This window comes from Lonchura striata, chromosome 37, assembly GCF_050655825.1.
Source record: "Lonchura striata isolate lonStrDom1 chromosome 37, ASM5065582v1, whole genome shotgun sequence".
Classification (NCBI taxonomy): domain Eukaryota; kingdom Metazoa; phylum Chordata; class Aves; order Passeriformes; family Estrildidae; genus Lonchura; species Lonchura striata.
In genome coordinates, this window is record NC_140739.1 from 13923437 (window position 1) to 14162115 (window position 238679).

At 57.0% G+C, this 238679-nt stretch overlaps 14 protein-coding genes, 2 long non-coding RNA genes and 4 other non-coding genes across 43 annotated transcripts; 7 read left to right on the forward strand and 13 right to left on the reverse strand.

Annotated features, from left to right (window-relative positions):
• Window positions 1-48362: 48362 nt before the first annotated feature.
• On the forward strand, window positions 48363-55937 carry LOC110481920 (uncharacterized). Its single transcript, XM_085565765.1, has 4 exons — window positions 48363-48884; window positions 50022-50432; window positions 51704-51839; window positions 55146-55937. The coding sequence occupies exons 2-4, from the start codon at window positions 50040-50042 to the stop codon at window positions 55793-55795; spliced, it is 1179 nt and encodes a 392-aa protein (XP_085421891.1). The 5' UTR covers window positions 48363-48884; window positions 50022-50039; the 3' UTR covers window positions 55796-55937.
• Window positions 55938-59642: 3705 nt separating this feature from the next.
• Window positions 59643-67406, reverse strand: LOC144248124 (natterin-3-like). Its single transcript, XM_085565766.1, has 4 exons — window positions 65840-67406; window positions 65182-65209; window positions 62801-62918; window positions 59643-61179 (listed from the first exon to the last, which is right to left on the reverse strand). The coding sequence occupies exons 2-4, from the start codon at window positions 65194-65196 to the stop codon at window positions 60173-60175; spliced, it is 1140 nt and encodes a 379-aa protein (XP_085421892.1). The 5' UTR covers window positions 65197-65209; window positions 65840-67406; the 3' UTR covers window positions 59643-60172.
• An 11-nt stretch (window positions 67407-67417) lies between these two features.
• Window positions 67418-77967, reverse strand: CHMP2A (charged multivesicular body protein 2A). 4 transcript variants are annotated; one of them, XM_077789856.2, is made up of 6 exons: window positions 77810-77967; window positions 75992-76164; window positions 73601-73780; window positions 73035-73165; window positions 71740-71801; window positions 67418-69788 (listed from the first exon to the last, which is right to left on the reverse strand). In XM_077789856.2, exons 2-6 carry the CDS (start codon window positions 76157-76159, stop codon window positions 69661-69663), a joined length of 669 nt encoding a protein of 222 aa, XP_077645982.2. In that variant the 5' UTR covers window positions 76160-76164; window positions 77810-77967; the 3' UTR covers window positions 67418-69660. The 4 variants fall into 4 exon arrangements, with proteins under 4 accessions (XP_077645982.2, XP_085421890.1, XP_085421889.1 ...); XM_085565764.1 differs by having other exon boundaries at window positions 75992-76173; window positions 77810-77874; XM_085565763.1 differs by lacking the exons at window positions 67418-69788; window positions 71740-71801 and adding an exon at window positions 71948-72194.
• A 900-nt stretch (window positions 77968-78867) lies between these two features.
• On the reverse strand, window positions 78868-93346 carry UBE2M (ubiquitin conjugating enzyme E2 M). Of its 2 annotated transcripts, none has more exons than XM_077789855.2 (6): window positions 93104-93335; window positions 89804-89898; window positions 88957-88995; window positions 87804-87907; window positions 85908-85971; window positions 78868-81247 (listed from the first exon to the last, which is right to left on the reverse strand). In XM_077789855.2, exons 1-6 carry the CDS (start codon window positions 93210-93212, stop codon window positions 81107-81109), a joined length of 552 nt encoding a protein of 183 aa, XP_077645981.1. In that variant the 5' UTR covers window positions 93213-93335; the 3' UTR covers window positions 78868-81106. The 2 variants fall into 2 exon arrangements, with proteins under 2 accessions (XP_077645981.1, XP_085421887.1); XM_085565761.1 differs by lacking the exon at window positions 78868-81247 and adding an exon at window positions 85300-85707 and having other exon boundaries at window positions 85887-85971; window positions 93104-93346.
• Window positions 93347-95940: 2594 nt separating this feature from the next.
• TRIM28 (tripartite motif containing 28) lies at window positions 95941-118326 on the reverse strand. 4 transcript variants are annotated; one of them, XM_085565756.1, is made up of 19 exons: window positions 118093-118326; window positions 115805-115908; window positions 115586-115718; window positions 112741-112770; window positions 112454-112577; window positions 106623-106739; window positions 105194-105308; window positions 104946-105092; window positions 103120-103234; window positions 102498-102574; window positions 102291-102423; window positions 102039-102075; window positions 101751-101810; window positions 100969-101251; window positions 99913-100208; window positions 98526-98628; window positions 98371-98445; window positions 96307-96441; window positions 95941-96227 (listed from the first exon to the last, which is right to left on the reverse strand). In XM_085565756.1, the coding sequence occupies exons 1-19, from the start codon at window positions 118307-118309 to the stop codon at window positions 96090-96092; spliced, it is 2439 nt and encodes an 812-aa protein (XP_085421882.1). In that variant the 5' UTR covers window positions 118310-118326; the 3' UTR covers window positions 95941-96089. The 4 variants fall into 4 exon arrangements, 3 of the variants coding, with proteins under 3 accessions (XP_085421882.1, XP_085421881.1, XP_085421880.1); XR_014950995.1 differs by lacking the exon at window positions 112741-112770 and having other exon boundaries at window positions 98526-98600; window positions 112454-112592; XM_085565755.1 differs by lacking the exon at window positions 112741-112770 and having other exon boundaries at window positions 102291-102339; window positions 112454-112592.
• A 1200-nt stretch (window positions 118327-119526) lies between these two features.
• Window positions 119527-127638, reverse strand: ZBTB45 (zinc finger and BTB domain containing 45). Of its 3 annotated transcripts, XR_014950996.1 has the most exons (4): window positions 127056-127638; window positions 124871-126837; window positions 121346-122960; window positions 119527-121233 (listed from the first exon to the last, which is right to left on the reverse strand). XR_014950996.1 is itself a non-coding variant. In XM_085565757.1 (3 exons), exons 2-3 carry the CDS (start codon window positions 125745-125747, stop codon window positions 121990-121992), a joined length of 1848 nt encoding a protein of 615 aa, XP_085421883.1. In that variant the 5' UTR covers window positions 125748-126837; window positions 127056-127638; the 3' UTR covers window positions 119527-121989. The 3 variants fall into 3 exon arrangements, 2 of the variants coding, with proteins under 2 accessions (XP_085421883.1, XP_085421884.1); XM_085565757.1 differs by having other exon boundaries at window positions 119527-122960; XM_085565758.1 differs by lacking the exon at window positions 127056-127638 and having other exon boundaries at window positions 119527-122960; window positions 124871-126950.
• Window positions 127639-128643: 1005 nt separating this feature from the next.
• LOC110481916 (uncharacterized) lies at window positions 128644-135764 on the forward strand. 3 transcript variants are annotated; one of them, XR_014950997.1, is made up of 3 exons: window positions 128644-128723; window positions 132410-134388; window positions 134888-135764. XR_014950997.1 is itself a non-coding variant. In XM_021550787.4 (2 exons), the coding sequence occupies exon 2, from the start codon at window positions 132418-132420 to the stop codon at window positions 134101-134103; it is 1686 nt and encodes a 561-aa protein (XP_021406462.3). In that variant the 5' UTR covers window positions 128644-128723; window positions 132410-132417; the 3' UTR covers window positions 134104-134568. The 3 variants fall into 3 exon arrangements, 2 of the variants coding, with proteins under 2 accessions (XP_021406462.3, XP_085421885.1); XM_021550787.4 differs by lacking the exon at window positions 134888-135764 and having other exon boundaries at window positions 132410-134568; XM_085565759.1 differs by lacking the exons at window positions 128644-128723; window positions 134888-135764 and adding an exon at window positions 129384-129848 and having other exon boundaries at window positions 132410-134568.
• A 774-nt stretch (window positions 135765-136538) lies between these two features.
• Window positions 136539-137663, reverse strand: LOC146763967 (uncharacterized). Its single transcript, XR_014950998.1, has 3 exons — window positions 136987-137663; window positions 136728-136863; window positions 136539-136665 (listed from the first exon to the last, which is right to left on the reverse strand). It is a non-coding gene; the product is annotated as an uncharacterized LOC146763967 (long non-coding RNA).
• Window positions 137664-140335: 2672 nt separating this feature from the next.
• LOC144248126 (uncharacterized) lies at window positions 140336-146854 on the forward strand. 10 transcript variants are annotated; one of them, XM_085565741.1, is made up of 5 exons: window positions 140336-140807; window positions 141704-143689; window positions 143762-143890; window positions 143966-143998; window positions 144032-146854. In XM_085565741.1, the coding sequence occupies exons 2-5, from the start codon at window positions 141712-141714 to the stop codon at window positions 146002-146004; spliced, it is 4113 nt and encodes a 1370-aa protein (XP_085421867.1). In that variant the 5' UTR covers window positions 140336-140807; window positions 141704-141711; the 3' UTR covers window positions 146005-146854. The 10 variants fall into 10 exon arrangements, with proteins under 10 accessions (XP_085421867.1, XP_085421870.1, XP_085421871.1 ...); XM_085565744.1 differs by having other exon boundaries at window positions 140337-140807; window positions 143762-144352; window positions 144974-146854; XM_085565745.1 differs by having other exon boundaries at window positions 140337-140807; window positions 143762-144343; window positions 144974-146854.
• A 5409-nt stretch (window positions 146855-152263) lies between these two features.
• LOC110476660 (uncharacterized) lies at window positions 152264-161468 on the forward strand. Its single transcript, XM_085565816.1, has 11 exons — window positions 152264-152334; window positions 154241-154315; window positions 154562-154636; window positions 154733-154825; window positions 155722-155845; window positions 156896-157098; window positions 158471-159169; window positions 159629-159709; window positions 160058-160246; window positions 160349-160589; window positions 160815-161468. Exons 2-11 carry the CDS (start codon window positions 154244-154246, stop codon window positions 161135-161137), a joined length of 2100 nt encoding a protein of 699 aa, XP_085421942.1. The 5' UTR covers window positions 152264-152334; window positions 154241-154243; the 3' UTR covers window positions 161138-161468.
• A 4705-nt stretch (window positions 161469-166173) lies between these two features.
• Window positions 166174-166246, forward strand: TRNAK-UUU (transfer RNA lysine (anticodon UUU)). Its single transcript has one exon. It is a non-coding gene; the product is annotated as a tRNA-Lys (tRNA).
• A 1824-nt stretch (window positions 166247-168070) lies between these two features.
• Window positions 168071-181633, forward strand: SLC27A5 (solute carrier family 27 member 5). Its single transcript, XM_077789857.2, has 10 exons — window positions 168071-168600; window positions 172294-172503; window positions 173423-173581; window positions 173861-173985; window positions 174077-174271; window positions 175712-175802; window positions 175904-176102; window positions 176197-176294; window positions 176546-176676; window positions 181367-181633. Exons 1-10 carry the CDS (start codon window positions 168105-168107, stop codon window positions 181541-181543), a joined length of 1881 nt encoding a protein of 626 aa, XP_077645983.2. The 5' UTR covers window positions 168071-168104; the 3' UTR covers window positions 181544-181633.
• Window positions 181634-183261: 1628 nt separating this feature from the next.
• THAP7 (THAP domain containing 7) lies at window positions 183262-191539 on the reverse strand. Of its 3 annotated transcripts, none has more exons than XM_085565840.1 (6): window positions 191465-191539; window positions 191108-191187; window positions 189170-189325; window positions 186757-186885; window positions 184657-185258; window positions 183262-184184 (listed from the first exon to the last, which is right to left on the reverse strand). In XM_085565840.1, exons 2-6 carry the CDS (start codon window positions 191185-191187, stop codon window positions 184168-184170), a joined length of 984 nt encoding a protein of 327 aa, XP_085421966.1. In that variant the 5' UTR covers window positions 191465-191539; the 3' UTR covers window positions 183262-184167. The 3 variants fall into 3 exon arrangements, with proteins under 3 accessions (XP_085421966.1, XP_085421965.1, XP_085421964.1); XM_085565839.1 differs by lacking the exon at window positions 183262-184184 and adding an exon at window positions 184340-184547; XM_085565838.1 differs by lacking the exon at window positions 183262-184184 and adding an exon at window positions 184340-184569 and having other exon boundaries at window positions 184630-185258; window positions 191465-191538.
• Window positions 186897-188615, reverse strand: LOC146763968 (uncharacterized). The gene is made up of 3 exons (XR_014951008.1): window positions 188595-188615; window positions 188256-188562; window positions 186897-188224 (listed from the first exon to the last, which is right to left on the reverse strand). It is a non-coding gene; the product is annotated as an uncharacterized LOC146763968 (long non-coding RNA).
• Window positions 191540-196782: 5243 nt separating the features above from the next.
• Window positions 196783-207287, reverse strand: LOC146763969 (uncharacterized). The gene is made up of 10 exons (XM_085565713.1): window positions 207174-207287; window positions 206679-206740; window positions 205118-205168; window positions 204656-204817; window positions 204211-204339; window positions 203358-203446; window positions 201610-201697; window positions 199794-201028; window positions 198790-198898; window positions 196783-197234 (listed from the first exon to the last, which is right to left on the reverse strand). Exons 2-10 carry the CDS (start codon window positions 206727-206729, stop codon window positions 196926-196928), a joined length of 2223 nt encoding a protein of 740 aa, XP_085421839.1. The 5' UTR covers window positions 206730-206740; window positions 207174-207287; the 3' UTR covers window positions 196783-196925.
• A 4622-nt stretch (window positions 207288-211909) lies between these two features.
• On the reverse strand, window positions 211910-211991 carry TRNAS-GCU (transfer RNA serine (anticodon GCU)). Its single transcript has one exon. It is a non-coding gene; the product is annotated as a tRNA-Ser (tRNA).
• Window positions 211992-215013: 3022 nt separating this feature from the next.
• Window positions 215014-215087, forward strand: TRNAT-AGU (transfer RNA threonine (anticodon AGU)). Its single transcript has one exon. It is a non-coding gene; the product is annotated as a tRNA-Thr (tRNA).
• A 197-nt stretch (window positions 215088-215284) lies between these two features.
• On the reverse strand, window positions 215285-215356 carry TRNAE-CUC (transfer RNA glutamic acid (anticodon CUC)). The gene has a single exon. It is a non-coding gene; the product is annotated as a tRNA-Glu (tRNA).
• Window positions 215357-217224: 1868 nt separating this feature from the next.
• On the reverse strand, window positions 217225-225600 carry JOSD2 (Josephin domain containing 2). 2 transcript variants are annotated; one of them, XM_085565843.1, is made up of 6 exons: window positions 225556-225600; window positions 223828-224077; window positions 221467-221592; window positions 220268-220462; window positions 219512-219736; window positions 217225-217692 (listed from the first exon to the last, which is right to left on the reverse strand). In XM_085565843.1, the coding sequence occupies exons 1-6, from the start codon at window positions 225575-225577 to the stop codon at window positions 217593-217595; spliced, it is 918 nt and encodes a 305-aa protein (XP_085421969.1). In that variant the 5' UTR covers window positions 225578-225600; the 3' UTR covers window positions 217225-217592. The 2 variants fall into 2 exon arrangements, with proteins under 2 accessions (XP_085421969.1, XP_077645946.1); XM_077789820.2 differs by lacking the exon at window positions 219512-219736.
• A 156-nt stretch (window positions 225601-225756) lies between these two features.
• On the reverse strand, window positions 225757-236597 carry ASPDH (aspartate dehydrogenase domain containing). The gene is made up of 8 exons (XM_085565849.1): window positions 236538-236597; window positions 235514-235571; window positions 234622-234763; window positions 232791-232875; window positions 231925-232074; window positions 228905-229137; window positions 226066-226217; window positions 225757-225941 (listed from the first exon to the last, which is right to left on the reverse strand). The coding sequence occupies exons 2-8, from the start codon at window positions 235566-235568 to the stop codon at window positions 225904-225906; spliced, it is 855 nt and encodes a 284-aa protein (XP_085421975.1). The 5' UTR covers window positions 235569-235571; window positions 236538-236597; the 3' UTR covers window positions 225757-225903.
• Between the last annotated feature and the right edge of the window lie 2082 nt (window positions 236598-238679).

The following is a 238679-nucleotide window of genomic DNA, read 5'->3' on the forward strand; positions in this document are numbered from 1 at the left end:
GAATGATTTACAGGTGTTATTGGACACCATAATGGATTCTGCAGAAAATGAAATGGTATTACGGGCAACCAAGGAAAGGGCCAGGGAAGAAATAAGGTTGGAGAGGACTAGAGGAACTGTGGATGAGCTGGTTCCTAGCGATGATCCAGGATGGAACCCGAATAGCGCGGAGGGCTATAGAGCTATATGAAAGTATCAAGACTTATTAATAGAGGGGATTTGGACGGGGATGCCTAAAACATTGAACTGGTCTAAGTTATATTCGATAAGGCAAGAAAAGAATGAATCACCCTCAGCCTTTTTAGAGAGACTGAGGGAAACTGCTCGGCGGTATACTAACTTAGAAATTGATGAGGAACCAGGTCAACTACAATTAGCCCTATTATTCTTGGGACAATCGCAGGATGGTATTAGGAAGAAGCTACAAAAGTTGGAAGGGGATGGACACCCGAAGGCTTGATAAAATGCTGGAGGTGGCATGGAAAGTGTATAATAATAGAGAAAAGGAAACAGCTAAGCGGCAGCAGGCAGGGATATTGGCAATAATTCAACAAACTGCGTGACGGGGAGGAGGACAACGAGGCAGGAGTCGCGGAAGGAGTCGCGGTAGAGGATTTGGGGTAGGAAGGGGGGGCTTCCAAGACTCAGGGTTACTAGGAAGAAATAATGGAAGACGGAATGGGTTAGGGCCTAACCAATGTGCTTTTTGCCGCCAATTGGGACATTGGAAAAATGAGTGTCCAGTGTGGAATGGGATAGGGAATAATGCTGGATTAATGGGAAGATTCCCAGTGATGCCAGTAGATGGTGCCCAAGCACAGCCTCAGGCGATGATGCTTGGAAATTTTCAGAATCAGAGCTGACTAGACCGGGATTTAAGGGTAAGAATAGAGGTAGCTGGAAGGGAACAGGAGTTCATGGTTGACACGGGAGCCACACATTCAGTTTTAAATAAGCGATTAGGACCCCTTAGTGACACCACGGTACAGGTAATAGGGGCTATGGGTCAATTAGAGGAAAGACACTTTTTGCAACCCTTAAGTTTAAAGTTTGGAGGAAAGGAATTAGACCACCAATTTTTACATATGCCAAATTGCCCCCAACCTTTATTCGGGTGGGACCTACTATCTTTGTTGAATGCCAAAATATTATTTGAAGGAGGCCGTGTTAAATTGGAGATCCCACATGAGGAGATTGGGAAAATTTTTGTAATACAAGAAGTGGATCCGGATCCAATCCCTGATGAAATCAGTAATGCCGTGGTGCCTTGGGTATGGGAAACAGGAACCCCCGGGAAATCCAAGGCAGCACACCCAGTTGTAATAGAGCTGAAAGAAGGAGCAAAACCGGTGAGAATCAAACAGTACCCCATTAAATTAGAGGCCCGAAGGGGGGTGGCCCCAATGATCACTCAATTTGTAACCCAAGGACTATTAAGGGAATGTGAATCGGAATATAATACCCCAATATTTCCGGTGAGGAAACCAAATGGTAAGTATAGGTTAGTGCAGGATTTAAGGGCCATCAATGAAATAGTTAAGGACATTCACCCGGTTGTTGCCAATCCGTATACCTTGCTAACATCTGTGTCGGAGCGATTTGAGTGGTTCACTGTAATTGATTTAAAAGATGCCTTCTTCTGCATCCCACTGGCAATAGAGAGCATAAAGTATTTCGCTTTTGAATGGGAGGACCCAACAACAGGAAGGAAGAAGCAACTCACCTGGACCCGCTTACCACAAGGTTTCAAAAACAGCCCTACTATTTTTGGTAATCAGCTGGCAAAAGAGCTGGAGGAATGAAAGACAACCCAGGTAAAGGGATCTCCTACTTCTTACATAATACTGCAATATGTTGATGACATCCTTTTAGCCACACAGGACAAAGGAACTTGCATTGGTTGACCTTACCATTGCTCTGCTGAATATGTTGGCACAGGCGGGATACCGGGTCTCCAAATAAAAAGCTCAATTGGTAAGGAAAAATGTCTTGTACCTAGGTTGTGAATTGGCTCAGGGTCAGAGACGCCTGGGAACTAATCGAGTGGAAGCTATCTGCTCGATTCCCCTCCCTAGGTTTCATCAAGAATTGAGATCCTTCCTAGGTATGGTGGGGTGGTGCAGACTGTGGATTCTAAATTTTGGACTCATTTCCAAACCTCTGTATGAGGCTCTGAAGGAACCCCAGTTGGATTGGACTCCCATCAGGAAAAAGGCTTTTCTGGACTTGAAACAAGCACTAAAAGAGGCCCCAGCCCTGGGGCTGCCAGATTTAAATAAAGACTTTCAATTGTATGTGTACGAAAGGCAGAAATTGGCTTTAGGAGTCCTAACACAGAAACTGGGATCCTGGAAGAGACCTGTGGGGTATTTTCCCAAACAACTAGATGCAGTAAGTACCGGCTGGCTGCCTTGCTTGCGGGCTGTTGCGGCTACGGTGCTCTTAATACAAGAAGCCCGGAAATTAACTTTGGGAAGAAAGATAGATGTTTATGTTCCCCACATGGTAATGGCTGTTTTGGAACAGAAGGGGGGTCATTGGTTGTCATCTAGCCGAATGCTGCAATATCAAGCTATTCTAAGGGAGCAAGATGATGTGCAACTTCAAACAACTAGCCATCTTAATCCAGCTGAGTTTCTTCGCAGTCAGGTGAACGAGGATGAGCTTGTGCATGATTGTGTAGAAGTGATTGAACAGGTATATTCCAGTCTACAAGATCTTAAGGATGAGCCTCTGGATGCCACAGATTGGGAGCTGTTTACGGATGGATCCAGCTATGTGGAAAACGGAATCAGGTACGCAGGATACTTCGTTGTCACAGAATTACAGGTCATAGAAGCGCGTGCATTGACACCCGGTACGTTGGCTCAGAAAGCTGAAATTATTTGGCTCACCAGAGCACTAATATTGAGCTCCGGACAAAAGGTGAACATATGGACTGACTCCAAGTATGCTTTTGGGGTGCTGCACATTCATGGTGCACTATGGAAGGAGAGGGGGTTGTTGAGCTCCCAAGGGACTGCTATAAAGCATCGGGAAGAAGTTTTGGCTCTATTAGATGCGATACATAAACCAGAGCAGGTGGCAGTGATGCATGTCCGTGGACATCAAAAGGAAGATGGGAAAGTCTTCCGAGGCAATCGGTTGGCAGATGCGGCAGCGCGGGAGGCGGCACGGCAGGTATGGACTCAGATGGCTTTAGTACCTACTAGGACAAATCCAGCTACCCCTTACTTGTACCAGCCTCCGAGATACTCCAGCGAGGATGAGAAGCTGGCAGCACTACTGAAGGCCAAGAAAGGTGCTACTGGCTGGTATGTTACTGACACTGGACAAGTGGTCGTTCCCTCAGGGGTAATGAAGGCTATCCTAGTAGCGGAACATAATAAGAGTCATTGGGGTGCAGAAGCATTGGTGAAGTTTTTAAAAGGTGAAATAGTCTCCAACCAGATGTTAAGTCTGGCAAAACGGGTGAATGCAATGTGCCCAGTATGTTTGAAGAATAATCCAGTTGTTAGGAGGCAGATACAAATGGGAAGGTTACAAATAGGACCAGAACCGGGAGATTACTGGCAGGTAGATTTTTCTGAGTTACCAAGAGCGCAGGGATACAAGTATCTCTTAGTGTACGTTTGTACATTTTCTGGTTGGCCTGAGGCTTTCCCATGCAGAACAAATCAGGCTAAGGAAGTAGTTAAGACTTTGTTAAAGGAAATAATACCCAGATTTGGGGTACCTTTAGGATTGTCATCAGATAGGGGTCCTCATTTTATTGCTCACATAGTTCAGGAGGTTGCCCGAATGTTAGATATAACTTGGAATTTGCATACCCCGTGGAGGCCCCAATCCAGTGGGCAGGTAGAGAGGATGAATCAGACTTTAAAAGGGCAAGTTAAGAAAATCTGCCAGGAAGCTAAAATACAATGGCCACAGGCCTTACCCCTAGCTCTTCTCTGAATTAGAATAAAACCTAGGGAAAGAATAGGAGTAAGCCCTTATGAGATTTTGTATGGGAAACCTTACCCAGTATATAATTATGTTGTTTCACTACACAGAATTCTCAGTGCTCTACGAGGAGCCTTGAGGTGGAACAGTCCTCTTTCCCTGGAAAACCCGGTCCATGATGTACAGCCTGGGGAGCACGTATATATAAAGAACTGGTCTACTGATCCTCTCCGAGAAACATGGGATGGCCCGCATCAGGTGATCCTGACTACATTCACCGCAATCAAAGTGCCGGAATCGATTCTTGGATACACTACACCCGCATCAAGAAGGCACCGACTCAATGGGTGTCTCAAGCAGTAACTCCCACGCGGCTAATTCTTCGGGCAAAGTACTCTTAATAATTGTTTCAATCACCATTTCCAGATTTGTGTTTACTGATGGGCATGTCATTGTCACTGTTTCAGAACCTGTGATCGGAGCTATGGAAGGGAAATCTGTAAGGATGGTCTGTGAATTTTCTGACAACCAGAGAGCTGGAGCCAACGAAATAGTTGTGTTTTGGAAAAAAGGGCAGGTATTTAAAAACCTCACTTCTGTTACAGTGTGGAATATGGAAACCCAGAGAGGTAACACTACTTTAGAATTGACTCGAGTAACCCACGCAGATACTGCCATCTATGTTTGTCTAATTCGAATACAGGGGAGCTATAGTTTTCAACATATTAGGTTGAGAGTTCAATCATGGGAACAGGAGAATCCAAAAGTGTCCATGATACCCTATTGGGCAAAAATAGACATGTGGGTTGGACCCCCTCTTAGAATAAATTGTTTGTTTACCATACGGCAAGAGTGCGGATCTAGGTTCACGGTCACCTGGTGGAAATTCAATAAACAAGGAAATTGGGAAAAACCGGATGGAAGAAGCAATTTTTAGGAAGAAGATGGAAAAGGTGTAGGGTGGCTGAATTATACTCAGCCAAGGCTAGGAAGAGACGAGGGTTTGTACCTTTGTGTGGTTGTATGTGGAACAGATGGTACATACGGCAGAAGAGAGGTGCAAGGAAGGAGTCATTTAGGAAAGAAAATACACCCTGCCCATGGAAGGTACTGGGCTGTGCAGGGGACATCAACAATTCTGACGTGTATAATAGACAATAACATTTCTTATTCAGAATTCGGATGGTGGTTTCAGTCAGGGAATGTAAATTTAGGAAAGAAATATCAAATAAGGAATCGGTTGGGAGGAGTGTTGACCTTGGTGATAAAGGATACCCAGGTGTCGGATGAAGGGAATTATTGGTGTTGGGTAGCTCAGGATGCATGGTGGGGACATGCTAGAACAGCTGTATCTTTTTCCCGAGGGGAAGCAAAATTCAGAAGGATCAGAGAGGCAGAGAACAGGACTATGACATTTTACCCTAGACCAAAGCAAGAAAATTTGATAGTAGGATTAATAAGAGATTTTGGAGTAATTCAGAACGTGACAAAGATTACAGCCTGTCTACCACTAACTCAATCAGCAGGAGAGCCAATCCCCTGGGGAATTATACCGGTTGGGGATGTGCCTGAGGCCTACATAAATGTGACACAGAGTTGCAAACTTGTTCCTCAAAATATCATGAGTGGCAGCACGGATGCTTAATACTTGAACAAGTCACTAGGGAATATTGTCAAAGGATGTCAGGATATTTCACATGGTTAGAGACTCCGATCCAACAATATCAATGTGTCATTTCAGGATCTGCTCCAGTATTAAACCATCACCGTAGCAGAATAACATTAAGAACTGAAAGGGAAAAAGAAGAAGAAGTTTGCCAAAATATTACTCAAACGCAGTCCTTAGAAGATGAATGGGGAGCGATTTGGGGACCTAGCCTTTTAGAAACCTACAGTTATTTGGGAGAAGTTCATTGGTGCGTCCAATGGAGCGGGACTAAGAATCAGACTCACTTAAGCGTAATGAATCTACATACTACAAAAAGACAGGTTAGGGAACAGAAGGAAATATGGAACTGTACTCGAGTAATAACTTGCGATACCCCCGAGACCCAGATTGGGTTAGTACCAGTGAGAGTTTTGTTAAAATGGGGATGCGAGTGTAGGGGATATAATCATACCATAAGAGGAGAGACTAAGGGAGATAAAGATGGTAAAAGAATCATCATCTGTAAGTCTAAAACCATTAGGAGTCCAGGGAATTTGGTATGGGTAATGGGACATGGAGAATGGACCACACATATGCCCATTGACGGACCAGTCACTCAGGTAACTTTAGGAATTCGCACCTTGTGCCCGTTGAGGAAACAATCAAAGTTAAAATCAAAAATTAAAAGAGGTATAAATGATGAAGACCAGTGGCATGAACCTGATGGAGGTGTAAAATTTGGATGGGCACTAAAATCACGCTTCTCACCAATAGCAGCTTATCGGAATAGGGATATGCTATATAAACTGATAGGGCAGTCCGAAAGATTAACTGCCATCACCAAAAAGGGGTTTAAAGATTTAAATTTACAATTGCAAGCCACTAGCAGGATGACTTTACAAAACTGAATGGCACTGGACTTATTGCTATTAAAGGAGCATGGGGTATGTGGATATTTGAATCAGAAAAGTGATCACTGTTGTATCCATATTCCAAATGTAACAGTCAAGGTCGAACAAGACATATCTCAATTAGAAGTAGAAGATAAGACCCAGAGATTAGAACAACAGGCAGAACACAATTGGGTAGGGGAAGTATTTAGTTCTATGGGGCTCCAGGTCTCTGGTTGGATTTCGTCAATAATTCAATATGTGATAATGCTGCTAATCTTGACTTTTGTTGTGCTCAGAGCTTACAAGTGTATGGCAGGGATCGTCAGCAAAGAACGACTTCATACCCGGAGATTGATCAACGCAATGACAAGGAGTACAACGCCTCCTCCATCTCCTTCAGTGAATCGAGAAGACGGACTGAAGACGACTGATTGAGCATCCTTGCAACTGGAAGATTGAAGGATGCTCAAAAGGGGGGACTTGTTGCATTTCAGACTAATAAGAGTTTAGTAGAAGTAGTTCTGCTAAGGTTTAGAATTTCTTAGTGGGCCATAGGCTGTGTGTTGTTAGAAACAGTTGTTAGGCAAGGGCAGTGCGGAATGCTGAGGAAGTAGGAACTTATCTCAAAATACATTCCAAGAATGGGCAGTAGTAGACAAGATGGATAGGTAGATCTTGGGGGATACATTGTTTTTCTCTAACGGAGTGAGAAGAATTTATGATCATAAAGAATGGTCAATTTAAACAAGAATTAATTTGATTGTTGGAGTGTAACGTAGACAAATATGTGCTGAATTGAGCAACCGTTGATATAGACCCTATATAAACGCAATGATTTTGTTAGCTCCGGGGGCTCTGACTTTGGACATTAGTCCTCAGGCTCCCAGGGCCCTCAATAAAGCACCGCAAAAAACGACTTCAGTTGTTTTGTGTTTTCTCTATGGGCAACAGTTTTCTGACAAATGTCCTGGGCCCCCTCCCTGCTCTGTCCATGCCCCCAAGGGCACAGAGCAGCCTCCTCTCTCAGCCACTTGCCTGTTTTCAATCCCTCGCATAGGCAAAAAGACACTCCCTGGATGCCTGGATTATGGACAAATTCAATTGGGGAGGCCAATTATAGCTAAATCAATAAAAAAATTTATTAAGCAAGCAGTATTAAGCAAAAAAGGCAGCTCTGGGTGGCCAGGGAGTCTCCTCTCCACCATGGCATGCACCCTCCCCCTTTGACCTTTTTGTTTTTATAGTCCTTTTTTTCTTTTTATCTTTTTTTTTCTGGTAGACATATTTTTTTTCTCAATGCACTCTGTGCCGGTGCAATTGGTTGCTAGGAGGTCTTTTTTTTTCTGCCCTTGGTGGTCATAGGAATGAAGGCTCCTCATCTGTGGGAATTCAAAATGTCTCTCAGACATTTTTAGAGGTTCCAGGCCTTGGTCAGAGGCATTCGAGACCCCAGCAGGCAGCTGGAAACAGCTGTGATTTTGAGTTTGAACCATGGAATGAATTACCAACTTTGAAGGTGGAACAAGCAGTCACAAAGGGTTAGATAGTATAGTAAAAGTAGTTACTAAGTAGAGGGGAAATTTTTTTAGTATTGTATAGGGGGGTTTTAGCACATGTACAGGGGGGTTTTTACTTTGTACATGGGGGTCAGAAGTTCTAAGATGGAGCAAAGTGGGCTGATCCTGTTCTTCCTCCTTCTTCTTCCTTGCCTCCATGTTCTTGGTGATGCTGGCATTCACAGATTGGTTTAGAGTAAAAAAGCACTTGGGAATATAGGTAGTTGGTATTGGGGAATAATTGTAAACATGTTATACGTAATATATCTTATAAAAGATAGCAGCAGCCCTGGGTGGGGAGAGAGGAGAAGAAGACACCGGACAGTCAGGGTGTCAGGAGTGTGTGCGTCTCTGCCCGGGCCGCTGATCAAACAGACGCAGCCTGAGAACATAATCTGTTAGATAACTAGCAATAAATTGTCTTGAGACCGAACGACAAGAGACTGTGGAGTTTTTCTTTGGAAGCACGGGTTGGAAGAGAGACTTTACCACCACACGAGACCCCAAACCAAACTCGGGTTCTCACATCGGGCCTCCCTGTGTGGGCATCAGCAAGAAGAATGAAAAGAAACATCAAATAACCTCCAACCTTCATCAGCAGAGAAGAAAAAAAAAAAAGAAGAGCAGAGCACACACACTCGCAGCAAATTCCAAGAAGAGAGGGAGCAGACAGCTCGAGATAAGAACCTGACCTTCACTGAAACAACTCGTCTCGGGGACTTTCCAGGGAGGAGATGACACAGAAGCGCACCTGGGATCTCTCACCTGTGACCTGCTGGACGGTGATCAGTGCCATCTCCGGACTGACCTCGAGCCGACACAGCTTTTGGTGAGAACGGTCAAAATTAAGAACATTGGGGGAGAATTCTCCCAAGAAGAAAAAGAAATTGTATCTGCCTTCCAGGGCATCATCTCTGCCTATCCGGTGGAGATCGCTCTAAAGGAGCTGAAAGATTTATTATTGTGGGTGAGGTGTAACTTCCCACACTCAGATCCAGATTTGTTGTTTGAGCCAAATTTTTGGCAGGAAATTAATAATCAATTATATTATCAGGCTATAAGAAATCATAAGGTTGCCACAAAACTTTTACCTTCAGCAAGAACAGTTTTAGAGTCACTCTCACAACGCGGCAGCCCAAGCCAGGCATCTAAGGCTCCTGGTGAAAAACAGGGTGGGGGACAGTCCAGCCAGCAGCTGGGACAGCCCCTCTCAACACAGGCATAGCAGAGGCAGTGGAAAATCAGGGAGATGATACCCAATCGCGTCCCGTGTCCCCGGGTTCTCACTGTTCCTCAGTTTCCCAAGAGTCCCTAAGCTCCTCCGACGCAGAAATTCCCCAGATGGAGGCAAGCGAGCCCGGCACAGCCGCGACCCTCAGTGGGAGGAAGGCATTGCCCAAGTCCAAACCCACGGTGAGGGGGGCAGCGGCGGCGCCAGCTCCGGTGGGGGAAGGTGCGAACGTGAGTGCAGAGCAGGGGGAGGAGGGAGAGGAAAGTGCTTTCACATCTGCACAGGCTGGGAGTTCAAAACAGCCCGCACAGAAGGCAAAGCCGGGGAGAGCAGATGGGGCGGGACGGATCGGGGCGAAAGCGGGGAGTGCGAGTGCGACGGTGGTATGCTCGGAGCGCCCGGTGACACGTTCAATGTCGAGAATCCGTGAGGCCACAGAAGCGGCTGCCCAAAAGGCACGGGAAGATAGATCCCTGACCGCGGCAGCCAGGGCTGCTGAGAAAGCGGCAGAGGGACAGCAGGAGGCATTCATCGCTGCAGCTGAGATGGCGGGCACGTGCGTGAAGGTCGGGCAGAACCCGACAGCCATGGGTGGAGGGGATTTCTCACATTTTGAACACGTGGGATGAGCACAGATGGGGCGCAGCCGACGCGCGCAGGCTGTGGGTGTTGCCACAGAGCCAGGAGACAGGCAAAGTGAGACAGAAACATCAGGGCCGGAATGGGAACAGAAGAGTGGTTATGTCAGTCTCGGGGGAGACGACAGTGGCTCTGAATCAGAGGCGGTGTGGAGCGGAGTGAGGCCAAAGCATAGCCGAGGTCGGAGCAAAAATGTTCAATCCCCCATGATGACGCGGGCAGCGACGGGGCGTGGCCAGGATGTAAAAATTCCTCAGGGCACGGTTCCGTCATCGTTCCCATGGCAACAGACAGCCCAAGCCCATGGCCAATTCCTGTCAGCTTCAGACATGGCCAAGTTAGAACAGTTATTGCAACAAGAGTCAGTTTCTCCGACTGCAGGGATCGCAAACGTGAATCAGTTGTTAGGAGAAATGCTCAAAGGTTTATCAGGAATGTTGCGGGATTTGCAAATGTAAATCAATTGTCAGAAGAAATGCTCAAATGTTTATCGGAAGTGCAGATTGAAGAGCAGAGTGCGGTTCCCACCTCAGCTGGTCAGGCGGCAGCGCCATCTAGCGGCGGAACCACAACATTGCAACAGGCGGCACAGAACTTGTCCGGTCAAGGCACTGCGCCACCCAGTGGTGGGACCGTGACATTGCAGGACTTTTTTCCAGTTTCTTATAAGAAAAACTCCAGGGTGAAAAAGGTCACATCTGCACGGCAGCAGGAACCTCCACTGACACCGGAACAGTGCGGGACTCAGGACACTTCTGCTGAGGCGCAGCAACGGGATGAAACGATACGCATCACTGCTTCGGAGGGTGTCCCAGCTTGGACAATTCCAAAATCAAGGTCTGCCAAAATTTTGGGGCAGGGAGAGTCAATTTTAATATCAAAGGGGGTTGTTGAATTTCTTTTACGATACTTAAGCACAGCCTTGGAATCACAGCAAGAACTGTTAGTTCATCTTCCAAAAATTTTCCAAATAATGCAAGGCAGTCATGTGTTCTCCGCAGCAGATGCTTCACTTTTCTCCAGAGACTCTCAGCCTTCATCTTCGCAGATGCTGCAGACGCCGTTGGTATCGGTGAGTGCTGCTGCACCAGAGCTGCAGCCACAACAGATGACTCCACTCTACAGGCAAGTACCCACTGAATTTACAGCTTTGCAGAGCACAAAAGTGGACTGGCAGGACATTCTAGCAGAGGTGGAGAAGGAGAAAGGTTTATTACAGGGCTCGGGAAACATAATGATACCAGTGATCTATGACGCTCAGTGCCAAAACCCGAGATGGGAACGCCTGGATCGTGGAGCAATCAAAGATTTAGCTAAGGCCATTCGGGACAATGGGTTGTCATCACCATATTTCAAGCAGATGTTAAAGAGTATTTTTGGAATGTATGACTTAACACCGTATGATCTTAAATATCTTGCAACATCAGTTCTTACAGACACCCAAGCTCTCATGTGGCAGAAGGCGTGGAGGAGATCCCTGGAGGAGCTGAGAGCCAGATACCAGGGCGGGCCAAATGCAAACCTCACCATGGTGCAGCTTGCTGGTGATCCTCCTGAGGATGGTCTAACTCAACAGGCAGTGAGGCTCCCGCATCACATGCTCAGCGACATCAAAGAGGCAGCACGGAGGGCAATTCTTCAAATTGCTCCGACGGGAGTCCAGGACAACATCTACACCGAGATCAAACAGGGTCCTTCAGAGCTGTTTTCTTCATTCGTGGATCGTCTTTCTCAGGCAGTGGAGCGGCAGGTGACCGAGGAGGAAGCGAAACCACACCTGGTCAAAAGCCTCGCATTCTCCAATGCCAATCCGGAGTGCAGACGGATCATCAGCATGATGCCGTACCAGGCCACCTTGGCAGACATGATCGAGGCGTGCAGCAAGGTGGGGACACCACAACATGTTGCTTCCATCATGGAGGAACACTTGGGGGATCGAATTGAAAAACGTGTTAGGGAAGTTCTTGCAAATTATACAAAGGGCAACTCTAGGCAAAGACACGGTGCTTTGGGTGTGGGACACAAGGACATATTAAAAGGAACTGCCCACAACTTGCAAAGACCAACAAGCCACCAGACCTTTGCCCTCGATGCAGGAGAGGGAAACATCTCACAAGTGAGTGTCACTCACAGACAGATGTGGATGGGAAACTTCTTCCGATTCTGGGAAACAGGAAAAAGAGCGCAAATCAACGCCAGCGCGCTCAGGCAAAAATCCTGGCGGTGACACAGAACCAACAGGAACAATCCTCGGGGAGAAATAAACAGAGCCCCTCAGCAGAGCAATCTCCAAAATCCCCAGCGACCCAGACTTGGTACCACCTGGATTCCAATGTGTCTTGGCAACCTCCAAATTGACGTGTCTTTTGGACAATAGCCATGCAGTGATACCTACAGGTGTCACAGGGACTTCTTGGAAAAGGCAGGACTTTTTAATAATGGCCAGGGACAGAAGTACTATCCTTGGACTTGTTGTTTATCCATCTTTGATTTCAGCAAACCATAATGAGGAGCTGATGGTCACGGCAAAAGCCTTGTAACCACCTCTGACAATTCCACAAAACACACTGATTGCTCGAGCTATGGCTCTGCCATCTCATCCAGAAAGGCAAGCCATGCCGGTGTTCAACAAACGGGACTCTTTTCCTGGTGATCAAGCAGAGGTGCATGCATCTTGGGTGAAACATTTGATCCGGGATCGACCCATCGTTACTTGTCAGTTGACTTGTAACGAAAAGACAATTGCTATTACAGGGATGCTTGACACAGGAGTGGATGTTACAGTTATTTCATACATTTTTTGGCCTCGGGAATGGGACTTGGTTGCACCTTTGGGTTCTCTCACAGGCATAGGGGAGAGTTCCCTGTGCATGCAGAGTGAGAATGCAATTGTTGTCACAGGCCCGGGAAGAAAGACAGCAGTTATCCGTCCTTTCATCGTGCAAAAGCCCATCACAGTATGGGGAAGGGACCTTTTGGCACAATGGGGACTGAAATTAGAATTGGATTTTTAACAGGGGTCACTGTGGCACTCAAACTCTGAAACTGACCTGGAAAACAAATGATCCTGTTTGGGTGGATCAGTGGCCCCTGCAGTGGAGAAAATTGAGTGCGTTGAAAAAGTTGGTCCAGGAACAGCTGCAGAAGGGACACATCAAACCAACAAACAGCCCATGGAACTCCCCAGTGTTTGTCATTTGCAAGAAAACTTCAGGGTCTTGGAGACTGCTTCATGATATCAGGAAAATCAACGAGGTCATCGAGGATATGGGGTCACTGCAGCTTGGGCTTCCATCTCTCTCGATGATCCCGAGGGACTGGTCGCTTGTGATCATTGATCTCAAGGACTGTTTTTTCAGCATTCCACTTCATCCAGATGATGCTTCACGCTTTGCATTTTCTGTCCCAAGCATCAACAGAGAAGAACCTCTGCAAAGACACCACTGGACGGTTCTTCCTCAGGGGCTCAAAAATTCTCCAAGTACTTGCCAATGGTACGTGGCCCAAGCTTTGCATCCAGCATGAGAGAAACATCCAAAAAAATATTATCCATTATATGGACAATTTGCTCTTTGCAGCACCAACAAAACAGGAGGTGCAAGAGGTTCGTGACTGTCTGATTGCGCAGGTGCAAAAAGCAGGACTGGAAATTAGGACACCAAAAATACAGGAAATTGCACCTTGGAAATACTTGGGATGGAAGATCACAAAGCAAACGATAAGGCCACAGAAACTGGAAATCAACACAAAGGTCACCAATCTCCAGGACTTGCAACAGCTTTTGGGGGAGATCAACTGGATGAGACCGATCCTGGGAATCACCAATGATGACATCTCATCATTGCTTGATCTTTTGAGAGGGGACAACAACATCAAATCTCCCAGAACTCTGACACCTGAAGCAAAAAGGGACCTTGAAAAGATCACAGACATGATTCAGCAGAGACAAGCACATCGCTTTGTAGAATCATTGCCTTTTCATTTAGCAGTGTTGGGGGAAACAGCACAGTTATATGGGTTGATTTTTCAGTGGGATTTGTCTCAAGTGGACCCTCTTTTCTTGATAGAGTGGGGTTTTTTAGCTTACAGGCCCTCAAAAACAATTCTCACAGATCTAGAAATGGTAGCACAGATTATTATCAAGGCGAGAAACAGGTTGTTGACAATGTCAGGCAGAGATTTCTCAGTTATTCATGTTCCTTTGAAAAATGCGTATTTTGAATGGGCAATGCAGAAATCACAGGATTTTGTAGTTGCTTTGTTAGGATATCTGGGAGTTTGTACAATTCATTTTCCAGCTCACAGGATGCTGAATGCAAAAGTAAGTTTCAGGGAAAAACCAAAAATAAGCCAGGAACCAGTGGAAGGGGTGACAGTGTTCACTGATGGTTCGGGAAAAACTCACAAATCAGTAGTTACATGGTAAAACCCAAAAACAGGGGAGTGGGAATCAGACATTAAAATGGTACAGGATTCACCACAAATTGTGGAATTGGCAGCAGTGGTCAGGGTTTGTCAATTGTTTCAGGAACCTCTCAATCTGATCACAGATTCAGCATATGTTGTGAATGTGGTCAAACAGTTAGAGGAATCACTTTTGAAACACACTGACAATGAAATTTTATATTCATATTTGTCATGCATGAGGACAATTCTAGAAGGTAGAGAACACGAATATTTTGTTGTACGTATCAGGGCACATTCATCACTCCCAGGGTTCTTAGCAGAAGGAAATGCTCACACAGACAAGCTCAAAATGACCATATCTCAGACATTGCCAGATATTTCTGAGCAGGCAAAATTGAGCCATGCATTTTTCCATCAAAATGCACAGCCATTGATGGAATCCTTTCGCCTTTCTAAAAGTCAGGCAAAGGAGATCATCAGTGCTTGTCCAGACTGTCAGCTTGTGCAGCCTCCTGCATCTACAGGAGCTGTCAATCCAAGGGGATTGCAGAGTCTTCAGCTCTGGCAAGCTGATGTCACAAAATACCCATCCTTTGGGAGGCTCAAAAATATCCATGTTTCAGTAGACACATTTTCAGGGGCGATTTTTGCATCATTACATACAGGGGAGACCGCAGAACATGCCTGCAGACACTTTCTACAAGCATTTGCATCACTCGGGGTGCCACAAGAAATAAAAACAGATAATGGTCCAACTTATACAGGCAAGGTGCTTGACAAATTTCTGAAAAAATGGGGAGTGAAACACACTTTTGGTATTCCTTATTCTCCCTCAGGTCAAGCAATCATTGAAAGAACACATCACACCCTGAAATCCCTTTTGGATAAACAGAAAAGGGGAGAGGCAGGCACAACACCTTATATGTGGCTGAACAAAGCTCTGTATGTGTCGAATTTTTTAAATGGTTCATTCTCAGAGCCCACACCACCAATTGTTAGGCATTTTACAAACAGTACACAAGCAAAGTTAAGGGAAAATCCTTTGGTTTTGATCAGAAATCCGGAATCAAGACAAATTGAAGGTCCATTTACATTAATAACTTGGGGCAAGGGTTTCTCTTGTGTTTCCACAGAGCGAGGACCGAAGTGGGTGTCGGCGAGTTACATGAAACCTTTTCAGGTGCGGACACAGGTGGACGCGGACCCGAGGAGCAAAGAACAGAGCACGCAGATGGAGGCAGACAATGACGCTGCAGACGTCTCGTCAGAAAACGATTGATTACCCAGAGACTTGGGTTTTTTTTCAGGTAAATTAAGTGTTATTTGAGTGTTGCTGTATTGCAGGGTTTTTCACAGAGGTTGGGGACATGGACATGGAGTTTAGACAGGCAGTGTTCATGTGTCTCCTCTTGGCTGTTGCTTTGGGCAATGAGACAGACTTTCCCATGAAACAACCGAGGGAAAATGTGTGGGAAACTTTGGCAAAGGCAGCGGGTCTGGACAGTATTTGTCTGACTCATTCAAAGCCAGGGAAACCATTTTCAACATGTTTGGTAGGTGTGCCAGTGAAGGAGTGGCCAATTTCAAAAAATATCCCTCCAAAGGTTTTGAAAACTTTTTCAGATCCTATGGAAGGATGGCATGTTTGGACGCAGTACCTTCCTGTGCCTCACCTGGAACCCCCAGAGTTAGACATTTTTGGGTCAACAAAAATGAAATACTGCATCAAATTTAATCCAGTGGGAGTGGCAAAGACAGATAATCATACAATAGATGTCACTCCAAATCAGCCTTTTTATAAAAATGCATCATCCTGGTGCAATTACACCAAGGTGACGAGCAAAGCATCCCTTCAACACCCAGTCACTTTACCGAAGGGAGTGTTTTTGATTTGCGGGGACAGAGTTTGTCCTGCTATCCCTGCAAAAGTCAAGGGCAGTCCATGCAGCATTGGGGAGTTCTCATTGATAACACCTGATTTGAAAACTTTAAAGGAGCAGACATGCAGGGAAAAAAGATCCCTTGATCAATAGAGTCCAAATTGTGATGATGATGATGTTTATACCTGGGACAAGGCTCGGAGGATTGCAGTTGCAATTTTCTCGTCCCAAACAGCATCAGGGGTGGCCTTGACACAATTGGACCACATAGCTTGCTGGTTGAGCAAACACAGTCGTGCCATTTCGTCTGCACTGAGTGACATGTTAACAGACATCAGCAGTGCAAGACAGGCAGTGCTTCAAAACAGGGCGGCAATTGATTATTTGTTGCTGTCACATGGGCACGGATGTGAAGAATTTGAGGGGATGTGCTGAATGAACTTGCTTGATCATTCAAAATCCATTCATGAAAAAATAAAACAGTTAGAAAGTAGTATCACCAAGTTGAAAAAATAACAGGACCCTGGTGGGATGATTTCTTTAACTATTTTGATCTCTCACCAGTGTGGAAAGAAATTTTAAAAACAATATTTTACATTCTTATAGGGCTTGTAGTTCTTCTGCTTGTTATGCCATGCATTTTCATGTGTATTCTAAGGGCCTTGAACAAAGTGGCAAAGCAGGTGTTTTTGGTTCAAACAGGGAGGGGAGATGTGGGAACTCAAAATGTCTCTCAGACATTTTTAGAGGTTCCAGGCCTTTGTCAGAGGAACTCTAGACCCCAGCAGGCAGCTGGAATTAGCTGTGATTTTGAGTTTGAGCCATGGAATGAATTACCAACTTTGAAGGTGGAAAAAGCAGTCACAAAATGCTATATAGTATAGTAAATGCAGTCACAAAGTAGAGGGAAAAATTTTTTGGTAGTGTACAGGGGGGTTTTAGTGCCTGTACAGGGGGGTTTTTACTTTGTACATGGGGGTCAGAAGTTCTAAGATGGAGGAAAGTGGGCTGAACCTATCCTTCTTCTTTCTTCTTCCTTACCTCCATGTTCTTGGTGATGTTTGCACTCACAGATTGGTTTAGAATAGAAAAACATTTGGCAACGTAGGTAATAGGTATTGGCGATTAATGTAAACATGTTGTACGTAATATATCTTATAAAAGATAGCAGCAGCCCTGGGCGGGGAGGGAGAAGAAGAAGACACCAGACAGTCAGGGTGTCAGGAGTGTGTGCGTCTCTGCCTGGGCCGCTGACCAAAGGGCCGTAGCCCGAGAACCTAATCTGTTAGATAACTAGCAATAAATCGTCTTGAGACCGAGCAAGAAGAGACTGCAGAGTTTTTCTTTGGGAACACGGGTTGGAAGAGAGACTTTACCACCACACGAGACCCCAAACCAAACCCGGGGTTCTCACATCGGGGGTATCGCAAGTTATTACTCGAGTACAGTTCCATATTTCCTTCTGTTCCCTAACCTGTCTTTTTGTAGTATGTAGATTCATTACGCTTAAGTGAGTCTGATTTTTAGTCCCGCTCCATTGGACGCACCAATGAATGTGGGAACTCAAAATGTCTCTCAGACATTTTTAGAGGTTCCAGGCCTTGGTCAGAAGCATTCTAGACCCTGGCAGACAGCTGAAAAACAACTGTGATTTTGAGTTTGAGCCATGGAATGAATTACCAACTTTGGAGGTGGAACGAGCAGTCACAAAAGGTTAGATAGTATAGTAAAAGTAGTTACAAAGTAGAGGGGAAATTTTTTTAGTACTGTACAGGGGGGTTTTAGTGCATGTACAGGGGGGTTTTCACTTTGTACATGGGGGTCAGATGTTCTAAGATGGAGGAAAGTGGGCTGATCCTGTTCTTCCTCCTTCTTCTTCCTTACCTCCATGTTCTTGGTGATGTTGGCACTCACAGATTGGTTTAGAGTAGAAAAACACTTGGCAACGTAGGTAGTAGGTATTGGGGAATAATTGTAAACATGTTATACGTAATATATCTTATAAAAGATAGCAGCAACCCTGGGCGGAGGGAGAGACGAAGAAGACAGCAGATAGAGAGGATGTCAGTGTGTGTGTGCCTCTACCCAGGCCGCTGATCAAATAGCCGCAGTCCAAGAACATAATCTGTTAGATAACTAGCAATAAACTGCCTTGAGACCGAACAGCTAAGCCTGCGGAGTTTTTCTTTGGAAGCACGGGTTGGAGGAGGAATTTCACCACCACATGTGGCCCCAAAACAAGGCTGGGGTTCTCACAAATGAACTTCTCCCAAATAACTGTAGGTTTCTAAAAGGCTAGGTCCCCAAATCGCTCCCCATTCATCTTCTAAGGACTGAGTTTGAGTAATATTTTGGCAAACTTCTTCTTCCTTTTCCCTTTCAGTTCTTAATGTTATTCTGCTACGGTGATGGTTTAATACTGGAGCAGATCCTGAAATGACACATTGATATTGTTGGATTGGAGTCTCTAACCATGTGAAATATCCTGACATCCCTTGACAATATTCCCTAGTGACTTGTTCAAGTATTAAGCATCCGTGCTGCCACTCATGATATTTTGAGGAACAAGCTTGCAACTCTCTGTCACATTTATGTAGGCCTCAGGCACATCCCCAACCGGTATAATTCCCCAGGGGATTGGCTCTCCTGCTGATTGAGTTAGTGGTAGACAGGCTGTAATCTTTGTCACGTTCTGAATTACTCCAAAATCTCTTATTAATCCTACTATCAAATTTTCTTGCTTTGGTCTAGGGTAAAATGTCATAGTCCTGTTCTCTGCCTCTCTGATCCTTCTGAATTTTGCTGCCCCTCGGGAAAAAGATACAGCTCTTCTAGCATGTCCCCACCATGCATCCTGAGCTACCCAACACCAATAATTCCCTTCATCCGACACCTGGGTATCCTTTATCACCAAGATCAACACTCCTCCCAACCGATTCCTTATTTGATATTTCTTTCCTAAATTTACATTCCCTGACTGAAGACACCATCCGAATTCTGAATAAGAAATACTATTGTCTATTATACACGTCAGAATTGTTGATGTCCCCTGCACAGCCCAGTACCTTCCATGGGCAGGGTGTATTTTCTTTCCTAAATGACTCCTTCCTTGCACCTCTCTTCTGCCGTATGTACCATCTGTTCCACATACAACCACACAAAGGTATAAACCCTCGTCTCTTCCTAGCCTTGGCTGAGTATAATTCAGCCACCCTACACCTTTTCCATCTTCTTCCTAAAAATTGCTTCTTCCATCTGGTTTTTCCCAATTTCCTTGTTTATTGAATTTCCACCAGGTGACCGTGAACCTAGATCCGCACTCTTGCCGTATGGTAAACAAACAATTTATTCTAAGAGGGGGTCCATCCCACATGTCTATTTTTGCCCAATAGGGTATCATGGACACTTTTGGATTCTCCTGTTCCCATGATTGAACTCTCAACCTAATATGTTGAAAACTATAGCTCCTCCGTATTCGAATTAGACAAACATAGATGGCAGTATCTGCGTGGGTTACTCGAGTCAATTCTAAAGTAGTGTTACCTCTCTGGGTTTCCATATTCCACACTGTAACAGAAGTGAGGTTTTTAAATACCTGCCCTTTTTTCCAAAACACAACTATTTCGTTGGCTCCAGCTCTCTGGTTGTCAGAAAATTCACAGACCATCCTTACAGATTTCCCTTCCATAGCTCCGATCACAGGTTCTGAAACAGTGACAATGACATGCCCATCAGTAAACACAAATCTGGAAATGGTGATTGAAACAATTATTAAGAGTACTTTGCCCGAAGAATTAGCCGCGTGGGAGTTACTGCTTGAGACACCCATTGAGTCAGTGCCTTCTTGATGCGGGTGTAGTGTATCCAAGAATCGATTCCGGCACTTTGATTGCGGTGAATGTAGTCAGGATCACCTGATGCGGGCCATCCCATGTTTCTCGGAGAGGATCAGTAGACCAGTTCTTTATATATACGTGCTCCCCAGGCTGTACATCATGGACCGGGTTTTCCAGGGAAAGAGGACTGTTCCACCTCAAGGCTCCTCGTAGAGCACTGAGAATTCTGTGTAGTGAAACAACATAATTATATACTGGGTAAGGTTTCCCATACAAAATCTCATAAGGGCTTACTCCTATTCTTTCCCTAGGTTTTATTCTAATTCAGAGAAGAGCTAGGGGTAAGGCCTGTGGCCATTGTATTTTAGCTTCCTGGCAGATTTTCTTAACTTGCCCTTTTAAAGTCTGATTCATCCTCTCTACCTGCCCACTGGATTGGGGCCTCCACGGGGTATGCAAATTCCAAGTTATATCTAACATTCGGGCAACCTCCTGAACTATGTGAGCAATAAAATGAGGACCCCTATCTGATGACAATCCTAAAGGTACCCCAAATCTGGGTATTATTTCCTTTAACAAAGTCTTAACTACTTCCTTAGCCTGATTTGTTCTGCATGGGAAAGCCTCAGGCCAACCAGAAAATGTACAAACGTACACTAAGAGATACTTGTATCCCTGCGCTCTTGGTAACTCAGAAAAATCTACCTGCCAGTAATCTCCCGGTTCTGGTCCTATTTGTAACCTTCCCATTTGTATCTGCCTCCTAACAACTGGATTATTCTTCAAACATACTGGGCACATTGCATTCACCCGTTTTGCCAGACTTAACATCTGGTTGGAGACTATTTCACCTTTTAAAAACTTCACCAATGCTTCTGCACCCCAATGACTCTTATTATGTTCCGCTACTAGGATAGCCTTCATTACCCCCGAGGGAACGACCACTTGTCCAGTGTCAGTAACATACCAGCCAGTAGCACCTTTCTTGGCCTTCAGTAGTGCTGCCAGCTTCTCATCCTCGCTGGAGTATCTCGGAGGCTGGTACAAGTAAGGGGTAGCTGGATTTGTCCTAGTAGCTACTAAAGCCATCTGAGTCCATACCTGCCGTGCCGCCTCCCGCGCTGCCGCATCTGCCAACCGATTGCCTCGGAAGACTTTCCCATCTTCCTTTTGATGTCCACGGACATGCATCACTGCCACCTGCTCTGGTTTATGTATCGCATCTAATAGAGCCAAAACTTCTTCCCGATGCTTTATAGCAGTCCCTTGGGAGCTCAACAACCCCCTCTCCTTCCATAGTGCACCATGAATGTGCAGCACCCCAAAAGCATACTTGGAGTCAGTCCATATGTTCACCTTTTGTCCGGAGCTCAATATTAGTGCTCTGGTGAGCCAAATAATTTCAGCTTTCTGAGCCAACGTACCGGGTGTCAATGCACGCGCTTCTATGACCTGTAATTCTGTGACAACGAAGTATCCTGCGTACCTGATTCCGTTTTCCACATAGCTGGATCCATCCGTAAACAGCTCCCAATCTGTGGCATCCAGAGGCTCATCCTTAAGATCTTGTAGACTGGAATATACCTGTTCAATCACTTCTACACAATCATGCACAAGCTCATCCTCGTTCACCTGACTGCGAAGAAACTCAGCTGGATTAAGATGGCTAGTTGTTTGAAGTTGCACATCATCTTGCTCCCTTAGAATAGCTTGATATTGCAGCATTCGGCTAGATGACAACCAATGACCCCCCTTCTGTTCCAAAACAGCCATTACCATGTGGGGAACATAAACATCTATCTTTCTTCCCAAAGTTAATTTCCGGGCTTCTTGTATTAAGAGCACCGTAGCCGCAACAGCCCGCAAGCAAGGCGGCCAGCCGGTACTTACTGCATCTAGTTGTTTGGGAAAATACCCCACAGGTCTCTTCCAGGATCCCAGTTTCTGTGTTAGGACTCCTAAAGCCAATTTCTGCCTTTCGTACACATACAATTGAAAGTCTTTATTTAAATCTGGCAGCCCCAGGGCTGGGGCCTCTTTTAGTGCTTGTTTCAAGTCCAGAAAAGCCTTTTTCCTGATGGGAGTCCAATCCAACTGGGGTTCCTTCAGAGCCTCATACAGAGGTTTGGAAATGAGTCCAAAATTTAGAATCCACAGTCTGCACCACCCCACCATACCTAGGAAGGATCTCAATTCTTGATGAAACCTAGGGAGGGGAATCGAGCAGATAGCTTCCACTCGATTAGTTCCCAGGCGTCTCTGACCCTGAGCCAATTCACAACCTAGGTACAAGACATTTTTCCTTACCAATTGAGCTTTTTATTTGGAGACCCGGTATCCCGCCTGTGCCAACATATTCAGCAGAGCAATGGTAAGGTCAACCAATGCAAGTTCCTTTGTCCTGTGTGGCTAAAAGGATGTCATCAACATATTGCAGTATTATGTAAGAAGTAGGAGATCCCTTTACCTGGGTTGTCTTTCATTCCTCCAGCTCTTTTGCCAGCTGATTACCAAAAATAGTAGGGCTGTTTTTGAAACCTTGTGGTAAGCGGGTCCAGGTGAGTTGCTTCTTCCTTCCTGTTGTTGGGTCCTCCCATTCAAAAGCGAAATACTTTATGCTCTCTATTGCCAGTGGGATGCAGAAGAAGGCATCTTTTAAATCAATTACAGTGAACCACTCAAATCGCTCCGACACAGATGTTAGCAAGGTATACGGATTGGCAACAACCGGGTGAATGTCCTTAACTATTTCATTGATGGCCCTTAAATCCTGCACTAACCTATACTTACCATTTGGTTTCCTCACCGGAAATATTGGGGTATTATATTCCGATTCACATTCCCTTAATAGTCCTTGGGTTACAAATTGAGTGATCATTGGGGCCACCCCCCTTCGGGCCTCTAATTTAATGGGGTACTGTTTGATTCTCACCGGTTTTGCTCCTTCTTTCAGCTCTATTACAACTGGGTGTGCTGCCTTGGATTTCCCGGGGGTTCCTGTTTCCCATACCCAAGGCACCACGGCATTACTGATTTCATCAGGGATTGGATCCGGATCCACTTCTTGTATTACAAAAATTTTCCCAATCTCCTCATGTGGGATCTCCAATTTAACACGGCCTCCTTCAAATAATATTTTGGCATTCAACAAAGATAGTAGGTCCCACCCGAATAAAGGTTGGGGGCAATTTGGCATATGTAAAAATTGGTGGTCTAATTCCTTTCCTCCAAACTTTAAACTTAAGGGTTGCAAAAAGGGTCTTTCCTCTAATTGACCCATAGCCCCTATTACCTGTACCGTGGTGTCACTAAGGGGTCCTAATCGCTTATTTAAAACTGAATGTGTGGCTCCCGTGTCAACCATGAACTCCTGTTCCCTTCCAGCTACCTCTATTCTTACCCTTAAATCCCGGTCTAGTCAGCTCTGATTCTGAAAATTTCCAAGCATCATCGCCTGAGGCTGTGCTTGGGCACCATCTACTGGCATCACTGGGAATCTTCCCATTAATCCAGCATTATTCCCTATCCCATTCCACACTGGACACTCATTTTTCCAATGTCCCAATTGGCGGCAAAAAGCACATTGGTTAGGCCCTAACCCATTCCGTCTTCCATTATTTCTTCCTAGTAACCCTGAGTCTTGGAAGCCCCCCCTTCCTACCCCAAATCCTCTACCGCGACTCCTTCCGCGACTCCTGCCTCGTTGTCCTCCTCCCCGTCACGCAGTTTGTTGAATTATTGCCAATATCCCTGCCTGCTGCCGCTTAGCTGTTTCCTTTTCTCTATTATTATACACTTTCCATGCCACCTCCAGCATTTTATCAAGCCTTCGGGTGTCCATCCCCTTCCAACTTTTGTAGCTTCTTCCTAATACCATCCTGCGATTGTCCCAAGAATAATAGGGCTAATTGTAGTTGACCTGGTTCCTCATCAATTTCTAAGTTAGTATACCGCCGAGCAGTTTCCCTCAGTCTCTCTAAAAAGGCTGAGGGTGATTCATTCTTTTCTTGCCTTATCGAATATAACTTAGACCAGTTCAATGTTTTAGGCATCCCCGTCCAAATCCCCTCTATTAATAAGTCTTGATACTTTCGTATAGCTCTATAGCCCTCCGCGCTATTCAGGTTCCATCCTGGATCATCGCTAGGAACCAGCTCATCCACAGTTCCTCTAGTCCTCTCCAACCTTATTTCTTCCCTGGCCCTTTCCTTGGTTGCCCGTAATACCATTTCCTTCTCTGTAGAATCCATTATGGTGTCCAATAACACCTGTAAATCATTCCAATCAGGATTCTGAGTTTTAATCACCATTTTCACTACTCGTGCTACCCTTTCGGGGTCCTCCCAATAACTGCCAGCTGATTGTTTCCAAATTACCAAATCACTCAGGGAGAAAGGAACCTTTATGAGGACCCTTCCCCCTTGAGGACCCATGGCCTCTCTCAAAGGTGCTATCATATGAGGCCCTTCATTATTCCGCCTCCCATACCGAGTCCTTGCTGCAATAGGGGTTCTTTGTTCAACGGGGGAACGGGTGTGAGAATTAGAGTTGGTAGGGGCCTGCATCTCAACATGACTCCCCGGAGAATCATCAAAATGGGTAGTTTCCCAATGTCGTGGTTTGACACGGAAAGATAATTTTTCCCGGAAGGAAGAGGTCAATTTAGATATTGACCAATTGAAAGTAGACACGCCTCTGAGAACACAGAGGGGTTGAAAGCAGAATTCTCAGGAGAACTCGCTTTCTTTGGTTCCGGTCAGCGTGCAGTGCAGACCTTCCCCCACCCAGCCACGAGCTGGGTGGGGGAGGGGAAGCTCCCATGGCTTGAGAAAGGTAGGCCGAAAGTTCTAAGGGTGGTGAAAGGACTGGAACCGGGCTGGCTCCTGCAGATGGAAGGGTGGAAGAAATCTGGGATGTCTCCATTTCCCCCCCCCAGAGTTCCTCTCCCGAGAGGGAGAGAGAAAGCCGCAAGGAAGGAGGAGCGGGGGGAGCTGCTGCAAGGTGTCCAGTGTGTGGGAGTTGCTGGATGTCCGGGCATCGAGCCATCCTGGGAGTTCGGACTTTTAACCCTTCTTTGAAAAATGAAAGCTTTGTGAATTTTCCTTTCCTTTCCTCGGTTTGAAAGAGAGGAAGAGGGACACCTTGGACTCTGGGATGGGATGTTGGAAGGAGGAATTCTGGATGGGAGGGGGACAAGGAGTGGCTTTTGGCTGGACTTTTCCGTGTTAGCCACAACCTGAACCAATCTTCTCCTTCAAGAGGGACTGTGTTTTGGGAGGATGCCAGTGAGTCAAGAGACCTGCTTCAGCTGAGAAAAAGACAAAAGTGGAGTGAACAGAGAAAAGGTTGGGGGGTTTGTGGTGGCGCCCCCTTGCCCTGAAAAAGAATGAGAAGAGAAGAAGATCTCTGTTCTTGAGCCCTCGGCCCCAGGGGAAAATGGGGGGGACTGTGGTCCCAAACAATGAAAAACTGAACTGTTGTTTTCTCCCCTCTTGCCAGGGCATCCTTGAAAGGAAAAATCCTAAAGGCAGTGACCATCCATGCATTGGTGGTGAGAGCATTGTGCATGGAAAGGAGAAAGGTCACCATGGCAAACTTTTTCTCCGGGCGGTGCCATGTGTGACATGGAAACACAAGATGTGGAGCTGTGTTTCTTGGGGGGTCTGTGGCACAGGAGAGACTCTGTTCCCTCGATGAACTAAGTATCGATTGCTTGGAGGGTGGAAACCTGATTGGGGTCCAGATTGTGTCTCACTGTGATTTGTTAGAGTTGGGTGGTGGGGGGGGAGGAATGTTTTGCAAAGTTTTCATTTGGATCTTTGTGTGTTTTCTTTTCCCTTCTTTAATTTTCTCTTTTCTTTTGTAGTGGTAGTTTAATAAAGTTTTTTTTCCTGTTATCAAGCTTGAACCTGCTTTGCTCTATTCTAAATTCCACTTCACAGCATTCCAGGTAAGAATCACATTTTCATGGGAGCACTGGCCTTGTGCCAGTGTCAAACCATGACACCCTCTCATCCTCATCTTCATCAGAGTCGGTCCCTAACTCCTCTTGCTCCTGCTCCGATCTTTCCCTAGGGAGTGACGGCGCCGAGGGAACGGGACGAGAGGGAAGAGCAACTAATAAGGACAAATCCTCCTCCCGTCCAGGGATTTTTACAGCACATTTTACACATACCTCCCTTGCCTTACATCCAGAACACTCATCCTGATTATCTTCAACCCTTAATACCATAATACCACACTCTTTCTGCCATTCAGTTTTCTGTCCCAAATAATAAAACAAATCCAAATATGGTATCTCATCCCATTTCTCATTTTCTCTCAGATATTGCATTAAGGGGGTTATCACCAAGGTATCTGTCTAGGTTCGACAAGACAGGAATCTGCGAAGGAGGGCTAAAGCCTCCTGTGCAATGGAGAAGGTAAACCCCCTCCCTCCGAATTACTAGGAGTTTTAAATCAAAAGGCTCTCAGGCAAAGATATGGGAATGGGAGTAACAATTCTTTACTAGGAGAAAACTAGACAACAATTTAAAAAGGCAAATGCAATCGGTACAAACAAAACCAGTGAAAAAGTCCAGAACCTGAGGATTCGGGGTGCCAGTAGCAGTCCTGCTCGGCGATTGATCCCCTTGCAGTGGTTGATGAATTGCAGCTGCAGTGGTGATCTTTAGAAGGGTATAGTTTTCCTCTGAAGATCTGGTGGCAGTGGGGCCGGTCTTCCTCTGCGCCGGGGTTGCCTCCGAGCTCCGCCGCCGTCGCCTCAGCGCGCTCCGGCTGCTTCGCTGCGAGTGCCGCCGAAGAGAGCTGCTTCTCTGGCAATCCCCCAAAGTAAAGAGCTGCTCTGTCCCCAAAAAGGTACCCCCTTATATCCAATAAAAGAGTGTTTGGCTTCCCCCTCTGGGTGGAACATCTCACAATAGGATGGTGTTACATTACCAGCCCTGCATTGAATCAGTCAATGGCCCACTAACAAACCATTACCTCTTAGGAGCAAAACCGGTTCTTGGAAAAGATAACAAAACCTGCCCAACAGGTTTGCCTTCAACAGATGGCAAATAGAATACAAGCTTATCTTACAACCCAGGACATTATCCACCCCTTATTCTATTTCCATCTGCACACCATGAAATCTTACACCCAGTTCTCACTTAAGACCAAGTTTCCCTGTGGTACACAGCGGGTCTCCCCATCTTTCTGCATTACCCACCAAGTGTAACCAGGTCCTTGAGCAAAGACAATCCCACAAATGGGTTGGTCTTTGCCTGAGGTGGGATTAATCCAAACAGTTTTCCCTAAAATACCTTTCATATGTACTACAGGGACCTTATCTTCATCTACTGCGTGTAAGGGTTCTGACTGGGCAGGGCCAGCTCGATTGACAGACCCTCGGGTGTTGACCATCCAGGTTGCTTTTGCCAGGTTAATTTCCCAGTTTCTAAATGTTCCCCCACCAAGTGCCTTCAGGGTAGTCTTAAGGAGTCCGTTGCACCGTTCAACTTTGCCAGCAGCTGGAGCATGACAGGGAATATGATATATCCATTCGATACCATGTTCTCTGGCCCAAGTGTTGATAAGGCTGTTCTTGAAATGGGTGCTGTTGTCAGACTCAATTCTCTCAGGGGTGCCGTGTCTCCACAGGACTTGCTTTTCCAAGCCTAAGATGGTGTTCCGGGCAGTGGCATGAGGTACAGGGAAAGTCTCCAGCCATCCAGTGGTGGCTTCCACCATGGTCAGCACGTAGCGCTTGCCTTGGCGTGTCTGGGGCAGAGTGATATAGTCAATCTGCCAGGCCTCCCCATACTTGTACTTGGACCACTGCCCACCATACCATAGGGGCTTCACTCTCTTGGCCTGTTTGATGGCAGCACACGTCTCACAGTCATGGATAACCTGGGAAACACTGTCCATGGTTAGATCCACCCCTCGGTCTCGTGCCCACTTGTAGGTGGCATCTCTGCCCTGATGACCTGAGGCATCATGAGCCCATCGAGCCAGGAACAACTCCCCCTTATGGTGCCAATCTAAGTCTATCTTTGACACCTCTATTTTTGCTGCCTGATCTACCTGCTCGTTGTTTCGGTGCTCCTCATTAGCCCGACTTTTGGGGACATGGGCATCTACATGACAGACTTTCACCGTCAGCTTTTCCACCCGAGAGGCAATGTCTTTCCATATATCAGCAGCCCAGATTGGCTTTCCTCTACGTTGCCAGTTGGCCTTCCTCCACCTTCCCAGCCAGCCCCACAGAGCATTGGCTACCATCCATGAATCAGTATAAAGGTAGAGCTTTGGCCACTTCTCCCTTTCAGCAATGTCCAGAGCCAGATGAACAGCCTTGAGTTCAGCGAGTTGGCTTGATCCATCTTCTCCTTCGGTAGCTTGTGCAACTTGGCGTGTGGGGCTCCATACGGCTGCTTTCCACTTCCGGTTCATCCCTACAATGCGACAGGAACCATCAGTGAAAAGAGCGTAGCAGGTCTCCTCTGCTGGTAGTTGGTTGTATGGTGGAGCTTCTTCAGCCCTTGCCACTTGTACCTGCTCCTCATCATCAGTGAGACCAAAGTTTTCACCTTCTGGCCAGTTCGTAATTATCTCCAAAATCCCAGGGCGATTCAGGTTTCCAATACGGGCGCGCTGAGTGATGAGGGCAATCCATTTGCTCCATGTGGCGTCAGTGGCATGGTGGGTAGTAGGAACCTTTCCTTTAAACATCCACCCCAGCACCGGTAGTCGGGGTGCCAGGAGGAGTTGTGTTTCTGTGCCAATTACCTCCGAGGCGGCTTGAACTCCTTCAAAGGCAGCCAAGATTTCCTTCTCTGTGGGAGTGTAGTTGGCTTCAGACCCTCTGTAACTTCGGCTCCAGAATCCCAGTGGTCGGCCTCGAGTCTCCCCAGGCACTTTCTGCCAAAGGCTCCAGGACAACCCATGGTTCCCGGCTGCAGAGTAGAGCACATTCTTGACCTCTGGTCCCGTTCTGACTGGGACAAGGGCTACAGCATGAGCGATCTCCTGCTTGATCTGGGTGAAGGCTTGTTGCTGCTCAGGGCCCCAGTGGAAATCATTCTTCTTTCGGGTAACCAGATAAAGAGGGCTCACAATCTGGCTATACTCAGGAATGTGCATTCTCCAGAAACTTATGGCACCCAGGAAAGCTTGTGTTTCCTTTTTGCTGGTTGGTGGGGACATAGCTGTGATCTTGTTGATGACCTCAGTGGGAATCTGGCGCCGTCCATCCTGCCATTTCACTCCCAGGAACTGGATCTCTCGGGCAGGTCCCTTGACTTTGCTCTTCTTGATGGCAAAGCCAGCTTCTAGTAGTATCTGGATGATCCTCTCACCTTTCTCAAACACTTCTGCCGCTGTGCTCCCCCACACAATGATGTCATCAATGTATTGCAGGTGTTCTGGAGCCTCACCCTTTTCTAGTGCACCCTGGATCAGTCCATGGCAGATGGTGGGGCGGTGTTTCCACCCCTGGGGCAGTCAGTTCCAGGTGTACTGCACGCCCCTCCAGGTGAAAGCAAACTGAGGCCTGCATTCTGCTGCCAGAGGAATGGAGAAAAACGCATTAGCAATATCAATGGTGGCATACCACTTTGCTGCCTTGGACTCCAGCTCGTACTGGAGTTCCAGCATATCCGGTACAGCAGCGCTCAGCGGTGGAGTCACTTCATTTAAGCCACGATAGTCCACAGTCAATCTCCATTCTTTGTCAGATTTGCGCACAGGCCAGATGGGGCTGTTGAAGGGTGAGTGGGTTTTGCTGACCACCCCTTGGCTCTCCAGCTCCCGAATCATTTTGTGGATGGGGATCACGGCATCTCGATCCGTCCGATACTGCCGGCGGTGCACTGTCGAGGTCGCAATTGGCACGCGTTGCTCTTCCACCCTTAGGAGTCCTACTGCAGAGGGGTTTTCTGACAGTCCAGGCAAGGCGTTCAATTGCCTAATGTCTTCTGCCTCTACAGCGGCTATTCCAAAAGCCCACCTGAGTCCCTTTGGGTATTTGTAATAGCCGTTCCGGAGGAAGTCTATGCCTAGGATACACGGAGCATCTGGGCCAGTCACTATAGGATGTTTCTTCCACTCCTTCCCAGTCAGGCTCACCTCGGCTTCCACCAGAGTCAATTGTTGTGATCCCCCTGTCACACCACCAATGGAGACAGGCTCTGCTCCCACATGTCCCAATGGTATCAGAGTACACTGTGCACCAGTATCAACTAAAGCATCATATTTTTGTGGCTCTGATGTGCCAGGCCATCGTATCCACACTGTCCAGAAGATCCGGTTTTCCCGTGCCTCTCCCTGGCTAGAGACAGGGCCCCTCTAACACTGGTTATCATTCCTTTCCTGGGCATACATACTAGAGGTCCCTTCAAGGGGGTCTGACAGATCGTACCCACAAGCTTGGTCACGGGAGGTTGAGGCTACCTTCACTTTGGTGGAACTCCCCCGGTTAGAGTTTCCCTCCTTAAGTTGACGGACCCGTGCTGCCAGGACAGAAGTGGGTTTCCCATCCCACCTCCCCATGTCTTCCCCATGGTCACGCAGGAAGAACCACAGATTAGCCCTTGGGGTGTACCCTCTCTCTCTAGCTGGGGATTGTTGGGCGCTGATTCTGGGGCCTGTGACTCTCACGGGTGCTGTATTAACCTTCCTTATCTCCTCCCTCATCTCCTCTTTAAACTCCTTAATCACGGCTGAGATATGAGCCTGCATTGGGCCATTAATCATACTCTCATAATTCCTAAGTTTGTTGGCAACAGAACCTATTGTCTCCCGGTGGGCGTCAGCATTGATTGTTGCAATGAAGGTGGTGTATTGAGATGGCCCAAGATTTGCCAGACTCCACAGCATTTGTCCCGTACACCTGACCTTGTCAGGGTCATTATTGTGTCGTCCATCCCTCCCAAAGAGTACCTCCAATACTGCCACTTCCCTCAGCTCTTGGATCCCTTCCTCGAGGGTCTTCCAGCGCATTCTATGATGGTGCTCTTGCATTCTCTCCCTGTGGACAAACCTCTCCCTGACACTCATTAAGAGCCGCTCCCAGAGAGAAAGGGACCCTGGTTCCCTACAAAAACCTGATTTATACCCGAGTCCTGGGTCAAGGGTCCCAAGTTCCTTGCCTCACCACCGTCCATCTGCACGCCTGTACCCATAAAATCCCAAACCCGGAGTAGCCAGGTAGCATAAGCCTCACGCCCTCGTCGCACAATGTCTTTATGCAGATTACGAAGACTTTCGTACGTCAGGGACTCGGTGATGATAGCAATCTCTGGGTCCCCTGTGGGTTGTGAGGTTCCTCCATTCCTGTCCCTATCTGCAGGGTGCTCTGCTTTCACCTTAGACTTCCTTGTTTCTACCGGGGCAACTGCTGCTGACCGTGACTGCCTTTGTGGTTCAGCTGGAACCTGGACAGTTGTAACATCTGTGGGTTCCACAGCTGTACTATTAGACTGTCCCTCCTCAAGGCAAAGGGCCTGTTTCTCACCAGCTGGGGAAATGCACTCCTTCAGCATCTCTCGTATCTCCTTAACCAGAACCCTCACCCAATCTGGGCGGTTCATTTCTGAGGTGGGCTGTGGGGCAGGGTCAGGCTCTGGAGCAGCAGCATCTCAAGTCTGTGGTGTAGGTGTGAGGGTAGTTATCCAGGTTAATCTTCCCTTATCTCTGAATGCTAAATATAACAGGACTATCAGCAACACCACCCATTGTATGGTATCATTAGCACTTAGAAAGGATCTTAACCCTTTGAGAACTGGTGGAGCAGACCCAAAAAGATGGTTAAAAGGTTAGGAGAAAGTTTGCCCAGGCGCTATTTCGTCGCAGTAGCTACCGTTATTAAAGTAACCCCAAAAACATACAGTTAATGTGTGATAGCTATGAATCCATGTACCTGCCTTCCAGAGGAAATTAAAGATCCATGAATTCCTCACCCAATTAACCCAGAAGCCAAACTTGATAACAGACACGGTAGCCTTAGTTATAGGACCCATTTTTAGATAAGGGTCTGCAAATGGGAAAAGTATAGCTACGATCACATGCCACCCAAACCAAGGTAAACTAGACCACATGGTGATGCTGAAGATGTTTCTACACGCAACAAAAAACCAAATTACTTAAGAACTGTTAATCGTTTTTCCCTCTCAATGCCCTCGAGCCCCACATTGGGCACCAAAATATGTCTAGGTTTGACAAGACAGGAATCTGCGAAGGAGGGCTAAAGCCTCCTGTGCAATGGAGAAGGTAAACCCCCTCCCTCCGAATTACTAGGAGTTTTAAATCAAAAGGCTCTCAGGCAAAGATATGGGAATGGGAGTAACAATTCTTTACTAGGAGAAAACTAGACAACAATTTAAAAAGGCAAATGCAATCGGTACAAACAAAACCAGTGAAAAAGTCCAGAACCTGAGGATTCGGGGTGCCAGTAGCAGTCCTGCTGGGCGATTGCTCCCCTTGCAGTGGTTGATGAATTGCAGCTGCAGTGGTGATCTTTAGAAGGGTATAGTTTTCCTCTGAAGATCTGGTGGCAGTGGGGCCGGTCTTCCTCTGCGCCGGGGTTGCCTCCGAGCTCCGCCGCCGTCGCCTCAGCGCGCTCCGGCTGCTTCGCTGCGAGTGCCGCCGAAGAGAGCTGCTTCTCTGGCAATCCCGCAAAGTAAAGAGCTGCTCTGTCCCCAAAAAGGTACCCCCTTATATCCAATAAAAGAGTGCTTGGCTTCCCCCTCTGGGTGGAACATCTCACAATAGGATGGTGTTACATTACCAGCCCTGCATTGAATCAGTCAATGGCCCACTAACAAACCATTACCTCTTAGGAGCAAAACCGGTTCTTGGAAAAGATAACAAAACCTGCCCAACAGGTTTGCCTTCAACAGATGGTAAATAGAATACAAGCTTATCTTACAACCCAGGACAGATAAGCACAGCTACCCAACATAAAGTTGACAAGGAATGAGTTAATGGATCCGGCTACTGTTAACTATGAACAAAGCTTATTAACTGCTAACACAGCAACATCTAATTTAACTATCATCTTAAGTTTCCTAAAATTCTTAATTCTTCAAAATTAATGTCTCACAGAGGATCAGAAAGGGGCCATCACGCCATGATCCATGTGATCAAGTGAAGCCAAATTTCTTGTACAGAAATCTATATTTTTAATATCTTCTAATGTCCATGTCCCTCTAGGTAGACACATGATTTACCAATCCTAACTGTCCACACATCAAAGACTAAATCCTAATTGGATCACCTTGTTCTACACATGTATTGCTGTGGTCATCTGGCCCACCCTTAGTTCTCTTTTTTCCCCACTTTCTCAAACTTTGCTGACAACTTGCTGATTCTTGCTGACTCTTCTGTCTTCAAGTATTCACTGTACTTAGTCCTTGAACTGACTACTTTGTTACCAGAAGCCTGGATTGTGCATCTGCTGAATGTGTCCATTGTCCTGCAAAAATTCCTCAACATCCCCCGATTTGGCAGAAAGTGAAATGGCTTCTCTGGTGAACTTAGAGCTTGATAGATTGCACTTATTAGTTAAGAACTTTGAATGTGTTCATTTTTCCACAAGCTAAGAGGGTTTGAGCAGGCTGCCTGAGCTGTATCAACAGCTTGCACCATGGCCAAGTGTGGGAGTGAAGACCTGCCTTCCGAGGAACTGGGAAATGTTTGTGCTTGACAATGAGAAGAGAAACGGTGAGCGTGAGACTGAGAGCACAACACAAACATCACCTCCTGAGCCGGAGAAGGACACCTTACCAGAGACATCCCCAGCTTAGACAGAGAACTGCAGGCAACAGACACTGGCAGACATGGTTACCATGACTGTTCCTGACCAAAATCCACCTTATCCTTCGTGTGGTTCCTGGGTGAACTGTGTGTTGGGCTTGATTGAACATCGGAGGGTAGCCCACAGGAAAAGGAGGGTTTGTTTTCGGTGTGCTAAGTGTGAGTAAGAGATGAGTAATTATCACAGCATTGTTTGTCACCTTCCTAAATGCAAGGAAACAGCAGAAATGGCTTCAGCCAGGGAGTGGATCTGTGAGGTATGTGGCAGGGACTTAAAGACAAAAATTAGTCTGAGACAACCCAAATGATTGGCACACTCATGGGTTATAAATCAGGAAAGGGTCGCTGCTTCCCACCCAAAACAGACTTCCAAGCCCACAAAAGATGCTGGACTAAAGTGGAGGAAGAACTACTCATAAAATTGGAGGCCCACTTTGAGGGGAACAAAACCATCAATAAACTCATTGCAGAACACACATCACAACCAAAATGGCTAAAGAAATCAGCACCATAAGGATATTTTTGGTCAAGAAACCAGCTGAGGATGTAGATAAGGAACCTGGAATGAGTCATGGAACCAGAAGAGCCACTGTGTGCCTGAGAAGGGACTTGGACATTGATCTTGAGAGGAGTCAGATGCCTGGGAGATCAGCAGCTGGGAGGAAAACAGATCCCAAGAGGAGTCACCACCCTGATAAGGACAACAGCTGGGAAACACTAAGGGACAGAGGGAGGGGCAGCTGCAGGCCCATTATCTCAGAACCCTCAGTGAAATGTTATCAGCTGGGACAATTAACACCTTCCCAAGGGCCTTCAAGCACTTACCAGGAGATGCAATCAACAATGAGCACAAGACTGCTTCTGATCAGTCTTGAATCAGTAAACCAGATAAGAACAGTAAGCAAGCAAAGAGCAAAATGGGGAACCAGGAAAAGGGACCATGAAGACTTTTTCAAAAGTGGATGAAAAGAAGAGTATTTAAGAAAAGCAATTATGTGCGCTTCCAGGACCTGCTCCTTCTAGATAGGGCCAAACTTGCTAAAATTATCCTGAATGACATAGTGTTTGTCCTCTGAAATCCCACCCAGCCAACTTTCTAAAGCCCAACAGGAACACCTGGAACATTTGATAGCCTTGGAAATTTCCAAATTAATGGGAAAGCTGACAATAGTGCTTTCAGAGATTTAGTAATGGCAAAAGAAATGGAGAAAAATGTGCAGGAGATGAGTAAAAACTCAGCTCCCAGTCCAGACGGGATTACTTCAAGAGACATCAGGAAGAGGGATTGTCATATGTTGACAAGGAAGTGAGTTTTCCTGGGAAGTTATAGCCAAACCAATTGTTGCTGTCATGCTGGCATGGTAGCGTGGAGGAAGGTTTTAGAAAGGCCTTGGGAATGGTAAACTGAGGAAAAGGATACATTCATGTATGCCCCATTGTATTAGAAAGGCCTTGGGAATGGTAAACTGAGGTAAAAGATACAATTATGTTTGCTCCACTGTTTCGGGAAAGTCCCGCTTCAGCATTCCTCTGTAGACCCCCTTCTCCCCACCCCTGAGCAGTTCCCATTGGACCTGGCCCCTGGGGTGGTTCTGATGTGCCTTAGCTGAACACTGTCTCTATTGTTTAAGACCTTATCTCTTAATTTTGCTGTATAAAACTGTATCTGGGCAATAGCCCAGGGCCTTTGGTCCCTGCAACGCTTCAGGCAATACAATCTCTCTGGACAAGCATACCATTGGTCTCCCTTGGTCTCTTTATCTCGAATCCTAGCGGCGACTGAGGCAGCTCGGACCGTGCTAACCCAGACGCTGCCTGGTAAGCCCAGGGCAGCGGGACCGTGGAAAACCCCGGCCCCGGAGGGGACAGCAAGCCGGAGGGTCCCGGGGGGCCGGGGACGGATGGGGGACAGCGGCGAGTAGCCCCCGAGAGCAAAGTGGCGGTCGAAAGAGAAGCAACACCTAGGCAGCAAAAGAAAGATCCTGGGAGTCTGTCTATTACAACACATCCTATATTTCTATGCTAAAGAAAAACAAAAAAATGGAAAGAGCAATCTTGAATAAACGAAACATTCCTGCTGGCTCGAGTGGTCCCAGCAGACAGAGCCTCTGGGATCAGCTCTCTGCAGAGCTGCAGCAGCGCAGCCAGCCGAGCCCCGACAGACGAGGCCGTCTCCTCCATGCCCTGCAGAGCCGATCATGCAGGCTGTGGAAGCGGGAATATCGAGCTCTCTCTATTCCCTGGAGGACAGACAATGTTTGAACTGCCAGGCTCGCAAGGGCGACACTGATGTCATTGGCCGTGTCTTCTAGGGCTGAAAGAGAGAGGAACAGAGCCATGGTCAGTTCCCGCATCTGAGGGGACCCGAGGAGATCCCTGTGCCAGGGCCATCCCAGCCGGCTCCGGCCATGGCCAGCAGGGAGCAGGGACCAGCTGGATCAGCCCAAAGCTGCTGGCCACGAATCCCCCAGGTGCCCTGAAAGCTCTGTGTGCTCCGTCCACGCCGCCCCTGGTCTGCACAGGGAGCAGAGCCCTCCACAGCCGGGGCAGGGCTCGCAGCTCCCCCGCCAGCCCTCGCGTGCAGCCCGCTGCCCTCACTCACCCTCACAGATGAGATGGAGCTCTTCCTTCCTCCCCCTCAGGTACCGCCCGGCCGTCCCTGGGAACACAGAGCCTGTCAGGCCCAGCGGCACAGCTCCCTGCCAGCGGCGCCGCCAGCCCTGTGCCCACACGCCCTCCTGGCCCGGCTCGTGGCTCACCCATGAACCTGACGGCCACCTCTCGCAGGGGCTCCTGTGGGCTCTGCAGGTAGGGCAGGGCCCGGCGCAGGTGCTCGGTCACGCTGCTGCTGTCCTCTGCCAGCTGGAGAGAGCGACAGGAGGGAAGGGTTGGCCCCGCAGCCCCCCGGGCCGGGGCTCCATGGGCACCCGGCTCGGGCCGCAGGAGCCTGGAGCACAGCCCGCGCGGCCTCGGGCTGCAGCAGTGGGCAGGGGCACAGCTGCCAGCCCGCACACCGAGCACCGCGCTCAGGGGCTGCTCCAGGCTGGGGCTGCGGCTTCCCGGCCCTCCTTACCAGGATCTCAATGAACCTCCACAGTTTCTCCTTCTTTACAGGTTTTTCAAGATCTCTCCTGTTCACGAATTTGGCCACACAAAGCAGGATTTCCTGAGAAGCCTGGAGAGCAGTAGAGACACGGAAATTGCCCTACAGCCCAGGATCAGCATCCCTGTGCCAGGGCCAGGAGGAGGATGCAGCCTGCCAGGCGCCAGGGCAGGAGACAGCCGAGCCCCCTCCCAGGGCGACAGCAGCAGCCCGCGAGTCCTCACCTCTGCCACACTCTGATTCTCATCATGGCAGTGGAAGAAGAGTGGCAGCAGGCTGTGACACACTTGTGTCATCAGGAGCTTTTTCTCTTCTTCCACTACAGTAGACAGCAAGGCTCGAAATACAAACATGGAGATCCACTGCACATGCCAGTCATCCTGTGTAACAGGAAGGAAACAAGACCTTGGCATCAGCTGATTCTGGCCCACCTTGGCGCAGGCCTGCATCTCCACAGGGCACCAAGTGTCTGGGCAGCAGCCAGTGGCCGTGGCTGAGGGCACAGAGCCTTACGTGTTCAAAGAGTGGCAGGAGCACCTTAGCCAGCTGCAGGGCGATGGGGCTGGGTATTGGGGTGTCATTATCCAAGAACAAATCACTAAGTAGAACAATGCTCATCCTGACCACATCACTATCATTTTCCTGCAGGAGCTCCCCGAGGCTTTCGGTCAGGCTCCGCATTCTTTTGGCCTGTGCGGAACAAAAGTGTGTGAAAGGCCACCCTGCTGCCACAGGGCCTAGAGGCCAAAGGCCTGTCCCGCAGCCCTCAGGCAGCTGAAGTGGGAGGCAGGAGAGCTGGGAGCAGCTGACCCAGTGCCTGAAGACCAGCAACTGCGTTCCCCAGCACCACGCTGCCTGCACGGCTTCAGCTGCTGCCCCCTCCTTACCAGCGAGGGATTATCCCTGACCAAGAGGAGGGCTCTCAGAACCTGGCGGCGCATCTCCGTGTGCTCACTCAGCAAGTGCCTCGACAAGAGATCCATGATGCTGTCACTGCATGCACTCAAGTCCAGGCAATGCAGGACCTGAAAGGCACAGGGCAGTGACAGGGGACCCGGCCGGCAGGAGCCCAGAACCGCACAGGGCGGGGACCAGGCAGCAGCGCAGGGCGTGGGCACCATCCCAGGCAGCTGCGGCTACGAGAGGGCAGAGAGCTGGGAGGCAGCGCCGGCCTTCAGACTCACCTCCACAAGGAATGCCAGGGCAGGGAAGTGCCAGTATGGCATCTCTTTGCGGAGCAACTGAAGGAGACAGTCTAAGATGCTTTTACACACATCGATGGATTCTTTGCCCATCTCCCTGGAAGGCAGAAAATGGCACTAAGATGTGGCAGCAGCTCTCTGGCCTCAGAGAGAAACAAACAACTTTCCCAGGCATCGCCTGAGAAAGTCTGAGAAGATCAGAGGAAAGAATGAAAAAACATTTTTATCTTAACATGCTGCACCTGGCATTGTGAACATTCAGAATATGTTACGGAGATTTGTCTACCAAAATGTGCTTTCTTAAGTAACTAATGGTATAGTGTTTAGACTAGAAAACACATTAAATCAACCTATATCATAACTATCTATAAGAACAATGGGTTTCTTAATAATAATTATTATTGATCGGACCTCTGAAATACATGGAGTCAGTGATAATTACTGGCCGGGGGCCCGCTCCTACGACACTAAGACCCTGAGCCGGGGGGGGAAGCCCCTCCCAAGACAGACTGATGCAGTTCTTGTCTTTACCCCCCACCCTGCAGGGGGACCTGGGCCCTTTGAGATGTGGCTGCTGCTGGGCACCCTCCTCTCCCAGCCTTTCCCAGTCTGCTTGGCTGTCCCTCGTCCCTCTGGCCCATGGCCATGGGGACTGAGTGGGATATCCCAGCCACAGAGCACAAATGCCGGGAGCAATGGGGAGAAGGGGGTCTCACCTGGCCAGCAGACCCACGGCATAAATGTGGGTGTCAGCACAGAGCAGCGTGTCCCAGCCACGCTTGCGCTCCATTGACAACACCACATCCTCATAGTCCATTTGGCACAGCAGGGACTTCAGGGTCCTCACTGCAAACCTGAGTGCAGAGCAAAGCCCGGGTCACACTGGGAGCACTGGCTCCTGCCCTGGCCATGTGGCAGGGACAGAAGGATTGGGATAGAGCACCTGTTGGGGCTGCTGGCAAGGCCATGTTCTTCCTGGCATCCCTTCCAGAAGGTATCCACCTCCTCTGGCATCTCTTTGGTGCTGAAGAACACTTGGAAGAGCAGATGCACAAATAACTGCGGGAAATGCTCATCCACTATATCTGGGACACAGCGCTCCTGGAGGATCTTCCATATCACCACAGTTGCCTGCAAAGGACAAAGCCCCCCGAGGCAGCGTTCAGTGCCAAGGTGTCCGTGGGACAGGGCCCGAGCGTGGCAGGGAGAGGCCCAGAGAGACACAGGGGGAGCAGCGGGCCTGGTGGCCCTGCAGCTGTCCCTAGGCCAGCTTTCAGGCCAGTGCCTGAGGCAGGGAGATGCAGTGGGGAAAGGAGGATGGAGAGCTGCTGGACAGGTGGCCTTGGGGCCAGCAAAGTCCACTGGCAGAAACTCACAGCCAGGGCAAAGACAGTCATTCTGTTCCCATCGCAGGTGCTCGTGCTGTGCTCTGGCCAGCTCCCCAGCACATCCAGGAGTATCTGCTGTGCCAGCTCTGCAGTCCAGAGTGTGCACATGATGGTCTTCCACATGGCCATGGCAGCTCTGCGGGGTTAGAGCTCTGTCTCAGGGCATCTCAGACACAGCACCGTGGTCTGGGCATCTCTAGAGGCCCGGGTTGACTGCCGGCTCTGCCTTTGCCCACTGCCCCTCTCCAGCAGCAGCCAGGCAGCCCAGCCCTGTGGGGACAGGCCCCTGTGGGACAACGAGGGAGCATGGCAGCAGGCTTGGGGCTGACATGCCAGGGCCTGGAAAGGGAGCAGCCAGAGGGCCCTGGGACTCTCTGTTGGTCAGAAACCTGGCCCAGGCTGTACAGGGCGATGGGTTGGGGTGAGCCCTGAGCCCTCTGGGCAGATGGGCCCCATACCTGTCACACGATGGGGCCACACGCAGGAGTGTCATTACTGCCTCATTTGGCTGCGCTTCTGTGAGATACAGCAGGGCGTTGTCCAGCCTGTGCTCAGCAGAATCATTGGCCATGAGCCACTGGTGGATGTATCTCACCATGCCGGGCACCTGGAGAAGGCACAGGGAGACTTGGAAAGCTGCCAGAGGGATCAGCGTTCCCAGGGTCCCCAGAGAAGTGCTTCCCTTCCCGCCGCACTGCGATGGCCTCAAAGGCTCACAGGGGCCAGCACTAGTGGCTTGGAAAGCCATGTGACTCATGGGGCAATTGAAGCCTGGCCACATCTGCTTACTTGCTCTGCTCTGGGAACACCACTCTGCACAAGCAAATCCAGCAGGGCGGCACTGGTCTCATGTCCGAGGAGCTCTGAGTATGCTCTGAGCCCAGGGCTCATGACACTGGTCTCTTCCTGCCGAATTCTCTTGATGAATTTGCAAACGAGCTGTAGGAGAAGAGCAAGAAGCCATGGGGTGCTGCAGGTGTGCTGCTGGGCTGAGCAGTGACAGCAGGCCCAGCCCAGGTGGGGATGGCTGCAGGTACCTGTGCTGTTCTGTGGAAGCGGCCATGGGCGGGTTCCTGCTCTTGTGTCTGGTCCAGGGCTGCATCTGGGAAAGAGCGAGCGCAGCCAGGGCTGAGGGTCTGCGGGAGAGGCCGGAGAACACAGCCCAGCCCTGCGCTCCCCAGGCAGGGACAGCCCCAGGATGCCCCAGGTGGATGGAGCACGGCCACTGTGGGGTGTCTGCCCGGGCCCCTCTTTGGTCCAGTCCATGGGCACGTCCCCAGGGGATGGGACGGGACGGGACAGGATGGGGTGGGATGTGACAGGATTTGACGGGATGGGGTGGGATGGGGTCAAGCTGGCTGAAGGCACCAGCCCTGCGGCCTGGCTCTGCCACTCACCCTCCTGCGCTGCATGGAAAGGCACCACCTCTTCAGTCTGCAGTGCTGGAGCAGCTTCTTCTTCCTCCATCCAGGTCAGCTTGGGCACTCTCATGTCACTGACCGGATTTCTGGCTACCCTCAAGAGAGATGCCTCGGAAAACTCTGGGTCACCAAGTCCCACCGTGTGTCCTCAAAGGCACGTGCAAAATTGAAGCCTCGGAACGCCACAGGTCACCGAGTCCTGTGCTCTGGCCTCGAGGTCAGCTGCAGGAACAATGCCTCAGAAAAGCTCCGGGTAGGGCAGGAACGAGCGCGCTGTGCGGGGGCTCCTCACGGCACCACTCTGTCCCGTCCTGTCCCGTCGCCTGCTCCGAGCACTGTGGCGTGCTCTTGCCACTTACAGCTCCTATGTCAGCACGTGTCACAAAGGGCCCTTGGAGACCTGGATCCGTTCCATGCTGCACCGTGTCACCAAGGGCACTTGCACACCTAGATCCGTTCCATGCTGCACCGTGGCACCAAGGGCCCTTGGACACCCGGCTCCATTCCATGCTGTATGTGTCACAAAGGGCCTTGCACACACTGCCACCTGCCCTGGGGCCACCCCGTGCTCACCCAAAGTGGCCCAGGTTGTAAGGAATCCCTGGCCCCAAGTGTCTGAGACAGCCCGACGGGATCTTTAGGAATGACTCAGACCATCAGCCAACGCTGCCCTGCTCTGTGAGCTCAGGGCAGCAGAAGGAGCCCCCAGGGCTGCCAACACAGCTGTGCTGGGAAGGGCACGGGACCTTCCATGGAAGCTGCCATGGCCCATGGCCATCCTAAACCCATGGGTGTGGCACACACAAGGAACTGTGGGCCAGGGCACGAATGCTGCTCTGAGCCCTGGGGCCCAGGGAATGCTGACACCCGCAGGTTTGGCAGAGACCCTGCCCAAGCAGACCTGCCACCCCCCGAGCCCTGGCAGGGCTGGTGCTGTCTCCTGCCCCAGAGACCTGTGCCCCTGGGGGCTTCTGTGCCAAAGGGAGCCAAACCCACGGGCACTGGGGGCTGTGCTCCTGCCTGCAGGGGCTGTTGGCAGGAGCACCTGGAGCAACTGCTGGCAACACTTGGTGTCTGTCAGATGATGTTCCTCTTCTCTAGAATTAATTTTTTCCATAGAAGGGATTAGCAGCAACACAAAAGCTGCAATAGCTAGTGAAATTCACAGGACAGAGACACTGTCCTGTTTCATTGGACTTTTCTGCGCATTTTTAAAACATTCTGGAATAAAAAAGCAGCCAAGTTGAAAGTTTAGTGCAGCAGGTTGTGTGTCTACTTGAAGCCAGCAGTTAATACCTGGTGCACTGGGAAATTGCAGAGGATAGGAATAACGTTCAGACGAAAAGAAGAAGGCGTTCCGTGTCTCTGAGTGTGGTGCAAGCACCCTAAAGGAGCAGCCAAGGGAAGTGCTGAAAGCAGACCTGCTGTTGTTGTGCACGTTCCATTGCTGTTTCTGTGGGGCCCAGAGCCACCGCGGCAGCAGTGCCTCCGCAGCCCTGCTCCAGGAGACGTGGCCGCCCTCCCCGTGGTGGCAGCAGCTCTGCGGGCCCAGAGCTCTGTGTCAGGGGCGCCTCGGTCACAGCCCCTGGCCTGGGCAGCCGCGAGGGTCCGGGCTGGCCGCCAGCCCTGCCTCTGCCCCCTGCCCCTTCTTGGCAGCAGCCAGGCAACAGCGCCTGCAGGGCTCCCCTGCCCACCGTGAAGGTGCTGGCACCAAATACCGGCGCTGGCTCTGGAGGGGCAGAGGGCCGGCTGCTGCCCGGGGAGCCGCGGTGCCGCCCCGCAGCCCCGCCGGGCGCAGGAGCCTGGAGAAGAGCCCGCACGGCCTCTGGGAAGGGAGCAGCGTGTGCAGCACGGGCTGGTGCCCCTGGCTGCAGCACTGCGCATGGACTGACTCCAGAATTCACACCTTACAGAACATGGTTGCACAGGTACACTCACACAACAATCGATCTCTACAGCTTCAGGCAATCACACAGCAGGTTTTTGTGGCCACGCGGCAGGGTGCTAGACATGCTGCAGCCTTCTTCGAAGTGTCACCTTCAGGAGCTGCTCTGAGTAAGGCTACAAGAACAGCCTTTCCAAGTCCACACACACACACAGCCCAGCAGAGGAAAGACAGGAAACCCTCGGGAACCCCAAATTCCCGGGAAAACCGCGGGAGTGCCCAAATTCCCGGGAAAAGCTCCGGAACCCCAAATTCCCGGGAAAAGCTCCAGAACCCCAAATTCCCGGGAAAACCGCGGGAGTGCCCAAATTCCCGGGAAAAGCTCCGGAACCCCAAATTCCCGGGAAAACCACGGGAGTGCCCAAATTCCCGGGAAAAGCTCCGGAACCCCAAATTCCCAGGAAAAGCTCCAGAACCCCAAATTCCCGGGAAAACCACGGGAGTGCCCAAATTCCCGGGAAAAGCTCCGGAACCCCAAATTCCCGGGAAAACCACGGGAGTGCCCAAATTCCCGGGAAAAGCTCCGGAACCGCAAATTCCCAGGAAAACCTCGGGAACCCCAAATTCCCGGGAAAACCGCGGGAGTGCCCAAATTCCCGGGAAAAGCTCCGGAACCCCAAATTCCCGGGAAAAGCTCCGGAACCCCAAATTCCTGGGAAACTTCAGGAACCCTAATTTCCCAGGAAAAGCTCCAGAACCCCAAATTCCCGGGAAAAGCTCCGGAACCCCAAATTCCCGGGAAAACCTCAGGAACCCTAATTTCCCAGGAAAAGCTCCGGAACCCCAAATTCCTGGGAAACCTCAGGAACCCCAAATTCCCAGGAAACCACGGAGCACCTAAATTCCCAGGAAAAGCCGGGAATGCTGAAATTCCCAGGATTTGGGGAGCGTTAAATGGGAATTCTGGGGGGAAGGATGGAATTCCTCCATAAAAACGGGAATTCCCGGTTTTTTCTGTTTCTCGCGGATTTCTGGGATGCACGGAGCCGCGCGGGTGAGCTGGAGCTCGGGAATTCGGGATTGGGAAATTCGGGGATTCGGGAATTTGGGGGTTCGGGGATTTGGGGATTGGGAAATTTGGGGATTTGGGGATTCTGGAATTTGGGGAATTCAGGGATTTGGGGGTTCAGGGATTAATGGATTTGGGGATTTGGGGGTTCAGGGATTTGGGGATTCAAGGATTCAGGGATTTGGAGGATCGGAGATTCAGGAATTTGAGGTTCGGGGATTCAGGAATTTGGGAAATTCGGGGATTCAGGGATTTGGGGACTGGGAAATTTGGGGATTCGGGGATTTTGGGAATTTGGGAATTTGGGGACTTGGGGATTCAGGAATTTAGGGGTTCAGGGATTCAGGAATTTGGGGATTCAGGATACACGGGATACACGGGAAACACGGGATCCCCTCAATTCCCGGGATCCCCGGGATCTCCCGGTGCCCAGGACCATCCCCGGGATCTCCCGGTGCCCGGGACCATCCCCGGGATCTCCCGGTGCTGAGGGACCATCCCCGGGATCTCCCGGTGCCCGGGGTGCTCCTGGACCGGAGCGGAGGGCGCCGCTGGCCGGGATCGCCCTGGGGGCACCGGGGGAAGCTTCTTCCCGTTCGTGTCCCGAGGGGAGGAGGCCGCGCTGCGGCTCCGCCCGGTGCCGCTCCCGGTGCCGCTCCCGGCGCCGCTCCCGGCGCCGGAGCCGCTCCCGGTGTCGGTGCCGGTCCCGGAGCCGGTGCCGGTGTCGGTTCCTGTGTAGCTCCCAGTGTCGCTCCCGGTCCCAGTGCCGGTGTCACTCCCGGTGCCGCTCACAGTGTCACTCACAGTGTCCTTCCCGATCCCGGTGCCAGCCCCGATCCCGGTGTCAGTCCCAATCCCGGTGCCAGTCCCGGTCCCAATCCCGGTGCCAGTCCCGGTCCCGGTGCCGGTGTCGGTCCCGGTGTTGGTGGCAGTCCCGGTCCCTGTGCCAGTCCCAGTCCCGGTGTCAGTCCCAATCCCGGTGCCAGTCCCAATCCCAATCCTGGTGTCAGTCCCAATCCCAGTGCCGGTCCCGATGTCAGTCCCGGTCCCGGTCCCGGTGCCAGTCCCGGTGCTGGTGTCAATCCCAATCCCGGTCCCGGTCCCGGTCCCGGTCCCGGTGACAGTCCCGGTGCCACTCCCGGTGCCGGTGCCAGTCCCAATCCCGGTGCCAGTCCCGGTACCGGTCCTTGTCCCGGTCCCAGTGTCAGTCCCAATCCCGGTGCCAATCCCGGTGCCAGTCCCGGTCCCGGTCCCGGGTCCCAGTGCCGGTCAGTCCCAGTCCCGGTGCCAATCCTGGTGCCAGTCCTGGTCCTGGTGCCGGTGTCGGTCCCGGTGTTGGTGCCAGTCCTGGTCCCTGTGCCAGTCCCAGTCCCGGTGCCAGTCCCGGTGCCAGTGTCAGTACCAGTACCGGTCCCGGTCCCGGTGTCAGTGCCAGTCCCAATCCCGGTGTCAGTCCCGGTCCTGGTCTCGGTGTCACTCCCGGTCCCGGTGCCAGTCCCGGTGCCAATCCCAGTGCCAGTCCCGGTCCCGGCGCCGGTGTCGGTCCCGGTGTTGGTGCCAGTCCCTGTCCCGGTGCCAGTCCCAATCCCAGTCCCAATACCGGTCCCGGGTGCTGATGCCGGTGTCAGTTCCGCTCCTGGTGTTAGTCCCGGTCCCGGTCCCGGTGCCAGTCCCGGTGTCAGTCCCTGTCCCGGTCCCGGTGTCACTCCCAATCCCGGTGCCAGTCCCGGTACCGGTCCTTGTCCTGGTCCCGGTGTCACTCCCAGTCCCAGTGTCACTCCCAGTCCCGGTGTCAGTCCCGGTCCCGGTGCCAGTCCCGGTGCCAGTCCCGGTCCCAATCCCGGTCCCGGTGTCACTCCCAGTGTCAGTCCCTGTCCTGGTCCCGGTGTCACTCCCAATCCCAGTGTCAGTCCCGGTCCCGGTCCCAGTGTCACTCCCAATCCCGGTGTCACTCCCAATCCCAGTGCCAGTCCCGGTCCCGGTCCCGGTGTCACTCCCAATCCCGGTGTCACTCCCAGTCCCGGTGCCAGTCCCTGTCCCGGTCCCGGTGTCACTCCCGGTGCCAGTCCCAGTCCCAATCCCGGTCCTGGTCCCGGTGTCACTCCCGGTGCCAGTCCCAGTCCCAATCCCGGTCCCGGTCCCGGTGTCACTCCCGGTGCCAGTCCCGGTCCCAATCCCGGTCCCGGTGCCAGTCCCGGTGCCAGTCCCTGTCCTGGTCCCGGTGTCACTCCCAATCCCAGTGTCAGTCCCGGTCCCGGTGCCAGTCCCAGTCCCAATCCCGGTCCCGGTCCCGGTGTCACTCCCGGTGCCAGTCCCAGTCCCAATCCCGGTCCCGGTCCCGGTGTCACTCCCGGTGCCAGTCCCTGTCCCGGTCCCGGTGTCACTCCCGGTGCCAGTCCCGGTCCCAATCCCGGTGTCAGTCCCTGTCCCGGTCCCAGTGTCACTCCCGGTGCCAGTCCTAGTCCCAGTCCCGGTCCCGGTCCCAGTCCCAGTGTCACTCCCAATCCCGGTGTCAGTCCCAGTCCCGGTGTCACTCCCAATCCCGGTCCCGGTCCCGGTGTCACTCCCAATCCCGGTGTCAGTCCCAGTCCCGGTGTCACTCCCAATCCCGGTCCCGGTCCCGGTGTCACTCCCAATCCCGGTGTCAGTCCCAGTCCCGGTGTCACTCCCAATCCCGGTCCCGGTCCCAGTGTCACTCCCGGTGCCAGTCCCAGTCCCAATCCCGGTCCCGGTGTCAGTCCCAGTCCCAGTCCCAGTCCCGGTCCCGGTCCCGGTCCCGGTGTCACTCCCGGTGCCAGTCCCAGTCCCAATCCCGGTCCCGGTGTCAGTCCCAGTCCCGGTGCCAGTCCCAGTCCCGGTCCCGGTCCCGGTGTCACTCCCGGTGCCAGTCCCAGTCCCAATCCCGGTCCCGGTGTCAGTCGCAGTCCCGGTGCCAGTCCCGGTGCCAGTCCCGGTGCCAGTCCCAGTCCCAGTCCCGGTCCCGGTGCCGGTGTCGGGTCGGTCCCGGTGCCGCTCCCGGCGCCGCTCCGCAGCCCGGGCACCGGGAGCGGCTCCGTGGGAAGGGAAATTTTGGGTGTCGGGCGAAGCTGCCGGGGGGGCTCAGAAAGGGAAACGGAATCAGCAAAATAAAAATGAAATCACATTTTTACAAATTGATTTCATTTTAAAAAATAAAGCAACGAAAAGAAAAATTAAAAATTAAATTAAATTAAATCTAAAAATGAAATGAAATGAAATTTTAAAAACGTAAAATAAAATATAATTAAATTACATGAAATTAAATGAAATCAAATTAAATTTTAAAACACAGCAAAATAAAATAATAAAGTAAAAGAGTAAAGTAAAATAAAATAAGGAGATGGAAAAAAAATAAGGGGAAAGGGGGGAAAAGAAGAAAAAGGGAATGTAAAAAAATAAAACATTTTTAAAAAGGGGGGAAACGTGGAAATAAAAGGTGGGAGAAGTGGCAAAGGTAAAATGAAAAGGGAAAAGGGGATGGCAAAAAAAGAGGAAAAGGAAAAGGTGAAAAAAGGGGGAAGGAAAGAGGAAAAGGAAGGGAAAATGGGGGGAAAAGGGAGAAAATGAAAAAAAAAGGGGAATAAAAGGAAAAATGGGGAATTTAAAAGGGGGATTAAAAGGAAAAAAGGGGAGAAGGTGGAAAAGGAAAAAAGGAGAATAAAAGGGAGAAAAAGGCGGAAAAGGAAAAGAAAAGAGAAAAGAAAAGTGAAAAAAGAGAAAAAAGAAAAGAAAAGAAAAGAAAAGAAAAGAAAAGAAAAGAAAAGAAAAGAAAAGAAAAGAAAAGAAAAGAAAAGAAAAGAAAAGAAAAGAAAAGAAAAGAAAAGAAAAGAAAAGAAAAGAAAAGAAAAGAAAAGAAAAGAAAAGAAAAGAAAAGAAAAGAAAAGAAAAGAAAAGAAAAGAAAAGAAGAAAAGAAAATGTGAATAATTCCGTAATTCTCCCGGACGTTTTTCGTTTGTGTTTTTGGGATTGGAATGAATGAATGAGTGAATTTTGGAATTTATTTGGTTTTTTTCCTGCTCTGTGGATTTTTTTTTTCCTTCAAATCCCTTGGGACTGGGTTTTCCTGGATAAAACTCAACTTTACACCGCATTTCCAGGGGGAAAAAAAAACAATTTTTACTCATTTCCCTGAAAAAAACCCAATTTTTCACCAATTTTCTGAGAAAAAAAACAATTTTTACTGATTTTCCTGGAACACCTTCCCGCCCCCCAGTTTTCACTGATTTTCCTTTAAAAACCCCCATTTTCGACGGTTTTGCTGGGAAAATCCCAATTCTTACCGATTTCCTTGGAAAAAACCTAATTTTCACAGGAAAAAAACCTGATTTTCATTGATTTTCCTGGAAAAAAAAACCCAGTTTTCACTGATTTTCCTATAAAAATCACAATTTTCACTTAATTTCATTAAAAAAATACCAAATTTTACTCATTTTCCTGGAAAAACCCAAATTTTCACTGATTTTCCTGGGGGAAAAAAAAAACAAAACAAAACAATTTTCACCAATTTTCCTGGGGAAAAAAACCCAATTTTTACTCATTTTTCTGGATAACCCCCCAGTTTTCACTGATTTTCCTTTAAAAACCCCAATTTTCACCGAAATTCCTGTAAAAGCCCCAAATATCACAGATTTTCCGAGAAAAACCGGATTTTATACTGATTTTCGTGGATAAAAATTCCAATTTTCACCCCGAATCACCGAACTCCTGCTCAGGCCCCGCCTCCTCACGCTTATCGCGCTCCCATTGGTTAGAAGTGCTGTCAATCATCCCCAGCCCCAGCAACCCTAGGGGGCGTGGCCTCCCGCTCACGCCACGCCTCTTCGCCGCAGCTCGCCCTTCCATTGGCTGATCCTTCTGTCAATCTCAGCCCCGGGTTACCGCCCCCAGCCGCCGCGTGGGCGTGGCCTCGCCGTAATTGACAGCGCGCTCGCCCAATGAGGGGCGGAGCCTCGCCGCTTCCCCGACGTACGGCGGGGCCGGGGGGGGAATTTGGGGAGGGGGGGGAAATTTGGGGTCCTCGGGACCCCCCCGGGACCCCCCGGGCTCGCCGGGACCCCTCGGGGGCGGGGCCGGGCCCGGCCGCTCGGGCTCTTTGTGCCGGCGAGCGGCGGGCGAGGGGCCGGGCCCGGCCGGGGGGGCGCGGGAGGGACCCCCAGGTCTGGGGGGGGCGGAGGGAGTTGGGGACCCCCGGGTTTGGGGGGTGGGGGCTGCACCCCCAGTTTGGGGGGGCTGGAAATAGGAGGGTCGGGGGGATGGAAATGGGGGTGCGGGGCAGGATCCCTGATCCGGGGGGCCTGCGGGACCCCCAGGTTTGGGGGGGGTTAGAGCGGGGAGGGGGGTTTGGGGACCCCCAGGTCTGGGGGGATTTTAGGGCGGGGAGGGAGTTGGGGACCCCCGGGTTTGGGGGGTGGGGGCTGCACCCCCAGTCTGGGGGGGCTGGAAATGGGAGGGTCGGGGGGATGGAAATGGGGGTGCGGGGCAGGATCCCTGATCCGGGGGGCCTGCGGGACCCCCAGGTTTGGGGGGGGTTAGAGCGGGGAGGGGGGTTTGGGGACCCCCAGGTTTGGGGGGGGGTTAGAGCGGGGAGGGGGGTTTGGGGACCCCCAGGCTTGGGGGGGATTTTAGGGCGAGGAGGGAGGCTTGGGGACCCCCAGGGTTTGGGTGGGTTTTAGGGCGGGGAGGGGGGGTTGGGGCGGGGAGGGGGGGTTGGGGACCCCCAGGTTTGGGGGGGTTTTAGGGCGGGGAGGGGGGTTTGGGGATCCCCAGGTTTGGGGGGGGTTTAGGGCAGGGAGGGAGTTGGGGACCCCCGGGTTTGGGGGGTGGGGGCTGCACCCCCAGTCTGGGGGGGCTGCAGGGCTGGGAGGGGCTTGGGGGGGCTGCGGGACCCCGAGGGTTTGGGGGGGTTTTAGGGCGGGGAGGGAGTTGGGGACCCCCAGGTTTGGGTGGGGCTGCGGGGTCGGGACCCCAATTTCGGGGGGGGGGGGTAGGGGGGCATTATAAAACCGATTCTGGGGGGGAAGTGGAGCCGGGCTGGGGGTTAATTTTGGGGTGGGGGTGGTGGGTGGGGGGTCTTTCCTTCACAGCCCCTGTCCCCCTCCCCAGCTCCACGCCCGGGGCAGGATGGAGCCGCCTCCTCCCCGGCCGCGCCGGGGACCCCCGGAGGGGCCCGCGGGGGTCCCGGGGGGCTGCGCGGCCGCTCCCGGCGCTGGCGGCGGCGCCGGGACGGAGCTGCGGCGGCTCCGGTTCCGGCAGTTCCGCTACCAGGAGGCGGCGGGGCCGCGGGACGTGTGGCGGAGGCTGCGGGAGCTGTCGCGGCGCTGGCTGCGGCCCGACGAGCGCAGCAAGGAGCAGATCATGGAGCTGCTGGTGCTCGAGCAGTTCCTCAGCATCCTGCCCGAGGACATCCAGAGCTGGGTGTGGGTGCGGCACCCCGAGTCCTGCGCGCAGGCCGTGGCCTTGGCCGAGAGCTTCCAGCTGGGACGAGGCGACCCCGACGGGATTTGGGAGCAGCAGGTGCGAGCAGCTCCGGGCGGCGGGCTGCTGACCCCTAAAACTGGAAATAATCGGTTCCCCCCCCATTACATTCGTCCCACTCCTCCTCATTCCCAAGAAAAAAACCCTAAAATTGAGACTGAAAAGGGAGATGTGGTGCCTAAATCCCCTTGGCAGCTTTTGGGACCTGGACACCAGGACAGCAGCTGGGAGCAGGTCCAGATTTTGGGATGCTGACCCCTAAAATTGGGAATAATTGGTTCCCCCCTTACATTCCTCACACTCCTGCTCATTCCCAAGGGAAAAAACCCAAAACTGAGGCTGGAAAGGGGGTTGTGGTGCCTAAATCCCCTTGGCAGATTTTGGGACCTGGGCACCAGGACAGCAGCTGGGAGCAGGTCCAGATTTTGGGATGCTGACCCCTAAAATTGGGAATAATTGGTTCCCCCCTTACATTCCTCACACTCCTGCTCATTCCCAAGAAAAAAACCCTAAAATTTAGATAGAAAAGGGACATGTGGTGCCTAAATCCCCTTGGCAGCTTTTGGGACCTGGACACCAGGACAGCAGCTGGGAGCAGGTCCAGATATTGGGATGCTGACCCCTAAAATTGGGAATAATTGGTTCCCCCCATACATTCCTCCCAGTCCTGCTCATTCCCAAGAAAAAACCCTAAAATTGAGATTGAAAAGGGAGTTTTGGTACCTAAATCCTCTTGGCAGATTTTGGGACCTGGGCGCCAGGACAGCAGCTGGGAGCAGGTCTGGATTTTGGGGTCCTGACCCCTAAAATTGGGAATAATTGGTTCCCCCTTTACATTCCTCCCACTCCTGCTCATTCCCAAGGAAAAAAACCCAAAATTGAGGCTGGAAAAGGGACATGTGGTGCCTAAATCCCCTTGGCAGATTTTTTGGGGTCCTGGGCACCCAAAAAAACCTTTTGGGGACTTTGGGGATCTCCAGCACCCAAATTCCCTCTGAAGCTTTTGGGGTTCTTGGGCTCCAAAATCCCCTCTGGGGGTCCTGGGCTCCCAAACCCCCTCAGCGTCTTTTGGGGGTCCCCAGCCCCCAAAACTTGGAGAGCCTTTGGGGGGTCCCAGGCACCCAAATCCCCCCCACACCTCCAGGGGATCCCCGGCACCCAAATCCCCTCTGCAGCTTTTTTAGGGGTTCTCAGGCCCCAAAATCCCCTCTGGGGGTCCTGGGCACCCAAATCACCCTCTGGGGATCCCCAAAACCCTTTCAGAGCTTTTGGGGGTGCCCAGATCCCCTTGGCAGCTCCGTGTCCCCCAGGTGACCGTGCGGGTGAAGGTGGAGGACGTGGCCCCTGGGGACGTGGAGGACCCCGGAGCTTTGGGGGTCCCCCCGAGCCCCCCGTCGGAATCGCCCCGGGAGGAGGCGGCCGAGGAGGAGGAGCCGCGGGAAGGAGGTACCGGGACGGGGCAGGAAAACCTTCGGCCACCCCAAAAACGGGGTGGGGGCGGCGCTGCCGGAGCCGGGGGAGCTTGGAGGTGGTGGGACCCAGAAATCATCTCCTGAGGGTCCAAAACCCCAAATCCTGGAGTCAAAACCCCAAATCCTGGAGTCAAAACCCCAAATCCTGGAGTCAAAAACCCAAATCCTGGGTCAAAACCCCAAATCCTGGGTCAAAAACCCAAATCCTGGAGTCAAAAACCATCTTGATGAACCAAAAACCCCAAATCTTGGGTCAAAAACCCAAATCCTGGGTCAAAAACCCAAATCCTGGAGTCAAAAACCCAAATCCTGGGTCAAAAACCCAAATCCTGGAGTCAAAAACCCAAATTCTGGAGTCAAAACCCAAATCCTGGGACAAAAACCCAAATCCTGGAGTCAAAAACCATCTTGATGAACCAAAAACCCAAATCCTGTAGTCAAAAACACAAATCCTGGGTCAAAAACCCAAATCCTGGGTCAAAAGCCCAAATCCTGGAGTCAAAAACCCAAATCCTGGGTCAAAAACCCAAATCCTGGAGTCAAAAACCCAAATCCTGGGGCAAAAACCCAAATTCTGGTGTCAAAAACCCAAATCCTGGAGTCAAAAACCCAAATCCTGGGTCAAAAACGATCTTGATTAACCAAAAATCCAAACCCTGGGGTCAAAAACCAAAATCCTGGAGTCAAAAACCCAAATCCTGGAGTCAAAAACCCAAATCCTGGGTCAAAACCCCAAATCCTGGGTCAAAAACCCAAATCCTGGAGTCAAAAACCATCTTGATGAACCAAAAACCCCAAATCTTGGGTCAAAAACCCAAATCCTGGGTCAAAAACCCAAATCCTGGGTCAAAAACCCAAATCCTGGGTCAAAAACCCAAATCCTGGAGTCAAAAACCCAAATTCTGGAGTCAAAACCCAAATCCTGGGACAAAAACCCAAATCCTGGAGTCAAAAACCATCTTGATGAACCAAAAACCCAAATCCTGTAGTCAAAAACACAAATCCTGGGTCAAAAACCCAAATCCTGGGTCAAAAGCCCAAATCCGGGAGTCAAAAACCCAAATCCTGGGTCAAAAACCCAAATTCTGGAGTCAAAAACCCAAATCCTGGGGCAAAAACCCAAATTCTGGAGTCAAAAACCATCTTGATGAACCAAAAACCCAAATCCTGGGTCAAAAACCCAAATTCTGGTGTCAAAAACCCAAATCCTGGAGTCAAAAACCCAAATCCTGGAGTCAAAAACCCAAATCCTGGGTCAAAAACGATCTTGATGAACCAAAAATCCAAACCCTGGGGTCAAAAACCAAAATCCTGGGTCAAAAACCCAAATCCTGGAGTCAAAAACCATCTTGGTGGACAGAAAACTCAAGTCCTGGGTCCAAAACCCAAATCCTGGGGTCCAAAACGATATTGATGGACCAAAAATCCAAATCCTGGGGTCAAAAATCCAAACCCTGGGGTCAAAAACCCAAATCCTGGGTCAAAAACCCAAATCCTGGAGTCAAAAACTCAAGTCCTGGGTCAAAAACCCAAATTCTGGGTCAAAAACCCAAATCCTGGGTCAAAAACCCAAATCCTGGAGTCAAAAACCATCTTGGTGGACCAAAAACTCAAGTCCTGGGTCAAAAACCCAAATCCTGGAGTCAAAAACCCAAATCCTGGGTCAAAAACCCAAATCCTGGAGTCAAAAACCATCCCTTTGGGCATGAAAGCATCTCCTTGGGACAAAATTAACTTTTTGGGGTCAAAAACCATTTCCTCGGGTCCAAACCATCTCCCAGGGTCAGAAACCATCTCCTGGGGTGAAAAACCATCTCTTGAGGCTCCAAACCCACCTTGTTTGGGCTCCAAAACATCTCTTTGCACTCAAAACCATCTTCTCGGGATCAGAAACCGATTTGGGCTCCAAAACCATTTTCTTGGGTCAAAAAACATCTCCTTTGGCCAAAACTTGGGTGAAAAAACCATCCTGGGCCCCAAAACCATCTCCTTGGGTCAAAACCTTCTCCTTGGGCTCCATAACCAAGATGGGCCAGCTCAAAGGGTCAACTCAGGATGGGTCAACTCAACTCCTTTGAGTCAAAAGCCATTTTGGGTTCAAAAACATCTCAATGGGCAAACAACCATCTCCTTGGCTCCAAACCCATCTCCTTGGGTCAAACCCATCTCCTTGGGCTCCAAACCCATCTCCTTGGGCTCCAAACCCATCTCCTTGGCTCCAAACCCATCTCCTTGGGTCAAACCCATCTCCTTGGCTCCAAACCCATCTCCTTGGGCTCCAAACCCATCTCCTTGGGTCACACCCATCTCCTTGGGTCAAACCCATCTCCTTGGGTTCCAAACCCATCTCCTTGGCTCCAAACCCACCTCCTTGGGCTCCAAAGCCACCTCCTTGGGCTCCAAACCCATCTCCTTGGCTCCAAACCCATCTCCTTGGGTCAAACCCATCTCCTTGGGTTCCAAACCCATCTCCTTGGGTCAAACCCATCTCCTTGGCTCCAAACCCATCTCCTTGGGCTCCAAACCCATCTCCTTGGGTCAAACCCATCTCCTTGGGTCAAACCCATCTCCTTGGGTCAAACCCATCTCCTTGGGTTCCAAACCCATCTCCTTGGCTCCAAACCCACCTCCTTGGGCTCCAAAGCCACCTCCTTGGGCTCCAAACCCATCTCCTTGGGCTCCAAACCCATCTCCTTGGGTCAAACCCATCTCCTTGGGCTCCAAACCCATCTCCTTGGGTCACACCCATCTCCTTGGGTCAAACCCATCTCCTTGGGCTCCAAACCCATCTCCTTGGGTCACACCCATCTCCTTGGGTCAAACCCATCTCCTTGGCTCCAAACCCACCTCCTTGGGCTCCAAACCCATCTCCTTGGGTCAAACCCATCTCCTTGGGCTCCAAACCCATCTCCTTGGGCTCCAAACCCATCTCCTTGGGTCACACCCATCTCCTTGGGTCAAACCCATCTCCTTGGGCTCCAAACCCATCTCCTTGGGTCAAACCCACCTCCTTGGGCTCCAAACCCATCTCCTTGGGTCACACCCATCTCCTTGGGTCAAACCCATCTCCTTGGCTCCAAACCCACCTCCTTGGGCTCCAAACCCATCTCCTTGGCTCCAACCCCATCTCCTTGGGTCAAACCCATCTCCTTGGGTCAAGCCCCACCTGAGTGGAGGTCCAGCCTCACCCTTGCTCCGGCTGCCCCCACGGGTGGATTTGCGGGTCAGCGGTGCCAGCCGGACCCTCCCCACCCTCCTTGGACCTTCTCACCCCCCGCAGATCCCACCACGGCCCCTCAGCCGCCCCTCCCGCAGCCCCGCGACGCCCGGCGAGGAGCCCCCCGGCGCCAAACCCGCCGAGCCCCCCGCGGCGGCGCCGTCGGCGCGGCGGCGTCTGGCGCGGCGTCGCGGCCGTTCGCGTGCGGCCAGTGCGGCAAGGCCTTCGGCCGCCCGACCCACCTGCGGAGCCACGAGCGGACGCACACGGGGGCGAAGCCGTACGGCTGCGGCGCCTGCGGCAAGCGCTTCGGCCACCGCTCCACGCTGACCACGCACCGGCGGCTGCACACCGGCGAGCGGCCCTACGGCTGCGGCCACTGCGGCAAGAGCTTCACCAACCCCTCGGACCTCAACAAGCACCGGCGCTCGCACACCGGCGAGCGGCCGTACCCGTGCCCGGCCTGCGGCAAGCGCTTCAGCCAGCGCTCCAACCTGACCATGCACCGCCGCAGCCACACGCAGGAGCGGCCCTACCCCTGCCGGGCCTGCGGCAAGAGCTTCAAGTACCTGGCGGACCTGAGGGTGCACGAGCGCTCGCACACCGGCGAGCGGCCCTTCCCCTGCGGCCGCTGCGGCAAGAGCTTCAGCAACAAGTCCTCGTTGGCCCGGCACGCCCGCACCCACGCCCGAGCGGCCGCCGGGGACCAGTGATGGCGGCTGGGGAACGGCGGTGGAGCCCGGGAGGAGCTCCGGGGAGCGGGGACTGGTGGTGGAGCCCGGGAGAAGCTCCAGGGAACGGGGACTGGTGGTGGAGCCCAGGAGAAGCTCCAAGGAACGGGGACCGGCGGTGGAGCCCAGGAGAAGCTCCGGGGAACGGGGACCAGCGGTGGTCACAGGGAGAAGCTCCGGGGAATGGGGACCGGCGGTGGAGCCCGGGAGAAGCTCCGGGGAACGGGGACCGGCGGTGGAGCCCAGGAGAAGCTCCAGGGAACGGGGACTGGTGGTGGAGCCCAGGAGAAGCTCCAAGGAACGGGGACCGGCGGTGGAGCCTGGGAGAAGCTCCGGGGAACGGGGACCGGCAGTGGTCACAGGGAGAAGCTCTGGGGAACGGGGAACAGCGGTGGAGCCCGGGAGAAGCTCTGGGGAAGGGGGACCGGCGGTGGTCACGGGGAGAAGCTCCGGGGAACGGGGATCAGTTGTGGAGCCTCCTGAGGGCGGCGGGTGCGGATTTGGGCTCGGCGGTGCTGGAGATGGGAGCGAGGTGGTGGGGCCGTGACTGTCCTGAGGTGGGGCAAACATGGATGAGGGTGGACGTGAGCTGATGTTTGACTCCACAATCCCGACGCCTGCTCCAGGAGATCCCACATGGGTGGTGGGACATCCCCGTTGATGTGGTGGCCCCATGATCCCATTCACAGAGTTCTAGAAGGGGTGTTGGGACATCCCCCATGACCTGGTGGCCCCATGATCCCATTCACAGAGTTCCAACATGGGTAGTGGAACATCCCCCATGACCTGGTGGCCCCATGAACTCATTCCCTGATCCCAGAGATCCCACATGGGTGGTGGGACATCCCCCATGTCCTGGAGTCTCCATGATCCCATTCCCCTCTCCCCAAGATCCCACAGGGCTGGTGAGACCATGACTGATGGGTCCCATGAGCCTGGTGGCTCCATGATGCCATTCCTTGCTCCCGGAGATCCCACATGGGTGGTGGGATGTCCCCCATGACCTGGTGGCTCCATGATCCCATTCAAAGCATTCCAGAAGGGCTGTTGGGACATCCCCCATCTCCTGGTGTCTCCATGATCCCATTCCCCTCTCCCTGAGATCCCACAGGGCTGGTGGGACCATGACTGACGGGCCCCATGAGCCTGGTGGCTCCAGGTCTTGGCTCCCCGGTCCTGGAGAAGGGAGCGAGGTGGTGGCCCCAGGACTGCCCTGAGGTGGGGCAAACACGGATGAGGGTGGACGTGAGCTGATGGTTGATGTCCCCCATGACCTGGTGGCTCCATGATCCTATTCACAGAGTTCCAACATGGGTGTTGGGACATCCCCCATGTCCTGGTGGCCGCATGATCCCATTCCCTGCTCCCAGAAATCCCACATGGGTGGTGGGATGTCCACCATGACCTGGTGGCTCCATGATCCCATTCACAGAGATCTCACGTGGGTGGTGGGACATCCCCCATGTCCTGGTGGCTCCATGATCCCATTCACAGAGTTCCAACATGGGTGTTGGGACATCCCCCATGTCCTGGTGGCCGCATGATCCCATTCCCTGCTCCCAGAAATCCCACATGGGTGGTGGGATGTCCACCATGACCTGGTGGCTCCATGATCCCATTCACAGAGATCTCACGTGGGTGGTGGGACATCCCCCATGTCCTGGTGGCTCCATGATCCCATTCACAGAGTTCCAACATGGGTGTTGGGACATCCCCCATGTCCTGGAGTCTCCATGATCCCATTCCCTGCTCCCAGATAGCCCGCATGGGTGGTGGGATGTCCACCATGACCTGGTGGCTCCATGATCACTTTCCTTGCTCCAGAAGGTCCAACACTGGTTCTGGGATGTCCACCATGACCTAGTGGCTCCATGATCCCATTCACAGAGTTCCAACATGGGTGGTGGGACGTCCCCCATGTCCTGGTGGCTCCATGATCCCATTCCCTGCTCCAGAAGGTCCAACACTGGTTCTGGGACGTCCACCATGACCTGGTGGCTCCATGATCCCATTCACAGAGATCTCACGTGGGTGTTGGGACATCCCCCATGTCCTGGTGGCTCCATGATCCCATTCACAGAGTTCCAACATGGGTGGTGGGACATCCCCCATGTCCTGGTGGCTCCATGATCCCATTCCCTGATCCCAGAGATCCCACATGGCTGGTGGAACATCCCCCATGTCCTGGAGTCTCCATGATCCCATTCCCTGCTCCAGAAGGTCCAACACTGGTTCTGGGATGTCCATCATGACCTGGTGGCCCCATGATCCCATTCCCTGCTCCAGAAGGTCCAACACTGGTTCTGGATTTTTTCTCCTCCCGAGTTCCCCAACCCCACCCCCAAGATCCCTTTGCATCCCTTTTTTTTTTTGGCTTTTTCCCCCATTTTTCCTTCGCTTCCAAAATTCCTTTTTTTTGGCAGAAAATGGGAAATTCCCATGGAAAACGCCGCCTTTCCCTGCATTTGGACGGGGATGAAGGTCCTGCCAAGAGAACCGAAAATAGGAGAGAAAACCCAAAACGATGGGAGGAGAACCAAAAACATGGGAGAAAACCCAAAAATGCAGGAGAAAAAAACTAAAATGCAGGAGAAAAACCAAAAATACCAGAGAAAACCCAAACATGTGGGAGAAAAACCAAAACCGTGGGAGAAAAACCAACATCAAACGAGGAAAACGATAAAAAACCCACGAAAACTCAAAAGGTTTTCCTGGGTGTCACTAAAAAAAATCCCAAAATCCCCACGGGTTTCCTGGGTTTCAGGAAAAAAAAAAATCCCCAAATCCTGAGGGTTTTCTTGGTTTTTACTTAAAAAATCCCCAAAGCCCGAGGTTTTTCCTGGTTTTATGAGACAAAACCCCAAATCCCGAGTTTTTTCCTGGGTTTCACTAAAAAAATCCCCAAATCCTGAGGGTTTTCCTGGTTTTCACTTAAAAAATCCCCAAATCCTGAGGGTTTTCCTGGTTTTCACTTAAAAAATCCCCAAATCCCGAGGTTTTTCCTGGGTTTCAGAGACAAAATCCCAAATCCCGAGGGTTTTCCTGGTTTTCACTAAAAAAAAATCCCAAAATCCCCACGGGTTTCCTTGGTTTTCACTAAAAAAATCCCAAAATCCCCACGGGTTTCCTTGGTTTTCACTAAAAAAATCCCCAAATCCTGAGGGTTTTTTTGGGTTTCACTAAAAAAATCCCCAAATCCCGAGGTTTTTCCTGGGTTTCAGAAACAAAACCCCCAAATCCTGAGGGTTTTCTTGGTTTCAGAGACAAAATCCCAAATCCCGAGGGTTTTCCTGGTTTTCACTAAAAAAATCCCCAAATCCCGAGTTTTTTCCTGGTTTCAGAAACAAAACCCCCAAATCCCGAGTTTTTTCCTGGTTTCAGAGACAAAACCCCCAACTCCCGAGTTTTTTCCCGGGGATCCCCGGTGGCGCTGTTGGATTTTTGGGTAGAAAAGAGAACACTCCTTCACCCGCCGCCCTTTCTCTGCATTTCGGGGTGTCGTTTATTCCGCATGCGGGGCGGAATTTCGGGGTGATTTTTTTTCGGGTCGGAATTTCGGGCTGGTTTTTTTCGGGGGCGGAATTTCAGGCTGGTTTTTTTCAGGGTGGAATTTCGGGCTGGTTTTTTTGGGGTTGGAATTTCGGGCTGGTTTTTTTGGGTCAGAATTTCGGGCTGGTTTTTTTGGGGTTGGAATTTCGGGGTGTTTTTTGGGGCGGAATTTCGGGCTGGTTTTTTTCGGGGTGGTTTTTTTCGGGGTGGAATTTCGGGGTGGTTTTTTTGGGTCGGAATTTCGGGCTGGTTTTTTTGGGGTCGGAATTTCAGGCTGGTCTTTTGGGTTGGAATTTCTGGGTGGTTTTTTTGGGGGCGGAATTTCGGGCTGGTTTTTTTGGGGTCGGAATTTCGGGGTGGTTTTTTTCGGGGTGGTTTTTTTGGGGGTGGAATTTCGGGTGTTTTTTTTTGGGGGCGGAATTTCGGGCTGTTTTTTTTCGGGGCGGAATTTCGGGCTGGTTTTTTTGGGTCAGAATTTCAGGCTGGTTTTTCTCGGGGTGGAATTTCGGGCTGGTTTTTTTGGGTCAGAATTTCAGGCTGGTTTTTCTCGGGGTGGAATTTCGGGCTGGTTTTTTTCGGGGCGGAATTTCGGGCTGGTTTTTTCGGGCGGAATTTCAGGCTGGTTTTTTCGGGGCGGAATTTCGGGGTGGTTTTTTTCGGGCTGGTTTTTTCGGGGCAGAATTTCGGGGTGGTTTTTTTCGGGGTGATTTTTTTAGGGGCGGAATTTCGGGGTGGTTTTTTTCGGGCTGGTTTTTTTTTCGGGGGCGGAATTTCGGGCTGCTTTTTTGGGTCGGAACCGGCGGGCTCCGCTCACCCGGAGCACGGCGGCAGCTCGGCCAGCGGGCGGCAGCGCTGGAGGCGGGCGCTGCCGGCGGTCACCGCGCGGCTCCGCGCCCAGCCGGCCAGCGCGGCGCGGTGCGGGCGGCCGCGGCGGAACTCTCGGCTCAGCGTCGCCCGGAACGGCACGACAACCTCCCGCCGGTAACCGCGGAGAACCGCGGCGCATTCGGAGCGAGCCGGCACCTGCAGCCTCACCTCGTGGCTCCTGGACACGAACTCGGTGAGGCTGGCTCCTCCCGCCCACGGCACCGAGGTGACGTTGCCCGGCCGCCACCCGCCGCGCTCGGTCAGCAGCAGCGGCGCGGCGCGGAGCACCCCGCGGGCGGCCGCCGGCAGCTCGGCGCTCCAGCCGTGCTCCGCCTCGCTGCTTTCCTCCACGGTGACGGAGCGCTCGGCCGCCTCGCAGCCCTCGTTCCTCAGCGCCGCCTCCGCCAGCTCCGCCGGCTCCGCGCTCTCCCGCGCCGCGCTGCCGTTGTACGACACGTCGGCGATGGAGAGCCCGGCCGCGCCCTGGCGCACCACCAGCACCTGGTACCACTTGTACCAAACCTCCTCGCCGTCCACGGCCACGAAGAGCGCCTCCTGCTCCTTGGAGGCTTTGCCCAGCCCGTCGGGGCTGCGGCCCACGAAGAGGTCGGTGAGGGGACAGCCCTCCACGGCGCCCTCGGGGGCGCTGCCGAAGGACGTGTCCACCCAGTCGAGCGCCTCGAAGCCGCCGGGGTTGAGCAGGAGCTGGAAGTCGGCGCCGCGCTCCTCCCGCTCGGCCCAGGCGAAGGCGCAGAAGGAGCCGCGGGCGGGGTCGAAGGCGCCCAGGTTGCAGCCGCGGGCGGCGGTGGAGCAGACGAACTCCGGGCGGCCCGTGCGGCGATTCCAGCTGGACACGGCGTCCGCCGGGATGCGGCCCCGGAACGGCTCCCAGCGCAGCCAGGACGGGGCGGCCGCGGAGCGGCGGCGGCGGGGCACGGGCGGGGAGGGAGCTGGAATGGAGCGGGAGGGAGTGGGATGGGATTCGGAGGGACTGGGATGGGATTGGGAGGGACTGGGAGGGAGCTGGAGGAATTGGGATGCACTGGGATGGGATTGGGATGGAGTGGGAGGGATTGGGATGGACTGGGAGGGACTGGGACAGGATTGGGATGGAGTGGGAGGGACTGGGATGGATTGAGATGGACTGGGACAGGATTGGGATGGACTGGGAGGGACTGGGATGGACTGAGAGGGACTGGGAGGGACTGGGATGGATTGGAAGGGACTGGGAGAGGACTGGGAGGGAGCTGGAGGAATTGGGAGGGACTGGGAGGGATTGGGATGGACTGGGAGGGGTTGGGATGGACTGGGATAGGTTAGGATGGACTGGAATTAACTGGGAGGGACTTGCAGGGACTGGCAGGGACTGGGATGGATTGGGAGGGACTGGGATGGATTAGGATGGACTGGGATGGACTGAGACAGGATTGGGATGGAGTGGGAGGGACTGGGATGGATTGAGATGGACTGGGACAGGATTGGGATGGACTGGGAGGGACTGGGATGGACTGAGAGGGACTGGGAGAGGACTGGGAGGGAGCTGGAGGAATTGGGATGGACTGGGAGGGACTGGGAGAGGACTGGGAGGGAGCTGGAGGAATTGGGATGGACTGGGAGGGACTGGGAGAGGACTGGGAGGGAGCTGGAGGAATTGGGATGGACTGGGAGGGACTGCGAGGGACTGGGAGGGATTGGGATGGACTGGGATAGGTTAGGATGGACTGGAATTAACTGGGAGGGACTTGCAGGGACTGGGATGGATTGGGATGGACTGGGACAGGATTGGGATGGAGTGGGATGGACTGGGATGGATTGGGATGGACTGGGAGGGACTGGGATGGATTGGAAGGGACTGGGAGAGGACTGGGAGGGAGCTGGAGGAATTGGGATGGACCGGGAGGTGTTGGGATGGACTGGGATGGATTAGGATGGACTGGGAGGGACTGGGATGGGATTGGGATGGGATTGGGAGGGACTGGGAGGGAGCTGGAGGAATTGGGATGCACTGGGATGGGATTGGGATGGATTGGGAGGGATTGGGATGGACTGGGAGGGGTTGGGATGGACTGGGAGGGATTGGGATGGATTAGGATGGACTGGGACAGGATTGGGATGCACTGGGAGGAACTGGGAGGGGTTGGGTTGGACTGGCATGGACTGGGAGGGACTGGGAGAGGACTGGGAGGGGTTGGGATGGATTGGGATGGACTGGGAGGAGATTGGGATGAACTGGGATGGGATTGGGATGAACTGGGACAGGATTGGGATAGACTGGGAGGGACTGGGAGGGACTGGGAGAGGACTGGGAGGGAGCTGGAGGAATTGGGATGGACTGGGAGGGACTGGGGCAGGATTGGGATGGACTGGCCCATACTGGGCCATACTGGTTCATACTGGGCCATACTGGCCCATACTGGTTCATACTGGCCCATACTGGTTCATACTGGGCCATATTGGTTCATACTGGCCCATACTGGGCCATACTGGTTCATACTGGGCCATACTGGCCCATACTGGTTCATACTGGGCCATACTGGGCCATACTGGGATGGGCTCCAGGCCGGGACTCACTGGGGAGCTCCTCGCGGTTCCTTCCCGGAATTCCCGAAATTCCTGAAATCCCCGAAGCCGCCGGAGCCCCCGAAATCCCCGGGATCCCCGCGCTGAGCAGCAGCAGCAGCGCCAGAACCTGGGGGAGCCACGCCCGTCGCCGACCCCAAATCCGACCCCAAAACCACAAAACCAACCCCAAAACTGACCCCAAAACCACAAAACCAACCCCAAAACCAACCCCAAAACCACAAAACCAACCCCAAAACCAACCCCAAATCCCGATCCCAAAATCCCGACCCCAAATCCCAACCCCAAAACCAACCCCAAAACCAACCCCAAAACCAACCCCAAAACCAACCCCAAATCCAACCCCAAAACCACAAAACCAACCCCAAAACCACAAAACCAACCCCAAAACCAACCCCAAAACCCCAAAACCAACCCCAAATCCAACCCCAAAACCACAAAACCAACCCCAAAACCACAAAACCAACCCCAAAACCAACCCCAAAACCCCAAAACCAACCCCAAAACCAACCCCAAAACCACAAAACCAACCCCAAAACCAACCCCAAAACCACAAAACCAACCCCAAAACCGACCCCAAATCCCGATCCCAAAATCCCGACCCCAAATCCCGACCCCAAATCTGACCCCAAATCCAACCCCAAAACCAACCCCAAAACCGACCCCAAATCCCGATCCCAAACACTGACCCTAAACCCAAATCCCGACCCCAAATCTGACCCCAAAATCCCAACCGCAAAACTGACCCCAAAATCCCGACCCCAAATCCCGATCCCAAAATCCCGACCCAAATCCGACCCCAAAACCACAAAACCAACCCCAAAAGTGACACCAAATCCCGACCCCAAATCCGACCCCAAATCCAACCCCAAATCCCGACCCCAAATCTGACCCCAAAATCCCAACCGCAAAACTGACCCCAAAATCCCGACCCCAAATCCGACCCCAAATCCCGATCCCCAAATACGACCCCAAATCCTGACCCCAAACCTGACCCCAAAAGCTGATCCCAAACCTGACCCCAAATCCCGACCCCAAATCCCAATCCCAAACACTGACCCTAAACCCAAATCCTGATCCCAAAATCCTGACCCCAAATCTGACCCAAAATCCCGATCCCAAATCCTGATCCCAAAATCCTGACCCCAAATCCTGATCCCAAACCCAACCACAAATCCCGACCCTAAACCCGACCCCAAATCCGATCCCAAAATCCCGATCCCAAAATCCCGATCCCAAATCCGACCCCAAATCCCGACCCCAAATCCCGCTGGGGCTGAGCCCCGCCCGGCTCCTGAGTTTGGGATTTCCCCCCAGTCCTGCCCTGAGCTCGCGGAATTTGTGTTAAAAAGATTCAAAATAAAATTAAAATTTAAAATTAAAAATTTAAAAATTAAACATTTAAAAATTAAAAAATTTAAAAGTTAGAGAATTAAAAAATAAGAATTAAAAAAATTAAAATATTAAAAATGAAAGAATTTTAAAATGTTTAAAAATTTAACATCAAAAAGTAAAAATTTAAAATTAATAAGTAAAAATGTAAAATGTAAAAATTTGAAAATAAAAAAACTAAAGAATTAGAAAATAAATTTTTTTAAACATTTAAAATTAAAGATTAAAAACTAAAAATTAAAACAAAAAAATTCAAAACTTAAAAAATTAAAAAATTAAAAAATTAAAAATTAAAACAATAAAAATTAAAATATAAAATTGAAATATTAAAATATTTTTAAAATTTGAAATTAAGAATTTAAAAATAAAAAAGAGAAATTAAAATATTAGAAATTAAAGATTGAAAATTTCAAAATAGAAAGTTATATTAAAAATTACAACATTACAAATTTTAAAAATTAAAATTGAATTAGTTTAAAATTCAAAAACTAACAATTAAAAATAAAAAAATAGAATGTTAAAAGTTAAAGAATTAAATAGTTTAAATTTCAAAAATGAAACCATTTTTAAAATTCAAAATTCAAAAACCTCAAAATCAACAATCCCGAATTAAAAGTGGAAGCATTTAAAACTAATGATAACAATTAAAAAATTAAAGAAAGAAAAATTAAAAATTAAAAAAATAAAAACTAAAAAATTAAAAAATTAAAAATTATTTTTAATGAAAAATAGAAAAACTAAGAAATCAAAAATTTAAAAATTAAATCAGAAAAATAAAATTTAGAAATGGAAAAAAAAACTCTAAACATTTAAAAAGTTTAAGAAAAAATTTAAAAAATTAAAAACAAAACATTTTAAAAAATTCAAATTAAAAGCCGCAATTTCGGAGCTCTGGGGGAAAATCCCCTTTTAATTCCTTTTAATTCCTTTTAATCCCATTTTAATTCCATTTTTTTCCTCTTTTCCCTTTCCGGCCGTACCCGCGGCGCCGCCATCGCTCCGGCCGGGCTGCGGAAAATCCCAAAATTCCGATCGGACCCCAAAATCCCATTTTGGGGCTTTTACCCAAAATTCCAGATTTTTATTCCTCCCTCCCTTCACATTTTGCTTTTCCCCAATCCCAAAATTCAGATTTTGGGGCTCCTCCATCCCCAGCTCCAATTTTGGGGTTCCCACCCCAAAAATCTCAATTTTTTGGGGTTCCCCTCCCCAAATTCAGATTTTTTTGCCCCCCCCCCAATTTAATTTTTGGGGTCATTTTTCCCAAAATCCCCATTTTTTTATTCCTCCCTCCCTTCCAATTTTGGGGTTCCCCTCCCCAAATTCGCATTTTTGGGGCGTTCCCAGATCCAAATTTTGGGGTTCCCCAACCCAAAATTCCAAATTTCGGGGCTCCCCCCAACCCACCTCCAAGTTCGGGTTTCCCACCCCAAAAATCTGAATTTTGGGGCGTTCCCAGATCCAAATTTTGGGGTTTTCCCTCCCCAAATTCCCATTTTGGGATTCCCAAACTCCAAATTCGGGGTCCCTTCTCCAAAAATTCACATTTTTGGGGCTCCCTCTTCCAATTTTGGTGCTTTCCTTCCCAAATCCCATTTTGGGGCTCCCCAAACTCTGAATTTTGGGGTCCCCGCTCACCTGTGCTCCGTTCCCAGGAAAAAAATCTCTTTTTTTGGGGTTTCTCGGCCGATTTTGGGTTTTTTTGAGTGATTTGAGTCTCAAACCGCCCCCAAAACCTCCCAGGAAAAACGTCAGAAATGCAGAAAAAGCCCAAAAAAGCAGAAATGGGATTTTTTTGTGGGGCGTTTTTCTGCTTTTTGAGGATTTTTCACTTCGCTTTTCAGAGGTTTTTTTTTTAAATTTTGAGACTCGAAAAGGTCAAAAAAACCCCAAATGGTGCCAAGAAATCAGCGATTTTTGGGGGGAAATTCGGAATTTCTGCTTTTCCCAGGGTCAGGTTTGAGAAAATCTTTTTGGTTTTTGAGGGTGGCCTCCAAAAATGAGCCAGAACAGCCCAAAAATCACGGAGAGACCCTAAAATGTCCCCCAAAACCCCACAAAATGAACCCAAAACCCCACAAAATGAACCCAAAACCCCATAAACTGAATGCAAAACTCCACAAAATGACCCAAACCCCACAAAATGAACCCAAAACCCACAAAAAAAACCCAAACCCGCCAAAAAAAAACCCCAAACCCCACAAAAAACCCCAAAACTCACAAACTGAATCCGAAACCCCGCAAAAAAACCCCAAAACCCCACAAAAAACCCCAAAACGCCACAAAATGAACCCAAAATCCTTCAAAATGAACCAAAACTCCACAAAATGACCCAAAACCCACAAAAAAACCCCAAACCCGCCAAAAAAAACCCAAACCCGCCAAAAAAAAACCCCAAACCCCACAAAAAACCCCAAAACGCCACAAAATGAACCCAAAATCCTTCAAAATGATCCAAAACCCCACAAAATGACCCCAAAATCGCCCCTGAGACCCCAAAAATCAACCCCGGAGATTCGGAGAATCCCAAATTTTGGGGTTTTCTCGCTCAAAAAGTTCCAATTTTGGGGTTTGCCTCCCCCAGACTCAAAATTGACGCCAAAAATCCCCAAAAATGGCCAAAATCCCAAAAAATGCCCCAAATCCTCACTGCCCCCCTCCCCCCTCCCAGTGCTCCCAGTGCCCAACTGGGACGGAGCCGGAGCAGATCCAGGGAAACTTTATTGGGGACCCCAAAAATGGGGAAAAAACCCAAAAACGGAGACAGAGCCGGGAAGGGGGGGAAAGAGCCAAAAAAGGGGGAATTTACCCCAAAAAAGGGGAATTTGCCCCAAAAAAGGGGAATTTGCCCCAAAGTAGTGTCAGCGTCCCAGAAAAAGGGGAAAGAGCCCAAAAAATGGGGAGAGACCCCGGGGGGGTCCAAAAGCTCCAAAAAAGGGAAATCCCAAAAAAAGGAGAAAATCCTAAATAAAGGGGGAAATCCCAAAAAAAGGGGGGGAAATCCCAAAAAAGGGGGGAAATTGTAAATAAAGGGGGGAAATCCCAAATAAAGAGAGAAAATCCCAAAATGAAAGAGTGAAAATCCCCCCAAAAAGGGGAGAAATCCTAAATAAAGAGTGAAAATCCCCCAAAAAAAGAGGAAATCCCCAAAAAAAGGGGGAAGTCCTAAATAAAGGGGGAAAATCCCAAATAAAGAGTGAAAATCCCCCCCAAAAAAGGTGAAAACCCCCCCAAAAAAGGTAGAAATCCTGAAAAGAGGGGAAATATTAAATAAAGGGGGAAAATCTCCAAAAAAAGGGGGAAATCCCAAAAAAAAGGGGGAAATCCCGAAAAAGGAAGAAATCTTAAATAAAGGGGGAAAATCCCAAAAAAGGAGAAATTCCCCAGAAAGGGAAAATCCTAAACAAAGAGTGAAAATCCCAAATAAAGAGTAAAAATCCCAGAAAAAAAGGGGGAAATCCTAAATAAAGGGGGGAAATCCCAAAGAAAAGGGGAGAAATCCCAAAAAATCCCAAAAAAGGGGGAAAATCCCATTTGGGAGGGTCAGAATCCCAAAACCATTCCAGAAAATCAGAATAAAGGAAAATACCCTTCTGGGATGGCGAAAAATTCCAAAAAAATCCTAAAAATATCCCACAAAAATCCTCAAAAAAATTTCCAAAAAATCCCAAAAACTCCCAAAAATTGGGGGAAATCCCAAATAAAGGGGTTCAGATTTTGGGGGCTCACGGGGGTGCTGGAGTGGAGCGAGGACCTCCCCAAAAATCGGAATAAAGGGGCAAAATTCTCCCTCTGGGCTGGTGAAAGACCCAAAAAAAAGAGATGGAAAAAATACCAAAAAAATCAGAAAAAAGTCCCGAAAAGTCAGAAAAAAAATCCCAAAAAAATCCCCCAAAATTGGGGGAAATCCCAAATAAAGAGGGTCAGATTTTGGGGGCGTTGCAGGAGTGGAGCAGAGACCAGAAAATCTCCCCAAAAATCAGAATAAGGGGGTGAAATCCCTCCTCCGGGGTGGTGAAAAATCCCCAAAAAATCCCAAAAAAATCCGGGAAAATCCGAAAAGAATCTGAAGAAAATGCGGGAAAGTCCCGAAGCGCAGAGAGGCCCGGCCCGGACTGCACTGACCCGGACTGGACTGGACTGGACTGGGCTGACCCGGACTGGACTGGACTGGACTGGACTGACCCGGACTGGACTGGACTGGACTGGGCTGACCCGGACTGGACTGGACTGGACTGGGCTGACCCAGACTGGGCTGGACTGGGCTGGACTGGACTGACCCGGACTAGACTGACCCGGACTGGACTGGACTGGACTGGACTGACCCGGACTAGACTAGACTGACCCGGACTGGACTGGACTGGACTGGACTGGACTGGACTGGACTGGACTGACCCGGACTGGACTAGACTGGACTGGACTAACCCAGACTGGACTGGACTGGGCTGGACTGACCCGGACTGGACTGGACTGGGCTGGGCTGACCCAGACTGGGCTGGACTGGGCTGGACTGGACTGACCCGGCCTGGACTGACCCGGACTGGATTCGACTGGACTGGACTGACCCGGACTGGACTGCACTGACCCGGACTGGACTGGCTTGGACTGGACTGGACTGGCCTGGACTGGCCCAGACTGGACTGACCTGGACTGGTGCAGACTGGCCCAGAATGACCCAGCCCGGCTCAGTCCCGGCTCAGTCCCGGCTCAGTCCTGGCCCGGCCCGGCCCGGCCCGTCTCGGTCCCGCTCGGTCCCGGCTCAGTCCTGGTCAGTCCCGGTCAGTCCCAGTTGGGCCCGGCTCAGTCCCAGCTCAGTCCCGGCTCAGTCCCGGTTCAGTCCTGGTCAGTCCCAGTTGGGCCCGGCTCAGTCCCGGCTCAGTCCTGGTCAGTCCCGGTTCAGTCCCGGTTGGGCCTGGCCCGGTTCAGTCCCGGTCAGTCCCGGTCAGTCCCGGTTCAGTCCCGGTTCAGTCCTGGTCAGTCCCGGTTCAGTCCCGGTTGGGCCTGGCCCGGTTCAGTCCCGGTCAGTCCCGGTCAGTCCCGGTTCTGGCCCGGTCAGTCCCGGTTGGGCCTGGTTCAGTCCTGGTTCAGTCCCGGTCAGTCCCGGTCAGTCCCGGTTCAGTCCTGGTCAGTCCCAGTTGGGCCCGGCTCAGTCCCGGCTCAGTCCTGGTCAGTCCCGGTTCAGTCCCGGTTGGGCCTGGCCCGGTTCAGTCCCGGTCAGTCCCGGTCAGTCCCGGTTCAGTCCCGGGTCAGTCCCGGTTCAGTCCCGGTTGGGCCTGGTTCAGTCCTGGTTCAGTCCCGGTTCAGTCCCGGTCAGTCCCGGGTCAGTCCCGGTTCAGTCCCGGTTGGGCCTGGTTCAGTCCTGGTTCAGTCCCGGGTCAGTCCCGGTTCAGTCCCGGTCAGTCCCGGTTCAGTCCCGGTCAGTCCCGGTCAGTCCCGGTTCAGTCCCGGTTCAGTCCCGGTCAGTCCCGCCGCAGGTTCTTGAGCCGCTCCTCCAGGTCCGCGTCCGCGTCGGCCAAAGCGGCTGCGGCGGCCTCGGCGCCCCCGCGGCCCTCGCCGGCTGCCAGAGAGCCCCCGGGAGCCGGCAGCGCTGCCGGACACACGGACACACGGACACACGGACACACGGACACACGGACACACGGACAGGGACAGGGACAGGGATGGGGACAGGGACAGGGACAGGGATGGGGACAGAGGGACAGACAGACAGGGACAGGGACAGAGGGACAGGGACAGGGGGACAGAGGGACAGGGACAGGGGCAGAGGGACAGGGACACGGTCAGGGACAGAGGGACAGGGACAGGGACAGGGACAGGGACAGGGACAGGGACAGAGGGACAGGGACGGGAACAGAGGGACAGAGGGACAGGGACAGACAGGGACAGACGGACAGGGACAGGGACAGGGACACAGTCAGGGACACTTGGGGGACATCCCCAGCCCCAAACAATCCCACCCAGGTTATCCCAAATCCCAAATAATCCCACACAGGTTATCCCAAATCCCAAACAATCCCACCCAGGTTATCCCAAATAATCCCACACAGGTTATCCCAAATCCCAAACAATCCCACCCAGGTTATCCCAAATCCCAAACAATCCCACCCAGGTTATCCCAAATCCCAAACAATCCCACACAGGTTATCCCAAATCCCAAACAATCCCACACAGGTTATCCCAAATCCCAGACAATCCTACACAGGTTATCCCAAATCCCAAATAATCCCACACAGGTTATCCCAAACAATCTCACCCAGGTTATCCCAAAAAAACCCAAATAATCCCACCCAGATTAACCCCAAACAATCCCACCCAGGTTATCCCAAATCCCAAATAATCCCACACAGGTAAACCCAAAAAACCCACCCAGATTAACCCAAACCCCAAATAACCCCACCCAGGTTATCCCAAATAACCTCACCCAGGTTATCCCAAATAACCCCACCCAGGTTATCCCAAAAAAACCCACCCAGATTGACCCAAACCCCAAAACCCCACCTGGATTAACCCCAAACCCAAAAAACCCACTCAGATTAACTCCAAATCCCAAATAATCCCACACAGGTTATCCCAAATCCCAAATAATCCCACCCAGGTTATCCCAAACAATCCCACACAGGTAAACCCCAAATAATTCCACCCAGGTTATCCCAAATCCCAAATAATCCCACCCAGGTTATCCCAAATCCCAAATAATCCCACACAGGTAAACCCAAAAAACCCACCCAGATTAACCCAAACCCCAAATAACCCCACCCAGATTAACCAAAATCCCCAAAAGAGTCCCCCAAATCCCATTAATCCCAAATCCCACCCAGATTATCCCAAATCCCATTAACCCCAAATCCCACTGAAATTATCCCAAAATCTCTGGAAATGCCCTCAAAATTATCCCAAAATCCACAGGCAAAGGACCCAAAATCAGCATTTCCAAACCCCAAAAATGGCCCCAAAAATGGCCCCAAATCCACCCAGGATGTCCCAAATTCCCCCAAATCCACCCAGGATGTCCCAAATTCCCCCAAATCCACCCAGGATGTCCCAAATTCCCCAAAATTCCACCCAGGATGTCCCAAATTCCCCCAAATTCCCCCAGATCCCTCCCAGGACCCCCCAAAACACCCGCCCCAAACCCTTAAATCCCCACAAAATTTCCTTTAAATCCCACGGAATTCCCCCAAAATCCCCCCAAATCCTTCCAAAATCCCTCCAAATATCACAAAATCCCACAAAATCTGCCAAATTCACCCCAAAATTCCCCCAAAATTCTCCCAAAATCCTACCGGACTCCCCAAATTCCCCCCAAAATCCCCCAAAACTGAAAAATCCTCCCAAAGTCCCCCAAAATTCCTCAAATCCCCCCAAAAAATCCTCCCAAAAGCCCCCAAACCCCCCCAAAATCCCTCAAAATTCTCCCCAAATTCCCCAAAATCCCCCAAAATCCTCCCAAATCCCCCCAAAATCCCCCAAAGTTCCCCAAAATTCCCCAAATCCCCCCCAAAATCCCCCAAAATCCCCCCGAGTCCCCCCCCGCTCACTGGCCAGCTCCTCGGTCAGGTTCAGCCCCAGCTCGTCCAGGACCTGCGACACCACGGCGTCACTGCGGGACAGGGAAACTGAGGCACGGGGACAGGGAAACTGAGGCACGGGGACAGGGGGACACTGTGACACCACGGCGTCACTGCGGGACAGGGAAACTGAGGCACGGGGACGGGGAAACTGAGGCACGGGGACACGGGGGGACACTGTGACACCACGGCGTCACTGCGGGACAGGGAAACTGAGGCACGGGGACGGGGAAACTGAGGCACAGGGACAGGGAAACTGAGGCACGGGGACACGGGGGGACACGGGGACAGGGAAACTGAGGCACGGGAACACGGGGGGACACGGGGACAGGGAAACTGAGGCACGGGGACACGGGGAAACTGAGGCACAGGGACAGGGAAACTGAGGCACGGGGACAGGGGGACACTGTGACACCACGGCGTCACTGCGGGACAGGGAAACTGAGGCACAGGGACACGGGGGGACACTGTGACACCACAGCGTCACTGTGGGACAGGGAAACTGAGGCACGGGGATGGGGGGACACGGGGACAGGGAAACTGAGGCACGGGGACACGGGGACACCACGGGATCACTGCGGGACAGGGAAACTAAGGCACGGGGACACGGGGAAACTGAGGCACAGGGACAGGGAAACTGAGGCACGGGGACAGGGGGACACGGGGACAGGGAAACTGAGGCACGGGGACAGGGGGACACGGGGACAGGGAAACTGAGGCACAGGGACAGGGAAACTGAGGCACGGGGACACGGGGACACCACAGCGTCACTGCGGGACAGGGAAACTGAGGCACGGGGACAGGGAAACTGAGGCACGGAGATACCACAGCGTCACTGCGGGGACAGGGAAACTGAGGCACGGGGACAGGGAAACTGAGGCATGGGGAAACGGGGACACCACGGCGCCACTGCCAGGGCACACTGGGGACACTGGGAGGGGACACTGGGACACACCGGGAGCCGCTCTGTCCCCGTGTCCCCTCTGTGTCCCCAGGAGTGTCCCCTGAGTGTCCCCTGAGTGTCCCCATGTATTCCCTGGGTGTCCCAGGTGCCCCCCTGGGTGTCCCCACGTGCCCCCAGGTGTCCCCACGTATCCCCAGGTGTCATCCCCAGCTGTCCCCAGGTGTCATCCCCAGGTGTCCCAGGTGTCCCCAGGTGTCCTCAGGTGTCCCCAGCTGTCCCCACGTGTCCCAGGTGTCCCCGGGTGTCCCCATCTGTCCCCAGGTGTCCCCAGGTGTCCCCAGGTGTCCCCGGGTGTCCCCACCTCTCGTCCTCGTCGTCCTCGTCCCCCAGGGCGTCGTCCACGGCGTCGTTCATCAGCTCCTCCTTCATGTCCATGAGCTCCGACTGCTTCTGGAACTCCTGCAGGATGCGCTGGATCTGCGGCAGCTTCAGCTGGGGACACGGGGACACGGGGACGTTGGGACACTGGGGACACTGGGGACACTGGGGACAATGGGGACACGGGGGACACGGGGACATTGGGGACAGTGGGACATTGGGACATTGGGGACAATGGGGACAATGGGGACACTGGGGACATTGGGGACAATGGGGACAATGGGGACAATGGGGACACTGGGGACAATGGGGACACTGGGGACACTGGGACACTGGGGACACCCAGGTGACCCTGGTGCCACCACCTGGGTCCGTAGTGCTCCTGTGACATGGGTGACACAGAGTGACACACAATGACACACAGTGACACACAGTGACACGCAGTGACAGTGACACACAGTGACACACAGACACACAGTGACACACACAGTGACACACACAGTGACACACAGTGACACACACACAGTGACACAGTGACACAGGGCTCACCTGGCGGTTCATGGTGGCCATGGCCCGTGTCACGCCGCGCATGGCGCCCGCCATGGCGCTGTGGGATTTCAGCGTCTGCACCCGCAGCGCCACGCCCTGCACGTTGGCTCGCATGGCGATGAACTTGCGCTCGTAGCGCCGCGTCCGCACCAGGTCCTTGGCCAGCACCCGCACCGCGTCCTGGGGACAGGGACGGGGACATCAGGGACACGGACACGGGGACATCAGGGACAGGGACACGGGGACATCAGGGACAGGGATGGGGACATCAGGGACAGGGACGGGGACACGGGGACATCAGGGACAGGGACGGGGACATCAGGGACAGGGACACGGGGACATCAGGGACAGGGATGGGGACATCAGGGACAGGGACGGGGACACGGGGACATCAGGGACAGGGATGGGGACATCAGGGACAGGGACGGGGACATCAGGGACGGGGACAGGGACAGGGAAATCAGGGACAGGGACAGAGACATCAGGACAGGGACAGGGACAGGGACACGGGGACATCAGGGACAGGGACAGAGACATCAGGGACGGGGACATGGGGACAGGGACACGGGGACATCAGGAACATCAGGGACAGGGACAGGGACATCAGGGATGGAGACAGGGACAGGGACATCAGGGACATCAAGGACATCAGGGACATCAGGGACAGGGACATCAGGGACAGGGACATCAGGGATGGGGACAGGGACAGGGACATCAGGAACAGGGACAGAGACATCAGGGACGGGGACATGGGGACAGGGACACGGGGACATCAGGAACATCAGGGACAGGGACAGGGACAGGGACATCAGGGATGGAGACAGGGACAGGGACATCAGGGACATCAGGGACATCAGGGACAGGGACATCAGGGATGGGGACAGGGACAGGGAAATCAGGGACAGGGACAGAGGGACAGGGACAGGGACAGGGACAGGGACAGTGACATGGACACGGGGGCAGGGACACGGGGACAGGGACATGGACAGGGACACGGGGACATTAGGGACAGGGACAGAAACAGGGACAGGGGGACAGGGACAGGGACATGGGACAAGAACATGGGACATGGGGACATCAGGGACGGGGACAGTCAGGGATGGGGACAGGGATGGGGACATCAGGGACGGGGACAGTCAGGGATGGGGACAGGGATAGGGACATCAGGGACAGGGACAGGAACAGGGACAGGGACAGGGACGGGGACGGGGACAGCGTCCTTGGGATGGGGACAAGCTCGGGGACATGGGGACAGGGACAGTGTCCTGAGGATGGGGACACTGTCAGGGACAGGGACAGGGACATGGGGACAGCAGCAGCGTCCTGGGGATGGGGACATGCTCAGGGACAGGGACAGGAACTGGGACACCATCAGGGACATGGGGACAGGGACATGGGACAAGGACAGCGGCCTGGGGAGGGGGACACCATCAGGGACATGGGGACAGGGACACGGGACAAGAACAGGGACAGGGCCCTGGGGACAGGGTCAGGACATGGGGACAGCACCCTGGGGACAGTGGGGACAGAAGGGACAGCGTGCTGGGGACAGGGACAGGGTCAGGGATGGGGACAGGGACAGGGACAGTGTCCTGGGGACAGGGGACAGTGTCAGGGACATGGGGACAGGGGACATGGACAGAGACAGAGGGGACAGTGTCAGGGACATGGGGACACAGGGACAGCACCAGGGACAGTGGGACAAGGACTGTGGGGACATCCTGGGGACAGCAGGGACAGGGATGGGGACAGTGGGAACACCAGGGGACAGCAAGGATGTCACACGGTTGGACAGGGACAGAAGGGACAGAGAAGGACAAACGGACAGCAGGGGGACAGTGGGGACATCAGAGTGACAGGGGGACACCAGATTGACAGGGGGGACATCAGAGTGACAGGGGGACATCGTCAGGGACGTGCAGGGACAGTGAGGGGACACACAGGGGACACCATGGGGACAGCAGGGACATCTGGGGACAGGGAGGGGACAGCAGGAAGAGACAGGGGACACTCCGTGTCCCCCTCAGTGTCCCCAATGTCCCCTCCATGTCCCCCAGACCCCCCTGTGTCCTTGTCCCCAGTCCCCTCCTTCCCTCCCACCTGCCATGTCCCCTCTGTGTCCCCAAAGTCCCCTCTGTGTCCCCTCTGGCCCTGCTGTCCCCAGTGTCACCATCTGGCCCTGCTGTCCCCCCAGTGTCCCCCAAGTGTCCCCAATATCTGCAGTGTCCCCTCATTGCGCCCAATGTCCCCCCAGTGTCCCCTTGGTGTCCCCAGTGTCCCCTCTCAGCATCTGGAGGTGCTGTCCCCTCAGTGTCACCTCACTGTGCCGGTGTCCCCAGTGCCCCCAATGTCCCCAGTGTCCCCCCAGTGTCCCCATGTCCCCCGTGTCACCATCTGGCCCTGCTTCGCCATCTTCTTGATGTCCACGATGATTTTCTTCTCCTGCGCCTCGAGCTTCAGCCGCTCGCGCTCCAGCTCGCGCACGGCGCGGGACAGAGCGCGCTGGTTCTGCCGGAGCAGCTCCTCGGGGGAGCGCCGGCGCCCGAACAGCATCTCCATGGGCCCTGGGGACATTGGGGACATTGGGGACATTGGGGACATCAGTGATATCAGTGACACACGGTGACACACAGTGACACACAGGGACACAGTGACACACAGTGACACAGTGACACACAGGGACAGTGACACAGAGCGCGCTGGTTCTGCCAGAGCAGCTCCTCAGGACCAGATGGTGACACTGGGGGGACACTGGGGACAGACTGGGGACAGCAATGGGGACACTGGGGACACTGGGGGACACTGGGGGACACTGGGGACACTGGGGGGACACTGGGGGACACTGGGGACACTGGGGTCACTGGGGACACTGGGGGTGCACTGGGGACACTGGGGACACTGGGGGGACACTGGGGGACACTGGGGGACACACTGGGGGTGCACTGGGGACACTGGGGACACTGGGGGGACACTGGGGACAGACTGGGGACACTGGGGGGACACTGGGGACAGCAATGGGACACTGGGGGGACACTGGGGACAGGGATGGGACATTGGGGACACTGAGGGGACACGGCTGTGTGGAGGGGAGAGGGGGTGACACACGGAGGGGACAGACAGGGACAGGGAGGTGACACACAGGTGACACACAGGTGACACACAGGTGACACACAGTGACACACGGAGGGGACAGACAGGGACAGGGAGGTGTCACACGGGTGACACACAGGTGACACACAGTGACACACGGAGGGGACAGACAGGGACAGGGAGGTGACACACAGGTGACACACAGGTGCCACACGGAGATGACACACAGTGACACACGGAGGGGACAGACAGGGACAGGGAGGTGACACACAGGTGACACACGGAGATGACACAGAGTGACACACGGAGGGGACAGACAGGGACAGGGAGGTGACACACAGGTGACACACAGGTGCCACACGGAGATGACACACAGTGACACACGGAGGGGACAGACAGGGACAGGGAGGTGACACACAGATGACACACAGGTGACACACAGGTGACACACAGTGACACACGGAGGGGACAGACAGGGACAGGGAGGTGTCACACGGGTGACACACAGGTGACACACAGTGACACACGGAGGGGACAGACAGGGACAGGGAGGTGTCACACGGGTGACACACAGGTGCCACACGGAGATGACACACAGTGACACACGGAGGGGACAGACAGGGACAGGGAGGTGTCACACAGGTGACACACAGGTGACACACAGTGACACACGGAGGGGACAGACAGGGACAGGGAGGTGACACACGGCACCACAGGTGCCACAGGGGGCACACAGAGGTGACAAAGGCGTCACAGGTGCCACCCACAGGTGCCACACGGGGGGGACACGGAGGCGCCACAGGTGCCAAAGTCGCCACAGGTGCCACAGGGGGGGACACACAGGTGACACGGAGGGGCCCCAGATGCCACTGGGAGATGACAAAGGTGACACAGTGACACGGAGCTGTCACCCGGAGCTGTCACCCGGAGGTTCCCGGCCGGTCCCGCCCCCCCCGGCCCGCGGCGCCCGCCCAGAGCCGCTCCCGGCGCCCCTTCAGCCCCGGAGCCCAGAGCCGGCCCGGCTGCCCCCGGCTGCTCCCCGCTGCCCCAGGGTGTCCCCAAATGTCCCCAAATGTCCCCAGATGTCCCAAATCCCCCCCGGCCCCTCCCGGCCCTCACCGGCTCCGCGCGGCACTTCCGCAAACAGTGACGTCACCGCGCTTCCGGTCACGCGACGCCGCGCCCCGGCAAGGGAGGAGCGAACCGCGGAGAGCCACTTCCGGGGAGCGGCACTTCCGGAGCGCCGCTTCCGGGAGCGGCACTTCCGGAGCGGCACTTCCGGGAGCGGCGAGAACGAGGCCGGAGCGCCCCGCCCGCGACAGCGACACCTAGCGGCCGGGCGGGAACTGGGAACGGGAACTGGGGAAACTGGGAGCACTGGGAATGGAACTGGGAGCACTGGGAGCACTGGGAATGGGAACTGGGAGTACTGGGAGCACTGGGAATGGGACTGGGAGCACTGGGAATGGGGACTGGGGAAACTGGGAGCACTGGGAATGGAACTGGGGATACTGGGAATGGGGACTGGGGATACTGGGAGCACTGGGAATGGAACTGGGGATACTGGGAGCACTGGGAATGGGACTGGGGATACTGGGAGCACTGGGAATGGGAACTGGGAGCACTGGGAATGGGGACTGGGGATACTGGGAGCACTGGGAATGGAACTGGGGATACTGGGAGCACTGGGAATGGAACTGGGGATACTGGGAGCACTGGGAATGGGAACTGGGAGCACTGGGAATGGGAACTGGGGAAACTGGGAGCACTGGGAATGGGGACTGGGAGCACTGGGAGCACTGGGAATGGGGACTGGGGATACTGGGAGCACTGGGAATGGGGACTGGGAGTACTGGGAGCACTGGGAATGGGACTGGGGATACTGGGAATGGAACTGGGAGCACTGGGAGCACTGGGAATGGGGACTGGGAGTACTGGGAGCACTGGGAATGGGACTGGGGATACTGGGAATGGAACTGGGAGCACTGGGAGCACTGGGAGCACTGGGGACTCCCAGTATAAACCAGTATAACCAGTGCCACCCACACCCCTCCCAGTCCAAACCAACACCAACCAACCCAAACCCGTCCAGACCAGTATAAGCCAGTATAAACCAGTGTAAACCGGTATAAACCAACCCAAACCAGCCCACACCAGTATAAACCAGTACAAACCAGTACAAACCAGTCCCTTGGCTCTTTAATCCGGCCCGAGCAGCGCTGGGGGGGGCGGCCCCGCCCGGGGGAATAAATAGAGGGGGGGTGGGGATTTGGGGGGAATTTGGGGAATTTTGGGGGATTTTTGGGGCTTTTTTGGGATTTTTGGGGATTTTTTTTCACTTTTTTGGGGGTTTTTGGAGATTTTTTGGGGGCATTTTTGGGATTTCTTGGGTCTTTTTGGGGATTTTTTGGGGGGCTTTTGGCATTTTTGGGGATTTTTTAAGGGGTTTTTTTGGGGGGTATTTTGGGGCTTTTGAGTTTTTGGGGGGAATTTTTGGGGTTTTTTTAGGGGAGATTTTGGGCTTTTTTGGTGTTTTTTTTTAAATTTGCAGTTTCTTGGGGTTTTTTGGGGATTTTTTTGAGGGTTTTTGGGATTATTTGGGATTTTTAAGGTCTTTTGGGGATCTTTTGGGGCTTTTTTAGGTCTTTTTTTGAGGCTTTTCAGGAAGATTTTTTTGGGTATTTTCCAGTTTTTTGGGGATTTTTGGGGGGTTTCTTTGCGGGTTTTTTTAGGGCTTTTTTGGGGTTCTTTTAGAGCTTTTTCCAAGGCTTTTCCGGGAGGTGTTTTTGGAGTTTTTTTGGGTTTATTTTGAGGCTTTTTGGGGAGTTTTGTGGGTTTTTTAGGGCTTTGTTTTGGGCCTTTTTGGGGTTTTTCTGGGTTTTTTTTCAAGGCTTTTCTGGGACGATTTTTTGGGGCTTTTTTGGGGCATTTTTGGAGTCTTTTCTGGGAGTTTTTTCGGGCTTTTATAGCTCTTTTTTTGAGGAATTTCTGGGAGGTTTTTCTGGGGTTTTTGGGGGAGCCCTTTGGGGATTTTTAGCTCTTTTATTGGGTTATATTTTGGGGGTTTTTAGGATTTTTCTGGGAGTTTTTTCGGGGTTTTGTAGCTCTTTTTTAAGGAATTTCTGGGAGTTTTTTCGGGGGGTTTTAGCTGTTTTTTCGAGGAATTTCTGGGAGTTTTTTCGGGGTTTTCCATGGCATTTTTCAAAGCATTTCTGGGAATTTTTTCGGGGTTTTGTAGCTTTTTTCGGGGAATTTCTGGGAGTTTTTTGGGGGGGGGGGTTAAGCTCTTTTTCTGAGGCTTTTCTGGGAGTTTTTTCAGGGTTTTTTAGCTGTTTTTTCGGGGAATTTCTGGGAGTTCTGGGGGGGATTTTAAGCTCTTTTTCTGAGGCTTTTTTAGGAGTTTTTTCGGGGTTTTGTAGCTCTTTTTTCGAGGAATTTTTGGGAGTTTTGGGGGGATTTTTAGCTCTTTTTTCAAGGCATTTCTGGGAGTTTTTTCAGGAGTTTTTAAGCTCTTTTTTCAAGGAATTTCTGGGAGTTTTGGGGGGGTTTTGTAGCTTTTTTTCTGAGGCTTTTCTGGAGTTTTTTGGGGTTTTTTAGCTGTTTTTTCGGGGAATTTCTGGGAGTTTTTGGGGGGGGTTATAAGCTCTTTTTCTGAGGCTTTTCTGGGGGGACTTTAGCTCTTTTTTCAAGGCTTTTCTGGGAGTTTTTTCGGGGTTTTGTAGCTCTTTTTTCGAGGAATTTCTGGGAGTTTTTGGGGGGATTTTGTAGCTTTTTTTCTGAGGCTTTTCTGGAGTTTTTTAGCTGTTTTTTCGGGTAATTTCTGGGAGTTTTGGGGGGGATTTTAAGCTCTTTTGTTGAGCCTTTTTTGGAAGTTTTTTTCAGGGGTTTTTAGCTCTTTTTTTGAGGCTTTTCTGGGAGTTTTTTCAGAGTTTTTCAGCTGTTTTTCCGGGGAATTTCTGGGAGTTTTTTTCAGGGTTTTGTAGCTCTTTTTTTTGAGGCTTTTCTGGGAGTTTTTTTCGGGGTTTTTAACTCTTTTTTTGAGGCTTTTCTGGGAGTTTTTTCAGGGTTTTTAAGCTGTTTCTCCGGGGAATTTCTGGGAGTTTTTTCGGGATTTTTTACCTCTTTTTTCAAGGAATTTCTGGGAGTTTTTTCCGGGGCTTTTTAGCTCTTTTTCCAAAGCTATTCTGGGCTTTTTTTTCGGGCTTTTTCAACTCTTTTTTCCACTGCTTCTCTGCAGCTTTTTCAGGTTTTTTCGCTCATTTTCCAAGACTTTCCCAGTTGTGTTGTTTTTTTTTTTTTCCCCTAGTTGGTTTTTTTTTTTTTTTTTTTTTTGTTCCTGCGGTTTTTATTCCGTTTCTCGGCGGGGTCGGGGCGGCGTTTTTGGGGCGGTTTTTGGGGATTTTGGGCTCGGGGGGGTCACTTGAGGCAGCGCTCGAAGTAGGTGGCGCCGACGTAGCCGCCGCGCAGCGAGCGCTGCACGTTCTGCTCGAACAGGCGCCGGTTGCTCTGCAGCACCTCGGCCGCCTCCTTGTTCAGCGGGTCCTCGGGGTTCGGCTCCTGGGGGGACACGGGGGTCGGGGGCAGTCCTAAGGATCCCCTCAGGGCCCCGAAATTCCCACAAAATCATCCCAAAATCCCCCCAAATCCCCTCACAGCCCCGGGAGCGCTGCGAGTCCTAAGGGATCCCATCACGGCCCCGAAATCCTCATAAAATCCCACAAAATCATCCTAAAATCCCCTCACAGCCCCCAAATCCTCCTAAAATCCCACAAAATCCCCCTAATATACCACAAAATCATCCTAAAATCCCCTCACAGCCCCCAAATCCTCCTAAAATCCCACAAAATCATCCTAAAATCCCCTCACAGCCCTGAAAGCGCTGCGAGTCCTAAAGGATCCCCTCACGGCCCCAAAATCCCCACAAAATCCCACAAAACACCCCCAGAATCCCCTCACAGCCCCAAAATCCCTGTAAATCCCCCAAAATCCTTCTAAAATCCCACAAAATCATCCCAAAATCCCCCCAAATCCCCTCACAGCCCCGGGAGCGCTGTCAGTCCTACAGGATCCCCTCACGGGCCCAAAATCCCACAAAATCATCCTAAAATCCCCTCACAGCCCCAAAATCCCCCTAAAATCCCACAAAACACCCCCAGAATCCCCTCACAGCCCCAAAATCCCTGTAAATCCCACAAAATCATCATAAAATCCCCCAAAATCCCCTCACAGCCCCGGGAGCGCTGTCAGTCCTAAAGGATCCCCTCACGGTCCCGAAATCCTCATAAAATCCCACAAAATCATCCTAAAATCCCCTCACAGCCCCCAAATCCCCCTAAAATCCCACAAAATCCCCCTAATATACCACAAAATCATCCTAAAATCCCCTTACAGCCCCAAAATCCCCCTAAAATCCCACAAAATCCCCCCTGAAATCCCACAAAATCATCCTAAAATCCCCTCACAGCCCTGAAAGTGTAAGTCCTACAGGATCCCCTCACGGCCCCAAAATCCCACAAAATCCCACAAAATCATCCTAAAATCCCCTCACAGCCCCAAAATCCCCCTAAAATCCCACAAAATCCCCCAAAAATCCCACAAAATCATCCTAAAATCCCCTCACAGCAACGAGAGCGCTGTCAGTCCTAAAGGATCCCCTCAGGGACCAGAAATCCTCATAAAATCCCACAAAATCCCCCTAATATACCACAAAATCCCCCCAGAATCCCCTCACAGCCCCAAAATCCCTGTAAATCCCACAAAATCATCCTTAAATCCCCAAAAATCCCCTCACAGCCCCGGGAGCGCTGTCAGTCCTACATTATCCCCTCACGGGCCCAAAATCCCACAAAATCATCCTAAAATCCCCTCACAGCCCCAAAATCCCCCTGAAATCCCACAAAACACCCCCAGAATCCCCTCACAGCCCCAAAATCCCTGTAAATCCCACAAAATCCTTCTAAAATCCCACAAAATCATCATAAAATCCCCCAAAATCCCCTCACAGCCCCGAGAGCGCTGTGAGTCCTAAAGGATCCCCTCACGGCCCCAAAATCCTCACAAAATCCCACAAAATCATCCTAAAATCCCCTTACAGCCCCAAAATCCCCCTAAAATCCCAAAATATCCCCCTAAAATACCACAAAATCATCCTAAAATCCCTTCACAGCCCTGAAAGCGTAAGTCCTAAAGGATCCCCTCACGGCCCCAAAATCCTCACAAAATCCCACAAAATCATCCCAAAATCCTCTTACAGCCCTAAAATCCCCCTAAAATCCCACAAAATCCCCCCAGAATCCCCTCACAGCCCCAAAATCCCTGTAAATCCCCCCAAATCCCCCTAAAATCCCACAAAACCATCCTAAAATCCCCCAGAATCCCCACAGAGCCCCAAAATCCCCATAAAATCCCCCAGAATCCCTTCACAGCCCCAAAATTCCCATAAAGTCCCACAAAATCATCCCAAAATCCCCTCACAGCCCCAAGAGAGCTGTCAGTCCTAAGGGATCCCCTCACTGCCCCAGAATCCACTCACGGTCCCAAAATCCCCATAAAATCCCCCAAAATCATCCTAAAATCCCCCAAAATCCCCTCACAGGCCTGGGAGCACTGCGAGTCCTAAAGGATCCCCTCACGGCCCTGAAATCCCCACAAAATCATCCCAAAATCATCCTAAAATCCCCCAAAATCCCCTCACAGCCCCAAATTCCCCCTAAAATCCCCCAGGATCCCCACACAGCCCCAAAATCCCTTCATGGCCCCAAAATCTCCCAAAAATCCCACAAAACACCCCCAGAATCCCTTCACAGACCCAAAATCCCCCCAAAATCCCACAGAATCCCTTCACAGCCCCAAAATTCCCTTAAAATCCCTCAAAAACTCCCTAAAAATCCCACAAAATCCCCTCACAGCCCCAAAATCTCCGTAAATCCTACAGAATCTCTTCCTGGCCCCAAAAAATCTCCTTAAATCCCGCAGAATCCCTTCACAGCCCCAAAATCCCAAAATTCCCCCAAAATCACCTAAATCCCCCTAAAACCCCCTCAGAATTCCTTCACAGCCCCAAAATCCCACAAAATCCTCCTAAAATCCCACAAAATCCCTTCACAGCCCCAAAATCCCCCCAAAACCCCCCAAAAACCTTCCACAGCCCCCAAATCCCAAAAACCTCCTAAAATCCCCCAAAAACCACCCCGAACCCCTTCACATACCCCAAATTCCCGAATTCCCCCAAAATCCCCCAAATCCCACAAGCCCTTTTTGGGGTTTGGCTCCTTTTGGGTGAAAATTTGGGATTAGAGGGACCCCAAAATTCCCCTAAAATCCCATAAAAACCCTTCAGATTGCCCAAATCCCAGAATTCCCCCAGAACCCCAAATCCCAGAATTCCCCCAGAACCCCAAATCCTGGAATTCCCTCAAAACCCCAAATCCCAGAATTTTTCTAAAGCCCCAAAACCCCAAAATTCCCCCAAAACCCCAAATCCCAGAATTCCCCCAAATCCCAGAATTCCCCCAAAACACCAAATCCCAGAATTCCCCAAAACCCCAAATCCCAAAATTCCCCCAAAACCCCAAATCCCAGAATTCCCCCAAATCCCAAAATTCCCCCAAAACCCCAAACCCCAGAATTCCCCCAAATCCCAGAATTTCCCCAAATCCCAGAATTCCCCCAAAATCCCAAATCCCAGAATTCTTCTAAAGCCCCAAAACCCCAAAATTCCCCCAAAACCCCAAACCCCAGAATTCCCCCAAATCCCAGAATTCCCCCAAAATCCCAAATCCCAGAATTCCCCCAGAACCCCAAATCCCAAAATTCCCCCGAATCCCCAAATCCCAGAATTCCCCCGAATCCCAGAATTCCCCCAAATCCCAGAATTCCCAATCCCGGCACCCCCGTTTGGGGTCCGGCTCCTTTGGGGGAACGTTTGGGGTCAGGGGGATCCCAAAACCCCCCTGGGCAGCCCCGGAGCCCCCCCAGGTGTCCCCAGGTGTGTCCCCGTGTCCCCAAGGCCACCAGGTGTGTCCCCACAGAGTCCCCAAACACCCCCAGGTGTCTCCAAACCCTCCAGGTGTCCCCAACCCCCCCAGGTGTCCCCAAACCCTCCAGGTGTCCCCAACCCCTCCAGGTGTCCCCAAACCCCCAAGGTGTGTCCCCAACCCCCCCAGGTGTGTCCCCGTGTCCCCCCAGGTGTCTCCATGTCACCCATGTCCCCCCAGGTGTCCCCCCATATCCCCCCAGGTGTTTCCATGTCCCCTCAGGTGTCCCCATGTCCCCAGGTGTGCCCCAGGTGTGTCCCCATGTCCCCCCAGGTGTGTCCCCAACCCCTCCAGGTACATCCCCAAGGTGCTCCAAGATGTGTCCCCATGCCTCAAACCCCCCCAGGTGTGTCCCCAGGTGTGTCCCTGTGTCCCCAAGGCCACCAGAGTCCCCAAACACCCCCCAGGTGTCCCCAACCCCTCCAGGTGTCCCCAAGGTGCTCCCAGGTGTGTCCCCAACTCCCCCAGGTGTGTCCCCAACCCCCCCAGGGGCATCCCAAAGGTGCTCCCAGGTGTCCCCATGTCCCCAACCCCTCCAGGTGTCCCCCCGGGTGTCCCAGGTGTGTCCCCAGGTGTGTCCCCGTGTCCTCAAGGCCACCAGGTGTGTCCCCACGGAGTCCCCAAACACCCCCCAGGTGTCCCCAAACCCTCCAGGTGTCCCCAAACCCTCCAGGTGTGTCCCCAACCCCCCCAGGTGTGTCCCCATGTCCCCAGGTGTGTCCCCATGTCCCCCCAGGTGTGTCCCCAGGTGTGTCCCCATGTCCCCCCAGGTGTGTCCCCAGGTGTGTCCACATGTCCCCCAGGTGTCCCAGGTGTGTCCCCATGTCCCCAGGTGTGTCCCTGTGTCCCCCCAGGTGTGTCCCCATGTCCCCCCAGGTGTCCCAGGTGTGTCCCCAGGTGTGTCCCCATGCCCCCCCAGGTGTCCCAGGTGTCCCCCCAGGTGTGTCCCCATGTCCCCCCAGGTGTCCCAGGTGTCCCCAGGTGTGTCCCCATGTCCCCCAGGTGTCCCAGGTGTCCCAGGTGTGTCCCCAGGTGTGTCCCCATGTCCCCCCAGGTGTCCCAGGTGTGTCCCCAGGTGTGTCCCCGTGTCCCCCAGGTGTCCCAGGTGTGTCCCCAGGTGTGTCCCCGTGTCCCCCCAGGTGTCCCAGGTGTGTCCCCAGGTGTGTCCCCGTGTCCCTCACCAGGAACAGGTACTGCAGGCCGTAGATGATGGAGTTGATGGTCAGCACCGGCTTCCAGTCCTCCCTGCGGGCACCAGCGGTCAGCGGCCGCCGCGGCCACCGTGGCCACTGCGGCCACAGCCACGGCCACGGCCAGCGGTCAGCGGCCCCCATGGCCACCGCGGCCACCACGGTCACTGCAGCCACGGCCACCATGGCCACAGCCACAGCCAGTGGTCAGCGGTCACCGCGGCCACTGTGGCCACCATGGCCGCGGCCACAGCCACGGCCTGCGGTCAGCAGCCACTGCGGCCACCACGGCCACTGCAGCCACAGCCACGGCCAGTGGTCACCATGGCCATGTCCACGGCCAGCGGTCACCGCTGCCACCACGGCCACTGCAGCCACAGCCACGGCCAGTGGTCACCATGGCCATGGCCACAGCCAGCGGTCACTGCTGCCACCACGGCCACTGCAGCCACAGCCACGGCCAGCGGTCACCATGGCAACGGCCAGTGGTCACTGTGGCCACTGCAGCCATTGAGGCCCCTGCAGCCACGGCCACGGCCACGGCCAGCGGTCACCATGGCCACAGCCACAGCCATGGTCAGTGGTCAGTGGGTGGGAAGTGGCCAAAGGTCAGTGGTCAATGGTCAGTGGTCCATGGTCAGTGGTCAATGGTCAGTGGTCCATGGTCAGTGGTCAATGGTCAGTGGTCAATGGTCAGTGATCAGTGGTCAGTGGTCAATGGTCAGTGATCAATGCTCAGTGATCCATGGTCAGTGGTCAATGGTCAGTGATCCAGGGTCAGTGATCAATGGTCAGTGATCAATGGTCAGTGGTCAGTGATCAATGGTCAGTGGTCAGTGATCAATGGTCAGTGATCCATGGTCAGTGATCAATGGTCAGTGGTCAGTGATCAATGGTCAGTGATCAATAGTCAGTGATCAATGGTCAGTGATCAACGGTCAGTGATCAATGGTCAGTGATCAGTGATCAATGGTCAGTGATCAATGGTCAGTGATCCATGGTCAGTGATCAATGGTCAGTGATCAGTGGTCAATGGTCAGTGGTCAGTGATCAATGGTCAGTGATCAATGGTCAGTGATCAATGGTCAGTGATCAGTGATCAATGGTCAGTGATCAATGGTCAGTAGCCAGTGATCAATGGTCAATGATTAGTGATCAATGGTCAGTTGTCAGTGATCAATGGTCAGTGATCAATAGCCAGTGATCAATGATCAGTGATCAATGGTCAGTGATCAATGATCAATGGTCAGTGATCAATGATCAATGGTCAGTGATCAATGGTCAGTGATCAGTGATCAATGGTCAGTGTGGCCACTACAGCCCCCAGCTGGTGGCCGCTGGCCCCCTGTGTATTCAGTAGCCCCCATGGGTGTTCGGTAGCCCCCTGTGGGTGTTCGGTAGCCCACCTGAGGATGCTGAGGCAGGCGTTGCCCCCCAGGTGTTGGTAGCCCCCATGGGTGTTTGGTAGCCCCCCGTGGGTGTTTGGTAGCCCACCTGAGGATGTTGAGGCAGACGTTGCCCCCCCAGGTGTTGGTAGCCCCCCCAGGTGTTGGTAGCCCCCATGGATGTTTGGTAGCCCCCATGGGTGTTTGGTAGCCCCCCAGGTGTTGGTAGCCCCCATGGGTGTTTGGTAGCCCCCCCGTGGGTGTTTGGTAGCCCCCATGGGTGTTTGGTAGCCCCCATGGATGTTTGGTAGCCCCCCAGGTGTTGGTAGCCCCCATGGGTGTTTGGTAGCCCCCCCGTGTTTTCGGTAGCCCACCTGAGGATGTTGAGGCAGACGTTGCCCCCCCAGGTGTTGGTAGCCCCCCGTGGGTGTTTGGTAGCCCCCCCAGGTGTTGGTAGCCCCCATGGGTGTTTGGTAGCCCCCCCAGGTGTTTGGTAGCCCACCTGAGGATGTTGAGGCAGACGTTGCCCTCCAGGTCGATGTTGGGGTGGTACACCATGGTCTCGCACTTCACCTTCGGCGGGTCGTGCGGGTAGCCCTGGCCCACCTGCGGGGCCACCGAGTCACCCCCGTGGCCACCGAGTCACCCCCGTGGCCACCGAGTCACCGCTGTGGCCACCGAGTCACCGCTGTGGCCACCAGGCTGGGTTTGGTGACCACTGGGCCGGGTTTGGTGGTCACCAGGGGGGTTTGGTGGCCACAGGGGGGGGTTGGTGGCCTCCAGGCAGGATTTGGTGGCCACTGGGCTGGGTTTGGTGGCCATAGGGGGGATTTGGTGGCCACCGAGATGGGTTTGGTGGCCACAGGGGGGGTGGTGGCCACAGAGGGGTTTGGTGGCCACAGGGGGGTTTGGTGGCCACAGAGGGGTTTGGTGGCCCCAGGGGGGGTTTGGTGGCCACAGGGGGGTTTGGTGGCCCCAGGGGGGGTTTGGTGGCCCCAGGGGGGTTTGGTGGCCACAGGGGGTGTTTGGTGGCCCCAGGGGGTTTGGTGGCCACAGGGGGGTTTGGTGGCCACGGGGGGGGTTTGGTGACCACTGGGCACGGTTTGGTGGCCCCAGGGGGGGTTTGGTGGCCACAGGGGGGGGTTTGGTGGCCCCAGGGGGTTTGGTGGCCACAGAGGGGGTTTGGTGGCCCCAGGGGGGGTTTGGTGGCCACGGGGGGGGGTTTGGTGACCACTGGGCACGGTTTGGTGGCCCCAGGGGGGGTTTGGTGGCCACAGGGGGGTTGGTGGCCATAGGGGGGATTTGGTGGCCACCGAGATGGGTTTGGTGGCCACAGGGGGGGTTTGGTGGCCACAGAGGGGGTTTGGTGGCCACGGGGGGGGTTTGGTGGCCACGGGGGGGGTTTGGTGGCCCCAGGGGGGTTTGGTGGCCACAGGGGGTTGGTGGCCACAGAGGGGGTTTGGTGGCCCCAGGGGGGGTTTGGTGGCCCCAGGGGGGTTTGGTGGCCACAGGGGGTTGGTGGCCACAGAGGGGGTTTGGTGGCCCCAGGGGGGGTTTGGTGGCCACGGGGGGGGGTTTGGTGACCACTGGGCACGGTTTGGTGGCCCCAGGGGGGGTTTGGTGGCCACAGGGGGGTTTGGTGGCCCTGCACTGACCTTAAAGCTGAAGACGAATTTGCCGCCCTTGTAGAAACCCTGGGGACAGAAAAACGTCAGCGGGGACACGGGGACATGAGGGGACACGGGGACATGAGGGGACACGGGGACACGGGGGACACGGGGGGACACGGGGGGACATCAAGGTACCCGCCAGGTGACACAGGTGTGCCCCAGGTGACACACAAGTGACGCGGGTGACACACGGGTGACACACGGGTGACACACACAGGTGTCCCTGGTGTCCCCACTGTCCCGTGTCCCTGTCCCGTGTCCGTGTCCCTGTCCCGTGTCCCAGTCCCGTGTCCCCAGTCCCGTGTCCCTGTCCCGTGTCCCTGTCCCGTGTCCCTGTCCCTGTCCCGTGTCCCTGTCCCGTGTCCCTGTCCCGTGTCCCTGTCCCTGTCCCGTGTCCCTGTCCCGTGTCCCTGTCCCGTGTCCCTGTCCCGTGTCCCTGTCCCTGTCCCGTGTCCCTGTCCCGTGTCCCTGTCCCTGTCCCGTGTCCCTGTCCCGTGTCCCTGTCCCGTGTCCCTGTCCCGTGTCCCTGTCCCGTGTCCCTGTCCATGTCCCTGTCCCTGTCCCGTGTCCCTGTCCCGTGTCCCTGTCCATGTCCCTGTCCCTGTCCCGTGTCCCTGTCCCGTGTCCCCAGTCCCGTGTCTATGTCCCGTGTCCATGTCCCGTGTCCCTGTCCCGTGTCCATGTCCCTGTCCCGTGTCCGTGTCCCGTGTCCCTGTCCCGTGTCCCTGTCCCATGTCCCGTGTCCGTGTCCCGTGTCCCTGTCCCGTGTCCCTGTCCCGTGTCCCTGTCCCGTGTCCCGTGTCCGTGTCCATGTCCGTGTCCCGTGTCCCACCTCGTCGGGGCAGATGAGCAGGCGGAAGTGCAGGAGATCGTCCTGGTCCGAGAAGTCGATCTCGCACGTCTTGGGCAGGTTCAGCTCGTTGATGTCTGCGGGACACGGGGGAAACTGAGGCACGGCGGGGACACCGAGGGAAACTGAGGCACAGCAGGGACACTGAGGGAAACTGAGGCACGGTGGGGACACTGAGGCACGGCGGGGACACCGGGGGAAACTGAGGCACAGCGGGGACACTGAGGGGACATTGGGGACACTGAGGGGACATTTGGGGACACAGGTGACACACATGTGACAGGGCCATGACAACCCCGTGACCCCCACCCCTGCCTGGCCCATCCCTGCCCAGGAAAGCCCAACTGGGACCAAACTGGGCCATACTGGGACCAAACTGGGCCATACTGGGACCAGACTGGGCCATACTGGCACCAAACTGGGCCATACTGGGACCAGACTGGGCCATACTGGGACCAAACTGGGCCATACTGGGATCATACTGGGCCATACTGGGACTAAACTGGGCCATGCTGGGACCAAACTGGGCCATGCTGGGACCAAACTGGGCCATACTGGGACCAAACTGGGACTAAACTGGGCCATGCTGGGACCAAACTGGGCCATACTGGAACCATATTGGGTCATACTGGGATCATTCTGGGACCAAACTGGGACACTCACCAAGGCCTTACTGGTCCCAGTATGTGGCCGCAACTGGTCCCACTGCCAGCCCCCAGCAAGGCACTACTGGGACCAGTCCCTGCCCCTTACTGGGACCAGTACCTGCCCCTTACTGGGACCAGTCTGTGACCCTTACTGGGACCAGTATGTGACCCTTACTGGGACCAGTCTCTGCCCCTTACTGGGACCAGACTGTGACCCTTACTGGGACCAGTATGTGACCCTTACTGGGACCAGTCCCTGCCCCTTACTGGGACCGGTCCCTGCCCCTTACTGTGACCGGTCCCTGCCCCTTACTGGGACCAGTCCGTGACCCTTACTGGGACCAGTATGTGACCCTTACTGGGACCAGTCTGTGACCCTTACTGGGACTGGTCCCTGCCCCTTACTGGGACCAGTCTGTGCCCCTTACTGGGACCAGTCCGTGACCCTTACTGGGACCAGTCCCTGCCCCTTACTGGGACCAGTCTGTGCCCCTTACTGGGACCAGTCTGTGACCCTTACTGGGACCAGTCTGTGACCCTTACTGGGACTGGTCCCTGCCCCTTACTGGGACCAGTCTGTGCCCCTTACTGGGACCAGTCCCTGCCCCTTACTGGGACCGGTCCGTGACCTTTACTGGGACCAGTATGTGATCCTTACTGGGACCAGTCTGTGATCCTTACTGGGACCAGTACCTGCCCCTTACTGGGACCAGTCTGTGCCCCTTACTGGGACCAGTCCCTGCCCCTTACTGGGACCAGTCTGTGCCCCTTACTGGGACCAGTCCCTGCCCCTTACTGGGACCGGTCCCTGCCCCTTACTGGGACCAGTCTGTGACCCTTACTGGGACCAATATGTGACCCTTACTGGGACCAGTCTGTGACCCTTACTGGGACCAGTCTCTGCCCCTTACTGGGACCAGTCCGTGACCCTTACTGGGACCAGTACCCGCCCCTTACTGGGACCAGTCCATGACCCTTACTGGGACCAGTCCCTGCCCCTTACTGGGACCAGTCTGTGCCCCTTACTGGGACCAGTCTGTGACCCTTACTGGGACCAGTCTGTGCCCCTTACTGGGACCAGTCTGTGCCCCTTACTGGGACCAGTCCCTGCCCCTTACTGGGACCAGTACCTGCCCCTTACTGGGACCAGTCCGTGACCCTTACTGGGACCAGTATGTGATCCTTACTGGGACCAATATGTGACCCTTACTGGGACCAGTCTGTGACCCTTACTGGGACCAGTCTCTGCCCCTTACTGGGACCAGTCTCTGCCCCTTACTGGGACCAGTCTGTGACCCTTACTGGGACCAGTATGTGATCCTTACCGGGACCAGTATGTGACCCTTACTGGGACCAGTCCGTGACCCTTACTGGGACCAGTATGTGACCCTTACTGGGACCAGTCTCTGCCCCTTACTGGGACCAGTCCGTGACCCTTACTGGGACCAGTACCCGCCCCTTACTGGGACCAGTCCGTGACCCTTACTGGGACCAGTCCCTGCCCCTTACTGGGACCAGTCTGTGCCCCTTACTGGGACCAGTCTGTGACCCTTACTGGGACCAGTCTGTGCCCCTTACTGGGACCAGTACCTGCCCCTTACTGGGACCAGTCCGTGACCCTTACTGGGACCAGTCTGTGATCCTTACTGGGACCAGTCTGTGATCCTTACTGGGACCAGTACCTGCCCCTTACTGGGACCAGTACCGGGAACCGGTACCGGCCCCCCCAGAACCGTTAACGGCCCTGAACTGCCGGCCCTGCTGGGACCAGTTTGGGGCCCTGACGGACCAGTTCCAGGCCCTTACTGGTCCCAGTTTCTGTCCCTTACTGGCCCCAGTTCCCATCCCTCACTGGTGCCAGTTTCTGTCCCTCACTGGTCCCAGTTTCTGTCCCTTAGTGGTCCCAGTTCCATCCCTTACTGGTCCCAGTTTCTGGCCCTTATTGGTCCCAGTTCCCATCCCTCACTGGCCCCAGTTTCCAACCCTTACTGGTCCCAGTTCCCATCCCTCACTGGTCCCAGTTTCTGTCCCTTACTGGCCCCAGTTTGAGGCCCTTACTGGTTCCAGTTTCCATCCCTTACTGGGACCAGCTTGCAGCCCTCACTGGCCCCAGTTTCTGACCCTCACTTGTCCCAGTTTCCAACCCTTACTGGTCCCAGTTTCCATCCCTCACTGGCCTCAGTTCCCGTCCCTCACTGGCCCCAGTTTGAGGCCCTTACTGGTCCCAGTTTCTGTCCCTTATTGGTCCCAGTTTCCATCCTTTACTGGTCCCAGTTTCTATCCCTCACTGGTCCCAGTTTCCATCCCTTACTGGTCCCAGTTTCTGTCCCTTATTGGTCCCAGTTCCCATCCCTCACTGGCCCCAGTTCCCATCCCTCACTGGTCCCAGTTCCCATCCCTCACTGGTCCCAATTTCTGTCCCTCACTGGTCCCAGTTCCTATCCCTCACTGGTCCCAGTTTGAGGCCCTTACTGGTCCCAGTTTCCGACCCTCACTGGTCCCAGTTCCCATCCCTCACTGGTCCCAGTTCCCATCCCTCACTGGTCCCAGTTCCCATCCCTCACTGGTCCCAGTTCCCATCCCTCACTGGTCCCAGTTCCCGTTCCCGTTCCCGTCCCGTTCCCCCCCCGCGCACCTTTCTGGATGCGGAGCTGCGCGGCCGAGGCCTTTTTGCTGGAGCTCTTGGTGCCGCCCGCCGATTCCTCCTCCTTCTTCTGCTGCTTCAGCGAGAACAGCTTGATCATCCTGCCGAGCCGGGCCGGGCCGGGCCGGGCCGGGCGGGTCCGGGCCCCGCCGGGGCCGAGCGAGCGGGGGCCGGGCCGGGGTCGGCGGCGAGCGCTGAGGGCCGGCCGGCTCGGCAACTTCCGGAGCCGCTCGGCTCTTTCCGGAACCGCGCCGCCACCGCCTCGGCCACTTCCGGGACGGCTTCGGCCGGCGCTTCGGCGGAACTTCGGCTCTTTCCGGAACCGCGCCGCGCCGCCTCGGCCACTTCCGGGACGGCTCCGGCGGAGCAACTTCGGCTCTTTCCGGAACCGCGCCGCCACCGCCTCGGCCACTTCCGGGACGGCTCCGACGGAGCAACTTCGGCTCTTTCCGGAACCGTTTCGTGGCTCTGGGGACGGCCGGAGATCTCCGGAGATGGGCGAGGAGGTTCGGGACCCTCCGGAACCGCTGGGCAATGTCCCGGCGGCCGCCCCGCGGCTCTCCGGAACCGCTCGGCGGGGCTTCGGAACCTCTCGGCAAACCTCCGGAACCGCTTCGGAACCGTTGCGGGGGGGGGGCGGCGGAACCGCCTCGGGGGAACCGCTTCCGGAACCTCCGGAGATCTCCGGGGCGGGGGAGGGGCTCGGGGGGTCTCCGGAAGGGGCGGTTCGGGACGTCCTGGAACGAATCGGGCGGGCCCGATGGCGCTTCGGCTTTTCCCGGCAGGAATTCGACTCGTTCCGGCGCTCCGAGCGCGCTTCGGTTGTTTCCGGAACGCTTCGGCTCTTTCCGGGGAAGGGGGCGGGGCGCAAAGCGGCGATTCGGGCGCTCGGCTCTTTCCGGAACACTTCGGCTCGCCCCGGCTCCCGGCAGCCAATCACGTACAGGGGGCGGGGCTTGAGCCCTTTCTCCCGGTGGGCGCTGCCATGTTCCTCGTGGGCGCCGCCATCTTTGTTGGCCCGGGGCTGAACTGGGACCAGTTTCACCTCCCAGTCCCTTTCCCGCTCAGCTCGGGGGGCGGGGATGGAAGGGGGGGCGCAGCAGAAGGGAAAATGGCGGCACAGGGGAGGAATGGGGCAGAACCCAGGAAACCCGAGCACAGAAATGGGGAAAATCCAGGAAATTCCAGCCCTGAATTTGGGGAGAATCCAGGAAATCCAAGCCCAGAAATGGGGGAGAAACCAAGAAATCCAAGCACAGAAATGGGGGAGAATCCAGGAAATCCAAGGCCTAAAATTGGGGGAAATCCAAGGCCTAAAATTGGGGTGAATCCAGGAAATCCAAGCCCTGAAACTGGGGAGATCCAGAAAATCCAAGCCCTGAAACTGGGGAGAATCCAGGAAACCCAAGCCCTAAAATTGGAGAGAATCCAGGAAATTCAAGCTCAGAAATGGGGGAGAATCCAGGAAATCCAAGGCCTAAAATTGGGGGAAATCTGGGAAATCCAAGCCCTAAAACTGCAGAGAACCCAGGAAATCCAAACACAGAAATGGGGAAGAATCAAGGAAATCCAAGGCCTAAAATTGGGGAGAATCCAGAAAATCCAAGCACTGAAATTGGGGCAAATCCAGGAAATCCAAGTCCTAAAACTGGGGAAAATCCCAGAAATCCAAACCTTGAAATGAGGGAGAATCTAGGTAATCCAAGCCCTAAAAATGGGGAAAATCCAGGAAATCCAAGCCGTGAAATGGGGGAGAATCCAGGAAACCCAAGCCCTAAAAATGGGGAAAATCCAGGAAATCCAAGTCCTGAAATGGGGGAAGAGTCCAGGAAATCTGAGCCCTAAAACTGGGTGAAATCCAGGAAATCCAAGCTCTAAAATTGGGGAAAGTCCAGGAAATCCAAGCACAGAAATGGGGAAGAATCAAGGAAATCCAAAGCCTAAAATTGGGGAGAATCCAGGAAATCCAAGCCCTGAAATGGGGTCAAATCCAGGAAATCCAAGCCCTAAAACTGGGGAAAATCCCAGAAATCCAAGCCTTGGCATGGGGGAGAATCTAGGTAATCCAAGCCCTAAAAATGGGGAAAATCCAGGAAATCCAAGCACAGAAATGGGGGAAGAGTCCAGGAAATCTGAGCCCTAAAACTGGGTGAAATCCAGGAAATCCAAACTCTAAAACTGGAGAGAATCCAAGAAATTCAAGCACAGAAATGAGGGAGAATCCAGAAAATCCAAACTCTAAAACTGGAGAGAACCCAAGAAATCCAAGCACAGAAATGGGGAAGAATCAAGGAAATCCGAAGCCTAAAATTGGGGAGAATCCAGGAAATCCAAGCCCTGAAATGGGGTCAAATCCAGGAAACCCAAGCCCTAAAAATGGGGAAAATCCAGGAAATCCAAGCCCTGAAATGGGGGAAGAGTCCAGGAAATCTGAGCCCTAAAACTGGGTGAAATCCAGGAAATCCAAGCTCTAAAACTGGGGAAAGTCCAGGAATTCCAAGCACAGAAATGGGGAAGAATCAAGGAAATCCAAGCCCTAAAAATGGGGAAAATCCAGTAAATCCAAGCCCAGAAATGGGGGAAGAGTCCAAGAAATCTGAGCCCTAAAACTGGGTGAAATCCAGAAAATCCAAACTCTAAAACTGGAGAGAACCCAGTAAATCCAAGCCCAGAAATGGGGGAGAATCAAGGAAATCCAAGCCCTGGAACTGGGGCAAATCCCAGAAATCCAGGTGAAATCCCAGAAATCCAGGTGAAATCCCAGAAATCCAGGTGAAATCCCAGAAATCCAGGTGAAATCCAGCCCGGAAATGAGGCAGGACCCAGGAGACCAAGGCAGGAGTTTATTTTCCCACGTGACCCCAGGAAAAGGGGGGACAGGGACACCCCCACATCCCGGGGGGCTCTGGGGGGAACCCGAACCCCTGGGGGGGCAAACGGGGGTGCTGGGAGGGCTTTCACCCCCCGGGAGGGGCCATCAGGAGCCTGGAGGCACCTCCAGGGCTTCCTCGGGATCCACCAGGAGCCGGGAGAACTTCTGGTCCCCGAAGACGGCGCTGAGGCGGCTCTCGAGGAAGCGCTGCAGCCCCAGGATGGACTGGACGTCCGCCTTGTCCTGGGGTGGGGGAAGGAGAGAATTCCAGCGGGGCTGGACCCCCGAGAAGCCCCGGAAGAGCCCCCGGGGGCTGCCCGACCTCGGTGAGGCGGTGGAACTGGCGCAGCAGGCGCCAGCCGTCGCGGGCGAACTCCTCGGGGCTGCGGTAGTGCGGGCTCAGCTTCTCCTGCAGCCGCGCCCGCATCAGCGTCAGGTCCATGGCGTCGCGGCCGTCCTGCGGGGCCGGCGGCGCCGTCAGCGGGCGCAGCCGGGCGGATCCCAGCCCTGAGCGCACCCCCGATCCTGATCCCACCCCGATCCTGATCCCACCCCGATCCTGATCCCACCCCGATCCTGATCCCACCCCGATCCTGATCCATTCTCTGATCCCACCCCCTGATCCTGATCCGTCCTCTGATCCCACCCCCTGATCCTGATCCATCCTCTGATCCCACCCCCTGATCCTGATCCCACCCCGATCCTGATCCATTCTCTGATCCCACCCCTGATCCTGATCCATTCTCTGATCCCACCCCTGATCCTGATCCGTCCTCTGATCCCACCCCCTGATCCTGATCCCACCCCCTGATCCTGATCCATTCTCTGATCCCACCCCTGATCCTGATCCATCCTCTGATCCCACCCCTGATCCTGATCCCACCCTGATCCTGATCTGTCCTCTGATCCCACCCCCTCATCCTGATCCGTCCTCTGATCCCACCCCCTGATCCCACCCCCTGATCCTGATCCATTCTCTGATCCCACCCTGATCCTGATCCCACGCCTGATCCTGATCCCACCCCGATCCTGATCCGTCATCTGATCCCACCCCCTGATCCTGATCCATCCTCTGATCCCACCCCCTGATCCTGATCCCACCCCTGATCCCACCCCTGATCCTGATCCATTCTCTGATCCCACCCTGATATTGATCCCACCCCTGATCCTGATCCGTTCTCTGATCCTGATCCATCCTCTGATCCCAGCCCTGATCCCACCCCAGATCCTGATCCGTTCTCTGATCCCACCCCGATATTGATCCCACCCCCGAGCCCATCTCCTGATCCTGATCCCACCCCCCGATCCTGATCCATTCTCTGATCCCACCCCCTGATCCTGACCTGTTCTCTGATCCCACCCCGATATTGATCCCACCCCCGAGCCCATCTCCTGATCCTGATCCCACCCCTGATCCCACCTCCTGATCCCTGCCCTGATCCATCCCTGATCCCACCTGATCCCCCCAGATCCCACCCCTGATCCAGAGCCTGCCCCAATCCCAACCCAGATCCCAATCCCACCCCGGATCCCAGATTCCAACCACAATCCCATCCCAGATCCTGATCCCTGATCAGATTCCACCTTCTCACCAGGGAGCTGATCCCACCCCCGATCCCAGATCCCAGATCCCGGCCGCTCACCAGGGAGCTGATCCCATCCCGGATCCCAGCCACTCACCGGGGAGCTGATCCCACCCCCGATCCCAGATCCCGGCTGCTCACCGGGGAGCTGATCCCACCCGGATCCTGGATCCCAGATCCCATCTGCTCACCGGGGAGCTGATCCCACCCCTGATCCCAGATCCCAGATCCCAGCCGCTCACCGGGGAGCTGATCCCACCCCCGATCCCAGATCCCGGCCGCTCACCGGGGAGCTGATCCCACCCCCGATCCCGGATCCCGGCCGCTCACCGGGGAGCTGATCCCACCCCTGATCCCAGATCCCAGATCCCAGCCGCTCACCGGGGAGCTGATCCCACCCCCGATCCCAGATCCCAGATCCCATCTGCTCACCAGGGAGCTGATCCCACCCCTGATCCCAGATCCCAGATCCCATCTGCTCACCGGGGAGCTGATCCCACCCCGGATCCCAGATCCCAGATCCCGGCCACTCACCGGGGAGCTGATCCCACCCCAGATCCCAGATCCCAGCCACTCACCGGGGAGCTGATCCCACCCCTGATCCCAGATCCCAGATCCCAGATCCCGGCCGCTCACCAGGGAGCTGATCCCACCCCTGATCCCGGATCCCAGATCCCAGATCCCGGCCGCTCACCAGGGAGCTGATCCCACCCCCGATCCCGGATCCCAGATCCCAGATCCCGGCCGCTCACCGGGGAGCTGATCCCACCCCTGATCCCAGATCCCAGATCCCGGCCGCTCACCGGGGAGCTGCAGAGGCGCTGCAGGGGCCGGCAGGGCTCGTGGCACAGCAGCTCCAGCAGGACGAACTCGCAGCGCTGCGGGGTCGGCATCGGCGCTGAGATCCCGAGGGAAGGGATCCCACGGGATCGACCCGGCGGGATCAGCCCGGCCTCACCTGCTGGTCCTGGGGGCTCAGCTTGAGGGGGGGGCCTGGCTCCGGCTGCGGCTCCGGCAGGGGCGGGGGCAGCTCCTGGCACAGCAAACACGTCCACTCGGGGCTGCGGGATCGGCAACGGGATCACGCGGGATCGGCGCCCGGGGATCCCTGTGGGGCTGGGATCGAGGGATCGGCAACGGGGATCCCCACGGGGCTGGGATTGAGGGATCGGCAACGGGGATCCCCACGGGGCTGGGATTGAGGGATCGGCAACGGGGATCCCCACGGGGCTGGGATTGGCAACGGGATCACACGGGATTGACACCCATGGATCTCCACAGGGCTGGGATCGAGGGATCGGCAACGGGGATCCCCACGGGGCTGGGATTGGCAACGGGGTCATGCTGGATTGGCACCCAGGGATCCCCATGGGGCTGGGATCAGGAATGGGCTCACACGGGATCAGTGACCGGGAATCCCCACGGAACTGGGATTGAGGGATCAGGAACAGGATCACACAGGATTGGCGCCCAGGGATCCCCGTGGGGCTGGGATTGGCAATGGGATCACATGGGATCGACACCCATGGATCTCCACAGGGCTGGGATCAGCAATGGGATAACACGGGATCAATGCCCGGGGATCCCCTCAGCTGGGATTGAGCGATCGGCAATGGGACCACGTGGGATCGGCGCTTAGGGATCCCCGCGGGGCTGGGATCGAGGGATCAGGAATGGGATCCCCTGGGATTGGTGCCCGGAGACCCCCAAGGGGTGGACACAGGGCAGTGGATCCCAGGGACATCGGGGAGTGACATGGGGCAGTGGATCCCAGGGAGATCAGAGGTGACATGGGGCAGTGGATCCCAGGGAGGTGACACGGGGCACTGGATTCCCAGGGACATCGGGGGTGACACGAGGCAGTGGATCCTGGGGGGGTGACAAGGGACACTGGATCCCAGGGACGTTGGGAGGTCACACAGGGCAGTGGATCCCAGGGACATCGGGGGTGACACGGGGCACTGGATCCCAGGGAGGTGACATGGGGCAGTGGATCCCAGAGACATCGGAGGTGACACGGGACACTGGATCCCAGGGACATTGGGAGGTCACACAGGGCAGTGGATCCCAGGGACATCGGGGAGTGAAACGGGACACTGGATCCCAGGGAGGTGACACGGGGCACTGGATCCCAGGGACATCAGGGAGTGACACGGGGCACTGGATCCCAGGGACATCAGGGAGTGACACGGGGCACTGGATCCCAGGGAGGTGACACAGGGCACTGGATCCCAGGGACATCAGGGAGTGACACGGGGCAGTGGATCCCAGGGAGGTGACACGGGGCACTGGATCCCAGGTGCTGAGGGGCAGCGGATCCCGGTGGATCCCGGTGGATCCCGTACCTGGGCACGTCCTGCAGCGCGGGCAGGTGGCAGTGCAGGTGGAAGCAGCGCTGGCAGCGGTCGCACATCACCACGGCCCCGGCCTGGCCGCACACACGGCAGCACGAGACCCCCGGGACCCCCGGGACCCCTGGGACCCCCGGGAGCCCCGGGACCCCCGGGAGCCCCGGGAGCCCCGGGCCGGGGGAGGAGCCCGGGGCAGGGCCCGGCTGCCCCGGGGGAGGCGGCAGCAGCCCCACGGGTTTGATGTCCCCAGTGTCCCCCGTGTCCCCGATGGGCGACTCCTGCTGCTCCTCCTGCGCGGGGGGACACGGTCAGGGACAGGGACAGGGATGGGGACAGGGGACGGGGACAGGGTCAGGGGACAGGGACAGGGTCAGGGGACAGGGACAGGGTCAGGGGACAGGGACAGGGGACAGGGATGGGGACAGGGACAGGGACAGGGACAGGGGACAGGGATGGGGACAGGGACAGGGACAGGGACAGGGGACAGGGATGGGGACAGGGACAGGGACAGGGACAGGGTCAGGGACAGAGGGACATGGACAGGGGACAGGGACAGGGATGGGGACAGGGACAGGGACAGGGATAGGGACAGGGATGGGGACAGGGGACAGGGACAGGGACAGGGGATGGGGACAGGGAAAGGGGATGGGGACAGGGACAGGAGCAGGGGACAGGGACAAGAATGGGGACAGGGACAGGGGACGGGGACAGGGACAGGGTCAGGGACAGGGGTCAGGGACAAGGATGGGGACAGGGGACGGGGACAGGGACAGGGCCAGGGCCAGAGGACGTGGTCAGGGACAGGAGGCACAGGAGAGGACAGGGGACACTGGAGGGGGTGGGGAGGGGACAAACAGGAAGGGGAGGGGGACAGAAAACACTCACCTGGGGTGAGGAGGGGACAGGGGACACAGGGGACACTCACATGGGTGGGGAGGGGGCACAGGGGACACAGGGGACACTCACCTGGGTGGGGAGGGGGCACAGGGGACACTCACCTGGGGTGAGGAGGGGACAGGGGACACTGGAGGGGACACAGGGGACGCTCACCTTGACAAGGAGGGCTCCATGTGGCTGCACCGTGCCCGCTGTCCCTTCTGTCGCCGCTGTCCCCGGTGTCCCCTCGGTGCCCTCGGTGCCCTCTGTCCCCTCTGTCCCCGCTGTCCCCTGCTCGATGACGATGAGGCTGAACTCCTGCTCCGAGGGCCCCGGGAAGATGCGGAACACGGGCGGCTGCGCCGGGTCCAGCTCCAGGTCCAGCTCCAGGCGCTCCAGGCTCACCCGCGGCTCCTTGGGGAGCCGGGGGCTGTCCTGGGCCCCGGGGGGGCCCCTCCTGGGGGACAGCGGGGTCACCCCGGGGTCCCCAAACCTCCTGGGGACAGCGGGGTCACCCCGGGGTCCCCAAAACCACCGGGGGACAGTGGGGTCACCCCGGGGTCCCCAAACCTCCTGGGGAATCTTGGAGACAGCGGGGTCACCCCGGGGTCCCCAAACCTCCTGGGGACAGTGGGGTCACCCCGGGGTCCCCAAACCTCCTGGGGGACAGTGGGGTCACCCCGGGGTCCCCAAACCTCCTGGGGAATCTTGGAGACAGCGGGGTCACCCCGGGGTCCCCAAACCTCCTGGGGACAGCGGGGTCACCCCGGGGACCCCAAAACCACCGGGGGGATCCCAGGAGATTGGAGGGCTGGGGGTCCTGGGAACTCTGGGACAGGGACAGTGACAAGGGCTGGGGACAGGGGACACAGACAGGTGGCCCTGGCCAGGGTGACAGGTGACAAGGGACAGAGGGGTCCCAGGGCCCATCCTCCCCTCCCCCACGTTCTAATTACCGCTTAATGAGCAGTGTCTTAACGAACTTCTCCTCCCGGGGGGAACTGCCGGGGTTCCTCCTGCAGAGGGGGACAGGGACACCCTAAAATGTCACCCCTGGGACAAGGGACAGGGGAGCAGAGGGGGTGACAAGGGACAGGGGGGAACAGAAGGGGTGACAAGGGACAGGAGGGACCAGGCCAGAGGTGACAAGGGACATAGTGGAGCAGGACACAGGGTGACAAGGGACAGGGGGTCCCAGGGGTGGCAGGGGGTGACAGGGGACAGGGACCCCCCCCCACACTCACGTCCTCCCTCCGGTGACGCCGTTTTCAGGGCTGGGGGCTGGTGACAAACGCCACGTCAGGGACTTCCCGCGGGTCCCCTCCCGTGTCACCCCCCCATCCTCGCCCTCGTGTCCCTCCCCGTGTCCCCTCCCATGTCCCCATCCCGTGTCCCCCTCCCCGTGTCCTTGTGTCCCCTTCCGTGTCCCACCCGTCCCCCTCCCTGTGACCCTCCGCCATGTCCCCTGTCCCCGTGTCCCCTCCCTGTCCCCTCACCCAGCTCGGGGCTCTCGGTGGCCACTGGCTCCAGGCGGGGAGGTGACAGCTGGGGGAGAGGTGACAGCGGGGGAGGAGGTGACAGTTGGGGGGGACCCTGTCCCCCGCTGCCCACCACGGCCTGGGGGTGGCCCTGCGGGACAGCGGCGTGGGGACATCACGGGGGGGTTCCGGGGGGGTGGCACCCCCACAATGTCCCCCCAGTACCTGCGAGGTGGGGGAGGGGTGGCGGGCGGGGGGAGGGCTCAGCGAGGGGGGGAGGGGCGGCTCCGAAATGATGGCACCTGTGGGGGGGAGGGGAGGGGGTCAGGGGGACAGCGGGGTCCCCCCGACCCCCCTTGTCACTTGTCACCACCCAAACAGGGACCCCTGTCCCCTGTCACCCCCTCCCTGGGACATCCTGTCCCCTGTCACCCCCTGTCCCCTGTCACCCCCTCCCTGGGACACCCTATCCCCTGTCACCCCCTGTCCCGTGTCACCCCCTCCCTGGGACACCCTATCCCCTGTCACCCCCTGTCCCCTGTCACCCCCTCCCTGGGACATCCTGTCCCCTGTCACCCCCTGTCCCTTGTCACCCCCTGTCACCCCTGCCCTGGTCCCCTCTGTCACCTCCCACCTGGCACCTCTTGTCCTTTGTCACCTCCATCCTGTGACCCCCCTGTCCTTCGTCCCCTCCCACCTGGGACCCCCTGTCCCTTTTGTCACCGCCACCCTCACCCCTCCGTGCCCTTGTCCCTGCTGTCCCTGCTGTCTCTGTCCCCCTGGGCGTCCCCCAGTGTCCCCCGGCTGTCCCCAGGTGTCCCCGGTGTCCCCAGGCGTGTCCCCTCACCGAAGCTCTGGGCGCTCCTGGTCCAGCCCTGCGGGTCCCACTGGAATCTCATCTCCCCCTGCGGCTCCAGCGGCTCCAGAGGCACCCCCAGAGCACGGAGCAGCTGCGAGTGGATCTGGGGACAGGGGACACAGGGGACACTGGGGACATCAGGGACACTGGGGACACAGGGGACATTGGGGACATCAGGGACCCCCAGAGCCTGGAGCAGCTGCGAGTGGATCTGGGGACAGGGGACACAGGGGACACTGGGGACATCAGGGACCCCGAGAGCCTGGAGCAGCTGCGAGTGGATCTGGGGACAGGGGACACAGGGGACACAGGGGACACTGGGGACATTGGGGACACTGGGGACACCAGGGACACTGGGGACACTGGGGACATTGAGGACATCGGGGACACCAGGGACATTTGGGGACTCTGAGGACATTGGGGGCACTGGGGACACTGGGGACATCAGGTGTGACCAGGCACAGCCCAGGGGTGGCTTCACCCCAAGGGCGCACGGTGACAGGGGCACTCAAATGTCCCCAGGTGTCCCCAGTGTCCCCAGGTGCCACCCCTGGGGGTCCCGGCCCAAGGTGCTGCTCTGGGGGTCCTGGGGGGGATCTGGCTGCCCAGCGGGGAAAAATGGGGAAAAATGGGGGAAAATGGGGAGAAAAGGGGAGAAATGGGGGAAATGGGGGAAAATGGGGGAAATGGGGAAAAATGGGGGAAAATTGGGAAAAAATTTGGAGCAATGGGGAAAAATGGGGGGAAATGGGGAAAAAATGGGGGGAAATGGGAAAAAATGGGAAAAAATGGGGAAAAATGGGGGAAATGGGGAAAAAATCGGGGGAAATAGGGAGAAATGCAGAAAAATGGGGAAAAATGGGGGGAAATGGGGAGAAATTGGGCAAATGGGGAAAAATGGGGGGAAATGGGGAAAAATGGGGGGAAATGGGGAAAAATGGGTGGAAATGGGGGGAAATTGGAGAAATGGGGGGAAATGGGGAAAAATGGGGAAAAATGGGGAAAAATGGGGAAAAATAGGGGAAATGGGAAAAAATGGGGGGAAATGTGGAGAAATGGGGAGAAATGGGGAAAAATGGGAGAAAATGGGGAGAAATGGGGAAAAATGGGGAGAAATGGGTGAAATGGGGGGAAATGGGGAAAAAATGGGGGGAAATGGGGAAAAATGGGGAGACATGGGGAGAAACGGGGGGAAATGGGGAAAAATGGGGGAAAATGGGGAAAAATGGGGGGAAATGGGGAGAAATGGGGAAAAATGGGTGGAAATGGGGGGAAATATGGGAAAGAATAGGGAAAAATGGGGAATAATGGGGAAAAAATGGGGAGAAGTGGGGAAAACATGGGGAAAAAATGGGGGGAAATGGGGAGAAATAGGGGAAATGGGGAGAAATGGGAGGAAATGGGGGGAAATGGGGAAAAATGGGTGGAAATGGGGGGAAATGGGGGAAATGGGGAAAAATGGGAAAGAATGGGGAAAAATGGGGAGAAATGGGGGAAATGGGGAAAAATGGGGGAAATGGGGGAAAATGGGCAGAAATGGGGAGCAATGGGGAAAATTGGGGGAAATGGGGGGAAATGCGGAGCAATGGGGAAAAATGGGGGAAATGGGGGAAATGGGGAGAAATGGGAAAAAATGGGGGGAAATGGGGAGAAATGGGAAAAAATGGGGGGAAATGGGGAGAAATGCAGAAAAATGGGGAGAAATGGGGAAAAATGGGGGGAAATGGGGAAAAATGGGGAGAAACGGGGTAAAACGGGGAAAAATGGGGAGAAACGGGGGTAAAACGGGGGTAAAACGGGGTGCAGGTGCTCACCAGGCGCCGGGAGAGCAGCAGCGCGGCGCCGTGGGGGCCGTCGAGGGCGCGGGCGCCGAAGCGCAGCACGTGCTCCTGCTGCCGCTGCGCCCGGCCGAGCGCGCGCTGCTGCCGCTGCAGCCGCTCCTGCCGGCCCTCGGCCGCGCGCTGCGGGGACACGGCGGGGACGGCGTCACCGGGGAGGGGACACGGCGGGGACCCGAGTCACCGGCGGCGGCGCCGGGGAGGGGACGCGGCGCCGCGCTGACCTGGACGTCGCCCACCAGCGCCTTGCCGCGCTTGTTGAGCTCCCGCATGACCTGCAGCACGGCCAGCTTCACCTCCACCTGCAGCCGCTGCTGCGCCTCCGACTGCCGGCGCATGCTGCGGGGACACGGGCCTGGAGGGGACGCCGGGGACGCGGGGGGCACGGGGGACACAGGGGGACACGGGCCTGGAGGGGACGCCGGGGACGCGGGGGACACGGGGGACACAGGACGTGGAGGGGACGCCAGGGATGCGGGGGGCACGGGGACACCGGGGGACACGGGGGGACACGGGGCGTGGAGGGGATGCCGGAGACACGGGGGGCACGGGGGCACCGGGGGACACAGGGCGTGGAGGGGACGCCGGGGACATGGGGGGCACCGGGGGACACAGGACGTGGAGGGGACACCGGGGGACACAGGGCGTGGAGGGGACGCCGGAGACACGGGGGGCACCGGGGGACACGGGGGGACACAGAGGACACGGGGGGACGCAGGGCGTGGAGGGGACGCCGGGGACACGGGGGGACACCGGGAGACACGGCCCTGGAGGGGACACCGGGGACACGGGGGGCACTGGGGGACACAGAGGACACGGGGGGACACAGGGCGTGGAGGGGACGCCGGGGGCACGGGGGACACGGGGGGACATGGGGTGTGGAGGGGACACGAGGGGACACAGGGATGGGGCAGGGACACGGAGGGGAGATGGGGCATGGAGGGGACGCCGGGGGACGCAGGGGACACGAGGGGACACGGGGCGTGGAGGGGACACGAGGGGACACAGGGATGTAAAGGGGACACGGAGGGATGTGGGGACAGGGCAGGGACACGAGGGGACACGAGGGGACACAGGGCGTGGAAGGGATGCAAGGGGACACGGGGCATGGAGGGGACACGGAGGGGCGTGGGGACAGGGCAGGGACACGAGGGGACACAAGGGGACACGGGGCTATGCAAGAGGACACGAGGGGACGTGAGTGGATGCAGGGGGATGCGAGGGGACGCGAGGGGACACGGGGGGACACGAGGGGACATGGGGGGACGTGGAAGGACACGAGGGGACACGAGGGGACACGAGGGGACACGAGGGGACGCAAAGGGACGTGGAGGGACACGAGGGGACACAGGGGGACACGGGGGGACGCGGAAGGACATGAGGGGACACGAGGGGACGCGGGGGGATGCGGGGGGACGCGAGGGGACACAAGGGGACGCAAAGGGACGCGGGGGGACGCGGAGGGACACGAGGGGACACGAGGGGACGTGGAGGGACATGAGGGGACACGAGGGGACACGAGGGGACATGTGGGGACACGGGGGGACACGAGGGGACACGAGGGGACACGAGGGGACATGGGGGGACGTGGAAGGACACGAGGGGACACGAGGGGACACGAGGGGACACGAGGGGACGCGGAGGGACACGCACAAGGCGCGCAGCTCCTTGGCGCAGCGCTGCACCGCCGCGTGTTTGTCGGCCAGGCGCTGCAGCAGCGCCGCCAGCACCGAGCGCTGCTGCCGGACGGCCTCGTCCAGAGGCTGCGAGCTGGGCACGGGCACGGGGAAACGGGAGACGTGGGGGAATGGGGGAAACGTGGGGGAAATGGGGGGGAAATGGGGAGAACGTGGGGGAACGTGGGGGAACGTGAGGGAACGTGGGGGAACGGGGGGGAACGTGGGGGAAATGTGGGGGAAATGTGGGGGAAATGTGGGGGAACGTGGGGGAAATGGGGAGAAACGTGGGGGAAACGTGGGGGAAATGTGGGGGAACGTGGGGGAAATGGGGGGGAAACGGGGGGGAACGTGGGGGAACGTGGGGGAAACGTGGGGGAACGGGGGGGAATGGGGGGGAACGTGGGGGAACGGGGGGGAACGGGGGGGAACATGGGGGAAATGTGGGGGAAATGTGGGGGAAATGGGGAGAAACGTGGGGGAAATGTGGGGGAAATGTGGGGGAAATGTGGGGGAACGTGGGGAAACGTGGGGGAAATGGGGGGGAAATGGGGAGAAACGTGGGGGAAATGTGGGGGAAATGTGGGGGAACGTGGGGGAACGTGGGGGAAACGTGGGGGAAACGTGGGGGAAACGGGGAGAAACGTGGGGGAAATGTGGGGGAAATGTGGGGGAACGTGGGGGAACGTGGGGGAAACGTGGGGGAAACGTGGGGGAAACGTGGGGGAACGTGGGGGAAACGGGGGGGAAATGTGGGGGAACGTGGGGAAACGTGGGGGAAACGTGGGGAAACGTGGGGGAATGGGGGAAACGTGGGGGAACGTGGGGGAAATGGGGGGAAATGTGGGGGAAATGGGGGGAAATGTGGGGGAAATGGGGGGAAACGTGGGGAAACGTGGGGGAAACATGGGGGAACGTGGGGGATCGTGGGGGGAAATGGGGGAAACATGGGGGAAACGTGGGGGAAATGGAGAGAAATGGGGAAAAATGGGGACAAACATGGGGAAACATGGGGGAAATGGAGAGAAATGGGAGAAATGGGGAAAAATGGGGAAAAACATGGGGGAAACATGGGGGAAATGGGGAAAAACATGGTGGAAACATGGGGGAAACATGGGGGAAATGGGGAGAAACATGGGGAAAACATGGGGGAAACATGGGGGAAATGGAGAGAAATGGGGAAAAATGGGGACAAACATGGGGAAACATGGGGGAAATGGAAGAAATGGGGAAAAACGTGGGGGAAAACATGGAGGAAATGGGGGAAATGGGGAAAAACGTGGGGGAAATGGAGGGAAATGGGGAAAATCACGGGGGAAATGGGGAAAAACATGGGGAAAAATATGGGGCGAGATGTGGGGAAAATGGGGAGAAGTGGGGGAAAAGGGGAAAATGTGGGGTAAAAGGGGGGAAATGGAGGGAAAATGGGGAAAAATTGGGAAAAACATGGGGAAAATGGGGAGGAACAGGAATAAATGGGGAGAAATGAGGAGAAATACGGGGAAAATGGGGGAAATGGGGGAGAAATAGAGGGAAATGGGGGAAAACATGGGGAAAACATGGGGAAAATGGGGGAAAATGGGGGAAAATGGGGGAAAACGTGGGGAAAATGGGGGAAAATGTGGGGGAAATGGGAAGGAACAGGGAAAATGGGTGGGAAATGGGGAAAAACAAAGGGAAAATGGGGAGAAATTGGGAGAAAAATGGGGAGAAATGGGGAGAAACATGGGGAAAATGAGGGGGAAATAGGAACAAAGAGGAAACGGGGAGAAATGGGGGGAAGATGTGGAGAAATGGGGAAAATGGGGAGAAATGGGGAGAAAATGGAAGAGAAAAAGGGGGAAAAGGGAAGGGAAAAGGAAAAAAGGGGAGAGGGGAAAGAAGTGGGAAAAGAGGGGAGGGAGGAGGGGAAGGGACAGAAAGAGAGGAGAAAATGGGAGAAAAAGAGAAAATTAGAAAAGGGAAAAGAGAAAAAGGAAAAAGGGGGAAAAGGAAAAGGGGGGGAAGGAAAAAGGGGAAAGGAAAAAGGGGAAAGGGAAAAGGGAAAAGAGGAAAAGGAAAAAGAAAAAGGGGAAAAGGGAAAAAGGGAAAAGGGAAAAGGGGAAAAGGAAAAAGAAAAAGGAAAAAGGGGAAAAGAGGAAAAGGGGAAAAGGAAAAAGGGAAAAGGAAAAAGGAAAAAGGGAAAAAGGAAAAAGGGGAAAAGAGGAAAAAGGGAAAAGGAAAAAGGGAAAAAAAGGAAAAAAGGGGAAGGGAAAAAGGGGAAAAGGAAAAAGGGAAAAGGGAAAAGGGAAAAGGGGAAAAGGGGAAAAGGAAAAAGAAAAAGGAAAAAGGGAAAAGGAAAAAGGGAAAAGAGGAAAAAGGGAAAAGGGAAAAAGGGAAAAGGGAAAAGGGGAAAAGGGAAAAAGGGGAAATGGGGCAGAAAAAGGGAGAAAAAAGTGAGGGAAAAAGGGGAGGAAAAAAGAGAAGTAAGTTTCTTAGCTCATTATCCATTAATAAGCTAATTAATCTTCATTAAGCATCCATTATCTAATTAACTCAATTAGTGAGTTAAGGCTTTTTAGCTAACGAGATGCCCCAAGTAACAGATCCTGTCATTTAATCGCTAATTACACTAATTACATTAATCCAATTAGATATTACCCATCAAAACTGCTTCTCGTGCCATTAATGACCACATAAATGAGCTAATTAATAAGGCAATCAAGCTAATTAAATATGTCCCCAGCTAAGCAATCAAACCACTCATTAATTGCCTCGGAATTTTAACCAATAAACAACCAGCAAAGCCATAAAGAAAACCCAACTAAGATTAATTAGAAAAGAAATTAATTTAAACAACCAATTACATCAGCCATTAATTAGTCATTAATTAGCTCGTTCTGGTTCAAGCCACACCCCCTCTGCTAATTAATGCTCGCCTTTCCCAACCCTGCAGCACCTGCCCCGCTAACGAGCTTTAATAAAATCAGCGATAAAACCAGTAATTTTAATTAACAGGAGTAATTAACCAGCAGGCCAACTCCAGGTGTTTTGCAGTAATTAATCAGCTGCACCAATTAATTAAAGCCACCTTTAATTGGGCTGAGCAGGTGCCCTTGCACTCCCCAAACCCGTTCCCAATATCCTGGCTGATTGCTGTGCTAATTAGTGCTAATGAGGCACTACAGGTGGTCAGGCTGCTAATTAGTGCTAATGAGGCACTACAGGTGGTCACGGTGCTAATTAGCACTAATGAGGCACTCATTGGTGGTCACAGTGCTAATTAGCGCTAATGAGGCACTCATTGGTGGTCACAGTGCTAATTAGCACTAATGAGGCACTACAGGTGGTCAGGCTGCTAATTAGCGCTAATGAGGCACTCACAAGTGGTCACTGTGCTAATCAGTTAATTAGCGCTAAGGAGGTGTACAGGCACTCACTGGTGGGTGCTAATTAGCTAACGAGCACTAACGAGGGGCAGCAATCCTGGGTGGGTACTAATTAGCTGAAGAGTGGTAATCAGGCGTGACACTCACAAGTGGGCGCTAATTAGCTAACGAACGCTAACAAGGCGTGGCCACTCATAGGTGGGCGCTAATTAGCTAATGAGCACTAACGAGGTGCATAGGTGGTGCGGTGCTAATTAGCTAACGAGCCCTAACGAGGCAGACACTCACGGGTGGGCGCGGTGCTAATTAGCTAAGAGGTTAACGAGGCGCACACTCACGGGTGGGCGCGGTGCTAATTAGCTAATCAGCGCTAACGAGGTGCACACTTACGGGTGGGCGCGGTGCTAATTAGCTAATGAGCGCTAACGAGGCGCAGACTCATGGGTGGGCGCGGTGCTAATTAACTAATGAGCGCTAACGAAGTGCACACTCACGGGTGGGCGCGGTGTGGTGCTAATTAGCTAATGAGCGCTAACGAGGGCAGACTCATGGGCGGGCGCGCTGCTAATTAGCTAATGAGCGCTAACGAGGGCAGACTCATGGGCGGGCGCGGTGCTAATTAGCTAATGAGCGCTAACGAGGCGCACACTCACGGGTGGGCGCGGTGCTAATTAGCTAATGAGCGCTAACGAGGGCAGACTCACGGGTGGGCGCGGTGCTAATTAGCTAATGAGCGCTAACGAGGGCAGACTCACTGGTGGGCGCGGTGCTAATTAGCTAAGAGCGCTAACGAGGGCAGACTCACGGGTGGGCGCGGTGCTAATTAGCTAAGAGGCAAACGAGGCGCACACTCACGGGTGGGCGCGGTGTTAATTAGCTAATGAGCGCTAACGAGGGCAGACTCACAGGTGGGCGCGGTGCTAATTAGCTAATGAGCGCTAACGAGGGCAGACTCACGGGTGGGCGCGGTGCTAATTAGCTAATGAGCGCTAACGAGGCGCACACTCACAGGTGGGCGCGGTGCTAATTAGCTAATGAGCGCTAACGAGGGCAGACTCACGGGTGGGCGCGGTGCTAATTAGCTAAGAGGCTAACGAGGCGCACACTCACGGGTGGGCGCGGTGTTAATTAGCTAATGAGCGCTAACGAGGGCAGACTCACGGGTGGGCGCGGTGTGGTGCTAATTAGCTAATGAGCGCTAACGAGGCACACTCACGGGTGGGCGCGGTGCTAATTAACTAATGAGCGCTAACGAAGTGCACACTCACGGGTGGGCGCGGTGCTAATTAGCTAATGAGCGCTAACGAGGCACACTCACGGGTGGGCGCGGTGCGGTGCTAATTAGCTAATGAGCGCTAACGAGGGCAGACTCATGGGCGGGCGTGCTGCTAATTAGCTAAGGAGCGCTAACGAGGGCAGACTCACGGGCGGGCGTGGTGCTAATTAGCTAATGAGCGCTAACGAGGGCAGACTCACGGGTGGGCGCGGTGCTAATTAGCTAATGAGCGCTAACGAGGCGCAGACTCACGGGTGTGCGCGGTGCTAATTAGCTAAGAGGCTAACAAGGCGCACACTCACGGGTGGGCGCGGTGCTAATTAGCTAATGAGCGCTAACGAGGGCACACACTCATGGGTGGGCGCGGTGCTAATTAGCTAATGAGCGCTAACGAGGCGCAGACTCACGGGTGGGCGTGATGCTAATTAGCTAATGAGCGCTAACGAGGCGTACACTCACGGGTGGGCGCGGTGCTAATTAGCTAATGAGAGCTAACGAGGGCACACTCATGGGTGGGCGCAGTGTGGTGCTAATTAGCTAATGAGCGCTAACGAGGGCACACTCACGGGTGGGCGCGGTGCTAATTAGCTAATGAGCGCTAACGAGGCACACTCACGGGTGGGCGCGGTGCTAATTAGCTAATGAGCGCTAACGAGGGCAGACTCACGGGTGGGCGCGATGCTAATTAGCTAATGAGCGCTAACGAGGCACACTCACGGGTGGGCGCGGTGCTAATTAGCTAATGAGCGCTAACGAGGCACACTCACGGGTGGGCGCGGTGCTAATTAGCTAATGAGCGCTAACGAGGGCACTCACGGGTGGGCGCGGTGCTAATTAGCTAATGAGCGCTAACGAGGGCACACTCACGGGTGGGCGCGGTGCTAATTAGCTAATGAGCGCTAACGAGGGCACTCACGGGTGGGCGCGGTGCTAATTAACGAGTGCTAACGAGGCGCACACTCACGGGTGGGCGCGGTGCTAATTAGCTAATGAGCGCTAACGAGGGCACTCACGGGTGGGCGCGGTGCTAATTAGCTAATGAGCGCTAACGAGGCACACTCACGGGTGGGCGCGGTGCTAATTAGCTAATGAGCGCTAACGAGGCGCACACTAACAGGTGGGCACGGTGCTAATTAGCTAATGAGCGCTAACGAGGGCACTCACGGGTGGGCGCGGTGCGGGCCCCGGTGGCACTCGCCGCAGGTCAGGCGCTCGCAGGCGCTGCAGAACAGCGACAGCGGCTGCAACGGGTGCAGCGGGCACGGCCCCGGCAGCGCCGCAGCCGCCGGAACGGCCGGAGAGCCTGCGGAGAGACGGGAATGGGGGAATGGGAATGGGGGAACGGGAATATGGGAATGGGAATATGGGAATGGGAACGGGAACGGGCAGAGAGCCTGCGGAGAGACGGGAACACGGGAATGGGAATGGGAATGGGAATGGGAATGGGAATGTGGGAATGGGAACGGGAACGGCCGGAGAGCCTGCGGAGAGACGGGAATGGGGGAATGGGAATGTGGGAACGGGAACGGGCGGAGAGCCTGCGGAGAGACGGGAACACGGGAATGGGAATGGGAACGGCCAGAGAGCCTGCGGAGAGACGGGAATGGGGGAATGGGAATGGGAATGGGAATGGGAATGGGGGAATGGGAATGGGAATGGGAATGGGAATGGGGGAATGGGAATGGGAATGGGGGAATGGGAATGTGGGAATGGGAATGGGAATGTGGGAATGGGAATGGGGGAATGGGAATGTGGGAATGGGAATGGGGGAATGGGAATGGGAATGGCTGGAGAGCCTGCGGAGAGACGGGAATGTGGGAATGGGAATGGGGGAATGGGAATTGGAATGGGAATGGGGGAACGGGAATGGGGGAAAGGGAATTGGAATGGGAATGGGCGAATGGGAATTGGAATGGGGGAAGGGGAATGGGGGAATGGGAATGGGAATGAAAATGGGGAATGGAGAATGGGAATGGGGGAACAGGAATGGGGGAATGGGAATGGGGGAACAGGAATGGGGGAATGGGAATGAGGGAACGAGAATGGGGGAATGGGAATGGGAAGGAAAATGGGGGAATGAGGGAATCGGAATGGGGGAATGGGAATCGAAATGAGAACAGGAATGGGGGAACGGGAATGGGAGTGGGAGAAATGGAATGGGAATGGGGGAATGGGAAAATGGCAATGGGAATGGGAGATTGGGAATGGTAACAGGAACGGGAGAATGGGAATGGGGCGCCACAGGGAACGGCGCTGGGAATGGGGACGGGGTGATGGCACAGGGAATGAGACTGGGATGGCACCAGGAATGGCACCGGGAATGGGGCTAGGATGGCAGCGGGAATGGGGCTGGGATGGCAGTGGGAATGGGGCTGGGATGGCACCAGGAATGGCACCGGGAATGGCGCTGGGATGGCACCGGGAATAGGGCTGGGATGGCACCAGGAATGGGGCTGGGATGGCACTGGGAATGGGGCTGGGATGGCACCAGGAATGGGGCTGGGATGGCACAGGGAATGGGGCTGGGATGGCAGCGGGAATGGGGCTGGGATGGCACCGGGAATGGGGCTGGGATGGCACCAGGAATGGCACCAGGAATGGGGCTAGGATGGCAGCGGGAATGGGGCTGGGATGGCACCGGAATAGGGCTGGGATGGCACCAGGAATGGGGCTGGGATGGCACCAGGAATTGGGCTGGGATGGCACAGGGAATGGGGCTGGGATGGCACCGGGAATGGGGCTGGGATGGCACCGGGAATGGGGCTGGGATGGCACCGGGAATGGGGCTGGGATGGCACCAGGAATGGGGCTGGGATGGCACCAGGAATGGGGCTGGGATGGCACAGGGAATGGGGCTGGGATGGCACTGGGAATGGCACTGGGGATGGCACCGGGAATGGGGCTGGGATGGCACCGGGAATAGGGCTGGGATGGCACCGGGAATGGGGCTGGGATGGCACTGGGAATGGGGCTGGGATGGCACAGGGAATGGGGCTGGGATGGCACTGGGAATGGGGCTGGGATGGCACAGGGAATGGGGCTGGGATGGCACCGGGAATGGGGCTGGGATGGCACCGGCAATGGCACTGGGATGGCAGCGGGAATGGGGCTGGGATGGCACCGGCAATGGGGCTGGGATGGCACTGGGAATTGGCTGGGATGGCACCGGGAATGGGGCTGGGATGGCACTGGGAATAGGGCTGGGATGGCACCGGGAATGGGGCTGGGATGGCACCGGGAATGGGGCTGGGATGGCACCGGCAATGGGGCTGGGATGGCACCGGGAATGGGGCTGGGATGGCACAGGGAATGGCACTGGGAATGGGGCTGGGATGGCACAGGGAATGGGGCTAGGATGGCACCGGGAATGGCACCAGGAATGGGGCTGGGATGGCACCGGGAATGGGGCTGGGATGGCACAGGGAATGGGGCTGGGATGGCACCGGGAATGGGGCTGGGATGGCACCGGCAATGGCACTGGGATGGCAGCGGGAATGGGGCTGGGATGGCACTGGGAATGGGGCTGGGATGGCACTGGGAATTGGCTGGGATGGCACCGGGAATGGGGCTGGGATGGCACCGGCAATGGCACTGGGATGGCACTGGGAATGGGGCTGGGATGGCACTGGGAATGGGGCTGGGATGGCACTGGGAATGGCACTGGGATGGCACTGGGAATGGGGCTGGGATGGCACAGGGAATGGCACTAGGATGGCACTGGGAATGGGGCTGGGATGGCACAGGGAATGGCACTAGGATGGCACTGGGAATGGGGCTGGGATGGCACAGGGAATGGGGCTGGGATGGCACCGGGAATGGGGCTGGGATGGCACAGGGAATGGCACTAGGATGGCACTGGGAATGGGGCTGGGATGGCACAGGGAATGGGGCTGGGATGGCACAGGGAATGGGGCTGGGATGGCACAGGGAATGGCACTAGGATGGCACTGGGAATGGCACCGGGAATGGGGCTGGGATGGCAGCGGCAATGGGGCTGGGATGGCACCAGGAATGGCACCGGGATGGCACTGGGAATGGGGCTGGGATGGCACCGGGAATGGGGCTGGGATGGCACCGGGAATGGGGCTGGGATGGCACCAAGGGAACACGAGAACAGCACCAGGACAACACTGGGAACAGAACCAGGAACGGCACTGGGATGGAGCCGCTGACAGCGTCACAGCTGGTAACCGGCACGGACAGGAGGTGACACAGGTGACGGGAGGTGACACAGGTGACACAGGTGACACAGGTGACGGGAGGTGACACAGGTGACACAGGTGACACAGGACTCACCCAGGGGCTGCACGCTGTGCTCCCGGGTGTACCTGACCCTCTGGTGGGCCTCCACGCAGGTGTCGCACAGCGGCTCGGCGCACTCCAGGCAGAAGCTGGTGGCCGCCGCGTTGTCCTCGCAGCTGGTGCAGCTCTGGGGACAAGGGACACGCTGGGGGCCGTGCCTCGGCCCTGGCCAGCGCTAATTAGCGCTAATTAACGCTAAAGAGGAGGCAGTACCTGCCTGCCGGCCGGCGCCATGCCCACCCCACTGTCCTGCAGGAAGAAGTTCTCCATGATGTCACCCAGGGGACACGGCTGGTGGCACACGGGGCACTCGAAGGCTGTGGGGACACAGAGGGGACACAGAGGGGACACAGTCACCCCACGGCCTCCTGTCACCTCCTGTGCCACCAAACGCCGGCTCAGGAGCGGGCTGGGGGCTGGGCACCCCCAAAACGGCGCCCCAGGGCCACCTCAGGGAGGTCCCCGAGCCACCGAAGCCACCCCAGGAGGGGTCGGTGTCCCCAAGGAGGGGACAAGGCCACAGCGGGGTCACAGGGCTGTCCCCTCCCCACAGAGCTCCAGGAGCTCCTGCAGCACCCAGCAACCACAGTGATCCCAGGAACTCCCAGGGATCCCAGTAAGCCCCAGTGCCTCCCCAGTGCTCCCAGTAACTCCCAGTGTTCCCAGTGCTCCCAGGAACTACCAAGGATCCCAGTAACTCCCAGTGCTCCCAGTGACCCTCAGTGTCCTGCACAACCAGTGCTCCCACTAAACCCCAAAAACATCACTGACCACCAGTGATCCCAGTAACACCCAGCATTCCCAGTAAGCCCCATAACACCATTGACCACCAGTGCTCCCAGTAACCACCAGTGGTCCCAGAACCCCCAGTGCTCCCAGTGACCTGCACAACCCAGTGATCCCAGTGACTCCCAGTGATCCCAGTAACCCTCAATGTTCCCATAAAACCCAATGATCCCAGTGACCCCCAGCAATCCCAGTGACCTGCACAATCCAGTGATCCCAGTAACCCCCAGTGCTCCCAGTCAAGCCGGGTGTTCCCAGTAACACCCAGTGATCCCAGTAAGCTCAAAAACACCATTGACCACCAGTGCTCCCAGTAACCCCCAGTGACCCCAGTAAACCCCAAAAACATCACTGACCACCAGTGCTCCCAGTAACCCCCAGTGATCCCAGTAACTCCCAAATACGTCACTGACCAGCAGCGATCCCAGTAACCTCCAGTGCTCCCCAGTGATCCCAGTGCTCCCAGGCATCCTCAGTGTCCTGCACAGCCCAGCGATCCCAGTAACCCCCAGCAACTCCCAGTGCTCCCAGTAACCCCAATGCCTCCCCAGAACTCCCAGTAACCCGCAGTGTCCTGCACAACCCAGTGATCCTCAGTGCTCCCAGTACCCCCAGCATTCTCAGTACACCCCAGTATTCCCAGTACCCCCAGCATTCCCAGTATCCCCCATCACACCCAGCCATCCCAGCACCCCCCAGCATTCCCAGTACCCCCCAGCATTCCCAGCACCCCCAGCATTCCCAGTCCCCCCAACATTCCCAGTACCCCCAGCATTCCCAGTACCCCCAGCCATCCCAGTACCCCCAGCATTCCCAGTACACCCCAGAACTCCCAGTACCCCCAGCATTCCCAGTACCCCCAGCATTCCCAGTAACCCCCAACATTCCCAGCCCCCCCCAGCATTCCCAGCACCCCCCAGCATTCCCAGTATCCCCAGCATTCCCAGTACCCCCAGCATTCCCAGCCCCCCCCAGCATTCCCAGCACCCCCAGCATTCCCAGTACCCCCAGAACTCCCAGTACCCCCCAGTATTCCCAGTATCCCCAGCATTCCCAGTACCCCCAGCATTCCCAGTGCCCCCCAGCATTCCCAGCCCCCCCAGGATTCCCAGTATCCCCAGCATTCCCAGTACCCCCAGCATTCCCAGCACCCCCCAGCATTCCCAGTATCCCCAGCATTCCCAGTGCCCCCCAGCATTCCCAGTATCCCCAGCATTCCCAGTATCCCCCAGCATTCCCAGTACCCCCCAGTATTCCCAGCACCCCCCAGCATTCCCAGCACAACCCAGCATTCCCAGTACCCCCAGCATTCCCAGTACCCTCAGCATTCCCAGTATCCCCAACATTCCCAGTATCCCCACCATTCCCAGTACCCCCCAGCATTCCCAGCCACCCCCCAGCATTCCCAGCCATCCCAGCCACCCCCCAGCATTCCCAGTACCCCCAGCATTCCCAGTACCCCCAGCATTCCCAGTATCCCCACCATTCCCAGCCCCCCCACCATTCCCAGCCCCCCCCCACCATTCCCAGTACCCCCAGTATTCCCAGTATCCCCAGCATTCCCAGTATCCCCAGCATTCCCAGTACCCCCAGCATTCCCAGTATCCCCAGCATTCCCAGCCCCCCCAGGATTCCCAGTATCCCCAGCATTCCCAGTGCCCCCCAGCATTCCCAGCCCCCCCAGCAGCTCCCAGCGCCCCCGGCGCTGCCCTCACCCTGCTCGTCGCCGCCCGGCGCGGCCCCCAGGCAGCCGCGGCACACGGAGTGCAGGCAGGGCAGCAGCCGCGGCTCCCGCCGGGGGCTGAGGCGCTCCCGGCAGGCGCCGCAGAGCTCCAGCGGCCCCGGCGGCTCCGGCAGCGCCGCTCCCTTCGCCCCGGGGCCGCTGCCCGGCGCCGCCGCCTCCGGCTCCGACATGGCGGCCGCGTCCCCCATCACGACCGGCACGGCCGCCTGCTCCCGCCCCCGCCCCGCCCCGCCGCCAATCACTGCCCGCCGCGCCCGATTGACAGCGAGGAGAGCCAATGGGAGGGCGGAAAGGCGGGGATTAGCGGAGATTGACAACGCGCGGGAGCAATGGGAGAGGAGCAGGCGGGAAAGAAAGGGCGGGAAGAGGCCCCCGGCGCGTGAACGCGAACGGGCCAATCAGCGCGCAGAGCGGCCGTAGCTGAACCAATCAGCGGCCGAAAAACCCCGGGGAAGGAGGGGACTTTTTTGGGCGGACCGGCCAATCGGCAACGGCGCTCAGAGGGAAGGCGGGGCTGAGGCTGTGATTGACAGGTGGACAAACCAATGGGCAGAAGAACCGGGGCGGGACTGGGAGTACTGGGAATTACCGGGGATTAATGGGGATAACTGGGATCATGGGGGTTCTTGGGATCCCTGGGGATTACTGGGGAATAATGGTATCACAGGGGATAACTGGGATCAATGGGAATTACTGGTGTCACTGGGGGGTCACTGGGATTGCTGGGAATTAATGGGATCGCTGGGAATTACTGGGGTCACTGGGGGTCACTGGGAGCACTGGCCCTTACTGGGGGTCATTACTGGGAGGACCGACGGCTGAGGGTGGTGGCCCTGGAACAGTGTCCCCAGTGTCCCCCCAGTGCCTCCCAGTATCCCCAGTGTGTCCCCAGTGTGTCCCCAGTGCCCCCCAGTATCCCCAGTGTGTCCCCAGTGCCCCCCAGTGTCCCCAGTGTGTCCCCCCAGTGTCCCCACCAGTGCCCCCGAGTGCCCCCAGTGTCCCCAGTGCCCCCCAGTGTTCCCAGTGCCCCCCAGTGTCCCCCCCAAGTGCCCCCAGTGTCCCCCCAGTGTCCCCTCAGTGTCCTGTCAGTGTCCCCCCAGTGTTCCCAGTGCTCCCCAGTGCCCCCCCAGTGTCCCCTTGGTGTCCTCCCAGTGCCCCCCAGTATCCCCAGTGTCCCCCCCAGTGCCCCCAGTGCCCTCCCAAGTGTCCCCCCCAGTGCCCCCCAGTATCCCCAGTGTCCCCGTGTTCCCAATGTCCCCCCGGTGTCCCCCCAAGTGCCCCCAGTGTGTCCCCCCAGTGCTCCCCAACTATCCCCAGTGCCCCCCCGGTGTCCCCCCCGTGTCCCTCCCGTGGCCACCAGCAGCCGTGGCCCTCCCCGGTGGCCGAGCAGGGGACATGGCGCGGGTGGCATTGTCAGCTTTTAGTGACAAAAATGGCAAAAAACGGCAAAACCGGCACCGAAACGGCCGCCCGACAGCCCGGGCTGGTCACCACCCACCGGGGGACAGGAGCCACCGGGGACGGTCTGGGCAGGGACCTTCCAGCGAGCTCTCCATCGCTGCAACGCCGTGCCCGGATCAGTTCCAGAACGTTCCAGAGTCCCATCAGCTCATCACCCTGATCCAACCCTCCGAGATCCTCCATGGCTGGTCACAGTGTGGTTTATTGATCCAACCCCTGTCCCAAGCTCAGTTCCAGAACATTCTGGGGTCCCATCAGGTCATCACCCTGATCCAACCCTCCGAGCATCTCCACAGCTGGTCATGGTGTGGTTTATTGACCAACCCCCGTGCCCGGAACAGTTCCAGAACATTCCGGGGGTCCCATCAGCTCATCACCCTGATCCAACCCTCCGAGATCCTCCATGGCTGGTCACAGTGTGGTTTATTGATCCAACCCCCGTGCCTGGCTCAGTTCCAGAACATTCCGGGGGTCCCATCAGCTCATCACCCTTGTCCAGCCCTCCAAGTATCTCCATGGCTGGTCACGGCGTGGTTTATCCGTCCAATTCCTGTGCCCAGATCAGTTCCAGAACGTTCTGGGTCCCATCAGCTCAATGACACCATCACCGCATCGTCCAGCCCTCCGAGATCCTCCATGGCTGGTCACGGTGTGGTTTATTGATCCAACCCCCGTCCCCAGCTCAGTTCCAGAACGTTCTGGAAGTCCCATCAGCTCATCACCCTTGTCCAGCCCTCCAAGCACCTCCATGGCTGGTCACGGTGTCGTTTATCCGTCCAATCCCCATGCCTGGCTCAGTTCTAGAATGTTCCGGGAGTCCCATCAGGTCATCATCTTGATCCAACTCTCCGAGCATCTCCATGACTGGTCACAGTGTGGTTTATTGATCCAACCCCCGTGCCCGGCTCAGTTCCAGAACGTTCTGGGGGTCCCATCAACTCATCACCCTTGTCCAGTCCTCCGAGCATCTCCATGGCTGGTCACGGTATGGTTTATTGGTCCAATCCTCATCCCCAGCTCAGTTCTAGAATGTTCCGGGGTTCCCATCAGCTCATCACCCTTGTCCAGCCCTCCGAGCATCTCCACGGCCAGTCATGGCCTGGTCCACCCATCCAATCCCTGTCCCCAGCTCAGTTCCAGAACGTTCCGGGGGGTCCCATCAGCTCATCACCCTTGTCCAGCTCTCTGAGCATCTCCGTGGCCACTCACGGCCTGGTCCATCTGTCCAATCCCCGTGCCCAGCTCAGTTCCAGAATGTTCCAGGAGTCCCATCAGCTCATCACCCTCATCCAACCCTCTGAGATCCTCCATGGCTGGTCACAGTGTGGTTTATCCATCCAACCCCCGTGCCCGGCTCAGTTCCGGAACATTCCTGGGTCCCATCAACTCAATGACACCATCACCGCATCGTCCAGCCCTCCGAGCATCTCCACAGCTGGTCATGGTGTGGTTTATTGATCCAATCCCCATGCCTGGCTCAGTTCCAGAACGTTCTAGGAGTCCCATCAGGTCATCACCCTTGTCCAGCTCTCCGAGCATCTCCATGGCTGGTCACGGCCTGGTCCATCTGTCCAATCCCCGTGCCCAGCTCAGTTCCAGAACGTTCCAGGAGTCCCATCAGGTCATCACCCTGATCCAGCCCTCTGAGCACCTCCATGGCTGGTCACGGTGTGGTTTATCCATCCAATCCCCGTGTCCGGCTCAGTTCCAGAACGTTCTGGGGGTCCCATCAGCTCATCACCCTTGTCCAGCCCTCTGAGCACCTCCATGGCTGGTCATGGCGTGGTTTATCCGTCCAATCCTGTGCCCAGCTCAGTTCTAGAATGTTCTGGGGGGTTCCATCAGCTCATCACTGCATCGTCCAGCTCTCCGAGCATCTCCGTGGTTGCTCACGGTCTAGTCCACCTGTCCAATCCCTGACCCCATCTCAGTTCCAGAACATTCCAGGAGTCCCATCAGGTCATCATCCTGATCCAGCTCTCTGAGCACCTCCATGGCTGGTCACGGCGTGGTTTATCCATCCAATCCCTGTGCCCAGCTCAGTTCCGGAATGTTCCGGAGATCGCAGCGTGTCAATGATGTCATCACCCCACCACCAGAGCCACCAGAGCCACCCGGGCTCCGTTTGCCCTCGGCGCCGCCGCCTTGGCCACCGCCCACCTCCTCCAGGACTGCTCCGGCTGCCTCGGCACCGTCCCGGCAGGATTCGTTCCGCCATCCCCGCGCCGCTCGCGGCGTCCCCCACGTCCTTCTCCTGCCACCGGGAGCGTCCCCGCAGCTCCCGAACCCCACGGGAACACCTCGGCCGCCTCCTCCAGGCGTCACCCCGGGCGCTCCACCGGGCCCGCGGGCACCGAGGAGCCCCCGGGACCTTCCTCCAGGCCCTTCCAGGGGCAGGGACCCCTCCTCACGCCATGGGAGCGGGGCCGGCGCCCGCCACCTCCGGCCACGCGCCCAGCCCGGCCTCCGGCGGCGGCGCCAGCGGTGGCCCCGGTGGTAACCCGGGTGGTAACCCCGGTGGTAACCCCGGTGGTGGCTCTGGTGGTAACCCCGGTGGTGGCTCTGGTGGTAACCCCAATGGTGGTCCTGGTGGTGGCCCCGGTGGTGGCCCTGGTGCTAACCCTGGTGGTAACCCTGGTGGTGGCCCCGGTGGTGGCCCTGGTGCTAACCCTGGTGGCAACCCTGGTGGTGGCCCCGGTGGTGGCCCTGGTGGTGGCCCCAATGGTGGTCCCGGTGGTGGCCCTGGTGCTAACCCTGGTGGTAACCCTGGTGGTGGCCCTGGTGGTAACCCCAATGGTGGTCCCGGTGGTGGCCCCAATGGTGGCCCTGATGGTAACCCCGGTGGTGGCCCTAGTGGTGGCCCTGGTGGTGGCCCCGGTGCTAACCCCGATGGTGGCCCTGGTGGCGGTAACCCCGGTGGTGGCCCTGGTGGTGGCCCCAATGATGGCCCTGGTGCTAACCCCGGTGGTGGCCCTGGTGGCGGTAACCCCGGTGGTGGCCCTGGTGGCGGCCCCAGTGATGGCCCCGATGGAGGCCCTGGTGACGGTAACCCCAATGGTGTCCCCAACGGCGTCCCCGATGGTGGCCCCGGTGGCGGTAACCCCGGCGGCGGCCCCGGCGGCGTCCCGGCGTGGGCGGCGGCGGCGTGGCGCTCCAGGAGGGTGCGGTGGGAGAAGCCCTTGGCGCAGAGGCGGCACTGGAAGCGCTCGGGGCGGTGCGTGCGCATGTGGACGTTGAGCGAGCTCTTCTGCGTGAAGCGCTTGCCGCAGACGCCGCACTGGAAGGCGCGCACGCCCGTGTGCGTCACCATGTGCTTCAGCAGGTAGTCGCGGAGCGAGAAGGAGCGCCAGCAGACCGAGCACTGGTGGGGCTTCTGGCCTGCGGGGACGGAAACGGGACACATGGAGCCGCCGCGGGGCGGCGGGGCTGGGACTGGGCAGGGTGGGATGGTACTGGGCAGTGTGGGTTGGTACTGGGCAGGGTGGGTTGGTACTGGGCAGGGTGGGTTGGTACTGGGCAGGGAGGGATGGTACTGGGCAGGGTGGGTTGGTAAAGGTCAGTGTGGGTTGGTACTGGGCAGTGTGGGTTGGTACTGGGCAGGGTTGGTTGGTGTGGGTTGGCACTGGTCAGTGTGGGTTGGTACTGGGCAGTGTGGGTTGGTACTGGTCAGTGTGGGGCAGTGTGGGTGGTACTGGTCAGTTTGGGTTGGTACTGGGCAGCGGGGCTGGTACAGGGTAGGGTGGAATGGTACTGGTCAGTGTGGGATGGTACTGGGCAGTGTGGGATGGTACTGGGCAGCAAGGGATGGTACTGGGCAGCAAGGGATGGTACTGGGCAGGGTGGGATGGTACTGGGCAGGATGGGTTGGTGTGGGTTGGTACTGGTCAGTGTGGGTTGGTACTGGGCAGCGGGGCTGGTACTGGGCAGGGTGGGATGGTACTGGGCAGGGTTGGTTGGCACTGGTCAGTGTTGGTTGGTGTGGGTTGGCACTGGTCAGTGTGGGTTGGCACTGGTCAGTGTTGGTTGGTGTGGGTTGGCACTGGTCAGTGTGGGTTGGCACTGGTCAGTGTTGGTTGGTGTGGGTTGGTACTGGTCACTGTGGGTTGGTACTGGTCAGTGTGGGTTGGCACTGGTCACTGTGGGTTGGTACTGGGCAGGGTGGGTTGGTAAAGGTCAGTGTGGGTTGGTACTGGTCAGTGTGGGTCGGTACTGGGCAGGGTGGGTTGGTAAAGGTCAGTGTGGGTCAGTACTGGTCAGTGTGGGTCGGTACTGGGCAGGGTGGGTTGGTAAAGGTCAGTGTGGGTTGGTACTGGGCAGTGTGGGTTGGTGTGGGTTGGTACTGGTCATTGTGGGTTGGTACTGGGCAGGGTGGGATGGTACTGGGCAGTGTGGGGTGGTAAAGGTCAGTGTGGGTCAATATGGGTCAAAATGGGTCAGTGTGGGTGAACACGGGCCAACATGGGTCAGTGTGGGTGAACACGGGCCAACATGGGTCGATGTGGGTCAACACGGACTGGAACAGGCCAGCAGGGTCAGTGTAGATCACCATGGGTCAGCACAGGTCAGCATCGGCCAGTGTGGGTCAACGTGTGCCAAGATGGACCGGCACAGGTCAACGCTGACCCAGGTGGGCCAACAGGGATCAATAGAGGCCAACGGGGATCAATAATGGCGAACACGGATCAATAGAGGCCAACAGGGATCAATAATGGCGAACACAGATCAATAGAGGCCAACAGGGATCAACAATGGCCAACAGGGATCAATAGTGTCACCTCGGTACCCAGCCGCGTCCCCGCAGTACCCAGGTGTGTCACCACGGTACCTAGCCGTGTCCCCGCGGTGCCCAGGTGTGTCCCTGCGCTACCCGGCCGTGTCCCTGTGGTATCCGGGTGTGTCACCACGGCTTCCAGGTGTGTCCCTGCGGTGCCCAGGTGTGTCACCACGGTACCCAGCCGTGTCCCCGTGGTGCCCAGGTGTGTCCCCACGGCTCCCAGGTGTGTCCCCGTGGTTCTCAGCCGTGTCACCACGGTTCCCAGGTGTGTCCCTGCGGTGCCCAGGTGTGTCCCTGCGGTGCCCAGGTGTGTCCCCACGGTGCCCAGGTGTGTCCCTGCGGTACCCGGCCGTGTCCCTGTGGTACCCGGGTGTGTCACCATGGCTCCCAGGTGTGTCCCTGCGGTGCCCAGGTGTGTCCCCGCGGTGCCCAGGTGTGTCCCCGTGGTTCCCAGCCGTGTCACCACGGTACCCAGCCGTGTCCCCGTGGTGCCCGGCCGCGTCGCTGCGCTCACCTGAGTGGATGAACATGTGCTTGGTGTAGTTCTTGCGGGAGCTGAAGCTCTTGTGGCAGTGCCCGCACTGGTGCGGCGCCTGGGCCGGGCGCGGTGGCGGCGGCGGCGCCGGGGCGGCCGCGGCTTCGGTGCCTCCATCATCCCGAACCCCCTCGCGGGGCGGCGGCGGCGGCGGGGGGACCCCGAACCCCAACCCGAACCCGCCCGGCGCCTCCGGGCCGCGCTCGGCATCACCGGGCCAGGGCGGCAGGAAAGCGCCGGGGAAAACCTCGGCGGCACCGAAAATCTCCGGGCCGGGCAACGGCGGGACAACGCCTTCCTGGGGTTCACCTTCATCCTCTCCCTCCTCCTCCTCCTCCTCATCCTCCTGCTGCTCCTCGTGCCCCGGCGGGCGCGGGCGCGGCTCCGCGGGCGCCCGGCGCAGCGGCTGCCGCTGCTTGCGGCCGTGCCCGCCGGCCGCCGGCCCGTCCGGTGCCGGTGCCGGTGCCGGTGTCGCGGAGGGTCCGCGGCCCCGCGCGAGGATCTGCGCGCACTCGCCGATGACCGGCTCGATCTGCAGCACCGAGGCGGCCGTCAGCATGGGCAGCGCCTCGGAGCGCGCCACGGCCAGGCGGCCGCTGTAGAGGAACTCGAGCAGGCGGCGCACGGCGGGCGCGGGCGCCACGGGCGGCACCTCGATGGCGGCGTGGCCCAGGCGCAGCTTGTCGCGGAAGAAGGCGCTGCCCGCGGCCAGCACGCAGCGGTGGGCGCGCAGCGAGGCGCCGCGGGTGCGCACCGTCACGTCGCAGAAGTGGCCGGCGGCGCGCTGCCCGCGCAGCGCCTCCAGCAGCGAGCGGCCGAAGCTGCGCAGGCGGATGTGGTGCACGGCCTCGGGCATGGCCCACGGACACGGACACGGACACGGGGGGACAGGAGGGGACAGGGGACACGGACACGGACACGGACACGGACACGGACACGGACACGGACACAGGCGGCACAGGGGGGACAGGGGACACGGACACAGTTACGGACACGGACACAGACACGGACACGGGGACACGGACACGGACACAAAGGGGACAGGGGGAACAGGGGACACGGACACGGACACGGACACGGGGGGACAGGAGGGGACAGGGGACACAGGATACAGGACACGGGGGACACGAGGGGACACGAGGGGACACGAGGGGACAGGGGACACGGACACAGGGGGACAGGGGACAGGGGGGACAGGGGACACGGACACGGGGGGACAGGGGACACGGGGGACAGAGGGGACACAGGGACACGGGATATGGGGACACGGGGGGACAGTGGGGACACAGGTCACAGAAGGGACTGGAGGGACACCGGGACACAGGGGACACGGGAGTTAGTGGGGGACACCGGGACACGGGGACACGGGGAGAAGGGGACACGAGGACACGGGGACACGGGGACAATGGGGACAGTGGTCACGGGGACAGTGAGACACGGGGACACCGGGACACGGGGACAGTGGGATAATGGGGACAATGGGGACACGGGGACAATGGGGACACGGGGACAGTGGGATAACGGGGACAGTGGGATAACGGGGACACGGGGACAATGGGACACGGGGACAATGGGACACGGGGACAGTGGGACACGGGGACAATGGGGACACGGGGACAGTGGGGACACGGGGACAGTGGGACACGGGGACAGTGGGATAACGGGGACACGGGGACAATGGGACACGGGGACAGTGGGACACGGGGACAATGGGACAATGGGACAATGGGGACACGGGGACAGTGGGACACGGGGACAATGGGACAATGGGGACACGGGGACAGTGGGACACGGGGACAATGGGGACACGGGGACAGTGGAATAACGGGGACACAGGGACAATGGGGACAGTGAGACACGGGGACAATGGGACAATGGGACAATGGGGACAATGGGGACCCGGGCCCGGCGGGGGGACACGGCGCCAGCCGCGAGCCTGGCGACACCTGGGGACAGACGGGGACGACGTCAGCGGGGCAGGGGAGCGCCGCGTGACGTCACGGGGCCCGCCGCGTGACGTCACGCCGCGGGTCGGCGGCCGCCATGTCCCCGAGCCCGGCCCCGCCCCTCCCCCCCCCCGGACCCACCGGGACCCCCCGGCCCGGCCCTGCCCCTCCCCCCCCCCAAAAAAACCAACCCGGGACCCCCGCGCCCCTCCCCCAACCTCGCTGCGCTGCCGCCGCCGCCGCGCGGTGACGTCACTTCCGCCGCCCGGCCGGAAGCGGGGCCGGAGCGCGGGGGGAGCGCCCCCTGGCGGCCGGAGGGAGCCGAAAACCCCAAAACACCCCAAAAACACCCCAAAAACCCCAAAAACACCCCAAAAACACGTCAAAAACAGCACAAGGACCCCAAAAACAGCACAGAGACCCCAAAAACAGCACAGGGACCCCAAAAACCCCCCAAACCCCCCAAAAACTGCACAAACCCCCCCAAAACACACCAAAAACAGCACAGGGACCCCAAAAACAGCACAAAACATCCCAAAACATCCCAAAAACAGCACAGAGACCCCAAAAACACCAAAAACACCCCAAAAACAGCACAGCGACCCCAAAAACTCCAAAAACACCCCAAAAACTGCACAACTCCCCCCCAAAACACCCCCAAAACACCCCAAAAACAGCACGGGGACCCCAAAAACAACAAAAAAACCCCAAAACCACCCCAAAGACAGCACAGAGACCCCAAAAACCCCCAAAAACACCCCAAAAATCCACAGGGACCCCAAAAACAGCACAGGGACCCCAAAATCCCCAAATCCATCTTTTAATTCAATCTTGGATTTTTCAGGAGAAATCCCCGATTTTGGGGTTCAAATCCCGATTTTGGGGTTCAAATCCCGATTTTTAGGGTTCGATCCCCGATTTTTGGGGTTCAATCACCGATTTTGGGGTGAAATCCCCAATTTTCGGGGTTCAATCCCTGATTTTGGGGTGAAATCCCCCATTTTTGGGAGCAATTCCCAATTTTTCTACGAAATCCACGATTTTTGCATTAAATTCCCGATATTTGGGTTCAATCCCCGGTTTTGGGGTTCAATCCCCGATTTTCGGGGTTGAATCCCCAATTTTTGGGGTGAAATCCCCGATGTTGAGGCTCAAACCTCGATTTTGGCCTAAAATTCCCGATTTTTGGGGTTCAATCCCGGATTTTATGGGTTCAATCCTCATTTTTGGGGTTAAATCTCCAATTTTGGGGTTCAATCCCCAATTTTCGGGATTCAATCCCAAATTTTTGTGTGCAAGCCCCGATTTTTGGGAGAAAATTCCCAATTTTCGGGGTTCAATTCCCAATTTCTGGGGTTCAATCCCAAATGTTTTGGGGAGAAGCTCCCAATTTTGGGGGAAAATCCCCAATTTTTGGGTTAAATTCCCGGTTTTTGGGGTTCAATGATCAGTTTATGGCATTTAACCCTGGATTTTCGGGTTCAGTCTTGGATTTTCGGGGTTCAATTCCCAATTTTTTGGGTTCAATTCCCGATTTTTGGGGTTCAATTCCCGATTTTTTGGGTTCAATCCTCAACTTTTTGGGGTTCAATCCCCGATTTTCGGGGTTCAATCCCCGATTTCGGTGTGAGATCCCCGATTTTTGGCGGGAAATCCGCGATTTTGGGATCCCTTTGTCCCTCAAATTCCCCTTTAAATTCCCCCAAATCCCCTCCCAGTTTATCCCAGTTTATCCCAGTTTATCCCAGTCCATCCCAGTCCATCCCAGTCCATCCCAGTTTATCCCAGTTTGTCCCGGTCCCTCCCGTTCCCGCCCTGGCCCCGCCCCTTCCCGCGGTGACGTCATCGCGCGCGAGCGCGGCCGGAAGCGGCTCCGGGGGCGGCGGGTGAGGAACGGGATGGACTGGGATGGACTGGGACAAACTGGGACAAACTGGGATGGACTGGGATGGACTGGGATAAACTGGGATGGACTGGGATAAACTGGGATGGACTGGGACAAACTGGGATGGACTGGGATGGACTGGGATGGACTGGGATGGACCGGGACAAACTGGGATGGACTGGGATGGACTGGGATGGACTGGGATGGACTGGGATGGACCGGGACAAACTGGGATGGACTGGGATGGACTGGGACAAACTGGGATGGACTGGGATGGACTGGGATGGACTGGGATGGACCGGGACAAACTGGGATGGACTGGGATGGACTGGGATGGACTGGGACAAACTGGGATGGACTGGGATGGACCGGGACAAACTGGGATGGACTGGGATGGACTGGGATGGACCGGGACAAACTGGGATAAACTGGGATGGACCGGGATGGACTGGGACAAACTGGGATGGACTGGGATGGACTGGAACAAACTGGGATAAACTGGGATAAACTGGGATGGACTGGGACAGACTGGGATAAACTGGGATGGACTGGGATGGACTGGGATAAACTGGGATGGACTGGGACAGACTGGGATAAACTGGGATTGACTGGGATGGACTGGGACAGACTGGGATGGACTGGGATGGACTGGAACAAACTGGGATAAACTGGGATAAACTGGGATGGACTGGGACAGACTGGGATAAACTGGGATGGACTGGGACAGACTGGGATAAACTGGGATGGACTGGGACAAACTGGGATAAACTGGGATGGACTGGGACAAACTGGGATGGACTGGGATGGACTGGGATGGACCGGGACAAACTGGGATAAACTGGGATGGACTGGGAGGGACTGGGATAAACTGGGAGGGACTGGGATGGACTGGGATAAACTGGGAGGGACTGGGATAAACTGGGATGGACTGGGACAAACTGGGATGGACTGGGATTGACTGGGATGGACTGGGATAAACTGGGACAAACTGGGATGGACTGGGATAAACTGGGATGGACTGGGACAAACTGGGATGGACTGGGATAAACTGGGATAGACTGGGATTGACTGGGAGGGACTGGGATCCCAAATCCTGAACTTTGAGGAAAAATCCTAAATTTTGGGGGTCCGAGTTCTTAAATTTTTTTTTTGGGGGGGGGGGGGGGGGTTTCCAAATCCCGAATTTTTGTCCCAAATCCTGAATTTTGGGGGTCCCAAATCCCAAATCTTGGAGATCCGGAATTCCAAATTTTGGTGATCCAAAAGCTGAATTTTGGGAGATCTCAAATCCCAAATTTTGGGGGTCCCAAATTCTGGATTTTGGCGTTCCCAAATCCCAAATTTTTGGGATCCCAAATTTTGGGGATCCCAAATCCCAAATTTTGGAGTTCCCAAATCCCAAAGTTTTTGGGGTCCCAAATCCCGAATTTTCGGAGATCCCAAATTTTGGGGATCCAAAATTCTGAATTTTGGGGTTCAAAATCTCGAATTTTTGGGATCCCAAATCCCAAATTTTGGAATCTCAAATCCCGAATTTTGGAGTTCCCAAATCCCGAATTTTGGAGTCTCAAATACCCAATTTTGGGGATCCCAAATCCCGAATTTTGGGAGATCCCAAATCCCGAATTTTGGGGATCCCAAATTCCCTCTCAGGGAATTCCCAAATCCCAAATTCCACCCCGGGTAATCCCAAATCCCAAATTTTGGGGCCTCCTTGGAGCCATCAGAATTCTGGTGTTCCACTCCCAGATTTTGGGATTTTGGGGCCTTTTCAGTGGCACCAGAATTCCCAAAATTCCAATCCTGGATTTTGGGATCCCCAATCCTGGATTTTGGGATCGAAATCCCCAGAATTCTGGTCCCAAATTTTGGGATTTTGGGCCTCCATGGTGCTGGAATTCCCAAAATTCCAATTCTGGATTTTGGGATTTGGGGCGTCCTCAGTGGCACCAGAATTCCCAAAATTCCAGTCCCGCGTTTTGGGATTTTGGGGCTCCTCGGAGCCGTTGGAATTCCCCAAATTTCGCTCCCAGATTTTGGGATCCCGGAATTTTGGGATCCCGGATGATTTTTGGGATTTTTGAACTGCTCCAATTCTCTGGAATTCCCAAATTTTTTTGGTCGTTCCCAGGATTGTTCGGATCCCCCGACTCCGCCCGGGGGGCCCTCGAGGGGATCCCAAAATTCCTCTCAGGGAATTCCCGAGGGGATCCCCAAATCTGGGGGGGTGGGATCCCCAAATCCATCCCTGGGAATTCCCGAGGGGATCCCAAATTCCCGAAGGAATCCCCGAATTCGACTCAAAATATCCCCAAATCCCACCCAGGGAATTCCCGAGGGATCCCAAATTCGGCTCATGGGATTTCCCAAGGGAGTTCCCAGTTCCTCACCTGTCCCACCTGTCCCACCTGTCCCTCACCTGTCCCTCACCTGTCCCACCTGTCCCTCACCTGTCCCACCTGACCCTCACCTGTCCCTCACCTGTCCCACCTGTCCCTCACCTGTCCCACCTGACCCTCACCTGTCCCTCACCTGTCCCACCTGTCCCTCACCTGTCCCACCTGACCCTCACCTGTCCCTCACCTGTCCCACCTGTCCCTCACCTGTCCCACCTGTCCCTCACCTGTCCCACCTGACCCTCACCTGTCCCTCACCTGTCCCACCTGTCCCTCACCTGTCCCTCACCTGTCCCACCTGTCCCTCACCTGTCCCACCTGTCCCTCACCTGTCCCTCACCTGTCCCACCTGTCCCTCACCTGTCCCACCTGTCCCTCACCTGTCCCTCACCTGTCCCACCTGTCCCTCACCTGTCCCACCTGTCCCTCACCTGTCCCTCACCTGTCCCTCACCTGTCCCACCTGTCCCTCACCTGTCCCACCTGTCCCTCACCTGTCCCACCTGTCCCTCACCTGTCCCTCACCTGTCCCTCACCTGTCCCACCTGTCCCTCACCTGTCCCTCACCTGTCCCACCTGTCCCTCACCTGTCCCACCTGTCCCTCACCTGTCCCTCACCTGTCCCTCACCTGTCCCACCTGTCCCTCACCTGTCCCTCACCTGTCCCTCACCTGTCCCACCTGTCCCTCACCTGTCCCACCTGTCCCTCACCTGTCCCTCACCTGTCCCACCTGTCCCTCACCTGTCCCACCTGTCCCTCACCTGTCCCTCACCTGTCCCTCACCTGTCCCACCTGTCCCTCACCTGTCCCTCACCTGTCCCTCACCTGTCCCACCTGTCCCTCACCTGTCCCACCTGTCCCTCACCTGTCCCTCACCTGTCCCTCACCTGTCCCACCTGTCCCTCACCTGTCCCTCACCTGTCCCACCTGTCCCTCACCTGTCCCACCTGTCCCTCACCTGTCCCTCACCTGTCCCACCTGTCCCTCACCTGTCCCTCACCTGTCCCTCACCTGTCCCTCACCTGTCCCTCACCTGTCCCACCTGTCCCTCACCTGTCCCACCTGTCCCTCACCTGTCCCTCACCTGTCCCACCTGTCCCTCACCTGTCCCACCTGTCCCTCACCTGTCCCACCTGTCCCTCACCTGTCCCTCACCTGTCCCTCACCTGTCCCTCACCTGTCCCTCACCTGTCCCACCTGTCCCTCACCTGTCCCTCACCTGTCCCACCTGTCCCTCACCTGTCCCACCTGTCCCTCACCTGTCCCACCTGTCCCATTCCAACTTTTCCAGGTGTGGCCATGGAGGGGCTGCGGGGCCGGCTGATCCCTCACCTGTCCGAGGAGGAGGAGGAGCAGCCAGGTGAGGAAGGAACAGGTGAAGAAGCAGGCGAGGAGGAAGACCCAGGTGATGGTGAAGACCCAGGTGATGATGAAGATCTAGGTGATGAAGACCAAGGTGATGGTGAAGACCCAAGTGATGAAGATGCAGGTGAGGAGGACCCAGATGATGAAGACGCAGGTGATGATGAAGACCTAGGTGATGAAGACGCAGGTGAGGAGGGCCCAAGTGATGATGAAGATCCAGGTGAGGAGGATCCAGGTGATGATGAAGACCCAGGTGATGAAGATCCAGGTGAGGAGGATCCAGGTGATGGTGAAGATCCAGGTGATGAAGACGCAGGTGATGATGAAGATCAAGATGATGAAGACGCAGGTGAGGGCCCAGCCACCGCCGCCTCGGGCCCCGAGGCAGGTGCGCCCATCCAGGTGCGCCGCTCCCCGGCCGACCCCTCCCAGCGGCGCCGGCCCCACCCTCACCTGCGCCCACGGGTGCCCCCAGGTGCGCCCGCCTCACCTGAGCCGGGCGCCTTCGTGCAGCTCATCGACGAGCGCGGCGTCTACTCCACCGCCAAGCTGGTGCTGGGCGGGCGCTCAGGTGAGGAGGACGAGGAACGGCGCCAAGGCGCACCTGGGCAGGAGGAGGAGGAGGAGGAGGAGGAGGAGGAGGAGGAGGGCCCGTCTCACCTGGAGATCCGCCAGGTGATCGTGGCCGAGAAGCCCTTCCAGTGCCCCGTGTGCCACAAGGGCTTCAAGCGTACCTGGGAGCTGCTGAGCCACCAGGTGGTGCACACGGAGGCGCGGCCCTTCGCCTGCCAGGTGTGCCGCGCCACCTTCAAGCGCCACTCGGACTTCAAGAGCCACGGGCTGGTGCACAGCGAGGAGCGGCCGCACGGCTGCGAGCTCTGCGGCAAGCGCTTCAAGCGCTCCTCCAACCTGCAGGAGCACCGCCGCATCCACAGCGGCGAGCGCCCCTTCGCCTGCGCCGGCTGCGCCAAAGCCTTCAAGACGCCCTACGAGCGGCGCCGCCACGCCCTGACCCACCTGGCGGCCGAGGAGCCCTTCAGGTGCGGCGAGTGCGGCAAGGACTTCCCGGCGGCGGCGGCGCTGCTGCTGCACCGGCGGCGCGGCTGCCGGGAGGAGCGGCACGCCTGCGGCGTCTGCGGGAAGCGCTTCGCCTACGGCCACTCGCTGAAGGTGCACGAGCGCGTGCACACGGGCGACCGCCCCTTCCGCTGCGCGCTCTGCGGCAAGGCCTTCAAGCAGAGCAACGCGCTGGCCTCGCACGAGCGCGTGCACACGGGCGAGCGGCCCTTCGCCTGCCGCACCTGCGGCAAGGCCTTCAAGCAGTCCTCCTACCTGGCCGTCCACCGGCGGGCGCACACGGGCGAGCGGCCCTACGGCTGCGAGGCGTGCGGCAAGGCATTCGCCCGGCCCTCGCTGCTGCTGCAGCACCGCCGCGTGCACAGCGCGGCGCGGCCGCACCGCTGCGCCCACTGCCACAAGCTCTTCAAGGACCTGGCCTACCTGGCCGTGCACGAGAAGGTGCACACGGGCGAGACGCCCTACAAGTGCGGCGTGTGCGCCAAGGGCTTCGCGCACCCCTCCAACCTGCTGCAGCACCAGCGCGTGCACCGGCGCACCTGAGCCGCAGGTGAGGGGGCGGCTCCGGCAGGTGAGAGCCCCAGAAACCTTCTAGGGAACCCGGGAAGGTGCAGCAGCAACACCTGGACTGTGACACCGGAGTCTCAGGTGAAGGGACTCTGTACGTGTGAGCCCAGACAGGTGTGGACCCCAAAAATGGAGTTTGGACCCCAAAAAGGTGCAGCAGCAACACCTGGACTGCGACACCTGAGCTGCAGGTGAGAGGACTCGGTACCTGTGAGCCTGGACAGGTGTGGACCCCAAAAATCTTCAGTAGAACCCAAAAAGGTGCAGCAGCAACACCTGGACTGTGACACCTGAGCCGCAGGAGAAGGGACTCCAAGACTTCACACCTGGACAGGTGTGGGCTCCAAACCTACAGCAGGAACACCTGGACAGTGACACCTGAACTGCATGGATGAACCCCAGGTGAAGGAACCCCAGAACCGCACACCTGGGCAGGTGAGGCCGCACCGCTGCGCCCACTGCCACAAGCTCTTCAAGGACCTGGCCTACCTGGCCGTGCACGAGAAGGTGCACACGGGCGAGACGCCCTACAAGTGCGGCGTGTGCGCCAAGGGCTTCGCGCACCCCTCCAACCTGCTGCAGCACCAGCGCGTGCACCGACGCACCTGAGCCGCAGGTGAGGGGGCGGCTCCGGCAGGTGAGAGCCCCAGAAACCTTCTAGGGAACCTGGGAAGGGGCAACACCTGAGCTGCAGGTGAGGGGACTTGGTGACTGTGAGCCTGGACAGGTGAGAGCCCCAGAAACCTTCTATGGACCCCAGAAAGGTGCAGCAGCAACACCTGGACTGCATCACCTGAGCCTCAGGTGATGGAACCCCAGATCTGTGACCATGCACAGGTGTGAACCCCAAAAATCTTCTGTGGAACCCAAAAAGGTGCAGCAGCAACACCTGGACTGTGACACCTGAGCCGCAGGTGAAAGGACTCGGTACCTGTGAGCCCAGACAGGTGTGGACCCCAAAAATGGAGTTTGGACCCCAAAAAGGTGCAGCAGCAACACCTGGACAGTGACACCTGAGCCTCAGGTGAAAGGACTCCAAGACTTCACACCTGGACAGGTGTGGGCTCCAAACCTGCAGCAGGAACACCTGGACAGTGACACCTGAACTGCATGGATGAGCCCCAGGTGAGGGAACCCCAGAACCGCACACCTGGGCAGGTGAGGCCGCACCGCTGCGCCCACTGCCACAAGCTCTTCAAGGACCTGGCCTACCTGGCCGTGCACGAGAAGGTGCACACGGGCGAGACGCCCTACAAGTGCGGCGTGTGCGCCAAGGGCTTCGCGCACCCCTCCAACCTGCTGCAGCACCAGCGCGTGCACCGACGCACCTGAGCCGCAGGTGAGGGGGCGGCTCCGGCAGGTGAGAGCCCCAGAAACCTTCTAGGGAACCTGGGAAGGGGCAACACCTGAGCTGCAGGTGAAGGGACTCGGTGACTGTGAGCCTGGACAGGTGAGAGCCCCAGAAACCTTCTATGGAACACGGGAAGGTGCAGCAGCAACACCTGGACTGTGACACCTGAGCCCCAGGTGATGGAACCCCAGATCTGTGACCATGCACAGGTGTGAGCCCCAAAAATCTTCTGTGGAACCCAAAAAGGTGCAGCAGCAACACCTGGACTGTGACACCGGAGTCTCAGGTGAAGGGACTCTGTACGTGTGAGCCCAGACAGGTGTGGACCCCAAAAATGGAGTTTGGACCCCAAAAAGGTGCAGCAGCAACACCTGGACTGTGACACCTGAGCCGCAGGTGAGGGGACTCAGTACCTGTGAGCCCGGACAGGTGTGGAACCCAAAAATGGGGTTTGGACCCCAAAACTGCAGCATCAACACCTGGACTGTAACACCTGAGCCCCAGGTCTGAGAACTCCAGAACTGCACACCTGGACAGGTGTGGGCTCCAAAAAGGTGCAGCGGCTTCACCTGAGCCCCGTGGGTGAAGCCCCAGGTGAAAGGACTCGGTACCTGTGAGCCCGGACAGGTGTGGAACCCAAAAACGGAGTTTGGACCCCAAAAAGTTGCAGCAGCAACACCTGGACAGTGACACCTGATCCTCAGGTGGGGGAATCCCAGACCTGCACACCTGGACAGGTGAGGGAACCCCAGACCTGCACACCTGGACAGGTGTGGAACCCAAAAATCTCCTGTGGAACCCAAAACTGCAGCAGTGACACCTGAGCTCCCACCTGGGCTCTCAGCTGGGTGCTCACCTGAGCCCAGCATGGACTGGGGTGGGTTTGGGGAGCTGCAGGTGCACACCTGGGTGAGGTGTGTGCACACCTGGATGGGGCAGGTGCACACCTGGGTGAGGTGTGTGCACACCTGGATGGGGCGGGTGCACACCTGGGTGAGGTGTGTGCACACCTGGATGGGGCAGGTGCACACCTGGGTGAGGTGTGTGCACACCTGGATGGGGCGGGTGCACACCTGGGTGAGGTGTGTGCACACCTGGATGGGGCGGGGCCTTTCCCTCTTGGACAATGGGGCAGGGACAGCTCACCTGAGCACACCTGGGCTCACTGGGGGCACACCTGAGCTCACCTGGGCTCACCTGAACACACCTGGGGTGCACCTGAGCACACCTGGGGCACACCTGAACACACCTGGGGCGCACCTGGGCTCACTGGGGGCACACCTGAGCTCACCTGGGCTCACCTGAACACACCTGGGGTGCACCTGAGCACACCTGGGGCACACCTGAACACACCTGGGGCGCACCTGGGCTCACTGGGGGCACACCTGAGCTCACCTGGGCTCACCTGAACACACCTGGGGTGCACCTGAGCACACCTGGGGCACACCTGAGCTCACCTGATCAGACCTGATCTCATCTGAGCTCACCTGAATACACTTGGGGCACACCTGAGCTCATCTGGGGCACATGTGGGGCACACCTGGGGTACATCTGAGCTCACCTGAACACACCTGGACTCACCCAGGGCACACCTGAAGACACCTGGGGCACACTTGGGGCACACCTGAGCTCATCTGAACAGACCTGGGGCACACCTGAGCACACCTGGGGCACACCTGAACACACTTGGGGCACACCTGAACACACCTGGGGCACAGCTGAACACACCTGAGCACGCCTGGGGCACACCTGAGCTCATCTGAACACACCTGGGGCACACCTGAACACACCTGGGGCACACCTGGGGCACACCTGAGCTCACCTGGGGCACACCTGAACACACCTGGGGCACACCTGAGCTCACCTGGGGCTCACCTGAACACACCTGGGGCACACCTGAGCACACTTGGGCCACACCTGAACATACCTGGGGCACACCTGAACACACCTGGGGCACACCTGGGCTCACCTGTCCCACCTTTCCGGGCGGTACCTGTAGCGCTGGGGGCGGGGCACACCCTGATCGTTTCGTTAAAGGATTGTTAATTGCTGGATCGCTCATTAAAGGATCATTAATTGATGGGTCGTTAATTGATCGTTAATTGATGGGTCGCTAATTGATGACATCAGCACCGCTCTCACCTGAGGCACACCTGGAGCTTCGGGGGCGGAGTCACCAGACAGGTGGGGGAGGGGGAGACGCCAAAATTCACACCTGGGGGGCGGGGCCTCCCAAAATTCACACCTGGGGGGCGGGGCTTCCCAAAATTCACACCTGGGGGCGGGGCTTCCAAAAATTCACACCTGGGGGCGGGGCCTCCCAAAATTCACACCTGGGGGGGCGGGGCTTCCCAAAATTCACACCTGGGGGGCGGGGCTTCCCAAAATTCACACCTGGGGGCGGGGCCTCCCAAAATTCACACCTGGGGGGGCGGGGCTTCCCAAAATTCACACCTGGGGGGCGGGGCTTCCCAAAATCCAGACCTGGCGGGGACAGCAGAATTCACACCTGGAGGCTGCAGGCGCCATTTTTAATTTATTCACCTGCCCAGGTGTGCGGGGGCACCTGAGCCCCGCGGAGGCTGCCGGGGGGGGAGGGGCCAGGTGAAGATTCCAGGTGAGGTTCAGGTGGAAGGTTCCAGGTGAGGATTCCAGGTGAGGTTCAGGTGAAGATTCCAGGTGAGGGTGGCCAGGTGAGGTTCAGGTGAAGATTCCAGATGAGAATTCCAGGTGAGGTCCAGGTGAGCTTCAGGTGAGGATTCCAGGTGAGTTTCAGGTGAAGATTCCAGGTGAGGGTGGCCAGGTGAGGTTCAGGTGAGAATTCCAGGTGAGGTTCAGGTGAATATTCCAGATGAGAATTCCAGGTGAGGTCCAGGTGAGCTTCAGGTGAGGATTCCAGGTGAGGCTCAGGTGAAGATTCCAGGTGAGGTTCAGGTGAGAATTCCAGGTGAGGTTCAGGTGAGAGGCTCAGGTGAGGATTCCCAGTGAAGATTCCAGGTAAGAGCGGCCAGGTGAGGATTCCACATGAGATTCAGGTGAGAGGCCCAGGTGAGGATTCCAGGTGAGGGTGGCCAGGTGAGGTTCAGGTGAAGATTCCAGGTGAGGTTCAGGTGCGGTTCCAGGTGAGGATTCCAGGTGAGACGTTCAGGCGAGAGGTTCCAGGTGCCAGGACAGCGCCACCAGGTGAGGGGCTCCAGGTGAGCTCCAGCAGGTGAGTTCCAGGTTCCAGGTGAGCTCCAGGTGAGGATTCCAGGTGAGTTCCAGCCCCCAGGTGAGCTCCAGGTGATCTCCACCAGGTGAGCTCAGGGGACGCTGTCCATCAGCTGCAGCTCCTTGGCCTCGCCAGGTGAGGCGGACCAGGGCAGGTGAACGGCGCCGGGGCCCTCGGGGCGTCCAGGTGAGCTGGGGACACACCTGGGACACACCTGGGACACCTGGGACACACCTGGGACACACCTGGGACACCTGGGACACACCCGGGACACACCTGGGACACACCCAGGACACACCTGGGACACACCTGGGAAACACCTGAGACACCTGGGACACCTGGGACACACCCGGGACACACCTGGGACACACCTGGGAAACACCTGGGACACACCTGGGAAACACCTGGGACACCTGGGACACACCTGGGACACACCTGAGACACCTGGGACACACCCGGGACACCTGGGACACACCTGGGACACACCTGAGACACCTGGGACACCTGGGACACCTGGGACACACCCGGGACACACCCAGGACACACCTGGGACACACCTGGGACACCTGGGACACACCCGGGACACACCTGAGACACCTGGGACACCTGGGACACCTGGGACACACCTGGGACACCTGGGACACACCTGGGACACACCTGAGACACACCTGGGACACCTGGGACACACCCGGGACACACCCGGGACACACCCGGGACACACCTGTCACAGCTGTCCTTACCTGAAACACCTGTGTCACACCTGTGTCACACCTGTGTCACACCCGTCCCACCTGTCAATTTGGAGAATTTTGGAAGAATTTGGGGATTTTGGGGGTCCCTGGTGGGAAATTTGGGGTGGATTTGAGGAGTCCTGGGGGGTTTCGGGGTGAATTTGGGGGGGCCCGGGAGGAATTTTGGGAATTTTGGGGAATTTTGGGAGGATTTTGGGGAATTTGGAGAATTTGGGGGGGATTTGTGGATTTTGGGGGTCCCTGGGCGGGGATTTTGGGAGGGTCTTGGGGGGGAATTGGGAAATTTGGGAATTTGGGGATTTTTGGGGAATTTTGCCCCCCCCCCCCCCAGGTGAGCCCCTGCCGGGCCTGGGCTCAGCAAGCGCCGACAGTGGCGAAAACCAGTCCGGACCAGTATAAACCAGTATAACCCAGTACAAACCAGTATAACCCAGTACAACCTGAAACAAACCAGTACAAACCAGTATAACCCAGTATAACCCAGTACAACCTGAAACAAACCAGTACAAGCCAGTACAAACCAGTATAACCCAGTACAACTCAGTACAAACCAGTATAACCCAGTACAGCCCAGTACAAACCAGTATAACCCAGTACAACTCAGTACAAACCAGTACAAACCAGTTAACCCAGTACAGCCCAGTACAAACCAGTTAACCCAGTAAAACTCAGTACAAACCAGTACAAACCAGTATAACCCAATACAACTCAGTACAAACCAGTATAACCTAGTACAATCCAGTACAAACCAGTATAACCCAGTACAAACCAGTACAAACCAGTTAACCCAGTACAGCCCAGTACAAACCAGTATAACCCAGTAAAACTCAGTACAAACCAGTACAAACCAGTATAACCCAGTACAAACCAGTAAACTCAGTACAAACCAGTAAACCCAGTACAAACCAATACGACTCAGTATAACCCAGTACAAACCAATACAACCCACTATAACCCAGTGTAACCCAGTACAAACCAGTAAACCCAGTAAAACCCAGTACAAACCAGTACAGCCCAGTACAAACCAGTATAACCCAGTACAAACCAGTACAAACCAGTACCACCCAGTAAGGGCCGCTAGAACAGCGGCGGGCTCGGGACTACATTACCCAGCGCGCACCGCGCGCACTTCCGGGGGGAGAGAGTGGGCGTGGCCTGCCCCGATGCCTCGCGCCCTGATTGGCGGCGGCGAAGGCGGGACCGCGGAGGGGGCGTGGCCCGGTGGGGCGGAGGGGGCGTGGCCTCGCGAGGCGGCGCGGCCCGGGCGCTGCGCGGCGCCGGGCCCGGATCCGGCCCGGTTCTACCCCGCTTCTGGCCCGGTTTTCTCCCGCTTCCGGCCCCGGCGGAGCCCCCGCGAGCCCGGCAGGTGAGTGGGGAGCGGGGCAGGACGAGGAGGAGGAGGAGGAGGAGGAGGAGGAGGAGGAAGCGGCGGGGCCGCGGCGGCGGCGCCTGCGCGGGGCGGGCCGGAAGGGGGCGGGGCCAGAGGGGCTGAGAAAAGGGGCGTGGCCTCAACGGAGGGGCGGGGCTTAGTGCGGCCAAGCCACGCCCCCTGTTCGGCCACGCCCCCTGGGGGTGGGTTTGGGGTCTCACCTGCACACCTGGGGTGGGTTTGGGGTCCCACCTGCACACCTGGGGTGGGGTTTGGGGTCCCACCTGCACACCTGGGAGGGGTTTGGGGTCTCACCTGCACACCTGGGGTGGGTTTGGGGTCCCACCTGCACACCTGGGGTGGGGTTTGGGGTCTCACCTGAACACCTGGGGTGGGGTTTGGGGTCTCACCTGCACACCTGGGGTGGGTTTGGGGTCCCACCTCTCCCCCCCAGTGTTGGGCTGGGGTCTCACCTGGCCCCATGTTTTGGGTCTGGGCTCTCACCTGTGTCAGGTCTGGGCTCTCACCTGTGTCAGGTCTGGGCTCTGACCTGTGCCAGGTTTGGGCTCTGACCTGTGCCAGGTTTGGGCTCTCACCTGTGTCAGGTCTGGGCTCTCACCTGTGTCAGGTCTGGGCTCTGACCTGTGCCAGGTTTGGGCTCTGACCTGTGCCAGGTTTGGGCTCTCACCTGTGCCAGGTCTGGGCTCTCACCTGTGCCAGGTTTGGGCTCTCACCTGCCCGCTGTGTTTCAGGTCCAGGCTCTCCCCTGAGTCAGGCTGTGAGCTCAGGTGCGGGCTCTCACCTGCGGCCGTGTCCCCCTCAGGTGCGGGCTCTCACCTGCGGCCGTGTACCCCTCAGGTGCGGGCTCTCACCTGCGGCCGTGTCCCCCTCAGGTGCGGCCATGGCGGGTGCGGCGCCCCCCGCGGGCGCCCCCGAGCATCCCTTCACCTGCCGGGAGTGCGGCAAGTCGTTCCGCTGGTCCTCGCGCCTGGCGCATCACCTGCGCAGCCACACGGGCGAGCGGCCCTACAGGTGCCCCGAGTGCCCCAAGGCCTTCAAGGGCTCCTCCGCCCTCCTCTACCACCTGCGGGGCCACACGGGCGAGCGGCCCCACGCCTGCAGCACCTGCGGCAAGGCCTTCAAGCGCTCCTCGCTGCTGCGGGCTCACCTGCGCGTGCACACCGGGCTGCGCGCCTTCAGGTGCGCCCAGTGCGGCCTCGCCTTCAAGTGGGCGTCGCATTACCAGTACCACCTGCGGCAGCACTCGGGCGAGCGGCCCTACCGCTGCCCCGCCTGCCCCAAGGCCTTCCCGAACTCGTCCAGCCTGCGGCGGCACCGCCGCACGCACACGGGCGAGCGCCCGCACGCCTGCGGCACCTGCGGCAAGGGTTTCGCGCAGGCGGCCAACCTGCGGCAGCACCTGCGGGTGCACACGGGCGAGCGGCCGTACGCCTGCGGCACCTGCGGGAAGGGCTTCACGCACTCCTCCAACCTGCGGCTGCACCGCCGCACGCACGGCCCCGCCGATGGCGCCGCGCCCTGCCCCGCCCGCCCGCGCCGACACCTGCCCGGCCACGCCGACGCCACCGCACCTGAGCCGCTCCGGCGGCCGCCGGAGCTCACCTGCGCCGGGCGGGAGGCGCCGCCGGCCCCGCCGCAGCGCTGCCTCACCTGCGGGGAGACCTTCGAGGACGCCGCGGGGCCGGCGCGACACCCGCCCGGCCACGAGCGGCCCGGCCGCGCCGCCGCCGCCGCGCCTCACCTGTCCGCGCCGCCGCCGGGCGAAGCCGCGGCGCCGTCCGCGCCCGAGCGGCCGTACCGGTGCGGCGAGTGCGGCAAGGCCTTCAAGGGCTCCTCGGGGCTGCGCTACCACCTGCGCGACCACACGGGCGAGCGGCCCCACACCTGCGGCACCTGCGGCAAGGCCTTCAAGCGCTCCTCGCTGCTGCGGGCGCACCTGCGCGTGCACACCGGGCTGCGCGCCTTCAGGTGCGCCCAGTGTGGCCTCGCCTTCAAGTGGGCGTCGCATTACCAGTACCACCTGCGGCAGCACTCGGGCGAGCGGCCCTACCGCTGCCCCGCCTGCCCCAAGGCCTTCCCGAACTCGTCCAGCCTGCGGCGGCACCGCCGCACGCACACGGGCGAGCGCCCGCACGCCTGCGGCACCTGCGGCAAGGGCTTCGCGCAGGCGGCCAACCTGCGGCAGCACCTGCGCGTGCACACGGGCGAGCGGCCGTACGCCTGCGACGCCTGCGGGAAGGGCTTCACGCACTCCTCCAACCTGCGGCTGCACCGCCGCACGCACTCGGCGGCGCGGCCCTTCCGCTGCCCCGCCTGCCCCAAGGCCTTCGCCGCCGCCGCCTACCTGCGGCGGCACCTGCGCACGCACGGCCGCGCACCTGCGGCCCCGCCCGCGGCCGGCCGGCTGCTGGGCCCCGCGCCCGGGCAGGTGCTGGTGATGGTGATGCTGCCCGGCCCCGCCCCGGCGCACCTGGCGCAGGTGGGGCAGCGCGGCTGGCAGGGGATGCTGCTCGCGGCTGGAGGAGGGAGGGAGGGGGGTGAGGGGGCGGGTGTGGGTGGGACATGTGTGATGGGTCTGGGTGGGACAGGTGTGACAGGAGTAGGTGGGACAGGTGTGGGTGGGACAGGTGTGACAGGTCTTACAGGTCTGGCAGGTGTGGCGGGTGTGGGTGGGACAGGTGTGGCAGGTGGGACAGGTGGGACAGGTGTGACAGGTCTTACAGGTCTTAGAGGTGTGGCAGGTGTGGCGGGTGTGATGGGTGTGACGGGTGTGGGTGTGACAGGTGTGACAGGTGTGGGTGGGACAGGTGTGGCGAGTGTGGGTGGGACAGGTGTGGCAGGTGGGACAGGTGTGACAGGTGTGGGTGGGACAGGTGTGGGTGGGACAGGTGTGGTGAGTGTGGGTGGAACAGGTGTGGCAGGTGGGACAGGTCTTACAGGTGTGACAGGTGTGGGTGTGACAGGTGTGGCGGGTCTGGGTGGGACAGTTGTGACGGGTGTGGGTGTGACAGGTGGAGGTGTGACAGGAGTAGGAGTGACAGGGCTTACAGGTGTGACAGGTGGAGATCTCACAGGTATCACCTGTGTACCTGTCACAGGTGTGACAGGGGTTACAGGTGTGACAGGTGTGCCAGCTGGAGGTGTGACAGGTGTGGCAGGGCTTACAGGTGTGACAGGTGGAGGTGTGACAGGGCTTACAGGTGTGACAGGTATAGGCCTCACAGGTGTCACAGGTACAACGGGTGTGACAGGTGTGACTGGGGTTACAGGTGTGACAGGTGGAGGTGTGACAGGTGGAAGTGGTGGAGGTGTCAGAGGTGTCACAAGTGTCACAGGTGGAGGTTTGACAGGGCTTACAGGTGTGACAGGTGGAGGTCTCACAGGTATCACAGGTGTACCTGTCACAGGTGTGACAGGTGTCACAAGTGGAGCTGTCACAGGTGTGACAGGTGGAGGTCTCACAGGTATCACAGGTGTACCTGTCACAGGTGTGACAGGTGTCACAGGTGTAGGTGTCACAGGTGTGCCAGCTGGAGGTGTGACAGGTGTGGCAGGTGGAGGTGTGACAGGTGTCACACGTCTACCTGTCACAGGTGTCACAAGTGGAGCTGTCACAGGTGTCCAGCTCCAGGTACTACCGGTGGCCCCAGAGGTCACCAATGTCCAGGTGCGGGACCAGGAGGGGACAGGTGGGATGGGTGTGACCGGTGGGATAGGTGTGACAGGTGTGACAGGTTTAGGTGTCACAGGTGGGACAGGTGGGATGGGTGTGACTGGTGGGACAGGTGTCACAGGTGTGACAGGTTTAGGTGTCACAGGTGGGACAGGTGGGATGGGTGTGACCGGTGGGACAGGTGTCACAGGTGTGACAGGTTTAGGTGTCACAGGTGGGACAGGTGGGATGGGTGTGACCGGTGGGACAGGTGTCACAGGTGTGACAGGTTTAGGTGTCACAGGTGGGACAGGTGGGATGGGTGTGACAGGTATGGCAGGTGGGACAGGTGGGATGGGTGTGACCAGTGGGACAGGTGGGACAGGTTTAGGTGGGACAGGTGTGATGGGTTTAGGTGGGACTGGTGTAGGTGTCGCAGGTGTCACAGGTGTCACAGGTTTAGGTGGGACAGGTGTCACCGGTGTCACAGGTGTCACAGGTGTCACAGGTTTAGGTGGGACAGGGCTGCAGCTCCAGGTGCTCCCCGTGGCCTCAGAGGTGACCAACCTCCAGCTCCAGGTGCTGCCACCACCCCCAGGTGGCACCAACCTCCAGCTCCAGGTGCTGGCAGCACCACCTGAGGTCACCAACCTCCAGCTCCAGGTGTTGGCAGCACCACCTGAGGTCACCAATGTCCAGCTCCAGGTGTTGCCACCTCCACCTGAGGCCATCAACCTCCAGCTCCAGGTGTTGCCACCTCCACCTGAGGTCACCAACCTCCAGCTCCAGGTGTTGGCAGCACCACCTGAGGTCACCAGTGTCCAGCTCCAGGTGCTGCCACCTCCACCTGAGGTCACCAGTGTCCAGCTCCAGGCCCTGCCACTGACCTCAGGTGTCGCCAACGTCCAGCTCCAGGTGTTGCCACCACCTTCAGCTGGCGCAGGTGTCCAGCTCCAGGCCACCGAGGTGACCAACGTCCACCTGGGGACCTCAGAGCTGCCCAGTGTCCACCTGGAACCCACCCAGATGACCGATGTCCACCTGGAGACCACTGAGATGACCAATGTCCACCTGGAGACCTCAGAACTGCCCAGCATCCACCTGGAACCCACCCAGATGACCGACGTCCACCTGGAACCCACCCAGATGACCAATGTCCACTTGGAGCCCACTGAGGTGACTGACGTCCAGCTGGAAACCTCAGAGGTCACTGATGTCCACCTGGAGACCTCAGAGCTGCCCAGCGTCCACCTGGAACCCACCCAGATGACCGATGTCCACCTGGAGACCTCAGAGGTGACCGACGTCCATCTTGAGACCTCAGAGCTGCCCAGTGTCCACCTGGAGACCACCGAGGTGACCAATGTCCACCTGGAGCCCATGGAGGAGGTGCCCAGTGCCCACCTGGAGACCTCCGAGGTGCCCTCAGACCACCTGGACGCCTTGGCCATGAGCGGTGTCCACCTGGAGGTGCCCGGAGCCCACCTGGAACCCACCGAGGTGCACCTGGAACCCCCCTAGGAGGTGCCCGGTGCCCACCTGGAGACCCCAGAGCTGCCCAGTGCCCACCTGGGCATGGCACAGGTGCCCGGTGCCCACCTGGACACACCTTGGAGATGACCCATGTCCACCTGGGCACACCTTGGAGGTGCCCGGTGCCCACCTGGAGACCCCAGAGCTGCCCAGTGCCCACCTGGGCATGGCACAGGTGCCCGGTGCCCACCTGGACACACCTTGGAGATGACCCATGCCCACCTGGGCACATCACAGGTGCCCGGTGCCCACCTGGAGACCCCCTGGAGGTGCCCACCTCTCACCTGCACAGGTGCCCGGTGCCCACCTGCAGCCCCCAGGTGCTCCTGGCCCAGGGGATCCCCTGCCCCGCCCCGTGCACACCTGTGCCCGCAGGTGAGGGGTGCCAGGGGGCACCTGGGGGGTGCCAGGGGGTTACCTGGGGGTACCTGAGCTCACCTGCCCAGGTGAGGGGTACCAGGGGGTACCCGGGGGGTGCCAGGGGGTACCTGAGCTCACCTGCCCAGGTGAGGGGTACCAGGGGGTACCCGGGGGGTGCCAGGGGGTACCTGAGCTCACCTGCCCAGGTGAGGGGTACCAGGGGGTACCCGGGGGGTGCCAGGGGGTACCTGAGCTCACCTGCCCAGGTGAGGGGTGCCAGGGGGTACCTGAAGGGTACCCGGGGGGTGCCAGGGGGTACCCGGGGGTACCTGAGCTCACCTGCCCAGGTGAGGGGTGCCAGGGGGTACCCGGGGGGTGCCAGGGGGTACCTGGGGGGTGCCAGGGGGTACCTGAGCTCACCTGCCCAGGTGAGGCCGTTCCCGCGTCCCCCCGTGTCAATAAAGGCGCCCCTCCCCCACCCCACTGTTCCTGCTTCCGGGAGGGGCGGGGCCAAGGGAAAGGGGGCGGGGCCAAGGGAAAAGGGGCGGGGCCAAGGGAGGAGGGGCGGGGGGGTGGAAAATGGGCGGTGCCAGTGGAAAAATGGGCGGGGCCAGCGGAAAAGGGGCGTGGAAATGGGCGGGGCTAAGGGAAAAGGGGCGGGGCCAAGGTAGGGGAAGGGCGTCGCCAGGGGAAAAGGGGCGGGGCCAATGGAAAGGGGCGGGGCCAGTATGGCCCCAGTGATTCCCAGTATGGACCAGTATGATCCCAGTGTGGCCCTGGTGATTCCCAGTATGGACCAGTATGGCCCCAGTGATTCCCAGTATGGACCAGTATGATCCCAGTGTGGCTCTGGTGATTCCCAGTATGGACCAGTATGGCCCCAGTGATTCCCAGTATGGCCCCAGTGATTCCCAGTATGGACCAGTATGGCCCCAGTGATTCCCAGTATGAACCAGTATGATCCCAGTGTGGCCCTGGTGATTCCCAGTATGGCCCCAGTGATTCCCGGTATGGACCAGTATGGCCCCAGTGATTCCCAGTATGGCCCCAGTGATTCCCAGTATGGACCAGTATGGCCCCAGTGATTCCCAGTACAGTCCCAGTATCCCCCAGTGTGATCCCAGTATGGCCCAGTCCATCCCAATATGGCCCCAGTAACTCCCAGTGTGGCCCCAGTAACTCCCAGTATGATCCCAGTATGGCCCCAGTGATTCCCAGCATGACCCCGTAGTCTCCCAGTATCCCCCAGTATGGCCCAGTCCATCCCAGTATGGCCCCAGTGATTCCCAGTATGATCCCAGTATGATCCCAGTGATTCCCAGTATGATCTTGATATCCCCCAGTGACTCCCAGTACAGCCCCAGTGATTCCCAGTATGGCCCAGTACAATCCTAGTATGGCCCCAGTGATTCCCAGTATGATCCCAGTATGGCCCCAGTGATTCCCAGTATGGCCCCAGTGACTCCCAGTATGATCCCAGTGATTCCCAGTATGGCCCAGTCCATCCCAGTATGGTCCCAGTGATTCCCAGTATGGTTCCAGTATTCCCCAGTACGATCCCAGTATGGCCCCAGTACAGCCCCAGTGATTCCCAGTATCCCCCCAGTGATTCCCAGTATGGCCCAGTCCATCCCAGTACGGCCCCAGTGACTCCCAGTATGACCCCAGTGATTCCCAGTAGTCTCCCAGTATCCCCCAGTATGATCTCAGTATGATCCCAGTATTGCCCAGTCCATCCCAGTATGAACCAGTATCCCAGTGATTCCCAGTATGGCCCAGTATGATCCCGGTATGATCCCAGTGATTCCCAGTATGGTCCCAGTACCTCCCAGTATGAACCAGTATCCCAGTGATTCCCAGTATGGCCCAGTACAATCCCAGTTTATCCCAGTTTGTCCCAGTTTATCCCAGTTTATCCCAGTTCATCCCAGTTCCCCCCAGTCCCTCCCGCCCCTCCCCCACCGCACCTGTCGCGGTCGCTGCCCCTCCCCCGCTAATTAATCCCAGCCGCTAATTAACCCCTGCTGCTAATTAACCCCTGCGGCCCCTCATTAATCACTCATGGTAATTAATCCCTGCCGCTAATTAATTATCCCGCTAATTAACCCCTGCGGCCCCTCATTAATCACTCATGGTAATTAATCCCTGCCGCTAATTAACCCCTGCGGCCCCTCATTAATCACTCATGGTAATTAATCCCTGCCGCTAATTAATAACTGCAGTGATTAATCATTCCCCGGGTAATTATTAATTCCCGGTAATTAATCATTCCATGGTAATTAATAATTCATTGGTAATTAATCACAGCCCCTGGTAATTAATCCTTCCTCCCAGAAATTAATCATTCCCCGGTCATTAATCATTCTCCCCGGTAATTAATCACCCCTGCTAATCATTCCTCGCGGTAATTAATCATTCCCCCAGGTAATTAGTCATTCAGCCCGTAATTAATTATTCCCCCAAGTAATTAATCACCCCTGGTAATAATTCCTCGCAGTAATTAATCATTCCCCTGGATAATTAAACATTCCTCGTGGTAATTAATCCTTCCCTCGGTAATTAATCATTCCCCAGTAATCAATCCCCGGTAATTAATCCTTCCCTCAGTAATTAATCATTCTCACGGTAATTAAGCATTCCCCACGGTAATTAATCATTGCTCCGGGTAATTAATCCTTCCCTCGGTAATTAATCACCCACCCGCGGTCATTAATGATTCCTCAGAGTAATTAGCCATTGCTGATGGTAATTAATCATTCCCCTCGGTAATTAATCAATCCCCGGTCATCAAACCCCGGTAATTAATAATTCCTCCGGGTAATTAATCCTTCCCTCGGTAATTAATCATTCTTCACGGTAATTAAGCATTCCCGACGATAATTAATCATTACTCCGGGTAATTAATCCTTCCATTGGTAATTAATCCTTCCCCTCGGTAATTAATCAGCCACCCGCGGCCATTAATCATTCCTCAGAGTAATTAGCCATTCCTAACTGTAATTAATCATTCCCCTTGGTAATTAATCACTCCCCATAATCAAACCCTGGTAATTAATCATCCCTGACGGTAATTAGCCATTCCTGACGGTAATTAGGCGTTCCCTCGGTAATTAATCATTCCGCTGGGTAATTAATCATCCCCGGTAATCAAAGCCCGGTCATTAATCATCCCTGACGGTAATTAATCACCCAGCCAGGGTCATTAATCATCCCTGGCGGTAATTAGCCGTTCCCCCGGTCATTAATCATCCCCGGGCATTAATCACCGCTAATTAGCGCCGCCGCAGGTGGCCGGGGGGGGGAGGGGCGGCCCCGAATTCCTCCCGGGTCAGAGCGGGAGCGAGGCGGAGCTCCCAGTAGAAACCAGTATGGACCAGTATGGACCGGTATGGACCGGTATAAACCAGTATGGACCAGTATGGACCAGTATAAACCGGTATGGACCAGTATAAACCAGTATGGACCAGTATAAACCGGTATGGACCGGTATAAACCAGTACAAACCAGTACGGACCGGGATGGACCAGTACAAACCAGTATAAACCAGTATGGACCAGTATGGACCGGTATAAACCAGTACATGCCAGTACGGACCTGTATGGACCAGTACAGACCAGTATGGACTGGTTCAGTCCTCCCCGTTTGTCCCAGTTTATCCCAGTTTGTCCCAGTTCCTCCCCGTTTATCCCAGTCTGTCCCAGTTTGTCCCAGTTCCCCCCAGTTTGTCCCAGTTCCCCCCAGTTTGTTCCAGTTCCCCCCAGTCTGTCCCAGTTTATCCCAGTCCGTCCCAGTCTGTCCCAGTTTGTCCCAGTCCCTCCAGTCTGTCCCAGTTTGTCCCAGTCCGTCCCAGTCCCGGTGGGGGAGGGGCGCTGGCGCGGGGCCGGGTGGGGGAGGGGCGGGGCCGAGACAGGTGCGGGAGGCCCGAAATAACCGGGGGGGAGGGACTGGGACAAACTGGGACAAACTGGGATAAACTGGGACAGACTGGGACAGACTGGGACAGACTGGGAGGGACTGGGATAAACTGGGACAAACTGGGACAGACTGGGAGGGACTGGGACAAACTGGGACAAACTGGGACGGACTGGGAGGGACTGGGACAGACTGGGACAAACTGGGACAAACTGGGAGGGACTGGGACAAACTGGGACAAACTGGGATAAACTGGGACAAACTGGGACAAACTGGGACAAACTGGGACAAGCTGGGACAGACTGGGAGGGACTGGGACAAACTGGGACAAACTGGGAGGGACTGGGACAGACTGGGACAAACTGGGATAAACTGGGATAAACTGGGAGGGACTGGGACGGACTGGGAGGGACTGGGACAAACTGGGAGGGACTGGGACGGACTGGGACAAACTGGGACAAACTGGGATAAACTGGGAGGGACTGGGACGGACTGGGAGGGACTGGGACAAACTGGGATAAACTGGGATAAACTGGGAGGGACTGGGACAAACTGGGAGGGACTGGGACGGACTGGGACAAACTGGGACAAACTGGGATAAACTGGGAGGGACTGGGACGGACTGGGAGGGACTGGGACAGACTGGGACAAACTGGGATAAACTGGGACAAACTGGGATAAACTGGGAGGACTGGGACAGACTGGGGTGAACTGGGATGGACTGGGATAAACTGGGAGGGACTGAGGGGAACTGGGGTAAACTGGGAGGGGCCCAGTCCTTGGCACAGGGACACCAGTATCCCCCAGTATATCCCAGTATGGCCCCAGTATATCCCAGTATGGCCCAGTACAGCTCCCTACACCCCAGGGACCCTGTCCCAGTCCCTCCCAGTCCATCCCAGTCCATCCCAGTGCCCCTTGTCCCCCGTCCCTGCCTTGTCCCTCTGTCCTGTCCGTGTGTCCCTCTGTCCCCTCCTGTCCCTGTCCCCTCATCCCCCACCCCCCGTCCCTCTGTCCCTGTCCCTCTCTGTCCCTCTCTGTCCCCTCTCTGTCCCCTCTCTGTCCCTCTCTGTCCCCCCCTGTCCCCTCTCTGTCCCCTCTCTGTCCCCTCTCTGTCCCCTCTCTGTCCCTCTCTGTCCCCCCCTGTCCCCTCTCTGTCCCTCTCTGTCCCCCCCTGTCCCCTCTCTGTCCCCTCTCTGTCCCCTCTCTGTCCCTCTCTGTCCCCCCCTGTCCCCTCTCTGTCCCCTCTCTGTCCCCTCTCTGTCCCTCTCTGTCCCCCCCTGTCCCCTCTCTGTCCCCTCTCTGTCCCTCTCTGTCCCTCTCTGTCCCCTCTCTGTCCCTCTCTGTCCCTCTCTGTCCCTCTCTGTCCCCTCTCTGTCCCCTCTCTGTCCCTCTGTCCCTCTCTGTCCCTCTCTGTCCCTCTCTGTCCCCTCTCTGTCCCTCTCTGTCCCTCTCTGTCCCCTCTCTGTCCCTCTCTGTCCCCTCTCTGTCCCTCTCTGTCCCTCTCTGTCCCCTCTCTGTCCCTCTGTCCCTCTCTGTCCCTCTCTGTCCCCTCTCTGTCCCTCTCTGTCCCTCTCTGTCCCTCTCTGTCCCTCTCTGTCCCTCTCTGTCCCCTCTCTGTCCCTCTCTGTCCCTCTCTGTCCCTCTCTGTCCCTCTGTCCCCTCGCTGTCCCCTCTCTGTCCCTCTCTGTCCCTCTCTGTCCCTCTGTCCCTCTCTGTCCCTCTCTGTCCCCTCCCTGTCCCCTCTCTGTCCCCTCTCTGTCCCCTCTCTGTCCCCTCTCTGTCCCTCTCTGTCCCTCTGTCCCCTCGCTGTCCCCGCACAGGTGACAGCCCGCGCGGGGCGGTGGCACCGGGGGCTCGGGAAACTCTGAGTCACGGCCGCGGGGCCAGCGGGGGGGACGGGGACAGCGACAGGGACAGGGACAGGGACGGGGACAGCGACAGCGACAGCGACAGCGACAGCGACGGGGACAGGGACGGGGACAGGGAGGGGACAGCGACAGCGACAGCGGCCACACCTGGGGACAGCGGCAGCCGCGGCCACGGGTGAGACACCCGGGGACACTCGGGGACAGCTGGGCCACCCCCCGGGACACCCTTGGGGACAGCGGGGGACCTTTGGGGACAGCTGCGACACCCCGAGGACATCTGTGACACCCCGGGGACAGGTGGGGACCTTTGGGGACAGCTGGGGACCTTTGGGGACAGCTGCGACACCCCGGGGACCCCTGGGGACAGCTGGGGACCTTTGGGGACAGCTGCGACACCCCGGGGACAGGTGGGGACCTTTGGGGACAGCTGGGGACCCTTGGGGACACCTGGGGACCCTTGGGACACTCAGGAGCTCCCCTGGGGACAGCGGGGAAACCCTTGGGGACAGCTGGGGACCTTTGGGGACAGCTGCGACACCCCGGGGACATCTGTGACACCCCGGGGACAGGTGGGGACCTTTGGGACACCCCTTGGGGACAGGTGGGGACCTTTGGGACAGCGGGGGGAGCCTTGGGGACAGGTGGGGACCTTGGGGACACTCAGGGGCACCCCTGGGGACAGCTGCGACACCCCGGGGACAGGTGGGCCACCCCCCGGGGCACCCTTGGGGACAGTGGGGGGACCCCGGGGACAGGTGGGGACCCTTGGGGACAGCTGGGGACCTTGGGGACACTCAGGGGCACCCCTGGGGACAGGTGTGACACCCTGGGGACATCTGTGACATCCCGGGGACAGGTGGGGACCCTTGGGACACCCCTTGGGGACAGGTGGGGACCTTGGGGATACTCGGGGACAGCTGAGCCACCCCCCGGGCACCCTTGGGGACAGCGGGGGGACCTTTGGGGACAGCGGGAGAACACCCCGGGGACAGCGGGGGGACCCTGGGGACACTCGGGGACAGCTGAGCCACTCCCGGGGTGCCCTTGGGGACAGCGGGGGGACCTTTGGGGACAGCGGGAGAACACCCCGGGGACAGCGGGGGGACCCTGGGGACACTCGGGGACAGCTGAGCCACTCCCGGGGTGCCCTTGGGGACAGCGGGGGGACCTTTGGGGACAGCGGGAGAACACCCCGGGGACAGCGGGGGGACCCTGGGGACACTCGGGGACAGCTGGGCCACCCCCCGGGGCAGCCTTGGGGACAGTGGAGGGACCCTTGGGGACAGCTGTGACACCCTGGGGACACTCAGGGGCACCCCTTGGGGACAGGTGGGGGCCCTTGGGACACTCGGGGCCATCTGGGCCACCCCGGTGACACCTGGGGACAGCGGGACAGGTGGCACGGGTGACACCGGTGGCACTCGGACAGGTGGCACGGGTGACACCGGTGGCACTCGGACAGGTGGCGCGGGTGACACGGGTGGCACTCGGACAGGTGGCACTGCTGGCACGGGTGGCACGGGTGGCACTGGGGGGGAGGGGAACAGGTGGTGAGGGGGAGGGGAGGGGGGAGGGGACAGCGGGGCTGGGCTGCTTGTACTGGTTTGTACTGGTTTGTACTGGTTTGTACTGGTTTGTACTGGTTATACTGGTTATACTGGTCATACTGGTCATACTGGTTTGTACTGGTTTGTACTGGTTATACTGGTTTGTACTGGTTTGTACTGGTTTGTACTGGTTTGTACTGGTTATACTGGGTTATACTGGGTTATACTGAGTTATACTGGTCCATACTGGTTTACACTGGTCCATACCGGTCCATACTAGTTTATACTGGTTTATACTGCTTTATACTGGTCTATACTGGTTTATACTGGTTTGTACTGGGTTATACTGGTCCATACTAGTTTATACTGGTTTATACTGGTTTATACTGGTCCATACTGGTCCATACTGGTCCATACTGGTTTACACTGGTCTCTACTGGTCCATACTGGTCCATACTGGTTCATACTGGTCCATACTGGTCCATACCGGTTTATACTGGTCCATACTGGTCCATACTGGTTTATACTGGGCAGGCCATGGACGCCCCCTCCGATGAAGGTGACGATGACGATGACGAGCAGCCGCTGTCCCAGGAGCGCCCCCTGCAGGTCCGGACTGGTTTGTACCGGTTTCTACTGGTTTGTACTGGTTTCTACTGGTTTGTACTGGTCCACACTGGTTTGTACTGGTTTATACTGGTTTGTACTGGTTTATACTGGTCCACACTGGTTTGTACTGGTCCATACTGGTTTGTACTGGTTTATACTGGTCCATACTGGTTTGTACTGGTCCATACTGGTTTATACTGGTCCATACTGGTTTGTACTGGTCCATACTGGTTTGTACTGGTTCAGGCCCGTGGTGACGATGAAGGTGACGATGATGATGACGAGCAGTCACTGGCGCGGGCCCAGGAGCGCCTCCTGCAGGTCCGTACTGGTTTATACTGGTTTATACTGGTTATACTGGTTTATACTGGTCCATACCGGTCCGGACTGGTCCATACTGGTTTGTACTGGTGGCAGATCATGGACGCCCCCTGGGAGGCCGCTGACGATGAAGGTGACGATGATGAGGATGAGCAGTCGGTGGCGCAGGCCCAGGAGCGGCTCCTGCAGGTCCGTACTGGTTTATACTGGTTTATACTGGTCTGTACTGGTCTGTGCTGGTTTATACCAGTCTGTACTGGTTCATACTGGTCCGTACTGCTTTATACTGGTCCACACTGGTATATACTGGTTTATACTGGTCTGTACTGGTCTGTACTGGTCTGTGCTGGTTTATACCAGTCTGTACTGGTTCATACTGGTCCACACTGGTATATACTGGTTTATACTGGTATGTACTGGTCTGTACTGGTCTGTACTGGTTTATACTGGTTTATACTGGTTCGTACTGGTCTGTACTGGTTTATACTGGTCTGTACTGGTCCATACCGGTCCGTACTGGTTTATACTGGTTTATACTGGTTTATACTGGTTTATACTGGTTTATACTGGTCCGTACTGGTTTATACCAGTCCATACCAGTCCATACTGGCCCATACTGGTTTATACTGGTCAATACCAGTCCATATGGGTCCATACTGGTCTGTACTGGTCCGTACCGGTCTGTACCAGTTTATACTATTCCATACCAGTCCATACTGGTTTATACCGGTCCGTACCGGTCCATACTGGTCCGTACTGGTTTATACCCGTCCGTACCGGTCCGTACTGGTCCATACTGGTCTGTACTGGTCAATACCAGTCCATACGGGTCCATACTGGTCTGTACTGGTCCGTACTGGTTTATACTGGTCCATACTGGTCCATACTGGTTTATACCGGTCCGTACTGGTCCATACCAGTCCATACTGGTCCGTACTGGTCCATACTGGTCCATACTGGTTTATACCGGTCCGTACTGGTCCATACCAGTCCATACTGGTCCATACCAGTCCATACTGGTCCATACCGGTCCGTACTGGTCCATACTGGTCCATACTGGTCCATACTGGTCTGTACTGGTCCAGGCGCTGATGTGCCGCGCCGCGCGGGCGCTGCCGCGCCGGGAGCTGTGCCAGGACTGGGAGCTGCTGGGGGAGCTCGGCAGCGGCTCCTACGGGCGCGTGCTGCTGGCACGGCCCCGGCGCGGAGGTGAGCGCACCTGGGCACACCTGGGCACACCTGGGCACACCTGGGGTGGTACCTGGGCACAATTGGGCACACCTGGGGATACACCTGGGCACACCTGGGCACACCTGGGCACACCTGGGCACATCTGGGCAACCTGGGGATACACCTGGGGGGACCTGGGGGGACCTGGGGATACACCTGGGCACACCTGGGCACACCTGGGCACACCTGGGGTGGTACCTGGGCACACCTGGGCACACCTGGGGCATCTGGGGCATCTGGGGCATCTGGGGGGGCACCTGGGCACACCTGGACACCCCTGGGCACACCTGGGGATACACCTGGGGGGACCTGGGGCATCTGGGGATACACCTGGAGGGGCACCTGGGCACACCTGAGCACACCTGGGGGCACCTGGGCACACCTGGGGATACATCTGGGGGGACCTGGGGCATCTGGGGATACACCTGGAGGAGCACCTGGATACACCTGGGCACCCCTGGGCACACCTGGGGATACACCTGGGCACACCTGGGGGCACTTGGGGGGGCACCTGGGGGGGCACCTGGGGGCATCTGGATACACCTGGGGGGGCACCTGGGCACACCTGGGCACACCTATGGGGGCACCTGGGCACACCTGGGGTGGCACCTGGGCACACCTGGGCACACCTATGGGGGCATCTGGGCACACCTGGGGGACCTGGGGACACTTGGGGATACACCTGGGGGGACCTGGGGCACCTGAGATGCACCTGGGGTTCCTGGGGAAACCTGGGGATATCCACAGATGTGTCACCTGTCCCAGGTGTGTCACCTGTCCCTGTCCCAGCTGTGTCCCTGTCCTGCTGTGTCCCCCGTGGCTGACCCAGGTGTGCCCTCACCTGCACAGGTGTGTTCCCTGTCCCAGCTGTCACCTGTCCCAGCTGTCACCTGTCCCAGCTGTCACCTGTCCCAGGTGTGGTCCCTGTCCCAGCTGTCACCTGTCCCAGCTGTGTCACCTGTCCCAGCTGTCTCACCTGTCCCCGCTGTGTCCCCCGCGGCTGACCCAGGTGTGCCCTCACCTGCGCAGGTGCGCGGGTGGCGCTGAAGCTGCTCTCCAAGGAGCGCACGCCCAGGTGGGGCTTCCTGCGGGAGTTCTGCACTCACCTGTGCCTGCGGGGGGCGCTCACCTGCGTCCAGGTGCTGCCGCTCGCCTTCGAGACCCCCACGGAGTTCGGCTTCGCCCAGGAGCTCGCACCTGCCGGGGACCTGTGCGGGCTGCTCACACCTGGGGTGAGTGACAGGTGAGACGGGGACACCTGGGACACCCGGGACACCTGGGACACCTGGGACAGGTGAGGGACAGGTGAGACAGGGGACACCTGGGACACCTGGGACACCTGGGACACCTGGGACACCTGGGACAGGCGAGGGACAGGTGAGGGACAGGTGAGGGACAGGTGAGACAGGGGACACCTGGGACACCTGGGACACCTGGGACAGGGGGAACAGGTGAGGGACAGGTGAGACAGGGGACACCTGGGACAGGTGAGACAGGGGACACCTGGGAGAGGTGGGACAGGTGAGGGACAGGTGAGACAGGGGACACCTGGGACACCTGGGACAGGTGAGGGACAGGTGAGGGACAGGTGAGGGACAGGTGAGGGACAGGTGAGATGGGGACACCTGGGACACCTGGGACAGGTGAGGGACAGGTGAGGGACAGGTGAGACAGGTGGGACAGGTGGGACAGTGGGACAGGTGAGACAGGTGGGACAGGTGAGGGACGGGTGAGACAGGTGGGACAGGTGGGACAGTGGGACAGGTGAGACAGGTAGGACAGGTGAGGGACAGGTGAGTGGCAAGGGGGGACAGAAGCACACCTGTGGGGGAGGACAGGTGTGCACAGGTGACCTCTCAGGTGACACAGCGCTGGCTGGGTGACAGTGCTGAGTGTCCCCAGGTGATCCCAGGTGTGTTCTCCCCTCCCCAGGTGTGACCTCAGGTGTGTCCCAGCTGTGACCCCAAGTGTGTCACCCCTCCCCAGGTGTGACCCCAGGTGTGTTACCTATCCCCAGGTGACCCCAGGTGTGTCCCAGGTGTGTCCCCGTCCCCAGGTGTGACCCAGCTGTGTCCCCATCCCCAGCTGTGTCCCAGGTGTGTCCCAGCTGTATCCCTGTCCCCAGGTGTGTCCCAGCTGTGTCCCAGGTGTGACCCCAGCTGTGTCCCCGTCCCAGGTGTGTCCCAGGTGTGTCCCCATCCACAGGTATGTCCCAGGTGTGTCCCAGCTGTGACCCCACCGTGTCCCCATCCCCAGCTGTGTCCCAGATGTGACCCCACCTGTGTCCCCGTCCCAGGTATGTCCCAGGTGTGTCCCAGGTGTGTCCCAGCTGTGTCGCTGTGTCCCAGGTGTGACCCCAGCTGTGTCCCAGGTGTGTCCCAGGTGTGTCCCCGTCCCCAGGTGTGTCCCAGGTGTGTCCCTGCTGTGTCCCCGTCCCCAGCTGTGACCCCGCCGTGTCCCCGTCCCCAGGTGTGTCCCAGCTGTGTCCCAGGTGTGACCCCAGCTGTGTCCCAGGTGTGTCCCAGGTGTGTCCCCATCCCCAGCTGTGTCCCAGGTGTGTCCCAGCTGTGTCCCAGCTGTGACCCCACCATGTCCCATCCCCAGGTGGGCCTCCCGGAGCCGCAGGTGAAGCGCTGCGCCGCCCAGGTGTCCTCGGCCCTGGCTTACCTGCACGGCCACGCGCTGGTGCACCGCGACCTGAAGCTGGACAACGTCCTGGCCTTCGACCGCCGCTGCCACCTGGTCAAGGTGGGCGACTTCGGCCTGACGCGCGTGCAGGGCTGGCAGGTGCGGCCGGCGCGCGGCCCCGCGCCCTACTGCGCGCCCGAGCTGCTGCAGGTGCGCGCAGGTGAGGCGCGGCGGCGGCACCTGGAGCCCGCGGCGGACACCTGGGCGTTCGGCGTGCTGCTCTTCGCGCTGCTCACCGGCACCTTCCCCTGGGCCTCACCTGAGCGCTCCGACCCCGCCTTCCGCCGCTTCCGCACCTGGCAGGGCGGCGGCCGCTCAGGTGAGCCGGGTGCGGCCCGGCCGCCGCGCACCTGGCGGGGCCTGGGGGCCGAGGGGATGGAGATGCTGCGGGGGTTGCTGCACCCCCGGCCCGCGCGGCGCTGCCCACCTGGAGAGGTGCTCAGGTACCTGGGAGGGGCCTGGGCAGGTGAGCGGGGACAGGTGGGAGACACGGGTGAGGGGGGGCAGGTGAGCTCTGACGGGGAGGAGGGACAGGTGAGCTCTGAAGAAGAGGAGGGACAGGTGAGCTCTGCAGGGGAGGAAGGACAGGTGAGTTCTGAAGAGGAGGAAGGACAGGTGAGCTCTGAAGGGGAGGAGGGACAGGTGAGCTCTGAAGGGGAGGAAGGACAGGTGAGCTCTGAAGGGGAGGAGGGACAGGTGAGCTCTGAAGGGGAGGAAGGACAGGTGAGCTCTGAAGGGGAGGAGGGACAGGTGAGCTCTGAAGGGGAGGAGGGACAGGTGAGCTCTGCAGGTGAGGAAGGACAGGTGAGCTGTGAACAGGAGGAAGGACAGGTGAGCTCTGAAGGGGAGGAGGGACAGGTGAGCTCTGAAGGGGAGGAAGGACAGGTGAGCTCTGCAGGTGAGGAAGGACAGGTGAGCTGTGAACAGGAGGAGGGACAGGTGAGCTCTGAAGAGGAGGAAGGACAGGTGAGCTCTGCAGGTGAGGAAGGACAGGTGAGCTCTGAAGGGGAGGAAGGACAGGTGAGCTCTGAAGGGGCGGAGGGACAGGTGAGCTCTGAAGGGGAGGAAGGACAGGTGAGCTCTGAAGAGGAGGAAGGACAGGTGAGCTCTGCAGGTGAGGAAGGACAGGTGAGCTCTGAAGGGGAGGAAGGACAGGTGAGCTCTGAAGGGGCGGAGGGACAGGTGAGCTCTGAAGGGGCGGAGGGACAGGTGAGCTCTGCAGGTGAAAGCGGCCAGGTGAGCTCTGAAGGGGAGGAAGGACAGGTGGGAGCTACAGGTGAGGGGGGACAGGTGGGAGCTACAGGTGAGAGCGGCCAGGTGAGCTCTGAAGAGGAGGAAGGACAGGTGAGCTGTGAAGAGGAGGGACAGGTGAGCTCTGCAGGTGAGGAAGGACAGGTGAGCTCTGCAGGTGAGGAAGGACAGGTGAGCTCTGAAGAAGAGGAGGGACAGGTGGGAGCTACAGGTGAGGGGGGACAGGTGGGAGACACAGGTGAGAGCGGCCAGGTGAGCTCTGAAGAGGAGGAGGGACAGGTGAGTTCTGCAGGTGAGGAAGGACAGGTGAGCTTTGAAGGAGAAGAAGGACAGGTGAGTTCTGCAGGTGAGGAAGGACAGGTGAGCTTTGAAGGAGAAGAAGGACAGGTGAGCTCTGCAGGTGAGGAAGGACAGGTGAGCTCTGAAGAGGAGGAGGGACAGGTGAGCTGTGAAGAGGAGGGACAGGTGAGTTCTGAAGGGGAGGGGGGACAGGTGAGCTCTGAAGAGGAGGAAGGACAGGTGAGCTGTGAAGAGAGGGGACAGGTGAGTTCTGCAGGTGAGGAAGGACAGGTGAGCTCTGAAGAGGAGGAAGGACAGGTGAGCTGTGAAGAGAGGGGACAGGTGAGTTCTGCAGGTGAGGAAGGACAGGTGAGCTCTGAAGAGGAGGAAGGACAGGTGAGCTGTGAAGAGGAGGGACAGGTGAGCTCTGCAGGTGAGGAAGGGAGCAGCCAGGTGAGCTTTGAAGGGGAGGAAGGACAGGTGAGCAGCCAGGGGAGCTCTGCAGGTGAGCAGGGACAGGTGAGATCATCAGGTGAGGAAGGACAGGTGAGCGACCAGGGGAGTGCTGAAGGGGACTGGGGACAGGTGAGCGGCCAGGTGAGCTCTGCAGGTGAGAGAGACCAGGTGAGCTCTGAAGGGGAAGAAGGACAGGTGAGCTCTGAAGAGGAGGAGGGACAGGTGAGCGGCCAGGTGAGCTTTGCAGGTGAGAGTGACCAGGTGAGCTCTGCAGGTGAGGGTGACCAGGTGAGCTCTGCCGGGGATGAAGGGAGCAGCCAGGTGAGCCCCACAGGTGAGAATTTTAGCGGCCAGGTGAGCTCTGCAGGTGAGATGGGACAGGTGAGACCCACAGGTGGGAGTGGCCAGGTGAGCCCCACAGGTGACTTTGGGTCCCCCAGTAGTCAGGTGAGGACACCTGGACAGGTGAGGGAAACACCCGGAAGTTGGATAGAAACACCTGGAGACGGGATAGAGACACCTGGACAGGTGAGAGGAACACCTGGAGATGGGCTGGAGACACCTGGAGTGAGATGGAAACACCTGGAGATGGGATAGAGACACCTGGACAGGTGATGGACACACCTGGGGTGGGCCCAGGACACCTGGAGAGTGATGGACACACCTGGACAGTGATGGACACACCTGGATAGTGATGGACACACCTGGAGAATGATGGACACACCTGGAGAATGATGGATGGACACACCTGGGCAGTGATGGACACACCTGGGCAGGGATGGACACACCTGGGCAGTGATGGATGGACACACCTGGAGAGTGATGGACACACCTGGAGAATGATGGACACACCTGGAGAATGATGGATGGACACACCTGGGCAGTGATGGACACACCTGGGCAGGGATGGACACACCTGGACAGTGATGGACACACCTGGGCAGTGATGGATGGACACACCTGGGCAGTGATGGACACACCTGGAGAATGATGGATGGACACACCTGGAGAATGATGGACACACCTGGAGAATGATGGATGGACACACCTGGGCAGTGATGGACACACCTGGGCAGTGATGGACACACCTGGGCAGGGATGGATGGACACACCTGGAGAGTGATGGACACACCTGGAGAGTGATGGACACACCTGGACAGGGATGGATGGACACACCTGGAGAGTGATGGACACACCTGGACAGTGATGGACACACCTGGACAGGGATGGATGGACACACCTGGGCAGGGACGGATGGACACACCTGGGGTTACCTGTGCTCACCTGGGGATCCCAAATTCAATAAAATTCCCGGGATTTTGCCTTTTTTTGGATTTTCTTTCTCTCTCTTTTTTTTTTTTTTTTACCTGTTTGGGTCTGAGGGGTGGGGGAGGGGCAGGAAAAATGAGGGGAAATGGAGGGAAAATGGGGAAATGGGGAAATGGGGAAATCTGGGAAAATGGGAAAAATGGGGAAATCTGGGAAAATGGGGAAATGGGGAAATTGGGGAAATCGGGGAAAATGGGGAAATGGGAAAATGGGGAAATGGGGAAATCTGGGAAAATGGGGAAAAATGGGGAAATGGGGAAATGGGAAAATGGGAAAATGGGGAAATGGGGAAATTGGGAAAATGGGGAAATCTGGGAAAATGGGGAAATCTGGGAAAATGGGAAAATGGGGAAATCTGGGAAAATGGGGAAATGGGGAAACTGGGGAAATCGGGGAAAATTCAGAAAAATGGGGAAAATGGGAAAATCTGGGAAAATTCAGAAAAAAGGGAAAATGGGAAAATCTGGGAAAATGGGGAAATGGGAAAATGGGAAAATGGGGAAATGGGGAAATGGGGAAAATGGGGAAATGGGGAAATGGGAAAATCTGGGAAAATGGGAAAATGGGAAAATGGGGAAATGGGAAAATGGGAAAATGGGAAAATGGGAAAATGGGAAAATGGGGAAATGGGGAAAATGGGGAAATGGGGAAATGGGAAAATCTGGGAAAATGGGGAAATCTGGGAAAATGGGGAAATGGGGAAATTGGGAAAATGGGGAAAATTCAGAAAAATGGGGAAAATGGGAAAATCTGGGAAAATGGGGAAATTGGGGAAATCTGGGAAAATGGGAAAATGGGGGAATTGGGGAAACTGGGGAAAATGGGGAAATTGGGGGAAATGGAAAAATGGGGAAATGGGGGGAAATGGGGAAAATGGGGAAATTGGGGAAAATCGGGAAAAATTCAGAAAAATGGGGAGAAACGGGAGAAAGGAGGGAAAAATGGGGGGGAAAGGGAAAAATGAGGAAAACTGGGGGGAAATGGGAAAGTGGAAAAATGGGGAAAGAAACAAAAAAGTGGGAAATCCCAAATCCCAAATCTCAATCCCAAATTCCAGATTCCAAATCCCCAATCCCAAATCCCAAATCCCAAATCCCCAATCCTAATCCCAATCCCGAAATCCCCAATCCCAATCCCAAATCTCAAATCCCAAATCCCAAATCTCAATCCCAAATTCCAGATTCCAAATTCCCAATCCCCAATCCCAAATCCTAATCCCAATCCCAAATCTCAAATCCCAAATCCCCAAATCCCAAATACCCCAATCCCCAAATTCCCGATCTCAAATCCCAAATCCCAAATCCCAAAGCCCAAATCCCAAATCCCAAATCCCAAATCCCAAATCCCCAAATCCCAAATTCCCCAATCCCCAAATTCCCGATCTCGAATCTTGAATCTCAAATCTCAAATCCCAAATCCCAAATCCCAAATCCCAAATTCCAAATCCCAAATCCCAATCCTGATCCTCAAATCTGAAATCCCGATCCTAAATTCCAAATCCTGATCCCAAATTCCAAATCCCCAAATCCCCATCCCAAATCCCAAATCCCAAATCCCAAATCCCAAATCCCAAATCCCAAATCCCAAATCCCAAATCCCAAATCCCAAATCAAAATCCCAAATCCTCTATCAAACTCAATCAAACTCAATCAAACTCTATCAAGCTCTATCAATCTCTATCCATCCGCGATTCCATCCGGAATTCCCTGCGGGATCCCCTGCAGGATTCCATCCCAAATTCCATCCTGGATCCCATCCCGGATTCCCCCACCAAATTTCCGGGAATTTTTCCCGTTTTTCAGGCCGGGATCGGACGGGATCTCTCTGGGGATCCGGCCTGTGGGAGCTTGGAACCACCAGGGAGGGATATATGGAATATTCATGTTTAAAAAATTAAATTTCTTCTTAAACACTCCAATTACCCACATTTTAATATTCCAAGCACCCCATAATCCTAAAACTAAGACCAACCCTAAACCAAACCCTGATCCTAATAAATCCTTCCCCTAAACCAAACTAAAATTTAATATTCAGAATATTCCCATTTTAATATTACAATTAACACCGAAACTCGCCCTGCCACTGACGAGGACCTTAAACCAAATTATAAATCAGACTGTAACCCTAATCCCAATCCTAATCCTAACCTGACCCTCACCCTAATACTTATCCTAACCAAAATTCATCATTAAATATTGAAATCGTTAGCATTTGAATATTAATTATACGCCAACCGTGCCCTGTGATTGACGAGGGTCCTGACCCTAATCCCGATTTTAACTCAAATTTTAAACCTAAACCTAAATATGACCGTGACCCTAAACTGTACCCTAACTCAAATTCAAATTTAAATATTCAAATTATCGCCATTTTAATATGACAATTATCCCCGAACCTTAACCTGGCACTGACAATGACCCTAAGGCAAGCCCCAACCCGAACCCTTTGGAAAATTTGCATTTAAAAAATAAATTCCATGTTGAATATTCAAAGAAATCTCATTTGAATATTCCATAAATTCACTGACAGTAACCACAACCCCAACCCCAACCCGAACCCTTTGGAAAATTTACATTTAAAAAATAAATTCCATGTTAAATATTCAAAGAAATCTCATTTGAATATTCCATAAATTCACTGACTAACCCTAACCCCGAACCCTTTGGAAAATTTGCGTTTAAAAAATAAATTCCATGTTGAATATTCAAAGAAATCTCATTTGAATATTCCAAATATTCCCTGACCCCAACCATGATCCTAACCCTAACCCTATTTGCTTTAAAAAAATATTTCAAAAATATTATATAAAATATATGATATAAAATATAATATTACATAAAAGATTCGATGATATTAAAAATTATATAAAATTTTAAAAATTAATTTATTCTCATTTAAATATACCAATTACCGCCTAATGAAAGGTGACAGCGAGGGGGACACAGAGACCGAGCAGGAGCGGGTGAGTCGAGAGGAAAAATGAAAATTGTGGTGGGAAAAATGAGAGGAAAAAGTGGGAAAAATGAGAGGAAAAGGGCAGAAAATGTGAGAAAAAATGGGAAATATGAGGGGAAAATAGATGGGAAAGATGAGGGGAAAAGGGCAGAAAAGGGAGAAAAAATGGGAAATCTGAGGGGAAAATAAATGGGAAACATGAGGGGGAAAGAGGGTAAAAATGAGAAAAAAGAGGGTGAAAATGAGAAAAATGGTAAAAATGAGAAAAAAGAGGGTAAAAATGAGAAAAATGGTAAAAATGAGAAAAAAGAGGGTAAAAAAGAGAAATAAGAGGGTGAATAATAATAATAATAATAATAATAATAACAACATTAACATTAACATTAACATTAACATTAACATTAACATTAACATTAAATAAAAAAATTAAAATTAAAATTAAAGTAAAACAAAAATTAAAATTGAATAAAAAATAAAAATTAAAATAAACCAACAATTTTATTCTAGTAGATTTATTTGACATCATATTGCTACATTATTTTAACATTATGCTTTATTTTTATTACTCCCGATAATTACAATTATTGTCATCACTGTCATGATTATTATCGTATTTATTAATAGCGACAGTAGGAATCAAAAATATCATAAACCCTTTCTTTTGGACCAACCCCCCCGGCCTCAACCCCGGTGAGTTAAAATCCCCGAAAACCTCGGGTTTTTCCCCAAAACCGCTTGATTTTCCCCAAATCCTCCGGATTTCCCTAAATCCCCGGGATTTTCCCCCAAATCCTCCGGATTTTCCCTAAATCCCCGGAATTTCCCCCAAATCCCGGAATTCCCCCCAAATCCCCGGAATTCCCCCCAAACCCCCGGAATTTTCCCAAATCCCCAGAATTTCCCCCAAATCCCCAGAATTTCCCCCCAAATCCCGGAATTTTCCCCAAACCCCCGGAATTTCCCCCAAATTCCCGGTTTTTCCCAAATCCCCGGAATTTCCCCCAAATCCCGGAATTTCCCCCAAATCCCCAGAATTTCCCCCAAAACCCCCGGAATTTCCCCCAAATCCCGGAATTTCCCCCAAACCCCCGGAATTTCCCCCAAATCCCGGAATTTCCCCCAAATCCCCGGCTTTTTCCCAAAATCCCCGGGTTTTTCCCCAAATCCCCAGAATTTCCCCAAATCCCCAGAATTCCCCCAAACCCCCGGAATTCCCCCCAAACCCCCGGAATTCCCCCCAAACCCCCGGAATTCCCCCCAAATCCCGGTTTTTCCCAAAACCCCCGGAATTTCCCCCAAAGCCGTGTCCCCGTCCCGCCTTGCCGCGCGCCGCCGGCGCTGCCCGCAGAGCCCGGATAGCTCAGTCGGTAGAGCATCAGACTTTTAATCTGAGGGTCCAGGGTTCAAGTCCCTGTTCGGGCGAGTTTCTTTTCAGCCCCTTTTTTCCCCTTTTCCCCGTTTTTTAACCATTTTTTAACCATTTTCTCCCCATTTTTCCCCATTTTTCCCCATTTTCCCCACTCCCGGCCTCCCGGGGGTCTCTTTTCCGGGGGGGTCCCACGCTCAGCGCTCTGGGCTCGGCTCCGGCGTGCGCAGCTCGTCCCTGGGTGTCCCTGAGGTGTCCCCGGGATGTCCTATGGGTGTCCCCGAGGTGTCCCCGAGGTGTCCCCAGGGTGTCCCCGAGGTGTCCTTGTTTCAGGGGTGTCCCTGAGGTGTCCCCGAGGTGTCCCCGAGGTGTCCCCAAGGTGTCCTCAGGGTGTCCCCGAGGTGTCCCCGAGGTGTCCCTGTTTCAGGGGTGTCCCTGAGGTGTCCCCGAGGTGTCCCCGAGGTGTCCCAAGGTGTCCTCAGGGTGTCCCTGAGGTGTCCCCGAGGTGTCCCCAAGGTGTTCCTGGGGTGTCGCTGTTTTGGGGGTGTCCCTGAGGTGTCCCCAAGGTGTCCTCAGGGTGTCCTCGAGGTATGTCCACTCCGGGGGTGTCCCCCAAGTGTCCCCGAGGTGTCCCCGAGGTGTCCTCAGGGTGTCCCCGAGGTGTCCCCGAGGTGTCCCAGCTTCAGGGGTGTCCCCAAGGTGTCCCCGAGGTGTCCCTGCTTTGGGGGTGTCCCCGAGGTGTCCCCGAGGTGTCCTCAGGGTGTCCCCGAGGTGTCCCAGCTTCAGGGGTGTCCCCAAGGTGTCCTCAGGGTGTCCCCGAGGTGTCCCCGAGGTGTCCTCAGGGTGTCCCCGAGGTGTCCCTGTTTCAGGGGTGTCCCTTAGGTGTCCCCGAGGTGTCCCCGAGGTGTCCCTGTTTCGGGAGTGTCCCCGAGGTGTCCCCGAGGTGTCCCCGAGGTGTCCTCAGGGTGTCCCCGAGGTGTCCCCGAGGTGTCCCAGCTTCAGGGGTGTCCCTGGAGGTGTCCCCGAGGTGTCCCCAACAGGCAGCCGGGGTGGCAGAGGCCAGACAGACAGACAGACAGACAGACGTGGTGGGAGAGGGTGGATGGGTGGACAGACGGACGCTGGGGTGGCAGAGGCTGGACAGCTGGACAGACGGACAGTTAGGGGACAGAGGCCAGATGGCTGGACAGATGGACAGGTGGAGTGGCAGAGGATCGATGGACTGATAGCCGGACAGACGGACAGCTGGACAGCTGGACAGACGGACAGATGGACAGTCAGACAGCTGGACAGCTGGACAGAGACTGGATAGCTGGACAGCCAGACAGCTGGACAGCTGGACAGCCGGACAGATGGACAGTCAGACAGCTGGACAGCCAGAAAGCCGGACAGGGACTGGACAGCCGGACAGCCAGACAGCTGGACAGATGGACAGATGGACAGATGGACAGAGTTCTGGACAGCTAGACAGCTGGATAGCCCAACAGATGGACAGTCAGAGAGCTGTACAGAGGCTGGACAGACGGACAGATGGACAGCCGGCCAGCCATGCAGGCAGACAGCCAGACAGCTGGACAGCTGGACAGAGGCTGGACAGCTGGACAGCCAGACAGAGTTCCGGACAGCTGGACAGACAGACAGACAGACAGACAGGCCCCGCAGAGGCAGCGGGCCGTGGCGGCCGCCGCCCGCCGAGCCACTCCCGGGGGCAGGGACGGGGACGGACGAACGAACAAACGAACGAACGAACGAACAAACGAACGAACGGCGGCAGCGGGAGCGAGGAGAGCAAACAAAGCGAAACCCGGCGCAGGATCCGGAGCGCGGCGAACTCCGGACCCGGGCGCCGCCGGCACGGCCGGCCCAAAGGTCACCGGGCGGACCTTGGCCAGCGGCCGCGTCGTGCTGCTGGCCATGGAGCTGCCGCCGGTTCTGCTGGTGGTGCTGCTGGTGGTGCTGGTGGTGGTGCTGGTGGTGGCGGTGGCCGCGGCGCGGTCGGCGCCGTACCTGTGGGAGGATTTGGCGTTCTTCGTCACCATGACGCGGTCATCGCTGCGGTGCCGCCGGCGCTTGGCCGGCCGGCCGGCGGTCACCTTGCTGGACGTGTTCCGGAGCCACGCGCGGCTCCGGCCGCGCCGGCCGCTGCTGCTCTTCCAGGACCAGACCTACACCTTCGAGGACATCGAGCGGCGCAGCAACCGCGCGGCCTGGGCCCTGCGGTGGCGCCTGGGGCTGCGCGGCGGCCGGACCGTGGCCGTGTTCCTGCCCAACGAGCCGGCCTACCTGTGGACGTGGCTAGCGTTGGCCAAGTTGGGTTGCCCCATGGCTTGTCTCAACTGCAACGTCAGGGGCCGGGCGCTGCGGCACGCGCTGGAGGCGGCCGAGGCCACCGTGATGCTGGCCAGCCCTGGTGAGAGGGGACAGCGCGGTGTTTGGTGGGGTTGTGGTCACCAAGGCCACCACGGTGGTGGCCAGCCCTGGTGAGAGGGGACAGTGTGGTACCTGGGGGTTTGTGGCCACCAAAGCCATCATGGTGCTGGCCAGTCCTGGTGAGAGGGGACAATGTGGTACCTGGGGGTTTGTGGCCACCAAGGACACCACGGTGGTGGCCAGCCCTGGTGAGAGGGGACAATGCAGTGTTCAAGGGGGTTTGTGGCCACCAAAGCCATCGTGGTGGTGGCCAGCCCTGGTGAGAGGGGACAGCGCGGTGTTTGGTGGGGTTGTGGTCACCAAGGACACCACGGTGGTGGCCAGCCCTGGTGAGAGGGGACAATGCAGTGTTCAAGGGGGTTTGTGGCCACCAAGGACACCACGGTGGTGGCCAGCCCTGGTGAGAGGGGACAGTGTGGTACCTGGGGGTTTGTGGCCACCAAGGCCACCACGGTGGTGGCCAGCCCTGGTGAGAGGGGACAATGCAGTGTTCAAGGGGGTTTGTGGCCACCAAGGACACCACGGTGGTGGCCAGCCCTGGTGAGAGGGGACAATGCAGTGTTCAAGGGGGTTTGTGGCCACCAAGGACACCACGGTGGTGGCCAGCCCTGGTGAGAGGGGACAATGCAGTGTTCAAGGGGGTTTGTGGCCACCAAGGCCACCACAGTGGTGGCCAGTCCCAGTGAGGGCAAGTGGGGTGGGGGGGGTTTGCACGTGTGTCACTGTCCCTTCGTGTGTGACACTGTGTGTGTGTCACTGTGTCCCTGTGTGTCGCTGTCCCTGACTGTGTCACTGTCCCTGTGTCCCTGTGTGTGTCCCTGTCCCTGTGTGTGTCCCTCTGTGTCCCTGGGTGTCTCACTGTCCCTGTGTGTGTGTCACACCCCGGACATGGCTGTCCCTGTGTCCCTGTGTGTGTCCCTGTCCCTGTGTGTCCCTGTGTGTCACTGTGTGTGTCCCCCCTGTGTCCCTGTGTGTGTGTCACACCCTGGACATGGCTGTCCCTGTGTCCCTGGTGTGTCCCTGTCCCTGTGTGTCCCTGTGTGTCACTGTGTGTGTCCCCCTGTGTCCCTGTGTGTGTGTCACACCCTGGACATGGCTGTCTCTGTGTGTGTCCCTGTCCCTGTGTGTCCCTGTGTGTCCCTGTCCCTGTCCCTGTCCCTGTGTGTGTGTCACACCCCGGACATGGCTGTCCCTGTGTCCCTGTGTGTCCCTGTGTGTGTCCCTGTGTGTCACTGTGTGTGTCCCTGTCCCTGTCCCTGTCCCTGTCCCTGTCCCTGTCCCTGTCCCTGTCCCTGTCCCTGTGTGTGTGTCACACCCTGGACATGGCTGTCCCTGTGTCCCTGTGTGTCCCTGTCCCTGTGTGTGTCCCTGGGTGTGTCACTGTTTGCGTCCCTCTGTGTCACTGTTTGCGTCCCTGTCCCTGTGTGTGTGTCACACCCTGGACATGGCTGTCCCTGTGTTTCCGTGTGTGTCGCTGTCTCTGTGTGTCCATGTGTGTGTCCCTGTCCCTGTCCCTGTGTGTGTGTCACACCTTGGACATGGCTGTCCCTGTGTCCCTGGTGTGTCCCTGTGTCCCTGTGTGTGTCACTGTCCCTCGGTGCATCCCTGTGTGTGTCACTGTCCGTGTCCCTGTCCCCGGGTGTGTCCCTGTCCCTGTGCGTGTCACTGTGTGTGTCCCTGTGTGTCACTGTGTGTGTCCCTGTCCCTGTCCCTGTGTGTGTGTCACACCTTGGACATGGCTGTCCTTGTGTCCCTGTGTGTGTCCCTGTGTCCCTGTGCGTGTCACTGTCCCTGGGTGTGTCCCTGTGTAGTCCCTGAATCTGTGCGTGTCATTGTCCCTGTGCGTGTCCTGTCCCTGTGTGTGTCCCTGTCCCTGGGTGTGTCATTGTCCCTGGGTGTGTCATTGTCCCCGGGTGTGTCCCTGTGTAGTCCCTGAATCTGTGTGTGTCCCTGTCCCTGGGTGTGTCACTGTCCCTGTGCGTGTCACTGTCCCTGGGTGTGTCCCTGTCCCTGGGTGTGTCATTGTCCCTGGGTGTGTCACTGTCCCTGTGCGTGTCACTGTCCCTGGGTGTGTCCCTGTCCCTGGGTGTGTCATTGTCCCTGTGCGTGTCACTGTCCCTGGGTGTGTCACTGTCCCCGGGTGCGTCATTGTCCCTGGGTGTGTCATTGTCCCCGGGTGTGTCCCTGTCCCCGGGTGTGTCACTGTCCCCCTGTGTCCCTGTCTGTGTCACCCCTGGGTGTGTCCCTGTGTGTCCCTGAATCTGTGTGTGTCCCTGTCCCCGGGTGTGTCCCTGTCCCCGGGTGTGTCACTGTCCCTGGGTGTGTCACTGTCCCCGGGTGTGTCCCTGTCCCCGGGTGTGTCACTGTCCCCCTGTGTCCCTGTCTGTGTCACCCCTGGGTGTGTCCCCGTGTGTCCCTGTGTGTCCCCGTCCCTGCCTGTGTCACCCCTGGGTGCCCCCAGGGGATCGGGGCTCCCTTCGGGGTGACCCCGTGTGGGGTCACTGTGGGGCCCGGCTGGTTGGGACCCCTTGGGGTGCTCAGGATGGGGGGTCAGGGACCCCTTGGGGTGCTCAGGATGGGTGGGGGGGTCAGGGACCCTTTGGGGTGCTCAGGATGGGTGGGGGGGGTTAGGGACCCCTTGGGGTGCTCAGGATGGGTGGGGGGTCAGGGACCCCTTTGGGGTGCTCAGGATGGGTGGGGGGGTCAGGGACCCCCTTGGGGTGCTCAGGATGGGTGGGGGGGTCAGGGACCCCCTTGGGGTGCTCAGGATGGGTGGGGGGGGTCAGGGACCCCTTGGGGTGCTCAGGATGGGTGGGGGGGGGGTCAGGGACCCCCTTGGGGTGCTCAGGGCACCCCCTTTGCGGGTACCTTGGGGTGCCCACCTGAGTCATTTGGACCCCCATCCATTATTTTGGGGGTGCCCACCTGGCCAGGTGCCCCTTTGGGGGTACCTTGGGGTGCCCACCTGGGAACCTCGGACCCTCATCCTTGGTTCCAGGGGTGCCCACCTGGCCAGGTGCCCACCTGGGGATACCTGGGGTGCCCACCTGAGTCCTTTGGACCCCCATCCATGATTTTGGGTGTGCCCACCTGGCCAGGTGCCCCTTTGGGGGTACCTTGGGGTGCCCACCTGGGAACCTCGGACCCTCATCCTTGGTTCCAGGGGTGCCCACCTGGCCAGGTGCCCACCTGGAGGTACCTGGGTGCCCACCTGGGGCCCTCGGACCCTCATCCTTGGTTCCAGGGGTGCCCACCTGGCCAGGTGCCCACCTGGGGATACCTGGGTGCCCACCTGGGGACCTCGGCCCATCCACCCATTCTGGCTCTGCCCACCTGAGTCTTTTGGACACCCATCCATTATTTTGGGGGTGCCCACCTGGCCAGGTGCCCCTTTGGGGGTACCTTGGGGTGCCCACCTGGGAACCTCGGATCCTCATCCTTGGTTCCAGGGGTGCCCACCTGGCCAGGTGCCCACCTGGAGGTACCTGGGTGCCCACCTGTGAACCTCGGACCCTCATCCTTGGTTCCAGGGGTGCCCACCTGGCCAGGTGCCCACCTGGGGATACCGGGGTGCCCACCTGGGAACCTCAGATCACCTGGGTCTACCTGGGGGTGCCCACCTGGCCAGGTGCCCGGCTGGTGCCACCTGCCCGTGTCCCCCGTGTCCCCGCAGAGCTGCGCGAGGCGGTGGAGGAGGTTCTGCCCAAGCTGCGGCGCGACGGCGTCGAGGTCTTCTACCTGAGCGCGGCGTCGCCCACGCCGGGCGTGGAGGCGCTGCTGCCCACCATCGAGGCGGCGCCCGCCGAGCCGCCGCCCGCCGAGCTCCGCGCCGGCGTCACCGGCGACTCCCGGGCCATGTACATCTACACCTCCGGCACCACCGGTGAGCCGGGGTGGGGTGGGACGGTCCAGGGGGCATGGGGGTCTTCCTACAATGCTGGCCATGGTGGGTCCACCTGGGCCAGGTGTGTCCCGGACATGCGCACACATGGGCAGTGTCCAGGGGGCCTGGGGGTCTTCCTCCAGCTCTGGCCATGGTGGATCCACCTGAGCCAGGTGTGTCCCACCCATGTCCACATGGGCAGGTCAGCACTGGAGGGGTCTTGGGGGATCTTCCTCCAGCCCTGACCATGGTTGGTCCACCTGGGCCAGGTGTGTCCTGAACATGTCCATGCATGAGCAGCTTTGAGGGGTCTTCGGGGTCTTCCTCCAGCCCTGGCCATGGTGGATCCACCTGGGCCAGGTGTGTGCTGGCCATGTCCACATGGGCAGGTCAGCACTGGAGGGGTCATGGGGGTCTTCCTCCAGCTCTGGCCATGGTTGGTCCACCTGGGCCAGGTGTGTCCCAGCCATGGCCAAACATGGGCAGTGTCCAGGGGGCCTGGGGGTCTTCCTCCAGTCATGACAATGGTGGGCCCACCTGGGGCAGGTGTGTCCCAGCCATCTCTACACATGGGCAGTGTCCAGGGGACCTGGGGTTCTTTCTCCAGCCCTGACCATGGCAGGTCCACCTGGGCCAGGTGTGTGCCGGCCATGGCCACACATGGGCAGCTTGGAGGGATCTTGGGGGTCTTCCTCCAGCCCTGACCATGGTGGATCCACCTGGGCCAGGTGTGTCCCAGCCATGGCCACACATGGGCAGTGTCCAGGGGGCCTGGGGGTCTTCCTCCAATGCTGACCATGGTGGGCCCATGGCGGGTTCACCTGGGCCAGGTGTGTCCTGGCCATGTCCACACACTGGCAGCTTGGAGGGGTCCTGGGGGTCTCCTCCTCTCCTGTCCCACCCGGGCGCTGTCCCACAGGGCTGCCCAAGGCCGCGGTGATCACGGAGCTGAAGCTGATGATGGTGGCCAGCCTGGGCCGGATCTGCGGCCTGCGGCCCGACGACGTCGTCTACACCACGCTGCCGCTCTACCACTCGGCCGGGCTGCTGGTGGGGCTGGGCGGCTGCCTGGACGTCGGTACGGACACGGAGAACATGGAGATGGGACCGGGAACGGCCGGGAGGGCGGCGGGACAGGGAGGGATGGACGGATGGATGGATGGAACGAGGGATGGATGATGGATGGATGATGGATGATGGATGGATGATGGATGGATGATGGATGGATGGATGGATGGATGGATGGATGATGGATGGATGGATGGATGGATGGATGGATGGATGATGGATGGATGGATGACGAACAACAGAGACAAACCACCCAATCTTGCCGCCCCATCCCCACGCCCTACCCCAGGAGCCACCTGCGTCCTCCGCTCCAAGTTCTCCGCCTCCCAATTCTGGCCCGACTGCCGCCGCTACAACGTCTCCGTCATCCAGTACGTGGGCGAGCTGATGCGCTACCTGTGCAACGCCCCCGAGGTGAGACCCCCACCCACCCACCCACCACTGGGTGGTCTCCTCCACGCGCCGGCCGCACCCCGAGGTGCCCCCCACCCATGTGTCCCCGCAGCGCGCCGAGGAGCGGGCGCACGGCGTGCGGCTGGCGCTGGGCAACGGCCTGCGGGCCGACGTGTGGCGGCACTTCCAGCGGCGCTTCGGGCCCGTGGCCGTGCGCGAGTTCTACGGCGCCACCGAGGGCAACGCCGGCTTCGTCAACTACAGCGGCCGCGTGGGCGCCGTGGGCCGCGCCAACGCCTTCCTCAGGGTGAGCGCCGCGCGCGGGGTCGGGCGCGCAGGGAAGGTGACATGGAGGAAAAGATGAGGAATCGGATTTTGGAGGAAAGGTGAAATGGAGGAAAAGATGAGAAATCGGATTTTGGAGGGAAGGGGGAATGGAGGAAAAGATGAGAAATCGGATTTTGGAGGGAAGGGGAAATGGAGGAAAAGATGAGGAATCAGATTTTGGAGGGAAGGGGGAATGGAGGAAAAGATGAGGAATCAGATTTTGGAGGGAAGGGGGAATGGAGGAAAAGATGAGGAATCAGATTTTGGAGTAAAAGTTAAATGGAGGAAAAGATGCGGAAATCGAATTTTGAGCAAAAGTTAAATGGAGGAAAAGATGACAAATTGGATTTTGGAGTAAAAGTTAAATGGAGGAAAAGATGCGGAATCAGATTTTGGAGGGAAGGTGAAATGGAGGAAAAGATGCGAAATCGGATTTTGAGTAAAAGTTAAAATGGAGGAAAAGCTGCAAAAATCAGATTTTTGGGCATAAGCTGGGAAAGAAATTCTGGAAATTTTCACAATAAGGAAATTCCAGAATTTTCCACAGGAAGGAAATTCCTGAATTTTCCGCGGGAAGGAAATTCCAGAATTTTCTGCCGGAAGGAAATTCCAGAATGTTCCACGGGAAGGAGATTCCAGAAATTTCTACAAGAAGGAAATTCCGGAATTTTCCACGGGAGGGAAATTCTGGAATTTTCGCGGAAAGGAAATTCCAGAATTTTCAAGGGAAGGAAATTCTGGCCATTTCCACAGGAAGGAAATTCTGGAATTTTCCGCGGGAAGAAAATTACGGAAATTTCCACAGGAAGGAAATTCTGGCAATTTCCACAAGAAGGAAATTCTGGAATTTTCCGTGGGAAGGAAATTCGAGAATTTTCCATGGGAAGGAAATTCTGGAATTTTCCGCGGGAAGGATGTTCCGGAACGTTCCTTGGGAAGGAGATTCCAGAAATTTCTACAAGAAGGACATTCCGGAACGTTCCTTGGGGAGGACATTCCGGAACGTTCCTTGGGGAGGACATTCCGGAACGTTCCTTGGGGAGGACGTTCCGGAACGTTCCTTGGGAAGGACATTCCGGAACGTTCCTTGGGGAGGACATTCCGGAACGTTCCTTGGGGAGGACGTTCTGGAACATTCCTTGGGGAGGAATTCCAGAACATTCCTTGGGGAGGACATTCCGGAACGTTCCTTGGGGAGGACATTCCGGAACGTTCCTTGGGAAGGACATTCCGGAACGTTCCTTGGGGAGGGAGGACGTTCTGGAACGTTCCTTGGGGAGGACATTCCGGAATGTTCTGCGGGATGAACGTTCTGGAACGTTCCTCGGGAAGGACATTCCGGAACGTTCCACGGGGAGGACGTTCTGGAACGTTCCACGGGGAGGACATTCCGGCCGTTCCCGGCTCTCCCACCCCGCAGTTCTTCGCGCCGTTCGAGCTGATCCGCTACGACGTGGAGCGCGAGGCGCCGGCGCGCGACGAGCGCGGCCTCTGCATCCCCACCCGGCCCGGTGAGCGCCCGAGCCACCACGACCTCCTGGAGCCACCAGGAAGCCCCGGGAGAAACCGAGGCAGGAGGTGGCCCCAACCCTTCCTCTTCCTCCCCGTGAAGGTGAGACGGGGCTGCTGGTGGTGAAGATCACCAAGAACACGCCGTTCCACGGCTACGCCGGCGACTCGCAGAAGACCCAGAAGAAGATCCTCAGGGACGTCCTGGCCAAAGGCGACGCCTTCTTCAACAGCGGCGACCTCCTCATGATGGACGCCGAGAAGTTCATCTACTTCCAGGACCGCGTCGGGGACACCTTCCGGTGAGCGCCAGGCCCACCCCACCGGCGCGTGTCCCCGCGGGTGGGGGCCGGGCGCCGATGTCCCACTCACGGCGCCGGGCCTTCTCCTCGCCAGCTGGAAAGGGGAGAACGTGGCCACCACGGAGGTGGAGGCCGTGCTGGGCTTGGTGAGCTTCATCCAGGAGGTCAACGTCTACGGCGTGGCCGTGCCGGGTGAGTCGCCACCGAAACAAGGAGCTGGTGGGGGGGCGTCCCGGGCGGGTGACGCGTCCCCGGAGGGTCCGAGCCACCTCCGAGAAGGTTCCAAAGTGACTTTGGAAGGTCCAGAGTTGCTTTGAGGCCACCCCAGAACCGGGAGGGAGCCACCCAAAACCACGTTCGGCCACCCCGGTAGCCCAAGGGGGGCCTCAGGTGGACCCCAAGGAGATGAGGTGGCCCCAGGTGACCGCGGGCGACGCCGGCAGGGTGCGAGGGCCGCTGCGGCATGGCCGCCGTGCGCCTGAAGGACGGCGCCACCTTCGATGGTGACAAGCTCTACACCTTCACGGAGGAGACGCTGCCCGCCTACGCCGCGCCCCGCTTCGTCCGCATCCAGGTCAGAGGGACCCGCCTGCCCCGGGGCCTCCCGGGGGGGCTTCGGGTGGTGGGGTTGGACTTGGGGTGGGGGCGGTCCGGCACCAGAGAGACCGATCACGGATGGGTGGAGTCGTGGAATGGTTTGGGTTGGAGAAGACTGTGAGGGTTGATCACAGTCAGGTGGAATCATGGAATGGTTTGGGTTGGAGAAGACTCCAGAGCTCCTCCAGTTCCAATCATGGCAGGATGGAATCATGGAATGGTTTGGGTTGGAGAAGACTGTGAGGGTTGATCATAGTCAGGTGGAATCATGGAATGGTTTGGGTTGGAGAAGACTCCAGAGCTCCTCCAGGTCCAATCACAGCTGGGTGGAGTCATGGAATGGTTTGGGTTGGAGAAGACTTTAAGGGTCACCCAGTTTGGGTCCTGGCAGGATGGAACCATGGAATGGTTTGGGTTGGAGAAGACTGAAAGGGTTGATCACAGTCAGGTGGAATCATGGAATGGTTTGGGTTGGAGAAGACTCCAGAGCTCCTCCAGTTCCAGTCATGGCAGGATGGAATCACGGAGTAGTTTGGGTTGGAGAAGACTTCAGAGCTCATCCAGGTCCATCATGGCAGGATGGAATCATGGAATGGTTTGGGTTGGAGAAGACTGAAAGGGTTGATCATAGTCAGGTGGAATCATGGAGTGGTTTGGGTTGGAGAAGACTGAAAGGGTTGATCACAGTCAGGTGGAATCATGGAATGGTTTGGGTTGGAGAAGACTGTGAGGGTTGATCATAGTCAGGTGGAATCATGGAATGGTTTGGGTTGGAGAAGACTCCAGAGCTCCTCCAGTTCCAATCACGGCAGGATGGAATCATGGAATGGTTTGGGTTGGAGAAGACTGTGAGGGTTGATCATAGTCAGGTGGAATCATGGAATGGTTTGGGTTGGAGAAGACTTCAGAGCTCCTCCAGTTCCAATCACAGCTGGGTGGAACCATGGAATGGTTTGGGATGGAGAAGACTTTAAGGGTCACCCAGTTTGGGTCATGGCAGGACGGAACCATGGAATGGTTTGGGTTGGAGAAGACTGTGAGGGTTGATCACAGTCAGGTGGAATCATGGAATGGTTTGGGTTGGAGAAGACTCCAGAGCTCCTCCAGTTCCAGTCATGGCAGGATGGAATCACGGAGTAGTTTGGGTTGGAGAAGACTTCAGAGCTCATCCAGGTCCATCATGGCAGGATGGAATCATGGAGTGGTTTGGGTTGGAGAAGACTTTAAGGGTTGATCACAGTCAGGTGGAATCATGGAATGGTTTGGGTTGGAGAAGACTGAAAGGGTTGATCATAGTCAGGTGGAATCATGGAGTGGTTTGGGTTGGAGAAGACTTCAGAGCTCCTCCAGTTCCAATCATGGCAGGATGGAATCATGGAATGGTTTGGGTTGGAGAAGACTTCAGAGCTCCTCCAGTTCCAATCACAGCTGGGTGGAACCATGGAATGGTTTGGGATGGAGAAGACTTTAAGGGTCACCCAGTTTGGGTCATGGCAGGACGGAACCATGGAATGGTTTGGGTTGGAGAAGACTGTGAGGGTTGATCATAGTCAGGTGGAAAAATGGAATGGTTTGGGTTGGAGAAGACTCCAGAGCTCCTCCAGTTCCAGTCATGGCAGGATGGAATCACGGAGTAGTTTGGGTTGGAGAAGACTTCAGAGCTCATCCAGGTCCATCATGGCAGGATGGAATCATGGAGTGGTTTGGGTTGGAGAAGACTTTAAGGGTTGATTACAGTCAGGTGGAATCATGGAATGGTTTGGGTTGGAGAAGACTCCAGAGCTCCTCCAGGTCCAATCACAGCTGGGTGGAGTCATGGAATGGTTTGGGTTGGAGAAGACTTTAAGGGTCACCCAGTTTGGGTCCTGGCAGGACGGAACCATGGAATGGTTTGGGTTGGAGAAGACTGTGAGGGTTGATCATAGTCAGGTGGAATCACGGAGTGGTTTGGGTTGGAGAAGACTGTGAGGGTTGATCATAGTCAGGTGGAATCACGGAGTAGTTTGGGTTGGAGAAGACTCCAGAGCTCCTCCAGTTCCAGTCATGGCAGGATGGAATCATGGAGTGGTTTGGGTTGGAGAAGACTTTAAGGGTTGATTACAGTCAGGTGGAATCATGGAATGGTTTGGGTTGGAGAAGACTCCAGAGCTCCTCCAGTTCCAATCACAGCTGGGTGGAAAAATGGAATGGTTTGGGTTGGAGAAGACTGAAAGGGTTGATCACAGTCAGGTGGAATCATGGAATGGTTTGGGTTGGAGAAGACTCCAGAGCTCCTCCAGTTCCAGTCATGGCAGGATGGAATCACGGAGTAGTTTGGGTTGGAGAAGACTTCAGAGCTCATCCAGGTCCATCATGGCAGGATGGAATCATGGAGTGGTTTGGGTTGGAGAAGACTTTAAGGGTTGATCACAGTCAGGTGGAATCATGGAATGGTTTGGGTTGGAGAAGACTGTGAGGGTTGATCATAGTCAGGTGGAATCATGGAATGGTTTGGGTTGGAGAAGACTTCAGAGCTCCTCCAGTTCCAATCATGGCAGGATGGAATCATGGAATGGTTTGGGTTGGAGAAGACTTTGATGGTTGATCATAGTCAGGTGGAATCATGGAATGGTTTGGGTTGGAGAAGACTGAAAGGGTTGATCATAGTCAGGTGGAATCATGGAATGGTTTGGGTTGGAGAAGACTGAAAGGGTTGATCATAGTCAGGTGGAATCATGGAATGGTTTGGGTTGGGGAAGACTCCAGAGCTCCTCCAGTCCCAATCACAGCTGGTTGGAGTCATGGAGTGGTTTGGGTTGGAGAAGACTTTAGAGGTCATCCAGCTCCCTCATGGCAGGATGGAATCATGGAATGTTGTGGGTTGGAGAAGACTTTAAGGGTCACCCAGTTTGGGTCACGGTTGGGTAGAATAATGGAATGGTTTGGGTTGGAGGAGGCGTTGAATTTCATCCAGGTCCATCATGGCCAGGTGGAATCATGGAATGTTGTGGGTTGGAGAAGACTTCAAGGGTCACCCAGTTTTGGTCATGGTCAGGTGGAACCGTGGAATGGTTTGGGTTGGAGAAGACTCCAGAGCTCCTCCAGTGCCCATCCCACCATTGGTGTCCCCCCGGTTCCCCACGGTGGCGTCGCTCACCCCGTGCCGCCGACGCCGCCGGGGTCTCCTGGTGACAGCGTGGGGGTCACCCCGCTGCCGGTGAGGGTCACCTGGTGCCAACAGAGGTCACCTGGTGCCAACAGGCGTCACCTCGTATCAGTGATGGCCACCCGGTGCCAACGGGGGTCACCTGGTGCCAATGGAGGTCACCTCATGCCAGTGATGGTCACCCTGTGCCAATGATGGTCACCCAGTGCCAGTGGTGGTCACTTTGGACCAATGGGGGTCACTTGGGGCCAACAGGGGTCACTTGGGGACAATGGTGGCCTCTTGAGGCTAATGGGGGTCACCTCGTGCCTTTGGTGGTCACTTTGGGCCAATGGTGGCCACCCCGTGCCAACAAGGGTCACCAGGGGCCAATGGAGGTCACCGTGCCAGAGATGGCCACCTGGTGCCAACAAGGGTCACCTGGTGCCAGTGGAGGTCACCTCATGCCAGTGATGGTCACCCTGTGCCAATGATGATCACCTGGCACCAGTGGTGGTCACTTTGGGCCAATGGTGGCCACCTCATGCCAGTGATGGCCACCTCATGCCAATGGTGGCCACCTCATGCCAGTGGTGGCCTCTTGAGGCTAACGGGGGTCACCTGGCACCAGTGGTGGTCACTTTGGGCCAATGGTGGCCACCTCATGCCAGTGGTGGCCACCTCATGCCAGTGGTGGCCTCTTGAGGCTAACGGGGGTCACCTGGCACCAAGGGGCGCCGCCCGGTGCCAAAGTCCCCCTGCATCTCCCGACTCCGCCGGCGCCGCGGCACAGCCGGGCGGTGTCCCCGGCGCCATCTTGGCGGTTCCTTGACACCGTCACGGAGCTTTGCCAACACCGGCCCGGTGGCTTCCCCGTGGTTTCCTGTTGGTTTCCCGGTGGTTTCCCGGTGATTTCCGGGCGGTTTCCCGGCAATTTCCCGGTGATTTTCCCCTGATTTCCCAGTGGTTTCCCGGTGATTTCCCGGTGGTTTCCTGTTGATTTCCCGGTGGTTTCCTGTTGATTTCCCGGTGGTTTCCTGTTGGCTTCCCAGTGATTTCCCGGTGGTTTCCCCATGATTTCCCCGTGATTTCCCCGTGATTTCCCGGCGATTTCCCCATGATTTCCCCGTGATTTCCCCACGATTTCCCGGTGATTTCCCGGTGATTTCCCGGAGATTTCCCCCTGATTTCCCCGATTTCCCCCTGATTTCCCCATGATTTCCCCCTGATTTCCCCCTGATTTCCCCCTGATTTCCCTGTGATTTCCCCATGATTTCCCGGTGATTTCCCCGTAATTTCCCCGTGATTTCCCGGTGATTTCCCCATGATTTCCCCGTGATTTCCCCGTGATTTCCCCATGATTTCCCAGTGATTTCCCCATGATTTCCCTGTGATTTCCCAGCGATTTCCCTGTGATTTCCCGTTGATTTCCCGGCTGTTTCCCGGTGATTTCCCCATGATTTCCCCGTGATTTCCCCATGATTTCCCGGTGATTTCCTGGCGCTTTCCCGGCGTTTTCCCGACGCCGTGTCCCTGTCCCCAGGCCGCTCTGGAGACCACCGGCACCTTCAAGCAGTGCAAGACCAACCTGGTCAAGGAGGGCTTCGACCCCGGCCTGGTCAGGGACCGGCTCTTCTTCCGCGACGCCGCGCGCCGCTCCTACGTGCCGCTGAGCGCCGCCGCCTTCGCCGCCATCCGCGACGGGCGCCTCGCCCTCTAATTAGCAGAGCCTAATTAGGGCTAATTAATAAGCGGCCGCTCGGCTGGGCGGCGGCGCCACCCCGCTGGAGATTAAACTTTGAATTCCCGATTTTCGGCTGCCGAAGGATTTTTGGGGGATTTTTTTGGGGTTGTAGCGACTCCGCGGTTGGTCCAGGGTGCTGACGGCCCCGGGGTAATTAATAAGAACTAATTAGGGGTAATCAAGCACTTTGGGGAGGTTTGGTGTCATTCAGCTGGAAATTCAACCTTTAATTCCCGTTTTTTGGCTGCCCAAGGATTTGGGGGATATTTTTGGGATTGTAGCGACTCCGCAGTGGCCCCAGCGAGGTGACGGCCCAAGGGGTAATTAATAAAAACTAATTAGGGGTAATCAAGCACTTTGGGGAGGTTTGGTGTTGTTAACCTGAAATTCAACCTTTAATTCCCATTTTTTGGCTGCCCAAGGATTTGGGGGATTTTTGGGATTTTTTTGGGATTGTAGCAACTCAGTGGTTGGTCCAGGGCGCTGACGGCCCCGGGGTAATTAATAAAAACTAATTAGGGGTAATCAAGCACTTTGGGGAGGTTTGGTGTCAGTCAGCTGGAAATTCAACCTTTAATTCCCATTTTTTGGCTGCCCAAGGATTTGGGGGATTTTGGGGATTTTTTGGGACTGTAGCAACTCCGCAGTTGGTCCAGGGAGGTGACGGCCCCGGGGTAATTAATAAAAACTAATTAGGGGTAATCAAGCACTTTGGGGAGGTTTGGTGTCATTCAGTTGGAAATTCAACCTTTAATTCCCGTTTTTCGGGTGCCCAAGGATTTGGGGGATTTTGGGGATTTTTTGGGATTGGCTCCCATCTCATTCCCTATATTGGGAATTTCCCACCTCGTTCCCCAAATTGGGAATTTCATCCCAATATCCCATCGAACTTTTCCCCAATTTCCCACCTCATTCCTTAAATTGGGAATTTCCCACCTCATTTACCAAATTGGGAATTTCTTCCCAATTTCCCACCTCACTCCCCAATTTAGGAATTCTCTCCCAATTTCCCACCTCACTCCCCAATTTAGGAATTCTCTCCCAATTTCCCACCTTATTCCCCAAATCTTTAGGAATTCTCTCCCAGTTTCCCACCTCACTCCCCAATTTAGGAATTCTCTCCCAGTTTCCCACCTCATTCCCCAAATCTTTGGGAATTTCCCCCCAGTTTCCCACCTCACTCCCCATTCCCGGAGTGACGATTCCTTCCCCTGCCCCTAAAATCCCACAAATTCTCCTAAAAATCCCCACAAATTCTCCCTAAAATCCCACAAATTCCCCCTAAAATCCCACAAATTCCCCCCACAAACTCCAGAAATTTCCTCCAGAAATCCCCACAAATTCCCCCTAAAATCCCACAAATTCCCCCTAAAATCCCACAAATTCCCCCTAAAATCCCACAAATTCTCCCTAAAATCCCACAAATTCTCCTAAAAATCCCCACAAATTCTCCCTAAAATCCCACAAATTCCCCCTAAAATCCCACAAATTCTCCCTAAAATCCCCACAAATTCCCCCTAAAATCCCACAAATTCTCCCTAAAATCCCACAAATTCTCCCTAAAATCCCACCAATTCTCCCTAAAATCCCACAAATTCCCCCTAAAATCCCACAAATTCCCCCTAAAATCCCCACCAATTCCCCCTAAAATCCCCATAAATTCCCCAAATTTCCCCCACAAATTCCCCCACGCAGAAAATTGGAAATCCTTTATTCACGAACCTCGGAGCTCCTCCAGCTCCTCAGCGCCCTGCTGGTCCTCCACCTCCGAGGAGCTCCGGGCGCTCCTTGGAGCTCCTCAGCTCTCCTGTCCCTCTGGAGATCCACCAGAGCTCCCTGGAGCTCCTCGGCTCTCCTGTCCCTCTGGAGATCCACCAGAGCTCCTTGGAGCTCCTCGGCTCTCCTGTTCCTCTGGAGATCCACCAGAGCTCCTTGGAGCTCCTCGGCTCTCCTGTCCCCCTGGAGATCCACCAGAGCTCCTTGGAGCTCCTCGGCTCTCCTGTCCCCCTGGAGATCCACCAGAGCTCCTTGGAGCTCCTCCGTTCTCCTTGGAGCTCCTCAGCTCTCCTGTCCCCCTGGAGATCCACCAGAGCTCCTTGGAGCTCCTCAGCTCTCCTGTCCCCCTGGAGATCCACCAGAGCTCCTTGGAGCTCCTCAGCTCTCCTGTCCCTCTGGAGATCCACCAGAGCTCCTTGGAGCTCCTCCACGGCTCCAAGTCCCATCTCCTCTCCCTCTGGAGCTCCACCAGGCTCTCCCTGGAGCTCCTCCACAGCTCTGAGTCCCGTCTCTTCTCCTTATGGAGTTCCACCAGCCGCAGCTCTGGGTTCTCCTTGGAGCTCCTCCGCTCTCCTCTCCTTACGGAGCTCCACCGGGTTCTCCTTGGAGCTCCTCCGCTCTCCTCTCCTTATGGAGCTCCACCAGGTTCTCCTTGGAGCTCCTCGGTTCTACTCTCCCCCTGGAGCTCCACCGGGTTCTCCTTGGAGCTCCTCGGCTCTCCTCTCCTTACGGAGCTCCACCAGGTTCTCCTTGGAGCTCCTCCACTCTCCTCTCCCCCTGGAGCTCCACCAGGTTCTCCTTGGAGCTCCTCGGCTCTCCTCTCCTTATGGAGCTCCACCAGGTTCTCCTTGGAGCTCCTCGGCTCTCTCCTCCTGGAGCTCCACCAGGTTCTCCTTGGAGCTCCTCGGCTCTCTCCTCCTGGAGCTCCACTGGGCTCTCCCTGGAGCTCCTGCGCGGCTCGGGGTCCGTTCTCCTCTCCCCCTGGAGCTCCACCAGGTTCTCCTTGGAGCTCCTCGGCTGTCCTCTCCTTATGGAGCTCCACCAGGTTCTCCCTGGAGCTCCTGCGCTCTCCTCTCCCCCTGGAGCTCCACCGGGTTCTCCTTGGAGCTCCTCGGCTCTCCTCTCCTTATGGAGCTCCACCAGCCACAGGTCTGGGTTCTCCTTGGAGCTCCTCCGCTCTCCTCTCCTTATGGAGCTCCACCAGGTTCTCCTTGGAGCTCCTCGGCTCTCTCCTCCTGGAGCTCCACCGGGCTCTCCCTGGAGCTCCTCCACAGCTCTGAGTCCCGTCTCCTCTCCTTATGGAGCTCCACCAGGTTCTCCTTGGAGCTCCTCCACTCTCCTCTCCCCCTGGAGCTCCACCGGGCTCTCCCTGGAGCTCCTGCGCGGCTCGGGGTCCGTTCTCCTGTCCCCCTGGAGCTCCAGCGGGCGCTGCTTGGAGCTCCTGCGCGGCTCGGGGGCCGCTCTCCTGTCCCTCTGCAGCTCGGCCAGGCGCAGCCGCAGGCGCTGCTCGCGGCGCTTCACGGCCTGCAGCTGCCGCTGCGCCTTGTCCAGCGCGTCCAGCGCGGCCTCGGCGCGGCGCTTCCAGAGCAGCGCGCTGCCCACCTGGTAGCTGTGCTCGCTCTGGATGTAGGAGCCCGCCCGCGGCGGCAGCCGCAGCATGAACAGCGACGGCGACGGCGGTCCCGGCGGTTCCGGGGGTCCCGGGGGTCCCTCGGGCAGGGCCGGGCCGCTGGTGGACACCTCCTCGCCCGTGGCCACCAGGAGCGGTTCCGGGATGGAGCCCGAGGGGCCGGGAAGGGCCGGGACGCCGCCGTGGTCGCCGGCCGGGGGTGGGCCGGGGTCCCGGGAGTCCCGCGGGAAGCAGGAGACGGACGAGGGCAGCGGGGGACGCACCGGGGGCGGGCGGGGGTCCCGTCTGTGGGGGGAGGGATGGGGTCAGACCAGAGACCCCAAAACAGCCCTGGAGAGACCCCAAAACCCCCTGGAGAGACCCCCAGAAAATCCCCAAAACAGCCCCAGAGAGACCCCCAAAACAGCCCCGGAGAGACCCCAAAACCCCCCGGAGAGACCCCCAGAACAGCCCTGGAGAGACCCCAAAACCCCCTGGAGAGACCCCAAAACCCCCTGGAGAGACCCCCAGAAAATCCCCAAAACAGCCCCAGAGAGACCCCCAAAACAGCCCCGGAGAGACCCCAAAACCCCCCGGAGAGACCCCCAGAACAGCCCTGGAGAAACCTCCAGAACAGCTCCAGAAAGACCCCCAGAGAGACCCCCAAAACAGCCCTGGAGAACCCCAGAGAGACCCCCAAAACAGCCCCACAGAGACCCCCAAAACAACCTGGGAGAGACCCCCAGAACAGCTTCAGAGAGACCCCCAGAGAGACCCCCAGAACAGCCCCGGAGAGACCCCCAGAGAGACCCCCAAAACAGCTCCAGAAAGACCCCCAGAACAGCCCTGGAGAGACCCCCAAACAGCCCAGAGAGACACCCAGAGACCCCCAAAACACCCTCAGAGACCCCAAAACAGCCCCAGAGAGAACCCCCTGAGAGACCCCCAAAACAACCCTGGAGAGACCCCCAAAACCAGCCTGGAGAGACCCCCTGAGAGACCCCCAAAACACCCTCAGAGACCCCCAAAACACCCCGGGAGAGACCCCCAAAACACCCCTGGAGCGAACCCCAAAATATCCCGGCAGAGACCCCCTGAGAGACCCCCAAAAATACCCTCAGAGACCCCAAAACAGCCCCACAGAGACCCCCAAACAACCCCGGAGGTTCCCGGGGATTTTGGGGGGTCCTGGGGGGATTTTGGGGGGTCCAGCAGGAATTTTGGGTGGGTCTTGGAGAATTGGGGGGTCCGGGGGTCCCGCCAGGGAAGGGGGAAGGCTCAGGCTGTACTGGGATGAACTGGGGGGGCCCCAAATATCCCCACGGGACCCCCAAAATCCCCACGGGACCCCCAAAATCCTCCCTCCAAGGCCCCCCATATTCTCCCTGAGCCCCCCCAAATCTGCCCCAGGACCCCCAAACCCCCCAAAATCCCCCCGGGACCCCCCAAATTCCCCCCAAATCCCCCCAAACCTCCCCCCAGGACCCCCCAAATCCCCTCCAAGCCCCCCAAATCTGCCCAAGGACCCCCTCAAATCCCCTCCAACCCCCCCAGATCCCCCATGGGACCCCCCCAAATCCACCTGAGACCCCCTCCAAGCCCCTCCAAGCCCCCCAAATCCCCTCCGAGCCCACCCAAATCCCCTCTGAGCCCCCCAAAGCCCCCTGGGATCCCCCCAAATCCCCTCCAAGCCCCCCAAATCCCCCCCAGGACCCCCCAAATCCCCCCCAGGATGCCCCAAATCCCCCCCTGACCCCCCCAAATCCCCCACGGGACCCCCCAAACCCCCCCGGGCCCGGCTCACCTCCACCTGCGGCTGCCCCGCGTCGTTTTTGGGGGGTCCCGGCCCGGGGGGGGCTTGGGCCGGGGGGTCCGGGGGGGTCCGGGGGCGAACACGGTGGGGACGGCGCCCTCCTTCAGCCGGTGGTAGCCACTGCGGGGACCCCCGGTCAGGGGGACCCCAAAACCGGGAACCCCAAAAACGGGGGACCCCGAAATCGGGGCAGAGCCCAAAACGGGGGATCCCAAATCGGGGGGTGGGGGATCCCAAAATTGGGGCAGATCCAAAACCGGGGGGACCCCGAATTGGGGAGGGATCCCCAAAATCGGGGGGACCCAAAACAGGGGGGGGGGATCCCTGAAACCAGGGGGGGATCCCCGAAATCGGGGGGACCCCGAATCGGGGAGGGGGATCCCAAAACCGGGGGGGATCCCCAAAATCGGGGGGACCCCGAATCGGGGAGGGATCCCCAAAACCGGGGGGAGATCCCCGAAATCGGGGGGACCCAAAACCGGGGGGAAATCCCCGAAACCAGGGGGGGATCCCCGAAACTGGGGGACCCCGAGTCAGGGGGACCCTGAAACCGAGGGGATCCCCAAAATCAGGGCAGATCCCAAAACCGGAGGGACCCAAAATCGGGGGGGACCCCAAAATCGGGGGGGGGGGGGGGGGGAAGCCCCGAACCGGGGGGGAACGGGACCCAAAACCAGGTGAGACCCAAAACTGGGGGGACCCCAAAACCGGGGAGAGCCAAAATAGGGGGGAACCCCAAAACTGGGTGGGGGGACCCAAAAAACCGGGGAGGGGACCCCAAAATCTGGAGGGAGCCCAAAACTGGGGGGATCCCAAAACCTGGGGAACACCTGGAACACCTGGGGGGGCTCTCAGCTGCACCCCCAAAATCACCTGGGACCCCCCAAACCTCACCTGGAACCCCCCAAACCTCACCTGGGACCCCCAAAATCACCTGGGACCCCCCAAACCCCTCCTGGGACCCCCAAAATCTCACCTGTAACACACCTGCACACACCTGTCACACACCTGTACACACCTGCACACACCTGTCACACACCTGTCACACACCTATACACACCTATACACACCTGCACACACCTGCACACACCTGTACACACCTGTACACACCTGCACACACCTGTCACACACCTGCACACACCTGTCACACACCTGTACACACCTGTCACACACCTGTACACACCTGTCACACACCTGTAGCTCACCTGTAGCCCACCAGCTCAAAGCAGGACTGTTCAAAGTGCTGCGAGCAGAAGTAGATGTACTTGGAGCTCACCTGCACACACCTGCACACACCTGTACACACCTGCACACACCTGCACACACCTGCACACACCTGTCACACACCTGTACACACCTGCACACACCTGTAGCTCACCTGTAGCCCACCAGCTCGAAGCAGGATTGTTCAAAGTGCTGCGAGCAGAAGTAGATGTACTTGGAGCTCACCTGCACACACCTGCACACACCTGTGCACACCTGTAACACACCTGCACACACCTGCACACACCTGTCACACACCTGTAGCTCACCTGTAGCCCACCAGCTCGAAGCAGGAGCTCTCAAAGTGCTGCGAGCAGAAGTAGATGTACTTGGAGCTCACCTGCACACACCTGTCACACACCTGCACACACCTGTACACACCTGCACACACCTGCACACACCTGTCACACACCTGTAGCTCACCTGTAGCCCACCAGCTCGAAGCAGGACTGTTCAAAGTGCTGCGAGCAGAAGTAGATGTACTTGGAGCTCACCTGCACACACCTGCACACACCTGAACACACCTGCACACACCTGTACACACCTGTCACACACCTGTCACACACCTGCACACACCTGCACACACCTGTCACACACCTGTCACACACCTGCAGCTCACCTGTAGCCCACCAGCTCGAAGCAGGAGCTCTCAAAGTGCTGCGAGCAGAAGTAGATGTACTTGGAGCTCACCTGCACACACCTGCACACACCTGCACACACCTGTAGCTCACCTGTAGCCCACCAGCTCGAAGCAGGACTGTTCAAAGTGCTGTGAGCAGAAGTAGATGTACTTGGAGCTCACCTGCACACACCTGCACACACCTGCACACACCTGTACACACCTGCACACACCTGTACACACCTGCACACACCTGTCACACACCTGTAGCTCACCTGTAGCCCACCAGCTCGAAGCAGGACTGTTCGAAGTGCTGTGAGCAGAAGTAGATGTACTTGGAGCTCACCTGTACACACCTGCACACACCTGTCACACACCTGCACACACCTGTCACACACCTGTAGCTCACCTGTAGCCCACCAGCTCGAAGCAGGACTGTTCGAAGTGCTGTGAGCAGAAGTAGATGTACTTGGAGCTCACCTGCACACACCTGCACACACCTGTCACACACCTGTAGCTCACCTGTAGCCCACCAGCTCGAAGCAGGACTGTTCGAAGTGCTGCGAGCAGAAGTAGATGTACTTGGAGCTGGGGTCCCAGCGGCCGCCCCCGGCCGGGTCCCGGCGCCGGCTGTTCTCCAGCCACTGCGCCCGGCGGGGGTCCTCGCGCCGCGGCAGCCTGGGGACAGTGAGGGGACATTGGGGGGACATTGGGGACACTGGGGACATTGAGGGGATGTTGGGGACATTGGGGATGTTGGGGACATTTGTACACCAAGGGGACATTGGGGACAATGGGGATGTTGGGGACATTGGGGACATTGGGGACATCAGGGATGGCGCCCAGCAAGGGTCCTCGCACCGTGGCAGCCTGGGGACAGTAAGGGGACAGTAAGGGGACATTGAGGGGACAGCAGGGACACTGAGGGGACATTGGGGATGTTGGGGACGTTGGGGACGCCTGGGATGTTGGGGACATTTGTACACCAAGGGGACATTGGGGACAATGGGGGCTTTGGGGACATTGTACAGGGACACTGGGGACATTGGGGACGTTGGGGACAATGGGGACATCAATGGGGACAATGGGGATGTTGGGGACACCGGGGACATCAGGGATGGTGCCCAGCAAGGGTCCTCGCACCGCGACAGCCTGAGGACAGCGGGACAGAGGGGACACTGAGGGGACATTGGGGACACTGGGGACATTGAGGGGATGTTGGGGACATTGGGAGATGTTGGGGACATTTGTACACCAAGGGGACATTGGGGACACTGGGGATGTTGGGGACATTGGGGGCATTGGGGACATTGGGGCATTGGGGACACTGGGGACATCGGGACAGAGGGGACATTGAGGGGACATTGGGACATTGGGGATGTTGGGGACATTGGGGCAGTGGGGACATCAGGGACATTGGGACACTGGGGACATTGGGGACGCTGTACAGGGACATCAGGGATGGCGTCCGGCAAGGGTCCTCCCACTGTGGCAGCCTGGGGACAGTGGGGACACCAGGGATGTTTGGGACATTGAGGGGATAGTGGGCACATTGGGGACACTGAGGGGACATTGGGGGGACTGGGGACACCAGGGGATGATGGGGACATTGGGGACATTGAGGAGACATTGGGGACAGTGGGGACACCAAGAGCACATTGGGACATTGGAAGGATATTGGGGAATGGTGACGCTGGGGACACTGAGGGGACGTTGGGGACATTGGGGGCTTTGGGGACATTGTACAGGGACACTGGGGACAGTGGGGACAGCAGGGACAGTGGGGACACCAAGAGGACATTGGGACATTGAGGGGACACCGAGGGGACATTGGGGACAGGGTCAGGGACACGGGGACAGGGCCACACACGGCTGAGGGGACACCAGAGGGAGGGGACATAGGGACAGAGGGGACACACCTGGGACAGACCATTGCTGTGGGGGGGGGGACACTGGGACAGACCATTGCTGTGAGGGGGGACACACCTGGGACAGACCATTGCTGTGGGGGGGGACACAGACACACCTGGGACAGACCATTGCTGTGAGGGGGGACACAGACACACCTGGGACAGACCATTGCTGTGGGGGGGGACACAGACACACCTGCACCTGGGACAGACCATTGCTGTGAGGGGGGGGGACACTGGGACAGACCATTGCTGTGAGGGGGGACACAGACACACCTGGGACAGACCATTGCTGTGGGGGGGGGGACACTGGGACAGACCATTGCTGTGAGGGGGGGGACACACCTGGGACAGACCATTGCTGTGAGAGGGGGGGACACACCTGGGACAGACCATTGCTGTGAGGGGGGGGGGACACTGGGACAAACCATTGCTCGGGGGGGGGACACCGTGGCTCGGGGTGGGTGACAGCGCTGCCGGGAGGGGTCCGCGCTGCCGGGGCAGCCTCGGGGGGATTTGGGGGTCCCTTCCCCGCCCGGGGGTCGCTCACCGGTGGAAGGAGATGCCTCTGCCTCGCGTGTCGCGCGTGTCGCGGGTGCAGCAGCCGGCGGCGGAGCAGTGCCGGGGCATCTGCGGGCAGCACCGTGTCACGGAGCCCCCCAAAACCCCCGGGACACCCCCAAAACCCCCGCGGCTTCACCCCAAAACCTCTCCGAGCCTCCCCCACCCCATCCCCCATCCCCCACGCAGTGCCTGCCCCGCAGCACGGCCTGACATCCCCCCCCCACCCCACCCAGCGCCAGCAGCCGCCTCTCCGTGTGCCCCGGCGTGCTGGGCCGCCGCTTTTCGCCACTTTTTGCCCGTTTTCCCCCGTTTTCGCCCGTTTTCCGCCGCTCCCCGGCCGCACCTCGGCGCTCCCATCCCGCCGCCGCCGCCCGCAACTCTCGCGAGAACTCGCCGTAGCGCGCGAGATCTGCACCGCCCCCCACAACTCATTTGCATGCCGCGCTCTGATTGGTCAGAAGAGCCGCGCCCCCGCCTTATTAGCTATTCAAACCACGCCCCTCTCCGCGCCCCCCTCCGGACTGCTTTTGGGGGAATTTTGGGGATTTTGGGGAAATTTTGGGACGTTTTGGGGGTTTTGGGAGGTTTCACCCCCAGAATTGTAATAAAAAGGGTCGTGCCCATCCGGCCGAGCAAACTGCGGGCGATTTAAAGAGATTCTGGGATTTTATTGGGGGGTTTCAGCCCCGCCAATGAGGTTTTAGACGATTTTGGGGTGTCCCAGCGGATTTTGGGGGGGGTTTGGGTGTTTCAACCCAGAATTTTAATAAAAATGGTTTTTACCATCCCCCTGAGCAGACTGGGGGGGATTTGGAGAGATCCTTGGATTTATTAGGGTGTTTCAGCCCCGCCAATCAGGGTTTAGACGGTTTTGGGGTGTCCCAGCGGATTTTGGGGGGTTTTGGGGGATTTCACCTCCCCCAATTTGGGTACAAAGTCTTCCCCCCACCCCGAGCAGACTGTGGAGGATTTAGAGAAATTTTGGGCTTTTATTGGGGAGTTTCCGCCCCCCCCCCAATCAGGGTGAATACAGTTTTGGGGTGTCCCAGCAGATTTTGGGGTGTCTCGGGGGGTTTTGGGGTGTCTGGGGGGGGGTTGGGTTGTCTCGCGGGGTTTTGGGTTGTCTCGGGGGGTTTTGGGGTGTCCCAGCGGATTTTGGGGTGTCTCGGGCGGGTTTTAGGGTTCCACCACCCCCCCAGTTTTGAGGTCCCTCCCGATGTCTTTCGGCAAATTATTTTAAACCCCCCCAAAATCCAGCACGGGACCCCCCCAAAAGCGGCTTGGGGAGGTTCCCACCCCCGCCACGACCCCAAATTCCCTTTTTGGGGCGCGGCCCCAGCCCGGCTTTGGGGACCCCAAAATGTCCCCGGGGGCCAGCGGCAGCGGGAGCTTCTCAAGGCACTTTCATGGCTTTGGGGACCCCCGCCCCAAAAGCGCCCCGGAGGGCTGGGGGGGGGTCCCGGGCGGGTTTTGGGGTCCGGGGGGGCTCAGGGGGCGCTGTCCCCGCTGCTGTCCCCGCTGCTGTCCCCGCTGCTGTCCCCGTCCCGCAGCATCCGCCGCACCGTGCGGGACAGGTTCATGGGGTCACACCTGGGGGAGGGGGGGTGAGACCCCACAGACACCCCACAGACACCCCAATATCCCACAGACACCCCAATGTCCCACAGACACCCCAATGTCCCACAGGGACCCCACAGGGACCCCAGTATCCCACAGGGACCCCAAAATTCCATAGGGACCCCACAGAGACCCAATATCCCACAGGGACCCCAATGTCCCACAGGGACCCCAATATCCCATAGAGACCCCACAGGGACCCCAATATCCCACAGGGACCCCAATATCCCACAGACACCCCAATATCCCACAGACACCCCAATGTCCCACAGGGACCCCACAGGGACCCCAATATCCCACAGGGACCCCAAAATTCCATAGGGACCCCACAGAGACCCAATATCCCACAGGGACCCCAATATCCCACAGGGACCCCACAGGGACCCCAATATCCCACAGACACCCCAATGTCCCACAGGGACCCCACAGGGACCCCAGTATCCCACAGGGACCCCAAAATTCCATAGGGACCCCACAGAGACCCAATATCCCACAGGGACCCCAATGTCCCACAGGGACCCCAATATCCCATAGAGACCCCACAGGGACCCCAATATCCCACAGGGACCCAAGAAGGACCCCAATATCCCACAGGGACCCCACAGGGACCCCAATGTCCTACAGGGACCCCAGAGGGACCCCAATATCCCATAGAGACCCCACAGGGACCCCAATATCCCACAGGGACCCCAATATCCCACAGGGACCCCAATATCCCACAGGGACCCCACAGACACACCAATATCCCACAGGGACTCCAATATCCCATAGGGACCCCACAGACACCCCAATGTCCTACAGGGACCTCACAGGGACCCCAATGTCCCACAGGGACCCCAGAGGGACCCCAATATCCCACAGGGACCCAAGAAGGACCCCAATATCCCACAGGGACCCCACAGGGACCCCAATGTCCTACAGGGACCCCAGAGGGACCCCAATATCCCATAGAGACCCCACAGGGACCCCAATATCCCACAGGGACCCCAATATCCCACAGGGACCCCACAGACACACCAATATCCCACAGGGACTCCAATATCCCATAGGGACCCCACAGACACCCCAATGTCCTACAGGGACCTCACAGGGACCCCAATGTCCCACAGGGACCCCAGAGGGACCCCAATATCCCACAGGGACCCCACAGACACCCCAATGTCCCACAGGGACCTCACAGGGACCCCAATATCCCACAGGGACCCCACAGACACCCCAATGTCCCACAGGGACCCCAATGTCCCACAGGGACCCCAAAATTCCATAGGGACCCCACAGAGGCCCCAGTATCCCACAGGGACCCCAATTTCCCATAGGAACCCCAGAGACACCCCATAAACCCCACAGAGACCCCGATATCCCACAGAGACCCCCGATATCCCATAAAACCCACAGAGCCTCCAACACCCCGTTAACCCCACAGAGCCCCCCACCCATAGGGGTCAGTGGGGTCTGTGGGGTCTGTGGGGTCAGTGGGGTCTATGGGATCTATGGGGTCTATGGGGTCTATGAGGTCAGTGGGGTCTGTGGGGTCTGTGGGGTCCATGGATTCTGTGGGACCCATGGGTTTCTGTGGGGTCTGTGGGGTCTATGGGGTCTGTGGGGTTCTATGGGGTCAGTGGGGTCTGTGGGGTCAGTGGGGTCTGTGGGGTCTATGGGGTCTGGGGGTTCTATGGGGTCTGTGGGGTTCTATGGGGTCTGTGGGGTCTGTGGGGTCAGTGGGGTCTATGGGATCTATGGGGTCTATGAGGTCAGTGGGGTCTGTGGGGTCTGTGGGGTCCATGGATTCTGTGGGACCCATGGGTTTCTGTGGGGTCTGTAGGGTCTGTGGGGTCTGTGGGGTCTGTGGGTTCTATGGGGTCCATGGTGTCAGTGGGATCTATGGGGTCTGTGGGGTTCTATGGGGTCAGTGGGGTCAGTGGGGTCTGTGGGGTCCGTGGGGTCCATGGGGTCTGAGGAGTCTATGGGGTCCATGGGGTTCTATGGGGTCCGTGGGGTCCATGGGGTCTGAGGGGTCTATGGGGTCCATGGGGTTCTATGGGGTCCATGGGTTCTCTGGGGTCTGTGGGCTCTATGGGATCTATGGGGTCTGTGGGTTCTGTAGGTTCTATGGCTCTATGGGTCCATGGGTTTTGTGGGTTCTATGGGGTCCATGGTCTCTATGGGGTCAGTGGGGTGTATGGGGTCTATGGGGCCCATGGGCTCTCTGAGATCTATGGGATCAGTGGGATCTATGGGGTCTGTGGGTTCTATGGGGTCTGTGGGATCTATGGGGTCTGTGGGATCTATAGGATCTATGGGGTTCTATGGGTCCATGGGTTCTGGGGCTCTCTGGGATCTGTGGGTTCTGTGGGATCTATGGGGTCCATGGGTTCTGGGGCTCAGTGGAGTCTGGGATCTGTAGGATCTATGGGGTTCTATGGGTCCATGGGTTCTGGGGTCTGTGGGATCTATAGATCTATAGGATCTATGGGGTTCTATGGGTCCATGGGTTTTGTGGGCTCAGTGGGGTCTGTGGGCTCTATGGGATCTATGGGGTCTGTGGGATCTATGGGGTTCTATGGGTCCATGGGTTCTGGAGCTCTCTGGGGTCTGTGGGATCTATAGGATCTATGGGGTTCTATGGGTCCATGGGTTTTGTGGGCTCAGTGGGGTCTGTGGGCTCTATGGGATCTATGGGGTTCTATGGGTCCCTGGGTTTTGTGGGATTTGTGGGATCTATAGATCTATTGGATCTATGGGGTTCTATGGGTCCCTGGGTTTCGTGGGCTCTGTGGGATCTATAGATCTATAGGATCTATGGGGTTCCATGGGTCCATGGGTTCTGGGGCTCTGTGGGATCTATAGATTTATAGGATCTATGGGGTTCTATGGGTCCATGGGTTTTCTGGGCTCTGTGGGATCTATAGATCTATAGGATCTATGGGGGTCCATGGGTTCTGGGGTCTGTGTGATCTATAGATCTATAGGATCTATGGGTCCCTGGGTTTTTTGGGCTCTGTGGGATCTATAGATCTATAGGATCTATGGGGTTCCATGGGTCCCTGGGTTTCGTGGGCTCTGTGGGATCTATAGATCTATAGGATCTATGGGGTTCCATGGGTTTTGTGGGCTCTGTGGGATCTATAGATCTATAGGATCTATAGGGTTCCATGGGTCCCTGGGTTTTGTGGGCTCTGTGGGGTCTGTGGGCTCTATGGGATCTATAGATCTATAGGATCTATGGGGTTCCATGGGTCCCTGGGTTTTTTGGGCTCCGTGGGATCTATAGATCTATAGGATCTATGGGTCCATGTGTTCTGGGCTCAGTGGGATCTATAGATCTATAGGATCTATGGGGTTCCATGGGTCCATGGGTTTTGTGGGCTCAGTGGGGTCTGTGGGCTCTATGGGATCTATAGATCTATAGGATCTATGGGGTTCTATGGGTCCATGGGTTTTTTGGGCTCTATGGGATCTATAGATCTATAGGATCTATGGGGTTCCATGGGTCCCTGGGTTTTTTGGGCTCAGTGGGATCTATAGATCTATAGGATCTATAGGGTTCCATGGGTCCCTGGGTTTTGTGGGCTCTGTGGGGTCTGTGGGCTCAGTGGGATCTATAGATCCATAGGATCTATGGGTCCCTGGGTTTTTTGGGCTCTGTGGGGTCTGTGGGCTCAGTGGGATCTATAGATCTATAGGATCTATGGGTCCCTGGGTTTTTTGGGCTCAGTGGGATCTATAGATCTATAGGATCTATGGGGTTCCATGGGTCCCAGGGTTTCGTGGGCTCAGTGGGATCTATAGATCTATAGGATCTATGGGTCCCTGGGTTTTGTGGGCTCTGTGGGGTCTGTGGGCTCCGTGGGATCTATAGATCTATAGGATCTATGGGTCCCTGGGTTTTGTGGGCTCTGTGGGGTCTGTGGGCTCAGTGGGATCTATAGATCTATAGGATCTATGGGTCCCTGGGTTTTGTGGGCTCTGTGGGGTCTGTGGGCTCTATGGGATCTATAGATCTATAGGATCTATGGGGTTCCATGGGTCCATGGGTTTTGGGCTCAGTGGGATCTATAGATCTATAGGATCTATGGGGTTCCATGGGTTTTGTGGGCTCTGTGGGATCTATAGATCTATAGGATCTATAGGGTTCCATGGGTCCCTGGGTTTTGTGGGCTCTGTGGGGTCTGTGGGCTCTATGGGATCTATAGATCTATAGGATCTATGGGGTTCCATGGGTCCCTGGGTTTCGTGGGCTCCGTGGGATCTATAGATCTATAGGATCTATGGGTCCCTGGGTTTTGTGGGCTCTGTGGGTCGCACGTCCCCGCCGGGTCCCACCTGAGGCGCGCCCTGAGCGCCGCCACCTCCCGCGCGGCCGCCGCGGCGCCGGCCCCGGCCTCGTCCAGCTCCCGGCGCAGGCGGCGGCCCCGGGCCCGCGCCTCGGCCGCGCCCGCGGCCACCGCGGCCACCTGCGCGGCCAGGAGACGGCCCGCGGCCTCGCTGGCACGGGCCTGGGGACACGGGGACACGGGGGATGTTGGGGACAGCGAGGGGACTGGGGACACGGGGACACGGGGGACATTGGGGACAGCGAGGGGACTGGGGACACGGGGACACGGGGGATGTTGGGGACAGCGAGGGGACTGGGGACACGGGGACAGTGAGGGGACTGGGGACACGGGGACAGTGAGGGGACTGGGGACACGGGGACACGGGGGACATTGGGGACAGCGAGGGGACTGGGGACACGGGGACAGTGAGGGGACTGGGGACACGGGGACACTGGGGACATGGGGACAGTGAGGGGACTGGGGACACGGGGACACGGGGGATGTTGGGGACACTGGGGACATGGTGACACGGGGACACTGGGGACATTGGGGACAGCGAAGGGACTGGGGACACGGGGACACGGGGGGATGTTGGGGACAGCGAGGGGACTGGGGACACGGGGACAGCGAGGGGACTGGGGACACGGGGGGATGTTGGGGACAGCGAGGGGACTGGGGACATGGGGACAGTGAGGGGACTGGGGACACGGGGACAGCGAGGGAACTGGGGACACGGGGACACGGGGGACATTGGGGACAGCGAGGGGACTGGGGACACGGGGACACGGGGGACGTTGGGGACAGCGAGGGGACTGGGGACACGGGGACAGCGAGGGGACTGGGGACACGGGGACACGGGGGACGTTGGGGACAGCGAGGGGACTGGGGACACGGGGACACGGGGGATGTTGGGGACACTGGGGACTGGGGACACGGGGACACTGGGGACATTGGGGACAGCGAGGGGACTGGGGACACGGGGACACGGGGGGATGTTGGGGACAGCAAGGGGACTGGGGACATCGGGGACACTGGGGACATTGGGGACACGGGGACACGGGGGGATGTTGGGGACAGCGAGGGGACTGGGGACACGGGGACAGTGAGGGGACTGGGGGGGATTGGGGGGATTGGGGACATCGGGGACACGGGGACACCGGGGGACGTCGGGGACAGAGAGGGGACTGGGGACACGGGGACACTGGGGACATTGGGGACATCGGGGCACAGGGAGGACACGTGGGGACACAGAGGCTGTGTGGGACGGCAGGTGGCAGAGGATGACGGGAGGTGACAGACGGTGACAGTAGGTGACAACAGGTGACAATGAGTGACAGAGGGTGACACAGGTGACACAGGTGACACGGGTGACACACGGGTGACACGGGTGACACACAGGTGACACACAGGTGACACGGGTGACACGGGTGACACACAGGTGACACACAGGGTGACACGGGTGACTCTGTGGGTGCCCCAGGTGACACACGGGTGACACGGGTGACACACAGGTGACACACGGGTGACACGGGTGACACACAGGGTGACACAGGTGACACACGGGTGACACGCAGGTGACACACGGGTGACACAGGTGACACACAGGTGACACACAGGTGACACACAGGGTGACACGGGTGATACACGGGTGACACGGGTGACACACGGGTGACACGGGTGACACGGGTGACACGCAGGTGACACACGGGTGACACGGGTGACACACGTGTCCCACCTGCTGCCGGTAGCGCTCCCCCTGCAGCCGCTGCTCCTCGGCCTCGGCCGCCAGGAGCCGCAGGCGGCGCCCGGTGACACGCGCGGCACGGGCCAGCGCCAGGCGCGCCCTGCGGGACAGACCCGTGTCACCTGTGTCACCCTGTGTCACCCTGTGTCACCCACAGAGTCACCCGTGTCACGCACAGAGTCACCCGTGTCACCCTGTGTCACCCTGTGTCACCCACAGAGTCACCTGTGTCACCTGGGGCACCCACAGAGTCACCTGGGGCACCCTGTGTCACCTGTGTCACCCTGTGTCACCCACAGAGTCACCCGTGTCACCCTGTGTCACCCTGTGTCACCTGTGTCACCCTGTGTCACCCACAGAGTCACCTGTGTCACTCTTGCCACCCGTGGCCCCCCTACCCTGCGTGTCCCCCCTGTGTCCCCCTGTCCTCCTCCTGTCCCTGTCCCTCTGTCCCCCTGTCCCTGTCCCCCTGTCTTCCTCCTGTCCCCTGTCTCCCCCTGTCCCTGTCCCATCCCTGTCCCTCTGTCCCGTCCCTGTCCCTCTGTCCCTGTCCCTCTGTCCCATCCCTGTCCCTCTGTCCCGTCCCTGTCCCTCTGTCCCTGTCCCTCTGTCCCATCCCTGTCCCTCTGTCCCATCCCGTCCCTGTCCCTGTCCCTCTGTCCCTGTCCCTGTCCCTGTCCCTGTCCCTGTCCCTGTCCCTGTCCCTCTGTCCCTGTCCCTGTCCCTGTCCCTGTCCCTGTCCCTGTCCCTGTCCCTCTGTCCCTGTCCCTGTCCCTCTGTCCCTGTCCCTGTCCCTCTGTCCCGTCCCTGTCCCTCTGTCCCTGTCCCTCTGTCCCATCCCTGTCCCTCTGTCCCATCCCGTCCCTGTCCCTGTCCCTCTGTCCCTGTCCCTGTCCCTCTGTCCCATCCCTGTCCCTCTGTCCCATCCCGTCCCTGTCCCTGTCCCTCTGTCCCTGTCCCTCTGTCCCTGTCCCTCTGTCCCCCGGCGCTCTGACCCCTCCTCGCTCCGCAGCAGTTCCTGCAGGCGGGCGCAGCGGGCGCGCAGGGCGGGCTCGGCGCTCCCGGTGCTTATCCCGGTGCTTATCCCGGTTATCCCGGTTATCCCGGAGCTCCCGGTGCTTATCCCGGTGCTTATCCCGGTTATCCCGGTTATCCCGGAGCTCCCGGTGCTTATCCCGGTGCTTATCCTGGTTATCCCGGAGCTCCCGGTGCTTATCCCGGTGCTTATCCCGGTGCTTATCCTGGTTATCCCGGAGCTCCCGGTGCTTATCCCGGTGCTTATCCCGGTGCTTATCCCGGTTATCCCGGTTATCCCGGAGCTCCCGGTGCTTATCCCGGTGGTTATCCCGGTGGTTATCCCGGTTATCTCGGAGCTCCCGGTCATCCCGGTGGTTATCCTGGTGCTTATCCCGGTTATCTCGGAGCTCCCGGTCATCCCGGTGGTTATCCCAGTGCTTATCCCGGTGCTTATCCCGGTTATCCCGGAGCTCCCAGTGCTTATCCCGGTGCTTATCCCGGTGCTTATCCCGGTTATCTCGGAGCTCCCGGTCATCCCGGTGCTTATCCCGGTGCTTATCCCGGTGTTTATCCCGGTTGTTATCCCGGTTGTTATCCCGGTGGTTATCCCGGAGCTCCCAGTCATCCCGGTTGTTATCCCGGTGGTTATCCCGGTTGTTATCCCACTTATTCTGGTTGTTATCCCAGTGGTTATCCCGGTTATCCCGGCGCTCCCAGCTGTCCCGGTTATCCCGGTTGTTATCCTGCTGCTCCCGGTTATGCCGGTGGTCCAAGTTATCCCGGTTGTTATCCTGGTTGTTGTCCCAGTTGTTATCCTAGTTATCCCGGTGGTTATCCCGGTTATCCCGGCGCTCCCGGTTGTCCCGGTTATGCCGGTTGTCCTGGTTATCCTGGTCATCCCGGTTGTTATCCCAGTTGTCCCAGTTATCCCGGTTGTTATCCCGGTTGTTATCCCGGTTGTCCCGGTTATCCCGGTTGTTATCCCAGTTATCCCGGCTGTTCCGCTTATCCTGGTTGACCCGGTTGTCCCAATTATCCCGGTTGTTATCCCGGTTGTTATCCCGGTTGTCCCAGTTGTCGCGGTTGTTATCCCGGTTGTTATCCCAGTTGTTATCCCGGTTGTCCCAGTTGTCGCGGTTGTTATCCCGGTTGTTATCCCGGTTGTTATCCCGGGAGTCCCGGGGGGATCCCGGAGCTGCCGCAGCTCCTGCACCTGCGGGACAGGGTAGGGGACCGAGAGTGACACCTGTGCCACACCTGTGCACACCTGTGCCACCTGTGCCACTCCTGTGCACACCTGTGCCACCTGTGCACACCTGTGCCACACCTGTGCCACACCTGTGCCACCTGTGCTACACCTGTGCACACCTGTGCCACCTGTGCCACACCTGTGCCACCTGTGCCACACTTGTGCACACCTGTGCCACCTGTGCCACACCTGTGCACACCTGTGACACACCTGTGCACACCTGTGACACACCTGTGACACGTGTGCCACACCTGTGCCCACAGCACCCCATGGCACTCACACGTGTCCCCGTGGCACCCACACCTGTGCCCGTGTCCCCCCAGGTGTCCCCACCTGTCCCAGCCGCTGCCCCAGCTGCTCCCACAGGTCCCCCCAGGTGTGCCCAGCCGTGCCCAGCCGTGCCCAGGTGTGCCCAGGTGTGCCCAGGTGTGCCCAGGTGTGCCCAGGTGTGCCCAGCCGTGCCCATGTCCCCCCAGGTGTGCCCAGCCGTGCCCAGGTGTGCCCAGCCGTGCCCAGGTGTGCCCAGGTGTGCCAGCCGTGCCCACCTGTCCCAGCCGCTGCCGCAGGTCCCGGTTCTGCTCCCGCAGCTCCTCCAGCGCCGCCTGCAGCGCCGCGGGGTCACCGGCGGGGGCGCTGCGGGACACGGGGACATGGGGGGACATGTGGACACACCTGGGCACACCTGGGGACACCTGGGGATATCTGTGGACACCTGGGGACACCTGGGGGGACACCTGGGGGGACACCTGGGGACACCTGGGGACACCTAAGACACCTGGGGACACATGGGGACACCTGGGGGGACCTGGGGACATCGGGGACACCTGGGGACACCTGGGGGGACATGGGCACACCTGGGCACACCTGGGATACCTGGGGACATCTGGGGGGACATGGGACACACGGGGACACGGGGACACACGTGGGGACACCTGGGGACATAGAGAAGACATCTGGGGCCATGGGGACATCTGGGACACCTGGGGACACCTGGGACACACATGGGGGCAGCTGGGGACACACGTGAGGTCACCTGGGGAAACCTGGGGGACACCGGGGGACATGGGGACGCCTGGGGACAGCTAGGGACACCTGAGGGAACATGGGGACACCTGGGGACACATGGGGACACCTGGGGACATGGGAACACACATGAGGACACCTGGGACACCTGGGGGGACATGGGGGGACACGGGGACACCGGGGGACACCGGGGAGACACACCTGGGGACACCTGGGGACATCTGGGGCACACATGGGGACATGTGGGGATATGTGGGGACATCTGGGACATGGGGACACACATGGAGACACGTGGGGACACACATGGGGGCTATAGGGACACCTGGGACACCTGGGGACACCTGGGGACATCTGGGGACATCTGGGGACATCTGAGGACACCTGGGGACATCTGGGGGGACATGTGGACACACCTGGGGACACCTGGGGACATCTGGGGATATCTGGGGACACCTGGGGACATCTGGGGACATGGGGACATCTGGGACACCTGGGGACACCTGGGACACACATGGGGGCAGCTGGGGACACACGTGAGGTCACCTGGGGAAACCTGGGGGACACCGGGGGACATGGGGACGCCTGGGGACACCTGGGGACATCTGGGGATATCTGGGGACACATGGGGACACCTGGGGACATCTGGGGATATCTGGGGACACCTGGGGACATCTGGGGACATGGGGACATGGGGGACACACGTGGGGACACCTGGGGATACCTGGGGACACATGGGGACACCTGGGGACACCTGGGGACATCTGGGGATATCTGGGGACACCTGGGGACATCTGGGGACATCTGGGGGGACATGGGGACACACCTGGGGACACCTGGGGGAACATGGGGACACCTGGGGACACCTGGGGACATCTGGGGCACACATGGGGACATGTGGGGATATGTGGGGACATCTGGGACATGGGGACACACATGGAGACACGTGGGGACACACATGGGGGCTATAGGGACACCTGGGACACCTGGGGACACCTGGGGACATCTGGGGACATCTGGGGACATCTGGGGGGACATGGGGACACACCTGGGGACACCTGAGGGAACATGGGGACATGGGGGACACACATGGGGACACCTGGGGATACCTGGGGACACATGGGGATATCTGGGGACACCTGGGGACATAGAGGGGACACCTGGGGACACCTGGGGACACCTGGGGACACCTGGGGACCTATAGGGACCTATAGGGACCTCCAGGGGACCCACCGGGACCCCGGGCCGGGGTGGGGGGCGTGGCCGAGCTCACCTGGCGCGGGGGGCGTGGCCGAGCTCCGCCGCCGCCCGGTCCCGCTCCTGCTCCGCCCGGCGCCGGGACTGCTGGGCCGCCCGCACCGCCTGTGGGCGGGGCCGCAACGGAGCCACGCCCCCGGGCCACGCCCACCGGCCGCTCCAGCCCCGCCCATCGCCCAGTAGCCACACCCCCACAGCAATAGCCCCGCCCACAGGTTGTTAGAGCCCCGCCCATTGAAACGTAGCCCCGCCCACAGGATGTTATAGGCATGCCCATTGGACCTTAGTACCGCCCACAAGCTGCTATAGCCCCGCCCATTGTTCCTTAGCCCCGCCCATCGGCTGCTCTAGCCCCGCCCATCGCCCCGTAGCCACACCCCCACAGCAATAGCCCCGCCCCTTTGGCGCTTAGCCCCGCCCACGGGTTGTTAGAACCACGCCCATTGAAATGAAGCCACGCCACAGGATGTTATAGCCCCGCCCATCATTCCTTAGCGCCGCCCACAAACTGCTATAGCCCCGCCCATTTGCCCTTAGCCCCACCCACAGGATATTATAGCCCCGCCCATCATTCCTTAGCCCCGCCCACCGTCTCTTAGCCAATCTCACAGTTCCTTAGCCCCGCCCACAGTATCTTAGCCACGCCCACCGTTCCTTGGCCCCGTCTATCATTCCTTGGCCCCGCCCACCGTTCCTTAGCCCCGCCCACCGTTCATTAGCCCCGCCCACCGTTCCTTGGGCCCGCCCACAGTTTCTTAGCCACTCCCACCGTCTCTTAGCCCCGCCCACCGATCCTTAGCCCCGCCCACCGCTCCTTGCCCCTGCCCACCGTCTCTTGGCCCCGCCCACCGCTCCCTGGCCCCGCCCACCTGCCGCAGCCGCTCCAGCTCCGCCCCCCGGGCCCGGCACTCCGACTCCGCCTCCCGCGCCCGCAGCTCCGCCCCGGCCTTGGCGGCCCGAGCGGCCTCCAGCTCCGCCCACAGCGCCCGCCCCGCCTCCTGCAGAGGGGCGGGGTCACGGCGGGCCACGCCCACACCCGGCCACGCCCAATGACCCACCACCCTCAGGCTACGCCCCCTTTAAGACAAGCCACGCCTCCTTCACGCGATCCTAGCCACACCCACCATGACCCCGCCCACTCCAGAGGCTCCACCCCCTCAGGCCACGCCCCACATGGCCCCGCCTATTTCGCAGACCACGCCCCGGCCACGCCCAATTTGCCCCACCCAATCCACAGGCTCCTCCCCCACAGGCCACGCCCCTTCCCCTCACCTGTCCCAGGCCACGCCCCCTCCACCCCCAGGCCCCGCCCACCTGCTGCAGCCGCAGCCGCTCATTGGCCCGGTCCAGCGCCCGACAGGCTCCGCCCACCCGGGCCTGGGCTCCGCCCACCGCCATCTCCAGCGCGCGCAGGGCCCCGCCCTCCAGCAGGCTCCGCCCCCTTTCCGCCTCCAGGCTCCGCCCCAGCGCCGCCACCTGATTGGGCAGGGCGTGATTGACGGCGCCACGCTCCGCCCCCACGGTGCCCCCATGCCCCTCCCACCTGGGTGATTGACAGCAGCGTGCCCCGCCCCCCTCCTCGGTGAGGGGCGGTGCCTGGTTGTGATTGGCAGGCGCTGGCCACGCCCCTCCCCGCAAGCCACGCCCCTTCCTCGGTGAGGGGCGGGATCTGGATGTGATTGACAGGTGCTGGCCACGCCCCTCCCAGCAAGCCACGCCCCCTCCCTGGTGAGGGGCGGGGTCTGGATGTGATTGACAGGAGTTGGCCCCGCCCACCTGGCGGCTGAGGTCCCGCAGCTCCGCCTCCAGGTCCCGCCGGCGCTGCGCCTGTGGGGGGGAGGTCGGGGGTCCCAAAATCCACAGGGGGTCCCAAAATCTGGGGAACCCCAAAATCCAGGGGGTCCCAAAATCCACAGGGGGTCCCAAAATCCAGCGTTCCCCGAATCCAGGGGGTCCCAAAATCCGCAGGGGGTCCCAAAATCCGGGGAACCCCAAAATCCACAGGGGGTCCCAAAATCCAGCGTTCCCCGAATCCAGGGGTCCCAAAATCCAGGGGGATCGAAATCCGGGGGATCACAAAATCCTGAGAGTCCCAAAATCTGAGGCGTCCCAAAATCTGGGGCTTCCTAAAATCCGGGGGGGTCCCAAAATCCGGGAGATCCCAAAATCCAGAGGGGTCCCCAAAATCCAGAGGTGTCCCAAAATCCAGAGGGATCCCAAAATCCGGGACCCAGGTCTTTGGGGGGGTCCCAGATCTTTCGGGGGGTTCTCAGATATTTGGGGGGTCCCAATTTTTGGGGGGGACACACATCTTTCGGGGGGGGGTCCCAGGACTTTGGGGGGACCCAATTTTTTTGGGGGTCCCAGATCTTTGGGGGGGGGGAGGTCACAGATATTTGGGGGGTCTCAAATTTTTGGGGGGGTCCCAGGTCTTTGTGGGGTCTCAGATACCCGGGGGGGGTCTCAGATCTTTCGGGGAGTCCCAGATATTTGGGGGGGTCCCAAATCTTTGGGGGGGTCTCAGATCTTTGGGGGACCCCGAAGTCTGAGGGGTCCCAGAAGGTTGCCTGGAATCTGGGTGGGGGGCTTTACTTTTGGGGGGTCCCAAAATCTGGAGGGTCCCAAAATCTGGGGGGTCCCCGGGATGTCCAGGGGGTCCCCAAAATGTGGGGGGTCCCCAAATGTGGGGGGTCCCCGGGATGTCCCGGGGGTCCCCAGGATGAGTTTGGGGGGCTCGGGGGGATGGGGGGGAAGTGTCCGTTCCCACGGGGGGGGGAAGGGGGTCCCAGGGCTCCGGGTGGCCGTGTCCCTGTCCCCGTGTCCCTGTCCCTGTCCCTGTCCCTGTCCCTGTCCCTGTCCCTGTCCCTGTCCCTGTCCCTCTGTCCCTGTCGCTGTCCCCGTGTCGCTGTCGCTGTCCCCTCCCCTCTGTCCCTGTCCCTTTGTCGCTGTCCCTTTGTCCCTGTCCCTTTGTCGCTGTCCCCGCCCCGTGCCCCAATTCCAGCCCGGGGGCCGCGGAGGGGGCGCGGGGGTCCCCGGCCAAGGGCGGGGGGAGGGGCTGGGACCCCCCAAAAAACGCCGGGACCCCCCCAGGGACCCCCGGGACCCCCCCAGGGACCCCCGGGACCCCCCAAAAAACGCCGGGACCCCCCAGGGACCCCCGGGACCCCCCCAGGGCTCACCTGGGGGTCCCTCCCCACATTTTGGGGTCCCTCCCCACATTTGGGGGTCCCTCCCTCACCTGGGGGTCCCTCCCCACATTTTGGGGTCCCTCCCCACATTTAGGGGTCCCTCCCCACATTTTGGGGTCCCTCCCCACACTTGGGGGTCCCCCCCTCACCTGTGCCAGCCGGGGGGCGCTGCCTTGTCCCCCGCTGTCCCCCGCGTCCATCCCGGCGCAATCTGGGGGCAGCAGAGACCCCTCCCCAAAATCCGCCTGCGACCCCTGCCCACCCCCGCAGCTCCGGGCGAGCTTTTTTTGGGGGGGAAGATCGGGGGTCCCCGGGATCCCACCCTGAGGGGGGGATTTTGTGCCCCCTGCCACCTTGGGGGGGATTTTGTGCCCCCTGCCCACCCTGAGGGGGGGATTTTGTGCCCCCTGCCCACCCTGCTGGGGGGTTTGTGCCCCCTGCCCACCCTGAGGGGGGGATTTTGTGCCCCCTGCCCACCCACCCTTGAGGGGATTTTGTGCCCCCTGCCCACCTTGGGGGAGTTTGTGCCCCCTGCCCACCCTGCTGGGGGGTTTGTGACCCCTGCCCACCCTGATGGGGGAATTTTGTGCCCCCCGCCCACCTTGGGGGGATTTTGTGCCCCCTGCCCACCCCGTGCCCCTCACCTGCCGGTCCCGCTGCCTCTGCCGGTCTCGCCGCGGTCACGGGTGGCACTGATGGTGGCACCGCGGGTGGCACCGATGGTGGCACCGATGGTGGCACCGATGGTGGCACCGCGGGTGGCACCGATGGTGGCACCGATGGTGGCACCGATGGTGGCACCGCGGGTGGCACCGCGTCCCTCCCCGCGGGCGGCTCCGTTCGGCTCCAGCGGCTCCGGGGCCGCGCCCGCCCCGAGCGGCCGCGGGTTTCGGGCACCGCCCCGGGACACGGCGGGGCGGGGTGGCACCCGCGCCCGGGGCACCCCAAAATTTGGGTGGCACCCCCGCCCGGGGCACAGGGTGCCAGGGCACCCCGGAATTTGGGTGGCACCCCCGCCCGGGGCACAGGGTGCCAGGGAAACACAAAATTTGGGTGGCACTCCCGCCCGGGGCACAGGGTGCCAGGGCACCCCAAAATTTGGGTGGCACCCCCGCCCGGGGCACAGGCTGCCAGGGCACCTCAAAACTTCAGTGGCACCCCCACCCGGGAGACAAAGGGTGCCACGATACCCCGGAATTTGGGTGGCACCCCCGCCCGGGGCACAGGGTGCCAGGGAAACCCAAAATTTGGGTGGCACCCCCACATAAGGGGACTCTGTGTGCCAGGGCACCCCAAAACTTCAGTGGCACCCCCACGCGAGGGTGCCAGGATACCCTGGAATTTGGGTGGCACCCCCGCCCAGGGCACAGGGTGCCAGGGAAACCCAAAATTTGGGTGGCACCCCCACATAAGGGGAAACAAGTGACACAGGACACCCAAAATTTGGGTGGCACCCTCGCCCGAGGGGACACAGGTGAAACAGGACACCCAGAATTTGGGTGCCACCCTTCCTGAGGGGACACAGGTGTGCCAGGGCACCCCAAAATTTGGGTGGCACTCCCGCCCGGGGGGACACAGTGTGCCAAGGCACCCCAAAATTTGGGTGTCACCCCCATCCGAGGGGTCACAGATGTGCCAGGAGGCCCCAAAATTTGGGTGATACCCCCACATAAGGGGACACAAGTGACCCATGGCACCCCAAAATTTGGGTGTCCCCCCCGCCCGGGGCACAGGGTGCCAGGGAACCCCAAAATTTGGGTGCCACCCCCTCCTGAGGGGATATAGAGTCCCAGGACACCCCAAAATTTCGGTGCCACCCTTCCCGAGGGGACACAGTGTCCAGGGTACCCCAAAATTTGGGTGTCACCCCCATCCGAGGGGACACAGGGTGCCAGGGCACCCCAAAATTTCAGTGCCACTCCCATCTGGGAGGACAGGTGACACAGGACACCCCAAAATTTGGGTGTCACCCCCACCCCAGGGGACGAAGTCCCAGGACACCCCAAAATTTCAGTGCCACCCCCACCTGAGGGGACACAGGTGACACAGGACACCCAAAATTTTGGTGCCACCCCTTCTTGAGGGGACACAGTGTGCCAGGGCACCCCAAAATTTGGGTGTCACCCTTGTTTGAGAGGTCACAGGTGACACAGGACACCCCAAAATTTCAGTGCCACCCCCACCTGAGGGGACCCAGGTGACACAGGACACCCAAAATTTCAGTGCCACCCCCACCTGAGGGGACACAGGTGACACAGGACACCCAAAATCTGGGTGCCACCCCCGCCCAAGGGTCGCAGGTTTTGGGGTCACTGCGGATTTCGGGAGCCGGTTTTGGGGCGCGGCCCCGGAATTGGGGAGCGGCCGGGGGAGGGGCGGGGCTGGAGGGAACAGCCGGGACGGCGCTGTGACGTCACCTGTGACGTCACCGTGATGTCACCTGTGATGTCACCTGAGGAGTCAAGGTGGGTCCACATGGATGGAGATGGACCACGAGGGATGGACGTGGATCACCGTGGATCTACAGGGGTCAACAGGAATCAACGTGGGCCAACATGGATGGAGATGGACCAAGGTGGACCAACGTGGGTCGGCATGGATGGAGATGGACCACAAGGAATGGACATGGATCACCATGGATGGACAGGGGTCAACGAGTCAAGGTGGGTCCACAGGGATGGATGGATGGACATGGTCCAAGAGGAGTCAAGGTGGGTCCACATGGATCAAGATGGACCACAAGGGATGAACATGGATCAGCATGGATTGACAGGGTCAATGTGTCAACGTGGGTCATCATGGATGGAGATGGATCCAGATGGACCAAGAGGAGTCAAGGTGGGTCGGCATGGATGGAGATGGACCACAAGGAATGGACATGGATCACTGTGGATCAGGAGGAGTCAACAGGAATCAGAGCGGGTCAGCATGGATGGACACGGGACATCATGGGTCAGGAGGAGTCACGGTGGGCCAACATGGATCGTGATGTACCACAAGGGATGGACATGGATCACCGTGGATCTACAGGGGTCAACAAGTCAACGTGCACCAACATGGATGGAGATGGATCAAGATGGACCAAGAGGAGTCAAGGTGGGTCGGCATGGATGGACGTGGACCATCATGGGACAGGAGCAGTCATGGTGGGTCCACATGGATGGATGAGGGTCATCATTGGCCAAGAGGAGTCAGTGTGGGCCATCATGGATGGAGATGGACCACAAGGAATGGACATGGATCACCATGGGTGGACAGGGGTCAACTAGTCAAGGTGGGTCCACAGGGATGGATGGATGGACATGGTCCAAGAGGAGTCAAGGTGGGTCCACATGGATCAAGATGGACCACAAGGGATGAACATGGATCAGCATGGATCAAGTGGGGTCAACGTGTCAACATGCGCCAACATGGATGGAGATGGATCACAAGGAATGGACATGGATCACCACGGATGGACAGCGGTCAACTAGTCAAGGTGGGTCCACAGGGATGGATGGATGGACATGGTCCAAGAGGAGTTAATGTGGGTCCACATGGATCATGATGGACCACAAGCAATGGACATGGATCATTGTGGATCGACAGGGTCAATGTGTCAATGTGGGTCATCATGGATGGAGATGGATCAAGATGGACCAAGAGGAGTCAATGTGGGCCAACATGGATGGAGATGGACCACAAGGAGTGAACATGGATCACCGTGGATCAGAGGAGTCAACAGGAATCAATGAGCACCAACATGGATGGAGATGGATCAAGATGGACCAAGAGGAGTCAAGGTGGGTCGGCATGGATGGACGTGGACCATCATGGGCCAGGAGCAGTCATGGTGGGTTCATATGGATGGATGAGGGTCATCATTGGCCAAGAGGAGTCAGTGTGGGCCATCATGGATGGAGATGGACCACAAGGAATGGACATGGATCACCATGGGTGGACAGGGGTCAACGAGTCAATGTGGGTCCACAGGGATGGAGATGGATCAAGATGGACCAAGAGGAGTCAAGGTGGGCCAACATGGATGGAGATGGACCACGAAGAGTGAACATGGATGGTGATGGACCACAAGGGATGAACCGTGGATCTACAGGGTCAACATGTCAACGCGTGTCATCATGGATGGCCGTGGACCATCATGGGCCAGGAGGAGCCAAGGTGGGCCACCATGGATGGAGACGTTCCTCACGGGGTCTCTGTGAGGGTGGGTAGGGGGGTCCAGCTCCGTGGGGGTCCCTATGGGGTCAGTGGGGACTTTGGGGTCCCCATGGGGATTTTTTTGGGAATTTTGGGGGAATTTTCCCCAAAAATTGGGGATTTCACCCCCAAAATTGGGAATTTTCCCCCAAAAATTGGGGATTACACCCCCAAAATTGGGAATTTTTCCCCCAAAAATTGGGGATTTCACCCCCAAAATTGGGAATTTTCCCCCAAAAATCGGGGATTTCAGCCCCAAAATTAGGATTTTTTCGCCAAAAATGGGGAATTTCCAGTTTTTCCCCCCAAAAGTCTCTTCCTGACAAGGGTGGGGTTGGAGGGTTTGGGATCACCCCAAAAATCGGGGATTGAACCAAAAAAATGTTGGATTTCACCCAAAAATCAGGAACTGAACCCCCAAAATCGAGGCTTGAAATCCGAAAGTTGGGAATTTTTCCCCAAAAATTGGGAATTTCTCCCCGAAAATCGGGGATTGAACCCCAAAAATCAGGGATTTCACCCCAGAAATCGTCTCCGGGGATTGCAGGATTTGGGATCACCCCAAAAATCGGGAATTTTGGTTTTTTACCCCCAAAATTGGCTCGCGATGAGGGTGGGATTGGAGGGTTTGGGATCACCCCAAAAATCGAGGATTGGACCCCAAAAATCGGGGATTGAACCTGAAAAATCGGAGCATGAACCCCAAAAATCGGAGTTTTAACCCCAAAAATCGGGGATTTGATCCCAGAAATCGGGGATTGAATCCCAAAAATTGTGCATTTTCCCCCCAAATTCGGAGCATGAATCCCAAAAATCAGAGTTTTAACCCCCAAAATCGGGGATTTGATCCCAAAAATACAGGGTTGAACCCGAAAATGAGGAATTTCACCCAAAAATCGGGGATTTCACCCAAAAATCGGGGAAGGAACCCCGAAGTTGCGGATTTCACCCCCAAAATTGCGATTTTTTCCGTTATAAAGCAGAGTTTCGGGTTTTTCCTCCCAAAAATCTCTTCCCGACCAGGGTGGGATTGGAACCCAGACGTGCAGAGCACAATGGAAGAGCAAAAAAAAAAGGGAATTTTGGTGGTTTTCACCCCAAAAAATCCCCTCGGGGGGTTCCGGGCTTTGGGATCACCCCAGAGAAGCAGAAAATGTCGGATTTTCACCCAAAAGGCTCCTCCCGACGAGGGTGGGATTCGAACCCACGCGTGCAGAGCACAATGGATTAGCAGTCCATCGCCTTAACCACTCGGCCACCTCGTCCGCGGCTGCGCGGCCGCGCCCCGCGCCCATAGGCTGCTCAAGGGGGCGTGGCCAGCGGGGGGCGGGGTCAGAAAGGGGCGGGGCCATGTTGAGGGCGGGGCCAGGGCGGGTCTGCGGGGGCTGCGGGTTCGAATCCCGGCCCGGGAGGATCGGGGCCAAAATCCGCTTTTTTAGCCCAAATCTACCCAAATTTTCGCTTTTTTAATCCCAAATTTATCCTACATTTATCACAAATTTTATTTGTTAATCCCAAATTTACCCAAATTTATCCCAAATTTATCCCAAATTTTCTCTTTTTTAGCCCAAATTTAGCCCAAATTTTTGTCTTTTTTAGTCTAAATTTATCCCAAATTTACCCCAAATTTCCTCTTTTTTACCCCAAATTTATCCAAATTTATCCCAAATTTTCTCCTTTTTAACCCAAATTTTCTTTTTTAGCCCAAATTTATCCAAATTTCTCTTTTTTAGCCCAAATTTATCCCAAATTTATCCCAAATTTACCCCAAATTTCTCTTTTTTAGCCCAAATTTATCCAAAATTTTCTCTTTTTAACCCAAATTTATCCCAAATTTTCATTTTTTAGCCCAAATTTACCCAAATTTATCCCAAATTTTCTTTTTTAGCCCAAATTTATCCCAAATTTTCTTTTTTAACCCAAATTTTCCCCAAATTTCTCTTTTTTAGCCCAAATTTAGCCAAATTTTTCTCTTTTTAGCCCAAATTTATCCAAAATGTATCTTTTTAAGCCAAATTTCTCTTTTTTAGACCAAATTTATCCAAATTTCTCTTTTTTAGCCGGAATTTATCCCAAATTTTCTCTTTTTTATCCCAAACTTTTTTCCAATTTTCTCTTTTTTTTCCCCAATTTTATTTTTTACCAATTTTCTCTTTTTTATCCCAATTTTGTCCTTTTCCCCCCAAATTTTCTCTTTTTTATCCCAAATTATTTTTATTTCCCCCCATTTTTCTCCTTTTTATCCCAAATTTTTCCTTTTTTTTTTTTTTTTTTCATATTTTCCTCTTTTTAATCCAATTTTTTCGGTTTTTTCCCCAATTTTCTGGGTTTTATCCCAATTTTTTGGGGTGGAATTTGGGGATTTGGGGGTAAAATTCGGAGATTTTTGGGCTGAAATTTGAGAATTTGGGCTGGAATTTGGGAATTTCGGGGTGAAAATGGAAAAATTTGGGGTGGAAAATTGAGGAATTGGGCTGAAATATGGAGATTTTTGGGGTGAAAATTGGGAATTTTGGGGTAAAAATGTGAAAATTTGGGGTGAAAATGGAACATTTTGGGGTGAAATTTGGAGATTTTGGGATTGAATTTTAGGGTTTGGGGTGAAAATTGGGAATTTTGGGGTGAAATTTGGAGATTTCCCCTTTTTGGGAAGGGAAATTTGGGATTTTTGGGATTTCCCATTTTTGGGAGATGGAAATTCGGGATTTTTGGAATTTTCCCTTTCCTGGAAGATGGAAATTTGGGATTTTGGCATTTTGGGAGATGGAAATTCGGGAATTTTGGGATTTCCCATTTTCGGGGAGGGGAAATTTGGGATTTTTGGGATTTCCAATTTTTGGGGAGGGGAAATTCGGTATTTTTGGGATTTCCGATTTTTGGGGAAGGGAAATTCGGGATTTTTTGGAATTTCCCATTTTTGGGAGATGGAAATTCGGGATTTTTGGTATTTCCCATTTTTGGGGAAGGGAAATTCGGGATTTTTGGGATTTCCAATTTTTGGGGAGGGGAAATTCGGTATTTTTGGGATTTCCGATTTTTGGGGAAGGGAAATTCGGGATTTTTGGGATTTCCCATTTTTAGGGAAGGGAAATTCGGTATTTTTGGGATTTCCCATTTTTGGGAGATGGAAATTCGGGATTTTTGGGATTTCCCATTTTTGGGAAAGGAAATTCGGAATTTTTGGGATTTCCCATTTTTGGGGAAGGGAAATTCGGTATTTTTGGTATTTCTCATTTTTGGGGAAGGGAAATTCGGTATTTTTGGGATTTCCAATTTTTGGGAAGGGAAATTCGGTATTTTTGGGATTTTCGATTTTTGGGATTTCTGATTTTTGGGGAAAGGAAATTCGGTATTTTTGGGATTTCTGATTTTTGGGAGATGGAAATTTGGGATTTTTGGGATTTCCCATTTTTAGGGAGGGGAAATTCAGGATTTTTGGAATTTTCCCTTTCCTGGAAGATGGAAATTTGGGATTTTGGCATTTTGGGAGATGGAAATTCGGTATTTTTGGGATTTCCCATTTTTGGGGAGGCGAAATTCAGGATTTTTGGAATTTCGGATTTTTGGGAGATGGAAATTTGGGATTTTTGGGATTTCCGATTTTTGGGGAAGGGAAATTTGGGATTTTTTGTATTTCCCATTTTCGGGGTGGGGAAATTCGGGATTTTTGGGGTTTCCTATTTTTGGGGAAGGGAAATTTGGGATTTTTGGGATTTCCGATTTTTGGGGAGGGGAAATTCGGGATTTTTGGGATTTCTGATTTTTGGGGAGGGGAAATTTGGGATTTTTGGGATTTCCGATTTTTGGGGAAGGGAAATTCGGTATTTTTGGGATTTCTGATTTTTGGGAGATGGAAATTTGGGATTTTTGGGATTTCCCATTTTTAGGGAGGGGAAATTCAGGATTTTTGGAATTTTCCCTTTCCTGGAAGATGGAAATTTGGAATTTTGGCATTTTGGGAGATGGAAATTCGGGATTTTTGGGATTTCCAATTTTTGGGAGATGGAAATTTGGGAATTTTGGTATTTCCGATTTTTGGGGAAGGGAAATTCGGTATTTTTGGGATTTCCCATTTTTGGGGAAGGGAAATTCGGTATTTTTGGGATTTCCGATTTTTGGGGAAGGGAAATTCAGGATTTTTGGTATTTCCGATTTTTGGGGAGGGGAAATTCGGTATTCTTGGGATTTCCCATTTTTGGGAGATGGAAATTCAGGATTTTTGGAATTTCCGATTTTTGGGGAGGGGCTGGGCCGGTTTTTGATGCCGGAGCGGCGCCAGGAGCGCGCGGCGCCGTGGCTTAGTTGGTTAAAGCGCCTGTCTAGTAAACAGGAGATCCTGGGTTCGAATCCCAGCGGTGCCTCCGCTCTGTCGCGACACAATCGCCGATATTTTCCGCATTTCCCCCCCTTATTTTTATTTATTTTTAATTGAATAAATTATTTTTAAACGCGGGGAGAGGTAAGGGGGGGGAATCAAACGGAGGATTCCGCCAGCGGAAGCGGAAATAAGCGAGGAAAATCAATTAAAAAGAAATCAAATAAATGAAAAATGAAGTTATTCCCTGACCGGGAATCGAACCCGGGCCGCGGCGGTGAGAGCGCCGAATCCTGACCACTAGACCACCAGGGAGCGGCGCGAGCAGCGCGGCGCCCGCGCCAGCAGAGCGCTCGAAACGCGCGCTGATTGGCTAAACCCGCCCAGCTGGCCTGTCAATCAAAGCGCACAGCCAATCAGAGACCGGGTTTGGCTTGGTTCCGCCCTCCCCCTCAGATTTCGCGCCACTCGCTCTGGGCGCTGTGGGGAGGAAAAAATTTCGGGGATTTGGGGGTGGAATTCGTGAATTTTGGGGAAAATTCGGGGATTTTAGGGCGGAATTCGGGAATCTGAGGGCGAATTGAGGAGATTTTGGGGCAAAACTCGGGGATTTCGGGCGGAATTTCGATGATTTTGCACCGAAGCCGCGTTCTGCGCGCTGATTGGCTGCGCGGGCACGGAGAAGGTGTCAATCACAAAGAAGAGCCAATCAGAGCGCGAATTTGGGGTGATCCCGCCCTCCGCCTCAAATTTCCCGCCTTTCTTTGTGGGAAGGAAATTTTGGGGATTTTGGGGTGAAATTCTGGAATTTTGGTGAAAATTCAGGAAATTTGGGCGTAAAATTCGGGGGTTTTGACGCGGAATTTGAAGATTTGGGGGTGAAAATTGAGGATTTGGGCTGGAATTTGGCCATTTTGGGGTGAAACTCAGGAAATTTGGGGGTTTTGAGGTGAAATTTGGATATTTTTGGGTTAAAATTCGGGGATTTGGGGTGAAATTCAGGGGTTTTTGGGGCGGAATTTAGATTTTTGGGGTGAAATGTGGAGATTTTGGGGTGAAATTCAGCCATTTGGGTGCAAAAATTGAGGATTTGGGGTGGAAATTTGGGGATTTTTGGATGAAATGTGGATATTTTGGGGTGAAATTCGATGATTTGGGCTGGAATTTGGCCATTTTAGGGTGAAATTTGAGGATTTGGGTGCAAAAATTGAGATTTGGGGCAAAATTAATGGATTTGGGATGAAATTCGGGGAATTTAGGGTGAAATTCAGGGATTTGGGGCGAACTTTGGGTTTTTTGTAGAATTTGGAGATTTTGAGGTGAAATTGGAGGATATGGGCTGAAATTTGGCCATTTTGTGGTAAAATTTGGGGATTTTGGGGTGAAATTTGGGGACTTGGGTGCAAAATTGTGAATTTTTGACAAAATTAATGGTTTTGGGATGAAATTTGGGGAATTTAGGGTGAAATTGAGGGATTTTGGGTGAAATTTGAGGATCTGGGGTGAAATTCACGGATTTGAGTGCAAAAAATTGTGAATTTTGGGCAAAATCAATGTTCTGGGGTGACATTTGGGGATTTTGGGGTGAAATTCAGGGATTTGGGTCGAAATTTGGGGACTTTGGGGTGAAATTGGGGGATTTTGAGTTGGCATTCCAATATTTTTGGGTTAAAATTCCGGGATTTGGGGTGAAATTGGGGAATTTTGGGTGAAATTCACAGATTTTTGGGGCGAGAGTCAGGAATTTGGCGTGAAATCGGGGGATTTTGAGGTGAAATTTGGGGATTTTGGGGTGACATGCAGGGAATTGGGATGAAATTTGGATAGTTTTGGGGTGAAATTGGGGAATTTGGGGTGAAATTCCCAGATTTTGGGTGAAATTAAGGGGATTTTGGGGTGAAATTTGGGGATTTTGCTGCAAGCACAAAGCCACGGAGCTGCCCAGGTTCGTTTTTAATCCTTTGGGGGGGTTTGAAGCCACCCAGGTGCCACCAAGGTGTCCCCAAGTGCCACCAGATGCCACCAAGGCACCTCCAGATGCCACCAGGTGTCCCCAGATGCCACCCAGATGTCCCCAGGTGCCACCCGGATGCCACCCAGGTACCTCCAGATGTCCCCAAGTGCCACCCGGATGCCACCCAGGTGTCCCCAGATGCCACCAAGGCACCTCCAGATGTCACCAGATGTTCCCAGATGCCACCCAGATGTCCCCAAGTGCCACCTGGATGCCACCCGGGTGTCCCCAGATGCCACCCAGGTACCTTCAGATGTCCCTAAGTGCCACCCAGGTGTCCCCAAGTGTCCCCAGATGCCACCCAGGTGCCCCGAGGTGCCCCAAAGTGCCACCCAAGTGCCCCCAGATGTCCCCAGGTGTCTCAAAGTGCCACCCAGATGTCCCCAAGTGCCACCAACCCCACCCACCCCCTCAGCCAAACCCCCAAATCCCCCCAAAAAACCCCCAAAATCGGCGTTTTTTGGGTTTTCTGAGGTGGCAGCGGCGCCGCCTCAGGTGACGCCACCTCGGAGGTGCCACCGGGCGTCCCCCGCGGTGTCACTCGGGCCTCAGCCACGTCCCCTGCTGCTCCACCTCCGGTGCCACCACCAGGAGCAGCTCCGAGGTGGCCGGGGCCAGCGCCTCCCGCAGGAACTCCCTGGGGACAGGAGGGGACAACGATGAGGTGACAAGGAGGTGACGATGCCACCCACGGAGCTGCCCAGGTTCCTTCTTAATCCCTTGGGGACGGATGTGAAGCCACCCAGGTGTCCCCAGATGCCACCAAGGTGTCCCTAGACACCACCCAGGTGTCCCCAAGGTGTCTCTGGGTGCTCTCAGATGTCCCCAGATGCCACCTGGGTGCCCCCAGGTGCCACCAAGGTGTTCCCCAGGTGTCCCCAGATGCCACCAAGGTGTCCCTAGACACCACCCAGGTGTCCCCAAGGTGTCTCCCGGTGCTCCCAGATGTCCCCAAATGCCACCTGGGTGCCCCCAGGTGCCACCAAGGTGTCCCCAGGTGTCCCTAGACACCACCCAGATGCCCCTAAGTTTTCCCAGGTGTCCCCAAGTGCCACCCAGGTACCTCCAGGTGTCCCCAGATGCCACCAAGCTGTGCCCAGGCGCTACCCAGATGTCCCCAGGCATCCCCAAGTGCCACCAAGGTACCCCCAGGTGTCCCCAAGTGCCACCCAGGTGTCTCCAGATGCCAGCTAGGTGTCCCCAAGTGCTACCGAGGTGCTGCAGATGTCCCTAGACACCACCCAGGTGTCCCCAAGTGCCTCCAGATGCCACCAGGGGTCCCAAGGTGCTACACAAGTGTCCTGAGATGTCCCCAAGGTGTCCCCAGATGTCCCTAAGCACCACCAAGGTGTCCCCAAGTGCCACCCAGGTGTCCCCAGATGCCAGCTAGGTGTCCCCAAGTGCCACCCAGGTGCCTCCAGATGTCCCTAGACACCACCCAGGTGTCCCCAAGGTGTCTCCAGGTGCTCCCAGATGTTCCCAGATTCCACCAAGGCGTCCCCAGATGCCTCCAGGTGTCCCAAGGTGCCACCAAGGTAGGCCCAGCTGCCACCAAAGTGTCCTCAGGCATCCCCAAGTGTCCCCAGATGACACCCAGGTGTCCCCAAGTGCCTCCAGATGCCACCAAGGTGTTCCCCAGGCGCTACCCAGATGCCACCCAGGTGTCCCCAAGTGCCACCCAGGTGCCTCCAGGTGTCCCTAAGTTTTCCCAGATGTCCCCAAACGCCACACAGATGTCCCTAGATGCCACTAAGGTGTCCCTAGACACCACCCAGATGCCACCAGGTGCCACCAAGGTGTCCCCAAGTGCCACCCAGATGTCCCCAAGTGCCAGCCAGGTGCTCCCAGATGTCCCTAGATGCCACCCAGGTGTCCCTAAGTTTTCCCAGGTGTCCTCATACGCCACCAAGGTGTCCCCAGGTGTCCCCAGATACCACCCAGATGCCTCCAGGTGTCCCCAGATGCCACCAAGGTGTCCCCAAGTGCCTCCCAGATGCCACCCAGGTGTCCCCAGATGCCATCAAGGTGTCCCTAGACACCAAGCAGGTGTCCCCAAGTGTCCCCAGATGCCACCCAGGTGTCCCCAGATGCCACCCTCGTGTCCCCAAGGTGTCTCCAGGTGCTCCCAGATGTCCCCAGATGCCACCAAGGTACCCTAAGATGCCACCCAGGTGTCCCCACGTGTCCCTAGAAAACACCCGGATGCCGCCAGGTGTCCCCAGATGCTACCAAGGTACCCCCAAGTGCCACCCAGGTGTCCCCAAGTGCCTCCAGATGCCACCAAGGTGTCCCTAGATACCACCCAGATGCCGCCAGGTGTCCCCAGATGCTACCAAGGTACCCCCAAGTGCCACCAAGGTGCCCCCAGGTGCCTCCAGATGTCTCCAGATGCCCCCAGGCGCTACCCTGGTGCCACCCAGGTGTCCCCAAGTGCCACCCGCCCCCCGGGGTGGCACCTGAGCTGGGGCTCGTGGCCGATGGCGGCGGGCGCGGGCAGTTTGGAGTCCAGGTTGTAGAAGAGGCGGCCGAGGCGGCGCACGCAGAGCCAGTGCGGGCGGGCCAGCGGCAGCCGCGTGTCCCCAAGTGTCCCCAGATGCCACCCAGGTGTCCCCAGATGCCACCCAGGTGTCCCCAAGGTGTCTCCAGGTGCTCCCAGATGACCCAGATGCCACCAAGGTACCCTAAGATGCCACCCAGGTGTCCCTAGATACCACCCAGATGCCGCCAGGTGTCCCCAGATGCTACCAAGGTACCCCCAAGTGCCAGCCAGGTGCCACCCAGATGTCCCCAAGTGCCAGCCAGGTGCTCCCAGATGTCCCTAGATGCCACCCAGGTGTCCCTAAGTTTTACCAGGTGTCCTCATACGCCACCAAGGTGTCCCCAGATACCACCCAGGTGTCCCTAAGTGCCTCCAGATGCCACCAAGGTGTCCCTAGACACCACCCATGAGTCCCCAGGTGTCCCTAGACACCACCCAGATGTCGCCAGGTGTCCCCAGATGCCACCCAGGTGTCCCCAAGTGCCTCCAGATGCCACCAAGGTGTCCCTAGATACCACCCAGATGCCGCCAGGTGTCCCCAGATGCTACCAAGGTACCCCCAAGTGCCACCAAGGTGCCCCCAGGTGCCCCCAGCTGCCCCCGGGCGCTACTCTGGTGCCACCCGAGTGTCCCCAAGTGCCACCCAGATGCCACCCGCCCCCCGGGGTGGCACCTGAGCTGGGGCTCGTGGCCGATGGCGGCGGGCGCGGGCAGTTTGGAGTCGAGGTTGTAGAAGAGGCGGCCGAGGCGGCGCACGCAGAGCCAGTGCGGGCGGGCCAGCGGCAGCCGCAGCGCGCCCAGCGCCACCCGCGAGGGCACGTTCAGCAGCAGGCCCAGCACGTGCGGCAGCGCCAGCCGCTCCAGGGGGCTGCGGGTTAATTACCCCGCGTTAATTGGCCTTCGTTAGGGGTTAATAGCAGTGGGGGTGATGGCGGTTGGGATAGCCTCAAGTGGGGTCAGGCGGGGTTTGGAGGGGGTGGAATTGGGGTCTGGGGTCTTTGGGAGGGTCCTGATTTGGCTCTGGGGTCTCGGTCGGGGTTGGTAATTTGGGTCTGGGGTCTGTCTGGAATTTGGGTCTGGGGTCTCGGGGGTGTGTCCCGAATTTGGGGTGGGGTCTCACCATGTTTTGTCCCACAAGACCCAAGGAGAAAGAAGAAATCTCAGGGGTCCCAAACTGGGTTGGGGGATCCTAAATTAGGTCTGGGGTCTCTAAGAGGTCCCAAATTTGGGTCTGGGGTCTCAGGCAGGGTCTGGAATTTGGGTCTGGGGTCTCGAGGCTCTGTGCCAAATTTGGGGAGGGGTCTCAGCGCTGTTTGTCCCAAAACCCCACAGGAGAAAGAAGAAATGTGAGAGATGCTAAATGGGGTCAGGGGTCTGTGAAGGGTCCAGGATTTGGGTCTGGGGTCTCTGAGAGGGCCCAGATTTGGCTCTGGGGTCCTGGAAGGTGTCTGGAATTTGGGTCTGGGGTCTCGGGGGTCTATCCTGAATCTGGGGAGGGGTCTCAGCGCTGTTTGTCCCACCCCACCAGAGTGACAAGAAGGATTCTCAAGAGGGGTGGGGGTCTTTGAAGGCTCCAGGATTTGGGTCTGGGGTCTCTGAGAGGGCCCAAATTTGGCTCTGGGGTCCTGGAAGATGTCCGGAATTTGGGTCTGGGGTCTTGAGGCTCTGTCCCGAATTTGGGGAGGGGTCTCAGCACGGTTTTTCCCACCCCCACCAGAGTGACAAGAAGGATTCTCAAGAGGGGTGAGGGCCTTTGAAGGCTCCAGGATTTGGGTCTGGGGTCTCGGGGAGCTCCCGAATTGGGTCTGGGGTCTCAGTCCGGATCGGTAATTTGGGTCTGGGGTCTGTCCTGAACTGGGTCTGGGGTCTCACCGCCGCTTGTCCCACCAGAGCGCCGCCAGCCCCAGCGAGCGCAGCGCCGCCATCACCACGTTCACGTCGTAATTGCCGGTGCCCAGCGGGCTGCGGTGGGGGTTGGGCCGCGCGCGCGGGGCCAGCCTGGAGACCCCTCCCCAAATTAGCAAAGACCCCTCCCCTAATTAATGAACAGCCCAGAGACCCCTCCCCAAATTAATGAACCCCCACAGACCCCTCCCCAAATTAGCAAAGACCCCTCCCCTAATTAATTAACCCCCAGACACCCCTCCCCAAATTTATGAAAAGCCCAGAGACCCCTCCCCAAATTAGCACAGAGACCCCTCCCCAAATTAACAGCCCGAGACCCCTCCCCTAATTAACCCCCAGAGACCCCTCCCCAAATTAGCACCGAGATCCCTCCCCAAATTAGCAAAGACCCCTCCCCTAATTAGTTAACCCCCAGACACCCCTCCCCAAATTAACAGCCCAAGACCCCTCCCCAAATTAGCACCGAGACCCCTCCCCTAATTAATTAACCCCCAGAGACCCCTTCCCTAATTAGCACTGAGACCCCTCCCCAAATTAATAACCCAGAGACCCCTCCCCAAATTAACCCCCCCATGTGACCCCACCCCAAATTCAGGAATCCCACCGAGACCCCTCCCCACACCCTTGGGACCCCTCCCCAAATTCAGGAACTCCTCTGAGACCCCTCCCCAAATTAGCACAGAGACCCTTCCCCTAATTAATTAACCCCCAGAGACCCCTCCCCAAATTGAGGAACCCTTCCCAGTGTCCTCCAAACCCCCCCAAAACCCCCTGAGACCCCTCCCCAAATTCAGAAAACCCCACTAAGACCCCTCCCCACACCCTTGAGACCCCTCCCCAAATTCAGGAACCCTCCTGAGACCCCTCCCCAAATTCAGGAACCCTTCCCAGCGCACTCAAACCAGCCCCAAACCCCCCCCAAACCCCCTGAGACCCCTCCCCAAATTCAGAAAACCCCACTAAGACTCCTCCCCACACCCTTGGGACCCCTCCCCAAATTCGGGAACCCCCCATGGGACCCCTCCCCAAATTCGGGAACTCCCCTGAGACCCCTCCCCAAATTCAGGAACCCTTCCTAGCACCCTCAAAGCAGCCCCAAACCCCCCCAAAACCGCCCCAAACCCCCCTGAGACCCCTCCCCGAATTGGGTCTGGGGTCCGGGGGCGGTTCCCCGAATTGGGTCTGGGGTCTCACCGCTGGCAGATGCGGTCGGCCGAGGCCTGGCTGAGCCAGGGCCGCTGCAGGAGGTTGTTGGGGACCCCTCCCCACAGCCCTGAGGCCCCTGAGACCCCTCCCCAAATTCAGGAAACTCCTCTAGAACCCCCCAAGGGGACCTGGGACCTCTCCCCAAATTCGGAAAGCCCCCCGAGACCCCTCCCCAAATTCAGAAAACCCCACCAAGACCCCTCCCCACACCCTCGAGACCCCTCCCCAAATTCAGGAACCCTTCCCAGCGCCCTCAAACCAGCCCCAAACTGCCCAAAGCCCCCTCTGACAGCCCCCAAACCCCCCTGGGACCCCTCCCCAAATTCAGGGAACGCCACCAAGACCTTTGCCCACACCCTTGGGACCCCTCCTCAAATTCGGGAACCCCCATGGGACCCCTCCCCAAATTCAGGAACCCTTCCCAGCACCCTCAAACCAGCCCCAAACCCCCCCTAAACCCCCTGAGACCCCTCCCCAAATTCAGGGAACGCCACTAAGACCCCTCCCCACACCCTTGGGACCCCTCCCCAAATTCGGGAACCCCCCCGAGACCCCTCCCCAAATTCAGAAAACCCAACAAGACCCCTCCCCACACCCTCGAGACCCCTCCCCAAATTCAGGAACCCTCCTGAGACCCCTCCCCAAATTCAGGAACCCTTCCCAGCGCCCTCAAACCAGCCCCAAACCCCCCCAAAACCCCCTGAGACCCCTCCCCAAATTCAGAAAACCCCACCAAGACCCCTCCCCACACCCTTGGGACCCCTCCCCAAATTCGGGAACCCCCATGGGACCCCTCCCCAAATTCGGGAACTCCCCTGAGACCCCTCCCCAAATTCAGGAACCCTTCCCAGCGCCCTCAAACCAGCCCCAAACCCCCCCAAAACCCCCTGAGACCCCTCCCCAAATTCAGAAAACCCCACCAAGACCCCTCCCCACACCCTTAGGACCCCTCCCCAAATTCGGGAACTCCCCTGAGACCCCTCCCCAAATTCAGGAACCCTTCCCAGCACCCTCAAAGCAGCCCCAAACCCCCCCAAAACCGCCCCAAACCCCCCTGAGACCCCTCCCCGAATTGGGTCTGGGGTCCGGGGGCGGTTCCCCGAATTGGGTCTGGGGTCTCACCGCTGGCAGATGCGGTCGGCCGAGGCCTGGCTGAGCCAGGGCCGCTGCAGGAGGTTGTTGAGGGCGTGCAGGGCGCAGAGCTGCCGGCGCTGCCGCTCGTGGTACGGCTCCGCCGGGACCCCAGACCCAAATGCGGCCAGGACCCCCCCCAAATCCGAGAAGACCGCCCCCAAATCCGGGGAGACCCCCCCCAAATCCGGGGAGACCCCCCCCAAATCTGGGGAGAGCCCCCCCAAATCCGCCTGGGGGGCTGCAGGGAGAGGGGAGGGGGGGAAAGGGTGAGCGTGGGACCCCCGAGTTTGGGGAGACCCCTCCCCAAATTACCCTGAGACCCCTCCGCAAATCACCCCTGAGACCCCTCCTCAAATTACCCCAAGACCCCTCCCCAAATCTCCTGAAATTCCCCCCAGGACCCCTCCCCAAACTCCCCAAAATTCCCCCAAATCACCCTGAGACCCCTCCCCAAATTCCCTCAAATTCCCCCCAAAATCCTCTCAAATCAACCTGAGACCCCTCCCCAAATTCCCCCCAAAATTCTCTCAAATAACCCACGAGACCCCTCCCCAAATTCCCTCAAATCACCCCTGAGACCCCTCCTCAAATTACCCCGAATCACCCCGAGACCCCTCCCCAAATTACCCTGAATCACCCCGAGACCCCTCCCCAAATCTCCTGAAATTCCCCCAGGGACCCCTCCCCAAATTCCCCAAAATTCCCCCCAAAATTCCCCCAAATCACCCTGAGACCCCTCCCCAAATTACCCTGAGACCCCTCCCCAAATCTCCTGAAATTCCCCCAGAGACCCCTCCCCAAATTACCCCGAATCACCCTGAGACCCCTCCCCAAATCACCCTGAGACCCCTCCCCAAATTCTCCCAAATTCCCCCAAAATTCCCTCAAGTCACCCTGAGACCCCTCCCCAAATCACCCCTGAGACCCCTCCCCAAATTCCCCCCAAAATTCTCTCCAATTCCCCCCAAGACCCCTCCCCAAATTATCCCAATTCACCCTGAGACCCCTCCCCAAATTCCCTCAAATTCCCCCCAAAATTCTCTCAAATCACCCCGACACGCCTCCCCAAATTCCCCCAAATCACTGAGACCCCTCCCCAAATTTCCCCCAAGACTCCTCCTCAAATTCCCCTCAAAACTCTCTCAAATAACCCCGAGACCCCTCCCCAAATTCCCCCAAAATTCCTCCAAATCCCCCCAGGACTCCTCCCCAAATTCCTGACACCCCCAAAGGTCCCCAAAATCCCTCAAATACCCCCAAAATCCCCCCCCAAACCCCTGAGACCCCCCCCAAATTCCCCTCAAATCACCTCCAGGACCCCTCCCCAAATTCCTGGCACCCCCAAATTCCCCCCAGGACCCCCCAAAATCCCTCCCAGGTCCCCCAAATTCCTTCTAATCCCCCCCAAAATCACCCCGGGACCCCCAAATCCCCCTCAGGACCCCTCCCAAAATTCCTAGCACCCCCAAAACCCCAAGACCACCCTGACCCCCCCCCCCCAAAATCTCCTCAGGACCCCCCAAATCCCCCAAAATCCTCCCAAAATCCCCCAAACCCCCCCAGGCCTCCCCAGCCCTTCCCCCCTCCCGCGGCCTCCGCTTCCCTCCCCCCCAAATCCCCTCCTGCCCCCCCAAAACCTCCTCGAGCCCCCCAAACCCCCCCAGGACCCCCCGGGACCCCCCAAAATTCAGCCCCGGCCTCTCCCCCGCTCCTCACCCGGCGCCTCCTCCGGCGCCATGGCGGGCCGGAACTACAACTCCCGTCATGCCCCGCGCCGCATCGACCAATCAGAGCGCGGCCGCCTCCTCCATCCAATCAGCGCCTTGATCTTCCTCCCTTAACGCTTCGCGCGCCAGCACCCACCAATCAGCAGCCAGAATCCCTCCCTCCCTCAGCGTTTCCACCAATCAGATCGCGGCTTTCCCCCGCCGCCATTACAAGAAAGGCGCCGGCGCCGCCAGCCTCGGGCGGGTTTTTTTATTTTATTTTATTGTCCCCAAAATTTGGCGACAACAAAATTTGTCCCCGCGGCGTCCCCGCTGGGTTTCCGCTCTCGCTCCTTCCTCAGCAGAGCTTGAGGCAGCCGCCGTGCCCGGTGCAGGCTGCGGGGAGGGGATAAATGAGCGACACGTGGAGGGGTGGCGCGGGTGGCACCGAGGTGACACCGGGGTGACACCGGGGTGGCACCGGGGTGGCACAGGGGTGGCACAGGGGACAGGGCCACACCCAGCACGCTGCTCCAGAAGCTGTGGCGGGTGGCGCTGCCCGTGACGTGGCCGGGCTCGGCGGGGTTGCGGCGGGTGCTGGTGACGGTGAGGGCGCGGCCACCCTCGGGGACAGCGGTGACATCCACGGTGACGAGGTGGCAGTCGGGGACACTGCGGGGACAATGACAGGGACATTGGGGACACTGAGGGGACATTGGGGACACTGCAGGGACAGGGACATTGGGGACACTGTGGGGACAGGGACAGGGACATTGGGGACACTGCGGGGACAGGGACAGGGACATTGAGGGGACATTGGGGACATTGGGGACAGTGACAGTGACACTGAGGGGACATTGGGGACACTGCGGGGACATCCACAGTGACGAGGTGGCAGTCGGGGACACTGTGGGGACAATGACAGGGACACGGAGGGGACATTGGGGACATTGAGGGGACATTGGGGACACTGAGGGGACAGGGACAGGGACAGCGGTGACATCCACGGTGACGAGGTGGCAGTCGGGGACACTGCGGGGACAATGACAGGGACATTTGGGACAGTGACAGGGACACTGCGGGGACAGGGACAGGGACACTGAGGGGACATTGGGGACACTGAGGGGACATTGGGGATACGACAGGGACAGGGACAGGGACATTGGGGACCCTGAGGGGACATCCACGGTGACGAGGTGGCAGTCGGGGACACTGCGGAGACAGGGACACTGAGGGGACATTGGGGACACTGCGGGGACAGGGACAGGGACACTGAGGGGACACTGGGGACACTGAGGGGACATTGGGGACACTGCGGGGACAGGGACAGGGACACTGAGGGGACACTGGGGACACTGAGGGGACATTGGGGACACTGCGGGGACAGGGACAGGGACACTGAGGGGACACTGAGGGGACATTGGGGACACTGCGGGGACAAGGACAGGGACACTGAGGGGACATTGGGGACACTGAGGGGACAAGGACAGGGACACTGAGGGGACATTGGGGACATTGGAGACACTGAGGGGACACTGGGGACAGTGACAGTGACACTGAGGGGACATTGGGGACACTGCGGGAACAGGGACAGGGACATTGAGGGGACATTGGGGACACTGAGGGGACATTGGGGACACTGCGGGGACAAGGACAGGGACACTGAGGGGACATTGGGGACACTGAGGGGACATCCACGGTGACGAGGTGGCAGTCGGGGACACTGCGGGGACAGGGACAGGGACACTGAGGGGACATTGGGGACACTGCGGGGACAGGGACAGGGACATTGAGGGGACATTGGGGACACTGAGGGGACATTGGGGACAGTGACAGTGACACTGAGGGGACATTGGGGACACTGGGGGGACAAGGACAGGGACACTGCAGGGACAGTGACACTGAGGGGACATTGGGGACACTGAGGGGACATTGGGGACACTGCAGGGACAGGGACAGGGACACTGAGGGGACATCCACAGTGACGAGGTGGCAGTCGGGGACACTGCGGGGACAGGGACAGGGACACTGAGGGGACATTGGGGACACTGAGGGGACACTGGGGACAGTGACAGTGACACTGAGGGGACATTGGGGACACTGCGGGGACAAGGACAGGGACACTGCAGGGACAGGGACACTGAGGGGACACTGGGGGGACATTGGGGGTGGCACTGGAAGGACAGGGAGGTGACACACACAGCACAGGTGCCACCCATGTGCCACTCAGGTGCCACAGGAGGTGACACAGGTGCCACCCAAGTGCCACTCAGGTGATCCAGGTGTCACAGGAGGTGACACACGTCACACAGGAGGTGCCACAGGTGCCACCCACATGCCACAGGAGGTGCCACACACGACACAGGTGACACAGGGGATGCCACAGGTGCCACCCAGGTGACACAGGTGCCACAGGAGGTGACACAGGTGCCACCCAGGTGCCACAGGAGGTGACACAGGTGCCACAGGAGGTGACACAGGTGCCACCCAGGTGCCACAGGAGGTGACAGAGGAGCCACATGCAACCCAGGTGCCACAGGTGTCACAGGGGGTGCCACAGGTGCCACCCAGGTGCCACAGGAGGTGACACAGGCACCACCCAAGTGCCACCCAGGTGCCATAGAAGGTGACACAGGTTCCACACACAACACAGGCGCCACAGCGGGTGCCACAGGAGGTGACAGCGGTGACACAGGAGGTGCCACAGGTGCCACCCAGGTGCCACTCAGGTGCCATAGAAGGTGACACAGGTGCCACACACAACACAGGTGCCACGTGGTGCCACAGGAGGTGCCACAGCCAGGTGACAGGTGCCACCCAGGTGCCACAGGAGGTGAAACAGGTGCCACACGGGTGACACAGGAGGTGACACAGGTGCCACAGGAGGTGACACAGGTGCCACTCAGGTGCCACAGGAGGTGACAGAGGAGCCACACGCAACCCAGGTGCCACAGGTGTCACAGGGGGTGCCACAGGTGACACAGGAGGTGACACAGGTGCCACCCAAGTGCCACCCAGGTGCCACAGGAGGTGACACAGGTGCCACCCGAGTGCCACTCAGGTGCCGTAGAAGGTGACACAGGTGCCACACACAACACAGGCGCCACCCAGGTGCCACAGGAGGTGCCACAGCCAGGTGACAGGTGCCACAGGTGCCACAGAAGGTGCCACAGGTGCCACCCGGGTGCCATAGAAGGTGACACAGGTGCCACACACAACACAGGTGCCACAGCGGGTGCCACAGGAGGTGACAGCGGTGACACAGGAGGTGCCACGGGGGTGCCACAGGTGCCACCCAAGTGCCACAGAAGGTGCCACAGGTGCCACCCCGGTGTCCCCCCCCGTCCCCGGGTGCCCACCTGGGGTCGGCCACCAGGCAGGCGGTGACGCCGTCGAAGCCGAGGCGCGGCGCCGCCAGGGCCGCGGCCGCCATGGCGTTGACGTTGTTGGGGACGAGGGCGCAGAGCGGGCGCAGGGGACCCCGGTACAGAACCGTCCTCGTCCCCGAGGCCACCGCGGCCGCCACGCGCGGGGACAGCCAGCCCCGGGCGCGGAAACTGCCCGCGGCCTTGGTCATCGTCACCGTCAGCGCCTGCGGCACGGGGACAATGTCACTGTCACCTCGGGGACATGGGGACATGGTCATTGTCACCTCGGGGACACGGGGTCATTGTCACTGTCACCTCTGGGACATGGGGACATGGTCACTGTCACCTCAGGGACACGGGGTCATTGTCACTGTCACCTCTGGGACATGGGGACATGGTCACTGTCACCTTGGGGACAGCCAGCCCCGGGCGCGGAAACTGCCCGCGGCCTTGGTCATCGTCACCGTCAGCGCCTGCGGCACGGGGACATTGTCACTGTCACCTCGGGGACATGGGGACATGGTCACTGTCACCTCTGGGACATGGGGACAATGTCACTGTCACCTCAGGGACACGGGGTCATTGTCACTGTCACCTCTGGGACATGGGGACATGGTCACTGTCACCTTGGGGACACGAGGTCATTGTCACTGTCACCTCTGGGACATGGGGACAATGTCACTGTCACCTCTGGGACATGGGGACATGGTCACTGTCACCTTGGGGACAGCCAGCCCCGGGCGCGGAAACTGCCCGCGGCCTTGGTCATCGTCACCGTCAGCGCCTGCGGCACGGGGACATTGTCATTGTCACCTCAGGGATGTGGGGACACGGTCACTGTCACCTCGGGGACACGGGGTCATTGTCACTGTCACCTCGGGGACACGGGGTCATTGTCACTCTCACCTCTGGGACATGGGGACAATGTCACTGTCACCTCAGGGACACGGGGGCACTGACAGGGACACGGGGACATGGACATTGTCACCTTGGGGACATGGGGACACTGTCATCGTCACCGTCAGCGCCTGTGGCACGGGGACAATGTCACTGTCACCTCGGGGACATGGGGACATGGTCACTGTCACCTCGGGGACATGGGGACAATGTCACTGTCACCTCTGGGACATGGGGACATGGTCACTGTCACCTCTGGGACATGGGGACATGGTCACTGTCACCTTGGGGACAGCCAGCCCCGGGCGCGGAAACTGCCCGCGGCCTTGGTCATCGTCACCGTCAGCGCCTGCGGCACGGGGACAATGTCACTGTCACCTCGGGGACATGGGGACAATGTCACTGTCACCTCAGGGACACGGGGGCACCGACAGGGACACGGGGACATGGACATTGCCACCTTGGGGACATGGGGACACTGTCATCGTCACCGTCAGTGCCTGCGGCACGGGGACATTGTCACTGTCACCTCTGGGACACGGGGACATGGTCACTGTCACCTTGGGGACATAGGGACACTGTCATTGTCACCTCTGGGACACCCAGGGGACATGGACATTGTCACCTCTGGGACATGGGGACACAGGGACACAGGGACACGGTCATTGTCACCTTGGGGACATGGGGACATGGGGACAGTGTCACCTCTGGGGACACTGGGACACGCTCATTGTCACCTCTGGGGACACAGGGACACCATCAGGGACACTGGGACATGGACATTGTCACCTTGGGGACACCATCATGGACATGGGGACATGGACATTGTCACCTTGGGGACACAGGGATGGTGTCACCTCTGGGGACACGGGGACACGGGGACATTGACAGAGTCATTGTCACCGTCAGCGCCTGCGGCACGGGGACACGGACAGGGTCACCTTGGGGACACGGGGACACCAACAGGGACACGGGGACACTGTCACTATCACCTCTGGGACACGGGGACACCAGCAGGGACACGGGGACATGGACATTGTCACCTCTGGGACATCCAGGGGACATGGTCAAGGGACACAGTCATTGTCACCTCAGGGGACACCCAGAGGACATGGACATTGCCACCTTGGGGACACAGGGACACGGTCATTGTCACCTTGGGGACACAGGGACACCATCATTGTCACCTCTGGGACACCCAGGGGACACGGTCATTGTCGCCTCTGGGGACACGGGGACATGGGGACAGCGGGACACAGCCAGGGGACACCTGGGGCCAGGGCGTGTCCCCAAAGGCAGGACATTGTCCCCAAACTCTGTCCCCAAGGGCAGGAATTGTCCCCAAGGCCGGGGGACAGCTGGACATGGGGACAGGGAGGGGACAGAGAGGGGACAGCTGTGACAAGGTCAGGGACTGTCCCCAATGGCCCCAGTGTCCCCATTGTCCCTAGCAGTGTCCCCATCACTTGTCACCTGCAGTGTCCCCGCGCGGTCCATCCTGGTGATGTCCCCACTGTCCCCAGTGTCCCCAATCCCCCTGAGTGTCCCCAATGTCCCCAATCCCCCAATGTCCCCATTGTCCCCAATGTCCCCAATGTCCCCAACCCCCCTATTTCCCCCAATGTCCCTGAGTGTCCCCAATGTCCCCAACCCCCTTATTGTCTCCCATGTCCCCAATGTCCCCAATCCCCCCAGTGTCCCCAATGTCCCCAATCCCCCCCAGTGTCCCCAATGTCCCCAACCCCCCCAATGTCCCCAATGTCCCCGTTGTCCCCGTTGCTGTCACCTGCAGTGTCCCCGTGCTGTCCAACCTGGCGATGTCCCCAATGTCCCCAGTGTCCCCATTGCCCCCAATGTCCCCATTGCCCCAATGTCCCCAAACCCCCCAATGTCCCCAATGTCCCCAATCCCCCCCGATGTCCCCAATGTCCCCAACCCCCCCAATGTCCCCAATGTCTCCATTGCCCCAATGTCCCCAATGTCCCCAGTGTCCCCAATCCCCCCAATGTCCCCCATGTCCCCAGTGTCCCCAGCCCCCCCAATGTCCCCAATGTCCCCATTGTCCCCAATCCCCCCATTGTCCCCAGTGTCCCCGATGTCCCCGTTGCTGTCACCTGCAGTGTCCCCGCGCTGTCCATCCTGGCGATGTCCTCGCAGCCCCAGAGCGCCCCCCGGGGCACGTACAGGGTGTGGCCCCCGCGCGCCGCCGCCGCCCGCAGCCGCTGCTCGGTGCCGGCGTCCGCCAGCGCCGTCGGGGAGCCCAGCTGGGGACACCAACGGGGACATTGGGGACATCGGGGGCGTTGGGGACATTGGGGGGGTTGGGGACATTGGGGACATTGGGGACATTGGGGGGTTGGGGACAGTGGGGACACTTGGGACATTGGGGACACTGAGGGGGTTGGGGACATTGGGGACATTGGGGGACATTTGGGACATTGGGAACATTTGGGGACATCGGGGGGATTGGGGGCATTGGGGATATTTGGGACACTGGGGACATTGGGGGCTTGGGGACAGTGGAGACTTTGGGGAGAATGGGGACATTGGGGGGGTTGGGGACATTGGGGGGGTTGGGGACATTGGGGGACATTTGGGGGGATTGGGGGGGTTTGGGGACATGGGGGAAATTGGGACATTGGGGGTTTGGGGACATTGGGGGACATTGGGGACATTGGGGACATTGGGGGATTGGGGACATCGGGGACGTTGGGGACATTTGGGACATTGGGGATATTGGGGGAATTGGGGACATCGGGGGGATTGGGGACATTGGGGAGAATGGGGACATTGGGGACATTGGGGGGGTTGGGGACATTGGGGACATTGGGGACATCGGGGGGGTTGGGGACATTGGGGGGGTTGGGGACACTGGGGACCTCGGGAGGATTTGGGGACATTGGGGATACGGTTGGGGACACGGGGACACGGTTGGGCCCTGGGGACACGGGCCAGCCGCGCGGTGTCCCCGCGGTGTCACCATGAGGTCGGCGTGTCCCAGGATGTCCTCGCCGTGCTCCTGCACCACGCACGGGTGGGCCACCTCCACCACCAGCGCCACCCCCCTGGGGACACCGGGGACATCGGGGACATTGGGGACATTGGGGACATCGGGGGGATTGGGGACATTGGGGACATTGGGACATTGGGGACATTGGGGACATTGGGGACATTGGGGACATTGGGGGACATTGGGGGGATTGGGGACATCGGGGACATTGGGGACATTGGGGACATCGGGGGGATTGGGGACATTGGGGACATCGGGACATTGGGGACATTTGGGGACATTTGGGGACATTGGGACATTCTGGGGTTTTTTCAGGTGTTTTGGGATATTTTTGGGGTGAATTTGGGATATTCTGGGGAGGTTTTTGGGGTGAATTTGGGGACATTTTTGGGGTGACTCCGGGGTAGTTTTGGGGCCGTTTTTGGGGTGACTCCGGGCAGTTCTGGGGCCGTTTTTGGGGTGACTCCGGGCAGTTTTTGGGGCCGTTTTTGGGGTGACTACGGGCAGTTTTGTGGAGGTTTTTGGGGTGACTCCGGGCAGTTTTGGAGCCGTTTTTGGGGTTACTCCGGGGCAGTTCTGGGGCCGTTTTTAGAGTGAATTTGGGGCCGTTTTTGGGGTGACTCCGGGCAGTTTTGGGGAAGTTTTTGGGGTGACTCCGGGCAGTTTTTGGGGAGGTTTTTGGAGTGAATTTGGGGCCGTTTTTGGGGTGACTCCGGGCAGTTTTTGGGGAAGTTTTTGGGGTGACTCCGGGGCAGTTTTGGGGCTGTTTTTTGGGGTGACTCCGGGCAGTTTTCGGGGACATTTTTGAGGTGACTCTGGGCAGTTTTTGGGGCCGTTTTTGGGGTGACTCCGGGCAGTTTTGGGGTCGTTTTTGGGGTGAATTTCGGGACATTTTTGGGGAGGTTTTTTTGGGTGAATTTGGTGACATTTTTTGGGTGAATTTGGGGCTGTTTTTGGGGTGACTCCGGGCAGTTTTGGGGACATTTTTGAGGTGACTCTTTGCAGTTTTCGGGGCCGTTTTTGTAGTGAATTTGGTGACATTTTTGGGGTGAATTTGGGGCCGTTTTTGGGGTGACTCCGGGCAGTTCTGGGGCCGTTTTTGGGGTGACTCCGGGCAGTTCTGGGGCCGTTTTTGGGGTGACTCCGGGCAGTTTTGGGGCCGTTTTTGGGGTGACTCCGGGCAGTTCTGGGGCCGTTTTTGGGGTGACTCCGGGGCAGTTCTGGGGCCGTTTTTGGAGTGAATTTGGGGCCGTTTTTGGGGTGACGCCGGGCAGTTTTGGGGCCGTTTTTGGGGTGACTCCGGGCAGTTCTGGGGCCGTTTTTGGGGTGACTCCGGGCAGTTTTTGGGGAGGTTTTTGGAGTGAATTTGGGGCCGTTTTTGGGGTGACTCCGGGCAGTTTCGGGGCCGTTTTTGGGGTGACTCCGGGCAGTTTTGGGGCCGTTTTTGGGGTGACGCCGGGCAATTTTGGGGACAGTTTTTGGGGTGACTCCGGGCAGTTCTGGGGCCGTTTTTGGGGTGACTCCGGGCAGTTTTTGGGGAGGTTTTTGGAGTGAATTTGGGGCCGTTTTTGGGGTGACTCCGGGCAGTTTTTGGGCCGTTTTTGGGGTGACTCCGGGCAGTTTTGGGGAGGTTTTTGGAGTGAATTTGGGGCCGTTTTTGGGGTGACTCCGGGTAGTTTTGGGGCCGTTTTTGGGGTGACTCCGGGCAGTTTTTGGGGTGACTCCGGGCAGTTTTTGGGGTGACTCCGGGCAGTTTCGGGGCCGTTTTTGGGGTGACTCCGGGCAGTTCTGGGTCCCTCACGTGCTCGGCAGCTGCCGCAGGTCCGCCAGGCGCAGGTGCGGGGGCAGCGCCTGCAGCGCCTCCTGGCGGCGAGCCCAGACAAAGGCGAGCGACAGCCCGAGGGACGGCCCGAGGGACAGGAGCTGCGCCACCAGGAACTGCCCTGGGGACAATTGTCACTGTCACCTCCTGTCACCTCCTGTCACCTCCTGTCACCGCCTGTCCCCTCCTGTGACACAGGGACAGCCCGAGGGACGGCCCGAGGGACAGGAGCTGCGCCACCAGGAACTGCCCTGGGGACAATTGTCACTGTCACCTCCTGTCACCTCCTGTCACCTCCTGTCACCTCCTGTCACCTCCCCTGGGACAGCCCTGTCACCTCCTGTCACCTCCTGTGACACAGGGACAGCCCGAGGGACAGGAGCTGCGCCACCAGGAACTGCCCTGGGGACAACTGTCACTGTCACCTCCTGTCACCTCCCCTGTCACAGCCCTGTCCCCTCCTGCCACCTCCCCCAGTTTATCCCAGTTCCCCCCAGTGTCCCCCAGTTCCCCCCAGTCCATCCCAGTTTATCCCAGTATACTCCAGTTCTCTCCCAGTTCTCTCCCAGTTTATCCCAGTCCCTCCCAGTGTCCCCGGTGTCCCTTCCCAGTTCATCCCAGTTCATCCCAGTATACTCCAGATCCCTCCCAGTTCCCTCCCAGTTTATCCCAGTTCCCTCCCAGTTCATCCCAGTCCCTCCCAGTCCCATCCCAGTCCCATCCCAGTATCCCCCAGTCCCTCCCAGTTCATCCCAGTCCCTCCCAGTTCCCTCCCAGTTTATCCCAGTCCCATCCCAGTCCCATCCCAGTATCCCCCAGTCCCTCCCAGTCCCTCCCAGTTTGTCCCAGTATAAACCAGTCCTCCCAGTACCGAGCTCTCCGTATCCCAGGATTCCGACGCGCCGAGTCCGCGGCTGCTCCTCCATGGCCTGGGGCAGCCAATTAACGCTAATTAGCGCTAATTAACCCCCAGCTCCCCAATTAACCCCCAACCCCCCCAATTAACCCTCTAAACCGCCCTAATTAACCCTAATCCCCCTAATTAACCCCGTAAACCCCCTTAATTAACCCCCAATCCCCCCCAATTAACCCTAAACGCCCTTAATTAACCCCCTAAACCCCCTTAATTATCTTCCAATCCCCCTAATTAACCCCAAACCCCTAATTAACCCCTAAAATCGCCTTAATTAACTCGCCAATTCCTCCAATTAACCCCCTAAACCCCCTTAATTAACCCTCTAAACCACTTAATTAACTTCCAAATCCATTAATTAACTCCCCCAACCTCCCAATTAACCCCCAATCTTCCTTAACCCCTAAACCCCCCTAATTAACCCGTAACCCCCTTAATTAACCCTCAAAGGCCCCAATTAACCCCCTAAGCCCCCTTAACTAACCCCCAAACCCCCTTAATTAACCCACAAACGTCCTTAATTAACTCCCAACCCCTCTAATTAACCCCCAAACCCCCCTAATTAACTCCCTAAACCCCCTTGATTAACCCTAAACCTGCCTTAATTATCTCCCAATCCCCCCTATTTATCCCACAATCCCCTCTAATTAACCCCGCCCCCCTTAATTACCCCCCAAACCCCCTTTGCCATCCCCAACCCCCCTTAATTAACCCCCAATCCCCACTAATTAACCCCCAATCCCCCCCAATTAACCCCGCCTCCCTTAATTACCCCCCAAACCCCCTTTGCCATCCCCAACCCCCCTTAATTAACCCCCAATCCCCCCTAATTAACCCCCAAATCCTCTTAATTAACCCCCAATCCCCCCTAATTAACGTCCAAACCCCCCTAATTAACCCCTCCCCCCTTAATTACCCTCCCAAACCCCCTTAACCACCCCCCGGCCCCCGCTAATTCCCGCCCTAATTAACCCCAACTCACTAATTAGCGGTCGCTCCCCTCCCCCTCCTGCCGCGCGCCCTTTGCCCCCCCCGCCCCCCCCGCCTGGGGGCGGGGCCTGGGGAAAAGGGGCGGGGCTTAAGAAAAGGGCGGGGCTTAGGAAAAGGGGCGGGGCTTGATAAAACGAGGGCGTGGCCTGGAAAAAGGGGGCGGGGCTTGGGGAAAATGAGGGCGGGGTTTACTAAAAGAGGCGGGGCTTGAGAAAATGAGGGCGGGGCCTGGCGAGTCCATTTTTTTCGGGGGGGTCGCACCCTTGTAGGTCAAATTTTTTGGGGGTCCTTAATTTTTGGCAGGTTCCATTTTTGTTTTGGGGGGCGTCGCACCGTTGAGACCCCCAAATTTGGGGGAGGGGCCCCCAATTTTTGGGCGATTCCATTTTTATTTTTTGGAGGGGTCGCAACTTTGGGACCCCAAATTTTTGGGGGGGTTGCCTAATTTTGGGCGGTTCCATTTTTCTTTTGGGGGGAGTTGCGCATTTGGGATCCTATTTTTTGGGGGCGGGGGGGTCCCCAAATTTTGGGCGATTCCATTTTTATTTTGGGGGGTCGCTACTTTAGGGCCCCCAAATATTGGGGGACTGCCAAATCTTGGGCGATTCCATTTTTAATTTTGGGGGGAGTTGCGCATTTGATATCCTAAGTTTTGGGTGGAGTACCCAAATTTGGGGCAATTCCATTTTAATTTTGGGGCGATTCCATTTTTATTTTGGGAGGGGGCACTAAATTTTGGATGATTCCATTTTGTTTTTGTGAGGGGTTGCGCATTTGGGGACCCCATTTTTGGGGAGGGGTCCTCAAATTTTTGGCAATTCCATTTTTATTTTGAGGGGGGTCGCACCTTTTGGACCCTCAAATTTTGGGGGGGGGTCCCCAAATCTAGGGCGATTCCATTTCTATTTGGGGGAATCGCGCCTTTGGGACCCCATTTTTGGGTGGGGATCCCCAAATTTTGGAAGGCTCCATTTTTGGGGGAGGGGTCGCACTTTTGGGACCCCAAATTTGGGGAGGGTCCTTTTTTTGAGGGGCGTCGCTCCCTTGGGTCTCTTTAATGGGGGAGGGTCCCAAATTTGGGGGAGATCCCTCTTTTGGGGGGGGTCGCACCCTTAGGACCCCAAATTTTGGGGGTGTAACTTTTTTTGGGGGGGTCACACCCTTGAGAACCCCAAATTTTTTGGGGGGTCACTTCTTTGGGGGGTCACACCTTTGGGACCCCAAATGTTGGGGGGGTCCATTTTTGGGGGGGGTCCCATCTTAGGGACGCCAAATTTTGGGGATGGGTCCCTTTATTGGAGGGGTCACACCCTTAGCACCCCGAATTTTTTGGCGGGGTCCCTTTTTTTGGAGGGGGTCACACCCATGGGACCCCCAGATTTTGGAGGGCGGGGTCCCTTTTTGGTAGGTGACAGCTTTGGGAGCCCAAATTTTGGGGGGGGGTCCCCATTTTTGGGGTCCTTCCCCCTCCCCATTCCCATTTTCCCGGAGGGGGCCGCGATTCCCGCTCCCGCCGCTGTTCCCGTTGCCATGGCAACCGCCATTCCCCCGAGGCGCCCCTCCCTCCGCGCCGCGGGTCCCGTTACCATGGAAACCTCACCGCCCGCTGTTCCCATGGCTGCGCCCCCTCCCCACGCGCTGCTGTCGCCATGGCAACGCCGCCGTCCCAGTCCCCTCCCCCCGCGCTGTTCCCATGGCAACGGGAACAGCGGAGGGAGGGGAGTCCCCCCCCCCCGGGACCTGGCGGGGTTTTGGGGTTTTTTTGGGGGATTTTGGGGCATTTTTGGGGTTTTCTTTTAGCGGATTTTGAGGCATTTTTGGTTGTTTATTTATTTTTTTTTTAATCACGAGGGATTCTGGCGCTTTTGGGGTATTTTTGGTGTGTTTCGGGGTGGTTTTGGGGGATTTTTTTGGGTAATTTTTTTTGATGTTGGGGTGTTTTTAGGGGCGATTTTGGGATATTTTGGGGTGGGTTTGGGATATTTGGGGGAATTTTGGTGGTTTGGGTTATTTTAGGTGGTTTTGGGGCGATTTTGGTCTGTTTTAGGGGAAATTTTAGGATATTTTGGGGCTATTTTAGATTGTTTTGCTGATTTGAGGTTTTTTAGGTGGTTTTGGAGGTGTTTTTAGGGCG

Bases quoted from the DNA above. Each gene is read 5' to 3' on its own strand.
- LOC110481920 (XM_085565765.1), top strand. From the start codon at position 50,040: ATGGAGCCGCCTCCTCCCCGGCCGCGCCGGGGACCCCCGGAGGGGCCC. The intron at 50,433-51,703 runs GTGCGAGCAGCT...CGTGTCCCCCAG, and splicing joins ACGGGATTTGGGAGCAGCAG to GTGACCGTGCGGGTGAAGGT. The intron at 51,840-55,145 runs GTACCGGGACGG...CACCCCCCGCAG, and splicing joins GGAGGAGCCGCGGGAAGGAG to ATCCCACCACGGCCCCTCAG.
- LOC144248124 (XM_085565766.1), bottom strand. The intron at 61,180-62,800 runs GTGAGTCCCGGC...GCTCCATTCCAG, and splicing joins GAACCGCGAGGAGCTCCCCA to CTCCCTCCCCGCCCGTGCCC.
- CHMP2A (XM_085565763.1), bottom strand. From the start codon at position 76,159: ATGGAGATGCTGTTCGGGCGCCGGCGCTCCCCCGAGGAGCTGCTCCGG. The intron at 73,781-75,991 runs GTGACACGGGGG...CCCTGTCCCCAG, and splicing joins TGGCGAAGCAGGGCCAGATG to GACGCGGTGCGGGTGCTGGC. The intron at 72,195-73,034 runs GTGGGGACACCC...CCTGTCCCGCAG, and splicing joins GAGGACGACGAGGACGAGAG to TGACGCCGTGGTGTCACAGT.
- UBE2M (XM_085565761.1), bottom strand. From the start codon at position 93,212: ATGATCAAGCTGTTCTCGCTGAAGCAGCAGAAGAAGGAGGAGGAATCG. The intron at 87,908-88,956 runs GTCAGTGCAGGG...GTGGCCCCGCAG, and splicing joins AATTCGTCTTCAGCTTTAAG to GTGGGCCAGGGCTACCCGCA. The intron at 85,708-85,886 runs CTGGGGACACAC...ATGGGGACACAC, and splicing joins TGAGGGACACGGGGACACAC to CTGGGGACACCTGGGACACC.
- TRIM28 (XM_085565756.1), bottom strand. From the start codon at position 118,309: ATGGGGGACGCGGCCGCCATGTCGGAGCCGGAGGCGGCGGCGCCGGGC. The intron at 112,771-115,585 runs GTGAGTCCTGTG...GTCTCTCCGCAG, and splicing joins GCACAGCGTGCAGCCCCTGG to GCTCTCCGGCCGTTCCCGTT. The intron at 105,093-105,193 runs GTCAGCGCGGCG...GTGTCCCCGCAG, and splicing joins CGCTGGTGGGCGACGTCCAG to CGCGCGGCCGAGGGCCGGCA.
- ZBTB45 (XM_085565757.1), bottom strand. From the start codon at position 125,747: ATGCCCGAGGCCGTGCACCACATCCGCCTGCGCAGCTTCGGCCGCTCG. The intron at 122,961-124,870 runs GTGAGCGCAGCG...CCGTCCCCGCAG, and splicing joins GCACATGTTCATCCACTCAG to GCCAGAAGCCCCACCAGTGC.
- LOC110481916 (XM_021550787.4), top strand. From the start codon at position 132,418: ATGGAGGGGCTGCGGGGCCGGCTGATCCCTCACCTGTCCGAGGAGGAG.
- LOC144248126 (XM_085565735.1), top strand. From the start codon at position 141,712: ATGGCGGGTGCGGCGCCCCCCGCGGGCGCCCCCGAGCATCCCTTCACC. The intron at 143,690-143,761 runs GTGTGGGTGGGA...CAGGTGGGACAG, and splicing joins AGGTGGGACAGGTGTGACAG to GTCTTACAGGTGTGACAGGT.
- LOC110476660 (XM_085565816.1), top strand. From the start codon at position 154,244: ATGGACGCCCCCTCCGATGAAGGTGACGATGACGATGACGAGCAGCCG. The intron at 154,826-155,721 runs GTCCGTACTGGT...GTACTGGTCCAG, and splicing joins CCCAGGAGCGGCTCCTGCAG to GCGCTGATGTGCCGCGCCGC. The intron at 159,710-160,057 runs GTGAGCTCTGAA...GAGAGCGGCCAG, and splicing joins CTGAAGGGGAGGAAGGACAG to GTGAGCTCTGAAGAGGAGGA.
- SLC27A5 (XM_077789857.2), top strand. From the start codon at position 168,105: ATGGAGCTGCCGCCGGTTCTGCTGGTGGTGCTGCTGGTGGTGCTGGTG. The intron at 174,272-175,711 runs GTGAGCGCCGCG...CCCACCCCGCAG, and splicing joins GCGCCAACGCCTTCCTCAGG to TTCTTCGCGCCGTTCGAGCT. The intron at 176,103-176,196 runs GTGAGCGCCAGG...TCTCCTCGCCAG, and splicing joins CGCGTCGGGGACACCTTCCG to CTGGAAAGGGGAGAACGTGG.
- THAP7 (XM_085565840.1), bottom strand. From the start codon at position 191,187: ATGCCCCGGCACTGCTCCGCCGCCGGCTGCTGCACCCGCGACACGCGC. The intron at 189,326-191,107 runs GTGAGCGACCCC...CACTGTCCCCAG, and splicing joins AGAGGCATCTCCTTCCACCG to GCTGCCGCGGCGCGAGGACC. The intron at 185,259-186,756 runs GTGAGCCGGGCC...CTCCCCCCACAG, and splicing joins CGGGGCAGCCGCAGGTGGAG to ACGGGACCCCCGCCCGCCCC.
- LOC146763969 (XM_085565713.1), bottom strand. From the start codon at position 206,729: ATGGACGCGGGGGACAGCGGGGGACAAGGCAGCGCCCCCCGGCTGGCA. The intron at 204,340-204,655 runs GTGGGCGGGGCC...GCCCCTCTGCAG, and splicing joins AGCGGCTGCGGCTGCAGCAG to GAGGCGGGGCGGGCGCTGTG. The intron at 201,029-201,609 runs GTGGGCACGGCT...CCTGTCCCGCAG, and splicing joins TGCGGCAGCGGCTGGGACAG to GTGCAGGAGCTGCGGCAGCT.
- JOSD2 (XM_085565843.1), bottom strand. From the start codon at position 225,577: ATGGCGCCGGAGGAGGCGCCGG. The intron at 221,593-223,827 runs GTGAGACCCCAG...AGGGGTCTCCAG, and splicing joins GCCGACCGCATCTGCCAGCG to GCTGGCCCCGCGCGCGCGGC. The intron at 217,693-219,511 runs GTGCCACCCCGG...TCCTGTCCCCAG, and splicing joins GGCCACGAGCCCCAGCTCAG to GGAGTTCCTGCGGGAGGCGC.
- ASPDH (XM_085565849.1), bottom strand. From the start codon at position 235,568: ATGGAGGAGCAGCCGCGGACTCGGCGCGTCGGAATCCTGGGATACGGA. The intron at 234,764-235,513 runs GTACTGGGAGGA...AATTGTCCCCAG, and splicing joins CCTGGGATACGGAGAGCTCG to GGCAGTTCCTGGTGGCGCAG. The intron at 226,218-228,904 runs GTGGGCACCCGG...TTGTCCCCGCAG, and splicing joins TGCCTGGTGGCCGACCCCAG to TGTCCCCGACTGCCACCTCG.